We start from the raw sequence: 288,358 nt of genomic DNA, 5'->3' as shown, positions 1-288,358 counted from the left end.
CTCTGATATATGAAATCGAGGCAGGGAGTGATAAGTGCCATTAAAAAATAGCTCCTGGGGGTGGCTCAGTCAGTCAAGTGTCCAACTCTTGATTTCAGATCAGGTCATGATCTCGTGGTCTTGAGATCGAGCCCCACATTGGGCTCTGCACTGAACGTGGAGTCCACTTGAGATCCTCTTTCTCCCTCTCCCTCTGCCCCTCCTCCCAGCTCTTTCTCTCTCCCATTCTCTCTTTCTATCTCTCTCAAAAAAAGTTCATAACATAGAAAATGATGGTAGAGTGGTGGGAGAGCGATTTTCAGCTCAAAAGGACTCTTTTGAAGAGGGGACATTTGAATAGAAACTAGAAAAGACGAAGCTCTTAGGCTGTGTCAAGAGCTAGGAAAAGCCACTCTGGCAGACAGCAAGTGAAAAGGCAGTAATAAGGAGATTGCAATGGCAGTTCAAGGAAAAGCAAGACAGCTAGTGTGGGGCACAGAGAGTAGGAAGGGATGGAGTTATGTGAGAGTCAGAGGCCAGTTCAGATTGGCTACCGCAGGAAGTGGTCTGGATTTTATTCCAATCTGACTTGGATTTTTCCTAGGTTAGTTTGGTTGCTGCGTGAAGACTTTGGAGGAGCAGTAAAGGAAGCGGGAGGACTAGTTAGGGAATGTGTGCAATTGGCCACACAATGGGTACATATGTACGGATTGGGGTGGAAGCAATGGCCGCCATGACAAGTGGTCAATTGGTGGATTATTGTAGAGCTCTGGATGACAGCATTTGACGGTGCTTTGAATGTAGGGAAGGAGGCAAAGACATTCATCTATGAAGCTATTATAACATCACTTCTTTTACTGAACAGACTGTAGTCCAGCCAGCAATCGAGGTCTCCCTAAACTTCTTCCGGCCAGATGGTAGTCAATAAACAGCCATCTCCGAGTTTATTTCTCCAATCTCCAGAAGAGAAAAACTCGGACTGTTTTTTATTTGGAAACACTGAAATGACATTCTCGTACCTATAACTACATATATCTGATCACTTCCAAAAGACGTTGCTGAAAACCAAATTGTTGGATCAAAGAGTTATTCACCTTTAAAATTTGGCACACTACTTGACCCTCCGTTCTCCACTTTAAGGCAATCCTGTGACGTGAAGACTCCGTTTCACGTTTTAGCAGCGGATGCAATTTGGGCTTGCCCATTCCACTACGCAATGGTCTTTCTAGATAAAATGGTGCATTGGTACAGCTGGTAGAAAGAAGGACATTTTCTGAATGATTGTGGCGAGAAGATGATCTTTGGCTTGGAAGCTTTCCCTCTAGCATAGGAAGCCAGGATTTCCTCACCACCTGACTTTGGGTCACTCTTGGCCACCAAGCTGCTGCTCAAAGCAAGCGTCCTTGTGCAACACCAGTTTGCACAGTGGTCCTTGAGGTGGAATGAGCATCACAGAGGCAGCATCAGGTCCAGCTTAGAAGGACAGGAGGGATTTTTTTTTTGGGAAAATGGGACAAAGGGATACTTGCAAAAACTCCTTTAAAAAAATTTTTTTTAATGTTTACTTATTTTTGAGAGAGAGAGACAGAGACAGAGTGTGAGTGGGGAAGGGGCAGAGAGAGAGGGAGACACAGAATCTGAAACAGGCTCCAGGCTCTGAGCTGTCAGCACAGAGCCCGACATGGGGCTTGAACTCACGAGCCGCAAGATCATGACCTGAGCCGAAGCAAGACACTGAACCCACCAAGCTACCCAGGCGCCCCACAAAAACTCCTTTTAAGTGGTTCTCCAGAATAACTAGTACAGCTAAAGAGAAAGAATGTATGTCTGCATCCAGATCTGAGCACTGGCCCTTACTAGCTCTGTGCTCTTGTCTAGGTGATTTCACTACTCTGGCCCTCACTCTCATGAGCTAACAAACAAGACTTTGACTCCTACCTTGTGTGGTTAACCAATATAATGGTGTTTGTCGAACAAGTTAAACTCAGGACGTAGGACATACTTTTTGCCGCAACGGTTTACTGTGCACATGCTATGTGCCAATTTATGCACCCATTGCTTGATATCTATTATCCGTGATCTCATATATTTCTCATGGTAACATCAGCGTGGATGATATTTTTATCTCGTATTTCAGATGAGGAGAGTAAAAGTCACAGAGCTAACAAGTGGTAACTCCGGAGCATGAACTCCGGGTGTCTGATTGCAAAGAACCAACCCGTCCCAAGCACATTCTTGGTACTCAGTCTCAATTCTAGCCTTGACGGACTCTGGCAGGGGACATATTGGAGGCTCATCTTTCATCCGGAACTGGGTAGAAATAGCCACAGAGAAAATTGCCTTTGTCCTTGATTTTACCTAACCGCACTATCTGCTTCCTGCTCAGATGTTCCTGGCTTACGGAACTCAAATTTAAAATGATCAGTTAGAGGTATGCATACAGTCGTGGCAGGGGGTCTGTATCTGGTGGGAGATCTGAGATAATCCATTGGATTATGGTCAATGATTCAGAGATATTTCCTCTTCTCCAGTCTTCCCACTTTGACTCATAGAAAAGGAATTTCAGGCCTTTCGGAAAAGCCAAGAGGAGAACTTCTGCCCTTTCTTCCATCCCATATATGGAGGGAGCCACTTATCTGAATGGTGTGATTACAGAAGCATGAGCCACTTCTGAGCTGGTCAGCCTGGACCTTGGAGGGTATAGTCTCTGTTACGTGGACACATCTTCTAAGTAGAAAGCAAACCTGGGATGTGTCCAGTCCAGACCTTGAGGCCTGCCCACCTCTGATTTCTTGGACTCACTTAGATGGGCAAGGTGCACGTCAGAACTAGGACTCGACCCTGACACTGGGTCACCGTGTGATTTGCACTTCACCATGACATTGCCATGGAAGTCCCACTTCAAAGCCCAAGAAACTCTCCCCGTATCCTCTAACTAGGGTAGATTTAGTGGAAAGGAAAAGCAGATCCACCCTCGTCCTTTCCTTATTAATTTGGTTGCTTTGTCCAACATGCTTAATTCTTTTTTATTACTAACCTCCATTGGCTCAGATCTGTCAGCTTTCTTTGGAAACAGGGGACAGAGACATGACAGAGACATTCCAGGAGAGTGCCTTTCCCAGGATTACAGACCTAGATGTGTGACCAGAGAGCTGGTCTTTGAGATCTATCCAGCAGTGAGAATTAAATAATACATGTAGTATTCACAGAGACATCCAAAGAATATTCTAGAACAGAAGTCAGCTAATGATGTACCACGGGCCACATGTAGCCTGCGGCTACCTAGTTCTAGAGAATAATTTGTAGATTTGTCTGCTTGTGTCTAAAAACAAACAAACAAACAAACAGACCATGCATGGCTGGGTGAGGTTTTCTTCCTACTTAAAAAAAAAAAAAAAAAAAAAAAAAAAAAAAAAAAAAAAAAAAAGATAGGTATTAGCGTTACAGACAAGTTTAGAGGATATTAAGTCTTGGCTTACTCACGGGGAGGGGGGCTCAGAGATACTGCAATCTGGCCTGAGTATAATAAACCCCTTTGTTACATTTAAATACCATCATACTATCTTATATACAGCAAAGCATCGGGATGTTTTACAGTAACAATGCGGCAGCACGAAAACCCCAGACAACTCTAAAAAGGCGCTAATTATTATTATTAGTGTTTTGCGCTAACAATAAATGTCAAACGGAACCCTGAAAACAAATAACTACCTGTCACCAAGTGAATGAAAGGCAATTTTAGTAAAGTGAATTAAAACCCCAAACATCACCAAGCCCAACCGGTGAGCAATGCCAAGGCAGCTTAGCAGATGCCTTGGTGAATGCCTTTTCTGGAGTTGCAGGGATAGGATGTCCTTGGGGCAGAGCACTGGGGACCAATGCCAGCTCATTAGCACCCAGGGCACCTGGAAAGGGGAGGTGGGCCGGGCTGAGAGGAGGGGGCAAGAGCACGTTCAGGCCCTCCGTCCCCGCAGATGGAAATTGGAGACCATTAAGAAAGAGAGAATCTTTATTTATTGGCCGGGCTGCAGCCTGCTTGAGTGTTATCAGTGAAAAATTAAAGTTGGACAGCAGAGCTCAGATTTGTTTTCCTGACATATTTCCCTTAGATTTTTCAAAGTGCATTCTGGGTGTCTCCCAAAGACTATTTTTTAAAAATAAATCGCACATTTTATTTTTTCAAACTTCATTTATCTTTGATATCTGATTGACATATTCAGGACAGTCTAATCCTTTCTGCTGAAGTGAGCTATGACAGTAGCTGCTACAGCAATCAACATCACAGAGCCCTCCCCAGGAACAGGGCTGTGTCTTCCCTTCTGCCAGGAAGAAGAATCTGGCGGGTTCTCTCTAGATGGCCGTGCAGGTGGTGGGATCCGTCCCTTGGGTAGGCAGAGAGAAGAGGCTTAGAGGCTTGGATCGGCTCTCTCTAATTACTGCAGTATCATCAGAGAAACCGGGAGCCTCATGAAAGAAGCAAGAGGCTGCGGCTTGTCTCTCTAATTTTCTTACTTTGTTATAACCACTGGGGAAGTTGGAGATACTTAGCCTTGTTACCATGAGCAGCTTTGTTTATTCGATCTGGTCCAGGACTGACTTCTCTCTCTCTCTCTCTCTCTTCCTCTCCTGACCTTTTCTCCTTTTCTTTCTCTTTCTTTCTTCTCAGTGTTGGGATCGATAACATAGCCACCCAGTTGTTCTACACTCAAAGTTGAGTCATTCGGAGCAGAAGGCTTCCTCCCACCTCCCCTCTTGGCTGTCCTGCAACCCCTCTCTCAAATCTCGCGGTCACCAGATATGATTTCCTATACAAACAAACGCACCCACATCTAAGTGCGTGCATGTACACAAACGCTCTTTTTTCTTCTTTTCTACACAAACAGTAACATATCATACACACCGTTTTTCACCTTTTTTTTTTTTTAATCCTAAAGTCTTTTATTGTGGAGATCATTCCAGATCAGCTAATAAAGAACTTGGTCTTTCAAAAAAACAAAAACAAATGTAATACGCTCCAGTATGTGGTCACAGCATAAATTATTCATTAAGTTTTCTGAACCTGGAGGCATTTAGGGAATTTCCCAACAACCCTGCACTAAATAACCTTCAATACAAGTCATCCCCCACACGTGGGAGGGTGTCTGTGGAATAAATGCCTAGAAGGGGGCTGGCTGGGGCAAAGGGTCAGTGCATTTATAACTTTGATAAATATTGCCAAATTGTCCTCCACAGAGGTTGCAGAATTTGGATTTCCATCCGTCATAAATGAGAAGGCCTATTACCCATACTCTCACCCCCAGAGGGTTTTGTCAAACTCTGTGAGGTGTGCAAACCGGGAAAGGAAAAATGACGTCCTGGTAAAATTTTAACTTGCGTTCCTCTTGAGTCAGGTATTGAATATCTTGTCATAGGTAGAGATAGAGATAGAGATAGAGATAGAGATAATAGAGATAGAGATATAGAGATTAGAGATAGATATATAGAGATATAGAGATATAGATATAAATATATAGATATATAGATATAGATATAGATTTAGATATAGATTTAGATATAGATATATAGATATAGATATAGATATAGATATAGATATAGATATAGATATAGATATAGATATATAGATATAGTTATAGATATAGATATAGATATATCTGTCCAGAGGAGGCATATCTGAGTTGGTGACATTCAAGCCAGGATGGGCTGAATAAGAAGAAACAAGGATGCAAAGAGCAGAGCAGAACAGCTCCTTTCCATCTTGAATACAGTAGCCCCCCCATCTGTGGGGGATACGTTCTAAGACCATCATGGATGCCTGAAACCATGGATAATACCAAACTCTATACATACTAGGTTTTCTCCTACGCCTACATGCCTATGATAAAGTTTAATTTGTAAATCAAGCGCGGTAAGGGCTTAACATCAATAACTAACAATTATAAAATAGAACGATATGCTGTAATAAAAGTTATGTGAACATGGCCTCTCTCTTTGTCTCTCAAAATATCTTATTGTACGGTACTCACCCTTCCTGTGATGCTGGGAGACGGTACAAAGCCTACATGATGAGATGAAGTGAGGATGCATGACAGAGGCATTGTGACGTAGTGTCGGGCTACTGTTGAACTTCTTTTCTCTTTTTTTTAATGTTTATTTATCCGAGAGAGAGAGAGAGAGAGCGAGCAGGAGACACAATGTGAAGCAGGCTCCAGGCTCCGAGCCGTCAGCACAGAGCCCAACGCAGGGCACAAACCCATGAACCATGAGATCATGACCTGAGCCGAAGTCAGACGCTTAACTGACCGAGCCACCCAGATGGCCCGCCACCGTTGAACTTCTGATGCTTGGTGGGCCAAATACGGTCTCTGTCCCAACTACTCAGCTTTGCTGTTTTAGGGCCAAAGCACCCATAGAAAATATGTAAACCAAAGGGGAGTGGCTGTGTTTCGGTAAAACTTTATTTATGGACCCTGAAATTTAAACTTTTTATAGTTTTATGTATCATGATGTATTATTCTTGTTTTTTAAATCAAACATGAAAAATATAAACATTATTCTTAGCTCATGGGTTGAACGAAAGCTGATGGTGGGCTAGATTGGCCCACAGGCCACGGTTGCTGGACCCGCGCCCTCATCGGAAAGCACATGATGTAACTGCTTCACCAATAGTAGGTACTGATTCACCACTGAGAAGAGAAAGAGGCAAGGGGAGGGATGAGAGGAAGAGACAGGAAGGAGAAACAAAGAAAGAAAAAGATGCAAATTGCATTAACTTCTAGCTTCGACTTGGATAACTCTTGGTCCAGCTCATCAAGATAACAATTTTCTTATTGCTTATTTATGCTTATTTACGTATTTTGAGAAAGAGAGAGAGTGAGTGGGGTAGAGGCACAGAGAGGGGGAGGGCAGAGGGAGAATCTCAAGCAGGCTCCGTGTGGTCAGCACAGAACCGGACGCGCAGCTCGAACTCACGAACTGTGAGATCATGACCTGAGCCGAAATCAAGTCAGGCGCTTAGCCAGCTGAGCCAGCCAGGCGCCCCTCATCAAGATAACAATTTAACAGTATGTATAAAACGCATTAATAATGTGCCTCACTTTTCTTAACAAAAATCCACTTTGAGACGTATCCAGAGCAAACGGGCAAATAAACACCCCAAAGTATATATGCCAAGATGTTCATATACTTTTATTTACAATAAAACAATTCACAACTTTCACCATGCAGTGAATAGCAGATTGGTTAGATAATATTACCAGGGAAAATCGTGCATCTTTTAAAAATGATCAGGTAAATGTCTACTTAGCGACACATAAAGTCACTGATGATATATGAAGGGCAAAATGTAGGTCACAAAATACCAGATTTCATGCGAGCCCACTTTTGCAATACACATAGTTACGTGCCTAAACACGCAAGAAAGCACCAGAAAGCTGCGTAACAAAATATTTATATTGGTGGCTCCTGGATGAAAAGATTAAGGGGTTTATGCATTTTTCTATATTTGCTAAAATTTATATTATTAGAAGATGTTGTTTTTATCAGCGCAAAAAAATGTAGGTTGTAAAAATAGAATAGACAAAGACAATTTGGGAGGATCTCAGCTTTGTGCCTTGTGTAAAAGATTGTGTCTAAAAATATCTTGAAAATACAACTCCCTTCAGATTCTTAGAGTGTCTGGACGCTCTTGAGCGTCCAGTGTCTCCTGAGCTACATATTGAATCTGTGTTTTCTTCTTGTTGGATGGTTACATCCATAACCTCCCTCCCAGCCTGCCTCAGCAACCTGCCATCTGTCTTCTCCCTGACCTGTTGAGGACTCACAAAAACATTAGTTCTCTCAAAAGCGTGGCACTTGGGAGCAACATAGAGGGAGACATGGAATTTTTATTGCTTTTCTTCTGTTTTCCTTTCTCCGGGTCCTCCTTTTTCTCTCTGCCTCTGCCCCAGTGGGGCCAGTGCATGTATTTCCTCCCACACTCAGCCCCCAGAGCCACGCTCTCAACTGTGACAGTGACGGCAGCCATCCTGGTTGTGATTTATCTTCACAAGTTGCCAGATCGCTCTTGGTAGCGTGTCTGTGCTTGGTGAATAATGAGAAAGACCCACCATCCATCTAAGGACAAAACAATGTGAGCAGTTACATTTAAATTTAGCCATTTCTGCCCCTCCGCCCCCCATCTCAGCTTATTTCTTCTTTTCTGATCGAAAAAGGCCCAGTTAAGGCCCTTTGTGGTAAATACCCAAATAATTGTGTCACAAAGGGGGAGGATCATTTTTCACCAGGGTCAACGATCGCTGTGGATGAGCTGCTATCCTGAAGTTGCAAACTCTGCTCCAAGTCTGGTCTCTTAATAGCAACTGCTCTGGACCTTCAGAGGGGACTCATTTCAATGCCTGCCTATTAACTACTGAAGCTCAGGTTATTGGACCAGTTAATGCCGTTTGTAAATTGCAAGAAGACACAACCTCTACGTAAGGCAACACCGGGGAGTTGGATATGTCTCCCTGACAAACAATCAGGAAAGGATGAAACACATAAATATAATCTCCACCTGATGTGACAGCACTGAGGTTTGGGGAGAGGGAGCTCTGGGGACGAGCAGACCTGAGTTTGAATCCCTGCTCAGACACTTATTGTCTAGCTGTTTGACTCTGAGCAAATTATGTATTCTCTGCACCTGCTCCCTCATCTACAAAATGGATTATTCACACCTATTTGAGGGATTTTAGGAAGGTATGGCAGATTGTGTTTTCTGAAGATGGCCGTGAAACCATCTCCCGTGCCATGATTTCTAGAACATACCCACTGCCTTATCCAGAAGTAGAGTCTAATTTTCCTTCCCTTGAGTCTGGGCAGATTTCTGGCTCACTTGTAACCAACGGAAGGTGGCAAGAGTGAATCCGTATGCCTTTTGAGTATGGGTCGTAAAAGTTTGCAGTTTCTGCATCACACTTGGCATTCACACCTAGACCCTAAGTAAGAAGTCCAAATACCTTGAGTCTGCCGTGCCATGAGGAAGCCCATGCAGCCCCTTGGAGAAGCCACGTGTGGTTGTTACTATCCATAAACCCAGCTGGAGTCCCAGCCAGCAACCAGCATTGACCATCAGCCATGGGAGACAAGACACCCAGATGATTTCAGCTCCTAACCACCAGTCACCCCTAGTGTTCCAGCCTTCCTAGTGGATCCCCTAGGCACTGTGAGACAGAGACCAGTCCCCCCTTGTGCCCTATCCAGCTGCCTCACCCACACTGTCTGAGAGCATAGGAGAATGGTTGTGTTAGGCCACCAAGTTTGGGGTGATTCGCTCTGTAGCAAGGGTAACAGGAAAACCAAATCCTATACAGCAGGAAGTACACAGTAGGGCTCTTAATGAATGGCAATTCTAATCATTTACATCATTTTCTTCTCTAAATTAAACGTTAGGTATGACAGGAAGTGGTAAAATAGCACTAAGGGACCTCCACCTCTAGGAGATGGAAGAGAATGAATCCGTTCAGCTTTCACTCACTCAGGCACCCACGCGAGCGACAGCTGGAGGTTTACGAGATAGCGAAGTGCCAGGCGTATGGCTGGGTGCGGGGCGATGCCGACAAAGAGGCACCTGGACTCTCCCCACGAGGCGTCCAGTGGGGCAGAAAGATAAGCAAGTGAAGAAATGAGTAAGAAAAGGGCAATTCTGTGAAGAAGCCACCTAGGATCATGTGTTAGGGGGTGGGGAAACGACCAGAAGCTTTGACTAGCCACCGGGAGCGCTTGAGAGCTGGTGCGTGTACCAAGTTTCAAAGAAGCTCCAGAAAATTGCCGATTCCCGTGCCTCGTGTTTGCAAGTTCTGCTTCCCTGGGGCTCATGCAGTGGTCTCTCTGCCACCGTTCTGTCGAGGGTTGCACAGGACTAAAAGCTCTTTGAGGCCGGGGCCCCCACCCCTGCTTGGTCACAGCCATGCCCTGCAGCCCAGGGCAGATTTTGTCCCAGGGTAGACATTCATTTCAACAGTTTCAAATGTACTTTTGGAATCAAGAATCTTCGAAATTCCATATGAAGAAATACAGGGATACTGTGTCACATATAAAGCATATGTGCCTATAACATGTATTCGATACGTAAAGTATTTAATTTAGGAACTACGTAGGTAACATTAACTCCTTGAATTTGGACTCCTTGAACAGAATTCCTTGAATTTTATAACAGACACGTTTTTGTGCCAGTTAAAAATATTAATTTGTCGTTACATAATAACAAAGGCATAAAATCTCCTGCAAAGTATGGTGTCACAGATACAAATGAAATTCCATTTTGCACCTTCCTCTCCATGATGCCTCCCCCTTAGTGTGGTAACCTCTGCATCACTTTGCTTTCTCTTGGGATTTTCCGAAGATTTTCATGCACATGTCTGTGCGCGTGGAATGTACAAAATACTGTTTTGTGCTTTTAGAACCTTGTGGTGGTTAAAAAAGGCCTCCTTTGGTTAAGTCCTGTTTCTGCAACTTGCTTCTTTTCCCCCTCAAAAATATGTCTTGAGGACTTGTATATGTGGGCCCACAGGGATCCTTCTTATTCTTTTCAGAAAACTTTTTTCAATTTATTTATTTATTTTGAGAGAGGGGGAGGGCACAAGCAGGGAAGAGGCAGAGAGAAGCAGAGACAGAATCCCAAGCAGACTCCATGCCATCAGCACAGAACCCAACGTGGGGCTCAAACTCACGCAACAGTGAGATTGTGACCTGAGCCGAAAGGAAGAGTCGGACGTTTGACTGACTACACCACCCAAGTGCCCTGTTCTTACTGGTTTTAAAACCACTGCGCCCCATTTTCTCCTTCATACTTTATGTAGCCATCGCTTTCTGATGGACATACGGGTTTCTTCCAGTCACTGTACTTCCCCCGAGGAATGTGACTTACATCCTTACACAAGTGCCCTTGTGCCTTGTGTGAAGGTTTCTCTAGGCTCCAAGCAGAGGAGCGAATGGCTTCATCAAGATCATAGGTAATTTTATGTTAAAGCAACATCAGTATTCTATCCAGTGCCTGAAAGAGCATTCATTTCTCCATACTTTGCCATCTATTAATTTTTTTTAATCAAAATATTGAATGAAGGGATGATTAGCATCACAGAAAAATCTAAAACGTCTCGTATGTGTTACTCATGGTCCTTGTCCTGGGCAAGCGTGTCCCTTTTCTCCAGTAACCTGGGGGACGGTGGCGGGGGTTGGGAGGGGAGGACAAACAGAACCCTTGCCTCATGGATAGAAATATTTCAGAGAGCCAGAAGAACATTCCAAAAAGTAGAAATAGTGGTTTGGGGGCTGCTGAACTGCACGGCTAAGAGCAGGGGAGCGGCTGGAGGGGAGGCACGGTGCAGAAAATCATGACACAGAAACAGAATTGTTTTCTAATAAAAAATCTCTCAAAGTTTTCCACGAGGCCCTGTCAGCAGGTCTTCAAGCAGCACGGCTTATTTTAAATTTTATTTAAATCAACAAATTGTACACACTTGAACACGGAAACAGAATACAAGGAAAACACAAGCTGCCCTAACAGAGCAATGTCTAATAAACATTATGCTACTCAGAGATATTTGCTGTTTAATCACCCCATGAAAGGATGCATTCAGCCAAAAGATGTCAGATAGCATCTTGCTAAAGGCAATGGTGCCAGCTTTCCTGGCTTCTGAGTTCATGAAGCTAATTTTTTTTTCTCTTCTCCCCATTTGCCTCTTGCTTTTTTTTTTTTTTTTTTTTTTTAACACCAAGATCTGAGAGGCTCTATCTCTTGGCCATTCAGAGGATAAAACATTTGTGCTTTGAGTAAGAATAATAATATCCATTTATTCCATAGTTTCTTTTAAAAAAAATTTTTTTTAAAGTAATCTCTACACCTGGCATAGGACTCGAACTCATGACCCCAAGATCAAGAGTCTTACGATCTACCGACTGAGCCAACCAGGCACACCTACTGAATAGTTTCTTTGTCAGGACTGGCTATATGCTTTGTGGGGCCCAGTGCAAGTGAAAATGTGGTGCCTTGATCAAAAATTTCAAAATAGTGACAACAGAGCATTAAAACCAAGTGTGGGGCCTTTCTGAGTGTGGGCCCAGTACAGCTGCCCGGGTTATGCACCCAGGAAGCCAGCCTTGATTTGTGGCCATCTGGGGGAAGATATCGTTTCTTAGCAGCAGAGTCCTCCCCTGCTTCTCTGCTCCAAGAAAAGGCAACGTGACTGGATCAATGAAACCCCATGAGTATGACAGTGGTTGGCCCCTGAAGGTTTTCGAAGGATGGACCAGCTAACTGCTAAGCTTACTTTGCTGGCTGTTATGCAAGCTGAGAGCTAGGTTACTAGGGGAAATAGAAAATAGTTGAAAGGCAGCATTGGGAATTACATAGGCCAGAAGAAAAGGCCAGGAAGACTAGAAAACATGGTCCCCTGAGTAGAACTTTGAGGAAAGAAAGATTTGAAGAGAGATTTTTAAAATGACGTTTCAGTACATGGTATGTGGATGTGATTCCTTCTTTTCCTTAAAAATGCTTCAGCAAAAGCTACTTAGTCACTAAAGCAATCAGGAAGAATATGATAAGATGCCATGTGTGGTCTTGAGGAAGGTGAAAGGGGAGATCTGAGGCCACTCACTAGAGTATCACTTTATGTGAGTCCCACGTAAAGATTTATTTCTCTCGACAAAGCTATAATAACTTCATTACATAACTTCATGTGCTCATTTCCTATGAAGTGGCTGATTTTCTGAAAAATACTGATTTACAGGATTTCTTGGTAAGGAAACTTGTCCTTTGTCACATGAGTTACAACTATGTTTCCCATTTGCCTTAGTTTTGTTTTTGGCATCTTTCTCCCCATGCCAATTCTTTATAAATATTTGTATTAGTTTGCTAGGGCTGATGTAACAAATTAACCACAATTGGGTGGCTTCAAACAACCAAATTTATTCCCTTACAGTCTGGAGGGTAGAAGTTCCAAATCAAGATGGTGGCAGGGTCATGCTCTCTCCATTGGCTCTTGGGAAAATCCTCCCTTCTTCTTCCAGCTTCTGATGGTTACCAGCAATCCTTGGCGAACTTTGGTGTGGTAGCATCTCCAATGCCTGACTTTGCCTTCACACAGCCTTCTTCCTTGAGCGTCTGTGTATCCAAATTTCCCTCTTCTTGCAAGGACACTAGTCATTGAGTTAGGGCCCATCTTAATCTCTCACAACCTCACCTCGATGTGATTACATTGGCCAAGAGCAAGAGATTTTTTATTCTGTGGCAAAAAATTCTTCCATATTTTCTAGGACATAACAGGTGCCACTTAGTAAGTTACATTTAAATGCTTCAACATCTAGTGTAAGTTTTAATGGAGTGAGGTAGGATTCCTTTTGTTTGTTTGTTTGTTTTCAAATAGCTATTCAGATGTCTTCGCATCACCTATTGAAGAATCAATCTTTTCCAAAATGAAGTTAGCGTCGCTCTTTTACGCCATAAATTTCCATAGCTATTTGTGCCTATTTTCTAACTTTATTCTGTTGCATTGATGTGTTTTTTCTGCACCAGAACCATGGTTTCGTCATTGTAGTGTTAGAATATGTTGCTGAATTTCCCTGACACTTTTTATTCATACACTTTTTATTGAACTTTACAATTAGATCTTCCAGCTCAAAAAAAAGTGATAGCATTTCTACTGAAGCCATGTTAAATATATAGGTTTGCTTGTGAAAATGAAAATCATGCCAATATCCATTTTTTAAAAGTCTTCTTCTAAGTCCCTTAGAAACAATTTAAAGTCATTTTCTTCACAGTCTGTCCCACTGCTTTTTAAGTTTAATGCTAGAAGGGATTATCTATCAAGAAAGGATATTGACTTCTATCAAAAGCCTTTCAGCATCTATGGTGACACATTTTTCTTTTGATCTATTAATACAGGTTTTCCTAATACTGAATTGCTCCTGAATGTTAAGAAGTCAGGAATTACATTCTTCCTACACTTACTAGCTTTGTCTCCTTGCGAAAATTCCTTCGTCTTACAGAGACAGTTTTCCGTAAACTGGAAATAGTTGTAGTGCTATCATTTTTGCCTGCTTAGATTCCTTCTCCTTCGTGAAACCAAAAAGGGATCATCTTCCTTTGGGAAGTCAGCCTTCCCCACTCTCAATGCATGTGGCACGAGAGAGGCCGACTCCTTTACCAAGCCCAGGGGTGGACACTTAACCCAGGCACTTCCCCCACCCCAGTGACATGGATTTGTTTAAGGATAACGCAAGCTGGGCCAACGGGAGTAGCTCTGGCCTTTTTCTGGAACTTACAGCTTTTGCTGAGCTTCTAGAGTATGAACATGTTCATGGCTGTCAACACTTGGGAGAGGGCTTAAGAAACGGAGGAAGTAAAAGCTGAGAACAAATGAGAGGGTGACAGCAAGAGATTTGATGAAATGCCTTGAACACTCAGAACTATCACTCCTGTTGATCACCTGAGTTTTTACTCAAACGAGAAGGGGAAGGAGGAGGAGGAGGGGGAGGTGGTGGGGGAGGAGGAAGAGAGAAGAAGAGGAGGAGAGGGGAGGAGAGGAAGAGGAGGAAGAACAATAACTAATAATAATAATAATAATAATAATAATTAATACCATAACAATAACTAACATTTACTGAGCTCTTACTATGCACCAGATACTGTTGTGAGCACTTTTCAGGCATTGACTTTTTAAAAAAGTCTTCAAAGTAATACAGTGAAGAGCATGTTCTTAGTATTCCATTTTCAGATGAGAAAACAGAGGTCCGAAGAGTAGTAGTGACTTGTTCCATGTCACAGGGCTAGTAAGAACAGTGCTAGTGTTTAAACCCAGGCTGTCTTGTTCCAGCATCTAAATACAGTCTCCAAATTATGATGGTTTGACTAACAATTTTTCGACCTTACAGTGGTGCGAAAGCGATACGCATTCAGCAGAAACCAGTTTTGGGAGTCTGAATTTGGACCTTTCCCTGGGCTAGCGGTATGTAAGCTGATCCTCTCCTGTGATACTGGGCAGTGACAGCTCCCCATCAGCCCCATGGTCCCCAGAGTCAACAACCGATACACCGACAGCCATCCCGCACCCATTCGCCATTCTGTCTTTCACTTTTGGTACAGTATTCAGGACATCAAGTGAGACAGTCAACACTTGATTATCAAATAGGCTTTGTGTTAGATGATTTTGCCCAACTGGAGGCTAATGTATGTGTTGCGAGCACATTCAAGGCAGGCTAGGCAGAGCTGAGATGGATGGTAGGTTAAGTGTAGTAAATGCACATCGGCCTGACTACATTTCGAACTTCCGATGGGTTTATCAGGAGGTCACCCCATCAGAAGTTGAGGAAGATCTATACTTGTGCTAATAAAAGAGGTTTCTGCTCCAAGTCTGTTTGAGAAGTGTTTCTGTCATCTGCAACAATAACAATGTAACTTTAATTCCATCATCATGATACTTACTTTGAAAAGTTGTTGAGAGCCTTACGGGAGTTTGGCTATGTCACCTCACTTGGTTAGTGCCTGGCACAGAACATGTGTCCCAATATTAGATGCTGCTGCTGCACTTTGGCATGGGGTCTCACTGCCCGATCTTCTCAGAGAAGCATAGAGGAGTAAAGACTAGCTTTTTGGAAACTACTTATATTAGTCTTCTTGCCTGGGTTTACAGAAATTGCTAGAAATGCTAACCCACATTCTTAGAGGGGCCAGGTTCAGGATTTCTGATTTTTAGTACCACTGATGTCTTGGGACAAGTAAGACTTGTTTGTGGGGCTATGTTGTACATCGTAGGATGTTTAACAGCATCCCTGGCCTCTACCCACTAGATGTCAGTAGTACCCCCCAGAGCCCTATGGGACGATCAAAAATATTTCCAGATACCGCCAATGTCCCCCCAAAGGGTGGAGTTGTCCCCAGTTGGAAATTACTGATGTAAATGAATGAGGCCCATACTTAGAGTCTGTGAGCCATGGTGCCTGGTTCACACAGAAGATGTTGCTTCTTCTAAAGGGGCGGGGGGGAGTCTCTACTCACCTCCAGCTGATTGTGGCTAAGGAAGAATATGGACCCATTCCTGTCAGATTGTCAGATCACCCAAATTTTCTAGTTTTGAAATTTGCTAGTCTATATATATATATATATATACATATATATATATACACGTAAATAAATAAAAATATACAAATATATTTTATATAAAAATAAATAAAAATTATGTATATAACATATATAAAATAAAAATTATATTATATATAATAAAAATTATATATTATACATATTATATATAAAATAAATAAAAATTATAGTAATATATATAATTTTTTTAAGATTTTTAAATATTTCTCTACAGGGTTTTCATTTTTCTTATTAGAGAATGATATTAGAAATCAAGAGCTGAATACTTGAAAGACACAAATTACCAACAATGGCATAAAAAGAGCTAGAAATTCAAAATAACCCTAAATCTATTTAAAAAAAACTTGATTTTATAATTACAGCTCTTCTCATAAAGTCAATTCCAGGCCCAGATGGTTTCACTCATAAATTCCATAAGATATTTTGAGAATAAATACTACTAATATTATACACGCTCAGAAAACAGAGAACATTTGCTACCTCATTTTTTGAGGACATCAATAACATAATGCCAAGAGCAGACAGTTACAACATGAGAAAATAACTACAAATGAATACCTCATGAACACAAGCACAAAAATTCTTAACCGGTACTTGTAAATAGAATCCATTGTTAGATGTAGAAGAAGAAAAACATCATGACCAAGGAGCACTTAATCCCAGAAAAGCAAAGTTGGTTTACTCTTTGAAAATTGATAGAATTCACCATGTAACCGAATAAAGGGGGAAAATACTGCCAGCAAAACAGATGCAGAAAGAGTATTTGACTAAAATCAATACCAGTGCATGATAAACATTTCCAGCAAAATATCAATAGGAAGAACTTTCTCCACCTGAAAAGGGTACCAAGAACAACCGAAAACTTCCACCATTCGTGCCAAGTGGGGAAGGGCTGAAAACTTTCCCCCCAAGATCAAGAATAAAGCAATGAGGTCTGATCTACCAGTTCTGTCCTAGTTGTCCTGGAGTCTTAGTGCAATAAGTCAAAGAAAAGTAATAAAAGCCTTTCCTAGGAAGGACAATTTTGAACTGTCTTTATTTGTAGATGGTATAATCATGAACGGAGAAAATCCTAAGAACTTTACAAAAAAGCTGCTCGAACTAATTGATGAATTTATCAATGTCACAGGCAACAAGGTTGATATTCAAAAACAGTTGCATTTCTAGATACGATCAATGCAGAATTGGTAAATGATATTTAAAAGTATGATTTACGATAGCATCACAACCTATGAAATATGTAGGAGTATATTTAAAATAATATTTGCAAGAACTGTATGCTGCAAATACAAAATATTGCAGAGAATATTAAAAAAAAAAAGACCTAAATACATGGAAAGGCACACAGGATCATGGATTAGATGATTCAATATTGTTAAGATGTTAGTTCTCCCTAAAATGGCCCACAGAGTCGATGCAATCCCATTCACAATCTCACCAGGCTTTTGCAGAAATTGATAAACTGATTTAAAAATCCATATGGAAATATGGAGAACAGCCTAAGTAACCTAGAAGAGCCAAAATAATTTTGAAAAAGGAAGAACAGGGGTGCTTGGGTGGCTCAGTTGGTTAAGCTCTTGGCTTGGGCTTAGATCATGATCTCGCGGTTTGTGAGATTGAGTCCCACATTGGGCTCTGTGCTGACAGCATGCAGCCTGCTTAGGATTCTCTCTCCCTCTCTCTCTGCGCCTCCCTGGTGCTCTCTCTCTCTCTCTCTCTCTCTCTCTCTCACACACACACACACACACACAAACACACACACAAAATAAACAAACTTAAAAAAAAAAGAAAATGAAGAACAAACTTGGAAGTCTTACACTATCTGCTTTGAGGACTGTGTGTACAAATACTATGATCAAGACAGCATGGTATTCACATAAGAATACACATACAGATCAGATGGACTTAAATGCAATCCGAAACCACAACTCTATAGTGCTGCATCACAAGAATCACTAAAATACAGTGACTGACAACAATAAGTGTTGATAAGGATGTGGAACAATTGGAACTCTCAAATTTTAATGCCAGGAGTTTAAAATGGTGCAATCACTTTGAAGAACATTTTGGCAATTTCCCATTAAATTTAGCTTAGTAGGTGATCCAGGACTCCTACTTCCAAGTATTTACCTAACAGAGAGGAACGTGTACGTCCATACAAAGATGTATATACAAATGCTCCCAGCACCTTTACTTACGATCACCTACAAACTAGAAACAATCCTGCTGTCCATCCACAAATGAACAGATAAAAGCATGGCGGTATATCCACGTAACGAGCAAATCCATACCACTCAGGATTAAAAAGGAAGAAACTTATTAGACACGGATAGATCTCAAAAACATTATGCTAAGTGAAAAAGTCAGAACAAAAAAAAATACATGCTGAATGATTCCATGAAGTTAATTTTCAGAACAGACAAAAGTAAAGTGACAGAAAGCAGTTCAGTGTTTGCCTAGGGTTGTGGAAAGAGCTCGGAGTAAAGGGAATTAATTATAAAGAGGCACCAGGAATTTCTTGGTGTGCTCCAAGTGTTCTATGCCTTTGCTGTTGCAGAGGCATATACGTTCTTGAAAACTCATAAAACTGTACACTTAAAATGGGTACATTTTACTGTATATGTATTATGTCCCAGTAAAGTTGATGTAGAAGGAGAAGGTGCTTCGGTTTTCTCTGTTTTCTCTTGGCACATTATATTTTTAGCTGCTTAAAGAAAATGACCAAGAAAAAGATGGTCCACTAGGATATAACCATATTCAAGAGAATATATAGAACTTGAGGGATGCCTACCCAAGAATATACCAATATGGCACTAAAAGTGAGGGTCGGCTATGATGTCACAAAATGTCTATTTATTTAAATATAATGTATTGTAAGTTGGCTAACATACAGTGTATAGAGTGTGCTCTTGGTTGGGGGGGTGGGTAGATTCCCGTGATTCATCACTTACGTACAACATCCAGTGCTCATCCCAACAAGTGCCCTCCTCCAAGCCCATCACCCATTTTCCCCTATCCTCCGCCCCTCCCCCCATCAATCCTCAGTTTGTTCTCTGCATCTAAGAGTCTCTTATGGTTTGCCTCCCTCTCTGTTTGAAACTATTTTTTCCCTTTCCCTTCCCCCACGGTCTTCTGCTAAGTTTCTCAAGTTCTACGTACGAGTGACTACTAGGAATTTACCCAAAGGATACAGGAGTGCTGATGCACAGGGGCACATGCACCCCAATGTTTATAGCAGCATTTTCAACAATAGCCAAATTATGGAAAGAGCCCAGATGTCCATCAACTGATGAATAGATAAGGAAGATGTGGTTAATATATACGATGGGATACTACTTGGTGGTGAGAAAGAATGAAATCTTGCCATTTACAACAATGTGGGTGGAACTGGAGGGTATTATGCTGAGCGAAATAAGTCAGTCGGAGAAAGACAGTATGTCTATTTACTGCAGAGGTCACAAAATCTCTCCCTATGGGCTACATATAGGTCCGTGGAAGCCCAGATGGGTGCCCCTTTTGCTCTTTAGAATCTAAATTTTAAAAAAAGATCATTGCCAACATTCTAATACTGGGAGATTTACACAAAACTCTGCATTTTGGATTTAGCTGGTACAGTTGAGCCCACGTTCTTTCACGGCACATTGAGCTGAGCTGACTACTTACATTGAGACCCGTGTGCTCCAACATACTGCTGCCCAGGGCCCCATGAGGTGGTGTGCCTTATTTGTGTCACCAGACAGACCATGGAGCTTGCGAATTTGTCCCCCATAAAATCTTCTTGGTGCCATGCTTGGCCTGACACTCAATAAATGCTGGTGAACGATGTGGCCAGATACTTGGCTGTCAACACCAATGGAAAGGCCTCAAGTTGGTTCAGGGACTTGGGGCCTTGGTCACATAGTCCTCAAGTCTTCAGAAATGGGAGCAAAACCAGTGACATCGTCTTCATCGTCCTGTCCCCTGCTTCTGTTTCCTTTCTTATTCTTTTCACTTTGGTCATAATTTGTTTTGCTCTCCCTCCCTTCCTCTACCTCTCTATACCCCCTGCTTCTTTCTTTTTCCACTTTTTTGCACAACTGGGATTATAGCATTTAGGAAACAAAAATAAGAATGTTTAAAATTAGATTTAAAGAATTCATAATGGGAAAACTAAAGATCCAACAGACTCGGCTAAAAAGAGGAGATAAACTGGCATAAGTCCTTACCCCATGTGGGTTTGTGTTTCCAGGAAAGTAGATAGTTTCATGGTGACTAAGTTTTACTGTAACTTTACTGTCCTAGGTTTCTTTGAAACCCGCTGAAATGCCAGGTAGAATTTTGTGGGGTGTGCACTTTCCTTCATAGACTAGCCTTTGTTTTTTGCAGATTCCCAAAATATTCATGACCCCAAAGATACAGGAAACACCTCTTTAGCTATTGCTCTCCTGTCTCCGTAGGACAATAATCACTGGGACTAATTTCAGAGTCCCTAATAACACGACGTGTGGAATTTACACTCAACACTAGGAAAACATCGAGAAAATTGCCTACGTGTGTGGAGCAGACTGTGTAACTGCACGCCTTTGGTGAAACAAATCGGTGAGGGCTTTGTACATACCTCAGGTTTATCAATGGCATTTTAATTAATGTATACTGAGGAAATAATCAAGAATGTGTTGAAAGATCTAGCCACAAGAATGTTCATTACTGCATTACTTATAACAATGAAAAACTGAAACCATTTATACGTTCAGCAACAATAGACCGTCTAAAAGAGGATAGTGTGTCAACCCAATGGTATACTGTGGCACCTTTAAAAAGGGTGTTGAAAAATATGAGTGATGAGCAAAAAATATCATCCTGTACCGGGAGTCTGCAAACTATGGCCGGGGGACAGATCCTGCCCCATCACTCGTTTTTGTGAATGATTTGGTTGGAACATGGCCACACCCTTTCATTTTCTTGCCGTTGATGGCTGGTTTTATAGAAGAGGCTTGCCAGCCTCTCTTTTATATCATTAAGTGAGAAAATAGTGTTATTTCACAGAGAGAAGGAGGGAGGGAGGGAAGAAGGGAGAGAATAGTCAAAATACACTGAAATGGTAAACAGTAGCTAGAATCGCAGGTAATTGGTGGTTTTATCCCTTTGCTTTTCAGTATTCTTCAAAATTTATCTACTATTACTTTTGCCATCGCATACAAACGCACTTTTTTTTTCTTTTACATTGAAAGAATACCATTGAAAACCCCCACTCCATTTTCTCCAGCCTCCCATCCTTGTCCCGTGGTTACAACGGCAGCAAAAGAGTCTAGTTATTTTGTTGAGTGACTGTGAGGCTACCAATCGCCCCTGTAACCAGGTCCTGTTCAGTATTCTACCTGGGAGGATATAAGCAACAGGAGGAGGAACAGGGCACCAGTGCTTGGAGAAAATTAAGATCTGCAGACGTGACATTTCCTAGAAATCAGCCTGTCTTGGGTTCTCCCGTAATTATTCACCATTTTGTTTACAAATGGGAAATAGCATTCTCCTGTTCGGTGTCTTCCAAGAGACTGAAGTTAATTTGAAATCATCCTCCAGCAAAAGCACCAATAAAAGCATCTGGAACGCCCTGATGCCATCCCCTCTGGCTACTGACACGACATTATTGATACACAAATCAAAGCTGACTGCTCTGGTAACATTGAGTCCCCTGGCAGCAAGAGCTTACAACAGAGAAGGTGTTCTTTCTTAAGACAGGGCCAACTTAATACAAGATCTCATTGTAACAGCCTCAGTTGAGGACATTAAAGGGATCCCAAACAGAAGTGTTCAATCTCCTTCCGTTGTTTTCTCTTAGATAGAAAAGGCCCAGCCCCGCCCCCCCCCCCCAAATATCATAAATAAATAAAAGAAGAAGAAATTCAAACTATGCAAAGAACAGACTCATGAGACGCAAGTGAGGCTACAAACGTAATGTGATTTGAAGCCTGTCACAAGATTTCACGTGGCAGAGGCTGTGCTGGGAAACTTATGCCTGCCTGAAGTTTTCACCATTAGAGACATTTTGTTGAGACACGGTGTGTTTTAAAAGTCTCTGCTCAAATATAGAATTATTGAACTTCTGGATTTAAAAGGTCCTTAGAGGTCATAAATCCATTCCTGAACTGACATGTGAATCCTCTCTCCAGCATCCCTGCTAAGATATTACCCAGCCTTGGAAAGAACTTCTCCCAAGACAGGGAACTCATTACTTAAAAACAAACAAACAAACAAACAAAAAAAACACAGCAGGTACTTCATTTTTGAGTAGGCTTTAATTATGTCAAAGTCTTCCTCATGATGAACTAAAATCTGCTTCTCTGTATTTTTGTTTAAGTTTGTTTATCTTTTGAGATAGACAGAGACGGCGTGAGCAGGGCAGGGGCAGAGAAAGAGAGAGGGAGAGAGAGAATCCCAAGGAGGCTCCACGCCATTAGCATAGAGCCTGATGTGGGGCTTGGACCCATGAAACTGTGAGATCATGAGTTGAGCCGAAACCCAGAGTCAGACACTTAATGGACTGAGCCACCCACATGCCCCTCCTCTGTAATTTTTTATTCTTTGAGCATTAGTGTTGCTTCATTCACTCAAACAAATATTTAATACACATCCTTTCAGACATGGTCAACATAGTGGCATTCCAGATAATCAAGGTTTTCTCATCTCACAGGGCTTATGTTCAGTGACGAAGACAGCTAACACACGAATAAACCAATAAATAGGCAGGATAGCTTCAGACATGGTCAAGACAAAGTAAAGCAATAATGACCAGAGAAATGTGGGGCGAAGCTACTTTGGATGGAGAGTATTGTGGGTGGAATTGTGTCCCCCTTGAAATGATATTAAGGTCCTAATATAAAGTCCTGGTACCTATGGGTATGATCTTATTTGGAATATGGCGTTTGTGGACGTAATCAAGCTAAAAGGATGTTCTTACAGGGATGTGACTGGCGTCCTCATAAAAAGAGAAGAGATATTTGCTGAGAGGGGACAATGTGAAGGATGTCAACCACTGAAGCTACTAGAAAGATATGGAATAGATCCTCCCTTAGAGCTTCCAGACAGAGCATGGCCCTGCCAATCCTTTGACTTTGAACTTCTTGCTTCCAGAACTGTGAGAGTTTTAAGCCATCCAGTCTGTGGTACTTTGTTGTGGCCACCCTAAGAAATAAGTACAGGGAGGCCAGGGGGTCCTCACCAAGAGGCAACATTTTGAGCTGATGAGCCAGCTTTAATCAGGAAGAAGACTCTTCTAAGCACAGGAACCAGGAAAAGCAAAATCCCTGATGTTGGAATGAGCTTGGACTATTCCAGAAACGAGGCCAACAGGACAAGAGCACTGAACAAACCTCGGCAGGTAGGCTGGTGCCAGATGATGGCAGCAGAGGTTCCCAGCCTTCTGTAGGCAAAAAATGCAGATGCCCAGGCCCCCATCCCAGGTATTGGCCCATGGTGGGTCCAAGCATCAATATTTTTAAAAGCTCTCCAAGTGATTCTGAGAACCAGATCACCAAGTGATTCTGAGAACTTATATAGAGCTTCATAGGCCTGGTGGGTAGTTGGGAATGTATTCTTTAAGCAATAGGGAAGCTACTGGGTATCTTAGTTCATGTGGAAGCTCTGCTCCTTCGCAGCCTGCCCTCTCCAGTATTTGAAAGCAGCCATTGTATGCTGCTCCCAGCATCCCCCACTCCTTCCCCCTGTCTTCTCTTCTGAATATCACCAGTTCCTAGTATGGTTTGATAAATATCTACTGCAGACCTAGCAGGAAGCCATAAAAGTAGAACACAGGTATGCTTTAACATGAAGTACACATTTGTCTGTTAGATTAGCTAGTTCAGTGACCCCTGGCATTTTCTTCTGTCCCAGGACGCTTACATTCCCACCTGTCTTCCATATGCAATGTCAACGCTGGGACAGATTTGAACACCTGCCCCCTTCCCCAGCAGAGCCTCGGTTCTGCTTTCCTCCCAGGGGAGAATAACAGAATGGACCGGTACCGAAGAGACCCAAATGCTCAAGACATTTTGAGTGGAGAAGACAAGAGTCGCCATGATTCATTCAGCAAATTTTGAGGCTGTCTCATAAGCCTTACCTGTTGAGGCGAGATCTCGTTCTGATTAGCAGGGAGTGTCAGCCACTGCTGTTGCTGGGGGTGGGGACTGCTAAGGCAGATGGACGTGGAAGAGTCACTGCAGACACACTTCCTCACGTTCTGCGGGCTGAGAAGCAAATTGACCAAGTGATGTCATTCACACAGTGAAAGGTTTTAAACCTCCACACTGCAATTTAGCCCGAAGGTATTTGTGGAAACCCCTTTTCAAACCTACATGTAAGACCACGTTCAGACTGTATGCTTCTTCATGCTTGGTCCTTTCCAGAAATGGGCAGGAATGCTCAATGAACACACTTAGCAGCTCACCAGGCAACAAATACCAAAAGACCAAAACAACAAATTGCAAAATTGTGAGAAGATGCGCTGGCTGCCTGTCTCTTCACCCTGTCTCTATGGACCTTTCTTCTGTGAGAGTCCTTGACCATTCATTGCCCATGTCCACAACAGAACGGACTCCGGACAGAAGTGATGTGCTTATTAGAGGAGCGCATACTATCTAAGCAGGGTAGGCACTGGTATGGCTCAGCCACCTGTTTACAGCCTGAGTCTATTCTGATTGAGTGGCATCTTGAGGTAAATACGTGTAATGTTACTACTTTTTTCTCAGGGCTCGTACAGAGCCCTAATACAGCAATGGAATAGCTGTTTTAAGACTCACATTCTTGGAGGACAATTATTGGGTTGCCTTCCAGGCTTGTCGTGATCACTGTCCTGGTTACCACCCTACTCTGACCCACACTGCTGGACTCACGGGAACCCCTTTATGCAATGACTTTCACCTCACCCCCATCCGAGCCACATTGATGGGTTCAGGAGCCAGGGCTGCTCAAAGTCCTATCTCTAAGAACTAGGTTTGGACCCAAAAGAAATTAAGTCTCTCTGTCTCTCTTATTTGGTCTCACTCTGTTTTTTTTTTTCTTCCCCCCTCTCTCTCTTTCTCTCTCTCTCTTTGTAATGCGAAAACTTGTGCAGCAGCCGCCATACTGTCTGGTCTAGAAATTGGGAAGCTGAACATGGCCGCCTGCAATAAAAGAAAAGAATCTATCTGATGCCATTAAGCTGTCTATAATTTACTCCAAATTATACTGAACCAGATGAAATTGCCAATATTTGACCATTTGAAAATTGACCACACTGGATAAAACTGACATGAAGTGTATTTCTAGCTGTGCTATGATTCACGGCGGTGTCATCCTCTTCCGTGTTCTCTGATAATTGATTTGTTTTGTTATTGTTTCTTTTCCCTGCAGAACTAAATATTACGGTATGGTCACACATACTGTGAATCCTTACGGCATACCTGAGCAAGCGGAAACAACAGTTTGGCCTTGGGAGAGGGCTTTGCTAGCCCACACCTACTCTGTGTGGTGGTTTAAAACATCTGTTGTGGGTTACTGAACCTGAAAAGTGGGCCTGAAGGGAGGGCCAGACACATTTTAGGTGAAGATCGAGTAGAAGCCATGCAAAAAGCCAACCTTTAAACCACAGTGTGAGGCCCTTCAGCGTATTTAAGAGTCTCTGTGGAGATAGTTTCTCAGGAGCTGGGTAAAACCGGGAAGGTGACACACTGGACAGCCACACCAACGGATGGAGATCCACTTGCGCGCATGCTTACTGCTTAAGATTCAAAATGGCAGAGACCTCTTTTTGAAGGAAAATATGACAATAAATCTATGACAACAAATGGATACTGGTAGGCAATTGAAAGAGATCTGGACGCTGGCTGGAAGTTGAGGTGGCCTTCAACCATGTTAGAAAGTCATCGTTATGATCAAAGAATGTTCTGGTTTTTACATGGTGGTCTATAGAAAGCATAATGCAGCTCTCCTTTTGAAGGCTCTGTGAAAAATAACCACAGAATCATCTTGTCACAGAGTTTTCCCAAGCTTGATTTGTAACTGGTTCTGGGATCCTGCTGCTTTGGCAGACTCTTGATCATGTCACCATCATTAGGAATATGCTGTTAGAGCTACGGTTGGGAAACCTAGCCTACCAGCCAATTTCAGCCCACCACCTGATTTTGCACAGCCCAGGAGCTGAGAATCATTGTTATACTTTTAAGTGGTGGAAAATAATCAAAAGAACAATATTTCTTGACATATGAACATTATATGAAATTACAATTTCAGTTCATAGGTAAAGTGGATTGGAATATGCCAACACTAATTTGTTTACATATTGTCTGTGGCTGCGTTCATTGCTAAGACAGAATTGAGTGGTTACAACAGAGACTGTACTGCTTGCAAAACCTAAGAAACTTACTGGCTCTTTACATTAAAAAAAAAAAAGTGTGTCCATCTCTGTGCTAGAGTACCATAGCCTTTGAGTACCATAGCCTTTGAGTACCATAGCCTTTGCTTCTGGAGGACTTTTCGAGCAGGATATGGTGGGGGTAACTCAAAGGAGAACACTGGGTCTTCATCGATAAGGAAGAGGCTATGCCTGTTCTGTGCCTGCTTGTTAAGAGATAAATAACAAAAATCTGGGGTGCTGGGGTGGCTCGGTCAGTTGAGCGTACGACTCTTGATTTTGGCTTAGGTCATTCATGATTCCAGGGTTGTGGGATTGAGCTCGACGTTGGGCTCTGTGTTGATGGTGTGGAGCCTGCTTGTGATTTTCTCTCCCCTTCTGCCCACTCCCCTGCATGTGTGCTCTATCTCTTAAAAAGAAAGAAAGAAAGAAAAAAGGAAGAAAAAAGAAATAAAAATCTGGCCTGAGATTCACTTTCATTGGAACCTGATTGTGAATTGTGGGAGGAGACTCAGAGCTAACACATTCCTCTAACTGTTGGGAGTTAATGATAATGACTATCAGGACTTAATTGGGGAAAGCCCAATTTGCTTAGACACCTTGTAGCAGATATCCTGAGAGGGGCAAAACTGAGAGCTGGAACAAAATACTCATTGACATTTTAGCACCTAGTTCCAAACCTATCCCAAGACCCTGTGGCTTTACCACCTTTGCACCCCATCAAACATGGAATATCTTTAAAACGAATCTCTTTGGGGGCACCTGGGTGGCTCGGTTAAGTATCCAACTTCTGCTCAGGCCATGATCTCGCCACTCAGGAGTTCGAGCCCTGCATCGGGCTCTGTGCTGACAGCTCAGAGCCTGGAGCCCGCTTTGGATTCTGTGTCTCCCTCTCTCTCTATCCCTCCCCCACTCATGCTCTGTCTCTCTCTCTCTCTTAAAAATAAAATAAAAACATTAAAGAAAAAAACGAATCCCTTTTGTTTTACTTAAACAAAAAATCCCTTTTGTTTTGCTTTGATTTTTATCATTTGCAACCAGGTAGAATCCTTATTTATACACTCCTGATGGTCAGCAGAAAGGACAAAGACACAAGAGTTGCAGGCATTCATTTTATGGAGCCATAAGATCTTCCTGAATTATTTAGGTAACCGTCCACCAGCACTTATGACCACGTACCTCTCACACTTAACCCAGAAATCTTAGTTATTAAGGTGATGCTTCATAATCTTTGCATCGGGCAACAACATGGCAAAAATACTGATACACCTTAGGTGAGACTGGGGAGTACATAGTGTGTTTATGTGTAATAAGTAACACACCCCAGCTCTTTTAAAGAGAGCACAAGACAACATACATCTAAGACAAACCAAATGCCTCATCTATTATTCACAGATAGTTCCAAAGATTCAGTAGGCGATCAAACTGATCTTCCAAAGATGTATCCCGGGTCAGTGCAAATATCATGTGAGAGCCAGTGGTTCACTTTGACTGTCGTTCATTCTTTGTCATGTGTGCCTTCCTTCCTCTCACACCCCACCATCACTGTCCCCACCTCTACTCTAAAGTCACCCCTTCCGGCTTTCCCACCAGTCTCACTGTTCGGTGACAATATCAGGAACTAAACGATGAGAAGACAGCAGGAATGTACTATCTGCAAGGACATGCAGATCAACAAACACCTCCGTGCAAGCCTGTCCCAGTTAGTGGGTAAATGAGTTCCCGCTTTAATTACTGAACAAGAATTGGCAAGAGTCAACGGATAGGCACTCTGTAAGACATGAAATATTCCTAATACTGAACCGAATTGTGTGTCGCTTTCTTTGGACTCCATCATTTTCACCCTCCCTCCTAACAAATCAGAACGGAAGACAGTCTGCTGACCAACAACATGCCATGGAAGGACCATTTGTGAATTTTCCATTGATACAACATTTTGCTCTTTTGTATCCATTTCCAGGGACATTCATCTTTTGATGAACTCCATGGTTCCTCTGGGTAGGAGCACCTAGGAGCCCAGGGAATTCTTTTTCTAGTCTACTCTAGTGGTAGAAACACATCAGTTTCAAAAAGGCTGTGCTACATCGAGCACTCACTTTCCCTGCACTAATTCCAATAAATCCAGGAGAGAGTGTGGCACGAAATGGATGGACCCAGTCCTGACTCAGTATAATGGAGCTTTTATGCTGACATGCTCCATTAGGGACCACTACACACATCTTCCTCAATAAACAAGCTTACTGCTCAAGTAATAAAGTCATTTATGGAGAGAAGTCAGCCAAAAGACCAGGACTTATGGGAGGTTCTCAGAGAGGAATCATACCAAGTTGGGTTGAATATATGGGAAAGAGAATCCCATATATTCAAATCAAGAGATCATCTTTCAAGTGGGAGCCCTAATTTTTATGGTCCTCACCTTACCTTTTCTTCACGGGTTCAGAAAAGAAGGCTCATGTGTACTGTCCCAAATAGGGAAAGGGAATTTGGTGACTTTAAAGTCAATTAAGCCCGTCCTGAATATTAGAGTAGTTTTCTCTGCTTTTTTTCCAAAACATAAGAATTTCTGATCAAACAAGAACTTTTCCACGTTTAATTAGCCCCGTGTGTTCTGAGAAGAAAAGCAAAGGGGAATGTTAGAAAAAGTCTCTTATTGAAAGTCACTGTTGCAAGGATTTTAAATTTTTTAGTTCTACTGATTATTAAAAGATGTCACAAAGAAGTGGGCATTTCCTTTTCTCCGAGTTCCCATATGCTCTGTGGTGGAGACTAATTCTGTGTCTTTATCTAGGACCTTGCAAATCCAGGAGCTACAGGAGATGTGTTGATAAGGAGTAAATGTGAGATCAAAGGGAAACTTCTTTTAGAACATGGCTGCCTGGGAAAGAGATTGGAAGTCCCTAATATGCTTTACTGACCCTCACGACATACCACCGGCTCTTAATAGGATGCAATACATGCTTATTAACATTGCTGTGTATTTGCATACATATCTCTTCACATACAGGATATAGGACATATACATATATATGCATAGCTATGTACATAAATATATATATATATATATATATATATATATATATATAAACGTGTCTCTATTTATTTAGCAATCTAAATGAGGGTGTAAAGACCTCTGTACTTTTTTTTTTTTTTTTGGCAATTTTAAATCTTTTTCTCCTATATTAAGGGCATCACATACATACAGTAAAGTGAACTTCAGGTGTATAAGGTAATGTTTTAGAAGTCTATGCCTGGCTAACCATCACGTAGATTGAGATAGAAAGCACTCTCAGGGCTGAGAATTAACCCCAATTGAGCAGCTGCATCCCACAGAGAGGAGAGCAATACCATTAGCACTGAGCAGCGCCCCTAATTTCACACCCTAAATGGTTGGTGTTATTACAAATCGCTCTGGGAGGTGGAAAATTCCCAGTGACCAAACGCTGGCAGATGTCAACACAACCAGTAATTCCACCCCCTGCCTCCTGATGGGAAGGGGTTCCTCCCACAGGAGAGTCTGAAAACACCAGCCAGCTCTTTCCCGGCCTCCTTTGCAGCTAGCCCATGTGACTGTTCCAGCCAATGGGGGCCTTCCTTGCACTTCTGCGACTACATTCCAGCCAATGGGGGCCTCCTTGCAGCTAGCCATGGGACTATGTTCCCCGCAGTGTGGGCTGAGGGAGGTCTCCCAGAGTCTTCTGGTAAAAGAGAGATACCTGAAGAGAAAGCTTTGTCTCTCTTCAGCCAGGCATCTGTAGACATGGTGCTTCCAGCTGGGGCAGCTGTTCACAAGGGAAGGCGAGGGCAGTATGCTGAGGACAGCAGGAAGATGGAGGGCCAGCCCTTGAGGATATGGTCCAATCTTGGAACAAGGGATCAGGAAACTTATGTAGTGAAGGGTCAGATAAAAAATATTTGGGGCCACACACAGTCTTTATTTCATATTCTCCTCCCCTCTTTTTGCCTTCCTCTTCCTCTCCTGATTTTTCCTCTTCTCCTCCTCCTTCCTCTTTTCTCCCCCTCCCCTCCCCCTCCTCCTCCCCCTCCTCCACCTCTTCCTCCTTCTCCTCCTCCCCCCTCTTCCTTTTCCTCTCCTCCTTCTTCCACCATCATTCTTAGTTTGGGGGCTGTACAAAAACAGACGATGGGGTGTATTTGACAAACCAGCCATAGTGTTCTCTTTCTCTAGGTCAACCCAGCAACCACCTATCTCTTGAGTTCTTATTAAGGAATATGACTTAAAAGAAAAACCTGCTGTTTTTAGGCTACTTTAAGCCGGATATTTTCTTACTAAACAACACCCCCATGATACTGCAATGGACCTACGTTCTCAGACTTGAAGATGTGGCACCTTAAAGAAAAATGAATAGGGGCAGAAGTATCTGAGAGGCCACAGGGGAATATGCCAAAAGTGTATGAGGACTTTGTTCTCATGCTTATTTCTTTATTTTGAGAGCGAGTGTGTGAGCAGGGCAAGTGCAGAGAGGGAGAGAGAGAGAGGGAGGGAGAGAGAGAGAGAGAGAGAGAGAGAGAGAGAGAGAATCCCAAGCAGGCTCTGTGCTCGGCACACAGCCCACTACGGGGCTCAGTGAACCATGAGATCATGACCTACACTGAAATCAAGAGCCCGATGCTTAACTACCTGAGCCACCCAGGCGCCCCAAGGAGGCGAGAAACTCTTAAGAGCAGAGCCCAAGTACCAGTGTTCCCCGCCAGCCGAATGATTTATATGGGTTGCAGCTGGCATCTCACCCCCTTCCACACCGTCAGTTATGGTTAATTTCATGTGTCAGCTTGGTGAGGCTCAAGCAAACACTCACTGAGGGGTTGCTCTGGACATATTCCGTAGGCTGGTTAGTATTTGCCATCAGTTGACTTTAAATGAAAGAGACTATGTGCAATCATGTGGGTGGCCCGCCCCTTATCAGTGGAAAGTCTCCAAGGGCAAAACTTGAGGTTTCCCTAAGGGAAGGAGAAATTCTGCCCCCACACTGCAGCATCTGTTCCTGCCTAAGCTCCAGCCTGCTGGCCTCCCTTCTGAATCGTGACCTTGCTAGCCTCCACAATCACGGGAGCTCACTCCTGGAAAGAAATCACAGAAGTACACTTGAAGCTCATTATTCGTGGGTTCAATATTTACAAGTTTGCCTACTTCCTGAAATGTGTTTGTGACCTCAAACTTAACATTCATGCTGCTTTCAGTCAATCGCGACATGCACAGATGGCAAAAGACTGGAGTCCCCTGATGCACACGTCCCCAGCTGAGGTCCAACAAGGCGGTGTTCCGCCTTCTTGTTTCATACTGCCCTCGTGCTGGAAATAAGTGGTCCTTTGGCAATCTATTCAGTGCCACGCTTTTTGCATGTATCGTGCATTCTGTAGGCGGCTTCACTGTTTAAAATGACCCCCAAGCATAGAGCCGAAATGCTGTCTGGTTGTTCCCAAGAGCAAAAATGCTGTGCGGGGGGCTTGCGGAGAAATTGTGCATGTTAAATAACCTTTGTTTGAGCGTGAATTATAGTGCTCTCGGCCGTGATTTCGGTGTTAATGAATCAACAATGTGTTGTAAATAAGGTGCCTTTAAACACAAACACACATAAAACAAGGTTATGTATTGATCGGTCCACGAAACTATTGTGACCAGAGGTGCACAGGAACCTAACTCTGTATCTCCCCCAGGATCGATGTCACTAATGCAGCGTTTGTGGCAACTTTATAGAATATACCTACCACAAATAGAATCTGAGGAACAAATATATACAGTAGTATATATACTACTCTATAGCGCCGCCGCCCCCCCCGCCCCCCACCGCCACCACCTTACCCATGGTTTTACTTTCTCATGGTCACCCCTGCTCTGGAACCAGGTGATCCCCCTTCTCCTGTCTTGTCAGAAGATCAGTGGTAACTTAATACAGTGTCACACGCTCGTGTCACCCACCTCACTACATCTTAGCCCTTAGGGCATTGTATCCTCTCATGTCATCAGGGGAAGAAGGGTGAGGACAGTACCCATATGATATTTTGAGAGGGAGAGGGAGAGAGAGAGAGAGGGAGAGAGAGAGAGAGAGAGAGACAGGGACCACATTCACATAACTTTCTTACAGCATGTTGTTATAATTATCCTAGTTTATTATTAGTTATTGTTAATCTGCTACTGTGCCTGATTTCTTTTTAAAATTTTTTTTAACATTTATTATTGAGAGAGAGACAGACAGACAGATCGTGAGCAGGGGAGGGGCGGAGAAAGGAGGAGACAGAATCCGAAGCAGACCCCAGGCTCCGAGCTGTCAGCACAGAGCCCGACACAGGGTCTGAACTCACACACCACAAGATCATGGCCTGAGCTGAAGGCGGACACTCGACCCACTGAGCCACCCAGGCGTCCCTACTCAGCCTGATTTCTAAGTCAAGCCTTAACACAGGGGTGTGTGTATAAGAAAACACACAGTATGGATAGGGTCTGGTACCATCAGTGGATTCAGGCATCCACCGGGGGTCTTGGAATATATCCTTGCATGTGTCTTATGTACATACACACACATATTTTTCTGGAGAACCCTGATAACACCAGCTCATCAAGTGTGGGCTCCCCAAGGGCAGGTTCATCAGAGAACAATGCCTTCTCTCTCTCTCGGGATAAAACCTGAGAAACCAGATCATGACAGACCATTGAAGCCAGCGGTGATCTGAGCCCTGCAGACCTACTGAGCCTCTCCTCCCTCTGGCCTGGGTCTGGCCTTCAGCTGACCTCAACCACAGTCCCCGTCCACACGACCCCATTGTCTTCGCCCGTCTCTGAGTCCCCTGCTTTCTCGCTTTCGACTGTCAAACCTCTACCCGCGGCTTCAGCCACATTCCACAACCTTCTGAGTCTCACTTGCCCTGGGCCAGCATCCCTGGGCCAATATTTCTGCAACCTCAGCCCTGTTCCGGCATCCCTGCCCCCTCAGTCCTGTGCCAGCATCCCTGGTGATAGCCCAGCCCATCTCAAGACATGTTGGTCCATGGTTCCTCTCCCTAGAATGTTCTCTTACCCCATCTTTTCTAGTTAACACTTACTTTTCTTCCACAACCCGGCTCCCACTTCCTGACTCAAGGAAGACTTCCTGGGCCTCCCTCGCTAGGTTCTCTTTGCTGTTTACCTTTCCTCTACGGTACTTGGCACGACTCTCGCTTTTGTCATCTTCCGTTAGTATTCAGTCAGTTCTTAAGAATTTTCTTAACGCTTCTGTTCCATGGATCCTTCTGGCGGTTTGGGAAAACCAGAATACTGTTTTCAAGTGTGCGATATGAAATACAGAAGATCACAAAGAAACTTGCATTTCAATATAATTGGTTATCAAAATATTTTCTTAAATGCCGCATGCTAACAGATGTGCTTTCTTATTAAGACATTAAATTACAAGATCTAGTGGAAGGTCTAATAACCACTGTACTTTTGAGCGGTGATAAGTACAAGTGATATTTTATAGCATCTGCAACAATTGTAATAAGATACAAAATATGGAATTTAGGGAGCAAAGTGAACAAAGCCACAGAGATTGCTAACTCTATCAGATTGTTGCTTAAATTCATAATGGAAAGGAATGGTAAACAGTTTTGAAAGTAAAGATAACATTTTTTTTTTTTTTTTATCCAGCTTCACAGATTCCCTACCCCCTGCTGAATTCCATCTGTGTTCTCTGGATTAGAAAGTCCAGATTTGTGTCTGAATTCTCTACTGGATCCTGAAGCTCTGAAAGGCAGTCCTGTGTGATTTTGCTTACCATTGTACGTGAGTACTTAGGACATAGTAAACACTTAATAAAAAGCTGCTGGAGGGCAAAATGGAAGGAAGAAAGGGACTCCACAGTATGCTGGGTATGCTCGGCTGAGCAGCCTTTCAGCCAGTGTTTTACAGCTCAAGTCCATTTTTATCTCTTGCAAACAATCTTCTGTGCTCGCTCTCTGCAAACCCACTGGGTTGGCTGTTCATCCTCTGAACACTCCTATCATGAAGTACTTCCTTTCCACCTCGCTCTTCCGGAAATTGTAGATTTCATTATCTGTCTTCTCACTCATACCTTTTGAACGGGAGCTTTATCAAGGGTAAGAGTCGTGTCTGATTTCATGCTCTGTGTCACCGGCCTTTACCAACGCCGGGATCGGGATGCGGTTTTGTACTCAATGAATTTGTAAAATGAAATCAAATTCGGTTCTCTCTTCCCGCCCCGCCCCCCCCACAGAAGTGCCCTCTCTGTTCCTCCTCTCATGTCGCATGGGACCCAGGCTGCTCTGTGACTCGCTCCCCTTGCCTTCCACAGTCCTGTGATTCCTCCTCCGTGGGCCCACGGGTCATGGGTCAGGCAATCCTACATTCATGCATTGGACTCAGAAACACACTCCATGAGTGGGAACAATAGTATGCATTTCATAAACCACAGAATTTGCTTTCTTTTCATCAGTCACTGGGAAACCAGGGACACGTATGTTCTTTGAAATGTGAATAACTTTCCTAAGAATCCCAAAGCAGCATATCTACTTGCATTTATCCCACCCAGCAGAAGAGAGCCAAGATTCAGTGGCCCCCAGAAGTCCCCGGCTTGAATGGCTGGGATCAGCAAGACGGGCACAGCCTCTAACCCCCTGCTCCTTCTGTTGCCCTGGAGTTTGCCAGAGGGATGGACACTGGCCGATTGGGACTTAGGCCTATTCTATTCTGCCTAGACGTGTGCACGTCTCTGACTGGTATCTTCTGGTATCTTCCACAGATTTGTTTGACGAGTCCCTTTGGTGGCCGGAGGAAGAGGAGGAAGAACAAAATACTTTGGAACACGTGTGAAATTAAAGCAGCTGCTGTGGGCAAAGGGTTGCTTATGGACAGAAGATTTCCCAATCTAAACAAACACAAACCTTGCTCACTCACTTTAATTGCTGCATGAATATACCACTTTGGGTTTATCCATTCCCCTGTGCACAGGCATTTAGGTTTTTCTAGCCTCTCAGTATTACAGACAGAGCATATTCATTTTTGCAAGAGCCTCCTTGGGTACGTTTTTTGAGAATTTCTCTAATGATACACACCAGAATAGAATTTCTAGGTCATGGAGCGTGCATATCTTAAACCGCATCAGAGATAGCCAAATTCTCCTCAAAATGCTTGTACAATTTATGCTACCATTAGCAATACAGGAGAAAGTGGCTACTGTTCCAAAACGCGACATTATCGGACTTTTTCATTTGAGCGATTTTAGGGGTGCGGGCTGGTAGACAATTGTAATTTTCGTGTGCACGTCTCTGACTGGTATCTTCTGGGAACTGTAGCTACCCACAAGTGCTTCTGATGCATTAAGGACATGGTTGTAATTAATCTAACAGCCCTGTAAGGTAAGCATGACTCTGCCATATTTTACAAATTTGCTTTCAACCCCACAGCTAGACTTCAAATCCCGGCTATTTTGTTTACTTATTTTTTAAATGTTTATTTGTTTATTTATTTATTTATTTTTGAGAGAGAGAGAAAGAGAGAGAGTGAGCGAGCACACAAGTAGGGTAGGGGCAGAGAGAGAGAGGGGGAAATACAGAATCTGAAGCAAGCTGCAGGTTCTGAGCTGTCAGCATAGAGCCTGACGTGGGACTTGAACCCACCAACCGTGAGATCGTGACCTGAGCCAAAGTTGGACACTCAACCGACTGAGCCACCCAGGTGCCCCAAATCCTAGCTATTTTAAAGCATATACTTAACTACCCTGTATTATAGCCACTCCCTCCCTCTACACCAACAGGTAGACAGTCGATCATTGCTAAAGATTGAAACTCAGTATATGCCACTGTGGTTGTCACTTAGCACTTTCTCTCCGTGCCCCATCACTGTCGCTAACTTAAAAACCCAGTGAGCCTCTCTTCCCAACCCCAGGGCCAAGTACAGGTCTATACACACAGTAGGTTCGCCATAGTCTGTGACTTTTATAACAAAGACAATAATGGTGGTAATAAAACCCCAGTGAATTTCACAGACATGATAAGGTGGTGTGGCTTAAATGCTTTCTCTCTTTGTGGAATTAAGCTCCATACAGGTTAGAATCTTGCGAATGCAATGATTCTCCATTCTCCTAGAGTCTTCCTTGGAAGCTGGGACTCTCTTACCCTTTTCCTCCTCCTTTTCTTCCCCATCCCTCAATCTCAGGTCTTCTCTCTGTCTGTCTCTCTCTGTCTCTCTTGTTGCCTCTTTTCTCTTTCTCAATGTCTGATGGAACTAAACTTTTTTTTTTTTGTTTCCTTTTTTGACCTTCAGGAACGAATTTGCTTTGTATATCACTATTGTGAGGACTGGAGGGGTGATATGAGAGTGTTTCTGATGGAGTGAAGGCAATAACCAGATAGAGTTCCTTGGGGGGGATGATTTCGTCAACTGTATTGACTCATTTTTATTTTAAACTGGACACATCTGCTGAGGGACCCGGCAGGGGGGATGTCTCTTTATCATTCGAGACGATCCACGAGACAGGCTTGCATAGACAGAGCGGGGCTTGATTTAGGGCTGTGTCCCAGTTGCCTGAGTGAGGTCTAGGGAATCAGACTTTCCATAATACACCCCGGATTAGTCATTCGGCAAGCAGGTGAATATTTGCTTTTGCAATTGTGCCTCCCTAAATAATCCAGAGAGATATAAAAACAGTGAATTCAGCTGCTCGTGAATAGTATGGATATTTGAGCTTTTGTGTGGTACCAATCCTTAGCAATATTTTTTTGTATTAAATACTATGAATCTACTTCACCTGTCAGCACTATTCAAAACACAGAATGCTGTATGAATAGAAAGGATGTTCTGGGATCTTGCAGATGATTACTGTTGCTAGGAAAACCACTTCCTGATATCTTTGTGCTTGCTGTATGCGTCTCTCTTTGTGTACAGCTTTGCAGTGACAAGCAAATTCATAGCATGGTATTGGGGAGGGATTGGGAAAGTTTAGAAATGTTTAAAGAACACTGCTTAAAGTTAAAAAGGGGATGTCATCTAAAATAATAGTTAAGAGTTCTGCCTGCTTTCATGTGGAGAATTATAGCTCTCAAAGGAGAGCAATGGGGCTGCATTTGTGCTATGGTGGTGCAGACTTCAGGGCCATTCCAGCCATCATTTTCTGGAAACTCAGAACTAGGTTATGCTTTTTTGGTGCCCGAGGAAATGACCGTCTTTTTCTCCTTGTGAATATTATGCCAATTATTGTCTCTATAGTGTCAGCTCTGCTTAATGTTGCTCTTCTACAAGACCGATGGGAGGGAACCACACGCACTCTCTCTGGTTCACAGCCGGGAATGAAATCAGAGCCCAGTAAGATAAGCCCATTCATTCATTTGCTCAGGACGGGCATTCTTCCCAACTCTGCAGCAGAGGGGAGATAGGTATTGCTCGTTCTAGAAACCGGAACTTCCTGGGAGACCCAAAAGCAAATATGGCGTCGGTACCCATGCCGGGCACAAAGCCCTCCCCACAACCCGTGTGACACGAATACATAAATCATGGCAGTGACGTCACACCAAACATCTACATTCTCGCAAGAGCCCCTCATCGTTTCTGTAGACCATCCACAAATTGAGGGACCCGGGATCAGGTATTTCAGCCCTCTGTCCTCATCTGTAAGATGGAGATAATGTGCTCATCCATTTAATAAGGCTGATGAGGGGACTCAGTGGCAAATGCATGCAAATAACTCATGACTGAGTTATGTGAAAGATTTCATTAAGTGTTGCTTTAAAGACCCAGGAAAGGAATAGCATGCCCTAACATCTAGTCTGTTCCTCATGCCATACTCACTTATGGATCTCACTCTTCTTCACAGACTGATGTTCCAGATGTTGACTTACCACTGTTTTCTTGAAATAGGTCAAAGAAATCATCTTGCCAGCATGGGTTACTGGGTTTTTTAAACCAGTAATGTAATCATCATCATCATCATCATCATATTTATAAAAAAAAAATGTTTATTTACTTTGGAGAGAGCAAGAGGGTGAGCGAGCATGCAGGAGAGGGACAGAAAGAGAGGGGAATAGAGGATCCAAAGCAGGCTCTGTGCCGATAGCAGAGAGCCCGATGTGGGGCTTGAACTCACAAACTGCAAGATCATGGGATGCTTAACCGACTGAGCCTCCGAGGCGCCCAATCATCACCATCGTCATCATCTTAATAATAACAATGATAAAGTGAACACTCCTCAATTATTCTCTCTTAGCCACCCAACTGCACTCTTGTTCTCTCATTTGAGCCACCCCTGTCCTGCCACCTCGACCACACAGGAGTAGGAAAGAAGACACGGAGGCCCAAATAAAGCTGGTGGGTTGCCTAAGGTCCCGGTGAAAACAGGACGAGGAAGCACCACCAACCCACCCACCAGCTGGTTCCACCAGGGAGAGCCATCCACGGAGCCATGAGGGAGAAAACCGAGAGAACGGTGTGGGGGATGCTCAAAGGTCATTTCAGTGATCAGGACCCTCGTGCCTGTCTCTGAGATTCCATCCTGGTTTGTCATGAAAATTATTTTCACATCTCGACTCCAGGAAAGGTTTGAGATAAACTGCATCCGAAATCACAACAGGGAACCAGGATGTGTGAATCGGAGACTTTTCTGTCTATGTTTCAGTCCCACAGAGGCCGTGGAACATTCCCATTCCAAGGCCACTGGGAGCCGGGACAGACCGTGACATCGGGCGGACTACAGGGCTTTAGGGATGCCAAGAAAATGGACTTCTTTTCTAAGGAGCACCCTCTGTGAGCCCCACCACAGTGTTTCTGCCTTTATGGAATTGAGAATGAGGCCAAAGCCATCAAGTTACAGTCCTCTCTCAGAGGACCCAATCTCCAGTTGATTGGTTAGAGTAGCCTGATCCCTACAGAATCCCATGCAGAGGGAGCATAGTTCTGTTGCATCCGGGGCCGCAGAGGGTCTGGAGTGCGCACTGCGGGTGTTGCGGTGTCGCTGAAGGCAAAGATGGAAATCGAAACAGGAGATGAAGGATTGGTAGAGATAAACACCTTCCTATTTCACTGAGGGCAAGAGGTGACTCTACTCTCCCTGGATCTGAGATAACGGGGTAGGCAGCTCTTGGAGCGTAGCCTTGGATGACATGTGCTGGATACCCTTACGTCCAAAGTGTCACGTTGGGCGTATTTTCCTTATGACTGCTGGGAGAAGCAAGACAAAGCCACCCCAAGCTTCCAGTCCACTGTCAGCACACACAGACGTAAACGCAAGGCCTCTCATCCAAAGACTCTGCCCCCCGTGACTGCCACCCTGGCACTGAAGATAAACTCTGCATGGCTCTTGATGGATGCATCTGCTTGGGGGTGGGTGGGGTCCAGCGACACCAACAGCTCCTGGGCAGGGGTGGGGCTGTGATGGATGGGATCCAGTTTATCTCCTGGCTTCCACTGATCCAGGCTGCCTGGTGAGCCCTCCCCCAGAGTTAATTTGCAATAAAGAGAACAAGGAGTTCCATTACATTCTGTCAATCGCTCATTTGTATTTACAACTAACATTTTTTGAGGACTTCCTATATGCCAGGCCCTATGCTGTGCCTTTTCTATATGTTATCTCCAGTGTGCAAACTGATTTTCTCTTAATGTGTGAACGTTACGATTTAAATATTTGAAGCCAGCCCTCGTGGTTTATTTTTCTACCGCGCTCCATAAAGGCAGATACTTGATTTTTAAATATCAAAATTAATAAAACACAACCCTGTAATTCTACTCTCAGGGACTTTTCCTAAGAGAGCAATCAAACAACTGCATAAAGACAGACGCATAGGATGAGAACTGCAGCAAAATTTACAACTTAGAAAAATTGAAAAATAACCTAAATGCCCATCAATTAAGGATATGTGGGTATCTGTAAGTATATGTGCGTGTAGGTGTGTTCATGTGTGTGTAACCAAGTATGTCTATGTGTGCACATTTGTAAATACATACACATCCGCATGCACATACGTACACACGTGTATATACACAAGCACATGGGTACACATGTGTGTGCACGTATCTATATGATGCCGGAGGTATATTTAACATATTCAAGATACATTTTCGATGAAAAGGCCAAGTTTATCAAAATGCTAGTTCCATACCCTTACAGTACCTACAAATGAAAACCCAAGATGGACACGTATATACATAAAATTGCTCACAGTTTTTTTGGTTTGTTTCCCCCCCCCCCCCCAGATGGGGGCAGGGAGGGGAATTTATGGGCAAAGACGTCATCTTTCTACTCTATGTATTTCTGTATTTTTTAAAAACTAATAAGCATGTATTGATTGTGTAACCAGCTTCCCCCGGATAAAGTTATGTACACCTGGGAGGAAAAGGGAGGCAAGGTGTACCACACACATACACGTTGTGCAGCCGTGAGACCTCAGCCGTTTAATTACCACCAATAGCGATGAAATAATTTTATTTTCTTCATTTGCCTGATTAATTATTTTTTATCCAGGGCATTTGACACATCGAAACGGTGATTAAATATATAAAAGGAGTCTCGGAAATAAAGGAGCAAGTAACTGAGGTAAAATTAAGCACTTTGAGAGGTCGACACACTCATTTTTATAGGCCACCAGTCTACAAAGGCGACAGCCTTTGGGTAAACACAGAACTCATTTTGATGAAAACAGGATCAACAAAATCCCCTCTGTGGGGTATCAGGACTCTTCTTGAAAGCTCTTACTTCCCTAAACACGCAAATACCTAGAATGGGCATTAGGGGCCAGAAAGCCCCAGAAAGACTTGTATGCAAACTCAGAGCAAAGCTCTCACGGAGCTTTTGAGGCACAGCGGAAGTATATAGATTTGAGTGTCGTTAATACTGGAATCAATCTCAATTCCCCCAAACACAAGTTTTAAAACAAAGGACAAGGGCCTTAATCTCTCTGCAACTCAGGCTCCTTATCTTTAAAATGGGAACAGTACCCATCTCTCTTGGAATGAGACAAATGCATCGTGTTTCATACAACAGGCAAGGACCAGTGTTAGCAACTTAGTGGAGTTCATAGCAGCTCAACAGACATTTACTAAATAGTTATGTTCGCACCATGAACTTTACCAGGTTTGGGAGGATGAAAGAGTTATAAAAATCCACCTCAGACCTCAAGATCTTAAAATGTGGAAGGAGGGATTTATTGTCTTCAGTTTTAGTTCTTTATTTTCTGAGACATATTACCATAACACATTCATAAAGCCTGTGGCAAATAATGCATTACTGCTACCAAAATCCTGAAGTTTGTACATTTCAAGTTTTACAAATTGTCCCTGTCAATTTTGTAGTTTGCAATTTTTATAAATTTGAGTTTATAAGTTCATACACATGACATGATCAACCCCTTCCTTCCTCCCTCCCTCTTTCTTTTTCTCTCTCTTTCTCTTTCTTTCCTTCCTTTCTTCTTTCTTTCTTTCTTTCTTTCTTTCTTTCTTTCTTTCTTCTTTCTCTTTCTTTCTTGTCTCTCCCTCTCTTCTTTCCTCCCTCCCTCTCCTTTTCTTCCTCTCTCTCTCTCTCACAGCTTTATTGAAATAGAAATCTACATATCATACAATTAGCCTGATACACTTTCTTCATCGGTAGAAAAGGGTAAGTAGTGAAAGAGCTGGCACAGGGAAATGATTTATGACCCTAAGCCTTCCATGCTTGGGCCCTATCCTTACTTGTTATAATGCACCTTTACAAACACCATGTTAAAAAACAGCCTTTTTTATTCAGCTGCAGATTATCTATTTGGGGGAGGGGGAGGGTGGAGGGATGGGCATCAGAAATCAGAGTGTATCATTGTAAACGGACATAATCCATCAGGAGTGCTGGGGTAAGAAAAATGACGATGTGATCCACTTATCTAATGGAGTGCTGCACACAGAGACTTTACAAATAGACTCCTTCGCTCTGGGAGCTCTCAAAGAGCATGGATGGAGACAAATACAAGGATCTAATTTATTTGGTAGATAAGAGAATTAATTGCTGTTATCTGCCATAAACACAAACAGGGGTGTGGGATGGGGAAGGCGGCTGCTGCTTTGCTCCTCTGTTGCGGAAAGACTTCCTGGAAGGGGCGGGGCCTCGGGAACCATGTGACTGATGACAGGCGAAGAGAGTGCCCAGTCTGGAGACACAGGGAATTGGGGGCCTCCGAGGGAGGAGGCCATTTCCCTGCCTGCTCTAATGTGTCTGTGTCAAGACAGACACACTGAATGGTGACAGTGAGTGGAGGTGACACTTCCTCTCCATTGTGTGAACCATTTTCATCAAATGGTTGGGGGGACTCAGAAGCATAAGCACATGTGCGTCTCTCTCTTTGTCACTGTCTCATTCTCCCTTTCCTGTAAGAGGGACGCCTAGTAGACGGATACTCTCAGCCTCAGGTCTGTCTAAGGGAGTGAGCCCACGGAAGGAGGATTCAAATGCAGGAAGAGGGCAACAATTAAATCAAAGAGCCAGAACCCCACTGGGCACCTGGTGGTGGATGTGAGCAAATGGCTCCATGCTGTGGCCGATGAGGCCATATGTTATCACCAGAAGTGACCCCTCCTTAACAACCAGCCAGGCGGCCTTATGAACAGATTTCCTGACTCATGTGGAAGTTACCCGTGTGAAGCCTGATACTGAGGAATACAGCCAGCAGGTTAATTTATTCAGGCTCCAGATCGCTCTCAGAAAGAAACAGGTCCCTATCTCAAGGCGCTGCAGAAGATTCACAACCCAAGTGTGAAAGGAATGTTAGGTTTCAATAACAAATTAACTTTTACATCAAGCCTTTTTGCTGCTGGCTGGAAGAATCTTTGTCAGTTCATGGTTCCTCAATCAAGTTATAATTGCGGGTCTACGTTCCGAGATATTCACAGGGCAAAGACACCAGGATGTCTCAGACCTGCGCAGTCTTAACACGGTAGCCAGTAGCCGTGTGCAGCCACGAAACTGAATTAGAATTAACTGAAATTTGAAATTCAGTTCCTCAGTTGCACGAGCCACGTTTCAGGTGTTCAATAAGCACGTCTGGCTGGTGGCTGTCACACTGGACCACGCAGATATAGAACATTTCCACCATAACATTTCCATGATGGTCTACACCGACATCATCTAACATCTTAAGGAATTTTCTGAGCTGCCCTCGCTCTCTGCTTTTCAGCCAAGGAGGCTGAGATTCAGAGAGCTTATGGAATTTGCCAATGGTCCCTCAGATTCTAGGTAGCAACACTGCGACTCAAACTTCTTCCTGGGGGACCCATAATTCTTTCGCCACTCCCTTCTCTTTCCCGTCACAAGCCTGGGATGGGGGGGGAGTCTAAAACTAATCAGAGAATGAGGTAACCTGCCTCTTGAGCCATGCTTCCCATGAATTAGTTATCACATAAACTTCATGCCATCTTAAATTAAGATTTTCAGATACTCAGGGGCACCTGGGTGACCCGTTTCAGATTCTACGTCTCCCCCTCTCTCTGTACCCCCCATCCGCTTGGACTCTCTCTCTCTCTCTCTCTCAAAAATAAATAAACACTAAGGTTTTCAGATACTCAAATGTCCAGAATTGTGAAACTCAAAGATTATTCTCTTTATTTCTCCTATTTTCACATTTCTCTGAGGAGTGACGGCCTCCCCACCTAGCTTGGCTGAAGATAGAAAGGCAAGTCCCCGAATAAAAAGCACATCAATTAATATAACAAAATATTACCCACACTCCATAGGTCTAAGTGAGAAGGACTGGGTAGATGAAGGTAGGTCTTCACCGACCCCATTGCCTCAAATGAGTTCAGCCCTTCCAGTGTAGACAATCACCTTTAACTCTCAGTGGCTTAGCCCATACAGTTCATTTCTTATTCATACAAAGTCCCCTGAAGGTAGAGCACCTCCCGGCTGCGTGACTCTGTGGGTACAATTATCCCCACCTTGTGACTCTGGCCACCTAACCCGTGGCCTTTCTGCTCACCAGCTAAAGGAACGAGAGAGCGTGGGGAATCCCACAGGGACTTTGCATCTCTCAGTCCAGAGTGACTCCTTGACGTGTTTCACTCCCAACAGCAATTTCAGTCACATCATCTGCCTCACTGACAGGCACAGAGAATGGTAGGGGAGGGAAAGGACCGGTGGGTGGTCATGCTTATCTTTGCCACACTGGTGACCGCAAAAAGTTGACAATAACAAAAATGGCAATACTTGATTGAGTACGTGCCTGTGATCGAATGCTCTGTGTGTAATATCTCATTTAATTCTTGCTACAGATGGGAGGTAAGTGCTACTATTCTCTCTCTTAAAGATGAGCACAGAGGAGCTTAGATGGGTTAAGAGACATGGCTCAGGTCAAGTGCACAGCAGATGGCAAAGCCAGAGATTGAACTCAGGTCTGACCAATATCAAAGCTTTGTTAGGACTGGTTAAACATCAGATTTTATTTGTTTAAGAAAAAAATAAAGTTGCACTCTAGAATGGAACTTCGGTAGAACTTTGTGCAAAAATGGAAATGTCATTGCATCTGTGTGATCCAATACAGTAGCCAGGAGCCACATGTGGGCACTGAGCACTTGAAACGTGACCAGTGTGACCAAGGGACTAAACTTTTCATTTCAATTTCAGTTGCGTGGGGATTTAAAAAAATTGAATTGATAGTATTATAATTTAGCTTTCCACGTTTAACTGCTCCTTCTTTAAATACAGAGTGAAGTTCGGGGCGCCTGGGTGGCTCAGTCGGTTAAGCGGCCTACTTCGGCTAAGATCATGATTTCGCGCTCCATGACTTTGAGCCCCGCGTCGGGCTCTGTGCTGACAGCTCAGAGCCTGGAGCCTGTTTCAGATTCTGTGTCTCCCTCTCTCTCTGCCCCTCCCCCATTCATGTTCTGTCTCTCTCTGTCTCAAAAATAAATAAACGTTAAATATAGAGTGAAGTTCTTTGAGGTCAAAGATCATAATTTACTCATCTCATTATCTCCTTTAGGGTTAGGCAGAGTGCTTTGCAGATAAAGATTGCTCAGTAAATATTTATAGATTATTTCTTAATATTAATCCACTGCACAACTTTCTGGCTTATTAAGAATGCGGATTTACAGTGACCCACTCTACTTGCCTAGAAAGGGTCAATGGACTTTAAAGCTCTCTCTGACCAGCAACTTGCTTCTTCTTTTCATTTCACCTACAAGATTAGCATCAGCAATGAGACATCTTTTGGTATTTTCAGAACTTGCTTCCAAGGTTTTAAAAAAAATTACTGTTTTTTTTTGGGGGGGGGGCAGGGAGTACTGAGTCCCTCATTTTCCATACTGATTTTTTTAAAAAGGAAAATGAAGACCTAGTTTTAAGTGCTTCTTTCAGACCAAACAGGAACAGAATGAAACGGAGAAACTTAATGGATCTCTTTCTGTGAACAAAATGACAGATAAAATATCTATTTTGCTCACATATTTTTCATTCACAGACAGTTCATTTCAGTAAATATCTTACCACCTGCGCTTGTCTATTTTCCAAGGTTTTGGGGAAATTTCCAGTAAGTTCCGTGGGACTCTATGGTCGGTATTTATGAGGCTGTGTTTAGAGGGAAATTGCATCAGGGATGTCATCAGCTCCCTTTTTTCTGTGTTTTTCTTGAATGTATAGTTGGCAAGCTCTCAAAACCCTTATCAGGTCCTAACGCAAAGATACATGTGGCCTCTACAGCTGGGTTAATATTTACAAAGCATTCTCTGCTCCCAGCCTTTTTCTTGTATGTCCCTTTCCCGTGGTTCCTGCCTTTTCATAGGTCTGTTATATGGAGATTGGAAGAGGCCACGTCTATACTGACAGAGAGGGTTTTCTGTGGCCTCCCTGCGGAGGAGCTCCTCACTGAATCATTAGGACTCAGATGCCAGGTTTCTAAATGCTCTACACTAGGGTTTCTCGACCTCAGCAGATTTAGCATTTGGGGCCACATAATTGTGTTCAGGGGACTGTCTTGTGCTTTGTAGGATGTTTAGCAGCATCCCCAGCTTTGAGGGGTTAGGATGCCAGGAGCATCCCCCCACCCAGTCATGTCAACCAAAATGTCTTCCGACGTTGCCAAATATCCCCTGGGGGGCAACACTCTCCCTCCGCTTCATCCAGGTGACACCTGTTTTAGTTGTCAGCTCACGTGTTATCCCCAGGGGATCAGGATATGGGTCATGTCTGTGGTTGTCACTCTCTTAGGACCTTTGAAGCATATACTCTCAGTTTGTAGCTACCTGTTCCTCAATGACCATTGCCCCTGGTCCTGAATTATCACTGTGATGCACATGGCAAGGACCCAGTGAAGGTTTTCCTCTAAGTAACTTGCTTTGATAATTGCCTTATATTTTCAGAGTTCAGCAATACTTTTTGGGTTAGTTTCCTCTCCTCATCACACACAAACAAAGGGTCCTTAGCTCCTGTGCCTTCATAGAATTCACTTGACCCTGGCGTGAAGTTTTTAATAACAAAGATTAGAGGTGAGATGATCACAAACTTTCCTTAACAGGATGATGGATTTAGTGTCATGGCTCCGACCTCTCTTTATGATAGAAGAATCCATTTTCAGTTTAAAATTAGTTTGCAAATCACATTTTCCAGCAGAAGAGCAAGACTGGGGAGCTGCACGGCAAGGGTAGTGCCCAAATGGTCTGGAAAAGACCTCAGACCCTCTGCTGATTTATTCCTTTAACAGACATTTCATATCTGTTGACTGAATGGATAAGCAATAGGCCAGGTTTTGTTGACTGAATGGATAAGCTATAGGCCAGGTTTTCTGCTAAAGCTGGAAATATAATAATGAGCAAAAATAAGTATGGCCCCTGCCATCTTGGAATGTGTCTAACTATAGGATGACGCTAACTAAATAACTATATCATTGAATGTGTAGCTACAAACTGAGATTATACGCTTCAAAGGTTCTAAGAGAGTGACAACCATGGGACACGACCCACACCATGCTCTGCCTCCCCGAGGATGACACTTGAACTGAGAACTGAAACATAAATGCAAGTTAACTAGATGAAGTAGGGGGGAGAGAGTCCCAGAAAAATGGACCTATTGGAGAGGGATTATGATAAGTTAAAGATTCTGGGGAAAACCCAAAAGGCAGCGGGTTTGGAACACAGAAAACACAGGGCGGGAAGTGCATCGGGAGGCCATGCTGATAAAATTTACATGCTGTGCGTAGATCCCATGAAGCCGGCTGCTCTTTACTCTATCAGCAGAAGCTCACTGCTGCACTTTGAGCAGCCAAGTGAAAGATTATATCTGCCCTGTGCAGAGGTCTCACGCTGCAGTTTGGAGAATGAATTGGGAGGTTGTATGCAATGCGGTGGGAGAGAATAAACTCAGGTGGCTGTCCAGGTTAGAGAGGAAAGAACTCAGGCCAGGAGGGTCTCCTGAAGACTGAGAGAGGTACAAGAAGGAGTGTTACTTGGAAGCTGAACCAAACAGGTAAGGTGAAGGATTGGACCAGTAGGTCCCACTGGGGGCAGACCAGTTACAGCTGGTATCTCTCCTGGTGGGTTGAAGTCCTTGTTGAAGCAGTGTTCGACATGCTGCCTCTCATCCCTAGGAGGCTCAGAGAGGGAATTCAGGGGGAGAAAATGGTTCAGGCTGCCTCCTAAGGTTTTGGCATACAGTATTGGAAGGTTGGGGTCATTGGTCCAGCGAGTGAACACTAGGGAAGAAACAAGTTTGTGCTAGGACGTCATGAGCTTTGTTGAGGTGCCTTTCCGATATTACGGGAAGAAGAAATCTGGTTTGCTGCCCTGCAAGGAGGGGAACTTTCCCAAGGATGAGACGTATTAACTGGGGGTGGTCATTTTGTAGGACATGCATTAGCCATGTAGTACCTAATGTGATATTTGGACAACTGCTAAGCAGGGGCCGATTAGTATTAGCGGATGGCCACAGAATTGTAAAAATGAAAAAGTGACATTTGTCAACCACAGTTTCCTTCCTCGTCCCCATTTCAGCTAGTCCTTGAAAACCCAAAACACATCCTGTGCACAGCTTGCTGCATGGGCACCTGGTGCACGGAGAGGATGCTGACAACGTTAGCAATGCCCCATCCACTTCTGGCCGGAGACAAGCCACTTGTCATGTTACGTCTCACCCAGGACATCTGTAGGAGAGATTCTCCTTTTCTTCACCTTGCATCTGCTCAGTATCTTAATCCCAAATTGTGGGAGTGAAACTCCGGCAACCTTTAAGGATATAATTTGCTTCCTATTACATTATTTCTTCCCGCACAGGAGAGACCAAGTGTTTGTCATTTACGAGTGTCATGTCATTACATTCCATATTGCAGTGTAATGATGTGAAATGATTAAATGACAAAATGCCAGCTCACTGCCAAAAATTTAAAGTGGCATACTTTTATTTGTAGATTGGAAAGCTATTATTAATTCTTATATTGACTTTGCCAGATGAAATGAAGCAAGCAAAATGGTGCATACAGAATCGGGGTGCCATTAGGTGAGGTCCTGAGCCCCAGTGCCAGCGTAAACAGAAAGAGCTCTCCGGTTCTGGCACCTTCTTCAGGCTACACGTCCAGAGCTAAACGTATTAGTTTAGAACAGTCCTGTCACCTGATGAATGTGGAGTGACAGGCATCAAAATACAACCTGACTGGAGTTTTTATTGGAAGAAAAATGGGAACTGAGAACAGGTGGCTAAGAAAATAAAACGGCCTCTCTGTGTTCTGCCCCCTCCTTCACCACTTTGTCTCCACTGGTGCTTACTGGGAAATTGAGTTTTATCCTTTTTTCTCTTTTAAGGGGGCGGGGAGAGGGGGGAGAGCCTACAAATAGCGTTTCGTTTCCGTCATCAGATCACCAGAAGACTCTGCAGTTGGTAAAATAACAACTTCTCCTTTTTTTCTCCCCCTAGGCTATAAAATCACACATGGAGATCTTTGAAGGAGGGTTCAAAAATCACATTCTCTGAACTATATGTTTTTTAAGCTTTTAGAGTTCAAATCTGTATGACCTCGTGTTTGAGGATCTGTGAAGAAATGTGTTCACACCTGCCATTTCTATCATTTATGCTCTCATTCTAGGAACCCATTTATCAGGCAACTTCAGTAGAATGTTCTTGCAACCATAGTCGAGTGACTGCCTTTTGTTTCCTTTTGTTTTCTCTCCTCTGGGCAATTATATATTCCTAGTCTCTGAGGAGACGAGAGAAAAGCCATAGGTCTCAACCTGGCCACGTGTCCCACTGGGTCTTCTACCTAAGCAATGCTCTTGCCCTAGGAACTCTCTGCCTTGACGTGGCAAATGAAATCAAGGTACACAGTGTTATTTTGCTTCATCTTCTTACTACCTGTGGACACTCGCAAGGCTACTCACCTGTGGCACGCTCATTTTAAAACAGGAAGGACACCAAACGCTAATGAGCTCCTAGATTTATAGACAATAACTTCAGGCCTGCCAAGGTGGCCAACAATCTTTGCCGTTGCTCCAATGCAGGGGATATGACGCCTTGTTTCTGGCACATTGGCAGGGGCACAAAGAACACATTCTTCATGGAAGAGGACTGAAGTGGACAGTGGTTCAGGTAACAAAACTGTCAGGAGGCCATTTGGCTTGTGGCAGATACTTAAAGGTTTAGTGATTGGAAAAATATCACTCTGTCAGACAGTCCCCTCTGGAGATAAGATGGCTTGCCATCTCATTTGGATTTTCAATGAAAAGCCCTGTGTTGCATTCATCAAAAAGTGCAAAGTGGGCACAAGCTTGTGCCTACAGCACCGTGCCCAGGAAATGCTACCTCTCCTGATCTTTCTGTCCATTGCTTCTTTTGAGGTTTCGCTTTCTACATCTCTCTGGCACCGGCTCGCATTTGGCAGATAGCGAGAACTGAAGGTTCTCTTGGAAGACAATACACGGAAGAGCATTGGAGGATTTTTTTCCCCTTTATATATAGATGGCTTTGTCATTCTGCCCTAAATCATGAATGCATAAAGTAGCTGCCAAGAACAGCTCAAATGGCTGCATCAAGGACCCTGAAATAATAGGCTGGTACCACCCACATCTGCAAAAGAGATCATATTATGCGTGTTCTGACTGGCACACATAGAAGAATGGGTTAACCTAAGACCTCTGTCACATTCTCATGGCTTGTGGGTATTGCATATTTTCATGAAGAAATTCTGTTCTCCAGTAAGTCATTCGCTCTCCCTGAAATCACCGAAAACCCGGGCCTTCTCCCTGATGACACCTGTTTTTTTCATTTTCTCATGTATTCAACACCTGCTTAGTTGTTCGTCAAAGTGCTCTAGGTAAGTGGTGAAAAGGACAGATACTGTCCCTGGGGTCATTGAGCTGAGGTCCCAGGAATGACTGAGAGAAAAGGAGCAAATAAGGAAGACAATTTCAGATGGTGAAAGTGTCACGGGAAGGTGATCACACAGAGCAGTGTAACTGAGAGAGAGTTAGGACTGGGCAAATACAGCTGGTATAGTCACAGAAGGCTTCCAAGAGGAGGTGACATTTCAGTTGAGAATGAACGCTGGAGTGGCAGTCATGTTAGTCTAGGGAAGCACCTTCCCGGCAATGGGGATGCAGGTATAAAGAAAGACTGTACATTAGGAACGAGCTTGGGCAGGAGGCAGTCAGTGTGGCAAGATAGCACTGAACTGCAGGAACATAAGAACTGAGACCACAGCAGTCAACAGGGGCCCACTTGTGCAAAGACTTTCAAACTTAGGATGCAACCCCAGGCTTGCCTGGCCTTTCCTGGTCTTTTGTTTGTGCATTTTGGTTTTGTATATATGTATATATATACATATATCATTCCACTTTCTGGACAATAAGAAATACCACCGCCAATATAAACAAGTGGTTCTCCAGTGATGTTCTGGGCAAAAATAGGCTGCTAAATGTTGACCAAAGTGTAAAATTGAGCTTTGCTACACCAAGGGATACATATACTTATGGAAAATCTGTCAGCTGCAACAAGGGAGTATAAAGGATGCCCACTATCTAGTGGAACAGAGTACAGTTTACACTGATAATAGGAGAGGCCCTTCTCCCTCTTGCTGCCTTGAATGAGGGTGTCCTGCCTAGAGCTGTGGCCACCGTCTTCACATCAAGACTGGTAAAGGGAAGATCATCTCAGAAATTCTGAGCCCAACCCCAGATATCCTTGAATACCGAGCCAGGGTCAGCATCCACCTAGGTCCAGACTTCTTGTCATGTGAGAGGGGGAAATCTGACTTGTTTAAATTAACATGGTAAGTAACAGCCTAGAATTGAGCTCAGCTTGCCAAAGGAAGAGCAAGTGTTGGTTAAAAATGTGAGCACTTTGTCTCATGAGTGTGTGAGAGAGCTCAGTGGGGGCCACAAAGAGCCCTACTCAAGCAATTGTCCAAAACCAAGGTGGCCTGAGCGCATGGAGAACAATGGTGGTGAGGTAAGGGACCACTGCAGTGATGGTTTAGTTGTAATTACTACTATTTCAGCACAGCTTAGAGGTTTTTGCTTTGTTTTTTTTGGTCAAAATACAACCCACATTCCAGTGTGTAAAGAATGACAACAACAACAACAACAACAACAACAACAAAGTGTTACCCACTGATACAGCCAGATTAGCAGAGAGGAAAGAAGTGTCTTTCCTTTGCTTCCAAGAAGCAAAATGATAACCTCTGTCTGGCAGGTGACAGGTATTAGTATCAAGATCCTTCTGGAATCGCCATCCTGCCACTGAGGACAATTTATTCAGCCTGCTTCTGCCTGTCCACTCCTGCCCAGCATCAGTGCCAGGCCCTGGTTTGAGTTCCCTGCCTACATCATGGGACATGCCTTCTATTTCTCAAATCCTACTGTCTTCCTCTCCTTACCTCTATGTCCTCAGATTTGTACTGAGTAGTTTGGAAGGGCTGGCTAAAGATAATGATTTGCAAATATGCATGGGTGGGGGTGAGGGCTGTATGAGAAGCAGATGGCTTTCTTTGAGTAAAATTTTATAAGGAAACCCACTAGATCATAGAGTAAAGTGGAAACATCACAGTGAAAACAAAGTGGTGGTCTTACAGTCCCACGGAGCCCATCTCCTGTGCTCTGCCAGCAGTCCTTGAGGACCGTGCCCATGCGGTAGAGATTCACCCGATCAAGAGGACTTTCAGGAAGGAATAAAGAGGCTCAGGAAACACCAAGTATGGGAAGGACAAGATGGGTGGCATGGAAGCACACCTGCAAACACGCCACGGTGGAGAAGGTACCTGGTTCCGACGTGGATTATGTACTGTCTGTGGAGGGTCCAGGTCTTCAGTATGCATCACCCTCACCTCATCTTCATTATAGAATGCTGCCTGAGAGATGGAATCTGGTCCCACAAGGGCTGTGTTCAAAGTCTAGTGTGCCCACTTCCCAGTGGGCCACATTCGGCAATCTGTTCAACCTCTTTGAGTTTTAGCTCCATATCCATGAGTTGGGAATAATCCCCAAGGATACTCAGAGAGTTTAAACCACCCATTCAAGGTCGTTCATCATCCAGGGGCTTTGGGCTTCAAATCCTAAGTCCTCTTATTCTTTATACGACACCAATATCCTGCTACAGATTCAGAAGTGACGCGAGTCTTGAGAAAAAGAGGGAGCAGAGAAGGAGGGCAGGGGAGGAAAGAGGGAGAGGGACCCCAGGGAGATGCAGAAGAGCAGGGGAAAGAGGAGAAGGCAGGGAAAGAGGGAGGGGAGAGACAGTGATTCTGCAACCAGAGACAACTAGGCATTTGCCAAAAAAAAAAAAAAAAAAAAATCTGGAATTGGTTTGAAATTTCCACCATTAGTCATTCATTGGATTAAAACAGCTATTCCTTTCCTTTTCCTGATGGGATAATTCTCTTCATGTTGCCAAACTTTTATGATTACCACGAGGTCGATGCTGTGAAATGAAGCAACTTGCAATACAACGAACATGGCGTCATCAAGCAGCTCCCCAGTTCACAAACAAGCGATTGAGATGATGTGCTGCCTCTTGAGTTGATAGTTGGGCAACACAGACTGGACCTGGAGAGTCCCCATCACTGGACGGATGACAGCAGGGCAAATGAATTCCAATCATATGGCGGATACCTGCCCTGTGCCTGGGTGGGGCATGCAGGATAGCTGAGGAAGGGAGTGTTCATAAAACCCTGTCGCCAGTTCGCTGATCAGAGTTAGTCGCACCAGAGGGCAAGGTCTTGAGGACATAGGACAAAAGACAAATAAGGAATTGATAGGGGTGGTGAGAGTACGAGGCAAGAAGGTCAGGAAACATTTAAACCACAGAAGACCAGAAGCCAGGTCTGCCTCGCACACAAATGAAGAAACCTTACATTGTTCCCTCTTCTGGCTATAAAATGAACTGGGGGTGGGGGGTGGGGCACCTGGGTGGCTCAGTTGGTTGGCTAAGTGTCTGACTCTTGGTTTTGGCTCAGGTCATGATCTTGTGGTTCGTGGGTTCCAGTCCTAACTCGGGCTCTGCACTGACAGTGCAGAGCCTGCTTGGGATTCTCTCTCTCTCTCTCTCTCTCTCTGTCCCTCCCCCACTCACACTCATGTGTGCGTGCTGTCTCAATAAATAAACAAACAAACACACTTTAAAAAAAAGAAAAAGAAAAGAAAAAGGAACTGGGAACCCTAACCCAATCTCAACCATGCACACGTGAACTCCTGTTTGGGATGAAGCTGTCAATGGCATCAACACAAACCTGTCCATTCCCAACCATTTTCCTGCATCAAAGAGTCTCCGCAAAGCAGGAGGCCAGGGACTTACAATCCCTCCTTCATAATGAAAATGCCAGGAAGTGGCTGATTCACAAAACCCTCACCAAGGGATGAAGTTGACATGTATTATCTTAACATCTTCAATTTTCTTTCTAAAGAAGCATGGCTCCCTTCACTTTTGAAAGTCATTTTAATGACTACTCTCCCAAAATACTAGATAGAGCCTGACTTTCCAAAATTTATTTTGGAAGAGAGAGGCCTCAAACAAGTAATTCTCAATATTATTAACATTACCACGTTCAGATAAAGCTGGTAACAATAGAAGTACTTTTCTACCGGGAGAAATGTTACATTAAAACTGGAGCTCGTATTTGGCCGACTTCGGTGGGTTGACCAAAAATAGAAATTGGCTTACGTATCTTGCCATTTTTAGGGAAGGTGAAGATATGGATTTAGACACTTGATTTTCTTAGCTTAGGGAACACTGTAGGCTAAACTGCTTTGGCCCCGAGGGACTCTTTGCTATTGGCAGCCGTGGGCAGGGTGAGGTTTTTAAAATTCATTTCTGATATCCAGTTGACATGGATTTTTTTAAGTGTTTAAAATTGTACTGGTCACTACTGCAGCCCTCAAAGAATTCTGCTCTCCCTGCCTCCTGGTTCATGCTCTTCCTTCTCATGTCTCCCTAACTTCACACTGAGTTCTCTTTCCCAAGTTGGACGTTTGGCACTAAGCCTAAGCAGGAAAGAAATACGTGAAAAAATCTGGAAACAGGGAAAGCCAGGAGCTAGCTACATACAGACATCCCCTCACACCCAGTGGCCTCCCAGGGAAAGAGAAGGAAATGCATTTGCAATAATCCAAACAGGGTCCTGCTAAAGAGAGGCACGAGTACCTGATGATGGGTACTGTATGGGGGGTGGGGGCGGCAGGGAACGTGGCTAAGTAATGCGGTCAGTTGGGTCACATCCAGATCTTCATAGAATCAGAATGAGATGGAAGCCGATGCTTCATTTTTCATTTGCAGCTTCATTTTGGGGCTGGCATCCCTGTAAAAGGGAGCATGATGAACAGACTGTGTCTCCTCTCCCACCCTGGACTTTTAAGACCTACACAAAGCAGGAAGGGCTACATAGCTCCTAGAAGCTAAACTTCCACACCCCCTGAAGACAAGCCATTTTATCAGGTTTCAGAATGCATTACTAGGCTAAGAAATTTGCTATTAAGGTGATTATGGAAAGACTGATGTGACTTTTGCTTACACAAAAACCATAGTGAAGGGTATAATGAAAAACTTGCTGGATGAGGAGCTTCAAAAAGGGTGAGTTTCTCTTCCTGGCTCTGCAATTTGCTAGCTGTGTGACCTTAGGCAAGTTGCTTCCCTTCTCTGAATCTCCCTCACACATCTGTGATGCAACAATTACGATTGCCATTCTGCCTACATCACAGAGTTTTTGTGAGGATCCAGTGAATTCGTGCATAGGAAATTGCTTTGTGAGTCAAAAAGCATTATACTAACACAAATTATTATCAGTAGCTTATATTTTATTTATTTTTCATTCCTGGCTTCATAATTCCTCAGAAAGGAAGACCACAGGGCAACAAGAATATGTATTGCCTTCACAAAGGAAAGATGGAGGGGTGTTATCCCATCAAGGCTCTCTGCCCCGTTGCCCCCACATCCCCAAATTACCTACCACAGTAGCAAGGCAATGACTTAGGAAAGAGATCGGTTTTCAGGGACAATGAGTGAAAGCTGCTTGGCAAGGGGGTGGGGGGCACCATAACCCCTGAAGTGGTTGGGAGTTGGAGGCACCCTTAATATCAAGCACAAATCACTCGTACATGTGAGACACTTAAGACGTGGAACTATAAATACTGACCAAGGATGACCAACAAAACGTAGGTGAGGCTGTCAGCAATTTCCATTCACAGAAGAGAAATCCTTTGTGAGGTTCGGAATTCAAGATATAGAATTATGAATTATTGGTGTGTATATGTATATACACACATATATATAGCATAGCATATGTGAGATGGTACGTAGGAAACACACACACACATATATGTATACATATGCATATTTGTCCATGTATATATATCCATTTATATCCAAAAATATATATGTATATTATCTATGTTACATACATACATATATTTGAATCAACAGTTGCCAGATACAAACTCAAGAGCAGGCAGAAGTCAGCAATGGGTATAGTTTCTATAAAGGGCAATCCAGTGGAATGGTTTTCATATTTCAACGAAAAACATTACAGATGATTATTAAAACTCTGGTATTTCAATTTCAGGTTTTCTGGTCTAAGTCCCACCCAACCAAGCAATCTTATCTAATCTAATCCAATCTGACTATGGATTTTGCTAAACTCACTTAACAAGTCATTTTTTAATTTTTACCAAAAAAAGTGATGACTATTAAAATATTAGCATTTCTACCTGAATAACTGATTTTTTAATGCAGAAGAATGGGAGAGAGAAGTAGTCAACTTTCAAGGAAGCTTCTGCTTAAATAAGTGAAATTGGAAGAACTAATTGTGGAAATCTCACACCTTTCAACACTGTGTGCAAACTGCGTATCAATCCTGTTCTGTTGAGCAGGTGCTGTCTGCGGTTGGGTTGGGAGGGCAATGTAAAACTGAACCTTCTAGCTCTAATTTTCTCAAAGTGTGTTTATTCATCTTTCAGGAATCCAGTTAACAGCTCTTTTAGAAATACTGACACAGCTAATTTTGTCTAACGTCATAGACACCTTACCCTCCACGAATATGGTTTCTCCCCATCCAAGAACCAATGGTTTCTTTCTCTGTGACTTGGCTTTTCATGGACCTTCATGGACAGGGATAGGGAATGGCCCGTGAGTAGGAAATTACTAGGGCTGAGTCGGATTGGAGAACTAGGTCTTCAAGATCCCAACCCCCCCTCCTTTCCCTCGAGTAGATGGTCTGGGCAGAGGTGCCTCTGGAAAGCCTCTGCTGAAGTCCTTCACTAAAGAGACCTCCAAAGGGAGGCTCCTACGCTAGCCATAGAGCCCTGCATGAAAGCATGACCAGCAGGGGCTGATCCTTTATTGCAACTACCTTCAGAGACTCTAATACCTTGGCTGTGCCCCAAACCTGGAGTGCAGAGGGCAGCTTCCTCCTCTGAGGTCTGCCAGAAAAAGCCTTTGTAACTAAGTGTCTACGGTCAGGTCTGAAAGATCACATGTAGGTTTTTAACGAGGATCCAGACTCCAAACAAACCACCCTATATTCTTACTATAAATAAACCCCTCTCTTTATTTCACCCAATAGACTGAGCAATTTTTGTTGCTTGCATCCTAATTAACAAACCAAAAATAGATCCCAAAGTGGGACACTGTCAAACAATGAGAGATGGTGAGGGTTGGTGACAAGGTAAGTAGAGACACGGGAAAGATGAGTGCCACTGCCCACAAGAGGACATCTGAAGATATCCTGAAGGCTCAGTGTTGGGACAAGAGTTTGAGCCTGGAAAGTATCAGTAGCAAGCCAAAGAGCCCAACACAGGAGTAGGAGCTAGACAACAAGAAAAGTGAGCAGTGTGGTCTATCCCTTAGACAACCTGCTGGCATATTCCCTGCCAGAAATTTCTATCGTGTAACAAGAATGATAACAGGTGGGAAGAGGAAGAAGACAGGGAAGCCTTTGATTCTCTCTCCAAGTTCATCCCCTCCCCCCCACACCCCCGAGTCTCTTTTTTCTGTTGCCAGATAAGTCCACACCTTGGGTCCTGTGCCTGAACTGCTCTCCCCTCCAGCCCTTGTGTGACTTACGTCCTCGTTTATTCAAATCTCTGATCAAATATCACATCTTCCAAGGGGCTTTTCCAATGATCTCATCCAGAATGGCAGTTCTACCACCTTTCACTTCCTAAAGCTGTTTTTTTTTTCTCTAAAGCACTTATCACTATCTGACACAAAGATCGATTGACTGAAGTTTCTTTGTCTTCCTGTACCTGCGCCAGAACATGAGGTAAGGACTTTGTTCAGTTCGTGAAGCCCTGCATTCTCAGAGCCTACACTAGCTCCTAGGAAACAGGGGCTACTCCATAAATATTAACCTCATTAGTGTGTCAATGAACGAATGAGCCAATGAATGAAGAAAAGAGTAATGGAGAAAGAAAAAGAGGAGGGTAGGGGAATAAAATATTTTAGGGTCTCTAATTAAAGGAGCAAAAATGGAGTATAAAAACCGAACATATATTAGAAAAATCTGTGTGCCTTACCTTTAAAGTTGACCTCTTTGGTCTGTTTCGTTCACTCCCTTATTCCTCTGATAAATATTTATCATCTGAACGACCAGGTCACCTTCAGACGTGACCAGAGAAAGCCGGATCTTAAAGGTGAAGACCCAAAGAGGGGATAGTTAGATCAAAGGAAAAGATCCACAATAGGAATCTATAGAGAACTGTCACACATCAGGCATGTCTGAGTGCAGCTGGGGTGGGAAACATTTTGTTTCCATGAATCAAAACCTACAGTGTATTTTCAGATGCAAGAAATAGAGGAAGGGACGGCCATACCACAGTGGCTTATGTCAAGTAATATTAAGTCTTGGGATGGTATAGACACTGTGGGACACAGGAGGGTAGTTCCTCAAAAAATCAAAATAGAATTAACATATGACCCAGCAATTCCACTTCTGGGTATGTGTATACCCCCCCAAATTGAAAATTGAGTCTCAGAGAGATGTTTGTACACCCATGTTCATGGCGGCATTACTCACGATACTAACATGTCCAAGCGACCCCAGTGTCCACTGATGGACGAATAGATAAGCAAAATGTGGTATATCCATGCAATGGAATATTATTCAGCCTCGAAAAGGAAGGAGATTCTGCAACATGCTATGACACCAATGACACCTGAGGACATTATGCCAAATGAAATAAGCTGGTCACAAAGAGACAAATACCATAGATTTCTCCTGCATGAGATACTTAGAGTAACCAAATTCACAAATACAGAAAGTAGAATGGCAGTTGCCAGGGGCTGGAAAGTGGGAAATTAGTGTTTCATGAGTACAGCGTTTGTTTTATAGATGAAAAGAGCTCTGGAGATGGATAGTGTTGGGTGGATGGTTGCACATCATGAATGTATTTCATACTGCTGAACTGTACACTTAAAATGGTTAAGATGGTAAATTTCACCAAAATATGTGTATTTTGCCATAATAAAAAATTTGAAAAAATAATGTCCTTTCCGGTGCTGCTGCTTTACCAATTGATGTGAACCAATTTCTAGGAATATTCTATTCCCGTCCTTGTGTGTAGCTTGAGACCTCATGGTTACGAGGTGGCCATTGCCCTTCCGGTAGAGGTGACATCCAAAATATTCAACAGATGGCACAGGTCTGGAGACCCCTGCTGGCCCAGGCTTTCTCCTTTTGGAACCATAGGGAGGTCCAGTGGGCTTGGGCAATGCACTAGACCAAGGCAGGGGCATGTGGGGACTTAGGAAAGTTGCCATTTACCAACATGGAGTATTTCATGGGAATACCTCATGGGAGTATTTCAGCATCGGCACAGCTGTATCACCGTATCTGTGATAGCAGACAAATATCAGTCCTGCCCCTAGAAATCAGGCAGAAGGAGGAGGAAAGCAGAAGGGCATGGGGCCCTCTTTTAGCAGGGCTTTGTGGTTTTCTCATTTGGGAAGGAACATTCTCCCTAGAGACAAATACCCAACTCTCAATGGACAAAAATGAGTCACGTGACCACCACCACCAACCGCAAGGGGCAAATATTTGAGTTTTCCAAACCTCTGTAATGAAGGCAGGCAAGGGAAAAGGGAACTGTAAATGACTTCTGGAAAACCAAGTCCCAATTTCTGCCGCAGTTTACCATTATAGCTCAGGAAGAACACCAGAAAGGGCCAATTCATCTACCCTAGAGCTGGACAAATTGAGAAGGAGGATTTCAGAAAGCCAAAAGCCCAACTTGAAGTAATGCATTATATTTTCAACACTGAATGTTTGACAATACATTTCACAGCTCATTTCCTGCTACTTGTGAACGCTAGTAAACACTCAGAGAGCGAATTCACATTTTTCATGTCAAATATCCTTACAGAGCTCCCCTCCTCCAGCTTGTCACCAGTTAAACAGACCCTATGAGGACAGTCTGTTCACACTATAATCTCTTGCGACACTAAACCTTAATCTGTCTTGCAACTTCTATTGTTTTCCACTAAAAGGTTATTCCAGAAATATTTTATAGTGCACATTCATTCTCTTGGCCAAGAATAAATTGTATGATCAGAGACACTCTAACCAATGCTGAGTCTCCCTTCCCGGCCCAAATTTAAGAATTTCATGCGGATTACTCATTGCCATCTATCTAGCTAATTCAGTGTCATTATTTTTCTTGGGTCTAGGCAGAATTTACCCTTCCCTGAAATGAGCTTATCTCGTAATAAGATATTGGAGGAAGAAGGACTGAACTGGTGGTGTTGAACTCACTGAGGTCCACACATCCATTCCCAGGCCCGGGATTAAGAGGCTGTCAATACCTTCCATTAGAGGCTGAAATCTGGGTTTTAAAAAAAGGATCGCAACATGCTACTTAATATTTTTATATCAAGCCACTGACTTGGCAAAACATGGCCTTCTCTAAATATTTGGTTTTCCTTTAATTCTATCCCCCAACGCCCTCAGCCTGCTCCCAGCCTGAATCTTGCTGACTACCCAGGTCATGGTTGATGTGTCTCTTGCCTTTCTCTGTCCCCAAGACTGAGAAAGGAACTTGAATTGCCTAGCCCTCTACTCACGTTTCTAACCTCCTACCAAGTACGCATCATAATGCATATGAAATGCTGTCCAAAAGTAATAGGATACCAGCCACATACGTAATTTGGAATTTTTTAACAGTAGCCATGTTTATTTAAAAAAAAGTAAAAAGAAACAGACAAGCCTAATTTTAATAATATATTTTACTTAACCAAATACGCCCCAAATACAGTAGTTCCCCCCCCTTATCTGTGGGGGATACTTTCCAAGATTCCCAGTGGATGCCTGAAACCATGAATAGCACTGAACCCTCTATATACTATGTTTTCATACCCATGCGACAGTTTATTTCATTAATTAGGCACACTAAAGAGATTAACAATAATCGATCATAAAAGAGAACAATTATAATATACTGTAGTACAAGTTATGTGAATGTGGTCTCTCTCCCTCTCCGTCTCTCTCAATATCTTACTGTACTGTACTCACCCTTCCTGTGATGAAATGTGATCATAAAATGCCTACATGAGGAGACAAAGTGAGGTAAGTGACATAGGCATGTGCCAGCGCGTCAGGCTCACTGACCTTTTGACGCTAGTCAGAAGGGGGATCGTCTGCTTCAGGACCACAGTTGACTATGGGCAACAGAAACCACAGAAAGCAAAACCACGGATAAGGGGGGACTACTGTACTATCATTTTGACATGCAATCAATATAAAAATATTAGTGGGATATTATACAGCCTTTATGTAAATTCCATGTGCGTTTCAGACTTATGGCACCACTCAGTTCAGACCAGCCATGTTTCAAGTGCTCTATGGTCACATGTGGCTAAGGATTTCTATGCTGAATGGCACTTTCTATGGTATTTGAATTTGTATGTCCATGTGTGTTTCCTTCACGTTGCGCTCAAGAGTGGGGATTACATTTATCTCTCACCATTGTACTCCTAGTGCCAAGTACATAGTGGCAACCTAATAAATGTGTGATGAAAAATAATTGAACAATCTCATCTCCGCCACTATTTAACTGTGTGACTTTGGACTAGTTGATTTCTCTGGAGCTCCTACCTTATTAAAGAGGAGGATGTCATATTCCATGATTGCCAAGGTCCCCATAAATGGGAACATTCCAGGTCACTTAATTCAGTACCTGCCCCCCCCCTCCCCACTTAAAGCATCTAAACATATTCCCTTGATTCTCATGAACAGTGTTTTAATGCCAGGACCCACCCAAATTTACCATGCTCCACCTTTTCCACATTTCCCCAATAGGTCCTTGGATCTTAGAGACATTTAGGATTGTGATGCTGTTCCCCTTTAAAACTAGTGTTCAGTGTTTTTCTTTGATTATAAAATAAAATACCTTCAAAATAGAAAATGTGTACAATAAAGAAAAGTACTCAGCAAACAAATTGCTTGTGTAGCTACTGCACAGAGATAAACACAGTTAACATTTCTGTGTCTCCCCTTCTGGTGTATTTTCTCTATTTATGAGTAACAGTATGTGTATAAATACACATTTGGCTCTCCCTTTAGCAAAATGGGGGTCATGATGTGTCCTCTTTTTTCAAGTTACCCTTTGTTATTTAACAATATTTGAGGAACACACCCTCAAGTTATCAAAGGTTATCTTGCTGGATACAACATATAGCGTCGTAAGACCACACGAAGCACCACCTTGAGGACATGAAGGAGCAAGCCAAGTGGATATCTGGGAGAAGATTGCTCCCAGCGGAGGAGACAGTAAGCGCAAAATCTCAGAGGTAGGAACAAGTCCCACACGCCAGCATGACTGAAGATGAATGTGCAAGGCAGAAAAAGGCAGAAAAAGGCAGAAAATGAGGTTGGGGTGATTATGCAGTGACTGTGGGATCTGAGGGGTGAGGGAAGCCACTGTAGGGTTTTCAGTGTCCCAAGTGGTGGTGGTGGGGTGGGAGGGAGGTACTGTTCTCTCATAGACAGAGAGCAGGGATGCTGCTAGATATTTTGCAATGTCACGAACAGCCCCTAACAACAAAGGACTATCTGTGCCCAAGTGACAATCGTGTTGAGGTCGAGAAATCTGGCTCTGTAGGAAGACAAGAACCGTAATCAGAAGACCAGACTAAGAAATTGTTGAAAAGAAAAATCTAGGCTTGGAGTGGGGTGCTTTGGACCCAGATGGGAGTGGTAGAGGTGCAGATCAGTAGGCAGATTCTGTCCAGACTCTGAAGATGGGGAGTTGCCATGGTTTGGTGATGGACACGCATGGAGAAAGAGGGGAGGGCCAGGGCTGATGCCAGGGATCGGGGTCTAAGCAGCTGGCAAGATGGAATTTCCATGAAGCAAGATTGGGGAAGAGCTCAAAAGGAGGTTGCAGAAGAAGGTTAGGAGCCTGGGTGGTCGAGATTTTAGAGACAGACTCAAGAGGGCTTGAAAGTGAGAAGAAGAGAAGAAAGATCAGTGGAGAATGACCTCAAGTATATGGGCTGTGCCATGGGGCAGATAGTAGAGTCATGAATGGAGACAAGGACAGGGTTTTGTCTGTACCTGGAAGATGGTGGGTTTTGGCTTTGGTCATACTTAGGGCACATCCAAAGGAAGGACAACATCTATTCCATAACCCTCACCTGTCTCTTTGAACATCAATTAAAGTCATGGAGGGAAACCATATTGAAAAGTTAAAGTCTCTTACATACAAAAGTTATCTTCAAAGTTGTATCAGTTAATACGGCTTTGAGTTCCTCTAGCCAATTCCTGGGAAGCCATAATGTATGTCCTGTCACATTCTGCCCTTCAAGATTCTGATGAGAGTTGACTCTCTGCCATCAGGTAAAAATGCATATTTACTCAGGGTGTTTAAAAATTAAGTTTACAGCAATCGAACTTCCCTTTATTTGGCTTCAGAGCACATTAACATTCTTTGAACTACATGTTAAGAACATTTTAAGGGTTATTTTTACATCAGTAAAAGGCTTTTGGAGCCAGAGAGCACACAGAATGTATCATTCTCAAGCAGGACCAACCCTAGGTATAATGCGGAGACAATTTTCTTCTAAGTGGTTGATAGAGCTTATTATTAATTTTCATTGAGTCATACTAATAACACCATACTAGTCAGTCTTCATGTTCCTCATTCCCTCTAATTCTTTCAGAATCCTAGGAGGTATGTTCTGTTATTTCCTGCATTTTGCAGATAAAAAAAAATGAAGCTCAGAGAAAGGAATCAACATACTTGGGGACCACTGGGGAGAATAAAGTCACAACACAGGTAAAAGATGGACGATGAAGAGATTTTAGAGGTCATTTGTTCACCTGACCCTCCACTTTACAGATGAGCCAAAGGATGCCCACAAGGCTAGCCATACATGACTTCTATCACCACAAGGCAGAAGAGGCCTCCAGCGCCAGAGGCATAAGATAGAATCTGGTGTCCTTGGAATCCATAAGCAGCTTTCTACCAAAGGACATTCATGGAAGGAAGGGAAAGTCAGTCAAATAATGAGGCCGGAGGGTCTGGAAGATCCCAGATAAGTAAACCATGTAAGGCCTACCTTCAATGGCCTAGACTTCATCCTTCACCCCAGTATCTCAAAGCATGTTCTGCCCACACTAGTTCCTTGGGAATTTGCCAAGTGTTCCTTGAATGTGTACAGTGGTTATGAAGATTCAGAAATGCCGGGAACCCCAGAGCTTGGACCGCTGCGCACATCGGGACTCTCAAGGATTTGGTGGAACACACAACAGTTCCCCAAACACACCTGCCCAACGAATCTGTGTCCTCCCACAATGTAGGCGGAACCAATAGCCCAGAGAACACCAGTTCCAGAAATGCTGCCGTAGGGGGCAGTTTTAAATGATTTGAAATGGGGAGTGAGAAATGATGACAGTCACTTTTAGAAAATAGAATTTGGCATAAAAATCTGATTTTTTGTCAGCAGTTTCCTTTTTTTTTTTTTTTTCTGGGTTGCTGTACCGTTTCACACCTGCTATTTGTGGAAGGTGTCTGATAAGAGGTTGTGTGAAACGGTGGGGGAAGCTTTTCCTCCTTTTCTCCTCTTGCAAAGTTTCAGACATTCCTGTTGAAGTCTGTAGGTCTGCTGGTTTGTTTTCCCAATAGAGAGACGCCAAAGTAGACTCGCACTCACTTCCGGAATCCACTCACTGAGGGCTCCATCACACATGGACCTCACTCTGCTTCCCGTCCTCTGCAGGACCTCAGCGCCTGGGACACGGAAGTGGTCTCCTGTGCCCCACACTGGAAGGGAACGTCTATACTTTTATAGCACTTGGCACGCCCTTTTTACTCCCGCCTCTCTTCCTTCTGTCCCCTGGCAATGCAACGTTGCTAAACTACTTAACCTCACGGTTGACAAATGTGGGCACGCCAATGAAGAACCATGACTTGACATCTCCATGTATCTGGCATCTGGCACAGAGCTGCCCTGAACTTTATTTATCCAATGTCCATTTTTGTGGTGGTTTTTTTGTTTGTTTTTAATTTTAGCTTTGATGAACTATGATCGACCTATAAAAATGGTAAGATATTTAAAGTGTACATTACGGAGATTTGGTACATGTGTACATTGTAGAAGGATTCCCCACATCTAGTGATTAACACACCCGTCACCTCACATCCTTATCTTTGGGTGTGTGGGAGAGGATGCTGAAATTCTACTCTCTTAACAAAGTTTAATTACACAACAAGAGTGTTATCAGCTATAGTGACCATGCTTTACATTAGATCCTCAGACCTTCATCATCTTAGAGCTGAATGTTGGTGCCCTTTTACCAACCTCCCCTGATTTCCCCTACCCCTTAGCCTTTGGCAACCATTTTTCTACTCTATTTCTATTTCTAGGAGTTTGACTTTGTGTTTGTTTGTTTGTTTGTTTGTTTGTTTAAAGATTCCACATATAACTGATACCAGCCGGTATTTGTCTTCCTCTGTCTGGCTTATTTCACTTAGCATAATGCACTCAAGGTCCATCCACGTTGTCACTAATGACAGGATTTCCTTCTTTCTCATGGTTGAATAACATTCCATGGCACATATACACCATAGCTTCTTTATCCACTCATCCATGGAAGACACAGGTTGCTTCCATACCTCAACTCTTGTGAATAATGCTGCAATAAACACGGGAGTGCAAATATCTCAATATGCTGTTTTCATTTCCTTTGGCTATATACTCAGAAGTGGGGATTGCTGGACCATAGGGTAGTTCTATTTTCAATTTTTTGAGGAACCTCCATACTGTTTTCCATAGTGGCTGCACCAATTTACATCCCCACCAACAGTGCCCGAGGGTTCCCCTCTCTCCACATTCCTCATCAGCACTTGTTATTTCTTGTCTTTTTGATGATAGCCATTCCAACGGGTGTGAGACAATATCTCATTATGGTTTTGATTTGCATTTCCCTAATGATTACTAATGTTGAGCACCTTTTCATGTTCCTGTTGGCCTCCAATGACTCTTTTTGATCGTCTATTACGTGCCAGGTATTTTGATCAGTCTGGGTATCTACTAATGAATAAAACTGACAAAGTAACGGTCCCATGGAAATCAGAGTTGAGTGGAGAGAGAAGTAACAAGCAATGAATGAAACATCATATAATGACAAACTCGGACTAGTGCTATAAAGGAACTAAACAGGACACAGAAGGGGGTTGATAATAAGAAGTCTGACTTTATTTTTGATGTTAGGCCACTGACAGCTTTGAAGCTCCACAATTCTGCCCTCCTCCATTTCTCCCTACCCCACAAAAGCTTGGGATCTCCCTCACTGGGCATAGGCAGGAAGTCCAAACCATGTAAACCCAATCCTGCCCCCAATCACCATAACATCCTACACCGGTCCCCCCATCTGCTTGCAAGGCTCTGCTGCTCTCCCCCAAAACCTCACTGTGTGATCAATAACCCTTTCCATAATGTGTCACAGGTGCACCTGTGTGCCATGACCAGTCTCTTTATCTGAATCAAATTATGGGTGGCAGTTTCAGCCATTCTGTGAGATGACCACAACAGGATTGTTACATGGATAACATAGTCCCAACTAATATACTATACTCTACTGTAATAAGATATAATAACAATGTAATACAATACATACAATATATTATATTTATAAATCAGTGGTTTTAATTTGTCCATCCCTCTTACTGTGATGGAATAACTTTTTAAAGAGTTCCAAAAATAAATCTTAGGTAGACTTGACATATATAGATTCATATTTATTATATAAAAGCAATAAATTCCATATGGAATATATATCCCATCATATATTATTATTCCATATATACCAAAATCTTCCATATATTGCCTTTGAATATTCAGACAGTATATTCAATTTTGTTCAAACTAGGGTCAGCTCTTCAGATAAATAGGCTGTGTGGTCTGGCATGCAGGTTCTCACAGCCCCAAACTCCTACCCCAGGGATACCCACCATTAGACTCACTGTCAAGGACTTTCTGAAGTCATTTGTGGTTTGTATGTATATATGTATGTATTTGGAAATCATTTGTGTTTTAATCATGGGAAGGCATCAAATGTCCTGCAGAAAGGGCAATCCTGAGGAAAACTATGTTAGGAGCAGTGACATCTGGAAAGAACATTCTACCTGGTGTTAGAAAGCCTGGACCAGGGCGCCTGAGTGGCTCAGTCAGTTAGGCATCCAACTTTGGCTCAGATCATGATCTCATGGTTCATGATTTGGAAGCCGTCATCGGGCTTTGTGCTGACAGCTCAGAGCCTGGAGCCTGCTTTGGATTCTGTGTCTCCCTCGCTCTCTGCCCTTCCCCCACTCACACTCAGCATCTCTCTCTCTCTCTCTCTCTCTCTCTCTCTCTCTCAAAAATAAACATTAAAATTTTTTTAAAGAAAGAAAGAAAGCAAGCAAGCAAGCCTGGACCAAGGTCCAAGCTCTACTGGCTTCAACCTGTGAGGCTATGAACACTGTGAGGCTATGTTTCTCATGTTCAAAAATTGTGATTTTCTTCTTAGTTTCTTTTCACTTCTGTTTTAGCCTGTCTCATCTGACTGAATGTAAAATGTGTGTGATCCTGAAAGATCCGATAGGGAAACAAACTATCTCTTTTGTAATCATTATCTAATGGCCCATCAACAACCAAGTTTTCCTGAGGGGTGAGGCAGACAGGTTAGGAGAGTGTCAGTTGGGGAGCAGGGCTCATGCTGTCAATGGGGCAGGAATTTTGGACTGAGAGACCCAGGGGCCAATGCCTGGCTTTGCCAATGCCTCCTTTTCTTTAGTCATAAAACAGGGATTGTTTTTTAAGTTTATTTATTTATTTATTTTGAGAGAGAGGGAGAGAGAATCCCAAGGAGGCTCTGCACGGAAAGTGCCCTGACGTGGGGCTCGAACTCATGAACCGTGAGATCATGACCTGAGCTGAAACCAAGAGTCAGATGCTCAACCAACTGAGCCACCAGGTGCCCAAATAGGGATCTTAATGGTAACTCCCTGATAGCCTTGTGGTGAGCATTAGGTGAGATATTTCAAGAAAAGCTCTGAGTAAACATTCAGTTTACTTAACTGTCATTATTATTAGCATTTTTATAATCATTTTGATACTTTCTAGAAGGACGGGGAGACATGAGGGGAGTTTCCAGAGGCAGTCTCTAAAACTAACTGTGCCAGTTTTCCCCAGATCTGACTATCATCCTAACACTCAAAGGTCTCCATGGTAATTTAAAAAATGAACCTTGAGAGGGAGAGAGAAAAGTTATTTCAAAATATTTTCTATGAAGTAGTGATATGAGTGTGCAAGGAAAGATTTACTTGAAGGATATTGTTGACGCTTTTTGTAATTTATTTTTAAACTAGGATAAAGCACTTAGCTAAGCAGAAAAGGACTCTCAATGCCAGACATTTGAGTAGTATCTGTGGCCGAGCGGTGATACGCACGATATACAGTCGCTTCATAGTCATGGACTCTTTACTTGAACAGACTGACGTGCTGCTCGCATAATGGACATGCTGCATACAATAAGCACCAGGCACTGTTATTTCTCCCACCCTCGCACCTCAGAACACAGCATCTGAAGTGTAGGTGAACACAGACCATTTGGGAAATAACTGGTCTGACCCAGTAGTGAAAGTAGCCATTTTGGCAACAGCGAGAGAGAGGGGTTACTCAGGTGACGGGAGACAAGGAGGCTAAAATGTGAATGTAAGATTTCCCCCGTTGTCAACCTGTCAGCATAGGAAATAAAGAAAAATTACAAACACAATCCCAACCTTTTAGATGCTCGTCTCTTCAGATTCAGTTAAAAAAAAAAAAAAAAAAAGCCTTCTGTCCCATCAGTTTAACTGAAGTAAAGCAACTGAGTTAGGAAGGTTTCCTCTGTTTTGTTTTTTCGTTTTTTTGTTTTTTGTTTGTTTTCCTTCTGGTTTTATTACGTCTATATCAGGGGTTAGCCCATTATGGCCTGTGGGCGAAATCAAGCCTGTTTTTTATAAATCAGGTTTTGGGAACACGCCCGGGCTCATTCTTTTATGTGTTGTCCACACCTGCTTTTGTGCGGCCATGGCGGACTTGAACGGTCGTGCCGAGAACTTAAGACTAACAAAGCCTAACGTGTTTCCGTCTGGCCCTTCACAGAAAATGTTCACTGACCCCTGATCTGTTGTCATAGGATGATCAAGGTCATTCCCTTTTCTTTGTATGAAGTCCTTACCTGACATAATGGTGCCTCTGGAATAAGTCTAAATTGTAAGCATGGTCGGAAAGATCTACAAACTACCGTCTCTCTACCAAGTTCACTTCATCATCCCTCTCCCACCCCTTAATGCTTTCTACTCCAGATACACGAGACTTCCACTTCCTCTGAGAAAACTTCACTCCTGTCCCTTTGTATATGCTCTTTCTTCTACCTAGAACATTCTTCCCCACCTTCCCTCACTTTCTTTACCAAGGTTGTTATGGTTTTTTTGTTTTGTTTTGTTTTTGTTTTCTGGGCTGGCAAGGTCTTAAATTGCTCTATTCCCTCTATTTATTCAGGTATGAGTTCTGCTTGACCCTGTCTTGCGGATTGAACGTTCCTTGAGTGGTGACTGTGGAGCTGTGGATTTATTTTTGGTGAGAATTGGGAGCGGAAGCATTTGGGCAGCTGCTCTTGTGAGCACAGACACTCCATATTTTCCCCTGCTGCTCTGAATCAAGTGCCTCCATTTTCTGCTCTCGGCTGCATGTAGATACCTCCCTGGCTGCTGCCTGGTTCAAAATGGCGGGCTGTACGAGTCAACCATTCTGGCATGGCATGCCAGTGAATTATCTTTCACTCTCCCACCTCTGCCTTTCCCATCTCGGGGCATGGAGCATTCTAATGGATATCCAGTACCAAGAACAGACTATTTCTTATCCTTAAGTGAGATTACATAGTCCCTTTCTTAAAAAAAAAAAAAAAAAAAAAAAAAAAGCTTTCTACCATTTCTAGAAATTTAATGCAAAAGGATAGGGCCTGTAGCATTTCCTCAGCCAGTCAACTTGAAAGAGAAGATATTGTTTATCATGTCTTTCCTGTTAGACTATAACCTCCATAAAGGTGTGAACCACCACATCTGTCCTTTATACCATTGTAGAATTGGCAGCTATTACAAAATCTAAAAAATGGCAGGTGCTCAATAAATATTTATTGAATGAAAAAAAAGGAGAGTGGCAGATTATTGGTACCTTGTGCTCATTATCAGAAGAATCAGCCACCCACAACACGACTGAGCCTAGAGCCCAGTTTTACAAGATCAGGAAGGAGCAAAGATTCTTAACCAAAATCTCCTTATGCTTTCAATTCCCATCCATGTCTATCTTTGTTGTAACAGGAAGAGGGTCTCTGGCTTTTAACAGGTGTTCAAGTACCAGTAAGCAATTGAATGACAATCTTTAGGTAAAACCATGAGGGAAGTAAAGGTCTAGTCATGTCCGCCTTTCATGACTTTCCCATGACTTTGTAGTAGTGTGAATATCCTTATGTTGATCCCGTTTCAATCAGTGACAAACCAACTCAACTCTCCCCAAGATACACATTGAAGCCCCAAGGAAGCATGTTAATATTGACAACACTATTTCCCCCCATCTTCACATCCACCCTTCAAAACTTGTCTTGTATTCCATTCTCTTGAGCGTCTGTTCTCAGCTAAATAATCCTCTAACACTAATCTCATGTTTTCCTAGATTGCGAATCAGTGTTGCAACACTGGATGATATCTAGGGAGTAAATTTGTGGATGCAATTTACCTTAAAAGGAACACATTTATATGATGACAGAATGCATAACCAGCCGTATCACTGGAGCATCAACCCCTTAAGGTATGGCTTCAAATTCAAGTAAGTTTATTTGACTTTAAATAGCCGTAGAAGAAACTTAGACAAAAATATTTAGGGATGGCTACTATAAGAGGCATGTGCATACAGGGAAAAAAATTGGAAAGTAGTTTTCAAAGGACTGGAGCCTTGGAAATACCTCACTAATCATGTTGCCATAATAAAATGATCTCACCACTTAATGCCATACACTTCCCAACTACAAAGTAATATTTTTTTCTCTGGGACGTTTCTAGAGTCCTTGTTTTATCCAAAATATATGACTCTGTCCCATGCAACAGTCAAAGCAAATTCAGATGAGCAGCATTTGCCCCTCTCCAGATGGTATTTTTTTTTTCTCTGCAACCTCTTGACTGGCCCGAGGCTGGTATCTTTTCTCAAAATGCCAGGCTCAGGTATAAATCAGCGGGGCTATAAAAGGTCATCAAGTTGTATCACCTCCCTTCATGCATATTTAAAACCCATCCAGGACACATGATTATCCATTTTCTTCTGAAAGAGCTATGGGTATCGAGATAGGCCCTCTCCCTTGTCATTTCTGTGGTTTTTCAGGACATGCTACTGATCCAACATCTCTGGGTGGCACGGGGAAAGGCACTTTATCCCGTGCTAATGAGTGTAAGTTTGTTCTGACAAACCCATATCCTCTTACATGATCTTTTTCATGTTTAGCAAAGCCAAATACTTAAAAAAAGGGGAAAAAAAAAAAGCACTCAGCTTGACTCCAGCTTCAGCTTTAATGTGTAAAGAGCTTGGAAATCACCATCCCCACCCTTACGGCAAGAAAGAAATGGACAAATTGAAAACCAACCAATGTTTTGGACCCATCAGAGAACTGACTTCACAGGACAAAGCTACCACCATAAAATCTGCAGAGACAGGCAAATGCAGAGTCAAAGATGAAACCTGCTCACCCCCCAAGCAAAAGCTGTGGGAGCCCCAAACTGGTAGGAAACCTTAAATGGTACTTTTGATGATTTGCCAGAGGCTGAGTATAGAGGGTGAGACATCCTGGGGTTCCAGCCCTAGCGGGAAGGCCACACTGTCATGGGCTTTACTTCTAAGCACGAAATCAAGATGTCTCCTGGCCCTGGCAGGGGGGGGAGAACAACAATCACTGTGAAACAAGCCCAGGAAGTCCTTCATAACAATGGCTTTCTCTCCAGGAGAAAAGATTTGCCAGAACCCTGTCCCAGCAAGGGACTGGGAATCCCTCCTGCTTGAGTCCAGCCCGCTGACAAAATTGGAATGATTTGAGTGACAAAATGAGTCAAGTAATATTGGATTATAACCCCAAGGATAAAATAATATCCATTCGGATAAATACATGATTGGGTGGATTAGTATACACATACATACCCACATCCACACATTCATGGGGAAGAATTAACCTGCCTCGTGTGCAGAACAACTCCAACTCACTTAAGTAGATAGATACTCTGCCCTCAAGGAGGTAAAGCGAAGCTCCTCACTCCTCGGGCATGGGCTACGCACAGCAACTTCTCTCCGAAGAATACAGTACGGAAAGCAGGGAGGGAATAACCTTGGACCCAAGAAACCTGGCCAACACTACCTCAGCCAAGGGTGCAAGGTTAACATCAGTGGCATTAAGTCAGGCCGGTGGTGCATACCCTTGACTTGAGATAAATGTAGCACTTCACCTCCGTGGCTCTTCCTCCCCCGCACACAAAACACGCCTCATCCCGAGAAAAACATTAACCAAATCTCAACGGGAGGACATTCTGCAAAGTTACCCAACCTGTCTTTCTCGAAACTGCCAGGGTGATCGACAGCCAGCCAAGTCTGAGAAGCTGTCACAGCTAAGAGAAACCGAAGGAGACACGGCAACGAGGTGTAACATGGAATCCCAGCTAGGATTCTGGAGTAGAGAAGGACATTAGGTAAAAAAAACAAAACAAGGGAACCTGAATAAGCTGGATAAACTAACAAAACTACAGTATTGTAGTTAACAATACCGTATCAATAACGGTTCATTAATTGTGACAAATACACTAATGTAAGATGATAAGAAGAAGAGAAACTGGTGTGGGGTCTATATGGGAACACTCTGTACTATCTTTACAACTTTTCCAGAAAAGTTAATTTTATTCTAAAATGAAAAAGCTTATTTAAAAAAAACACACACACACAACACTCCCTTTGCCCTAGAATAAGCAGCCAATATCTGCTAAAAGCAAGTGTCTTACAGTGCCAGGCACAACTGGACTTCTCACCATATCCTACCTCATTGCCCATTTTCTGGTTCTTTCTGCAGACCCCAGCTCCTGACCCTAGTTCTGTCTTTTGTTTATGGTTCAAGGAAGGAGGCACCTAGGACAGATAGAAGATTCTACTTCCTCTATATTTGGGGATGTCTGGTCTGATGTCTCCCCCCAGCTCTCCATCAGAATTCTGTGCAGAAGAAGACACTTAAAATGATTATTAGCACATGAGGTGCAGCGTATCTGATTTATTAAGGCTCCAAGTCCAGTAATCCTTCCGAAATGCAGTTTTCCAGTCGAAGCTGTGTTGGGGAGCATGGACATTAGAGGGCCGACTCTCCCAACCCTCAAAAAAATTGCTGAGGGAAAGGAAGAAAGGAGGGTGGGGGTGGAGGGGAGGGGGGTGGGAGTGGGGAAACCAGTTTCCCGTAAGGCGAGGCTGGTAGTTTCCATGATGGTGTTCTGTGCCCATTTATACTTTGGACATTCTCAAGAAAAAATAAAAGCCTAAACATGTTTCTTTAGGGCAGGACTTCTCAGATCTTTTGATATGCTGATACAAAGAATATCTAATATGGAGATATAGAAGGCAACAGTTCCTAACCTTATTTAATTATGGATTTTTTTGTTGGTGGAGGTGGGGCGCCATACCTATTAGCATCATGAGGTTTAACAAAAGAGAGTTTCAAAGGCACTGTCTTAGAGGCATAAATGACCCTGTGTCCCAGTTACAATATCATCACCAAATATTTGAATGTAAGTCACGTGTAAGACCATGGCACAGGCGTAAGCCTGCTTCTCAGGAGCTACGGGAGTGGATTCTCCCGCCTTGCTCCAATTCCTCCCATGAAGGGTAGATATTCTAAGGGTCAGGTCAGGCAGAGCCCGTGCACAAATTACTTAGTTGTCTTCACTTTATCACGGAAGTCAGCTGGAGATAGAAAAGGCGCAGTTAAATCCCCGAAAGCACCTTCCCGTCCATTGTTGCAGTTTTCTTAATGCTTCTTGGCTCTTTCCTGTCCAACGTGCAGCTGGCCTCCTCCAATGTGCCCTGGCTCCTCTACTCAGTTCTGTACCTCATTTGCAAGTGGATGTTCCAATATTTACATCCAAAGCTTAGAGAGGGGACCCACGGCCCGTGAAAGCAGACGTGGTTAAGTAGACTGCTGCGAAGCCTCACCGCGACTGACACCTTTGCTCTCTAGGCTTAGTCAGGGACCAGCTGTACTTCTGATGCCCTTAAGGGCTGTGAACGTAAGACGGCAAATGTTCTGTGATACACCATCTTTCTGCTTGGCTTTCCTCCCCTCGCGCCACCCCCAACCATTTCCAAGGGCTTCGTTTTACTTACATTTACTAAGTTAACTCAATTTGTGCTTCCTAATGGACATTGGAAACTTTGTCTAACAAAGCGATTTCCCTTTTGATTGACAATGCATTCTCAATACTATCTAGGCACAAGAGAGAATAGAAATACTTCTCTATATTAATAATCTAGGGAAATCTAAGGCAGAATCTAGACGTAAACTAATAAATTACTATTTTATTGCATGCCCTTTAAACCCTTTAAAATAAATTGGATTGGAATCTCATCTTTTAGGACAATAATTATTATTTTCCCCCATTGTGCAGAAGGAAGGGAGTCTACAAAAAGTCTATGAGACTTGCCAGTGTGATCCAGCTGTTTTAGACTTAGGTCATTGAACATCAAAAATGGCTGCCTCCCAGGGGCGCCTGGGTGGCGCAGTCGGTTAAGCGTCCGACTTCAGCCAGGTCACGATCTCACGGTCCGTGAGTTCGAGCCCCGCGTCGGGCTCCGGGCTGATGGCTCGGAGCCTGGAGCCTGTTTCCGATTCTGTGTCTCCCTCTCTCTCTCTGCCCCTCCCCCGTTCATGCTCTGTCTCTCTCTGTCCCAAAAAAAAAAAAAAAAAAAAAAAAAATGGCTGCCTCCCCCAAACAGTGACTTCAACAAATTGTGCTGGGAAAACTGGATGGCTACCTGTACAAAGATGAAATTGAAAGAAGAAACTAGACCACTTTCTTACACCATACACAAAAATAAACTCAAAATGGATCAGAGACCTAAATGTGAGACCTGGAATCATAACATTTCTAGAAGAAAACATAGATAGTAATATCTTGGACATCAGCTGTAGACACATCTTTCTAGATGTGTCTTCTTTAGCAAGGGATACAAAAGCAAATTTAAACTATTGGGATTACAACAAAATAAAAATCATTGCCCTGTGAAGGAAACCATCAACAAAACAAAAAAGACAACCTTCTGAATGAGAGAAGATACTTGCAAATCACATATCTGATAAAGCGTTAATATTCAAATTCTGTAAAGAACTTATACAACTCAACACCAAAAAACCAAATAATCCATTTGAAAAGGGGGCAGAAGACATGAATAGACACTTTTCCAAAGAAGACATCCAGATGGCCAACAGACACATGAAAGGATGCTCAACATCACTCATCATGGGGAAATGCAAATCAAAACAACGAGATACCACCTCACACCTGTCAGAATGGCTATTCGCAAAAAGACAAGAAACGACAAGTGTTGGTAAGGACGTGGAGAAAAAGGTACCCCGTGTGCTACTGGTGGGAATGCAAGCTGGTGTAGCCGCTGTGGAAAACATTATGGAGGTTCCTCAAAAAATTAAAAATAGAACCATACGATCCAGTAATGTCACTGCTGGATATTTATCTAAATAAAACAAAAACACTAATTCAAAAAAATACATGCAATTCTATTTTTATTGCAGCCATATTTATAATAGCCAATATATGGAAGCAACCCAAGTGTCCATCAATAGACAAATGGATAAGGCAGACAGTGTGTGTGTGCGCGCGTGTGAGTGTGTATACTAACACGTACGCACACACACAATGAAATATTATTCCGCCATGAAAGAGAATGAAATCTTGCCATTTGCAACAACATGGATGGCTCTAGAGGCTTTGGTGCTAAGTGAAATCAGTCCATCAGAGAAAGACAAATTATTATTTGATGTCACTCATTTAATACTCATGTATTAACAGTGCACTTTTGATGAGCCCTGAGTCATGTTTAGAACTGTTGAATCACTATATTGCACACCTGAAACTAACATACCAGTATATGTTCATTATACCTAAACTTTAAAATTAAAGAACATTTTTTTTTTTTTTTAATTTTTTTTTTTTTTTCAACTTTTTTTTAATTTACTTTTGGGACAGAGAGAGACAGAGCATGAACGGGGGAGGGGCAGAGAGAGAGGGAGACACAGAATCGGAAACAGGCTCCAGGCTCCGAGCCATCAGCCCAGAGCCTGACGCGGGGCTCGAACTCACAGACCGCGAGATCGTGACCCGGCTGAAGTCGGACGCTTAACCGACTGCGCCACCCAGGCGCCCCAAAGAACATTTTTTTTTTAAATAGCTGCCTCCCTATAGGTGCTTTTGTATGCCTCTCTGGGGGTTCTGGCAAACAGCATGCTTCATAGAACAGCCCCTTTCAAACTGGGTGGGGACAATTAATACATATTTTGTGGTTCTTTTTTAAAGGAATACATACTATTTTTTCCCCTTCCCTTCCCCCATGGGCATTGAGGAGGGCACCTGTTGGGGTGAGCACTGGGTGTGGTATGTAAGTGATGAATCATGGGAACCTACCCCCAAAACCAAGAGCACACGTTTATAGACACTGTATGTTAGCTAACTTGATGATCAATTGTATATAAAATAAATAAATAAGAAAATGCATTCAGCTTTAAATGAGAAACATAAATGAGGGAATACATAAATATCTAAACACTGACAACACGATCACTTTATTACTCTCTGATTTCCAGTGTTCTCAGAGTATGTTGCTGCTTCTTGGGACTGATTTCTAAGTGACATGCCGGTGACCAATGCAAAATTACAGCACTTCCCTGATTTACTAAAGCACATTAAGAGGATTTCTGGCGTCGATTTTCTAAGCCCACCAGATCTTCTAGACTACTATCCTCTGAGACTTTGGTTCGTGGCCTGCTGCGGAAGGGCTCAAAAGACAGCACATTCTGGAGTTCTGGTTTCACTCCAATCGGAAGGATGTGGTAATGAAATCTTTTCTTTTTTTATTTTCTTTTTTAGTCTCTTCTATGCCCATCATGGGGCTCGAACTCACGACCCCGAGCTCAAGAGTCGCACGCTCTGCCGACTGAGCCAGCCAGGCTCTCCTGCAATCATTGCTGCTAAGATGTTTCAGGTGTATTAAATAAGCATATTGATGAACTCCCGTTTTGTCTGAACGGGGCTTGTCATGATAAACTAATTTCAGTGTCTGTGCATCAGGAAGAACCGAGCTTTCTCAGGATGATTTTAAGAATTAATTATTTAGGTTTTGTTTCTACTTCATAATCTCTACAGATTAGTGCATTAGTGCAGATTTGCAAATGTGTCTAATTATCGTTCTTGGTAACACCAAGCATCACATTCTTCAATGTGTTCATTCCAATCTGTGGGAAGGATTGCTGGGCTAGGGCCTCTGTAGGTGAGAAAAAACTTTGTAGGGCCAATTTACTAATAAAACTTGGCATGATGCTTGCTGCAAAGATGCTTCCTGTCAAGGGCTTAATCAGGGAGAATAATCTTGCTCCCTGTTGCATCCGGGAAAGTCATCCCATGCGACTTCAGGGACTACTCTCTGGTTAATTCAAGAGATAAGCTGAAAGAGAACCCTTCTAGAAAAGTACTCGAAGGGCTGGGGACTGCTTATTTAGGCTGCTTTTCACTAGTTCCACATCAGTGAAACTTCAAGGCAGAATTATAGAAACTGTTCTAGATTGAAGTTTTAGGGGGAGCTGGCTGATCATCTTCAACCTCTCCACAGCATCTACACGTAGCCCTGACCAGTTCAAACTTCAACCTGAAGGCCAGCCATAGAGCAGCTTCTGCTGTATGGACGCTCAATACTTAATGTGTGGTACCCAGACCAGTAGCATTGGAATCACCTGAAAGCTTGTTAGAAGAACACAATCTCAAACCTCATCCCAGACATACGGAATCAGAATCTACGTTTGAACAAGATCTCCATGTTACCATAAGCACGTCAAAACTTGAAAAGCACTAGTTTGGAGCATTTACCCCAAGAGATGTCCAAGAAGATTCACTGGGGAATATAAACAATGTAAGAACGTATTTATCTTTGTAAACTAGTATAACCTCTATTTTGTGAATTTTAGTAATGTGTGTAATATTGTAGAGTAGAACATGAATTAGCCTCATAAATAACACATATTGGCTGCACATGCTCAAAATTTGCTATTATAATCAAAATGCTTACCTTGTACTAGTCTTCCCTGGAGCGTGGTCTGCAGACTACCTTCCTTCATGAGGATCGTCTGAAGGGTGCAAATCAACCATTTAGATCCCTGGGCTCCAGCTGGACTCACCGAAACTATCTCTGTGGGGTGGGCATCAAAAATCACATTCCAGGGGCCCCTGGGGGTTCAGTTGGTTAAGCATCCGACTTCGGCTCAGGTCATGATCTCATGGTTCGTGAGTTCAGTTTGAGCCCCACATTGGGGAGTGAAGAGCCTTCTTGGGGTTCTCTCTGCCTCTTACTCTCTGCCCCTCCCCCACTCGTGCTCACTCTCAAATTAAAAAAAAAAAAACTTTAAAAACAAAAAATAAAGTTTGAAACAAAATCGCATTCCAAGCAATTTTCACTGACAATTCTACTTTGTACTAAAATTTGAGAACCATCATGTTAGACCTCCGTTGGAGTGTGATGTGAGATGATGTTTATTTGCTCCCCAAACTTAATTAGCCCATCCATTGTTTTTTACTTCACCTGACACCCCACCACCAAGATTTTAATTATCTTTTTTATGACACTTATATCATTTGTATATCTTTATATTGTGTCATTAAGCCATTTAATAAAAAATACTGCTGCTATGATCTTAGAATATGTTTTAGGCTCTTTAGATATATGTCATCAACAACAACAACAACAAAAACCCACAAGAATAGTTCTACATACCTTCTTTCTCTAGAATTAGTTGATATCAGCGTTTGTGAACTTTCCTTCCATCCTCCAAGACTGACAGAGACGATAGCCAAGACCGATAGGAACTCAGAAACCAACAGTGGTCAGGAGGTTATTCACACAGGTATCATTTCTTAACATTCTTCTCCACTGTAGTGAGGGACCACGTGTGGATTCTACAGGTGCCTTAAATTTGAAGTTAACTCTAACCCCATCCCTTATTTGCAGGGAGGCCCAAGAAATAATTTTAGCCAAAGTCACATACCCCTCAACACACTCCTGATTTTCTCATTTGTTTCCCACAAAATTTAAATTTTTTGAAATCTTTATTCATTTTGGGGGGGGGGGGTAGGGGCAGAGAGAGGGAGACACAGAATCTGAAGCAGGATCCAGACTCCAAGCTGTCGGCATACAGCCCAACACAAGGCTCGAACTCACAGACCATGAGATCATGACCCGAGCCGAAGTTGGACGCTTACCCACTGAGCCACCCAGGTGTACCTTTTCCCACCAAATTTAATGAGCATGCATACCGTAAGCCAACTCTTCATGTGCTCCCACTGTGCACTGGACGCACACAGATAAGTAAGGTGCATTGAAGTGCGGTATGAAAGTCACATAACCAGTTAAATATATTACAATGTGTAAAATGAAAATAAAATGAATTTAAGGCAAAAACCTATGGGAATAGTCAATGAGAGAGGAATTCCTTCCTTCTCGGCAAGGTTGGGGTGGGGGAAGGAAGGCCACCTGGCACTTGCTAGGCTAAGCTTGAAGGATGAATGGAATTTCACTGGTAAAGAAAGGAGGGATGAAACAGAAAGGAAATTCATTATTTCTAGCCTCGACTCCTGCTGCTTCTCATATCTGTTTTACATAGTTTTCATATCATGCAGAATGGGTGGGCTCATTCTATTGCCGTCATCATTAACATCTCCCTCAACAATATTGTTAGTTTCTTACTATGTACCTTGCACACATCCTCCTATATGTATTTTCTAGTTTGATCCCCCAAACCACCCTTGGATTATGTTCTATCATCACCCCTATTTTACAGATGGGGAAAGAGTGGAACAGAAGGGTAGGTAACTTGCCCAAGGTCACACAGCCCGTAAGACACATGATGGGATTCGGACCTATGTATATGGACACGTGATGTCTCTCAAAATGACTTGTCCTTCCTGAATCACTGGCCCCGTTCACGAGACACACATCTATTGGCAGGGCCATGGTTGTGACACCAGTCCCTGAACGAACTCTTCGGGTGAAGTTAATTCCATGAACAGCTGCCCCTCGTTGACCAGGTTGAAGCGCTCTTCAGAAAGGCGGCTTGTGCTGTATCATTTTTGTTCCTGAACAAGGTGATTTGTTGTAATGCTGCCAATTGCCTAGCAATCAACCGCCAGCTCTGGAAATAAACCCTGCTATTGTTTGGAGAGCAGTAAAAGGGGAGCCCTTGATGGCTGAGAGTTGACAGGAAAACGTGGATCCAGCACCGTCTAAATCCAACCTATGTGAAGTTAATCGTCCTTGTGGTGCCTGGATGTTGACCCATCTGGGCTGCAAATTTGGTCCCTGTCCAATGCACTCCTCGGATTATGGATCTGTGTCTCCAGGACTGTGAACATGGTCCTTTTCCCCAGCACTAAATTTCTCCTAAAATTTATTTTCCAAAACATTATTTTTAATGTTAAACAACCCCAAAATGCATTTTTCATGTTTATTGCCAGTGCATAAAATTACAATGCTGTGAACATTTTTAGCAGCATACCAATATCATGATCCATAATTTAAAAGGTGACTTTAGTACGGCAATAAATTTCACGAGACACGGAACCCTCTGCCGAAAGTATACAAATTAGGGGCCAGCCATTCAGCCAGCATTTAGGGGGATGTGGTTAATTGCTATGTTTCCGCCATTAGAGAAAACTGTGGGAGCGACCATTGCTTGCCCCATGGTAGACCTACAGGAATAATGAGGCACGGGCTTTGCAAACCCTCCTTTAGGAAGGTGGCGGTGACATTCAGTACATGCTGCAAGAGTGCTGAAATCAGGGTAAGAGACATATGCCTTCACAGATTTCCCCCATTAAAAAAAAAAAAATCAGCAAACGTACACAGACACACACCCAGACTCTGTTGCATTTACCAGAAGGTGAATGCTGTGTGTCGGAAATGGGGCTATTAGCTCTCGCTGGCTGAGTTTCACAGTTTGAAATTAATTTTTTTTCTGTATTTTCGCCCTCCTGAGGTCCTGACCAATTGCCACTTTGTCGGTGAGCTTTTTTAATTTTCAAGGAAGGTAGGTGGTGTGTGAAACAAATCAATTGCTCCTTCAGAAACCACATCTGTATGGCTTACTCACTTGAGCTTCTGCCAAGCTGGAGGCAACTCAGATTTTTTTTTTTCTCCGAGAGGTACGAGGCCCAATTAGGAAGCCAAGTGAATATGGAAACGGTTTCATCAGGCAAAGAAAGTGCACAAAGATCACTTTCTTAGCAGAGGGTGGCCACTGATGGAGGCTGGGGTAAGATTCTGGAGGATGAGCGCATGCCTTGCAAATGGACACTGAGGTCCCTCATTCCCTCTGCGTGATCACACGAAGGGGCTCGGTGATGGCAGAAAGGTAATTATCAAGTGCAAGGCTCTAATGAAGCCAAGGAAATTAGCACAACCTTACAAGTTGCAGGGCCCAAGCCATGTGATATGCCCACGCAGCCGCGCACACACACGCCTGCCCCAGATTATGTGTTTAAGAAGACTCCCCACATTGGCATCATTACTCTATTTAGGCTAATGACGCCTGAGATAATCAGAGCTATCACTGCTCTGAAAATGATAAGTACCATATAGAAAGGCCCCCCGGGGAAATTTGGCCTGTTAAGGCTTTTCAGGTCTGATGGATTTTTTCAATCTATCTGCCAGACTGCTTTGAAAGCTAAATAGATGCCCATCAACAGGCTGTCAATGGTCAACAACTTCACATATTTTGCTTGTGTTGACATTTTTGTTTCAATGTAATGGGTTGTTTGCCAGATGGCTGCTGTCCTCATTAGGGTCTCTTAGCACATCAAGTGAGTATTCTTTGGGCTGATTTATGTACAAAATTGGGTGGCCCTTTGTTTCTATTTTCTTTTAAAAGATCTGAATTAATTCATGGGTGTTTTAAGGGCTATCTGTCCATGGCTATCAGGAATGTGTATGAATAAGCATACATGGTGGGCATTAGCAATATCTTCTCGTCTACTTAGCTGAGAGTAGAAACTGTGCTGCATCATTTCTCATAAAAATATAAATTCAGGAAAGTTTAACAGTAGTTAGGACATTATGTAGCTGATGGCAATTGAAAGTTCAAACTCCTTAGAAATACTGCATCAAGTACTTTTCAGCATCATGGCTTCTGAGGGCTGTAACATTTCTCTTTAGAGTGTGACATTTGGCACTCAAACGAAAGATATTTTGCAAAGATTTAACCACTTCCTGTGGATGAGAGGCAACCAAAAATGCTTTTTCCCCATGGGACCCTCCAAAATGGGCCCCTCCCTCCTCTGCTCTCCTTCACAGCAAAACTTCCCAGTAGCGTTCTATGAGGGCTCCCTCCTTCCTTACCTCCTGTGCAGGCTGTTAGGCTCTTGTAAGCCCTCTCCCCACCTACCCTTCTGTGTTCTCAACTCAACTTTCCACAGAGACTCCCATTCCTATCACCCGATTAAAGCTGGTTTTCTTTGCTAATTCCCACCATGTTTCAGATCTATTACTCAAATCTCATGTTACTTAACACATCAGTAGCATTGCATATGTTGATGCTCATCCCATCCACCCTCCTAAATCTCTCTTCCTATGGTTTGTGTGGCAGCCTCTGGGCATCTCCATTGTCTCCTGTCTTACTTTTTCAGTCTTTTTTTTTTTTTTTTTTTTTTTTGCCACTGTTCCATTATCTACTGACTTTACTATGCTGACTTGTTCCATGGTGTGGTTCTCAACTTGTCTACTCTTCCTTAGCTGTACTGTTTCCTTAGGCAGCTTCATCTTGTGTTATGGTTTTAAATATCATCTGTGGTCTATGACTTCCAAATTGTATCCCAGGTTTTCATTTTTTTTTTTCACTGAGTTCCATTCATATGTCCAGCTACATATTTGATTTTTCTATCTGGATGATATGCATCTCAATCTTAACATGTCTTCATAAAGACTTTCTAAGTGTTCAGCAAAAATGTTTCTCCTACAGGCTCCCATGTCTTGGTAAATGGCAGCAGCATCTAACCAGTTTCTCAAGCTGAAGGACTGTGGGCCATCCCTGAATCATCTCTTGGCCTCGTTCCCCACAAGCCACCCATCTGCAAATCTTCTGCCGACAAAATATCCCTCATCTGTTTACTCCTCTCCATGTCTGCTACCACCAGCCAAAATTTCACCATGGACTTTTGCCCCTGGCCTCCTAACTTATTTCTGTCCTTTTACTCTTGTCCCTCCACAACTCACTCTTCATAGCATCAAAAGTTATGTTCAAAAAGAAAATTCAAAATGTGAGAAAGGAAGCCATCAAAACCCGAAAGGAGAACGCAGACAGCAAGCTCTTTGTCCTCAGCCAGAGCAACTTCTTATTAGACACATCTTCAGAGGCAAGGGAAACAAAAGCAAAAATGAACGGTTGGGACTTTATCAAGACAAAAAGCTTCTGCACAGTGAAGGAAACAATCAACAAAACTAAAAGGCAGCCTATGGAATGGGAGAAGATATTTGTAAATGACATCTCTGATAAAGGGTTAGTATCCAAAATCTGTAAAGAACTTACCAAACTCAACACCCAAAAAAAACAAAAAATCCAGTGAAGAAATGGGCAGAAGACATGAATAGACACTTGTCCAAAGAAGACACCCAGATGGCCCACAGACACATGGAAGGATGCTCAATATGACTCATCATCAGGGAAATACAAATCAAAACCACCATGAGATACCACCTCACACCTGTCAGAATAACTAAAATTAACTCAGGAAACAATAGGTAGTGGTAAGGATGTGGAGAAAGGGGAACCCTCTTACACTGTTGGTGGGAATGCAAAATGGTGCAGCCACTCTGGAAAACAATACAGAAGTTCCTCAAAAAGTTAACAATAGAACTACCATATGACCCAGCAATTGCGCTATCAGGTATTTTCCCAAAGGATACAAAAATGCTGGCTTGAAGGGGCACATGCACCCTGATATGTATAGCAGTGTTATCAACAATAGTCAAATTATGGAAAGAGCCCAAAGGTCCGTTGACTGATGGATGGATACAGAAGATGTGGTGCATATGTATACAATGGAATAGTAGCCATCATGAAGAATGAAATCTTGCCATTTGCAACCAAGTAGATGGAACTAGAGTGTATTATGCTAAGCAAAACAAGTCAGCCAAAGAAAGACACATACCATATGATTTCACTTATACGTGGAACTTAAGAAATACACCAGATGAACATAGGGGAAGGGAAAAAAAGAGGGAAGCAAACCATTAGAGACTCTTAACAATAGAGAACAAACCGACGGTTGATGGAGGGACGTGGGTGAGGGATAGGCTAGCTGAGTGATGGATACTAAGGAGAGCGCTTGTGATGAGCACTGGGTATTGTGGGTAAGTGATGCATCACTGGGTTCTACTCCCGAAACCAATATTACACTATATGTTAACTAACTAGAATTGAAATACAAATTTAGAAAAAGAAACAATAGAAAGGAAGATTCTGACTGGTGAATGCTTAGAAAAAGGCAACATAACTGCTTCCAGGGAGGACAGTGAGGAATGACAGAAAAAAAAATAGCAGACCATGTTAATTTCCCATCGAGCCCTGTCAATGGCTTCACAACACACATAGGACAAAACCTCAATTCCTTACCATGTCACCTTGCAGGACTGGGCCATGCTTACCCCTCCATTTCCACTTCCTATTATTTCCCTTCCCCCACAATGTTCTAGAGATGTCCTAGAGATGTTCTAGAGCCTGCCCAGATTGTTGCTCGTAAGGGCTCCTGAATTTGTTTCCTTTTTTTTTTTTTCTTAGCCTGGAATGTTCTGTAAGCAGTCTTTATATATCCTGCTCCTCCTTGTACCTCAAGTTTTACCTCAGAGATTCCTGACTACCCTATCCAGAGTACTCCATCCCTAGTCACTATCATGTTACCCTGTTTTGATTTCTTCCATCACTTACCACTATCTGCAATTGTCCTGTTCATGTATTGTCTTTCTGGTTTACAGTCTTGTCTCTTGGAGCTAAAATGGAAGTTCCACGGACACTGTCTTGCTCACTTCTGTATCTCTGACATGTGAACCGGCAACTAGAAGGCTTAAGCGCTTAACAAATACTTATTTGCTAAACAAATGGGTGTACATGTGCAATCTACTACAGAATTACATATATTCTTTGCCAGTTAAAAGAGTGTCGGGTCTTCCTCAACCAAATTAAAAGCTCTTTGAAGGTAAGGACTCAGATAATTCCTCACTAGGATCATTAAAGTACTAATAAATCCTCATTAATAAAATGAGATAGAAATAATACCACCTTTTAAGATATTCTTCCCAAAAGACAGTTATATTTCCTAGCTCTCTTCAGTTATACTCAACAAGAGGCACACTGAAAATAAAAATAAAACTGTGTTTATGGGAGAGCTGATATATATTCAAATACATTGAAAATTTAACAGGGGGATTGGTAGCAAAAGAGAAGAAAACAAAGGAATCCAGGGGAAACCAAACAAATCATCCACCAAATGTAGAAAATGCAATTCTGAAGATCATTGTAAACCAACCCATGAAGTCAGGATTGTTAATTGCTTTATTTACTCATTCGGAAAATATACAGAGATGTCAAACTACATGATGGGCTTTATCTGGAGGATAGTGACCTATTGATGCTATGTATGACCTTGGAGGATGACTGACTAATGAAGGGGACAGACAAGTGTTCAGGTAATTATGATCTGGGATGAACAGTAGTAGGATGGATAATCACAGGATTGGAGAGCCCCAGAAGGCCTCATCCAGACTTGAGGGTCTAGAGAGCACCCCAGAAGAAGTGGTTCACCCCATAGTGTTAATGCTGTGCTCACCACATTAATGCACTGAAGGATCACCTAGTCAGCTTATTAAGATGCAGATTTGTAACCCCTCCCCAAGATCTTGATGCAAGTGGTCTATACATCACACTTTAAGGATCTATTCTTAATGAGTAGGATGAAAGTTCTTTGACATTAAACACTTTTGGTTTTGAGTCTCATCTCTGCTTGCATACTATGGATGTATGGTAAAATTTCATTCCCTCTTTTACCTCAGCTCCCTGACCTATATAGAAACACTCAGCCAACATTAGCAAGTATCACCATCATCAACGTTATCATTAACCTAACAAAGAAAAGGGGAATGTTACAAGCAGAAGAAACAAAATGTAGAAAAGCCAAAGGCATGTGATAAAATTTACTGTAACTATGGCTGTAATGACCTACATGAGAGACCAAGAATCCCAGCCATTATATACAGTGTGATGTAGTCTAAGCCAATGGCCGAAATCTGAACCACTGCCTCTTTTTGTAAATAAAGTTTTATTGGCACACAGCCTTGCCCATTCATTTATGTATTGCCTATAACGGCTTTGGCACGACAATGGCAGTTGTCGTACAACAGAGATGAGAAGTTGTGACAGAGACCGTATGGCTTGCAAAGCCTGAAATATTTACTATCTGGTCCTTTATAGAAAAAAAGATGTTGAAGCCTGCTCTAAAGGCAGTATGACATGATGCTTACGGGCATGGGCTCTGGAGCCAGACTTCTTGAGTTTGAATCCCAGCTTTGACACTTACTAACTGTGGGACCCTGGGTAAGTGACTTAACCTCTTTGTGTCACAATTTCTTTTTCTAAAAACTAAGAATAATAAAGATACCTTCCTTGTGGTGGTGTTGTGAGGTTTCTAATTAGTTAACACAGCCAAAGTCCTTAGATGAGAGCCTGGCATAAAATAAGCACTCTATAAATATTAGACAGTATTATTAGTAGTAAAGAATAGGTCTTTATTGACTGACTTAAAACTGGCTAGAATAGGGTATCTCTAGATATTCTGAGCCAAGAAGATGAAGGTAGGACAGACTGACTAATAGACAAAGTGAAGAACTTAGTAACCCAAACAGCTCTGATTGTGCCCTTCTGAGTATTATTTCATATATATATATATATATATATATATATATATATATATGCATGGGAAGTCAACTAGACCCTTCACAAAGGTCTGGCAACAGATAAGCAGTCTACCCCAAACATGATCTGATTCCATGTATGTGAAGATACCCTTTTATTTATTTATTTTTTTCACACATAGAATTTTATTTCGCTGGCCTGGCTACCTCCCTGTCTGTTGCCTCAGCTGTGGTGGCATTCTCTTAATAAATCCTGTGCAAACTCATTTTTCTTCTCTTGATTCCTGTTTTCAGTCCTTTCGCAGCTTACAAATCTGTGTCCTACCTTAACATGGCTCTTTTGGAAGGTGGCGTAAACAGATCTGCTGTGTAAGAGATGAACACAAGCACAGTGCTGAAGTCAGACAGAAAGACCTGAGTTTGAATTCCTGTTCTGCCCCTTACCTGCAGGCTAACTTTTCTCAGCCCCTGTTTAACCACCTGCAAAATGGGGAGTAGAATGATCCCTGCTTCATAGCGCAACACGGGAAGTCAGTCAGATAACGTATGCCCTACACTTGTCCACATGTAAACAGTTCTCAATAGGTGAGAACTCCAGTTCTGTTTCGCTTTGTTTTGTTTAGTAAAATGCAATACTTTGAAAAATTGTGGTTGGTGCTTTTGAGTAACACTGCAATGAAATGTCTCATTCTGAGTATTCGGCAAGTGAATAGATTCTGCCCTCTTAGGAACACCATATTTTTTCTTCAAGAACATTTAGGTACTTTCTGACTGTTATTAAATTAAAATGTTTATCCCTCCAGAGAGAAAACAATCAACTCCCACACCAATTCTATTTATGAAACGAAATGCTTTGTTTTTTTTTCTACTCAAATCGTACAGTCTCTTTGAAACATCAAGGTGTTTAGAATAATCTTCACACACACAATGTGTGTGTGTGTGCGGGCGTGTGTTTGTGTGTGTGTGTGTGTGTGTGTGTGTGTGTGTGTGTGTGTTTATGTGTTTGTTTCAGGGCTAAGTTGATATTTGGGGCTTGTCTTGAGTGCCATTTTTTATCTGTTCTAGGATAGAAGCCAAGACCATGGTGGTGTTGCGGGGGGGGGGTGGTTCTTGGCAGCAGGAGAGCTTCTGAGCCCTTATGGTGTGGGTGCTACAGAGCTATATGGAAGGTGGAACAAGAGGCAAATAAGACTCAAATTTTCAGACATTTGTTATCTTTCTTGTGGAAAATCAGACATAACCAGACACCAGTATTCTAAAATTCAGCTGAACACACAACATCCTTATGAGGTTATGTTCACATCTGTGTGCAAGCCCATTCCTATTCCATATGTTAAGCTGTCCATCAGTATAAGGTCAATCCTGGGGAGAACCAAGTATCTTTCTTTACTTCTGTTGATGGAACCCACACTTTATAGTCCAGGTTAATGGAAAGACCATTTATTTGAAATCATGAACCATGAACTCGATCCTATTTCTCCTTCAAGACTGACATCAGAGGTGACTTTCCCTGGAAATGTTCTCACGCCCAATCTCACATATAACCTTCATCAGGGTTAGGTCACTTTACAATTCAATTGCATGTTGTGATGGACCTATTGCATTCAAGCTTTTACTGTTTTGCTATTGTCTTTGGCAGAAGAGACTCTGTGAATCCCCACTGCCCAGCCAGTGCTCAGGAAAAGCTTGGTGGGTGACTGTGGAATGAGCATCAGAGGAAGAAGGAAAGAGAATGTCAAGCAGAGTTTGAGGCATGATTCCTACTAGTATTTTCTGGATAGGGTGACTAACTCATCTCAGTTTGCCAGGGAATTCCTGTTTTAGCAGTGAGAATCCTAGGCAAACTGGGATTATTAGTCACTCTACTTCTCGATGAGGAATCTTGCATAAGCTGTCAGATCACTCCAGATAACACTTTCTTCACTTTTATCATCAGAACCATCATCTTCAGAGCTATCATTTAGTGCCGCCCAAACAAATGGAGTAGCTGTCTATTGACTGTGTCTGTCCAGTCTTCCATTTTTCCCTTCTGGTAACAGCACCCAGATCTCCTTTAGGGGGCCATTCCTTCTCCAAGCTTAGTCTGAATGGTTGCCTCCACCCTTGACTCTAAGCTTGGACACATAACCCAATGGCCAATTGGAGCCATCTATCCCCTTGGCTGCCACGATTAATTAGTTTGTAGATGATCATGTGACCCAAGTTAGGTCAAGGAGACAATTCTCAGAACTTTGCTAGAAATTCAGAGGGAGATGTGTTCTTGCTTCATCAGGGCTTTCAGCTGATAGGTTAGAGGTCTGATGTCATAGGGGACAGCCATGTCAGGGAATGGTCTCCTTGAGTGTGAAACCAACCCAGAGAGAAGCAAATCTGAGAGATGGAGAGACACACATCCTGCCAATATCTTTGAGCCATTGGACCAAGCGCTGGCAGATTAACCCTGGAGATCTTAGTAATAAACATAGACTCTTGTGTTTCAGTTCATCTGATGTGAAACCAAACTTGGGACCAAGGAGTCCCAACACAGCAAATTCACATCAGTACAAGATATTAAAAATCAGATTTTATATATTTCACTTCCTAGTTTCTGAATCTGCTTTAAATTTCTAATATTAAAAAAATCTTTTCTACCCATGATAATACAGTTTTGCATTTTATACTTAGGAGCCAAATGTAGCATGTTCAACAGGGGATGGTAAAGAGTAGTATCTGCCCCCATCCCCTTCCCACTGAACTCTTACTGCAACGAGACACAACGTCACAGGCTTTCTATGTATCACTTCGTGTAGAAGTCAAACAACAGCCCCAACAGGAGGTATTCTTATTGTCCCCATTTAACAGATGAAAACCAGAAGCTCACTAAGGTGAAGTAACTGAATCACCACTACATAGCCAGCAGTCCCAGAACTATAAAGGGAGAGGAAGCATAAAATAATAAAAATGTGTTCTTTTATTTATATATTAAACAAATGTTAGTAAGTGTCTGCTCTGTGTCAGAAACAGTTATAATGTGCTGAAAATACTGAGGTGAACAAGATAGTCGCGGGGATTTGCATTCTAATGGGGGGACATAATGCACAAGAAGCCACGGGAATATAATTTCTGGCCGTTATAAGAGCCAGGAGGAAAATGAAGGGGATTGTGAGTGTCTGTAGAGGGGCGACCACTTCCAGGAGTTTCTCAGGATAGCCTCTCTTAGAAGGTGATGTGTGTATGGAGACCTGAGTGCTGTGGGGGCGGGGAGGACTGAAGCAAGGACGGAGGGGAGGGGTTGTGGAGTGCTCCTGGCAGGGGGGCATGCTACCTACCCACAGAGCAGTCTCATGGGGCAAAAGAAAGCCTTTACAGGAAAGCCCTTGGTAAATTACAAATGTTATACAGTTGCTCACCTTTTTTAACGTTTATTTATGTTCAAAAGAGAGAGAAAGAGAGTGCACGGGGTGGGGAGGGGCAGAGAGAGATGGAGAGAGAGAATCCCAAGCAGGCTCAGCACTGCCAGTGCAGAGTCCCATGCGAGGCTCGATCACAAACCTTGAGATCATGAGGTGAGCCAAAATCAAGAGTCAGATGCCTAACGGACTGAACCACCCAGGGTCCCCATACCATTGCTCATTTTTGATCTTCATTTTGAGTCAAACATCAGTGACCCCCCCTTCCCCCATTCCTAAAACTCTACATAGGGCTGAGGCTCCGGAAATAAGGCTTGGCTTGTTTTGAGGTCTTCAAACACCATTTCCTTTTGTTGCATTTGACTTCTGTAAGCCAGTTTCCTCATGGGTAAAGAATGCACATAAAGCACTTTGCATGGTGCCTGCATACAACAAGCACTCCATAAATAATTCTTTGCCATTGTATTTAATTTGGGGAACACATGAAAAGGATTCCTGTGGGGAAATGTTCTTTTCTCTTTAACATTTGTCTGTCTCGATAGGTATATCCGTTAAGATTCTTGTTAAGATTCTTTGGCTGATAACAACAGAAATCCACTTGGCTATGTTAAGCCAGAGAGAGAGAAAGAGAGCAAATTTAATGGAAGAGTTTAGATAATGGGCCACAAAATCAAAAGGAAAGCTGGAGGACCAGGTCTCAGAAAGTATAGGAAAGGGGACTGCTCCATACACCTGCAGAGAAGAGACTGATGCCCTGAAGGGCAGTGCCAGTTAAACCAATATTGGAGTCATTTTTTTCCAGATTCAAGTCACAAGGGAATGAAACCATTTGGTTTAGCTTGGGTCACATGCCTATCTGCTGGCCGAGGCATGCTAGAGAAGTTTGGTTGGCTATCCCTCTAGCTCTGTAATCAAAGGCAAAGGTATGGCATCCCAAATACAGAACAGCAGTAGTTATGATTCTGGGCAGGCAGAAAGCATTAATGGCCACTACAATGGGCAGATGCAAACATCGATGGCCAAGGAAGGAAACCGTTTTAAATTGTAAATAATGGACAAGGGCAGAAAATGAAAAAAAATATACTCTAAATTGGTTTTTAGTATCCTTTTCAGAGGAAGTCCTGTATTATCATGAGCGGCATGAGATCTGGTTTCCAACCATTGGGGTTTGAACCCCAACTCCTCTGCTTGCCAGCTCTGTGAATTTGGGTAAGTGACCTCTCCATATCAGTTCCCAAGGCCTCATCTAATCATTGTACTTGCTTTATAACATTGTTATTAGAATTAAATGAGCTCTTTGGGGCGCCTCGGTGCCTCAGTAGGTTAAGTGTTCAACTTCGGCTCAGGTCATGATCTCGTGGTTCACGGGTTCAGGCCCCACGTCGGGCTGTGTGCTGATTCTGTCTCCCTCTCTCTCTCTGCCCCTCCCCTAATCATACTCTGTCTCTCTCTCTCTCAAAAATAAATAAAACGTTTTAAAAAAAAGAATTAAATGAGCTCATGTATACAAAGTTCTGAGGAGATGTCCAACATGTGATAAGAAATCAATAAATTTTAGTTATTCTTACAATAATTGATATTATTGAGTCCTATATTTAATGCAATAGGTAGAATTTTGGCATTGTCAGATTAAAATGTGGTTCTGAAGATTATTGACGTGCAGAGATTTGTGTATATTCTGAGGCACAAACTGGCACCTTCACTGTGCTATGGTTTCCTTGCTCTCTAATCCCAGAAAGCAGTTAAACCTTTGTTTCTTTATGAAAAAGACCATAAGAAGAGTGAAATCTCTAGAATTGTAAAAGGTAATTTGGAGTCAGGTTGTCTTCAGGAAGTGGCTCTTGATGGAAGTGCATCAAAGAGAAATGCAGGAGCCCGGAAAAAATTCCATTGTCAGGAATCACTGTTAAAACTTGACTTCGTATAATTTGATCTGCTTAAAAAAGGTGATCATGTAGCACAGTTAGGAACAGGAAGTCTACCTTCAGCAAAAACAGAAAATGGACAATGGAGAAGTCAAGGAAGGAAAAACCTTCCCCTGCACTCCCCTCCAGTTTTTGGTTTTGGTGGGGTTTTTTTTGCGTTTTCACATCTTTAGTGCCCATACTTACCTACATAACAGCTTTTCCAGAATTTCTTCCGAGTAGCTTTTCCAAACCCAGATGAGTTTTGTGCTAATCTGGCTTCGTATCCAGAAGCAGGACGATGGATTAAGGTGAGATTTTCAGGATTCTAGTTTTGGAAATACACCTTCTTCCACTTGGATTCCTTCGTGGCGTCAAATGTGAATTCAACACGGGACTTCTGCGGTCGGTCAGGAAATGAACAAGCTCTGTGAAGTTGGAAGGTACTTAGGGAATAAAGAACAGGACTCCATCCTATGGCAGTCCCTTCTCTCCCTCATCTCTCTTTGTCTGCATTTCCTTTTAACATGCCAGTGGTCAAAGTGAATAATGATGTTTTTGTTGTTGTTTAAGAGAAGCCCTTGAAAGCCATTCTGAGACTGAGGTCCAGAAATCTAATCTTTGTTTGATTCTGTGTTTAGTGGGGATTCAAATCCCAACTTAATTTAATCTTTTGACTTATCCTGCAGGTACTGCCTGATTATATTCCATTGCCACCAGTAATAGGATTGCAGGGACAGAATCTTGCTATTAGCACTTTGAGAAACAAAAGCAGAACAGAAACCTTCGCTGGTATTAGTCAATGAAACCTGCCGTAAATGAATGACTACCTCCCCCAGCATTTTCCCCACTGCCTCATTTTAATAAGCTATTGCAAGGATTCATATAGAAAGTTGCAGATCCCATCGATCTTCAGAAAACCTTGAATTTCAACTAAAATGCAGAACCTGAAATCCTCTGCCAATAGATATGTTAAAACAGGAACCCCCCACAACAGACAGGTTGTAGTAATGACTTGTTAGTAATTTTGATGATCTCCTCATATGTCCGTTCTTCTTAGGGTTTTATGATAGTTGGTGATTTTTAATCAACAGAGAAATAACACAGAGCCTAGTGAGGTGGAAAAGGTTTCCATCTCTGTAAATTAGGCTTTGTGGGTTATAGTCTTCTTGCCAGTTGGTGACCATAGATGAGTTAATAACCCCTCTCTGGTTTCGTTTTCTCATCCATGAAATGGGGACAGCGATGTAACCTATCTCAGGGGATTTTTGAAGGATTAAATGAAATACTGCATGGAAAGCCCTTGGGAAATTTGTTAGCTCATAGAAAATAGACAAGAAATAGTACCTATTCTAGTGATTAAGAAAAGAAAAAGAAAATTCAGAGAAGTGGAAGAAAGAAACGTAACATTCCCGTTGTGTGCTCTTCCTTTAAGATCCTCCAAGTTCATTCAAGTTCATTTTCTATGAGGAAGGTGGAGCGTGTTCTATGGGGGGGGGGGGGGAAGCAGAGTGTAAAAGCCAGTTGACAAGGAAACATGTAAAAAGGTTCTTAAACTCAATAGTGATCTTTAAAATTTTTGTCAATGTTTACTTATTCTCGAGAGAGGCAGACAGAGCGTGAATGGGGTTGGGGCAGAGAGAGAGAGAGAGACACAGAATCTGAAGCAGGGTCCGGGCTCCGAGCTGTCGGCACAGAGCCCGACGCGGGGCTCGAACTCACAAACCACAAGACCACGACCTGAGCCAAAGTTGGACACTTGACCTACTGAGCCACCCAGGCACCCCAACAGTGATCTTTAAAACCAAGGAGTATCAGATTTTTACCCGGCAGGTGAACAGAGATGAAAACTATGTCAATATGCGTTGCTGTGGAGGGGTGCTGAGATGATATATTTATAACCATAGGGGCCTTCCTTGCATGTAGCAGTGGCCTATTTCAACTGATTTTAGCAAGACGGTAATTTGTCATAATGTTATTGGGTCACTCACAGCATTTCTGGGAAAGCTGGGAATGAAGTCCAGGACTAGTGGCCAGCCACATGGCCTCAGGCGACATACACAAGTAGCCCCCAGCACTAGGTGCTGCCATGTGGCCTGTCAATACTCCATGACATTGAGTGCTGTCTCAGCTCCCTGCCAGTGTTCCTCTAAGAACCTGCTCTGAGGCTCAGAACCCGACAGCTACTGGGAGGATGTCCCTGCAGCACTTTGCTTCTTTGCCTCACCAGCTCCCATTCTAATATTGGGCAGGTCTGGGCATCTCAGCGCAAGAGCTGACACAACACCTTGGCTTCAAAGCAACATGGAGACATAAACACGACCATTTCAGCAGCTATAGGGGAAGGCAGCCTCCACCGCAAAACCGAGGGGATTCTTTCAACATAAAAAAGAGTCTATAGTATAAAGGGGAAAATATATTTGCACCATTGAAGGACAGCGTTTTATATTACCCATGAGAGTATAGCGTGGTTTATTCTTTATCTGAAAGCAATTTTGCAATATGCTTCAAGAGGCTTAAAATCGTTCAGATCCTTTGACTTTCTAATAATCCCACTTCTGGTCATTTATCCAAAAGAAGTTATCAGAGAAGCAAATACTTATGTACAAGGACGTTCCCTTGAGAGCTTCGTATCTTGATCCAAACAAGTTGACAATCCCTAAATTTTTTAACAATTAGAGGATGATCCAACAATGTTAGGTCTATCATTTTAAATATTATTTAAACTAAGGGGAAAAGTAGGAACCGGGAAAGCTCACATTTCCAATGCAATTTTGTGCTGGATGCTGTTTTAAGAGTTCCCCATTGTCCAACCCAATGGCACATTGTCACCAAACTGGCACGTGTTAAGTGCTATTTTCTGAGGCACAGAAGTTAAGTGCTATTTTCAAAGGGAATTGAAGTAAATCGCCTCAAGGGAAGAGGAGAGAGGAAAGGAAGAGGGCTTGTAGAAGTACCTGTTGAATAGCCGCAGAGTGTCAGGGTCCACGGCAGTGAAGCAGTGACATTTCTTTTTTTATTTTTCAGCTTATTTATTTATTTGTTTATTGAGAGAGACAGAGAGACAGGGACAGAGAGAGAGAGAGAGAGAGAGAGAGAGAACGAGTGGGGAAAGGGAGACAGAATCCCAGGCAGGCTCCGCACTGTCAGCACAGAATCTGCTGCAGGACCCGAACGCAAACCATGGGATCATGACCTGAGACAAAATCAGACACTCAACTGACTGAACCACCCAGGTGCCCTCTAAACACTAACATTTCTGATCTCCCTTTTGGAGCTGGACTCTTTCCTTCCCATATGCCAACCAGATAATGTTTCTTTTAATCCCCAGCCTCACTCCTCATTCATCACTCTCTATAAAGATGAACTGTTGTTTGCCTTAAAAAAAAACTATTTTATTTTAAAATGGTTTTATATTTACAGAACTATTGCAACAACAGTATAGAGTTCCTGTCTACCCCACACCCAGTTGAACACCTGACGTTAGAACAGACATTAGAACACCTGACATTAGACATTTTTCACAATGAATAAACCAATACCAATACACTATTATTAACTAACGTCAATACTATTTTTCAGTTTTCCTTAGTTTTTACCTAATGTCCTTTTTCTGTTCCAGGAGCTAACCCAAGATGTCACATAACACTTAGCCATCATGTCTCCTTGGGCTCCTCCTGGCTGGGATAATTAGTCACTTACCATATTTTTGACAACCAGACAGTTTCGAGGAACACCGGTCAAGGATTTTGTAGAATGTTCCCCAACGAGGATTTGTCTGATGTTTTTCTCATGATTAGACTAGCGTCAGAGATTTTGGGGAGGAAGACCAAAAAGTGCCATTTTCATCACGTGATAGTACATACTATCAACACAACTTATCACCATTAATATTAACCTAGATCACCTGGCTCAGGTAGTGTTGGTGAGGTGTTTCCAATACAAGGGGACCCTCCATTTTCCATACTGTGCTCTTTGGAAGGAAGTCACTATGCAGCCCTACATCAGAGAAGAGGGGAGTTATGGCCCCTCTCCTTGAAAGCATAGGATCTACATAAATTATCTGAAGTTCTCTCACATGGGATATTTGTCTATTCTTTCCCATTCATTTGTTTATTCAATCATTTATATCAGCAAGACTCATGAATATTCGTATTACACTTTGGGCCAAAACTACTTTTTTTTTTTTTTTTTTTTTTTGCTCATATTGTTGAAATATCAGTAACAACACTGGATAAAACCATTGTCCAACCCAAACCCTGAGATACCTGGAGGCAGTTAAGAGCCAATATCCAACAAATATTTATTGAGCACCTACCGTGCACCAAAATCACATGGCTTTCTGCAGCAGATAATAATGCAGTTGACCATCAACCTTTTTATTATTATTATTATCCTTTGTCCAAGATCAGGTCTTTAATCTCAGCATGGAGCCAATCTGTCCAACGACCGGCTTCCGTGGCCCTTCCTTTAAAGGCTTCCTTGTGGAAATGTCTCTAACACACATTCATTCACTGGTGTGTTAGTGGGATCAAAAGCTTTCCCTAGTCTCCCATCCAGTACTCTAGGTCAGCAGCCTCTCTCATTCTTCACCATGCAGATTTCTTATCTTTCACTGGCTCCTTAAATGTCTCCCCATTCAGCATTGACATTGTTCTTCTGAATAACGCGTAATTGGAAAGAAGATTCTAACGCGTGGACCCGTTCATCTTTCTTCTCTTTCATTTCCAAACTTACACATACCGACTTCCCCCACCACTCTCTTTCATTATGCCTCCCATAATCCAAAGCCAGTTTCCTCACCTCTGTTCTTGTTCCTCGCCTATTTCCCTGGAGACTAACTCCATTAAATATCCAATTCCTGCTCTTTTAATCTTCTGTCATTCTCAACCTGCAAACACATCCACTTTCATCATTGTTATCAATGCTAACATTTTTTTCAGTTCTTAACTATGTGCCAGATATTGTGATGAGCACTTTATAAGTGTTCCATTTAATCCTAACGTCAACCCCATAATGTAAGCAATATCATTAGCCTCGTTTTACAAAACAGGAAATAGGCTCTATGAGATAAAGGGATTTGACCAATATCTTGTCACTGGAAAGTGGCAAAGCCAAGGAGGACCTTACAGCAAGGTTCTGCAGAAATGCTCTGATCTTCCCATTGACTCAAAGGATTGTTTTCTCTGCCTCTCACTGACTTTGTTCTGAGCAAAATATAAAATACACTTCGCACAATTTTCCCCTCCACCATACCACAAACATACTAATTCGTACCTCTCCTTCAAAGAGTCAATGTTCAAGTAAATTTAAAAACAACCATATTAAATCCTCAATCCTCTCCAGAGGGGACGGCAGAGGAGGCAGCAAGAACAACAAATAAACCTTGCAAACAAAAATGTGGATTATCCAAAGTCACTAGGCGGTAAGTTTTAAGCCAGGCTAGGTGGGAGAAAACGGTATGCTTAACACATGCATAATGACAAGTATCTCAACAAATGACATCGTCCGGGGTAAGAGTGTGAAAGGTCAGAGGAGGGAAGATATGTATCTTGGGTCCCCAGGATGAATGCAAAGTTAAGAAAACAGGGCTTTGATGTTAGCCTCAAATGCTTTTGATTTCTTTTCTTACCTTTCTTTTTTTTTTCTTTCTTTCTTTCTTTCTTTCTTTCTTCTTTCTTTCTTTCTTTCTTTCTTTTTTAATGGACGAAAGAAGCCTTCTAACCAGCGAGGTAAATAGCTCACGGGTTATTTATTTTATCTCTATTCCTAGTTAAATTGAGTTCAAAATAATTAGATAACCCTGGAAAAGCCTCGACTGGTACTGCTAATTCCACCTAATGATTTTCCCGTGTAGTTGCCCAGTGAAAGGGGTTATCTGTGAAAACAAGCTTTAAACTATTAATAGAGTAAAATCACAGCTTCAGCAGCTAACCCCAGGTAACATGGTTGTGGTAGGGTATTAAGACTCTGGGTTGGGGGCCAAGTTGCTCGCTTCTCCCAAATGACCTTTCTTTTCTTACGCGGAGTTGACGGTTCCATACCAGACCTAACGGTTAACTTGCTCTCGACACCTTACACTATTTGTGGCCTTAATTGAGGGACCTAAGCAAACAAATTAATCACCCTGGCCCATAAAAATGACAGAATTCATATGGTAGCATTCTTCATTCTCTCCAATTTGTTTTCCTGAAATCCCCGCAGCGATTTATTTGCTGAATATGCGAGTTTTCCCCCCTTATGAAAATTACAAATTGTTGTCAAGGTTAACGAGTTAATATTCTCATTCAATATTTATTTTATGGGGAGACGGCAGAAGCACAACTATTCCTGTACTTCTTTCCACTGCAAAGTCTGGTTTCTTAATCAAAATGACAAGGACACTGTCCTTTGTATGATACTTGGAATCATCGAGACTAAAAAATGAGCTTTATTAATCAACAGACCCTGATTAATTATTATAAAGCGTGGTGCCTACATTTCTGTACATTTTAATAATTCCTGCAGAAGGCTAACAATGTCCCCGGAGACTTGGAGGCTTTGGAGTTTGAATGTTTCTAAGCAATGTCACAATAAATAGTCGAGAGGAACAGTGTTCTTTCTCTAAGCCACTTTGCTTCAAACCGACAAACCAGGGAAAACCTTCTTTTTCCTATTTCCCATCTATAATTCATCATTTGCATACAAAGTAAGGAGCCAAGAGCCAGCAGCTTCATCAGCTTTCAAAATACCAGGGGACAGAGAGGGTGATTTACCGCAGGCCACGTGATCTAGTTCACATAATCAGAATATTTCTGCAGAAAACATCCTGACATGCTTTCTTGATAAGAGTGACCACACAGAAGATCAGCGGGAGAAAGGCCAGGGGTCTGAGAACCTCCTGTGAGCTGTGATTCCCGGACCTCCTTTCCCAGACACGCCCAGTCGGAGTCCCTGTCAATAATGGGACAGCCCATCCCAAAGGCTGCAGGCATACATGCGGTTTTAAGGCTTCTGAACCACTCCTTTAAAGTATCGTGCCAAAAAAAAAAAAAAAAAATTAAAATTAAAATAAATTTTAAAAAAACATAAAAATAAAATAAAATGAAATGCCATGAGAAAATCACCTACAGCCATGGAGATACTCTCTGTCTTGACTGTGGGGTTACCTCAGGGCATATGTTAGACAAAAGCATGGGCTCGTGCCCTTAAGATCTGTGCATTTCACTGTATATCAATTTGACCTCAGTTTACATGTTGGAAAAAAAGAGCTTAGAGGAAATAAGAAGAGAATTAAAACAGCTATGTATCTATGTCTCTAACATCATCATCATCATCATCATGAGATGTATGTATATGTAAATATATGTACGTGTGTACATAAAGGTATATATATTTGTACATATGTGCGTGCGTATACATATACCCACAGTCTATGACCCTCCACATTCTCCTGCTTCTTGTTCTCAAAATGGTTCTCAAGATACGCAGCATATAATAAACATGCTGGAAAGGGTGGGGAAAGGCCAGGAAGCAGGAGAAAAGCAAAGAAGAGTTAGATGTTCCATTTTCATCTTCCACATACAGACCTGCGCTTTCGGCTCATTGGCCGCCAGGTGTTACATGGCCCCTGCTGGGATCCAGTATGGTTGGGGGATGCTGCCTCTTCACCTGGCTCACAACCTGAATGATATTGGATACTTGTATCAAAGGAAGTAAGGGAAGATTAGATGTTAGGAAAGCGATGCCATGCGATGAGCCGAGGAGCCGTCTCCGCACCAAGGTTCACAGTAGAAACTGAGTTGACTTCAAGAGCATCAGAGATACTATGTTTCTTCTTGCAAATTGGAATATATGGCCTGAGATCTGCATCAGCTTCATCTTTTTTTTTTTAAATTTTTTTTTCATGTTTATTTATTCTGAGAGTGAGACAGAGCATGAGCAGGGGAGGGGCAGAGAGAGAGGGAGACCCAGAATCCGAAGCGGGCTCCAGGCTCCAAGCTGTCAGCCCAGAGCCCGACGCGGGGGGCTCGAACCCACGGACCGTGAGATCATGACCTGAGCTGAAACTAAGAGCCAGATGCTTAACCGACTGAGCCACCCAGGCCCCTAGCTTCATCTTTTATAACATAACTCCTTGCGTGGGAGAGACAAGGATGTGGCCACAGACAGAGCTCATGGATTTGGGAAAAGCACACAGACTTTCTTTTCCATGGTGGAGCCCCAGTAACTATCACAATGTGCAGTTTTAACAGTTAAGAATTACTTTCAGAGTTACCTCTCAGTAAAACTCTTTTTAGACTTCACCAAAGTCCAAATGCCCCCTCTGGAAATCCTACAGGTGACTCCATCGCCCAAACCAGATGTTACCATGGTAAAAAAAATTGATCCTGAACACCTGGTCTGCACATTCCAAAGAAACACAAGAGGGGGGAAATGTGATTCTACCCTCATGATGTTTCTGGAAGGCAGTCCCTCTTCCTTTTTCAAGTCAGGCGTTTCTATCACATGTATGATAGAATCCTTATAAAACATCTATCGGATACCTTCACGGGACTCAAGCAGTGTGAGTTCAGGACACCTGCAGGTGCCCAGATCAGAGTTTCGTGGCTTTTCCTGCACACTTTTGCGATAGAAGCTCAGTGGGTACATCTCAGGGCTCTGGAATCCTGGGCCTCATCACTGTGCTTCCATTTTACCCCGTAAAGTACAAGTTCAAATCACAGATAAGAAGTAAATGAGATTATGATGTTAGCTTTCTCCAGAGATAACAGCAGTCCAGGTCATAAAACTACCATATGGCAGATTTGGCAGTCTTTCCTGAGTGCCATGGATTAATTATCACATAGACAGACTCCAGTCCCCATTTGCAAGCAGCTTGGTCCCCCTGTGGCAGAGACTGGCAACCCGGTGAAGGCGAGAGCTTGTATTATGTTTGGCCGGGACACGATGTGACCTTACTGTGGCCAGTTCTGTCATCTCTTAACATTTCGCTCATGATTAAGTTTATCATTTCAAATAAACACAAAATGTCAGGTCTCTGGGTCTACTTAACATGGAGAGCCAAAATAGACCTCTCTTTGATTTAAAAGGGTCCAGGCCAAGGAACGATCTGATTAGCTCTCCCATCTGACTTTTATTAGAGCTATCAGATAATACAGTGAGGGCAAAATCCTTGCTCCAACTGGCTAGTTGCCACAAACCAGACCCCCACAGGGTATCTGCCACATTTCCCTTGACATCTCCAGGTTACTAACTCAAAGCGGTGGTCACTGGATCGATCCTCCTGGAGTTTTGCCTTTCATCCTGGCACCTACCCACCCTGAGTCAATTCTGCCCATGTTTATCCCGGTTCTCCATCCGTGGAGGATGCCTGATGGGCCTGGACCTTTCTTCTGTTCTGACTCTCGCTGATGAGGACAGATCAGAGTGCTTGTCAACCTCTGCCCATCTGGGGCTCCGGTAAATATTCCAATTCTCTTAACAGACACCTTGCCACCATTTGACGCTGGACACAGGGTGTTGAATGATTTACTTCTCAAGTGCTTCTTCACTCAACTGAAACCACCAAGCAGAAGGCTTGAGGGGAAATGCTCTGAGTCCGTTTAGCTCTAAAGACGTTGCTGTAGATGAGAGGCGACCAGTTGACGTTTGTACCGAAGGTGCTGGAGACTTCCAACACTTCTGCCTTTGGTCCAGTCTCCGGTTTGTTTTGTGTTTACATCATGAATAGCTGTGCTAGTCGATATCATATAACTACAGACTCCGCGCTGCTTTTCAGTCTAGAGCAGAAGTCAAAGCCTCTGACTGCGCTGAGCTCATTCATCCATTCATTTATTCAGTAAGCATTAAAATGCTTGCTCTGGCTCCATCCTGTCATCATGCCGCTCTTCCTCTTCATCCTGCATTCCAGTGGGCCTTCCCTTTGAGCTTTGGACAAGCTGAGGTCCTTCCTCCCCAGGGAGTCGTCTGCCCTGTTTCTTAATTCAACGTTTCCCTTCTCCATTCTATTTGACCATAGCTTGCCTGCTTACCTTTGATTCGTTTTCACATCTCAACTCAAGGGTCCCTTCCTCAGAAAGTAAAAGGGAAATCCCATGGTCTGCCTTCACAACAAGAAGTAGAAGCAAAGAATAAAAACAATGATCACAGTTGTAATTAAGAAACTGTGCTGATGACTTATTAAATATTAACCTCCCTCGCCAGCACGTAAGCTTCGTGAAAGTCGTGACTCTGTTTTGATTGATGCTGATCCTCGATGCCTAGCCCAGTGTCTTGCCCGAAGTGATGCTCAATAAATATTTGTTTATTGATACACTGAGCACTTACATGTGTCTCCAGGAGGGCTGCTGCTGAAGTGTTGGGAGAAGTGTTCCTGGAGGAGCTCACAGGTAAGGCATGAAGGGAAAACAAACAAAGGATGGCAATCGGTGTAGAAAATACTATAATACATTGCAGGTCCTGCAATGGGTAAAAGGTTGGTATTAAAATACGTAGATTTCCAATACCCTTTACCACATTGCTATAACCCTCACTAACACCTTTGAGGGGAAGGTAGATACAGATACAGATTTTTTTTTTTTAAAGCCAATTTTCAATTCATTGAACTTGTCAAACAAATAATACTGTGAAAGCCTAAGTGCTCTTGATTTTCAAGAACCAGGCTTGGTTCAGAGGAAAAGAAGTGGTTTTATCAGAATTCCAAATATCAATGGAAGAGCTTAAAAGACTGTGGAAATGCTGTTTCATAAGGAAAGCAAAACAAGAGGGGCAGATATATGATGATGTTGTAGTCTTATTATCACCTGGTAAAGAAATTTTCTTTAAAAAATTACACTGGGTGAGAGACGAGTTTTGGAGAACAGTATCTAAGAAGCAGCCCCAGCCTTTCTCCCCTCATAAAGAACACCGTTTAGTGGGAGAAGTCGGGTGTCGGACAAATTCTCAGATAGGTTTGGAAAATCCTGGGTCATGAGTACTTGTAAGTCACTTCCTCTGGCATAGCCCAGGCAGCCTGTAAGCCACTTAGAAAAGGTTTGCTCCCATTCAACACACTACTACAAAAACATGGGACCAGCAAAACCAATATGGCGCCCATGCAGTCTATTAGCAAGGGCTGAGAGATGTGTCCAGATGCAGAGTTCCAAGGACAGTGTCATAGAGCACCGATTGTGCCAGTATGGTATGAGGAAACCAGTCAAGAGTTCCTGGGCTCCCAAGGAGCACAGGGTATACGCTAAGATGTAGAGAATAGACAAAGAATGCAGAAATGCTAACTATGAGAAGGAGATTCCAGAACACGATCCCCAAACACCAGATGAAATAACCTATTAGTAGTGGAGACCAGCAGAGCCAGAGGATGGTATGAGCCCTGGACAGTTTCTTCTTCGATGCCAGGATGACTGTCTCGTCAACAGCAATGCTTCAAAAATTATAAAACCCAGGAGGGAGGAGGATAGGTAGAGAATCTTAGACATTACTGGAAATTATTTTGGTGGTGACAGAGGTGATGAGATTAAGAGTTTTCAGCCATTGGTGGAAATCAAGGCACTTGAGTTAAAATTTTATTTTAGTTGTAGGAAGATAAGTCTACGTTTCTGCAGCACAGATTATGTGACTATCAACATGTTGAACCTGCTACAATGCAGGTTGCCAAGAGCTAATGAAAGGAATGACCAGGTCTGTCTGTCAGTGAATAGAGGGAAGGTATTTGAGTTGGGTCATGAAACCTAAGTAAGAATGCATCCACTGAAGGTGGTCGGAAGTGAATTCCAGGCAGAGGGAGTAGCGGGTACTCAGGGAAAGGGGCACAGAAGAACACGGCCCAGTCAGGGAGCAGAAAGAAGGTCAGAGTAGCTAGAAAACATCAGCGTTTCTAAAAGAATGAGTCTGGGAAGTTGGGGTGAAGCTAAGTTAAGGAAAATATGCTCAATCCTGCAGCCTCTGAAAATGGAAGTTTTTAAGAAGAGAACAAAGTTGTCAGAGTTTTCCACAATGGGAGGGAAATGGGAATCACTTCTCTAAAGGATAATTTGGCTTTTTCTCTGCCTTAAATGCACATGACTTTGACCAAGGAATTCTGTTCTAGGAATCTGAATTAGAAATGTTAGCTTGCCCATGTCCACAAAGCTGTGTGTGCCTAAAGATGATTACTGCAACAGTGTTTAAAATAGAAAAAAAAAGCAGGTAGCCCCAATGTTCATTGTAGGGGACTCTGATATAGAGAATGGTGAAATATTATACAAAAGTTAAAAGGTGTAAGATTCATTATTCCTGAAATTGAAAGATATCCAAGGTATAATCAAATTCCAGCTTCATCCCTTTAATAATGTATGTTCTTGAGCAATTACTTTAACCTCTATGTGCCTGTTTTCTCCTGTGCAGAACAGGGATAGGAATATGCATATCTCATAGAGTCATCACGAAGATTAAATGAGTTAATACGTATAAAGGGCTTAGAAAAATATCTAATGAATATTAGACACACTATGCATTATTGTTATTATGTATTAAGATAGAAAAATAGCATAGCACAATATGCATAGTGTCATCTCGTTCGGGTTAAAAAGACATAGGAGGGCACCTGGGTGGGGGCACCTGGGTGGCTCAGTTGGTTAAGCAACCGACTTCAGCTCAGGTCATGATTTCACAGGTAGTGAATTAGAACCCCATATGAGGCTCTCTGCTATCAGCACAGAGCCCTCTTCAGATCCTCTGCCCGCCCCCTACTCTCTCTGCCCACCCTACACGCACTGTGTCTCCCTCTCAAAATAAATAAACATTTAAAAAAACATATGAAACTTAAGTGACTGAAGTATTTCTAATACCTTTTTTTTTTAAGTAGGTTTCACACCTAACACAGAGCCCAAGGTGGAGCCTGAATTCACAACTCTGAGATCAAGACCTGAGCTGAGATCAAGAGTCGGATGCTTAACTGACTAAGCCACCCAGATGCCCCTATAATACCTTTCTGAAAGAAGGCCAATGGAACTGTTGGCAGGTGATATATCTAGGAGTTGGAACAGATGCTCAAGACTGGCAGGGGAAGGGGGCCATTTTATCATTTTATTCCCTCCTGTACTGTTTTTCATTTAAAACACATAATATGGGAGCACCTAGGTGGCTCAGCTGGTTAAGCATCCGGCTTTGTCTCAGGTCATGATCTCACATCTGGTGGGTTCGAGCCCCGCGTCGGGCTCTGTGCTGACAGCTCGGAGCCTGGAGCCTGCTTTGGATTCAGTGTCTCCCTCTCTCTCTCTGTTCCTCCCCTGTTCTCTCTCCCTCTCTCAAAAACAGATAAACATTAAAAAGAGTTAAAAAATGTTTTAAACAAATAATATGCTTGCATGACTTGTAAAATGACCAAAAAAAAAAAAACAACCAAATTAGGGATGATGTTCAAAATATGTATTTACTAAATCACTTGAGGTAGATCTACATGAGATAATTTCAACAAATACAATATTTAATGGAAAACGGTGGCATACAATAAATGTCCCAGTCATTAGGATGCTGTAACAGGTTTGGAAATTCTCAAGCTCAAAACAAAATGACCACGGCCCTGTGTTCCATTCAAAGTGCCACCTTGGAGGTGGAAAGAAAAGGCTTCCAATTATTATTATCATTACTATCAAATATGAACTATAATTATTAAATATTATGTCAATATAATTATCATTATCATTATTATCTTAGCTTCATAATGTACTAGCATAGTGACCTTGGCAGGTTTTATAACTTCTCTGGCTTCTTTTTCCTTTGAGTATAATAATGGTCCTTGGCCCCAGGTAGCAGTGAGGATTAAATGAGATAATGCATGTAAAGCACTTTGCAAAGTGGTTAGCATAGAGTAAGGGCTCAAAATGCATCATCATCATCATCATCATCATCATCATAATAAATCACCTCTTCTTATATATATTTTAAATTTTTTTAATGTTTATTTCTTTTTGAGAAAGAGAGCACAAACAGAGAGAGAGGGAGACACAGAATCCGAAGCAGGCTCCAGGCTCTGAGCTGTCAGCACAGAGCCTGATGCGGGGCTTGAACTCACAAACCATGAGATCATGACCTGAGCCAAAGTCGGACACTTAACTGACTGAACCACCCAGGCGTCCAACACCTCTTCTTATATTAACCATACTCAAGGTCATTTTCCCCCACTGAGGCCATTCTACTGAACCCCATGCAAAGGAAGAACTGATTCAAAGAAGTTTCTAAGAAATTTGAGCTTCTTTCTTATGGACACCATTCTCTACATGGAGAGCTTAACCCTTCTGATAATGGAGATACCTGATTTAAAAAAGAATAGTTAATGAAAAATTGACCTACCACGTTCTAAGAATTTTGAAGCTCAGAAACTCTGGCAGGTGAATATATTTGGATAAAATTCACTTCCAACTCCTTACAAAAACGAAAGCAAATAAAACAAAAACAGTTGCTTTCTCTGCTCAAAAGAAAATGTCCCATGTCCCTGTCCTTTGATGAGATGATATCAAGAAGCCATCATTCAGTGCCAATTCATGAGAATCAGCAATGTACTGTAGTAAGATTAAGTCATGGCAGGGATGCAGGACAGGGGTGTAATTAACACTGATGAGTGCTTGGATTTTTTTAAAACCAACATCAGGAAAACCACGCAAAACTACAATGTAATGTAAAACATTCTCCTGAGCTGGCAGGGGAGTGGACAGCATGACCCACAGGGTCTCTGTTCCAACTCGAATTGCTATTATTCTCTGGGATGTGATGTCTTAATCAGAAACAATAGCTTGTCTAATTGACTAAGGTTGGGGGGAGCCCTGCTACCTCTCGCAGATATCTCAACAGCGAGCGCAGTAAATGAGTAATGCAGTGAAATTAAGAAAGGACAATTCAGACAGTGAGATCAATTAGATTGTGAACAGTCATACAAGCAGAGGCCCAGAAGCTTCTTCACTTGAAGTGCTTAACACTAGAAAGGTGACACAGAGACATTTTCTGCAGAATTATCTTTTATTTGCAAGATTCCATGGGCTATTTCTTTTCAAGAGTAATATTGAAGAATGGCTCACATTTATGATGTGCCTCTCACTTAAGGAGTTAAAAAATATTCACATATATTATGTGTATATCTCTAGTCGCCATCACAAAATAATTTATTATAATCCCAAATTTGCAGATGTGGAAATTAAGCCAAGAGTGATCTATTATCTCTAAAAATATATATATATATATATTATCATACGTAAAGTAAAATATAATATACGAAATATCTTAAATGAGAAATAATAGTCCTGGTACAAAACCCTAATGTTCCCTCTTATATATGAGGAATATTGCACATTCACCATATAGCGTAGCTATTTTTGTTCAAACCCTTGCTGGCATGTAGCTGGACAAAAGCAGAAGAATCTTCTCTCTGAAAGTCAGTTTGTTAGAGAGGATTTGCTTATGCAGTTTGAATATGGTTTTTCCATAAGTTTGACTGCCAAGTTAGAATGCAGTTTGAAAGCAAAGGATATGGGACTGAGAGCCAAGAGGCCTGCCACTTCCTGACTAGGCATGTGATTTTTTGGACAGGTCACTAAACGTCTCTGGAGTGACATTTCCTTAAAGTTTCCACTGCCAAGGACTCCCTTCCTCTTTCCCCTTTCTCTTCCATCCCAAGAAATGCACACTTATCAATTGCACTGCATTTACTATGTATCAGACCAACCACCCCAACCCCTTATTTATTATTATTATTATTATTATTATTATTATTGCTATTTGCTCATCACCTGCCAATAAGAACCTGATTAGAAGGCAACCGTTATTATTATACTCAAGTGAACCAACAACTTGATCTGTTGCTTTATTCTGGGTAAGATGTACATTAATACTGTAGAATATTAAAATGGGTCCATGCCTCTCCATTCCTCCCTATAGGTCTTCTACAGGTTCAGGAACCCCAAGTCTGGAGCCACCAGACCAGGCTCCTCCAACTCCAATGAACAAAGAAGAGGTGAGAAAGGACAGGGCTGATCTGAGAGCCTTGGTCCTCTCAACAGCTCAGAGCTATTCTGTTTCACTACAATTGCCATTGGTGTGGGATACCTAGAACCAGATTGAGAGACCTTCCAAACTTTAGATAGAAACTGGAAATCCCAGCTTCTGTGCAAAACGTCATGTTTAAATGTGGGTTACCCTGTATTCATCAAGTCTCAGATGACATCGTTCAAAATGCATCGTAATATCTGAGGAATTAAGAGGTAAAAAAAAATGTTTCCTAGAAGTTTTTAATCATTTTCTTTTAAAATTAATTTTACTTAGAATTTTGAAATTTAATTTAAAATTTTGTAAGACATAATTTCTATGTAAAAGGATCATGGGGCTGAGTATGACCTTTGGGTCACCAGCTGTTGCTATTGTCGTCGTTGTTGTTTGACTCCCGCCTCGTCTCCATGTTCTCCAGTGTCGCTTCTTGCTCTGTTATTCGACTACTCAGTCAAAACACTGAGATGATCATAAACGTAAACCTCTTAAAATATAATCTTCCCCAGGAAAACCAGTATGTGAAACAGATTAATCGAGAACTCGGTGAGTCCTAGATAGACGTATCGAACACATCCCACTTTAAATAAGCTTATATAGAGCTAAATAAGAGTTGGTTACAGCTTGATTCATTGACAAAGCTGAATAATGCATAATATTATTATGCTTCATCTAAAATTGATAAAGGATTTATCTATTGTTGTTGAGTTACATTTTATATTTTAAAGCCATGATTTGTATTTTCAGGGCTCAAATATTTTCATAGAGTATCAGAAAACTTTTAGCCCCCCAGCCCTCAGCTTGTGTTGCTTCATAGATGAAATGGCCATATGCAAAGCACCGGTCTATTTCATCCTTCAAGTGAGGACCCATTACTTGCCAGGAGAGTGTGCGTGTTACGTCACTTTGTCCTCAAATAGCACTTTGAGGTAGGTATTACACACGTAGCTTCAGCTTGCTAAGAAGGAAATTTGGACATGATAAAAAGACTGACTCAGAATCATAGCTGATTATGCTGTCCCTTTCTGGTTCCTTCTATACCAGCCCCTCATTTGCAGTGTCTTGGGAGGCTAAGCAGTATACACTACTATCGAGGGTTCTTCTTCCCAAAGCTTCTGGTTGGATTTGGCCAATAGGGAACACCACCGATAAATTAGAGGGGAAAAAAGAGGGTGATCTCAGTGTATTTCCCTTTAGCTCCCTCCCTGTGTGGAGCAGAACCCTCTTGGGATAAGGTGGTCATCTCCACATGGCCCTTGGTCTCTTGAGTCTACCCACCTCTCCTTCCTCTTGCCTCTGAGGCACAAGGGTCCCAAAAGGGCCTCTCTGTGAGTATTCCTTGGGTCTCCCTCGATCCTGGCGGCTTCTCTATACCTGCCCACAGTTTTGTAAATAGTCCCTTTGTTTAACTCTCTTCAAAAATCTCCTTATTTTTGTGCGTGCCAAGCCCAGACAGCTCCAAGAACCAACCAGAGTTTCAAGCCCAGGTCCTAATAAGTCAGTATCAAAAATACTTTCCAGCAAACCACAGAGCTTCCCAAATTATCTCCTTAGGAAAGCTCTGAGCCTGTGGTATGACAAGTCTGTTTTTAAAGGGGGAGGGGGGGAGGAAACACTTAATAAGATAGACAATTATTTCCTGTCATGTAACATCTTCTTCACTAATGTCAAATACCATTTCTTTGAGAACCATCTAGTACCTTTGAACTGTTCGGAAGAAAAACGCTATGTAAATCCAAGGTATTAATAGCGTATGATTTTTGCCTAGTGATAAAAGCCCCAGCGTCACAAGGCTACTACAGGATAAAACCATTTCAACAGGAGAAAATCTTCAGGAAACAGATTCTACTACAAAGACATTCAGTTTGCTTAAAAAGTATAGGTTTGCTGAACTCATAAAGGTGTTAGAGGATTTGCTAATGCGAGGAGGAACGCAAGATTACCTGTACGTGGAGAATGGAATGTTCTGTTTCCCCTGTCACAGTCGGCGGTATCATTAATTGCATAGGTAGTCACCTGGAGCTGCTTGGGTGCACCTCAATGTTTGGTTCCTACCGACATTATACAACAACTTCTCTCAATGTCAATAATATCCCCCTCTTATTGTTTTCGGCCACACGGTTTCTATTTATATTCTAAGTAACTCACCAGGCAATTCTGGGTTCCGGTTTATTTTTCCGTAAAACGAATGATAATACAGTACAAAGTAAGAGAACACATGCTTTTCATAAACACTTACTTGGGCTGGGCCACCGCTAAACTGTGTCTTTGCATTTTCTCAGCGGGCATGTTTTATGCAACTTAATATTCACAACACACTATACCAGTACACTTTATTATCCTCGGGTTACAGATGGGGAAACTGAGGCCCAGTGTGTTTACTTATCTTGCCCAAAGTCAGCTCAGAGGCAACAGGACGCAGGCCTGAATCTCCTGCCAAAACACTCAGTTTTACGCGGGGTTACACGGTCAAATGCAAACTGAGACGGGATTGCTGCACAGACTTAATGGAGCCAGCCGGGGAGGATGGCAAATGTCCAGCTCCAGCTGAGCGATCATTCCCGTAAAGAACGCGGACACAGGATAGCCATGTCTTTGGCTTTTCAAGGGAAGTGGAAATCCTGAATGTTTCTATGTGAATCTCCTGATGTTTATTTGTTTTTTTATTTGTTTATTTTGAAAGAGAGTGTGAGCATGAGCAGGGGAGGCGCAGAGAGAGAGGGAGAGACAATCCCAAGCAGCCTCCGCGCTGCCAGCCCAGAGCCAGATGCGGGGTTCAATCTCATGAACTGTGAGATGATGACCGGAGCCCAAATCAAGAGTCGGATGCTTAGCTGACTGAGCCCGCCAGGTGCCCCTGAATCTCCTGATTTTCAAATGCAGGTTATCAGCTCACAAAAATAGTTTAAGTGTGCAAGCTAAGCTCACGGTCCACAGGTGTGTGTGCTGTGCCTTTCCCTCGACTTCTTGGTGTGCAAAGCCAGGAAGCTCAGCTCTACAGTACTTTGACCATCTTAGCTTCTTTCGAGGCCGGGAGCATCACACAGGTCATGGAGTTGGTCATGAGGGCGACCAAGCCATCCTCACTTGCCTGGAACTTTCCTGCTTTCAAAGCCACAGGACCCCCGCCCCAGGAAACCCCAGCCCCAGACAACGTGGGGCCCTTGGCCACCCGGTCAAAGCAGAGAACTGACTTCTGGCGTCTGCAAAACTCCAGAAGGTCAAATCACCTGACCTTTAGCATGTGTCCTTTCTGGGGAATCTCACTCTCCTTGGAGGTGCTAATTTGCTAAAGCTTTTGTGTTTCCACTTCAAAAATGAAGCTGCCTCTGAAGTCAGGGTGGAACATTCCCTAGGACAGCCCCCCAGAGCAAGTTTCCCAGAAACTCTCCGCAAATGAGGAGAGGAGGGCACTGGAAGGCAGGCGACGTCCCCGAGAAGGCTTCTGGTTGTTATTTGTCAGAGCATCCTAATTCGAACCCACATGGGAGCGTGCCATTATCGGGGATTCACACAGCTCCAGGTAAACAGCTAATGAGCAGGCGGCCAGTTCCATTTTTATCAAGAGCCCTCCGAGACTCAAGCGTGCCATTTCATCAAATATGCAGATGATAGCATGGGGAGAAGAGCAAAGGCTTTGAAAATGATTCACACAACCTAAAAATGATGTTGAAAAGGGAGGAATTAAATATTCACAAAGTGAGAGAAATTAAGGCATATTAACGGTTCGAATGTGGAAACGAAATGAATAACACGCACAGAGTTGATGAGAACGGCGTGATTACAGATCTGCCCAAAGTTTCTAATTCTGACACCGTGCGGTGTGGAGGTGCCCGTGTGGCTGGTAAGGGCAACACATGAGGTATGGGACGAGGCTCACGATGCGGACAGACCAGAAGCAAAGCGAGGAAGACACGGCAGTGATTAACATGAGGCTCCGTTCTGTGCTGAGGGTGAACTCCACGTTCACAAAATGAATACTAATTACGAGCACAAAACAGACTTTAAGTTGGCCAGACGCTTGATGTTGAATGTGGCTATTAAGTCCATAATGAGGAAGGCAAGGGAAGGCGTTAAGTCTGGAGGGGCTACATGCGGTGAGGTCACCCTATCCTCCACTTTGAAAAAGGGGACAGAAAGCCAAAACTGTGGCCCATCCAAACTAGAATTAGCAGTAATTATTATATAATATGTAATGATGAGATTTAAATGGCTAACACATTTTCTCTGCTGAGATCATTTAGACATGATTCATACAAATGATGAAATTAATAGATCTTCCCCTTTCAGACTGCCAGGCAGCCTCAACTAGATTTTTCAACAGAGACGGATCCTAGTGAAATCATATGAATAGAGAGATTTACGGAAATTGCAGGAGGGATTGGTTCAGTGTAGAAGAACACACCGGGGTTTAGAGAAATTCACGCATTCCCGTTGGCGATGAGGGCATAGTTCTTGGTCTTTGCTTTTTCTTTTCTTTTTTCTTTTTTAATTTTTAAAAATCTACCTGTAGTTTTAAGAGGGGTTTTAGAGGTAAAGATAAGAAACCAACATCCTCCAAATAAAGAGACACAACACCGAAGGCTGAACAAATATTTACAGGGCGATAGAGCTGCCCTTCTTGAGTCAAAAATACAAAAGGACACAGTGTCTATACATACAAATACATCTTAAATAGTGACAGGGAGATGACTCAAGAAATTTAAAATTTAACACCTACGGCAAACAATTTAAGAGATGACGGTATTTGCATAGGAGGTATTTTTTATTTCAGTGCACCTAAAATTTTCAAGAGAAAATTAAGGAAAAGGTAAATAAAAAGGAAACAAAAAGGAAAGCTCAAAGCCATCTTTGATAAAGCATTTCTTTAGCATTTCTGCTTAAAACCCATCATTGTTACCAGATTTGGGGATTTTTTTTTCCCTCCTGCAGAAGTATAAGGCAGTTACGGGGGACATGAGGACTGCCAGAGATCCGCTGTGTTTTCTGAGGGGACAGTTCCCTACTCCTATTCACTGCACAGCACATGAGCAAATTAACAGGCACTTGGGGAGGAAGCCCACAGTACGAGGCTCAGGCATGTAATAATTAACATAGCCTTGCTACCTCCCTGGCATCTTGGGATGAAAATATTAATCATTCACAGCTGTGATCGCCTCAAAATCTCCTATTTTATGGCTTTGACACATCCATGAATAATGCCATTTACTATAATGTGCAGCATATCAGAAAGAATATTTTTACAGTGTGGCTGCTTCTCCAGAATTCCTGGTAAACCCAAAATGAAACCTTGATTCCCTTCAGCATCTACAGAAAACAGAATGTGACATGGCACTACTGATATATTCTGCTTTACTGATCACCTACTATGTGCCAGAAATTCGGTGTGTTCTTTGTCTAAGCCTTACAATGGCTCTATGAGGGCAGTGCCGTTATTGTGTCCATCCTGTACGTGATGAAATGGGGGCTTGGCAGGTTGAGGTCAAACAGCCAAAGACATAGAGGCAGGGTAGGAACCTCCATCTGCTTTGCTCCAAAGCCCGTGCTCTTCCCACAGCATGGAGTTCGAAGGCAACTTTCAACATAGCCATGACATTGGTTTCCATCATGTCCCGGGCCCCACTAGGTCTCCGGGGGATCGCCCTGGCAATTAATTCATTTAGGGAATCTGTTTGGAATTTTTTCTACTCTGCTTCATCATTTTGAGGACCTTCTTTTTCACTCTTCCTACCCTCGACTTGAGAACGCAGCTCAAGTGCACGCCCTGGCCAATGCATTCTCCACCCCACAGTTGAGACTGAGAATTTCCCAGTGAAAATCGAGCCGGGAGCTCCCTTGTCTAGAATCTTGGTACTTTTTTCCTTACACTGAGGACAGTGGTGGGCAATACAGTGCCTACGATGTCCCAGGTGATCTTAAACATCCTGTGCCCTGTGCCCCCAGCCTCATATCCTGCTTTCCTCCTTCAAGGTCTTTCACTAACATCCAGCAAAGAAAAAACCATGGATCTCATTCCGTCTCCAGGCATCCTACATGCTGAGCTGCCTCTACCCAGAACCCCTCGGCTAATTCCTCCTTGTTCTGTCAATCTTCCTTCCCTCACATTTCACAGAGCTCTCAGAGTTGACACTTTTAACTCCCTAGTCTACTTGGAGTTTTCTAGATGTTCTCATAACTCTGTGTTCTCCCTGACCATTGTCACGATTAGGATTGTCCTCTGTATGATTGTTTGTGCCATAATATCTGGTCCCCATCGGAGATTTTTAAATTCCATGATGGCAGAGACTATGTTCTCTGGCTTATGCACATAGTAGGTGCTCAATAAATATGTATGGGAGGGAGACAGGGAGGGAGCAAGAGAGGGGGGAGGGAGGGAGGACTGGCTGAAGCATCTTCGTTTTAACCAGAATCCTTCCTGCTTCCATTTTCTGTGTTGTCTAAGCCCGCACTGGAAGTCCTTCCTTGTTGATGTTCACAGCACTTAACAACAACCAGCAACTATTGCATCATGACCACTGTTGTTTTATCAGGAGTGGAGGAGGCTGAGCTTGTGTCCTCGGAGAATCATCTGACTGCAGGAGCCTTGACTCCCCTGGGGCCCCCATCCCTTCTCCGCACACCTCTCTCGGAGGCTTGTAACACTGTGTGCTGCAATTGCTTATGTGCATGGCTGCCTCCCTCCCTCACCAGACTGCAAGCTCCCCACACTCAAGGACTTACCTGGGGCGTATCTGAGTCCCTCCAGGGTCCAGCACAGGAGGTACTAGGTACATGGCTGTTAAAAAAACAATTCCCGGCATTAATGACGCAGGGAGTCCTTGAATGAACAACTAGAGGGATTAGTAAATTGGTGAGTTAATAAAATAACTCAACACGAAAACACAGTTATTCACACAAGTATTTCCTAAAGTGGAGTTAGTGCCTTCCCCGCTGGCGGTACACAAGATAATGTTTAGGGATACGTAAACGAACATTTCGATTGTAGTTGCTAAGGGACAAAGAAAGAGATGTGACCAAAAAAAAAATTAACCTGCACATTAAATCCCTTATATCATTGATGCTATTACTTAGGACGATTTAAGTTAAATAAAAATATTAAGCAAATACAGTGGTATTACAAGTGTAGGATATGGCAAAAATCATGAAAATGGTACATAAATGTGTGAGGTCGGGAGCATATGGTTTGAAAGTGAATGGGGAAAAAAAAAACCCTAAGATTTCATGAGCTTTTACTATGCTCCAGGTAGTCTTTTATTGTTGTTGTTGTTGAAGTGTTTACTTATTTTTGAAAGAGAGAGAGAGAGAGTGTGCACGTGTGAGTAGGGGGTAGGCAGAGAGAGAGGGAGACAGAGGGTCTAAAGCAGGCTCCGCACTGACAACAGCGAGCCCGATGCGGGGCTTGAACCCACAAACTGCAAGATCATGACCTGAGCTGAAGTCAGATGCTTAACTGGCTGGGAGCCGCTGTTCCAGGTGGTGGTTTCAGCATTTGACCTGTATTAAACTCAGGGACTCTTCATAATAGCCCTCTGAGTAAAAACTGTCCCATTTTACAGGTGAGGATAAGGAAACTGAGCTATAGAGAGGGGCAATCTTTACCCAGGGTCGTATCACCGGTGTTTGAACCAGGGTTCAAATCCAGGTGGAGCCTGAGGTCTTACACGCAGTGCCGCTCAGACTCTGGCAGAGAAGGCAGAAAGGAGCAAATGAGCAAACATGAGGGTCAGTGAGTGAAGCACGGGCTAAGGGGTCACAAGAAAGGGAATAACTAACCGCTGAGCCAAGTGCCTTTCCTGAGCATGACTCTGAACCGGGCAAGATGCCGCAAGGGACCCCGAGTCACCTTTGTTCTGTTTCTGGCCTTTCCGCAGCCACAGTAGTGCAATAGTCACCCCAGACCTCCACGTGGAGGCCAAGTTCTCCAACCCCATCTACTTGTGGCTCATGAAAGGGGAAAATGCCCCATGTGTCTGCACTAGTGTCTGAGGGCCCTCCCTCTGAGCTCTGACGTCCAACTAAACAGGCGGATGTGAGGCCGACCCATTTGCTCCTGGACGATCCTGCTTGCACCCGCGTGGGAGGGGATGGGAACAGAGGGATCCTCATGGCAGCCGTCATGGCCCAGGGGATAGGACCCGAGGGCCACCCATGCCCACTCAGAAAAACACGTGTCTCTTCTCACTTAATGATTCTCTTAGAGAGTTCAGCATCCTTCCCCATGCACCAGGATCATATTGCCCATGACTTTTCAAGAATCAACCAACTCCCCTTCCCTTTCCAAATCTTCTTCTCATACTTCTCCTGCACCTCATATGTTCCCCCTATAGCTCTTTATGCAAATCCTAAGTCTGAATTCTATCTAGACCCCTTATTAGCTGTGCATCACCGGGTACCTGGGTTATGGCTCCCTTCCCCAGGTGTTAAATGGAACGATATCAGCTCCCCCCCTTATCGGGTCTCTGAGAGGTGGAATGATCGAATTTAAGTCACGGAAAGCACGGTAACTGGCACGTGTTAACAGTCAACATACGGTGACTTGAACCCTATAGTGGGGTTGATGGCAATGCCTATGTTCACGAGAGCAACATTTCCTTTTCCAGCTCTACACTTTATTTCGTTGTCCAGGCTTTTTCCACCAGGTGAAAGAAACTTAATTGATTCAGGCTCTCACCTCCTCCCTTTCCTTGAGGTTGAAACTTAAATTCCAGAGACCGGGTTTCTGGTCCCCGGTCACTGTTACCTGTCTATATGGATATACAACAATGTGTCCCTATTCGGTCTTGAACAGGAGAGTTAAAATTGCCTCTCCTCAGCACAACGCAAGGCCCCGTCAGCAGTCCCCCGTCACTTCCAGGCCATATTCGGATGGATGTACCTTTCTGATTCCTTCCACTTTGCCCTACAGTAGGGGGGAGCTCTGTAGGCTGCATTAGAACTATCTGCACGTCGGGGCCCCTGGGTGGCTCAGTCGGTTGAGCAGTTCTTGGGGTCGAGCCCCGCATCCGGCTCTGTGCTGACAGCTCAGAGCCTGGAGCCCGCTTTGGATTCTGTGTCTCCCTTTCTCTCTGCCCCTCCTCCCCTGCTCATGCTCTGTCTCCGTCTCTCTCAAAAATAAACATTAAAAAAAATAATAATAAGGAACTGTCTGCACATCATCCTGCATCAGTCCAGATTTGGAAGCACAAAATATTAACGCACTGAGGCGCTTCACAGTCGATGGAGGAGCGGAGGGTCACCTTCTCGGAATGACTCCTGAAAATGTACTGCGGCACTGGCCTGCGAACGTCAGGAGTATGGAGAATCACGAAGCTGCCACCAGAACTACCGGCTTCAAATCCACTTGTTGACTTGGGATTAAGAAGCTGCTTCACCACGGCCAGCTCGGGAGCCACCCCTGCCGCGTCTGCGGTGGCGACAGCGGAGATGCTCTGCTGTCCGCCTCTGACATCCGCGAAATCAGCCTCTGGATGAGGGGACTGCTTTTAAGACGCGCCTGCAAACGGCAACCTTCCCTGACCGTGCTTTCCAGAAGAAACCGCAGAAGCGGGAGGAAGGTAGCCCCCGCCTCTTTCCCACCTTCTGTGTATCAGAAAAATGCAAGGTGGTGCAAGGATGAGGAAAGGTGAACCTGCAGACAACTAGCAAAGAACTGTCCCCCCGCCTCTTCGAGGACAGGCCACTAAGACCCTGGGGATGGGACCCTGTGGTGAGCTAATGCCAGAAGAACCATAAGGATGTCACAGCAAGTTCTTCACTGGTGTTGAGCAGCTGCATGAGGACAGGGGGCGAGCTGGCACCTTCGGTCTTGTTTCCAGTTTTCGCAGACTCTGGGTCCGTGAATTTTGTTAAGTGAGCCCTTTCCAGTGCCTTCGCCTCTCCATGTTCCCTTTACAGCCGCTCACCTGGTGTCATTAGCACCCATTTTACAGGTGAGGAAACTGAGGCCAATGTGGATGAAGGATTCAGCATCGTGTGGTTTTGTTGATGTTAAAACTTCTTCCATTTGGATCGTCCTTTAAAAAAAGAATTCCAAATTACTGATACAAGATTAGACGGGAAAGTAACTTTATTTGGAATGAGGAAATACAGGCTGCCGAATTATAAATGTTAAAGAGCCAAAATCTGGAAAAATAACTCAATATTTTAGTAACTGCCTGACATCTCTAAAAGATTTTTTCCTACATTTTTTTTTGTGTGTCATGTTCTTTGTCTTGTTCTGACAGAGATTTTATAAAATATCTTTCTATAGAGGAAATAGAAAAATAACGTCATCCTTCCCCAGCAGGGTTGATCAAAACCTCTTCTATTATTGGTAGTTTATAAATGTTTATGGGAGTTTTATATCTCAGAGGCAATGTCACATACATTTTTAGAATAGTTCTCAGCTTGGGGAAAGCCTCCGTCAAGTTTCTTTCCTACGTAAGCTGTAGGATGTCAGGGATATTCCAAGTTTTCCACGGAATGACTAACCCTAAACACTCTTTGAATGAACAACCCTCAGTTACCAGTTTGTCACCGATGTCCTTATTTTATGGTGTATTCCATATTTTACTGTCTCTCGTTTATGCTGGTATTCTGTGTCATATTAGTAAGGAATTTAAGCAGTGGCATTATGATAGTTTCTTTTAATTTCCCTTAAAAAACAAAAAAATAATGTATGGTGCAATTAGTTTTTTCTTTATTTTTTAAAATTTATTTTGGGAAAGAGAGAGCACGAGCTGGGGAGGGGCAGAGAGAGAAGGAGAGAAAGAATCCCAAACGGCCTCCGCACCGACACGGGCTTGAACCCACAAACTGAGATCATGACCTGAGCCAAAACCAAGAGCCAACAATGGAACTCCGCCCAGGATGGTGCGTTTATAATTGTGTCTGCTGCAAGAGTGACTGTTCTCCTGAGAGAACAGAACTTCCAAGTAGACCATTGACGCGTATCATATTCTCCACATACATATCTGATGCTCAGAAGAATTTTCCACAGACTAGCGTTCAACCCCTTACTTTCCTAACCATGTTTGTCTTCTACTGACCATTGGCGGTACAGACACCTTAGGCTATCTTCACATCAGAGGGCTGCCATTGGCTTTGTGCCTTCCCACCACAGCATTGGGTTCATTGACTCAGTAGGTGTAGGGGTGTTTCTAGAAGCCACTCCACACCAGGATACTAGCAGGATCTTGACTGATTGGAGGAGCACAAAAATATATCATACCAACCCCCAAGGAAATCTGTCCTCCAAGCACGTTTCCTATTACTAGATCTTAAAATACCAATGGTCATTCTGATGCCACTCAACTCTAAGGTTAAGTATGGCTGAGGCGAAGTTGGAGAGGAAAAAGGCAGCATCTTAACCGATTCTGCCCCAAACATTTTACTTGCACAGATGTTATAGATACATATCGCCATGACAACACATTAGAAGGACCCCTCCCAGGGCCTGAAATGTGAGAGTCTCTGAAGCTCGCGCTTGTTTGGCCTCAAGGTACAGCCAGAAACCCAGACCGGGAGCGTCTTTCCGCCATGCCTAAAGACCTCCCTGTTCCAAGAAGCGTCTGCCTAGTCTGGGGACATCTGCTTGCTCTATATTAGCCACAATTAATAATCAGAAGCAGAGACGTAGCCACTTAACGTATATCAACCACTCTTCTGGGAGGGAGCTGTCATCCTCTGGTTCCCTTTTCCCAAGATAGGGAAATTGATAGGTCACTAGTGTCTGTGAAGAGCACTCAAAAGGTATCATATTTATTCTAGCTTCAGCTTCAAATCAGTGGCTATCTGCATTATGAAGAACATCATTCTATAAAACACATTTGGTCTTCATTTCACAAATGCTCCTGAAGGGAACATATGGTAATCTGTTTAACTTTGTATTCCACAGAGATATTTAAGCCCCATCCACCAAACTCTCATGCTATTTTTATTATAAAATTCATGTCCTTTTTATACCCTAAATGTCCCCCCTTTCTGCTTAGATGGTGAAAACCACCCGAGGCTACAAAACTACCCTGTTTACCATCAAATTCATGAGTCACGCCCTACAGTCATTAAACGGAACAAAAATATTATTGACAAGGGGGTTGACAAGCACATATGGGTGGAGCCCATATTCTTTTGGGTCTCAGGCATGAATGATGTTGAAGTTATTTGTTTTTTTTAATCAGAACCCATGCTAACAAAATCTCTCAATTTGATCTTCTGAATTATTTGTCTCCTGCTGGAAGCTAACTCCTGTAAGTTTTTCTCCATTGCCCATTTTTGAGGCTATATTTCCAAGTCTGATTACTTTCCCAGATAGGAATATTGCTTCTCCTTGCTTCTATTCCCCATCCGCAGTGTGGTTTAAAGCACTAATTTCACTTCTTAAATATCCCTAAGCTCACTGCCCTTCCCCACTCCCAATGAGAGTTCACTGTGGGATAGGACAATGGGAACTCGAGGTTTCCATTCCAATGAGTCATTGATGTTCAAGCTGTAAAACAGAGCTGGTGCTTAACTGGGAGCTGCTTGTCAATGCAAGGAAGAGAGCAGCGTTCCTAAAATTTGGTCTGGGGGAGAAGTAATTTCTCAAAAAAAAATCAATGCAATTCCTTCTCCCAAAGTAGGGGGGAAGTAGGGGAGGAGGGCAGTTCATGTAACGCGAAACAGCGGCTTGCCTCTCTGTATGCCCATCACCATTTATGAAAGATGGTCTATGACCAGGTGATTCTCTGTGGTCAAACATGTTTGGAAAACAGTTCATTTTAAACCCTCATCGGCTTTCATTGATGCACATTAGCATATTGAAGGTTCCAGAAGTCCTTCACTAAAACAAGCAAAATTTAATTTTTTTGTTGTTAATTTCCCAGTTGCCCTGAATCATGTGACTCTCCAACAAAACTAGCCCTCCACAAATCACACTTTGGGTAATGTTGCCGTAATTAATTTTTTTTTTCCGATTTTTAATGGCATATTATGCCTTTAATGAATTGATTTTATTCAATAGAGGACAATCTCAATAGGTTTCAGATCATTTGGTTCAACTCATTTTTTTAAGATTGAGAAAAATGATAGAAGATATGCTTGCATAAAATAATGTGGAAATTTTACGTCAGCTTCAGAATGAAGTATCAGAATTCAGAGTTTGGGTTCTGAAGACCTTGAGTTGCCTTTCTGTAACATTCCCAAATCATAATTCGTGGGCAATTAGCCAAATAGTCATTTACTCATTCATTGTTCACTCGTTCATTCTTTTATTTAATTGAGCAACTACAACATGCTAAGCACTGTTGTAGACCCTGAGAGACCATAGATAACTTGCTCATAGGGAGTTTGTAGCCCATTCGGAAACTACATGATTGTAAATAATAACACACTACCCATACTTAGTTTTAATTGATGTAAGTTTTACTGTAGACGAGAAGAAACTATTGCAGTGATAATATATAACAGGACAACATGACCCAGTTTGGGGGGAAGAGGAAGATGTCAGGGAGGTCTTCCTGGAGGAAGTAACATTAAGCGATTGCCGGAAAGATGACTGGGGATCAGATCAGGATATTCCAGCCCCCAAAACTAGAATCTGTAGAAAGAAATTTCAATTTCAAAGAAATGGAAGAAGGTCATGTGACTGGAACCCAGAGAGAACAAGAGAGAAAGATGAGATGAAGCTAGAGAGGTAGCTTTTGGGGCCAGATCTTCTAAGGCCTGGAAAGCCAGTAAATACATACGAGAATGTCAATTCCAACATCAGTGTGAAGCACTATTGATCAAACCTTTCAGTTTCAAGGTAAGACAAAAGGGGGTTCTTGGTTTGGAAAACAAAATGGATTCTATCCTAATCCCTATAAGTACTATTTAAGCTTACATGCTTAAAAATTCCACCCAAATAAATGGTAAGAATTAAGCAGCCCAGGGGCGCCTGGCTGGCTCAGTCAGTGGAGCATGAAACTCTTGATCTTGGGGTTGTCAGTTCAAGTCCCAAGTTGGGTGTAGAGATGAAAGAAAGAAAAGAAAAAAGAAAAGAAAAGAAAAGAAAAGAAAAGAAAAGAAAAGAAAAGAAAAGAAAAGAAAAGAAAACAAGAATTAAGCAGCCCCAAATAAAAGAGATCTGAGCTATGCAAGATGAGCCCGGTCAGTTCAAATCCAAAAATTCGTCATGAGAGGAGAATATTCTGCTGCCTAAGCAAAGGCTGGATCCCATGGAAAAGCAACTACAAGTTCCATCACCCAGTCCGTGTGGACCACGGGGTAGCTGTGTCCCCCAATCTACTTTACCTTTTATCTCGCTTGGCTACATCTGAAATATATCGGCTCTAATCCCAGTGAGTGAATGGGGAGAAAAGGTGGGATTTCCATCTCTTTAGTACAATAATCTTCTCAGAACAAGTCATCCTCATAAATAATTCCATATTATTTACATCCAGTCACACTGTCTGGATATCTGGGACTCATTTAATGAAATGGTTAGCTTTAAATATTTCCGGAAGAAGCCTTTGAAATTCAGAGCATATGTCTTCAAGACTAGAGGTCAGGGTTTGTGATCAAATATTATGCCCTCAGACTTGAAATACTGTGTATGACCTGTGACCGGAAGGAGGACAGCCTCCCAGAAGTTACTAGCTGGTTCTGGGGAGGCAAATGCCTGCTTGAAATTATTTATGATGGATAACAACACTGATAAAATTGTCTTCATTCTCCAAGCCATTCCACTTGTCTCCTTCATCTCTGCAAAACATCATTTCCAAGATACAAGGCACCCACCCACGGGCAAAACCTTGCCTTTCCTACATGCCTCCTTGTCCATATCTGAGTGCAGACTAGAAGCCTTGTTGGACTTATCCCACAAGGTCTACCTGCATGCCTCTCCTTCCCAAGGCCAACCAACCCAGACTAGTTTCCATCGCGTCTCCCCAGAGAGGTAATTTGGAGGTCACAGAGAGAGCTACCTTGTAAAGTGGGTCCATAGCTACTGTCCTAGGGTAATGATAGGACCATGGAGCTTCTCTACCAGAAAGATAAGGGCTCAGATTCAGGTTAAAATCTCAGAGAAGCGACTGTCCTTCTCCAAGCCTTGTTTTCTCCATCTACAAAATGAGCAGGAAGCCAGGTTGGGGCTATACTAGCAAAGGCAGTTATGAGCCTGGGACATGGAGGCAGATCTGCCTGAGTTCCATTCACGACTCTCCCATGTGATTTTGGGGAAAAAATTGTTGAATCCCTATATACCTCAGTTTCCTCATCTAGAAAATGGGGATAATAATAGTAGGTGGGTTGTGAGGACATAGTGGCACCATACATGTAAAATCCTTAGGATGGTGTCCAAGTGAGTGCCCAGTGGTTATTATGAACACCAAGACTACTTTAGGTCCCCCAAGGCTCATCCAGATGGCACCTCAGCAGGGGCATTCCGGTCCTGCAGGATCATCTCCTAATGCCATGTGCCTCTTGCAAAGCCATGGTCTAGCCCCTCTCTGCTACAGTCCCTAATAGGTGCATCAGCCCCGTTAGCTCTGAATCTCCTCCCCAATCTTGCAAACCCCTTGCTGTACCTTGAGGCAGTCTGTTTTCACCCCTTTCCAGGCTTGAGAGCTCTTTAAGTCAGAGACGAGGTCTTGTTTTGCGTACATGTAATTGGCAACGATGATTTCTTGGCAACAAATATACGATGCCTTTGTCGTGCTGCCAGGTAAAGCCGCGTTCGCACCGGGTCCAATCCTCACGTGAAGGAGTCCCCACTGCCCTGCCAGGTGGGCTGCCGTCGCCTCTGCTGCAAACCAGCCCCACGCAGAAGGGTGTCAGCACTCCCTCCCCCGCAGCGTGAAGCCCACGGTACCCAATTTCCCCTGGGCATGTACAGACTCAGGGTCCTAACTTCCCCAAATCAATCTAAGAGCTGGGGGTGGGGGTGGGGGTGGGGTGGAATTCACATATTGAGATTTTGCGAGTTTTACTAGGTTCTTTTCTCAGATGTACAGGAGTCATGAAACCAAACAAATCAATTTTTTTAGTCAAGTCAGGTTCTTGCTTTTTGTTTTATTCTTAAAATTTTTTTAAAAACTTAAAAAATTTTTAAATGTTTTTATATTTTATTTTTGAAAGAGACAGAGCATGGGCAAGGGAGGGGCAGAGAGAGAGGGAGACACAGAACCTGAAGCAGGCTCCATCTAGGCTCTGAGCTGTCAGCGCAGAGCCTGACACGGGACTCGAACTCACAAACTACGAGATCATGACCAGAGCTGAAGTCCGATGCTTAACTGACTGAGCCACTCAGGTGCTCCTTAAATTGTTTTAACTTTTAGTATTTTTTTGGTGGGGAAAATACACTGGAAACATCCTCTTACAATGTTAAGGAGCAAGAATTACACTCCCTGGGTGTCCATCCCAGATTTTATTAGTAACCTCACTCAGATTACTAATCTCCCAAGTTCTTTTCTCGTCTATAAATTGGGTGATAATATTAACTCTTCATAAAATTGTTAATACGCATAAATGGTTACAATACTGCCTGGCCCGTGACATTCATCAGTGAGTGTGAGCTGCTAGTATTTGTTACTTCAGTGACAGAGTAACCAGGTCTAAAATTAGATCCCCAGCCCCCCCCCCCCCCCACCCGCCAACTTGTTTAAATCTCACCACTAAGTACGTTCTTGTAAGTTTCCTTTATTGGCTTTGCACGCCCTCGGGCTCGCATGCGTGTGTGTGCGTGTGTGTGTGTGACCTGCTAGGTGCCAGGCACTGTTCTACCAGGTTGGGAGAGAGATGTAAAGACAGGTCAGATGCCTGTTTTTCTGCAAGGCAAGAAAAAACAGAAAACAAATATATAAACAAGATGATTTGATTTATAGTTAACCATGAAGCTCAAAATGCAGGATGAAGTGACGGAAAACCAATAGACGGACAATTTTTGATCATGAAGGAGGGTTCTTTGAGAAAGTGACTTTTACACTGAGATCTGAATAGAACAAAGGAATTCTCATGCAAAACAAAACAAAACAAAAAACACGGGAATAGAAGACAGATGGAAAAAATATGAGTCATCAAGTACTTATCAGAATAATGTCTATCCCACTAATGTAGACCAGAGAGTGGGACGGTGGTCTGTTTCGGTAAATAAGGGTTATTGGGACACAGACGCATCCGTGTTTTTATGTGTCATCTACACCACACACATGCTCCAGCTGCACAGTCGAGTAGTTGTGACAGAACCCAGATGGCCCCCAATCTAAAGTATTCACAATCAGGCACTTCACAGCAAAGTGTACCGATCCCTGGTCTAGATCATAAGACCCATGAGGGTAAGGACCACACTCTGCCTGCCCTGCCGCTTTCTTCCCCCCTAGTTGTATCTCACCAGGAGATCCCAGAAAATAGCTGGACAGGTAATAAACGCAGGACATTTTTGTACCCGCATGAATTTTTTCAGAACTCTATTTTAAATGAAATCTCTTGAAATGATAGCTTCAGAGCACACGGTTTTCCTTCGGGAGAACATCTCTGGCTCCCACGTGTCCAGAGAAACAGTAACGAGCCAGTGGCTCAGACAAGAGCCACGCGTTTTATTTCCCCCGATGAATTTCCTGCAAGGTGCTCCCACCGAGACTGGTTCCAGGCTGACGCGGCAGCAGTTCTGTAGAATGTCAGCCGAGCTGGCGAGGATGCGGTGCAAGGAAGTCGCCCTCTCCGCCAGCTTTGCAGGTAACGCACCCTGTGCACGATGTAAATTCAAACCAGCATCCCCCCCGGTCTCTTCCCACTGGATGACGGTAGCTCCCGTCCTCCGGATTTGACAATGACGTCTCCAGACAATGCCAAATGGCCCCAGAGGGTTACGGGGGGATGGAGTGAGTAAAATCAGCCTCAGCTGAGAAGTACTGGCAGCCACTGAAAGTGTCCTCCTCTTCTTTCTATGGGAACTTTTAGACTTTGATAGCAAATCTTCTCAAAAATGCACGCGCAGAGAGCCGTAATATTCGATGTTCGATGTTCAGCTTTTCAATCCAAGCCACCTGGGAACTTTCACATTCACCTAGGTGGGGCATGGGTGCTAGTTAAAAATGACAATGTTGGGGCGTGCCCGGGTGGCTCAATCAGTTAAGCGTCTGAATCTTGATCTCAACTCAGGTCATGATCTCGCAGGTTCATGAGTTCAAGCCCTGCATCAGGCTCTATCGGTGCGAAACCTGCTTGGGATTCTCCCTCTCCCTCTCTCTCTCTGTCCCTCCCCTGCTCACACACACACTCACACACTCTCTCTCTCTCTCAGAATAAATACACTTTAAAAAAATGCTTTTTAAATGACAATGTTGGTAATTCACAAAAACTTTACGGAGAATAATTTTCTCTACTAGGGGCATAAATGTTTTTAAATTGTTAAATTTAATCTGAGACGGAGAGTCGCGTGTCCTCTTTGGAGATGAGGCGGTGTTGTGGCGGTTGTTTTAAAAACTCTCGTGGACAAATGCAATTGGAGTGCCGTGATTCCCTTCGCGGCTCCTAGATCAGGCATAAGAAATCCTTAAATTCTCTCTCTGCTTCTCATAAAACCTGAACTAAATCTACCTGCCGGCCTGCGGCTAGTGCTCCCCAAGCTCCAACACCAAGGACAGCTGCACGCAGGGACGACCCAGGAGGTGAGCCCAGAAGATGCACGCAGGGGCGACCTAGGAGGTGAGCCCCGAAGGGAAGAGAGGAACAGGGAAATAGAGAGGGTGGTATCTAGGTGGATTCCACTTTTGTTTTGTTTTGTTTTTCCAACAAAAAAAGCAAACAGCATTAATATGACCTCCTGGGGGAGCAAAATTCAGACCGGGGCCATCTTGGTCTAACAGGACGATGAGCCTAAGCATTCCTGGTTGTTTAGGATGTTGCATATTCCCCAAATCAGTAGAATTTTTGATATGGTACACTTCATTATTACATATCAAATAATTTCTGCAATGATCTCCTAATGAAGAATCAATCATAGCTTGTAACCCAGCAACCTATAAATATATATTGTATATATGTGTACAGCATATACATATACAAAAACACATATACATAGGCATATATTTCACTCATATCTTGGTTTTAGCTGTGAATCATCAACTTTTTAAAAAAGGAGAAGTTTCTCAGGGCACCTGGGTAGCTCAGTCGGTTAAGCATGCAACTCTTGAGTTCGGCTCAGGTCATGATCCCAGGGTCGTGAGATTGAGCCCTGCATCAGGCTTCCTGCTAAGTGTGGAACCTGCTTGGGATTCTCTCTCTCTCCCTCCCTTTGCCCCTCTCCCTCACTCTTGCTCTAAATAAATAAATAAATAAGTAAATGGAAACTTCTCATGAAAAAAGATTTAGATCGCTGGCTTCTCTTCAAAATATAAAAGATACCACACCCACCTCCTTGAATGCTGACAATCCACGGGAGGTCAACAGCCTGGCGTGTGCTCAGCAGTTTGCCACACTCCCCACCACCCCCCAGTATGATTCCTTGCCCATTTCACACACTCAGGTTGGCTACCTGGAACCTGTGGGCAGTTTTGCTTTGCAGCTGCAAGTATAGATTCATTTTATCTTTTTCTTTGGCCTCTTCCTGCAGCCAGGCCAAGTCTCTTTTTACTTTCAAATACGTTTTCTCCAAATGCACCGCTCTCAGAAACATTTGCCCAACTAATCTTACCCAAATTTCTTAGGCCAGCCATTTTCTCCACTCGAATGTATCATATGTCACTTACGGCAGCATTTCCCAAAATGTACACCGTGAAACAATCTGTATTGTGTAGAGAAAACAGAAGAATACTATGGTTGAATGAATTAAGCAAATGCAGGAGTATACAATGTTAAGAATCTCTGCAGCTGTACTTTTCAGAGCCTATAAAATGCAAATGTTCTCTATGAGTTTCCAAGGGGGGGCAGGTATGTGAGCAAGTCCTAGGTTGCCACGGAACTCTGGAAAGCTGTGCTCTATGGTCATATTTGCTTGTCTTTAAAAAACTGCATATTCGGGGCGCCTGGGTGGCGCAGTTGGTTAAGCGTCCGACTTCAGCCAGGTCACGATCTCGCGGTCCGTGAGTTCGAGCCCCGCGTCAGGCTCTGGGCTGATGGCTCGGAGCCTGGAGCCTGTTTCCGATTCTGTGTCTCCCTCTCTCTCTGTCCCTCCCCCGTTCATGCTCTGTCTCTCTCTGTCCCAAAAATAAATAAAAAACGTTGAAAAAAAAAACTGCATATTCATGGCGTCCAATATTTTTTGCTAATTGTTTTCAACCACAGATAAATTGCAGAGAAGGGAGGTCTAGACCATCATGGAGGGGGGGCAACTTTTTCTCTTGCACGCTAAGATCATGAAAAAGTAAAATGTAACCATCATCAACACAAACACCTTTGCACAGAAGAGAAATCATTTTAATCACCCCCAAAATAGGAAAAACGGTATCTCCATAAAGGACCACCCTTTTTAAACTGAATACATTTGGCTCACAAAATGCGTGCGATGTTTTTCTTATTTCCTTTATTTCATTGAAGATCTGTAAAAACTTTGTCACCGACTGTCACCAATGTGCAAAACTGAATTTGGGAAACATTGGTCTACATTACATTAAATCTGGCAACAGCACCATCTCGAAAGCCACAGTGAAAATAGTTCACACATGAGAGGAGAGAGAGTCAGCTTCCAAGGCAGGGTTTGCTGTGCGGATGTGGAAACACTGAAGCAGTAGGCAGAGAAAACAAGCCGGAGAGCAGGGTGGACTTGGCCTTGGAGTGGCTTCTGCGGATTCCTTTTGCTGACCTGAGCTCACGTCGGAATTGCACCGGGGAGGTTTCACAATCTCGCCTCCACTGCAGGGACTGCCCTTTGTGGCCTGGCGTTGGTGGGAATGGGGCAATGCTCAGGATGTCCAGTGAATGACCTTAACAGTTGGGGTCAGAACAAAGAGAAACAGAAGTGGTACTTCACGTGATGAGCCAGTGTAGTCTACAACCTTGAAAACAGGGTATTTAAACCATTTCAAGATGCCAGAAGTTGATGATGCTTATGGTGATTTTAAGGAGCAGCTGTGTAAGACAGCAATACGTCCCAGTTATCCATCGCGTACATACGTTTTGCCCTACGACTGGTGGGTTGTTACTTCTTGCTGGAGCACATTTCTTGAATTGTTCAAAGTAGGAACTTTAGGAAAGTCCTAATGTATTTTAGAAAGTCTTTTTTTTTTTTTTTTTGGTGCCATTGGACTCTTAGCCAGTTGATTAGGATGATAAAACATGGAGCCTCCAAATAATCCATTTCTATTTTTAAGGACTTTTTTTCCCTTTTTATTGTTTTACAGATTGGTTTCTCCTCAAGAGATTAATAAATCCTTGAGGGCAGGAATGGAAACACATTTTAGGATCCTCACCGCCTGATGCCTACTCAGTCCTCACTAAATGTCTTTGTGAAAAACAGATGAATGTGAAACTAGGTGTCCGATGACGACCAGAAGACCGCGTATTCCATTTTATTTTCATTTGGCACTTTTATTTTGAGGTAATTGCGGACTCCCATGCAGTTGTAAGAAGTAATTCAGAGAGCTCCCACGCACCCTTAACCTAGTCTCCCCTAATGGGCACATCTTGCCAAACTGTGGCACAGTATCACAACTGACATTGCCACTGGCATTGATGCCCTCGACTAGAGAATGTTCCCATGTTCTCAACATTCCAAGGATTCCTCATGTGGCCACTTCTTTTCTGCCTCCAGGGAGAGGTCCAGATTCCCCATTCAGCCTCTGATGACACCAGCACAGGAGGGCTAAGATCCTTCATTCCTTCTGGATGAGGGGATTTCTAGCTCCCCACCGGCCTCTGATGATGACACCACAGGGCGAGGGGAGGGACGGATACTGGGGGGCGGTGGTGGTCGTCCCGTCTCTCCCTGGTGTGTCCTCTGATACCAATCAGGCGGGAGTCCTGGGGCACCTCGTTACAGCCTCCTGAAAGGGAAGGATCAGCTTCCCATTAGCTTTTCCCGGTGGGAGTGAGATTGGAGCCATATTTCTTTCTCTGGCTATTTAAGCGTTTTCTTTCTTCTTAGGCTGCCCTTTTTTTTTTTTTTTTTTTTTTTTTTTTTTTTGATTCATGGGCTAGAGAGAACAGGTTTTGGTTGGGGCACTTTTCTGTGCACCTGTTGGTGTTGCTGGGTTTCTGGCTTCTTTGGCTCCCAGTGTGGGCTGTAGGATGTAAAAAGAAACCCCAGGGAAATCACCACCACATCGTCCTTGAGCCCAGAGACTCGTGCCGTTCTGCCTCCTTCTCTTTGCTTTCTTCTCTTCAACTCTTAGTGTCTTCTTAATTTGGTTATATATACAATACCCAGGATCTTTACTTGGCATAGGGAAAATTACATATACTCTATCCTTCTGGAAATGAAAGCCTTCACTTTACATTTAAAAAGGGAAATTTAAAAAAAAATTCCTTGACTTATCATACATTTCACTGTTATTCTTAAAGACTGTGTGTATGTTTTATGTAAATGGGCACTTATTCAAATATTATTTTGCGACTCATCCATCTACAAGCAGTTCCAATCAAAATCTAACTGTGAGTCAGGGGAACCCCATAGTCAATTTAATACATAATATAACTTCTATTTCAAAAACAAATTCCTACCCATCCTGACTTTCTCACTTGTGTGCATAAGATGTACATATTTACATTTTGATGTATTACTTTTCCAATACCTACTACCCCTTCTTAGAGACAAATAATTTACTTTGAACTAACTTTCCAGAACATAAAAAAGGAAAGGTCAAAAACCTATAGTTAGAGAGACCTGTCTGGATTTGACTTCCATTCTGTTTAGCCACAGTTAACAAAACAAAATCCCCATGGAATACATTTTCTCTAATTTCTCCTGTGAAAACATGCTTTCTCTTTTTCTTTTCTTTTCTTTTCTTTTCTCTTTAAAAGAAAGTTCACAAATGTAAGAAATCACTGAAGCCCTTTCAAAATCAGGAAGGGATTTTCCAAACAGATCCATAGTGATGCTCTCTCATGCAGGAAATAATTTTATTTGAGCACACAGGGGAGAAACAATGATGGTGAAGGAACCCCTACACTGAAGGTGTTTTGATCGCCCCTGCTCTCTAGCCAGGACCTGGACTTGACCATTCCTCTGGCTGTTGAAAGGGCAGGGTCTACTGACTGTCAGAGAAAAATACAGAGCTCACAATATGAGACCTAGAAGGTCATTAATGCCGAGAAACTTACATAGCAGCCTCAGAATGTGGCAGACAAAAAGTGAGGCCCGAGGGTTAAGACAGGAAATTGGGGGCTGAAAATCCCCAATTAATCATAATCATAAAAATTGCAGGTTAACTCCCCAAATACTAGAAACCTAGCTTTTAGTGTCATCAGAGTAACCAGAAACAGCATATTTTCCCCTATAATACACGCACACATATATACATCATTCATATTATTTTTTTTAACTTCTAAGACACATCCTAGGTCAACATAATTCATAGCTCACTCTTCTCCCTGTTCTTCTTGTCTCTCCATTCACCGTCTTAAATAATAGTCCAACGGATACCCTTAGTGATATCTACAGGAAAGTCAAAATCATCATCCAAGATCACATTCCCTGCTACAGACTGTCTTTACCAAGGTTCCCAGGAAGGACCTGTTATATTTTGAAGGATGGTTCCTAAGAGTTGAAATCAAACTGACAATCCTGTTCCAAGGAACCCTCTCTAACTTGTCATCTCCACTGTCCTACTATGTGCCACAGATTCCCTTGTACACACAGGTCTCATAGAATTTATTACTTGAGTTGCTTTTGGGCAGGGGGAGACTCTCACACTTGATGTGATATCTACAAAACCTAACACACTGCCTGACCTATTGTTAGTATATAATATTGCAAGAAACAAAGGAACCTTCTATCAACCGGTATCATTTAGAAAAACAAACAAACAAACAAACAAACAATAAAAAAAAAACAGAAACAGAAAACCTTTAAGAGGCAATACCCCGAAATCATATGACCAAAGTGAAGAATGACAGGCCAGCCACAGTTGCCATGTGTTTCCCAATAGATTCTGGAAAGTTAGAAACAAACTGAACCGTCACCAGGGGAATAGACAAATTAAATGTAGGATATTTAGCAGTTTAAAAGGAATGAGCAAGATCGATATGTATTGACGTGGGGGGAGATTTGTGAAAGACAGTTAGTTGAACGAAATAAGCAAGTTGCAGACTGGTTTGTGCATTGTGATGCTTTTTATAAAAGTAAAAGGAACTTCAGGCAATTCTGTGTGTTTTGTGTAAAAATAACCAATTCTATGTATTTTCTCAGGGAATATAACATAGACATAATTGATTTAAAAACAAAAAATGGTCAAAGGCCATATTTCAAACTCGTTAACGGTGGTTTCTTTGGAGGGAAGGATGATGGGGATGGGATCAAAGGGGACTGATAATATTCACATTGTTCATTTCTGTTTAGAAGGACAGTTCTTTAATTACACGTATTCCTTGCATATGTAAACGTTTTTGCCTCCTATACACTCAAAGTTGGTACCTTGCTGTGCTTAAAACGTTTGCAAATTGTGACCCCCGTGCTCCAGAATATCTTGGTAGGGTTTGTGGATTTTTTTCCCTCTTTTCTTTCTTCATTAAAAGCTGAGAAAAACATTTGTGAAGGATATTGCTTAGGCCAATCCTCCTCATTTTGGAACAATCTTATTGTTTGTCAACTGCCAGCTTTGACATTCTCTCTCACTTCCCACGGTCTGGCAGCCGAGAAGGAATCTGGAGCCAATTCGATTCTCCCCCTCTGAAGAAACAGCTTAGCAGTCTGCACTGTGTTTGGCGAGAACTAGTGAAACGTGCATTTTTTCCCCCTCTATTCTGAACGCCCAAGTGTGTTTGGTAAGATGGGGAAAATCTGCCTCATGGCAGAAATGTGCTATCAGATCTGTAGGAAGAAATAATGTTTGATAAGTCTTGGTATTTGATGGGAGGTATAATGGTACGGCAAAATAGATTCCTGTCTTCACTCCTTACTTCCAAAAGTTTGCCATCAAAACCAGACAACACGGACACAAATATTTCATGACAAATATTGATTGAGCGTTTTATTTCTCAACAATTCTATGAACTAAGTCCTATTATCATCCTCACTTTACAGATTAGTAAACTGAGGTTAAGTGAATTGCAGAGGGTTATAAACTTACTATGTGACTGAGTTACAATTCAAACCCTGGCCTTTGGCCTTCTAGCTTAAGAGAGACTCAGCCCCTTTTCCCCACATTTCTATACTGCCTCATGTCAAAGTCTCTCCATGTTAGTGGTTGGCCAACAGAAGATTCTCAATGAACACTTCTTCAATGAATTAATGACTACGTTACACCTGACAGACACTTGGTTCAAGGACATTGTGCAAAACCAAGGGCATGGCCAACCACTCTATGTATATTGACGATAAGTTGGTATTATATTATCTGGAAAAAAATCATCATGGGATTTGGAGACGTAGATACAATCCTAGCCCACTTCACAAACTTTGACAAGTTTCTTAGTCGTTATAAGCCTCAATGTCCATATTTGTAGAAGAGGTGAAGTATGGTCAGCAGGACCCTAAGATGACCCCCAAGATTTCTACCTGCTGGTGTTTCCTACCCTGTATCATTCCGTTTCCTGGACTATGAATGAACCTGTAAACATGATGGGATTTCACTCCTATAATTAGGTCACTAATCAGCTGACTTGGAGTTAATCAGATGGAGATTATCCTGGGGGGTCCTGACCTAACCAGAGGAGCCTTCACAAGAGGATGAAGCTTCAGAGGGATGAGTTCCTACTGGCCCAGAAGTAAGCAAACTGCCATGTTGTGAACTGCCTCTGGGACCCATGTGGAAAGGAACTCCAGGTGACTTCTAGATGACAGAGACAGTAGTCTCTGGATGACAGCTAGCAAGAAAAGGGGAGCATCAGTCATACAACCACAAGGAAATCAACTATACCAACAACCAGTGGGCTTGGACAACCCGGGGACTTGGATGAGAGTCACAGCCTCCACCAACACGTGATTTCAGCCTGCTGAGACCCTGAGCACAAGACCCAGCCAGTCCCAACCCTGACTCCTGACCCACAGAACTGTGAGATAATAAATGTGTGTTGTTTTAAACTACAGAGTTTGTGTTAATTTTTTATGTAGCAATAGAAAACTAATATAGGCAGTGATACATCATATAATGACATGAAAATTAAATAATATAGGAGAACTGCCTGGCACATATGTGATCACAGTAAATTTGGGCCCCCTTCCCTCTTGGGCAATGTGAAGCTGCCTGTTTACTATCCTGAAAGTGAGCATGACAGCCAGAGTTCCAACAACCATCTTGGCCCATGAGGACAAGAACCATATTGGAGATGACGAGCAGAAGTCGAAGGGACCCCGGAGTCATTGCCCCTCACAGAACAACCGTGTTGACCTGGACTTACATGTAGAAAGCACCACCTCTCACAAGGCAGTTTACTCTTTTGGAGTTTCCCGATTACTGCCAGCCCAACCCAATGTTGTTAACAGGTTCTAATCACTGAGGTACGTGACTCAATGTACGGACTCAATCAGACTCTCACCAGAAAAAAATAGACAGTGCTGACTTTATTGGCAGGAGCAGGATACCCTGGACTTTCTAGAGCAGAGAAACCCAAATGATACCAAAGGACAGGGATGGAGGGGGGAAGCTTATTCCACTTATTGGCCAAGAGAAAAGAGATTTCGTCTTTAATTAGAGGAGGTGGGAGTAAAAAATAGGAGAGAAAGAAGGGGAGAGGAGAAAGGCACACAGCACTCCTCTGTACAGCTGCATTCCTCAGGGCCCCCAACCTACTTAAGAACCCCTTCATCAGTATCATCATTATCTACTCCATCAGGAAGGGGGGCGTCAGCAAAGGAGGATCAGACTCTCTCACGGAGCTCATTTCAATGCTTACATCGCAGGCCTCTCCTTTGCTGGAGAGAATTCCTATTTTATCATTAAAACTGCTGATTGTAACCCTGCTAATATATGAATATTGCTCACACACACAGAAAAGGAGCTAATGCAATCAAACGCAACACTAATATTAAATTACTGTAACTCATTTACCTTGCCCGCGCATCATGATCTCCCCCTCCCCTTGGCAAGAGCTTGTACATGCACACAAAATCTATAAACTCTTTCCAGGAATACAAAAGCATCCTCTATGATGTTGATAAGAAACAGGACAGTCACTCTCTCCTGACATATTTGTTCTTTAAAAACAAATCAATGGCACCGGGATTTGGCACCTGAATGCAGAACAACGACTTGATGAGGCAAAGATTGTCTTCATTAAGGACATTAATATTCATAGGGAGTAGAAAATCTGACACAAGAGAGGACTCACTAACCTTTTCTCATATTAGATTTTTACTTCTTAACACAATTACAGTCCGGCAATGACTTAATTAATGCTGCTTTTCGTCAGCCGCCTTTAAAGAGCTGTCAATTTGGTCCTGCAGAGGCTGTCAGCGAAACAGAAAGACAGTCATCTCGGTGAAAAAGACACAGGAAGAAATTCAAACACTTAATAGTATTCAAAGTGCTAAGCAAAGTCACATATCAACCAGGATTAAGGAGAATTTTTGTCTTTTCTTTCCATCTTGTTTAAGTGAGTCTTGGCAATGGGGCATTGGATCTTGACTGTTGGGTTTGGAAGGTGCAGAGAAAGACAGAGCAAAGGGGGTGCAGGTGGAAAGCGAGAACCTTCCTGACTTAAAAATGTGGCACATTCAAGACCTACAGTCGAGGATGAGTTGGGTGATCTGCCCTTTGCCGTCACAGAATGTAGCAAAAGCATATTGTCCAGACACCTCCGTCCCACGTATCTTTGACCCAGATGTCGCAAACAGAAGCTCTACACTCCAAACTCTCTCCTGCGTTTTTTCTTGCATCGCACAGTGTTAGACGTCATTAAAATAAATCATTGCCCAAGATGTAACATTTCAGGACGCTGGCTTTTCTGCAAAACTTAGGATGGTTAGCGACCCTGTTGGCCGTGACTATGGTGGCCCTCTCCAGCGTTCCCACCACCGCCTCCTCAGGCTGACACCTGTCTCATTCTTCCCTGTCCTTACCACCTGACCCCTCAGGGCACAAGCAGTGGACTCTCTCCCTTTATCCAGTGTGGCTTCGGCTGCTCTCCAAACACAACCTCCATCTTCCCAGATGTCACCACCTCCGCTCAACCCCAGGATCGTCCATTTGAACAAACGGTGCTGCTTCTGAGGGTGTTTTCCTCCGGTTATTTCTTGGCCGATATTGTCCTCTCATGACGTGGCTGGAGTACACCTCCCAGCTGTGAGCCTATGACTTAGTCACAGCACTACTGACATCTGGAGCCAGAGAATTCTCTACTGCAGGGTCTGTGCTGTTCGTTGGAGGATGGTCAGCAGTGTCCCTGGGCTCCATCCATGAAATGCTAGTAGTAACCTCCCCATCTCCTCAACGTGCCAACCCAAAATGGCTCCAGACGCTGTCCAGAGTCCCCAAGGGGACAAAGTCACCCTCAGCGGAGAATCACTGGCCTACCTGGTCCCTTCTGTATCTTCAGCTTCAAGGCCCCATCCTCTAACCCACACTCCCCTCGTTCTCTGCTAGAGCTATACCTCCGCCTTTCACACACGGCATATTGTACTTTCCCTTTGTTGTTGTTCAGTGTCTAGACTAAAAGCAGCATGGGAAGAAAGACTACTACAGGGGCACCTGGGTGGCTCAGTCGGTTGAGTCCAGCTTCGGCTCAGGTCATGATCTCACAGTTCATGGGTTCGAGTCCCACATTGGGCTCGCTGCTGTCAGCACAGAGCTCACTTTGGATCCTCTGTCCCCCTCTCTTTCTGCCCTGTCTTGCTTGTGCTCTCTCTCTCTCTCTCTCTCTCAAAAATAAACAAACATTGTTCTTTGTTAAAAAAAAAAAAAAAAAAAAAAAAGAAGACTACTGGGGCGCCTGGGTGGCTCAGTCGGTTAAGCAGCCAACTTCGGCTCAGGTCATGATCTCGCGGTCCGTGAGTTCGAGCCCCGCGTCGGGTTCTGTGCTGACAGCTCGGAGCCTGGAGCCTGTTTCAGATTCTGTGTCTCCCTCTCTCTCTGATCCTCCCCCATTCACGCTCTGTCTCTCTCTGTCTCAAAAATAAATAAACGTTTAAAAAAAAAAAGACTACTATAAATGTTATTGGAATAACTAGTTCAACATTTCACAATCCACTGTCAGGTTAGTTATGCCTCATCAGCAATGAGTTGTTAGTACAGCCTCCTGGACGGCTTTGGGAGAAAAGGCACAACGTCACTATTCCTTCCCGGAGAAGCTCTCAGTGCACAGGTCACACCTGCATGACAAGCAGGCGTCCTTGGTTAGGGCTGTGCCGTCCCGCTCTCGGAACAATTAAGTCCCACTTGCTACATCCTGGACCTTGAACTTCCAGTTTGGAAAAGGTGAACAATCATGTCGAGGGATGACAGTGTCGTGATGCCTTGATTTTTTTCCCCCGCCCCGGAGGCTACCGGTATGGGTCTCTAAGAAGACGCAGAAGGAAACTTGCAGAGCTTCTTTACTCTGGGAAGAGTTACTGGAGGCTACAGCCCAGTGGACAGTCCCTGGCCCAGGGGAAAAGACGTGATGGGACTGTGTGGGGCGGCCGCTCCCAGTGCCCTTTGCCGTCAGCGCTGGTTTCTCAAGAACGTGTGGGAAATTTACACAAGGAACAAGGTATCTGATGCAAAGAAATCTCCTGACCCCTTTCCTTTGGTGACTCGCTGTGTTTAGACCCTCTGATTCACTGAGATCTTCTTTTTATTAGAATTTATTAATTTTTTTTTATTTGACTATAGTCAACACACGTTACATTCGTTTCAGGTGTACCATCTAGTGATTCAACTTCTCTCTACTTAAGCTGTGCTCCCTGTAAGCGTAGCCTCCATCTGTCGCCGTACAACGCTGTTGCAATAACATTGACTATGTTCCCTACACCACACCTTTCATTCCCGTGACTCATTTATGCCATAACTGGAAGCCTGTATCTCCCTCTCCCCTTTTTGCCTGTCCCCCAAGCCCCCTTCCCTCTGGCAGCCATCAGTTTGCTCTCTGCATTTCCAGGTCTGATTCTGATTTTTGTTTGTTTATTCATTTGTTTTGTTTTTGACATTCCGTGTCTGAGGGAGATCATAGAGTATTTGTCTTTCTCAGTATGATTTGTTTCTTTTTTTTTTAATTTTTTTAATGTTTACTTATTTTTAAGAGAAAGAGAGAGAGAGAGAGAAAGACAGAGCGCTAGCAGGGAAGGGGCAGAGAGAGAGGGAGACACAGAATCCGAAGCAGTCTCCAGGCTCCGAGCTGTCAGCACAGAGCCCAAAACAAAGCTTGAACCCAAAGCCATGAGATCATTACCTGAGCCAAAGTCAGACACTTAACCGACTGAGCCACCTACTTGTTTCATGTACCATAATACACTCTAGGTCCACCCAGGTTGTGGCAAAAGGCAAGATCTCATCCTTTTTATGTTTGCATAATATTCCATTATATATATCAGTCACATCTTCCTTATCTATTTGTCTATCAATGGGCATTTAGGTTACTTCCATCTCTGGACTATTGTAAATAATTCTTCAATAAACATAAGGGTGCATATATCTTTTCAAGTTAGTTTTCTTTGGGTAAATACTCTCACTGAGACATTCTTGTTTGTGATCTCTTGATTGGCCCCAAAGTGGGGGCTCACTGAGAGAGAAGGTCATCCTGGCTGGTGACCCAGAGTTAACATGAGTCCCTAAAAGTCTGATGGAGAAACATCCAGGGCATACCATGGGATTAAGGCTGGAGAGACCTTGGATCCTATCATTCTGACACAGTGGGGATACTTTACAGAAATCGTGGAGCAAACACTTGAAACCCAAGAGGGCTAAGCCATTGGATTCTAAGGTTAGGATATCATTCTGATCAAAGCTAAGATCTCAAGCAGCCAAAAGGCCTTCCTGCAGTCGGCAAAACCACGTAGGCTGCATGCGACCAGTGTTCAACGGTAACACCATGTGGATGCACCAGAAACACCAGCAGCTGGGACCTGAGGTGGGTTTCCAGACTTCCCAACCCACCATTTCCCTCTCCAACTGACTCTTGAATGAATACAGCTCCTGGGACTCTGGGAGAAGCCATATGGGCATGGGAGACAGAGCAGGAGGGCAGCGAAGACTGCATGAGGGATACAGTAAAGTTTCTACTTACAAGTGTTTATGAGGCCTCGAGTAATTGACCAGAACTAATACAACAGGTGTGGCTGTTTTCATTCCTCACATTGTAGAATCTCCTGAGTCCAGTTGTGCCTGGCAGAGTCTGCCAATTAATCCGGCTCCGATGTCAAAGACAAAGGGATCTGTTATATGACCACCAATAAGGATAACTTAGGCTTTAAAGTTCAGAATCAGCCTTGTCCACTGCCCTGTGGACATGCAGGGCACGTGAACATGGAGGGCATGGGGAAGGGAGGTCGCTTCTCCATGGATGAGCATATTCACATTCAGACCGGCCAGTCCTAAGTTACAGAAGCAAAGAACTGACCACACCTCTCTTGTCTACCATCAGACCCTAGTGATGCACGGCCGCACATACAGGATTTGACACAGCCCAGATGTGAGTTCAAGTCCCAGCTCTGCCACTTCCTAGCTACGTGGTCTTGAACAAGTACGCGACCACCCGAGCTCACCTGTACAACTGCGATAGTGACTTCATCCCAGTTAGCCTTCCCTGAGAAGGTCCCCGGTGACAAGAGATGTGCTCTACAAGCCTCATTTCGTATAATCTCATGCTATCTTTGAGGTGCGGCCATCATTCTCATGATCAAAAAGTGAGGGCGTTACCAAATTGTTCAGGATGATGCAGCTAGTAGGCTGTGACATCAGGATGTGAACTCAAGCTTCCTTAGATCTTGTGTTCCCACTACTGCCCTGCACGGCTTCTGTCATGGGGTTTGGGGATCATCAAACAAGATCAGGTGTGTAAGTCCTTAGCCAAATCTGTAGCACAGAGAGAAAGGGAGACACAGAATCCGAAGCAGGCTCCAGGCTCCAAGCTATCAGCACAGAGCCCGACGCGGGGCTCGAACTCATGAACCACAAGATCATGACCTGAGTTGAAGTCGGACGCCCAACTGACTGAGCCACCCAGGCGCCCCAATACCTCTTATTCTTCGTACACATATCCTACGCCTACGCATTAATCCCTTCTTAACCCCTTTCACTTAACTTACAGTGAAACCTTCTTCGTTCACTATTTTACCCTGGCCTGACTCTGCATGCTTCTGTCCTAGGTCACAGCCTTCCTCCTAAGAACTTCTTTTTCCTTCCTTTCAGAAAATAAGCTTGAGCTCATGTTCTCCTACCCACTCACATGCACACAGCAAGTATATTTTTTCATGCGATGCTAACATAAATGTTGGAGTTCCTGTCTAAAGTGGATATCTAGGACCCAGAATAGCATCTGAGCCCCTGATAAGACCTTCTCATGTCAGAAGTGAGGCCTCCTACACAACTGCATATACTGAACCGGTATTGGAAGTAGATTGAAAGCTTGTAGTTAACTACCACTGGAAGTTGATTTGGCCTGGAAATCGTTCCAGGGACTCAGGTCATATCTTACCATTATTCGATTCTGCAAATAAAATTATCTGCCTTTAAACTGTCATTGAGAGAAAGACATCCCGGTTTTCCCACTGCGGGACCACCCAATCCTTAGTGGCCCCACGGTACCAACGTGGCTGAGCTGGCGTGAGGTTACTGCTCTTCTCCTTCTGTCATACTCGAACCCAGGGAAATCGCATGCACAGGTGGCCCAGAAGATGCGCAGAGGGTGACCTGACCCATATTTATCATTGAAAGAACTCACTCATCTCGGAGGACTTTGTGTTTTCTGGGACTCACACCTGTCATGGGGAAGACTGAGAACACCTTTCAAAGAAAACCTAATTTACTTAAAGAAAAGTGTGTGTGCCCCTTCAACAATCTTTTTGTGTACTATTCCATGGACAGGATGATGGAACAGACAATTTCAGGCCAAGGCACTTTCCTAAGACACCTGTCTGCAGATAACTGATCATGACATACAAGTGTCTCGAACGCCTGGGAAGAGGGATTACAGGCACGCACTGTGATAGGCTGGGGCAGAGATGGATGTTCGCACACCTGTGTTAGGCAAATTCTCCCCTCCTCAAGGAATAAAGAAAGGTTGTCAGATCAAAAAAAGAGAGTCATCTTCCTTCTGGACTCTCCTTACCTTCCCCAACACGGAATCTGAATCTTACGTCAGGTAAATGGGAAAGAGAATTCTCATTCTATAGAATGGGTTTAAGAAAATGTGGGGAGAGAAATCAATATAAATAGTCATGGGCAATCTACTGGGTTTGGAGAAATCACTATGAATATCGTAGGCAATACGCTGGTTTTTGAATGCAGGTAGAATGGAAGAAACTTAAAACGTGGATTTTCCTACTAGTTTCATAACCATTAACGATTATTCAGCTTGATGCATATCTCTACAAAGTCAACCGAAAAAGCATTTTACATATCGAATGGTTACAACATTCTAAATTATTTACACATCCTGTCTTACATAGTCCTGCCAATAATCCAACGTGGAAGGAATGACGATTTGCATTTTGTGGGTAGGGAAACTGAGACCCGTTCTCTCTGGCTTTATACTCGCAATAGGTTTATGCGCTTACATTTATGTGATATAATCTCATTTTGCATACACACGAAGGTGCCTACACACGTATGCCTGTATTCACGCTCCCAGATCCTCATGTAGGTTTGCAGATCGCACCCTGGGAGGTCCCAGATAAGGCAGAAAGGCTGGGACTGAATAGTTGAACACTGTGATAATCCTCAGGGTGGCTGCCAACAAGCCTTGATTTAAAAATAAACAAAGCAAAACAAAACACGGAAATACGGTAATGGCAGAATTCTGCATTTACACCTCCCCCCCCCCCCCCCCCCACCCCGTCTCCTTCAGAAATTTGGAATCTCGAAACAGAGCCGGGTTTGGCGCTTGGGTGTGTGCGATCCTCATCAAAATGCTTAACACAATTCTGTATCAAAAGCACTCTGCGACAGGATGCATTACATTTAGCTGCACCCGTTCAGGACACTCATCTGAAGCAGTTATTGGAGGCAGAGATAAAAATGAACTTTTCCGGATCAACTTGTGCTAACTCTTACATTCACTTTTAATGAACAGGTCGTACGTGGTTCTAAGGGTGTCTGCATTTTTCTTTAGACCTCATTTCTTCCCTTTGGCTGTAATGAGAAGGGAAGAGAGAAGCAGAGATCAGCTCTGAGTCCTGCAATAGTTCATAAATATCTCTTTAAATATGAAACTGTCTAAACCCTCGGTGGCCATTACTTATTTATCAAGCTTCCGATCCAAACTTCTCTCCATATCATGACCACTGTCTGAACTCACATAATGGTCTTTCAATATGTCAAACACTGAACCATGCTCCTCCGGTCTCCCCACCCTCTCTCGCCCCTTAGCCATCACCTTTCGGTTCGCCCACCTTCTATGTCATATTATGAGCCGGTGCCGTGTTCAATTGCCATTAATTCTGCTCTCATCTGCCCTGGAATCACGGATGGACACAGCAAACCATCCGTGGAACACGCACACATTCTCAGACTGACAGGCTTTTATCCAAATAGAACCACAAATATATGATCTGGCATCCGTGAATCAAATAATTGTTTAAAATAATTTTTTTGAAACATGGAAACTGCGAGGAAAAACATTCTGAAATCATGACAAACACTCTCACCCCAAAATGACAATTTTAAATATTTTGGCGTGTTCCTTGATGGTCTTTGTCTATGCAGTCTTTTGCACAGTTTAGATTATACAATAGGTAATATTTGAATACCCCCTCTTAGCGGTAAAATAGAAGATTTCCACATATGAGTAAAAATGTTTCCTACTCTTCGTGAAAGAAAGGGCACAATGAAGATGTACTTATTAAAATACAAACAAAATAACAGAAGACGGTGGAATTCTCCTCCCAAAGCTTCATCTTGTGTACTCCAGCTTAATCACAGGTCAGATAACATTCTTCCTACTCTCAGATACAAACATCTGGTATGTTCTGGATTGCCTGTATAGCTGAGGATTGTCCTGATTATTCATTCACATGTAGTATCTCCGATTAACAATCTCTATCAATATTTTGCCTAACTATAAATTCCATGAGGAAAGGGACCACATTTTTCTTACTTCCCCAGAATATTCTGTGCCTAGCGTGGTGCCAGGAATATGGTAGAAGTTTAGGAAGTGTATGTCGAATGAATATATGATTTGTCTCCTTTTCCTGTCGACTCCTCAGGTGAGAATTAGATGCCAATTAAGTGGCATTTGTGCTAAACTGGGAGAACAGGAGAACAAGGATGTTCCACTTTGTAGTCAACATAGCAAGAGAAAAAAGGAGCTCCTATCTAATGCAGTACTGTTGTTTTTTAATTATTCTGTCTGTTTAGAGAAATAAATACCAATCCTTTTGTGAATGGCAATATATTTAATCTCTGAAAGATTGGCTCTACTCACAGAGCCCTTATAAACATGGAAAGCTTTCTCAGTTGTCTTTTGGACAATTCTAAGACATCTTCACGTTGGGTCAACGGTAATTAATATCATCCCAATCATACACCTTTATTCCACAAAGAAGACAGGAAGAAGCCTTATAAAAACAGAAAGCAGAATTAGGTGACATCATGAAATGCTATACACTCCATTGAATTCTGTGAGGCGCTTAATAAATCTTTGTGCGCGACAAAGATTTTATGCACAGGACTCCAGATGTGGAAAGTAACGTGGGTCTTTCCAAGACATGTTTACCAATGGTGCTTTATCTTCCCCTCTAAAAATAGGGATAAGAATAGTACCTACTCATAGAATTACTGTGGTGGCAGGTAAATGAACTATTATCTTAAAGCACTAAGAACACTGCCTGGTACAGAGTAAGTGCCCCAAAATATCAAGCTCCTAACAGACAGTGTCCTTCTTTGTATACATATTTTATCTCTCACTATAAAAGTGAAAATATTTTTGGGGCGCCTGGGTGGCGCAGTCGGTTGAGCGTCCGACTTCAGCCAGGTCACGATCTCGCGGTCCGTGAGTTCGAGCCCCGCGTCGGGCTCTGGGCGGATGGCTCGGAGCCTGGAGCCTGTTTCCGATTCTGTGTCTCCCTCTCTCTCTGCCCCTCCCCCATTCATGCTCTGTCTCTCTCTGTCCCAAAAATAAATAAAAAACGTTGAAAAAAAAAATTAAAAAAAAAAGTGAAAATATTTTTATTATAGAAATTTTGGAAAAAACAGAGAAGAGCAAAAAAAAAAAAAATCACATTTAGCCCTTCACTAAGGGATAACCACTGCTAAGCCCTTTTTATTTCTATACACATAAAATGAAATTCATCGCTTCAAAAGATGAAGCCTGACCTCCTCAGCTGGAATGAGGGCCAGAGAGAGATTCGTAGAGATTCGTTTCCAGTGAGCACAAAGTGGAGGAAGTGATGGTGGGTGACCTCGGAAGCTGGCTGAGTCATAAAAGGCATGGCTCCCACAGCATTGGCTTGTTTGGATTGTCACCCTGGGGGAAATAGGTCCCTGTATGGTGAGGATGCTCATGCAGCTTATGGAGAGGCCCATGGAGGAGGAGCTGAGGTCTCCGACGAGCAACCAGAACCAACCTGCCAGCCGTGGGAGTGACCTTCCTTCCACGACTGACCCCCACCTACTCCCTGACTGTAAGTTCACGAGAGGCTCTGGGCTGAAACTTCTCAGCTGAGCTGTCTACAAGCTCCTGACCCACAAGACCATGGGGTAATAATAAATGTTTATTTTTTTAAGCCACTACATTTTGGAGCAACTTATAACACAGCATTAGATCGCTTATGTAATGACTATATATGGCCGTGTATAATGTCTAGAATTTCTGTTAGTTCTTTTCTTTCCAACCAGCTTCATTCTTCTTTCATAACCTCTCATTATAAATTCTATATGTGGCTTTATCATTTTGAATATTTTAACGTAGTATTTAAAAATCACTTAGATTGTTCTATATTGTTCTATATATTGTAGGTATCGGGAACAAATTCTGTCACTTTTTGTGTGTTGACCTCATGGTGGTTCACATCTTTGTGTTCTTTGGAATTTCTGACTCTGAACCCACTTGGAAGTGAGTGCACAAGGCTCTTTCGTTCCTGGATGTCTCCCTGTGAGTGGATCTCCATGGGGCTCTGTTGGGACCTAACAGCTTCGATCAATTCAGATGTTAATTTCTAGTTTCTGTGTCCCGTATTCAACAGACTGTGTGACCAGGGACTCCATATCCATGCACAATGCAGCCTTGGGATTCAGATTTCTCACGGATGACTCAATCTACCTACGACACTGGGTAAATAAAAAGTTTCCTTAAAGTGACCTTGGAAGGTAGGGTAGTTTCTTAAGTTGACTTGTCACTGATGGGTGGCTTCCAACTTAATGCAGGAGGCTCATTTCAGTCTCCTGCCCACCACAAGATCATGAAGCCTCGCTTTCCATTCCCACACGGACATGCAAATCCAAGCATCAGCGTCTTTCCTAGAACGTCCTTGAGGTCACTGCCCCACCAGACACACAAACACATAACAATTCTATTCTGTGTTCTCTGAACACCACCTCAGTGGTTCTTCTTAGTGAACCCACCTTAGCTTCTCCCATCAGAGCACCACCGTGATAGCCTCTTCCCCTTTAAAGTCCTGCATTTCAAAATATGACACACACTGACACAACTTTATTTAATTCTATTGACTCAATCCGTTGTATTTAAGCCAAATATAAAGCATTCCCAAACACACGTGCCCGCTCTCCGAGGTCTATTCTCCCCCCACCCAACACTATTTAACTTCCTTCTTTGTCACTTTGCGATGATCGCTACCTAGAATATGGTATATTTTGTTAACATATTAATAACCAAACATTGTGTCGTACTCTCTTTACTATTGACCTGGATGCCCTGGTGGATAAGATGACAATGCCATGTGTCATGAATTGTGGTTTACCGTTCAACGTAGATTTTAATAATCTAGTTCTGGTCCAAGGTGTTTGTGGCAACACCGGGTCGCCTTTCTTTCTTCTTTGGATAAAATGATACTTAGCCTACTCCTAGACATCTCCCGACATGCCAGCTTCCTCCCTGAAGCGCTGCCCCCACAGATGTGCTGTGGGTCTACACTGCATGCAGGAGCACACAATGAGCACGGTGTTCCATTTTCATTGAGAACAGCTGCTCATTTGCTGTGGCGAGGAGAGGCCTCAGGGTTAGAAGGGACCAAACTGCTCAGCCTTTAATGTTTTTGCAAAATTATCTTGTTGACAAGTGCAGCATTATAAATTTGAATCCATTAGCTAAGAGGAGCCATAAATATTTGAATAATGGCCTTCTCAGAGTTTTACCAGTCTATCAAACTTGTCACATGTCCGCTTTTTACATTTTTCCTACTGCCGAGAAGAAAAGGGCTGAACCGTATCTTCTAGGTGGGTTTCTAGATGTGGGCATTTTATCCCTGCTTTCAAAATAGAAACGCTTTGCCAAGCAGAAGCTGATTAACAAAACCACGCTAGTATCTGGTGGTGGAGGCAGAGGGCATACCGTCTACTAAAAGTCGCTCTTTCTTGCTGTGCGGTGCTGTCTGGCCCACCCGGGCTCTGTTTCCTCCACTGGCATCCAGGAACGGCTAGATGACACGCTCTAGCCAAGGAAATGCGAGCAGATGTGACGTGAGTCACATCCAGAGAGGGGTTTTTTGTGGCCCATATGTCTTCTCTGTTGTCTTTTTTTTTTTTTTCTCGCTAGAAACTGAGGCCCCTGAGGCAGTGAATGATACAGCCGTAAGCCAGAAGGAACCCTGGATCCCAAACTACTTCCTGGAATACAGTAATCCGCATGCTGACCAGGAATGCTAACATTAGTCTGCTGCAAGCCTAAAAATCCACTGCGGGGGGTGCCTCAGTGGGTTAAGCATCCGACTTCGGCTCAGGTCATGATCCTGCACTTCCTGAGTTCAAGCCCCACATCGGGCTCTGTGCTGACAGCTCGGAGCCTGGAGCCTACTTCGGATTCTCTCTCCTTCTCTCTCTCTCTGTCCCTCCCCGGCTCACACTCTGTCTCTTAAAAATAAATAAACATTAAAAAAAATTGTAATGCGCTTCTGCCCTAAGCCACAGAAATTTTGAAGTTGGTTTTAACAGCTCGTGATATCCCAACTAATAAAGTGATCTACTAGAAGTTAAAATAGCAAAACTATTGATTTTTTGTGTGTGCTTCGGAGTTCTAGATTTCTTTGCTGTTGTTGTGTTCAAAAGAGATCTCCTAAATTGTGAAGTAGTGACCCCTGCGCATGTTTTCAAAAGGTGGAACCCAGCTTGGCTCTGTGTTGTTTGTAGTCGATCATGAGTCTACCAAGACTGTCTGTGTGAACATCATGGCGCCTGGCAAAGGCACCAAGCGGATAGGTATTTAATATGTCGTTCTACCACCAGCTTGTTTGATTTCTAGAAAATTCAGCACAACTCTCAATCAATAGCTCCCAATAATAGCCCTTTAAGGAGTTGAACCTTACACTGTCACACTGGTGGGGTTTATGGCAGGTCATTATGTGCATTTCATGGACATTTCTAGGCGTTCTTAAGTCTATCGCTAGATTAAACAGCTCACAACAGAACTCCATCCCAAACCCCTCCCAGCTGTCGCCACTTTAGATAGTAACACTTTATTGCTACCCTCTTTACCCGTTTTAAAGTCTAACATTCACTGAGCTTTTACAATGTGCCAAGCACCGTGTTACATGTTCTATAAACATTATTCCTGCTAATCCTTCTAACAACCCTGTAGGATTTATATAATTATCTCCAGGACGCTGAGACTTAGAGAGGTTAACTAACTTGCCAAAAATTACACAGCTGGTAAGTGGCGGAACGTGGATTTCAACCCAGATCTGCCTTGTTCCAAATCCCTGTGTTGTGGGAATCTCATAGAGAACATTATGAACATCCATATACAAAATTGATTTTATAACCCAGGGTTTCTCAACCTTCGCTTGTTGAACTCTGGGGCCAGATAATGCTTTGTCATAGGGGGCCAGCTTGTGCATTAAAGGATGGTTGACAGCATTCCTGGCCTCTGTCCACTAGAAGCCAGTAGGATCCTCTTCGTGTGACAACCATACATTGCCAAATGTCCCTGGGAAACAGTATCCCCCACACTTGAGACCCAGCAGCATAAGCTAGTGTGAGAAATAAATTTTTATCCCCAAAGACAGTGACCCAGTCCCTCTTTTCTGATAAAGAAAATTGTTTAAGTGATCGTGCCTCCATCTATGCTGTGGCTTCCAAGAAGTTCAAAATCAAATTTAAGTTTCAACCATAGCAAATAGGTATTCCCCAAGTCCTGAGCAATCTCCATTCTCATTTTCTGATTCTTGACCTACTCTGTCCTTCCCCCCCCCCCCATCTAGGATGTCTTTCTCCATTTCAAGTTATTGGAAATACCAGAAGATCCAAGGTATAAATTTAAAAAAATGTTACACTGATTTTGAAATCAACTTGCTTAATTATTTGATCCAAACTGAATCTTTCTAGGAATGATAAATGTTCTTTTCTTTTTAAATCTTTTCGAGAATTCTCTCTGATATTAAAAAGTCAAAGTTGGAGTAAGAGATTGAACTTTACTGAAACTTTCTAGCTCCCAGAATCATATTTTAAAACGGGTTCAGTCATTATAAAATCATAGAACAATAGAAGAGCTTTGGAAATCTTTTTTTTCAAGTTTTCCCTTTGCAAATGCTGAAAATCATTATTGCGTTAAAGCATTTTTATTACTAAGTTAATAAAGAGAAGATATAATAAACTAGATACATTTCTAAGATGCTTTCTGAAATTTTGGTATCACTCATGCTCTAAATTGATGCACAAAGACAGGCTTAGCTAGTTGAGAGGCTCTGCTTTTAGAATTCTACCACATGTTTTTCACAAATGAATTTTCCAGTCTGTCAATTACTGGGGAGATAAAAAATTGGGTCCAGAACAAAGGGTGACTCAGAGGCTCATTTGGAAATTTGGGATTTCTGGTTCTGCCTTGACAGATTTGGAAGAAGAGGCAAAACATTTCCTGTAAATACCATCGCTGGGATGGATTTTCACTCTCTCATCCCCCCATCAAACAGAAACCTACATTGTGCCTTGAGTTGAGCCCCAGAGAAATTATCGATATTCACACATCTGGCACAAATCTGTTGGAAGGGGGAAAAAAAACATTATGCCATCTGTATTTCTTTAATCGTTTCATACAGCTTCAGTCTCGCAGTAATATTGTCACACAGTCTTGTAAATATAAAGTTATATTACTTCGTGGCTTGTTTGAGGACACTGTTCATCATAAGGGGAGGATGAGGAGATGATGTCACTGCCAGGAAAGAAAAAAAAAAGAAAGAAAGAAAACTCGCCTTTCCCAATCCCCCACCTTCCCTGCAGTATGGAGGAGCCAAATTTCATCAAATTTGGCACAGTTGTAGGAATTAACATGACTGAAATGTATGCCAGATTTCAAAACAATTTCTAACAGTTTCTGTGAGACCGTGTAAGCAACTGAAAATTGACATGTTGTGTTGTGCCCGAGTCAGCCAACTGCTGTCACTGCATAATTAGATTTTCCTGCATGAGAGGAGAGTTTCCTCTAAAAAATTATGAAATAGGCAGAAGCTAATATAAAGTAGAAGTGGGTCTGTTATTCACAAAAAGGTAGCCTTCCGCCAAAGAATGACTTTGGGCACGCGCGCGCACAGTCAGGAGAGGCCAGTGGTCCTGGTTTCCTGTGCTTCACATGCATGAAATGCTCTTTGCAAAGGAAGTCGATTTACAGCACAGGCCAGATGGAAGTGCGCCCACTTGGCTACCCAAGGAATGGCTGGAACCCAGAACCAAGAACAGAGTTGGAGCTAATGCATGTGTGGTTACTTCCTTCTGGTACAAAATAATAGATGTGGCAGAGGAAGCCGGGTGTCCCCAATACTTACTGTACCCTTCTTCAATAGTGAGAGTAGTTTTTGTTTGACAAGGCCACCCTGGTAAAGACTACATTGCCCAGGATCCCTTGCACCCGAGGGTAATCATATAACTAGGTTTGAGTCAATGAGACAAGAGCAGAATGAAAGTTTCCAAACTCTATGTGGTGCCCATAATAGGAAAGGCGGGTTCCCTCTTTCTGCTCCCTTCTTGACGGCAGGAGCATAGGAACGATCATAAGCCATCTTTGACCACAAGGGTGAAATCGATGCCGCATAAAAGAAAGCTACACTTGATGTGCCAGAGCAATGAGATAAAAAGAGCCACATCCCTGATACCTTTGAATCAACACAGAGACCCTGCATGGTCTTCTGGAATGTCCCATGAGAGACAGAGGCCAGTTACTGCTTTGATTAAGCCATTGTAATTTTGAATCTGTGCTAGGAGCAGACTTTTCTGTATCCTAACCAAGACTGCGCACTTGGAAATGACCTTCGGCATTCAGAGCTAGGCCCTTGCAGGCAGGAAAGGGTTTGTACTCCTGGGCACACGTACCTTTGTGTCCTAATCATCCCCTTCAAAGTAGATACCTTTCCCCAGATGATCTTATCTCTCTGAAAGGCAAAGTATGACTCAAAATATCATTAATTCACTCATTCATCCATGATGAGGTGATCACAACCATTATTTTCATTTTACAAAGGAAGAAACGGTGGCACAGAGAATTGAAAGGGCTTCCTCCAAATCAATCTCAGTGTTTACACATCACGTGCTCAAGTGGAACGAGGTCCTAGCATACAAAAAGCATACACAAGGTTTATTAAATGACTAAATCAATGAGTGCCTCCTTAAATAAAGGAGTAGAACCAAGGCTAGAACTCAGCTATGCTGACATCAAAGCTGGTGATTTTAGGTTCGCTTTGCTCCTCGACTATGTGTTGTATGAGGCTTCTTTGAACTGGATGTATGAGGGAGTTTCGGTGATTTTGTGAAGGTAAATTAATTAACTTAAAATTTAAGAATCTCACATCAAGATTTACTTATTTCCTGTGGCCAGTAACACGAACCCTTAACTTGAACTGGCTTAATTATTCGTGGGCCTTACTGGCTTACATAACTGGGAAGCCCACCCCCAGCACTCATGTAGCTCTGGCTGGATCTGAGGCTGGAGTGCAGTCCTCAAATCATGATTCTTGCCATCCCTCAACACAGCTTTTCTCCAAGCTGGCTTCACTCCCAGGTTCCATATGCTGTCACATCCTATGTCTCATCCTGTTTAATTACAACAGAAAGAGCTCCACACGACTCGGTTTGATTGGTTTGATGGGCCTATTTATCCACCAACAGCTATGTCTATCACCCGATCAACCAGGGCTCTGATTGGCTGGGGCATGGATCTCCGCCTAAATCCCAACCAGGCTGCAGACACAGAGAGGAGACAAAACATGGTTCTCGAGAGGCCAAAAAGAGTGCTATCCCAAAAGAACAGGAAATGGATATTGGATAAGCAAAAACAAAACTCACTGCAAGTCTTTTACATACTCAAAGCTGTCCCATTATAGGAATCTAAACTTAGGTTTATTATTCCCTCCCAGCATCGGTCTACTGTTATTTCTCCACGGTATCCATTACTGATTTCTAGTCTTATGCCCATACTCAGAACTAAGTATACACAAACAGTACACACACACACACACACACACACACACACACACACACTCCACTCTTTCTTCTGCCCAGTGCTGTTCCAATTCCCCTAAACACCTTTTGTCTTCTGGAGACAGCAGCACTCTCCTTGGTGATCCTGCACCATAATGCTACAGTCAACATCACCGGCATCTACATACCAGGTCTGCCAAAAATTGGTCGTATAATCTCAGCTAAGTAACTTATCCTTTGTAAGCCCTGATATCCTCATCTGAAAATGGAATCACAATCATTCCTACCTCACAGAGTTGCTGTAAGGATTAGACAAGGGGTGCATATAACACTTTTAGCGTGGAGTCTAAACTCACAATATACGCTGGTTACTAGAGATGTTAGGTCATGGAGCCCCTTCCCTCCCCCTGCTTAGTCCTCCTTCCTCTAGAAAGTCTTATATTTCTGAACAATCTGGCCTAAAGTGACCCTATTTGAACTCCCATAATATTCACAATTGCCACACTGGTTACTGGTTCTGAGACAAATACCATCTACACTGGTTATGTCTTCTCAACATCTTAACCCCCGTGCCAGAGGCTGCCCCCATTCTCACACTGGAATTTTCACTTCCTACTGAAGACTGACTTTCACAGTGTATCTGGAGTCAGGCAGACCAGGGTTGAAGTCCCAGCTTTACCCTTTACTAGCTGTGAGATCGTGGAGAAATTATTTCACTTAAAAGAACCTCAGTTTTCTCTTCCGCAAAATACAGTTGATGTCAGACATACACAAGGCAATATATACACACTACTGTAGAATGATTCTAGACACACAGTGGGTGCTTAAAAACTGTTATTTTATATTACATGTATTCCTAACCTGCTTCAATGCTTCAATAGCCTACCCTAATCGTCCTAAGAAATAGTCATGAAATGAGTCTATTTGATCAAAATTCCTACTTCTCTTATGTATGATAGGATCAATACTCAGACGTATTTTGTAGTCTACATGGTCATATTAGCGCAGAAGGCACACTCAGATTCTTAACTAAAAAAAAAAAATTACAGCAGTCAAGTTCAGAGCAAGGAAAATGCCAGGGAACTACGAAGGATTGAATTCCTGTTATGAACTTAAAATGCACTGGACATTAATTTCATTATTTCATTTGGTCTCCCAAGAATCCTGGAAAACCAACCACCCCAAAAAGGAGTGGCTAAAACAACACTGTGATGTTTTTACAATTTGGTACGTTGCTGTAGTTTCTCTGGTGGTTTTATCTGGCATTCATGCAACTGCAATCAACTAGATGGGAAGGTCTATTGTACTGTTCAAAATGGTTCTACTCAAATGTCCAGCAGGTGCTTCTGACTATCAGCTAGAGAATCTTGGTTCACCTCCTTGTGTTTGCTGGTATAAGCCAGATGGCTTTCTTGTAGTATGGTGGTCTCAGGGCAGAACTCCAACAGGGCAAGTCCCAATGGGCTGGTGCTTATCAAGCCTCAGCTTGCCCAACCCATCACAATGAACAGTGATGTTCCACTAACCAGAGAACATCACATGGCCAAGGCCAGACTTAATCTGGACAGGGATTTTTATTCTGTCTCTTAATGTGAGGTGTGGCAAATAATCTGAGGCCATTTGGAATCTGTCATAGGGTTTAAACAAAATAGTATGTGGAACCAAGTGGCAGAGTTTAGAATCAAATTCAGATCTGAATATCCCCATACTCCTTCTAACATACCACAATGTCTTGGAATAGGCTGAGAATGATGATTTTCCAGGATAACTGAGATTTATACTTTCCTTACACATATTACATTCCCTGCCATGTAACGGGCATTATTCCCAACTCTGGGGTGGCACAGATATCCAAAAACCTGCCTTCAAGAAGCTAAGATCATGTGACAACATCAGATTAATGGGATGAGGGGAAATTTTAGATTGATGAGGGAGGATAGGCCTCTCATAGCAGGGCTAGAACAAGAATGGAGACATGAAAACAGCCATGGAAAGAGTGCTCAGGAAGGTGATGTTCTCAAGGCAGAAGAAGCTTGGTGTTGGAAGGACAGAACTGAAACAACGTGGCTAGAACAGACAGAGCGAGAGGGGGACAGTTGGGAGGAGTTTCGACAGGTGGAAGGGAGAGTAGAGCTTCTGACCTCTTGGAGGCCACCGAAAGGAGTTTGGATTTTGTTGAATTGGAACAGGAAGCAGTTGGAGCATCAGGGGCAGAGGGTTGACGTGATCTGGTTTACACCTGATCTAGGCAACACTTGATAAGATGCCACAGTTGTGGCTGCTATACAGTGTGTAGATTGCAGAGCAGCAAGGGGGGAAGCAGAGCTCAGTCAGAAGGTTACATGCGGACGGGGGCAATGAACAGGGAAAGAAGAGGAAGCTCTAGAATATGCTTTGGTATGAGGGTTTATAAGACCTCATGATGAATATCTTACGGGACGGTGGTAAGTAAAGATAGAGTAAAATAAGTAAAGATAAGTAAAATAGAGTTGAAGATGTGGGCAAGTGTCATGCACTGGGGCCACAGGTACTGAAGCAAGGGGGAGTCTACTTAATTATGAAACTGAACGTCTTTCTTTCCTCTTGTCCTCAGAAAGCATGAATGGGAGTCCTTTTGATTATTTTCAAGTTCATACGGACATGGTAAGTAAAAAGGACAAAGTGCTTTGGTGACGTGCAAAGGGAGGAAAAGGGGGTTGGAAATGCACACTTTGGTTGCTGAGAACACTTTCCATCCATTATTCCTAACTATGTTCTCTGACTGGAGCATAGGCATTCACCTGTAAACTGAAAGGTAGTCAGATCTAATGATGAGAAAACAAGAGAGGAACATCACACAAAATTCATTCTACTGTTTATACGTACACTTACTGCGTGATCCATCCAAACACAGCACAATAATCATGGCCACTGTACTGCTTCTGAATAAAACGGAGACATGTTAGCCTTCCCCTGATCTACCCCCGATCCCTATAGCTCCCCAAACCTCGATTCAGCCTTTTCTAATTCACAAAGTCTAAAGTTGTCCTTGGCGCTTATGTGAGTGGAGTGAACATCTATCCTTTTATATATATCTTTTAGCCTCAAAATACCTAAATCAACCCATATCATTTGGGAGGCAATTGCACCTTGTCAAGGCAAAAGGCCTGGATCCCCTTCTTGTCTAATAAATTACTTCCTGAGACTTAATTCCCTGTTGCCTGTATATTTTTCCTGCATAAAGCCCCCCAAACGATAAATCATCTTTCTGTCTTGTCCATCATGTCTGGGCTCATTACTTCACACATCCTAATTATCATCAATGCACAAAACTCAAGGAAAAAAGATCTGAACAGTGAAATGATATTTTTTTCCCTAACATGAGTGCAACTTCCTGTGATTAAAGACTATCATAATATAAATGGGTGCTTTGGATGATTTCTATGTAGCTCTTTTACATCGTGCAGATATTCTTAATAGGTCCGACTACCTAAGGAGGTGGGGGGGAGCTCTTTTTGCCTTTAAGACTTCGAAGTCTGATTTTTTAAGTGCACAGATAACTTGAATACCTAAATTGAAAAATGAGAAGACTATCCGTAGGGAAAAATGAGCTTATTGCTGCCTCCCTGAAGTTCATCAAATGTTGTCACATATTTCTCTAACATTTTTGACTTGGTTAAGTGCAAATTTAGGTGAACACACTCTTTTTCCCAGGGTTCATGGCAACAGGAATATAATATGTATTTTTCTCATTAATGAGTGCAGCTCTACAGTGTGAGGGATCTCAGGCAAACTGCGCTTTCTTGAGGCAGGGGACTGGACAGAATGACCTTGCATGTCCATTATTTCATGACTTAGTTTTTGCTAACCGGTTAAGCACTCACTTCCCACTCCTTCTTAGGTGTGTTTGTGGCATGTAGTAACTTGAAGTCTCCACTCTCAGAATCCAAATCCTCAATCATGGTGCATCTGAATTTCCCCCTAACGATGGGGAAACCCCAAATTAGGAATTAAGCACGTGGACGAACATTAATAAAGCTCACCTTTAGTTTCACCAATTCAAGTTATGATATCGGAAGATCAAGGAATTATAGTTCACGTGATTATTGAAACCTTGCTGTGCATCTAAGTCCAAATCCTTGTTTAGTGTGTGATTTGGGGCAGCAACGTCTAACTCGTCGATACTAGACCAGATCCCTTTGCCAATCTCACTTTTTCTTTCATGGTTATCACTGATGCCCTATCATATGGCTTGTGGTTATCAGGGAAAAATTCACAGTAACCCTTAGGCCAAACTGTGAAATAGAAAATCTTTCCCTGAATCTTTGTCTCCGGTCGGCTAGGTGGCCTTGAGCATGAACCTTAACCACTCTGGGCCTCAATTAACTTATCTGGTAAATTATGGAGCTGTAGTAAGGAACACTTGTAGTAAAACACTTAGGGAAATACTTGGTAAGTATTAAACATTAGTGCTGTTGGGGCTGCTATTATTATCTCTTTGTTTAGCAAACCTTTTGATCCTTCCTGATTTATCCAAACCTTGATTTATCCTTCCTGATCCAGCTGTGTAAGCCCTTGACTCCCATGGGCAAAGGCACTCATTTCTTCTTCTCTACTTCCATCCTTCTCTGAATCCTCAGGTAATTTTGACCATAATTATTTGCTCTCACATCCATCTTCCCCACTGGCCCCTGTCTCCCCCTTCGGTTGGTTTCCTTCCAGTGCAGAAATAGGGTTTTCTGCGCACCCAGCCAAGGTTCTAGCAGAAGTCCTTGCACATTTGAAAGAAGGGATGAATTTGCTCTTGGAAAATCTATGGGTTCTAGATATAAATACAAAAATAATAGAGCGGTTTTCTTCGGCTTAACATTTTTCAAGGTTCATTTAGATTAAAACATTCCATTTTACAAGAATGAGAAAATGAATCCCTTCAATGGTCATCAATGACTGTTCTATTAGAAAAAAAAAAAAATAGACCCAACTGTACGTCATGTGTCTCCTGATAGATGTAATGGATCTTACCTCTAGAATGGTCCTGCACTTTACAAAGAAAGCAAGCCCAGATTACATCAAGCCTCTATCTATCAATCAACTTATGGAAAATGCAGTGGACAGAGGAGAGTGTCGTATGATACTATGTTGGTGAAAATAGTGAAATCCAGACTGTGAGGAATTCTACGGGGAAAACTCCACAAGATAAACGACCATATGCATGTTCGGGGGGGGAAAAAAGAAAAGGAGAAAGCTGCAGATTTAAAGAGAGTTAAGAGACAAGTCAGGAAATTGCGATATGAATTTTTGAATCCAGACTCAAGTAAATTCTAAAAGCAAATTGAACACTGACTGGATGCATGATAATATAAAGGAATTATTAATTACTTTAAGTGTAATAAGGCTATTTTAAGAGACCCCTTTGTTTTTATTAATTTATGCTGAAATATTTACAGATGAAATAGAAATGTGCCTGGGATTTTCTCCAAAATAATCAGATGGGTGGAAATTCAGATAAAAGAAGACAGAGTAAGAAGCGAAGTTTGTTGAAATCGGGTGATAGATGCGTGGAAATTTATGGTACCATTCTACTCTGTGTTTACACTTCTTACTCATAAAAATAAACTTAAAGAGTAATAATTCCCTGTATGATAAAAGCAGCTTTTACGTTTCTTCTATTTCACCTACGTTGCAAACTCTGACAGTGTTTTTGCTACCCAGGAGACTAGATGCACTTCTTTTCATAGCAGAAGTGTCCAACCATTATTTATTAGATTGGATTTTCTTGTTTGTGAATCCTCTGGTCATAACATATATTTTCAGCCATGGCTAGATCACCCGAACCACAAAGAGTTATTGTTATAAACTCAGTAGTAAATGTAACACCAATAATTACGTGAACAACAGCTAATAGTGAATGAATGCTTACTTTTCGTCACTCTGGATGTCACTTTACATGGAGTTATCTCACTGACTTCTTGGAGAACTTTATGAGGTGTGGCACATGTCATAGGACACCATGGTGATGTAATTACCAACACAGAAACTGAAGCTTTGTGGGGGTAAAGCTACCCGAAACCATAATTGCACGGTAAATGTCAGAGCCAAGCCCACACCAGACCTCCCATACCTCAACACCTAAGTCCTTGACCTCTCCTATCTGATATCTTTCCTTCTGCGTCTAGTGGGACAGGTGACTCAAAAATAGGAATAAATTTTGATCCCTTTTCATAAGAGGCATTATAGACAGCTGATCTCAAGTCAAGTGGCTGCAGAGAAACAGACAGAAGGGAACATTTTCCTAGATGATTTGAGATGAGCACTAGAGAAGATGGCTAAGTGCAGACAAGGACGAGAATAACGGGTCTAAGATAGGAAAACAAGACATCCAAAAGCCTAGATCAAAGATTCCCAAGCAGTGGTCCAGCCAAGCTTTTTGTGTGGTCTGCACAAGGTTTAAAGTTTTTTCGACTGACTTTCCAACTTTCAAAGATTTCACATGTAAATCTACACTTCTGGGCTTAAAAAAAAAAAAAAAAAGAAAAGAAAAATCAAGTTTGCTGGGCCCATGTTTCCCCATAGTCATTACAAGTCCTGAAGCAGGGGAGGGAGTTGCTCAAAGTAACGTGTCAGGGAGTAGCATAGAGACGACATTTTAGGGAGAAGATGCTAGAATCAGAAATTATTTTTAGGTCTGGTCAGAAATAATGAGATCCTGGCCAACTTAGAGGTAGAGGGAATTGAAACAAGGCAGGGGGTGGAAGTCCATGAAGAGAAGTGGTGACAGGACTTGAAGACAGAATGCCCTAAGAGGCAGAGGTATGTGATTTATACCAAGTCATAACGGGTGCCAGTGTATCCCATCCCCGTGACTGGAACGAATGAGGTCGTAGGAGGGAATTCTGCCACAATCGGGATCATTACATTTTGTGTTAGCATCTGTCAGATGGTGACACAAGAGATCGGCATGGAAACTAAACAATGCAGTATCCGCACTGACATCTTGTAGATCTTAGAAATATGGAAACAGGATTTGAGTAAGAGGCAGGAGATGCAGACATTGGGAAATTGTTCAGTCCTGTACTGACTACTTCAAAAGACACAGACCAAGAGAAGGTCTTCCACTGAAGAGTTCTTACAGTGAGGTCAGAGGAAAGAGAAAAACTAGCCAGTAGTTAGATGTTCATGACAGCGTACATGTGATGAAGCCCAAACAAAGGAATGATTGTGTGTTTGGGGAAAATGTCTTGGAAGTTGCCCTTCTTCTTGAACCTTATCACAAAGAAAGACTAGATATAGAGCACAAGGATGTGGGATCCATGTAATAAAGTTTGCACTGACTGAACCAACATCTGTTGAGAATATTTGTTGCCCGCTAAGTAAAATACACACACAACGTATCTCTCCATCTGCCTTATTCTTCCTCACGATACTCGGGGATGCTGGATATCACCTTCTGTACTGCCTATGTGCCTCCTGGCTTGATTCTTGCCTATTTCCCCTGAAAAATACAAGCTCCATGAAAGCAAGGACTTCATCTCTTGTTTCTCAGGCTCTCCTCCAAGCTTAGGATAGCTCTTGAGACACAGTAGCTTCTCAATAAGTAGCATTTGAGGGTGTCCATTTTCACAGAGCCTGAGTTGGACAGAAATGGTGCAACCAGTGTGAGAAGATCAGGGGGCTCGGCAGAGCACGGAGGTGGAGTCCTGATACGTCAACTGAAAGAAAAAGCTACTGTAAGATCTCTACCTCACTGTAAGAGAAACAAGAGAGTTACTCTCTTTGCATGTTTATTAGAGATCGTACTCAAAGACACACAATCCAAAGCTAAAACAATGATGAAGTTGTGTCCACTTTTTTTTTTTTTACTTCTATCTCCAGCTAACACACGCCTTATACAAAAAAAAAAAAAAAAAAACTTGGGGCGCCTGGGTGGCTCAGTCGGTGAAGCGTCTGACTTCGGCTCAGGTCATGATCTCACGGTTCGTGAGTTTGAGCCCCGCGTCGGGCTCTGTGCTGACAGCTCAGAGCCTGGAGCCTGTGTCCGATTCTGTGTCTCCCTCTCCTTCTGCCCCTCCCTTGCTCACACACTCTCTCGCTCAAAAATAAACAAACATGAAAAAAAAAATTTTTTTAAGTTGAAAATTTCCTTTAAAAAAAACTGCCACCCATGATTCTGTCATTCTATTTACTTGTCCCTGATGCCACTTAAATTGGGGTGTGGGGACACAAGCTGGAGATGAGTGTTCATGTCACTGATGAGCTGTACTGAATCATCTCAGCCTTGGTGGAGTTAATTTAAGGCCCAGGATGAAATGTGTGGCGTGTGTGTGTGTGTGTGTGTGTGTTCAGCGGGAGCCCATTCTCACCCTTCTGACGGAGAGCAGTGTCTAGCTACTTTGCCCTCCCCGAGGGCAAGAAAGCCTCTCCCCTCTCACCTCTGCTAGCCAGTCTGGACACCAGGGCAAACACCCAGAACCCATCTTATCCAACTGCTTCCGTCGTGAAGCAGCAAGATATTGTCAGATTTAGATGGTGATGCTGACTTCTCAATAGGGGAAAAAAAGGACCTAAATTAGACTTCTATAAAAAGAATATTGCATATTTATTTCCACAATAACACCCAGGAAAAACGTTAGTCAAGAAGCAAGCAATTGGGTGAATAAATAAGCTTGTCTTTGTTCTCATCAATTAAGTTATTACATCAGTTGGAAAACCAGTGAATTATAATACAGATGTTTAATGAAACACTGCTGAGCCTATAAGTCAAACTCCTATTTTGTGGTGTGATTTTGGCTGCATAGTTTTGTGTGTGTTAAACCGTATTTATTAGCTGATACCCATTATTATTTTGAGCAAGGTATAATTCAGTTGTCAGGCTCCATCGCAGGCAAGGAGATTTAATCAGTGAGAGCCGCTTTGCTACTGAGTATAAAACAATGTGGGTTTCATGAAGCAATCACGGCAGTGTGAAAAAATGGGATTAATTAGTATTGTATAAGAACAGGCAGCATGCTCATTAAAACCTTGTGAGGTGGCTCTTGATAAACTACCACTTGATAGGACCGCATTAATGTGACAAGGCAAAGACTTCATTCCCAAATCCTTTCTGATTGTATCTTGCTTTTAAGTTACCTGGAATGACCCTCCTCGGCGGCGGGAACACAAAGATCAAAATGACTGCCAGGGATCCTGGAGCCACCTGGACCCGGGAAGCCACGCATCGAGGGGGGAAGCTTCAAAGACAACTTTTTTTGAACTCGCAGTCAAACATGAATCAATAGTTGTAAATGAAGCTGCACCCATGGGGGTGGCGGATTTGCATTCGCGCTCGGCAGGTCGGCAGAAACTAATTTGACGATTGGTAACCCACCCTAATGAAGGCCACATGCGAACCCTCTGCCTGTTTGTTTACGGGGTGTGGGCGGGCAGTGGCTGGAAGGTGGCAGCGGCTCCAGGGAGCCCTGGGGGCCCGGCCAGAGGAAAGGAAGGGGACAGAGAACCTGTTCTTTGCGGCGCCTCCCTATTAGCGCCATTGCCTCATTATTTGGATTTCCAAGATGCCTCTCTTAGTTCCTAGAACGAATGGTTATTTTTTGTTGTGTTTTGTTTTCACAGTGAAAGCATCTGCACGCGAAAAAAAGCCCTGTGAGAACAATCTGCTTTGGGTAAGGAATAATTTTTTGATGTGCTTTAGACTCGGCTTCTTCTTTGGGCATCCAATTTGATTCTCTTCCAAACGTGGACCAGTGTGGGTTGTATCATCATGCTGCAGTTGGGGGTTTTTTTGGGGGGGGAATGGGGGCGGGAGGGGTTCTTGAGGCGATGTCCAAGGGTATGCTTTCTCAATAGCTCACCAGATCCATAGTGTCCTCAAAGGATCTTCTCTTAACTGCACCCCCTCCCACCCACCCCCGCTCCCATTTTCCCCGTGGCTTTAGCTAACTCTGCCTGCGAGGCGACTCTACACAGAACAGGTATCTGTTGGATGTACTTCCAGAACTGAAAATGCCACTCAGAAACCTCAGCGCCCCTTTTCCTTGCCCTCCCCGACTATTTTATATATATAAAACCTTGTTAAATCTCACCAGCACGTTAAATTAATGTTTGCTACCATGAAGCTCAAGTACTCAGCTCACAATTATAGGTTGTTTGCAATTGAACTTGGGCAATTGCACTGCAATCTGCAGATTCAAGGCGCTGGGCAAAAGTCAGGCTACCTGAGCCGCCTAGATGGGATTAAGCACACTGCTTTATCAAGTGATGTGTTGCAATATTATTAATTTAAACCTTAACATCTCATTGTTGTGATCCAAGCTGCATGATGTAATGCAATATGACAGCCATTAAATTAATAGAAAATAGAATTCATCTCTCAAAATTTCACACAAAATAAAGGCACAGAGACAGACAGAAATAAAGGAAGAAAGACAGACAGATAAATACCTTTAATATATATATTTTTTCTGTTTCCAAAGGAGTCTGCCTCTATCTGGCAGTGTTAGGAGGACCACAGAGCATCAGCCGTTTGCACAGAGATCCCCGCCATCTTATTTATTCCTCTGGGAGGCAAAGCAGTGACTATATTCCTGTTTTGTTCCTTTTCTTTCCAAGAGTGGATCACATAGGCATAATATGCTGTAGGTGAGAGGGCACGCATCACCATTTACGCGTGACACAGTAATAGGAAATTTCCGGCCCCTCTTAGCTTGAGGAGGACCTCCCGCAAAGACCCTACAACTCCTTCAGGTAGTAGCCACCTACTTGATTTATAATCCTACAGCGGCGGAAGAGGTTAGCTGAGTAATTTGGATCACTAGATTTTGCTAATGAACTCGGGCCAGAGAGAGAAAGCACTTTACATGGCAAAGGCTCCATTTCACCTTCCTGACGCTCCACATACTTTATCTCCAAATTTTTACATTATTTATACAGAAAAGGAAATGGTTCTCTCAGAGGAGAATGAGTAGGCAAAGCATCTCTGCTGATAGAGTATCTTCTAGGATTCACGGCCGCGAGGACGCCCTGTCTCCGTGCGACCAAAATAGGGCTCCCGGATTTAGCAAAGAGACATACAGGAGGCCCAGTTCAATTTGACTGTTTGGTAAACAACAAATAACGCGATATTTTAGACGCACTTCTATGAAAAGTCGCTTGCTGCCTTTCTGCAATTCAACTTGAACGGCGCCTCCCGCATGTTAGCTGGGAGTCTGAACTGAAAGGAGGTGTATTTGCCCCAGCGAGGGCATTGCGGGAACATCAGGAGAGAATGCCCTACAGAGCTTGGGACAAACTGAACGTATGGAGCAGTCTTCTGGCGTCTGTGGTTCTCAGTGGAGCATTTTTATTTAGCAGATTACTATAGGCTTCACTGAGCTTTGAAATAAACTCTTGGTCACTTTTTTCCCACATGGATAAACAAGCTTTAAATGATGTCGCCTTCATATTAACCTCAAAGAGACTTTTCCACTGTTGCATTTTGTATAAAGGAAATACATAGTGGTTCGCACACCTGGGAGTTCCTGGGACCTTCCCACCAACACCATTGGGTATCTTCATTTATCTCCATAGACCACAGTCTCAAAAGCACTGACCTTGTATATAGCCACAAGAACGGAACGCAAGTATTCAGATATGTGTACAAACAGAGAGCTGTATGTGTATATGATACAGTCAAACAATATAGGTACCTTCCTGTCCCCAGCAGCACTATTCGTCACAACCAAAAGGTAGAAACGACCAAAGGGGTCATCAGCTGATGAATGGATAACCAAATTGTGGTCTTTACTTACAACTGAATAGCATTCAACCATTAAAAGGAATGACGTGCTGATACATGTTATAACGTTGGCTGAGCACTGAAAACATTATGCTAGGTGTTAAGCCAGACATCAAAGGTCACGCATTTTGAACTTCTTACCAGCTACAAAACAAAAAACAAAAACCTTCTCATTTTCCATAAAACATATTAAATGGAAGACATTTCCACATAAGGTATTAACTAAACTAATATGAATTGAGCCCCTCATAAAAGGGTTACTGGTAGGAGCACCTGGGTGACTCAGTCAGACGTCCAACTCTTGATTTCAGCTCTGTGCATCATCTCGCGGTTCGTGAGTTCGAGCCCTGCGTCGGGCTTTGTGCTGGTGGTGCAGAGCCTGCTTCGGATTCTCTCTCTCCCTCTCTCTCTGACCCTTGTACTCTCTCTCTCTCTCTCTCAAAATAAATAAATAAACTTAAAACAAAACAGGTGCTCCATTCTGGGCCTGCTTACTGAGCTGAGCCCTGCTCACCACCCGGGCAGGACACCTACCTGCCGTCCCTTTCGTCACTGTCATAGACAGCACCTTTTGCCTATGACAGGCCACGTGTATGGTACTGGGACTGTAATGAATCTCAAGTAATCGTGGGGACAGGATAAATCTCAAGGGGCTTAGAAAACAGCATAACATAGTAACTCAATACACATGCTTCAAGAGCCGGACTCATCGGGTCCCTCATCAGCTGTGTGACCTCAGGCAATTCCTGAACCCCTGTGACCTCAGTTTTCTTATTTGTAAAACGGGGGAAATAAGAACATCTACCTCCCAGAGCTGGTAAGGGTGGGGGTGGGGGAGCTGAATCAGTTTAAAGCGTTCCAAACAGTGCCCGGCACTCACCAGAATGGCTAAAATCACCAACTGGCGCTACTAAATCCCGGTGAGGTTACACAACCAGGATTTTCACACATTCCTGACGGCTGTGTCACACGCATTCTGTCACCGCTGTGGAAAACCATTTAGCGCTTTCTTATGAACTAAACCCACCTACTCTATGATTCAGCAATTCCACTCCTAGGTCTTCGCCCAAAGAAATGAAAACCCATGTTTATAAAAAGATTTGTACGAGAATGTTCACTGCAGCTTATTCATACTGAAAAAAGAAAAACAACACAGAGACAACTCAAGTGTCCATCAGCAGAAGATTGGATACACGGGGTCTGTGGTCGTATAATGGAATAATACTTAGCACTAAAAAGGAATGAACTAGTGATACACCAAGGAACACAGGGTATTTCCAAACTGTTATGTTCAATGAAAGAATCCAGTCCCTGAAGAGGACATATGCTATATGATTCCATTTTTGTGAACTTCAAAAAACAGTCATGGGGCACCCAGGTGTCTCAGTCAGTTAAGCATCCGACTCTTGATTTCAGCTTAGGTCATAATCTCACAGTTCGTGAGTTCAAGCCCCGCATCGGGCTCTGTGCTAATAGGAGCCTGCTTGGGATTCTCTCTCTCCCTCTCTCTCTCTCTCTCTCTCTCTCTCTCAGAAATAAACAAAAGCAAAAAGAGACAGCCAAACTAGTCTATGGGGATAGAAACCAGAGTAGTCTTTGCCACTGCACGGCAGAACATGAGGGAACTTTCTAGGGTGGTGGTAGTATGTGGTAGGAGGTGGAAAATGTTTTCTGTAAAGGGCCAGAGAGTAAATGTTTTAGCCTTTGAGGTCTACATACAGTCTTTATTGCATATTCTTCTTCTTTTTAAAATAATCCTTTAAAAATGTAAAAATCCATTCTTAACTGAGAGGCCACACAAAAACACTCCACCGGCTAGATTTGGCCGCGGGATTGCAGTTTGCTAAATTCTGGTCTATTCGGGGTGTTTGTTACACGGGTGTACACATCTGTCAGACTCACTGAGCAGTACGGTTAAGACCTATGCATTTTCCTATATGTATTCAGTAAAACAGAGAGCAGTCTCCAGAAGTTGAGCTAATATTCACACATTGGCTAATATTATTTTAGCTTCACGTTAAACGATATACTTATTTGTTTTTAATTAGGACAAGAAAGCATCGTTCTTCCACTCTGTAAAATCAATTCGAGCAATATATTTAAGGCATCCGTTGTGATTCCCTCAACTGCCTAGACACACGGATCCGTCCCCTTCCTACAAAGAGAATTTCATTTATAAGGGCAGTACCTTAAGCCTAGGAACACTCCAACGCAGAGGATATGGTCTCGCATCTCTAGGGGTCTTTGAACCCTTGTCAGGGAAACGGGCATCTGTCATGGACCAAACTGTCTGTCCCACCTGATGCCTACTTGAGAACCACCTCTCCTTCCACAGGACAGCTTCCTACCCAGTTAGAGTCCTTACCAGTGTCACGGCTGAGGACAGAACGCTTCTGAAGAATTCCTTGTAGTTAAGATCTCCCAGGTAACAATTTGAAGCATTTCCAAAGGCTAAGACACTACCTTGAGAGTATTTTCTATACATTCACACGACGCTTTTCGCTCATTGCTGAAGAACGCTCTCTATGGGATCCGCCATTCCAAACTGCTGAGCCAAGCAGGATTAGCGACTGTCACAAAGCAAGTTCCACGTGGAGTGGAGAGTCCTCATCTGTTTCCAGCAGCAGAAGTTCTGGTATTGGTGGCAGCGAGAAATAAAAAAGCACTTTGCCAGATGAAGCTAAGAGGACACTGGAGCGTGGCCCCACAAAATAAATTATTGCACTTTTTCTTAAAATTCCTATCAGAACCAAAGTTGAACTTGGTGGGGGGAGGGGGGTGGGCTACTGTTAACAATTGGGATGAAGAAGAAATAAACTCCTTCATTAATGGAGTTAGTTTAATTAAATAACGTTTAAGCATTTGTTATGATAAATACTAATCATCTTTTTTTAAATTTTTTAATACTAATCATCTTTTATTTATTTTTTATTTTTTTTAATACTAATCATCTTTTAACATCACCACGTGCGATTTGAAGAAAGAGGGGCTGACTGCTGTCCTCGGGGAGCCCACAGTGCCGTGCACAGATGAGGTGGGCACTCTCACCACCATCGTCCCGTCTGTCACCGTCTTGGTGATAAATATTATTGGTTTATTATTACATGAAATACTATTTATTTATGCTTGGCCTTGCACTAACCCTTGAGACACCCTGACCCATTTAACCCTCTCCAAAAATAACCCTGGGAAATAGATCCCATTAGTACACCCATTCTACAGATGCACAACTGAGGCTGCTCAGAAAATAAATAGCTTGGGGCACCTGGGTGGCCCTGTCGGTTAGGCGGCCGACTTCGGCCCAGGTCATGATCTCACAGTTCGTGAGTTTGAGCCCCACGTCAGGCTCTATGCTGACAGCTCAGAGCCTGGAGCCTGATTTGGATTCTGTGTCTCCCTCTCTCTCTGCCCCTCTCCTGCTTGCGCATGCCCTCTCCCTCTCTCTCTCTCTCTCTCTCTCTCTCTCTCTGTCAAAAACAAATTAACATTAAAAAAATTAAAAATAAAAAGAAGGTAAGTAACTTGGCCAACCTCTGACCCCAGACAGTGATAGAACTTGCCTCAGAACCCAGTTCCAAGACTCCAAACTCTATGCTCTTAACGCATGTCTCTTTTCCTGCATCTCCAAAGACAACTGAAAACATAAGCAATGATGGACCAGGAAGTAGTCTCTAAAAGTTCAGAGAAGCATCCAAGAGGACCAAGCACTAGAACGGAAAAACCGTGTGAAGTCAGACTTTGGTTTCACTTGGAAATAGGAGTCATTCCTGAGCAGGCAAAAGTGGGTGAGGCTGGCGTTTCATCAGGAGACCCCCACTTCCCTGGGATAGACTCCTGGAAATGTCAATTAAAAAAACATTAAACTCTCACAAGGGAACTTCAGTCCAATTAAAACAGCTTCAATTCATTTGCTGTCAAGTATTATCTTTTTACAGATACCATGATCTGTTCAAATTGATCAGAACATGATGAATATTTCAAGAAATCACTCTTCCCCGCGGTGGGAACAGCGATATATCATAGAACTCTGGTCAACGACTCATACCACCGTACGGCAAGGGGACACTGATTTTGCCTGGTACATGGAGGCAGGGTACTGTGTCTCAGATACAGGGTGCTGCGTCTTTTCTGTGCACGGAGACTGACGGGGAGAGAAAGGGGCAGCAGCAATGAGGAAATGATTCCAAAGGAATAGATCCACTCTAGAAACATCGAACTGGCAACTGCTTGAAAACTGAGGACTGGGTAACCTTCCTGAGCTGCTATAAGGCATGTGGTTGGCAAACGAGCTGAGTGCTGGGGCAAGACCCTGCCGGCCCCACCGCTGGGAGGACCGTGGTGGCCGAGGAGCGTCTCCACAGCCTTCCCTGGAGAGAGGGACTCTGGTGAGCAGGAGGAGGAGCGGTTCTCCTTGGCCTCTGTTACTATGGCAACCTTCCCCTTTGTTTCCCTGGATCCAGAGCTGCTGCCTCATTTAGAGACTGGCATCAGGTGAGGCAGCTGCGTGATGGCATTAGGAAAATGAGGAAGTGGAAAAACAGCACTGCCTAAGCAAACGCACATGCACACATCCTGGCACCGGGAAGGCATTGTCAGGACGAGTTTCCAGACCTCTTGCCACTTTCTTTTGAGCCAATCAGCAGCATATGATTGCAATTGCTGCTGAATAATATGCTCGGGGAATTTTCGCTTTATTCTGGCTGTCATTTGGACGGTTGCCTTGGACGCGTTCTTCTGTTGCCCACAATACTTTGCTCTTCCTTACCCCATGGAGGGGTGTCAGTGTCAAGGTCACATCCCCTAACAGGCTTTCCCTGAGCACGCCCCACCCTCTGCCAATGTTCTCTCTCGGCATCCCTTGCAGTGAGCATGGTTCACAAGCCTTTCACTGATGCTCTGTGCTCATCAGTTTTTGCTCTGTCTACTCGGCTAGATTACAAGCTCCGCGAGGGCAAGGAGGCCGCCATTCTTACACAAAGTGCCATCAGATGAAATGCGCCGGGCAAGTGGCCATGAATGAATATTTGTGAAATAAAGGAAGAATCCGCTAACTCTGAAAATGTGATTTCGGATGCTGACATACTAAGAGCTGCAGTAGTGACTTGGAGGCTCTCCATTTGTTTTTCTCTTCAATGAACAATCAACAAGAATCATATTAAGACCAAAGACCATGACCTGAGTTGCGAATCTATTTACTCTCACTGCTGTGTCTGCCTTCACTGCAGAATTTCCCCATGTCTTGAGGCAGCCTGGTTATATATGTACAATGGAATAGTGTAGGGGATGAGAGAATGTAAATTCAAGGGATGGGGGCAGAACGCCTATCAGGTCTTTCTCCACTGGCTTGTGGCCACAAGAAAGGCAGCATCTCGGGACAGAAGCATTCAGAATGCTCAAAGGGTGAGTCCAAGGAAGAAATCTCCACCGTAGGGAGAGAGAGAAGAGAGAAGGGGGCCATAGGTGAGACAGAGAACAAAACAAGTTCTGCAAATGCACCGCATCCTTCCCCGATGCACTCACTCTTAGAACCCCCATGGGACCATTGGCCTTTGCTGTCTCCCTGTATAAAAAGTTGATGATGAAATCTGTTGGTTGCAGGATGAGTGGGGGCGTGGCATTCCTCCACTCCATAATGCAATATCGTTCCAAATTTATAATGCACATGAATGAGAAATTGGATGAGTTTTACCAAAAAAAAAAAAGTATATTTTAGTCAACTTTGATGAAACTTACTCTTTCCAAAATAGTGAAGCATTCCGTGAAATAAAACGATTCGGGAAGAATGTATGATAGTTCATACGTATGCAAAATCAGTAGCACCAAACAAACAGAAACCAAATTAAACAAACAACTAACAAAAGCTAGATGAAAGTATCTGTCAGTTCCACAGCAGTGACGCAAAGTTAAGGGATGAACTTCATAGAGAAGCAGAGTATCCTACCTCCCTATGTCTAAAGAATAATTCCTGAAAGGTAGAGGCCATGAGCCATTGGATTCCTGCTAATTTGTCAGTGATTATACTAATGACAAAACCAAAATTATTTCAACGAGTGGAAGACAGGTCTGCCTTACCTGAGAACCCAAAAATGATCTCAAGTAAGATTCTCTACCTCACTGGCTAATGCAGCCAAGGGTCTACACTGTTCCTCTTTGCAACAGTTTGGGCTCAAAGGTCTGAGACGAGTGTGATTAGCCAAGTCTAGGTTTTGAGCCAACATTACTAGGTCTTTGTCCTTGCTCCTGGCCCACAGCTGTTAAATCCTTGGAATTTCATAAGTGATAATAGTAGTTATAAAGGTGAAAGAGAATCTTTTGTTATTCATAACAAGCCCCTTTCAACCACACCTGAGTTTATGTTGATGAGGTGACTTTTGGAAAACCCTTAAGGGGGGTGGGGGAGGGCACCAGTTGCCAGGGGAACCAGCCCTAGTTTAGAGGGTTGAAACTTTTTGTCCCATCCTCCAACTTCCAGGGGAGGGGAGAGGGGCTGGAGATTGAGTTCAATCTCAATGATTTAATCCAATGATTTAATCAATCTCACATACATAATGAAGCCTCCACAAAAACCCTAACCGAAGGTTGGGAAACATGGAGATTCTGGGAAGGTCGAGTGCCCGGAGAAGGCATGGACTCTCCGTCTTCCTTCCCCCACACCTGCCCAATGCATGGCTTCCATTTGGCTATTCCTGTGTTATATTACTTTATTTCACCAAAATCCTGTTCTTTGGGGACAGCTGTCTTCACCCTACAAATAGATCGTACTCAATTCATATGGTGGCAGCGGGGCGGGAGGTGGGGGGTACAGTTCTCTTTGTTTCAAAGATGGGTGGCCCAGGTCACAGTAAATAGAATTTTCTTCCCCTCTGGCCACAAAGAATATTTTTCAATAGGCATAAGACCCAAGCTGAGTTCTCCTTGAGACTTTTGGCTAGCAAAAGAGACTTCAATCAAAATAATCTGTAGGGTCCAAATCCAGGAATTAATAAAAATGCTATTAATAAATAAGTCATCAAACCTATAGAGCTGTGGTTTTCAACCAGGCATATCTGGGTGGTTTTTGTTGTTTTAAGCACACACCTGGTCTACTCCAAACAAATCAAATGAATCAGTAACTCAAGAAGAGTCTGATGTATCTCTCTAATTAAGAACCTGTTTTATAGAAATACTAGGTTCTTATGAGCAATTAAACAGTTTTTACATTTTATACAGATCCCCAACAATGAATATGTAGAATAAAATGTCAGAATATTCATTTAAGCTTAAAATGCTTAAAAGATATTTGCTAGAGTAAAACTTTATATCACAGAGCTGTTGGTTAGAGGAGCAGGTTAAAGTTAAGAATGTAGGAAAAACGGGGGCGCCTGGATGGCTCAGTCGGTTAAGCGTCCGACTTCGGCTCAGGTCATGATCTCATGGTTTGTGAGTTCAAGCCCCACGTCGGGCTCTGTGCTGGCAGCTCAGAGCCTGGAGCCTGCTTCAGATTCTGTCTCCCTCTCTCTCTGCCCCTCCCCAGCTCACACTCTGTCTGTCTACCTCTCTCTCAAAAATGAATATTGAAAAAAAGAGAGAAAGAGAGAACATATTTTCCTTGAGCTCTGACAAAACTCCTTGTGAGAACTCTTACTGGTCAAACCTGGATCATGTGTCCATCTCTAAAACAATCACTGTGGCCAGAAAATGGATATTCTGACCAGTTTGTGCAGGATATTCACTTCTGGAGGTTTTGGTGCAGGGGTAAAGGTTGGATGAATGGTATAAACTCTACCCAAACCAGACGGGATGGGTTCTCCACTGGACAGAGGGATTCTATTGTCAAAAGGGAAAGAATATTGAGCAGGTAAAACAAAACAGCTGTCTACTAAAACTCAAGTGTGTAATATCCAAAGGGGTTTGTACAAGAATAAGTGTTATTTAGAATACACTATTGGGGCGCCTGGGTGGCTTAGTGTCTGACTTAGGCTCAGGTCATGAGCTCGCAGTTTGAGTTTGGGTCCCATGTCAAGCTCTGTGCTGACAGCTCAGAGCCTGGAGCCTGCTTCCGATTCTGTGTCTCCCTCTCTCTCTGCCCCTCCCCTGTTCACGCTCTGTCTCTCAGTAATAAATAAAAACATTAAAAAAAAAAAAAAGAATGTAGGAAACAGCCATATTAGCCAGGATTCTTTTGGTTGTAAATGGCAGAAAACCCAAATCAAAGGACTGAGTTAAAAAGGGGAGGACTGATTGGCTCATATAGTTGGGAAGTCCAGGGGCAGAGTTAATTTCGGGTACAGCTGGTCCAGAAGTTCAAATGGTGGTATCTGGGCTCCCTCTTTTTCTCCTTTTTAGCCCTACTTAGTTTGGCTTGGATGGTAGAGGAGATGACCCCACACCCCTTCCTCCCCAGGATCCCTGGCTTGAAGCTCAGAGACCCCCATGGAAAGCAGACTTCTTCTCTTCAATGTCTACTTGCCATTTCCAGAAAAGACCCTCAGCGGCTCAACTAGTTAACATCATGCCTGGACAAGCAGAGTGATGCAGATAATGAGTCCCCTATTATGAGAGGACCAATCTGGGTCACATGTCACAGAGTGGACAATCATAATTAAAGGCTTAGAGGAATACCTAGCATGAGGAAAGAGAGGCCAACGCTACCCCCAGCCTAACCATGCAATGGGATGGGTAGGAAAATAAAAGTCAACACGTGACTGCTACACTCATACCTAGACTGAGCTCACATTGTTGACATCCCTTCATTCTTCATTATGACCTACCAATGACTTTCCAAATGTCTGAAGTCAATAAAAAATAAATGAATACAATACTTAGCAACAATAACAAAATCTTACTATTGTTCAAGTGCAAATCAACGAGCATGCTACTGGCTTAGAGGGCTGTCTAGGAGAGCTCAGATCCACAAGAACCCTTCCTCAATTAGAAGCGAGTCTTGGAGGGGCGCCTGGGTGGCTCAGCCGGTTAAGCGTCCGACTTCAACTCAGGTCACGATCTCGCGTTCCGTGAGTTCGAGCCCCGCGTCGGGCTCTGGGCTGATGGCTCAGAGCCTGGAGCCTGCTTCTGATTCTGTGTCTCCCTCTCTCTCTCTGTCCCTCCCCGTTCATGCTCTGTCTCTCTCTGTCTCAAAAATAAATAAACGTTAAAAAAAAATTAAAAAAAAAAAAAAAGAAGCGAGTCTTGGAGCATCTGGGTGGCTCAGTCAATTAAACGTCTAACTCTTGATTTTGGCTCAGGTCATGACCTCAGTTCATGAGTTCGAGCCCCCATAATCAGGCTCTGTGCTGACAGTCCAGAACCTGCTCGGGATTCTCTCTCTCCCTCCCTGTCTCTCTCTCTCTCTCTCTCGCTCTCGCTCTCGCTCTCGCTCTGCCTCCCCTACTCATGCACACTCTATCAAAATAAGTAAATAAACATTAGAAAAAATATTTTTATTTTTTTAACGTTTATTTATTTTTGAGACAGAGAGAGACAGAGTATGAACAGGGGAGGGTCAGAGAGAGAGAGGGAGACGCAGAATCTGAAACAGGCTCCAGGCTCCGAGCTGTCAGCACAGAGCCCGACGCAGGGCTTGAACTCACAAACCGCGAGATCATGACTTGAGCTGAAGTTGGACGCTTAACTGACTGAGCCACCCAGGCGCCCCAGGAAAAAATATTTTTAAAAAAGGAAGTGAGTCTTAGAGGGCAGCAAAATTCTCTCCTTCCATTCTAGTGAAGCTACTTTTCTTTTTTTTTTTTTTTTTTTTTTAATTTATTTTTGGGACAGAGAGAGACAGAGCATGAACGGGGGAGGGGCAGAGAGAGAGGGAGACACAGAATCGGAAACAGGCTCCAGGCTCCGAGCCATCAGCCCAGAGCCTGACGCGGGGCTCGAACTCACGGACCGCGAGATCGTGACCTGGCTGAAGTCGGACGCTTAACCGACTGCGCCACCCAGGCGCCCCTGAAGCTACTTTTCTTAATGGTGAACCGAATCAAAGAAAAGGGAGGTATCTCGCTATATCTCATGTGATTTCTGCCAAATCCAAAACTCTTCAGTGACACCTAGAAGAAGAGTCCAGTAAACCCACTCTGAAAAAAATGTCAAATGCTGGTTTCTAAACCAGCTCACACATGGAAATAGCATAATTAGTACAAATAGCTACATTTCCATGAAGATTTCCAGTCAAGGAGCTTCGCAAATTAATTCCACTGGAATGATACCCTTTCAAACAACTCTGCCTGTCTTCCATAATCACTACACATACACGGGAAGTCTAACTGGAAAACCACACAATAAGAGTTCCGGATGTACCAGGATTAGGAATAAAGAATATGTCTGAGGGGCACCTGGGTGGCCCGGTCGGTTAAGTGTCTAACTTTGGCTCAGGTCGTGATCTCACAGTTTGTGAGTTCAGAGCCTGAAGCCTGCTTCAGATTCTGGTCTCTCCCTCTCTCCCCCTTCCCGGCTCACACTCTGTCCCTGTCTCTGTTTTTCTCTCTCTCAAAATTACATTTAAAAAAATAAAAAAGAATTTGTCTGAAACTGTGGGAAGAATTTTAATACCTCAAACTGTCAGAAAACAGAACCATTTCATCTGATAGGCTATGTTAGGACCTACGGTTGAACATAAGGACAGAAGGACAGAAGGCTGACCTGGTATGCAGACAACAATGAAATGGAACTCTTTAGGGGCAGTGGCTCGGTTGGTTAAGCGTCTGACTTTGGCTCAGGTCATGATCCCAGGGTTTGTGAGTTTGAGCCCCGCATCGGGCTGTCAGTGCAAAGTCTGCTTCAGATTCTCTCCCCTTCTCTCTCTGCCCTTCCCCTGCTCATGCCCGCTCTTTCTCTCTGTCTCTCTCTCTCTCTCTCAAAAATAAACAAACATTAAAAAAAAAAAAAAAAAGAAATGGAACTCTTTAGTAAGTGAGCCAACCAGAACTCACACCCTTTATATGAATAAAGTTCCATGAGCTATGGAGCTTTAAATTTCCATGGGCTATAATATTTGCATGAAATCCATGAAACAATGTGTTATGGATTGAAGCTTTCAAATCTGATTCAATCTGATCTGAGGGAAATCTGAATTAAAGGTTTGAACCAAACCGTAAGGCAAACCCCAAATTAATTCAGGGTATGTTAATGCCAACATTTTGTTTTACACATAAACCAAAGGTCTTAATTTTTAAAAATTAAGTTATTTTCAAAGAAAGTATGGATTTTCTTTGTAATTCACCACAAGAGACTACAGTAGCACAACCACCACTTAACAGAGACATTTGGTTGATTTATTCAGCAGGTATTTATTGAACACCTAATAAGTACTAGCCTTTCTGTGCTCAGGAGATAGTGACGACCTCCGTAGATTACACCACTGGCCTCAGGAATCCCAAATTCTAATGGAGGGAAACATAAAAATCTGGAAAATAAATAAACGCACACAAAAACTTCAAACTTTAGTTTCTCTGAAAGCAGGGGTTGGCAAACAATGGCCCGCAGACTGTTCCGGTAAATAAAGTTTTATTAGAACACGGTTTATGCATCATCTGTGCTGCTTTTGTGCCACCGTGGAGTGCTGACTAGTTAAGATATACACTATGTGCTTCACAAAGCCTAAAATATTTGCTGTGTGACCTGTTACAGAAAAAGTTGGCCAGCTCTGTAAAGAAACAGAAAGGGTGCCCTGTAAGGTGACCGGGATGGAACGCGAGTATAAGGTCTGGAAAGGACTCACCGAGGCAGTGGCATCTGAGTTGAGAGCTGAGGAATGGGAAGAAAACAGGGTTTTAGACAAACAGAACGGTATGGAGGTGTGGTGGGTGTTCTTGTTTTATTTTTAGTGAAGTATTTGGCCTTAAAGGTGATGAACATGTTACTGGACGGTAACATCAAGAAAATCTCAAATGGTAAAATAAACAGACCCAACACTTTCCACTTGTGCCTTGTGCAAGGTGATAAAAGCATTTTCAAGTTGTCTCTGGATTTGCATTCAAAAGAGGGAAGGGGTCCACAGAGTTCAACAAGCACCTCTGGGAAGAAGGGACTCATCGGTGCCCTCTCCATAACTGCCTCGCCTTGATTTCTGTGGATGAAGGGTAGAGCCTAAACGCATTTCTTCACAAAGTTTTTCTCCTTGCTCGGCCTTGTCTCCAACTGCGATTTCCCTCACCTCCGCGTCTTTGTGCTGATAGAACACATCTGCTTAGAACATTGCTGGGCATAGCTTTTCCCAGAAAAGGTATTCCGATATCATCTGGGGAGAAGCAGAGAGTCGAGACCAGTGACTCGGAGTGAGTAAGATAATGAGGGAATCCAGATGTCTGCGGGAAAGCTCTTGTTTATTTCCACCCACACGTAAGTGGCCCTTGTTGTGGGAGCATCGGATGCCTTGCTGGCCAGAGATGATTGTTCTCCTTCCGTGATGCTCCACGTCTCCAGGTGGGGCCCTTCTCCGTAAGGTTAAAAAACCCACTTTACCTTTTGTGTGGTATCTTACACCAACGTCTCTTTAAGTCTCAATTCTCACATTATATTGGAAACTATTTCAGATGAAAATCCATACTTAGCAAGCGTGTCCTTGCCTCTGTTAAAAACCTCATGCTCCATTTTCATGATACTTGTGGTGGTTTGGGGTGGATAAATTAAATCTGCTTTTCTCCTGATTGCCTTGCTGGCCTTCTTTGTAACTTCACTTTGTATTCCTTTCTGTTCAATACTTTTCAAAGTACTGAGAGTTTAAAGAGGTACAATAAATCCCAGATCAGTTTTTAATGACCACGGTAAGCCTGCTTGTAATATGTCAGTAAGCTGAACCTAAGAGCCAATGGGGAATAGGCTATTTCTGCCTTAGTAATTGCCTCCACAGAAAGATTTATAATGTCATTATCTGAATCTACAAGAAATAACTCATAGAGCTGAAATACCCTAAAAAAATATTACAATTCTCTTAAAATCTAGTCATTCATAAATGCTAAATCATAAAACTTTTTTCAAGATGTTTTATGTTAAAAGTAAAACCCAGTAAAAATATAAATGCTCGTTTCTTAATCAGATTCCTCATTCTTTATGTATCTGTTTGGAGCTTTGCAGTTTTCTGGGCTATATTTACAAACCTAACATTTGGCTGCCAGAATCTCCAACCACTGCGAGAAGCCATGGTGTCTGAAAAGGCATTTCTCGTCACCTTTTTATCTCTGTGTGATAGCAAGGAGGAAGGAGGAAGAGGGTTAGTTAGTGCGGCAATAAAATTAATTTCAGCAATAAAAGTCACCTTTTCCCCTAATTTCCCCATGAAAAAAACCCACACTAAACTTCCTGCCAAATGCACCCCAGAGCTGTGTTAAGCCGTTTCTGCAGCTTTCCTTCCGCGACCTCCTCAACGTTTCCAAATCAAAACAAGATCAGTCATTTCTTTCAAATAGCAGGAAACATCCTCCCCAATTTGTCCAGAGTTTAATAAAAAGCTGGTAGCCACATTTCCTCGTCTCCCTATGCCATAAAATAGAGCAACATTTATACTAATTTCTGCAGTGCAAAAATGTTCTTTGCAGGAGAGAATCTATTACGGTTTTAAAAGGACACTTAAGGTGTTTTTCATAATTTGGAAAATCATATTTTCTCCCTTTAAATACAGTAATTTGGCGCAAACATGAACAGCGAATCAGGCTTTTTTCAGAAATTCCTTCTTTCCTCCCGTTGCCTACTCAAGATTGGGATTTTATTCACATGTTTAATATCTAGGATTGCAGCTAGGCCTTTGAGGGGGGTGGGGATGGAGAGAGAGGGTTATTTACAAGCACATGGGGAAGAAAAAAAACCTTACATCTCTTGTTTGCCATTCTTGTTGCTGCCCCTTGGAGCAGACCACCATTATGCCATTCCTTGATTATTATTTCCAATTCAACATCTCCGTAAGTGGGAAATCCAGCGTCTCGAGGTATCGTTTTTTTTAATTTTTTTTATGTTTATTTATTTTTGAGAGAGAGAGAGAGAGAGAGACAGAGTGTGAGCGGGGGAGGAGCAGAGAGGCAGGGAGATGCAGAATCCGAAGCAGGCTCCAGGCTCCGAGCTGTCCGCACAGAGCCCGAGGTGGGGCTCGAGCCCACGAACCGCGAGATCCTGACCTGAGCCAAAGTCAGACACTTAACCGACTGAGCCACCCAGGTGCCCCTCTCGAGGTATCTTGATTCAACATATCCCAATTTGAACTAACCTTCTTTCCAGGAAAGTGCCAATCTTAGCCAATGACACTACCTGTCCATCTGTTTCCTAGGACCCATAAACTGAGGCCGAAAGACAAGACCTCTGGTCTTCTATCTCTCACCTCACGCATCCAGATAATTATGGAGAAAATGTCTACCTCCAAATATCTCCCAAATATGAGTATTTTCTTCTCCCACCACTACCTGACTAATTTCTCACCTGGGCAACTGCAGCTACCCGCCAACTCGTCACCCTGCACGTCACTCCCTTTGGTGTCCACCAGCCACACAAAGGCCAAAGAGGTCTGCGGAAAACTCAGATCTGATCACAAGCCTCTTCAATGGCTTTTTAATACTCTGGGTAAAATCTAAAGTTCTTTTCGTGGTTTCCTTCAGAACTTGGTGACTAATGGCCTCTATGACTTCATGACATTGCTTTCCCTACCCTGGAACCCCGCCAGAAGCTGGAATCCTGGCCACTTTTTGGTTCTTGGGGTACATCCATGGTGTCTTATCTTGCTGCCCCACACATGCTATTCCTTTTACCTGGAGTAGCCTTCTCTTAGCCCACCTGCTTCCTCACCAAACTGCTCAGAATGTGGTCCTCAGAGAAGTCTTCCACACTCCGTGGTCTAGAAGAGCTTCCCTTGTTGTACATTGTCTTAGCCACCTGCATTTTTTCTCCTATAGCATTCACCGCATTTGACGTCATTTGCTAAATGATGGCCCCCTTACCTGGAGGCGCCATGGTGGCAGAGAATATCTCTTTTCTTTAGCACTGTATCCTCAGCCACTAGCAAAGAATACCTGGATAAATATTGGATGGATGAATTAATGTTATTCCATAATTCATCTTTCTATGTCGATCTCTATCCCACACATTCATCCCCTCAACAAATATTTATTGTAACTTACTTATGCCATGCACCATACTAAGCATTAAGATGAGCGCATAATATACTAGGATAATCAAGACAGAGTTCCTAGTGGAGAAGCAAATTAATTAATTGACTAATTAAATTACATAGTATACATATTACATAAACAATATATAGACATGTATATATAATATATATGATAATTTTAGATGGTATTGAGAGCTGTGAAAAATATACCAGAATCAAACCACAACACTTCAAGGAGGGGAAATGTGGAGAAGGAATTGGCCACAGACAAATCCAGAGGAGGGAAGGTCCACGCCAGAGGCTTAGCAGGTAGAGGGTTCCTTGGTAGAAATAAGATTTATGGGATCAAGCAGGACAGTGTGGCTGGGACATTGGAATCTGGGGGCACAGATGCCTAAAACGAGGTGGGGCCAGATCACACAAGACCATGGAAGCTGCGGTGTGGAATGTGGATTTTATTTAAGTGCCACAGGAAACCATCTGGCAGAAGGAAGGAATGACAGGGTTGGATTTTTGTTTCAGAAGAATAAGTCTGTTTCTGCTTTTTGGAATGGGGATTAGATGGGGGCCATGAATGAAAGCGAAGGTATTCAAGAAGTGGTTTTAATTTGGATGCAAGCTCCAAGACTTCCCATTGTCTATGGGATAGAGCTCCAATTCCATCACGATGGAATAATATTTTATGTTCCCTGAGGCCTGGCCCGTGCTACCCCTGTAGGCTTACCTCTACCCACTCCTTGGTGGCCCCTGCACTATAGCTGGTCAGCACACAGCACCTTGAACCCCCCTTCACATTTTCCCTATAGCATTTGACATACACCGACTTTTCTTTTTCTAATTTCCCCATAGCATGTGTTTTCTCCCTCAAACCTCATCTTCTACCTGGAGACATCAAAACACTCTTGAAGACCAGAGCAAATTTTCTTCTTCCTGAACAATGGGCCATATCTTTAAAAAAAAAAAATGTGTATATACTGCTTGCCACTTCTTGGATTATTGCTTTCCAGTATTGTTTACCTCTTGTTTAGTTATCTCACCTTCCCTGTGGGTGCCTATATCCCATTTCCTCAAGCACAGTGCAAAACCCCCAAGGGCAAAGACTTTCCTTATGTTTCTGCAGAAACCTCCCCACAATGGCTGCCATGGCGCCATACCCACAACATGGCGCTCTCTGCTGATCTGCTGTGGAGGCAGCGCTAAATGCACTTGTAAGAACTGAGGGAAACACCAAGTTGCCTCATGACTAGGTAAGTAAAGGAGTTGGAAGTTGCAGAGATACACTTCAACAACAACAACAACTCTGCTTGTTAACGGCTTCTTTCCCGGAAGCCTCTTTCCTATAAAAACCGCCAGCTTTGAGTAGAAAATCGGATATGGAATATGAAAGAAGCTTGATGCGCTGTTGATCATTAGCTCTGAAATTCTAATCTGGCTTGAGGTCAGAGATTTGGAACTAAGCCCCACGGAAGGAGCAGCTCAGAGAAGCCCACTAAGGAAAGGTTGCCATGGCCCTGGATAAATTCGGTGCTCACACGATGTGAGATTTGAGGGTGGATTGTGGAGAACAGAACTGAGGCCAGAGGAAGGTAAACCCTGCTGAAAAGACAGCCATCAACACAGCCCGGCTATGCTGCACGTCAGAACCGTGAATTAGGTTTAGGGAGAACTGGCCTCTGGCTTCTCATTTCTTGCCATGTGTCTTCACCTACTCAAGCAGGCATTTCACTGACAGGTTAAGACATTTAACACGAAATAACAGAAGGACAAAGGAGCATGGCTGACTGAATCACAGCAGTGGTATTTCTGTTCTCTAAAGGTAGTTTCCTGCGTTTGCCATGCTGAAAGTCTGTAAAGGGGACCCTGGAAACTCATGGGGAGGAAGGATGAGAGAGATCTAATCAACTGTATGTAGAACATGGAACTGGTGGCTACTGGGAAAATCTCACTTATTTTCCAAGACTTTTTTCTTTTTTTTTTTTTTTAATTTTTTAACGTTTATTTTTGAGAGAGACAGAGTGTGAGTGGGGAGAGGCAAAGAGAGTGGGGGACACAGCATCCAAAGCAGGCTCCAGGCTCTGGGCTGGCAGCACAGAGCCCGATGCGGGGCTCAAACCCACAAACTGTGAGATCATGACCTGAGCTGAAGTGATATGCTTAACCGACTGAGCCACCCAGATGCCCCCCAAGACTTTTTCTAAGAGAAAGAAGAAGGTAATTCAGGAAACATGGATGGAAGGAGGTAGTCACAAACCGCTCCCCTGGGATTAAGAAAGCTAGAAACCCTGGTGACATCCTCTAAATCTAGAGACTTAGAAGACTCTATTAATTGTGCAAACTCCAGAACAATTCACTTGATCCTGACACTATCAACATTGGGGGCTGGATTATCCTACATCGGGGGGGCTATCTTGTGCAACATAGGATATAGGCATCCCTGGTCTCCACTCACTAGATGCTTGGAGCCCATCCCCAACCAGCTGTGACCAAAAATCTCTCCAGACATTGCAAAGTGCGCCCTGGAGGGGAGGGAGGTGCAAAATCACCTCCAGTTAAAAATCCCTGAGCTACCGTCAGACAGACTTGGGTTTCAGTTTCAAATTTGCCATTTCCGCATCTGTGGGATGGGAATAAATATCAGCCGCCTTAAAAAGCTGTGGGGAATAGTTAATGGATGAGGTATGTAAACCATGAGCACACAGTCAGGCACGTAGTAAGTGCTCGACAAATATCAGCCATCGCTATTCTTGTTACTATTATTTATTGATCATGGCCCAGGAAGAGAATTCCACACTCTTAACATTAGTTTTGTCTCCTTTAAGCGATGGAAAGAAAAGGGAATTGTTTTTCATGTGATATTACTTCTCATGCCTGCTAATGAAGAATCATATATATCTCGCCATGTAATTTCTCACAGATGAGCTCAAGGCCCCTGAATTCTCTTAATCTCACACTCCAAATAACTTGGGCATCAAGGAAATCTTCCAGTATTTGCCATCGAGGAAAGAAAGAAAGGGTTCATTTTTTTTTTCGCATTCAAGTCAATTTCCAAAATGAAACAGTAGACGAAAGTCACGCACACCAATTACCTAATTGTGAAACTGATCTTCACTTAAAGCATCCCTGTTTTTGACATAAATAGTCGTGAAGTGGTAAGTTTTCAGCATGATTGTTAGGCTGATTGCTGAGTGCCAGATATCAGAGGCTAAAGAGGTTTTAGCCTGAAGAATTACTCTAGCATCTTTCGGTTGAGGGAAAATCACTTTAAGTAAATTAAAATAAGCTACGTCCTCTATGTCGGCCCTAGTAACGTCCCACTTGGGTGTGAGAATTTGTGGTCTCGTGGAGGTCCAGAAATGGGGGACATTGATGTGGTACAGAGAAGAATCATTTATTCTTTAGTTCTCCCGTGATTGATTGTGTTTTGTTTTGTTTTTAAACTGAGAAGAGATATGAGTAGAAGAGTAGGAAAGGGTCTCTAACTTTGTAAACAAAGCTTTCTCTTGTATGTGACCTTCACAGTTAAGCGAGAGAACAAATGGTAAAATGATGCAGGTAAGCTGTGTTTCCATGGAAAACAACTAGATGTATGGAAATTCTATAATGCTTACCAAAAATAATGTATCTGTTCATCAACGTTGTTCATTAGATTGGTAGACTTGTTCTGTAAAGGACCAGACAAGAAATATTTTAGATGTTGGGGGCATATACAGTCTCTGTTGCAACTACCAAATTCTGCTATTACAGCACAAAAGCAGCTATAAAAAAATATGTAAACCATTGTATATAAAAATGTATATAAAATATGTAAAGTGAGGTTGTGTTCCAATAAAACTTTATTTACAGAAACAGGCAGCAGGCTGCATTTGGCCCACAGGCCCTTGTTTGCTGACCCCTGCTGAAGGTAAAACTCCAGAGAATGGCCAACCCCAATACCACTGGCCTTTGTTATTCTATCTGTCCTTTCAGTGCATTTATGACCCTTTTTGTGCAAATACCCTCAGGGAAATGATAAATACATGGCAGCCTTTTCATTTTTGTGTGACTGGACAGAATGATCGAGAAGGCTGCTCATTTTAACAGAATTATTCCAATGTCTTTGCAGACTAAATAAGCCTAGTATGGAACAGCACATTTAATTTAATTTTTCCCCTCCAAAAATAAAAAGCAGTCATATTAAGAAATCCCATCACTCAACACTGAGAGGAAGCTCCTTCAAGTCTTCAGAGCTAAGGTAATTACTGGCAAAGAACCCCTGATGAGAGATCCTTGAGAAATGGAAAATGTACCCAAAGAACTAATAAAACCCCAGTCAATTGCTGTTAGATACCTCTAAATAGAATGCAGGGAGGAGATAAGGGTTACAGGGTTACAGGGTTGCAGGCATCCAGCTCAAACAGAAAGTCAGAGGGAAGGACTTCAAGAGAGCGTTGTGGACAAAGAGCTGGGGGCACAGGAGGGAATTTGCAATTTCCCCCAGGATACAGGCCTAGAATACAGTTCATAGCCCCAGTGTATGTAGGTTACTGGTACAGGTCAAGAGAGTAGGAGGACAAGAAAGGGGGAAAATGCCATCATCTTGGAATTAGCTATATATGTGGAAACAGCTTAATTTAATTTTGACAATTTAAAACAGTGTATGGGAAGGAAGGAAGGAAGGAAGGAAGGAAGGAAGGAAGGAAGGAAAGAAGGAAGGCAGAGAAAGACAGGAAAGAGGGAAGGAAGGAAAGAAGGAAGGAAGGAAGGCAGAGAAAGACAGGAAAGAGGGAAGGAAGGAAAGAAGGAAGGAAGGAAGGCAGAGAAAGACAGGAAAGAGGGAAGGAAGGAAAGAAGGAAGGAAGGAAGGCAGAGAAAGGCAGGAAAGAGGGAAGGAGGGAGGAAAGCAAACAGAGACCAGCAGATGAGCAGCCCATGAAATCAGAACATAAACGGAGAAAAAGTGAACCTAATTAATATGGAAGAATACCGGAAGTCTCCGGGCCCCTGTCCATAAAAGGAAGTAGTTGGGTGCAGGGCTAAATTCACCCTCCAGTAGGAGACCCAGACAGCAGCTCTGTGTGTGGCAGAAATGGGACAATGAGTGATGAGCAGGTCACACACCTGCTACATCAGAAGGGAAACCCTCTAGGTGACATCACGGAGCCTCCTGACCGTCAGAGAAGATAGGAGATTCCCAGATTTTCTCTCGGGAGCATCTCTAGGTGGATCTGTGAGTTTGTCTTTTTTTTCTTTTATTTTTTTTTTAATGTTTATTGATTTTTGAGAGAGAGAGAGAGACAGAGTGTGAGTTGGGGAGTGGCAGAGAGAGACGGAGACGCAGAATCCGAAGCAGGCTCCAGGCTCTGAGCTGTCAGCACCGAGCCGATGCAGGGCTCGACCCCACAATCCATGAGATCACGACCTGAGCTGAAGTCGGACGCTTAACCGACTGAGCCACCCAGGCGCCCCCTGCCTTTTTTTTTTTTTTTAAGTTTTTATACATAGCCTTTATTCTGACTCGAGACTGTGAAACCCAGAAACCACTGAAGTTCTCAAGGAAGCGTCTGTGGTGGAAGGTGAGATTGTTCACCGGGTACCGGCGTGATCCTTGACACACCCCAGCCTCTTCTGCAGTTAGTTTGGGGCCATGGGACTGCACTAAGGCCAGTGGATTCTCCTGAAAAGGATGGAAGCTGCGCTGAGGTCTGGCACTTTAAAATGAACCATCTGCCCTCTACTGCTCTCTCTTTCCTTGCAGTGGTGCCCTCAGAGGATGTGTGTTCCAGATGCATAGCTGAAACATGGAAGCAGCCCAGACCTTGAATCGATATTTGGGGAACAGCCATGTAGGCGATTCACTCAGCCCCCAACAGACTGCGACGTGAGAAAGGCACCTTTTTTGTTATTAAGCCACTGAATTTTCAAGGTTACTTGTCACCTTAGCATTGGCAGGCATGGCCCTGATGTCATCCCACTTTGACTAATCGATTGGATCCCAGATGTAGACGACAGAAAGCCCAACTCAGAATGGCTTGAGTCAAAAAAGAATTCAGGCACACCTGACCCAGAGCTTAAACAACGTAAATAAGAATCACATTCTCCCCAACTCTCGGCTCACCTTTTGGGGTCAGAAGCCTTTGGCTCTCCCCGGCACCTTCAGATCCAATCTCCCCATGGAAAAATCTAGAAGAGTAAAGAGTCTCTTTTCTTGTGATACCCACAATGACCTCTGGATTTACTGGGATTGGGCCAGCTCAGCTCACCCTGGACTTGAACTCATCCCTGTGGCTATGAGAATGCAATGTCACAGTCAGCTTAGGCCTGGTGCATATGCTCTGCCCCTGAAATGAGGGAATAGCCTGTACCAGGAGGGGAGAGTTTCCCCACATGTAACGCCCCTGTTGCCAGGAGAAAAGGGAAGGAGATATGGAGAGTAAAAATGCAGTCTCCAGTGACCTGAAGAGGGAGGTAGTTGTCACGACTTTTGTATTCAGCGGGAGCCCAAAAGTGCCATTCTCTAACCCCGGTGAGAACATTTAGCTCTCTACATTTGAAGATTGGGGGATTCCAGTGGCTAGATGATGTTATTTTTAAGGTTCTATTAAAAATGTCCCACAGTATCGGATGCCTGGGTGGCTCAGCTGGTTAAGTGTCCAACTCTTGATTTTGGCTCAGGTCCTGATCTCATGGTTCATGAGGTCGAGCCCCTCATCAGGCACTTACAATGTGGAGCCTGCTTGGGATTCTCTCTCTCCCTCTCTCTGCCCCACCCCTGCTCATGCTTTCTCTCTCTCTTTCAAAAGAATAAATTTAACACTTTTTTAAATTAAAAATGTGCACAGCATGACTCACAGGAGCAATGATATTGTATATCTCAACACTCCTGTTTATCCAAGCATGCCAGCTGATACTCACATCCTCAGTTCTTTAAAACTGTTAGGAACAAGTAGTTGAAGGGGGTGCTTGGGTGGCTCAGTCGGTTAAGCGTCTGACTCTTGATTTCGGCTCAGGTCATGATCGCAAGGTTTGTGAATTCAAGCCCCACATCGGTAATCCCATGCCTGGGATTCTCTGTCTCCCTCTCTACCTCTCTCTCTCAAACATAAATAAACATTAAAAAACCCACAAAGAGTAGTTGAGAAACACAGGCTATGATTCAGAGAGATTTTTCTACATCTTAATTCTACCTTTACTGGACTTTACCTACATGATCTTGGGCACTCTATCAAAATCTCAGAGCCTTCCCTGTCGAGTGGACAGAAGAATGTCTATTGTGCATGGATACTATAAGGATTTAGAATAATGTGTGCAAAGAGCCTGGCAAGGGGCCTGATAAGGTCCCTGCATGAGCAGGGGTGTGGCAGCGATCCTGATAAGGTAGTCGATAAAAATTAGTTTTCTTCATGTCTTAGCATTACCCTTATTCAACTCCCACGGTGTCTTGTATGCTACAAACTCTCAATCAATGAACCAGGTGTTCCGTTAGTTACTGTTCATTCTATAAATGTTTGCATTTAGAGAAAACAATTAGTAAACAGATAGAAGAAAATATAAGGAAGGGAGGGAGGGTGCAAGGAAGGGAGAACAGGGAAGAGGAAAGAAAGTGAAGAGGTTTCATTCATTCAATAAACATTCTTGAAGGACTACAATGTGCTAGTCGTCATGAAAGCTATACATCGATAACATAGACTCAATCCCTCCCTCCCTGGGGTTTACAGTCTAGCAAGGAAAAAGAGATAATCAGCAATCATACATCAGAATAACAGGGTGTGTATGCATTGAAAAAAGTAAATATTAAGGCGACCAAAAGGATGCAGGATTAGGTAACAGTCGATATGCTTGAGTTCGAATGGTCAAGGAAACTCCTCTAAACAGGTGAAATGAAGCCAAGATCTGAAGATTCAAATTGTAGCAGTTATGATTAGTACTGCTGACGCCATTGTTCACTAAGCCAAGGGTAAAATCATAGGTACCTAATTCAAAAATATTTGTAAACCTCAATGATATTATTCTGAGTTTGTAAACCTCAATGATATTATTCTGAATTAAAATTCAGCTCAGTAATATTTACGCGTTCAGTAAGCATTCACCGTGCACCAGTGTGAATAGATTCAGCCACCCGATGGCTGCAACCAACATGAAACAATTCTTATCAACCTCCACAGAAGAACGAATACATGTGCAAACAGTGCAAATCTCTTCATATCTCTGTTACCACCCTCTAAGTTTGTTTCAACCAGACTTCCTTGTTAACATTAAAGTGATTCCTGTCCATCAATAAATGATCATGGAATGATGTCTTTATTTATCTTGTGCATTTTCTAATTCCCTCTGCTAGAATATAAGCTCTCAAAGGGCAGTGTGATTTTCCGCATGTTTCCCTACTACCTCCCCTGAACCTAGGAAGGCACTTGACATGCGCTAGGCACTCAATAAATTGCTGTTGAGTGAATGAATCAATGCATAGATAACTGTGTTTGCATTTCCCCAAATATATTTGCATTACAACTTGTAATTTCACACTGGGCTTAGTCAATGTTTTTTAACACACTGACACTTACAATCAAGACTCAGAGTCTTACTTATGCTAACAAATGCTGATTCTTCCTAATATACAGTATTGCTTTTCCCAGCTCTGAATATTAGCTTCTCATTCAATCATTATGACAGATATTTCTGAATAAATAAATAGGGTCCCATGTGTAGCGGCGTCTATTGTAAAACTGATCACTTTGATTCTATTTCATTAGGGGCTGGATACAGGATTAGAAACCTTCTGGGAAATAAAGAGCCATCACGAAAGCATACAAATAATTGTAGGAGTGGAACCACACTCTGACAATGGACATGGGTGTCCCCAGCGCGAAAGCCCTGAAAGGGTCAAAAAAGGAGGGGGTCGGAAGTAGAACGTGTGCTCAGGACACTTGAGTGGGGGGTCTCTGGAGTGGTGAATGCCCTTAAAGAACCAATCACAGTTGAATTGGCATGTTTAAGTCATTTTGGCAACGAGGACTGCAACCCTGTCTCCTGAATAAGATACTGCTGCTCTAGCAGAACAAAAGAACCATTAATGCCACCAACTAACCCGTGTAATTCTCATTTACACCTCTTTATTACCTTCCATATACTTCGTGAGAAGCATTACACATTCCATTAATTGTTAACATACACGCAAGTCAAGATCTTTTATTATGCGAGGTCATCAGTCAACGATAACAGAGATATTGATGTATTAGGCTCCTCATCAGAAGTTGAGCAACATTTCCGTTCAAGATGATACATGGACCTTTAAAATGTACTCAATAATACTGAGTCTCAGTATTCCATTGCTTTTCTCTGAATGTGCATTTAGACCTTATACATCTATCTACCCACCCATCCCTTCATTACATATTAGGTATTAATTTTCTACTCTTGGGGCCAGGATCATGCCTGTCTTGTTCCCTTCTGTGTCCCAAGGGCTAGAACACAGTAGGAGCTCAAGAGACTGTTAGGCTTGCAAATAAGTGAGTGAGGATGTGGTTGGCAGAATTCTAAGTCCCCACGCCCTGGTGTTACTCCTGTGGTAATGTCCACTTACGTGGCAAAAGAATTTTGCAGGTGTCGTTAAGGCTAATCCTCAGTCAATCTTAAGAAGGAGACTTAATCTTTTTTTTTTTTAATTTTTTTTTTTCAACGTTTTTTATTTATTTTTGGGACAGAGAGAGACAAAGCATGAACGGGGGAGGGGCAGAGAGAGAGGGAGACACAGAATCGGAAACAGGCTCCAGGCTCCGAGCCATCAGCCCAGAGCCTGACGCGGGGCTCGAACTCACAGACCGCGAGATCGTGACCTGGCTGAAGTCGGACGCTTAACCGACTGCGCCACCCAGGCGCCCCTAGAAGGAGACTTAATCTAATTACATGAGAGTTTTCTATGGCTGAGAATGGAATGGGAAGTCAGTATTTCAAAGCACACTTACTGAGTTTAAAAAAAAAAAACAACTATCCTGAGTTATAATCAATATACAAAGAACTGCACAAATTCATGTGTACAATTTGATATGTTTGAACATAAGCAAACACCCACAATTCCATCACCACAATCAATCATCAATGATAGACATATCCAATACCTCCTAGAATTCCCTGTGTCCCTTCTGGTTTTTTTTTTTTTTTTTTCTATTTGTAAAAAACACTTAACGGGAGATCTACCCTTTTAACAATACTGTGCTGTTATCTCCAGGCACAGCCTTGTACAGCAGATCTCCAGAACTTCCTTATCCAGCAGAACTGGAAGTTTATGTCCATGAAATAACAACTCCTCACTCCCCCCAGCCCCCAGCTTCTGGTAATCACTATTGTAACCTCCACTTTGTCGTGACTTTGACTACTTTAGATACCTCGTGTAAGGGCAATAATGCCGTATCTGTCCGGGGACTGGCTTCTTTCATTTAGCGTAATATCCTCCACATTCATCCATGCTGCAAATGACAAGATTTCCTTCTTTTCATGGCTGAATAATATTCTACTATATCTGTACACTGATGGAGGAAGCAAAGAGAGGACCAGAGAGAGAACCTGGGACTCAGGGTGACCTCTGGCTGACAGCCAGCAAGAAGGCACTACAACCAGTCCTAAAACCCCACGAAACTGAATTCTGTCACCTACCTGAATCAGCTCTTAAGAGGATTCCGACCCCCCACCCCCACCCCAGGGCTCCAGAATAAGACCCCAGCCCAGGGCACACCTTGATTCCAATCTTGTAAAACCCTAATCGAAGAACCCAGTTGAGCCCATCCAGACTTTTGACTTACAGACCTGTGAGATAATGCATAGGTGTTCTTTTAAGCCACATTTGTGGTAACTTGTTACACACCACAGATCTCTACTACTGGAGAAATTGGGGGAAAATAATGGTAGTATAACAACATAGTATTTTGATCTCTTGAAAACTTTACATAAAAATAAATAGAGGGGCACCTGGGCGGCTCAGTCAGTTAAGTGTCTGACTTTGGCTCAGGTCATGACCTCGCAGTTCATGGGTTCCAGCCCTGTGTCAGGCTCTGTGCTGACATCTCAGAGACTGAAGCCTGTTTCAGATTCTGTTTCTCCCTCTCTCTCTGCCCCTCCCCAACTCATACTCACTCTCTCTCTCTCTCTCTCTCTCTCAAAAATAAACTTTTAAAAAATTTTAATTAAAAATAAAAATGACTCAGACTATAGAAATCATGTATCAGAGTTGGTCAACTGGGAAAGAAAGAAAGATCGAAAGAAAGAAACAAACAAACAAACAACAAAAAAAAAAAAAAAAAAGGAAAGAAAAGAAAAAGAAAAGAAAAAAGAAAAGGAATTACCCAAATAGCAAAACCATGAACAACATATACAACAAAAGCAGGTAACGAGGCATTTTAGAAACCCCAAATTTCAAGTAGGAGGGTGGGGACAAGAGCCCTGAGTCTTTGGCGGGTCAGACTCTGCAGAGAAGAAGCAGAGGAAAGAAATGTGGTGTCTGCAGACCTCAGAACAGGAGAAACTCTAGAGAGCCAACAGGAACTCAATGGAAAGCACAGTGGGCCAGCGTGGGGCAGCAGGCAAAACCGGGAATGCCATGATCCCTCTGAGAGCCAGTGAGTGCCAGAGGCCAGTGTGAGCTCAGAGAGGGAGGTTACCCAGGCCACATGAACCCTCAATGGCAACCAGCCAAAATCCCCTTCCAGGATTGGGCCCCACCTCAAGGAGAGTCTACGGGGAAGAGGTTCAAAACTGAAGGTTCAGATAAAAATGAGTGTGGGGGAAGGAGGGAGGTTGGAAGAAGAGCCAGAAAAATCTCAGAAAGGAAGCCACCCTACTTACAATGTACCTAAAAACACAGATGGGGAGGCTCTGTGGGATTGGAAAAAGTATCCCAAACCACATTTCCTTCTCAAAGTTCAGGACAATTAATTTCATATAAAAGTGACAACAGAAAAGTATGGAGGTCAGATCCCTTGCAACATTACAAGAGGGAAAAAAACAGAACCAAGAACCAAGAAGCCAGTTCTTACAGAGATGTGAGAATACCAGAAAGAAATGCCCACAAAACAGATCAAACCGCAGCCTGCTACACTATACAATAAAATTATACAGTATCTGGGGGGGGAAAAAACCCTACACAGCACAAATCCGAATTAGATAACTCAGAAATGAGGTAAAAGAACACAAACAATACTTATAAATAAAAAATATCATTTTAGAAAATGAAAACCAAGATATAAAAATATGTAAGATTAGAACAATGAGCACAAAATTTAGCACAATATATAATGCCTTAAGACGAACAAAAGGCTGAAAAAGAAATTTTTAAAAATTAAAAAGAAACAAAAGGAGATAAAACGTTTAAAAGAGAGGACAAATATTAAAGACAAGCAGAGAAGATTAAAAAAAAAGGAATGGGAAAGGGGATCCCTGAAGGAGAAAACCAATGTAATAAACAAATTCCAAAATATATAATTTAAGAAAAGCTTCCTAAATTTAAACACCATAGATATTTGAAACTAATTATTGAAGAGGTGCACCATGTACCTGAGAAATAGCGAACTGAAAATCTCCAAGACATATTCAAATAAAATCTGTCGGGCTTTCAAGCAAAAGGAATATCGTTAGAACATTTTAAGCAAAAAAGGAAAGTTATTTACAAAGGACAGAAAATCACTGTCATCAGATTTTTTGACAGTAACACTTAATGCCAGAAGAAAATGAAGTACCATGTTTAAGATACTTTAAGGAAAGAAAATGTAAGCTAAGGATTTTATATCTAGCAAAACTGACTTCCACATAGGAAGGGCACAAACTATCATCATGCAGGAACTCGGGGCAAAAATCAGAACCTCTACAAACCACAGAGTTCCAGTGCTTCCCTGTGTGGGGACAAGAGCCACAGTCCTGAGTGGATCGGACTCTGTAGGGAAGAGGCAGAGGAGAGAAATGGGGTGTCTGATGGATGTGAGAATAGAAGAAACCCTTAGTGCTACTTGAAAAATCGAGCAGAAAATGAGCTTCAGACAATCAAAATGACTAGAGGCATCTACAAGAGGACTGGATGGGGATGTGAAACATACAATTCCCTGTAGGCTTGAAGATAAAGGAGGGTTAAGGGGTGGAATGTAGTACGCAGAGAACATGTGCTCAGACCCTATGGATATAATATAATAATAATAATACAAAATGGGTGGAGATATTAAATGGGGAAAACATGTGAAAAATAATTTTAACAGTTTCAAGGAATCATATTGGTTATGGTGGTTCAGTACCGTTATTCCAAGATTGTTGTGTAATCGGACATAAGGAAATGAGTAATTATGAGATATTATCATTTCATCATCCCCTACATCTTTGAGCACCAAAATTCTCCACAAGGAAGAGGAAACGCAGATATAACATAGAAGAGGTTCAGCAAAATCCTGTAGTGCTGAATCTGAATTGGAAGTATCAGTAGAAACTCATATGGTATTTTATCTTCTTCTTGGTTCTTTATTCTGTGAACACCTAAGACCAATGACCAGCCAAATAGAAGGAGCATCCCCAGCACACAGGTTGTGGTCTTGAAGTACCACTTTTAGAGAGCTGGGGCGGGGAGTAGGGGGTATGGAGGAAAGAAGGAAGGCTTCTTCCAGATTTGGAGCAGAAAATGTAGGCGAGTTGAGAACCTCTTATGCCAGGAAGTGAAGGACCTATCAGGGTCACGTCAGAAGGACTCAGGACCCGACTGGAAAAGTCTCCCACTGGCAAAAAAGGAGTAATTTGAGCTTCATTAAGATAATTGCAAAGGATTGAAACCCATCATATTCCTCATTGTGACATAATGACATTAGTAATAATATAATAATAATACTACTAATAAAACTAAATGGTCTCCTAACTAAAGGGAGGATAATGGAGAACCTATTTATTATGCCAAAAGATATATAAATATATATATTTATATATATATATTTATATATATTTATATATTATATATATATTTATATATATTTATATATTATATATATATTATATATTTTATATATATAAAATATATTTTATATATATTATATATATATTTATATATATTATATATATTTATATATATAATATATTTTTTATATATTATAATATTTATATATATATAATATATATTTTATATATATATTATATATATATTTATATATATATAAAATAAGTTATATATATATATATATACATATACATTATATATATATGTATGTATGTAAACAAATCAGCATTTTATAAGCCACAGTGAAAAATCCGATGTAAGCATCATTCTTTAGGCTGTGTCAACAGCTGTGACACTAAAGGAAAGATGACGATCACACATTTCATGCCTCCTGATGAATGGACACACCACCCACCAAAAGCCTTGCCAGAGACGCTGGACCCAAATCTGACCAAGTCTCTAGATTTAAATGTCAATTTGCAGGAAATACAGTGGACACAGGAACATTCTCAGCTGCACCAAGAAGATGCAATCACAAAATCCAGACTGTGGGAAACTACAGGTTAAATGGCCTGGGTCCTCCACAAGTAAACTGCAGCAAAAATAAAGAAATAGAGACGGAACCCGTAGATTCAAAGAAACTTAAAAGACATAATGGCACCAACACAAAAAGAGGCAAGGCCTAGGGATAAACACTTGAGTGATAAAAATAATATAAAAACTCAAGGAGATTACCACTGTGAAAGCCAAGATTAGGAATCAGCAAGTTTTCCTGCAGTAAATATTTTTTAGGCATTGAGGGCCGGACAGCCTCTGTTGCCACCCCTCAACCGTGCCTTTATGACGCAAAAGCAGCCAAAGATAGAAAGTAAATGAATAGGCATGACTGTGTTCTAATAAAACTTTATTTACAAAACAGGTGCAGGCCGATCCCTGTTCAAGATCATAGTTACTGTGGGTCAGAGAGAGGGAATTTGAACTGGGATACAATATATGTATGGGCTTCTGGGGTGACCAGCAGAGTTTTATTTCATGAGCTGAGTGGTTGTTTATTATAAATGTGTTTAGCTTACATTATTGCATTATGCTATATAATTCTTACGTGTGGTTTTGAGTATGTGTTTTATTTTAAAATAAAAAGTAAAATCAAGTGACTCATGCAGACAGTGACTAAAAATCTGCTATTCAGGTTTCCAATGAAAGATGACAATTACTTGCCCTCCGTGTAATATTTCCTCTTCAAAGAGGCCGAGTGAGCTAATGGGAGCCGAGGTAAAGTGTCTGGGCTGCAGTGACACCGCTAGGATTCGATCCCAGTTTCACTAGGACTGACTGTGATGGTTACGTAGGTGTCACCTTGACTAGGGCCACAATACCCAGGTATCTGGTCAAATGCCAGTTTAAATAAATGTCACTGTGGGGCTCCTGGGTGGCTCAGTCGTTTAAGCGTCCAACTTCAGCTCAGGTTATGGTCTCGCGGTTTGTGAGTTCAAGCCCCACGTCGGGCTCTGTGCCGGCAGCTCAGAGCCTGGAGCCTGCTTCGGATTCTGTGTCTCCCTCTCTCTCTCCCCTTCCCCCATTCATGCTCGCTCTCTCTCTCTCTCTCTCTCTCTCTCTCTAAAATAATAAACATTAAAAAAAAATTTTTTTAATGTCCCTGTGAAGGTATCTTTTAGGTATGCTTAACATTTAAAGCAGTAAACTGAGTAAAGGTGGTTACTCTCCATTTGTGGATGGGCCTCACCCAATCAGTTGAAGACCTTAAGAAAGAAGACTGAAGTCACCCGAGGCAGAGGGGCTTCTTCCTGGGCCTGCAGCTGCCAGCCTGCTCTACCTGTTTCGGACTCAGCCCCACAATCTCTTGGGCTAATTCCTTAAAAATACACTTCCTGTTGGTTCTGTTTCTCTGCAAAGCCATGACTAACACACCTAGCCGTGTAACCCTGAATGAGTTACCCACCTCCTCTGTGCTCTGGGTGCTTCATTGCTGAAGTGGGACAATAACTGCAACAGATACCAAACTGTAAAAGGTAGTGTCTTGCCCCACGTGGGAGGAAGCCAATTGATATTTTCCCCCCGTCCTGACATAATAAAGGGATGCCGGGAGGGGCAGCAGCCACCTCGACCACGAAGATGAAAGCCACAGGCTGAGGCATTGCAGACAAGCGAAAGCAAAGGAGCCCGGGACTCTGATGCCACCACTTACCCATCACACCGCTAGGTTGAGCCAGAAAGCCACAATGGTTCAACTTACCACAGCCAACCCTACCCTTCACCTTTGTACTCAAGCAGGAAACAACAGACAGAATAACGAGCTAGCATGTTGTCCTTAGAGCAAATGCCTAGTCATCATCACCATTCTGGGCCGTCCCTCCATGTTGGACATCCTATCGGGGCTCAGTGCCGCTGCAGCCATTCCTCCAGATAATCACCTCAGCCTCAACTCTAGAGGAACGAAAGCATGTCTCTCCCACAGGCAGCCAACAAAAGTCTCAGTCTTGGTCCTCAGTCGTCATAGGAAATGCTGCTCTAGCTTAGACCAGTTAGCACCCAGGCCTGATGCTGATGGTTGGGGTTAGGGTTGCCTGATTTAGCAAATAAAAACACAGGCTGCCCAGTGAAATGTGAATTTCACATACACAATGAATTGTTTTTAATATAATATGTCCCACACGGTATTTGGGAGACAGCTGTACTAAAAAATTATGTGCTGTTTACCTGAAATGCGGATTTCACCGGGTATCCCGTATTTTCGGATGTCCCTAATTGAGGCCCATCACATCTAAATACTTGAACTGGGAGCTGTGATTCATTCAATGAGATTCTGGGGCTGTCTTACTGAAAGCAGGTGACAGGGCAGAAAACGCACACACACACACACACACACACACACACACACACACACTCATAGATGTCCTCTGTAAACATCTCATGTTTCTAAACAAAACAACTTATAGGAACCACAAGCTGAATATCTATAACCTATAGATCTGGGGAGAGAGGGAGGGCCTGAAAAAGCAGGATGTAAAGCATAAAAAAAAAAATCCTACTTGTATCTAAGGTAGATATGATCCAACCACACTGATGTTTATGACAAAAATTTTCTATTTCTTTTCCTCCAGTCATTCAATTGCTGGATGAAACCCCCAATAAGACAGAAAGGAAATCATAGCACAGAGTATAAAGATTCAGAAAGAATATAATTATATGATAGGTGTGTGTGCTGTAAGCTTGCTCATATCTATCTTTCTTAAAAATAGATTGCATAAAGAAAATCTCTGATTTCATTGAAAACAATAATTATGTCAGTTATACCAAGAAAAGGATTACAATACTTAGAATTTGGAATACTCAGTAACTCACAGCTTGGTATTCTGCATATTTGTTGCAAACCGGAATATTCTGGTATGATAAACAGCAATGTGTATATGCGTGTATGTGTTTGTGTGTGCACATTTATGTACATATATGCATATGGCCTTCGCCTGTGATCCAGTTGGATCTAGAAAAATCCATTTTTGAGATATGATAGGATATCATATCTCAATGTGAGTTTCAACAATATCATGTGAGTTTCAATGGTCTTAAATTAGACAGCTCTTAGGATGCCAGGATTCAAGTCCTTTGATTTTATGTAACTGACGCCTTCTGCGCAGTACTTTAGTCAAGCAGGCTCTACAACAATTAAATAAGAACAAAAGGCACCTAGTACTGACATTACGGCAAATATATATAGGATGTACGCTTAATTGTCTCCGCCTGTATAAATTCCACTAACAGCCTAAGCAGAGCCTCAATTCTCTTGTCCTTTGTGCAGACTCAAGCTCTGTGATCACGGTGAGATTAGATGCAGCTCTTTCAAAAATGTGGTGTTTCAAAATGGACAAAAGAATTTGATATATGACAACTGAAAACTGTTTTTGTTCTAAAAAGAAGCTCGAAGGAAATCTGTTTTCAAAACCACCTCGTTGAATGGGGAAGATGGCATTATTCATGTATTTCTTCTATGTTTCCATTCCTTTATCCTGTGTTAACTGAGCAGCTATTTTGCGCCAAGCACTAAGCACTGGGGACATGGGACGGTGTGGGGTATGCCGGCTACCCTTCTGAGAAGAGACGACCCCACCCCAGTCTTCCAGGCTGGTCACTTCCACAGCCCCTGAAGTGTTTCACATGTTTTGGCCTCCCGTTCACTGAAAAATGCTAAGAGGAACTTCTTGGAGGGAGGTATGTTTTGCCTTTGTTGTCCAAATGCTAGTATGGTCCCCTCTTGTACACAGCATTATTTGAGATGAGACGCAGATGCACATTTTAAAAATTTCATTAGCTAGATATATTTCGTATCGGTGCGTACCTTTTATACCTGTTGCCATTTCTATTTCCTTTTACAATAGATTTCCCTGATTCGAGACAGGGTTAGAGACAAAGGTGAAGTAAAAGATAACACGGGGGGCACGTGGATGGGCAGCCTGACTTTCAGGGACTCACGAGCGGGAAACGCTGTCTTATGTCGCTCGGGGGACCCCAGAGAGAATCCTGCTGGAATTTCTCCTGGTGTGTCTGCTGGTGCCGAGATGCCCTTCATTTGGGGACAAAGTCACAAGATCCTTTGGCAGATACTGCAAGGTAAGATGACGCTTGGAGGAAAGCGTAAAACTGGGCGACGCCAGGCTTCCTGGTGTTTTTAGGGGATGCCACTGGAGACCTGAAAGGTGTCTGGGAAGGGGTTAAAGGGCAAAGAGGAGCAGTGGGCAGGTGAGCCCTGGTGAGCACTGAGTGCAATCATACAGTGATGCTTAGGGCGACCAAAAGGATCTAGAACGTTCTTGGTGCTTTATGGAGAGCAAAGTGCTTTGCACGCTTCCTTCAATCTCCCTAAATGATAAAACCATGAAGCGGTACATTGTACATTTGAGGACATATATGACCAGAGTCATTTAGTAACTTGCCCCAAATCACTCAGCCACGCCAACTTGAATCCAAAAGTCAGTTCTCTAATTACCTAGTCTGTCTTACAGTAAAAGATGTAAAGGAACGTGATTCATCTACTTGATGGACCACTGCAGCCCTTTGCTACTCTCCCGTGGGCCACAGACCAGCAACAGTGGTATCACCTGGGAGCTTATTAGAAATGCGGTATCTCAGGCCCCACGCCAGACCTGCTGAATCAAAATCCGCATTTCACAGAGCTCCCAGGTGGTCCATGTGCACGTTAAAGTCCGAGAAGCACTGCTGAAACCTTTTCTCCATTCATCCAAGACAGGAAACTGACTTAAAAAAAAAAAAAATCAAGAATAAAATCGCAGACGGGACGGGTACGAACCTCCACGGACAAGGGCGGGAAGAAGGAGGGAGGGAAGGAACAGAGGGAGGGAAGAAAAGAATGAAAGGACTAATCACCTAGCAATCTGGAAAATATAGACCGTACTTCAGAAAACACTGTGGAAATATCCTTTTCCTCTTCTCATTTTGAGCAGGGATGTTTCATATTTCTCAGGAAAGGGGGCAAAAAGCCAGAGCACGCATACACCGTATAGGTGCAGTTTGAATGTGCCACAGAGCCCCCAGCGCCTAATGAAAGCCTTTTAAGTAAATCTCACGGAGCTCTAATCTCGCGGAGCCCATCCGTGTTCTTCTCTGCTGTTCTTATTTAATTTTTAATAAGAACACTTCCATGCGGCTCGAAAGCACGGCTCAATTAAGAAATATTCCTACCAGGCATCTCTGAAATCTTTCGGCATTCTCTTCCTTCTGTTTCTTGATGACCCTCGGTTTGGTTGCAGAGGGTGGTTTATGGGGAGGGGGGGAGCAACGAAAGCTTATTTTTTAATTGCAAGTTCAATTTCACAGTGTTCCTTGTGGGGTGGCAAGACTGATTTTCAAAGACAGAGCCGCAACTTGTTCATCTGCTGCCAGAAGGCTACAGAGGAATATCTTAGGATTGTATTTTGAAATTTCGAGTGGCATCTTTGATCTGATTCCTTAGGTATTAGATGCCCTTGAAGTTATATCGAGGTCATGAGAAATAATTCTGAATGAAACAATTGTTTCTGAATCCTATAACCCCAACTACAAGTATCTTAAAAGTAATCTAAATTTGAGTCTCTTGTAATGCTTAAGGTTTATAACGGAAGAAATACCCGCCTGGGTCTTCCTGGCAAAATTTACCTAGCATTAACGTTTCCTTTCCAAAGACCGGTTTCTGAAGATTTAAATCTAGCCACAAGTTTTCACTATATGCTCATATTTTTCAGCTGAGAATTCACGGTCTCATCTATATCAGTGTATTTATACATCAAGCACATACACGCATGCACGTGTGTGTGTGCACACAGCAACGATAAATGGTACTGCCCGCGTTGGTTAGTTTCGAAAGCACAAAAGAATAATGTTTAATGTACATAATTATGTATTCATTATTTTCATCTGTAATCCATTCTCTGCCTGACATGTAAGCAGTCTTACTAAACTAGGCTTAATATAAATGGGACGATTATATACAGAATCATGAGGGGAGAAAAACAGGTAAAATAGCATTAAGACAGACATCACCATACATCAGAGCTACTGCTCCACTGACCATCAATTTTAACTTTGTCTATCCTCATGGCAAAGACAAAAAGAAAACATACTTTACTCTATGTCTCATACTTCATCACAGGAAAAACCATACAAATGCATCACAAGTAAAATGTTTTCACGCCCAAAGGAAATTTTCACATGGATCTATATTTTGGGGACCTCAAGCAACCTAACAGCCAATGTCTTCAAATTCGGCTGCACGAAAGACAAAATACAGCAATACGGATTTCTGTTTGGACAATCCTTGTAAGAATATCTCACAGAAAGAGGGGACTTCTGTAGGTAGGTGAGGTAATGCTATCCAAAGTTTATATAATGGGGAGATGTCACTGATCTTGGAGTGGATCTTACAAAATGTTGAATCCTCCCTTCAAATACCAGGGGTACCTGGTAAATTCATCAAGGCTACTTCCCAGTTTAGTGAAAGCGCTAACATTCCAGTTGACTTTGCCAGAGACGCAGTGTCTTTAGGAAGCAAACATTTCAAAGGCATGATTAAACTTCCTGCAGGAAGAATTTAGGAGCTTGAAAGATCATTTAACTCAGACACAAAGCATCTTTTTAAAAATAAGTTTACTGACAATGTTTATTACACAAAATTTACCCACTTCAATGATTTTTAGTAAATTTACCAAAGTGTGCAACTATCGCCATAATCTAGTGACAGAATGTTTGTCACCCCAAAGTGCGCACGTACAGTTCACCTCTACTCCCTCCCCCTATCCTAGGCAATTGCTAACCTACTTTCTGCCTTTTTTTAATTTGCTTTTTTGATATTGCATATGGCTGACTTCTTTCGCTTTGCATGATGTTTTTGAGATTCGACCAAGTCCTAGCATGCATCAGGACTTACTTCCTTTTTACTGCCAAATAATATTCCACTGTGTGGATATACCACATTGTCTCCATTCACCAGTTGCTAGACATCTGGGTTGTTTCTAACGTTAGCCATAGTGACGCTTCCCAGTTTCCAGAGTCGTGCGACATGCCAGAGATAAATTAGGAACAAGTTTTGCCAAATCATAAATAATTTTCTGCACACCCCCTGTTTTCCCTCTGCCCCTTAGCTAATGTTTAATCATTGCAAGAGCTGATACTTATTCAAGCCTTAGGATATTTGAAGCTTATTATGAGTTCACGTCTGAACCCTCTGGCAATTAATTACTCAAGATCGTGCAGCTGGGAGCGCGTAATAGAAGGGCTCGAAACTTAGCCGTTGGACTCTCGAGGCTGTATGTGGTCATGGTACACCACTGCCTCTTCATATCTCCATGCTGACCTCCCTTCCTCAGGGAAAGTCTCTTCCTGTTCCCCCAACAGCTTAGACTCCTGTTAAATGTCACGTACACCTCTGTGCTTCTACAGGACATCCTGGTAATTAACATTTCACGGCCCTATTTCCTTCCAGGCTGTAGGTTCCAGGAAGACAGGGAATTAGACTCAGCTCCTTTTCCACCCCCCTCTGTTTTACCCTAGCCTTATTCGGGTCCAGTATAGGCATTCAACAAACATGTGTGAAACAAATGAGTCATTTTTCATTAGCATAACCTCCTAAAGTTCACACCAGGATAAGTTCGATAGTTGCCAAGCATTTCCAAAAAAACAGTATGAGATTTCTACTTTAGTTAGATCATTGAGCATAAGCACTTAAATATTGGAACACACTTGCTACATACAAAACTTTGATTTTGGAATATTTTGATGATAAGCAGAGCCCTTTAAAGTGAATTAACCGATGGGTTGGTTTCCCTTAATGGGGTTGAAACACCAAAACCATGCCATGATCTTAAGAGAGGATGCTGTCTTTCCTGGTTATCAGTAAGAAATGCTTTTCCTATACTCCTCAGTTTTGTTCTATTTGGGCCCTATCATACTTTGTTGGGGGATGGGGGGAATCTGTCCTGTACATTGTATAATGCTTAGCAGCATCTCTGGTCTCTACCCACTAGATGCCCGTAGCACCTGCCCTTCACCCCCACCCCAGGTGACAATCAAGAATGTCTGCAGGTATTTGCCACATGTCTCCCGGAGGGCAGACTTGCCTCAGTCGGGAACCACCAGTCTTGGCATTTTTCCGAGTATATCACATGTATTAGCTCATCGACTCCTAACAACCCCGTGAGGTAGGTATCATCATCATCCCCATTTCAGAGAGTAAAACAAAACAAAACCAACTTTGCCACTGCAACTTTAAGGAAATTACCCAAGGTCACAGAATTCACTCTCTACTGCCTGTTGCTGGTTAGAGGGGAACCCTGCGGTCACTCGTAGCTGCATGAAGGCAGGGGACAGGAATAGCACATCTGGCTGATTCTAATCCCAATCCATTGCCTTCCTATAGTAAATGAGTAAATCCATGTTACTGGCTTAGAACATGCCTGGGACACAGTAAGAGCTACCTCAGTGACAGCTGTTGTAAACATTATTATTCCCTGGGTCTGAGCACGTTGCCGCTCAAATGAAACCTGGGTTGATTAACAAGAGAGAAGCTTGGGCTAGATGTCACTCTAGAACATATTCTATAATAGCATGTGACACTGTCAGCGGCACCCCCATTTTCTAAAGCCAGGGGATCAATTTCATATAATAGCTCTACTAAGATATTGAAACATAAGTAAAATAGGAAGGCAGTTAATAGCCCTCTCATATCTTATATCATTTCAAACTGGAAATCCATCCATCATAAGAACTTAACTGTTTACTGTGAGTTTAGAAGTAATAAAATGTCACAGGCTTTAGGAAGCATTAAAAGCTTGTGCTTTATTCAAAGAATATTCAACATACTTCATCCATTCCTTCTGTTCACGAAGCCAAAAACCGAGGAGAAAATCATGATGCAGATAGAAACAGATGCTATCTCTCCCCAGCCACTTGCCCACTAGAGTAAGGACTAGGGACTGAAAATTGTGCCCAAACCAATGAACAAGAATTTACTTATTCATTTAACTACATACATGTATGCAGTTGTCTATACATTGGAATATGTGCGTGTGTGGGTTGAGCTCACACTCTGAATCAGACAGAGTTCAAGATACTGAGCGTAGAGCGGTAAGAAAACCAGACAAAATTGCCTCCCCTCGTGGAGTTTACATGGTAGTGAGAGACAGAAAATGCACAAGATAAGTATAACCACCTAGGTTTTGAACTTGGATGGAAAGAGCCCATTATATTCTGGCTTCCTTCCTTGATGATATGGAAACAAAAGCTTAGCTGAGGTTGATGAAGGCTGGGAGAATGTTACAGACAACATCAAGCCAAAAAATGCTGATGAACCCCTCATCTTATAAATAAGAAAACTGAGCCCAAGACAAAAGTGCTTTGCCCACGGTTACTGCGTAGGAACCAGAAACCTTTCTGACACAAAAAACCAAAACAGATGGAAATACTCCAATTGAACTCATTTACACCAAAAGGAGAGTAATTTGGCTCCTACAGCTGGCATGTCCAATGGGTAAATCTGGGTTTCACGTAAACTCCAGGGCTTCAGAGTATATTGTTGGGACCCTGACTCTCCACACATCTCTCAGTTCTATTTCCTTCTCTGATGGTTTCACTCTCACTGAAGCTCACCCTGGAAGTTCACAAAAATGACCCCTGGCAGTTCCTGACCACCAGGCAATGTAACATGGTCTCCAAGAGTTCAGCTCGGCAGCTGACAAATTTCAGATCCCAGCTCTATCATTTGCAAGCCGTGTGACCTCACGCATATTCCTTTACCTCCTGGGGCCTCAGTGTTTCCATCTGTGAAATGGGGACAAATATGGGTACATATAAGACAGGGTTGCCGTAAAGACTGAAGGTTGTTGTATGTGAAACTATTCACATAATAGTGTGTTCTGCAAGCAGTGCCTGGCAGACGGTAAGTACTCAGGCATCTATTACTGTTGACAGTTTACCAGTTCCAGTGGGAAGAGCTTCTCCTTTCTCAGGAACTCATACTAGGCAGGAAAGGGAATTCTTCCCGCGAGGGGTTGTGTGCTTGTTCCTGAGCCACTGGAGCTGAGGTGGTAGGACACTCCCACTGGCCAGGCCCCGGTCATGGTCCACACTGCAGCCATGGATGTAGGAAGATGAATGAGTCCTGTAGAATCCCACAAATTGCAAATGAGGGGAAATGGATTCCCCCGAAGAACAGGGGGATGCTAGGCTGACAGGCAAAAGAGCTATTCATTCCAGAGGACGTTGGACACGTAGGGGACTGAGACATGGGGGGGGGGGGGGGGGCGGTGACATGCCAGAAGTTACCAGTGAAAATACACTTCATGTCAGTACAAGGATGGATGCCCTGGGAAACAAAACCAAGTTTAACTAACGTTTCCTCTAACGTCGTTGTTTTGGGGGTAACATTTTGGCGGGAGGTGCTAGGGTGTTGACTTTGTGGTTACGTTTCTTTCGGAGAGCTGGCTATTATTTTGCCCATTTTCTCTGTCCAAACTTTTGGGGGCAATTCCTGAAACTTGATTTTATAGCTAATGTGACAAACTGGTTTTTACGTGGGACAAAATTGACTCTCAGATGGCCTCATTTCACCCCACAAATTTTGTCAAAGTGAAAGTAAGTTGTCCAGTGTTTAAGAATAAAGAGACTTCTGGGGCACCTGGGTGGCTCAGTTGGTCAAGCGTGTGTTTGACTCTTACTTTTGCTCAGGTCATGATCTCACAGCTCATGAGATTGAGCCCCACGCTGTCAGTGTGGACCCTGCTTGGGATTCTCTCTCTCTCTTCTCTTTGTCTTTCTCTCTTTGTCTCCCTCCCTCCCCCACCTCTCTCCCTGTCTCTCTCAAAATAAATTTTTACAAAAGGATAAAGAGACTTCAAATTAATCACAAATTTCTGGTTCTTCCCTTGACAAATTTAGACACTTGTGCACTTTGGGACTGAATTCCCACACGGACATGGATGGAGTTGAGTTGCTCCTTTGGACAAAGTTGGTATATTCTAATGTCTTGCTGCTCAAAGCGTGACCCATGGGAACTTGTTAGAAAGGCACAATCTCGGGCCCCCATTCTGGATCAGCACGAACAACATCTCCTGGGTAGTTGAAGGCACATTTGAGCGTGGGAAGCACTGTACTGTCCACATTTGGGCCTCACCCACTTCCCTCATTGACGGTCATGACCAAGAGAGTGGTGGGGCAAGAGGAGGGATGGAGGGCATGAAATGTAAGAAGGCCTCGTTCTCAGGCTCAGGCCAATGCCTCACCTCACGGTGTCCAAACGCAACATTAACTCACACACCCTGAGAGTGCACATCGCCTTCAGTTGTGTGCCTTAGACACATCTCTTGCCTGACTCCAGTCCTGGCCCCGTAGAGGGCCTTTCACTTAACTGTCAATGGCCTATTTCCATAGCGCTAGGAACAGAAGGCGACACGGAAACATCTAGCACAACTCCATATTTTTGTAATTGGAAAACCTAATGCTGAAAAAACCTAATACCTCGGGGATGCAAATGGCCCCGAGTTGAGCGTCTGATCAATGGCAGAGGAGAAAACCCAGGGGTCCTGTCATTAGGGCCACTTCCTACCACGCCCAGCGGCCCCTCTCCCCCGCTGGCCGCAGCTTCTGGATCCGCTTGTAGAAAAGTGACAAGGTCCTGGAAGTAGGTTAAGGATTGTGAAAGTACCATGTTTATTCCTTAACCAACAGATCATTACAAATGGTTGCTTGTTGATCAATAACCTGGTGGCCTAAGTAACACGGATATCCTTAAAGGAACTCGAGAGGGTATTTTCTTTTACTTGATGAGAAAGTCAATTTTTAAAATAATCAAAGGCAAAGATTTCCTAGGTTCCACACCAAATCCATACAGGGGGTCGGGGGGGGGGGGGAACGATAAATTGGCCTTGATCAAAATTAAGCAAGATGCTATGAGGAGAATAAAAAGACAAGCTTTTGACAGAAAAGAAATACTTGGAAATCATGTATCCGATGAAAGGCTTGGATCCAGAGTCCATGAAGAATACCCAAAATGCAATCATCAGAAGGCAGACTAACACAAAAAGTGGGCAAACGATTTCAAGAACTGCTTCACCAAGAAGACATATGGAAGGATTGCAAACCAACATGTGAAAAGTTGTGCTGGTCATTAGGGACCAGAAATTAAAATTTCAAAGAAGTACATAACTGTTTAAACATCTAAAATTATCAAGCTGGCCAAACTAAGTGTTGTTGATGGACTCACACTACACGGCCGGTGGGAATACAAAGTAACTGAATATCAATTATACCTCAATTTTTAAAAAATATATATACTAAGAGAACAATAACAACAAATATTCTTTTCCTTTTTTTTTTAATTTTTTAATGCTTACTTATTTTTGAGAGAGACAGACAGACAGACGGAGCATGAGCAGGGGAGGGCCAGAGAGAGGGAGACACAGAATCTGAAGCAGGCTCCAGGCTCTGAGCTGTCAGCACAGAGCCCAATATGGGGCTCAAACTTGTGAACCACGAGATCATGACCCAAGCCAGTTGGACGCTTAACCGACTGAGCCACCCAGGCACCCCACGGCTGTTTCTTTAAACACAACATACCATGTGTCTACTGCCCAGAGATTTCACATTCACTGTTCCCTCTGCCTGTAATGCTTTTCCCCAGAGATTCAAAAAGCTTGTTTCTCAATACCTTTTCTGTCTTTGCTCAAATGTCACATACTCTACATACGAGCTTACTTCATCCCTTCCCCCAGAGCTCCCTTTCCCTATCCCCAGCTGTATCTTCCTGCTCCCCACTTAGTATCTGGCATACTATCTATTTTGTGTCTTTATCTACTTAAACACCTGCCTCTGCCCTCAGAATGTAAGCTCTCTGGGAGCCAGGAACTGTTGACTGTTTTTATTCAGGGCTCTATTTCCAGTGCCTGGAATGATACCTAGCAGGTATTAGAAGCTCAGTAGTATTTGCCGAATATTGATCCAGTTAGGTCTTTAACTTTCAGGGGCTCACAGGCACCTTACAGTGGCATTTTGGCACCTCCCCGGCAGGTATGTATTCTGAGACTCCACTATGAGAAAAAGTCACCGACCGAAATTCTTTTTGAGTTACCAGCTCACACAACATTCGAAACCCCAGAGTACGTATGTGAGAATAGACGCAACAGCATTTTATAAGCCGCAAATCACTACATTATTTTTTTAAGTAATCTCTATGTCCAGCGTGGGCCTCAAACTCATGACCTCGAGATCAAGAGCCACACAGGGTGACTTAATTCTGAGCAAGTCACTTCTACGTGTCTGGACCTCACTTAACCCACCTGTAAAATAGCGGTTTAAACTCAACAATGTCTAGAATCTTTAGGGCAGTTCAGCTTAGTGCCAGAGAATATAGATGGTTACCAGACAGACCTGGGTTCAAGTCTTGGCCATGCCCCAAACCCCCCACAGATCTTGGGAAGTCACTTAACTTCTCTCAGCCTCACTCTCTACACCTGTAAAATGGGGGCAAAAAAAATGTCCCTGCCTCTTTGGAAACCATTAAGAATAAAATGAGAGGGGGGCGCCTGGGTGGCGCAGTCGGTTAAGCGTCCGACTTCGGCCAGGTCACGATCTCGCGGTCCGTGAGTTCGAGCCCCGCGTCGGGCTCTGGGCTGATGGCTCGGAGCCTGGAGCCTGTTTCCGATTCTGTGTCTCCCTCTCTCTCTGCCCCTCCCCCGTTCATGCTCTGTCTCTCTCTGTCCCAAAAATAAAAAAAATAAAAAACGTTGAAAAAAAAAATTAAAAAAAAAAAAAAAAGAATAAAATGAGAGGGGCTCCTGGGTGACTCAGTTGGTTAAGCTTCCAACTCTTGAGTTTGACTCACAGTTCCTGAGATCTAGCCCCATGTCACGATCCATGCTGTTAGCGTTAACAGCCTGCTTGGGATTCTCCCTCTCCCTCTCTCTCTGCCCCTCCCCCAATCCCTCACTCTCTCTCTCTCTCTCTCTCTCTCTCAAAATAAATAAATAAACTTAAAAAAAAAGAGTAAAATGAGATAGTACCTGAAAACCACCAGGCATACAGTAAGTATTCAAAAAGTGAAATGTATTATAGCATTGTATTTTCCCTTTTTTCCCATCTTTAACACAATGTCACTTTTATTGGATATTCCAGTCCCTTCTACCTTCTACGAGAATTTCATTTCAATTTTAATTCAAATACTTCTAAACCTTGAAAGTGAATGAATTAAAGCTGCTAGCCAGTAAAACTCAATTCAGTATAAATGCTCCCAGGTAGAAAGTTTCCAAAAACCATTGAGCCCCACCCACCCATCTGGGCCTGGAGAGTCAGAAAGTTGAACCACATCACATACTGCTCTATTTTAAATGCCACAATGAACCGTACAGGCCTAACTGCAATTAAATAGTCCCTGCTGACCACTGAATATATAGTACATCATGTTCAAGAGAGGCAAAACTGTCAGATTAGTGGAAATTCATTTTGGGATTGCTGGGTAATTTCAAGAGCTGACAGCCAAAGAAAAATCCATGATCCCCTGTGTGTACCAGCATATATCACTCTTTAACAGCAGCTGTTTGGGAACTCATAATGCAGCAGTCTTCCTGATTCCAAAGTTCACTTCCAGAACAAAGTTGGAAAAAAAAAATGTGAGTGATGAGATCATCGTTTTAAACGGTAAAAAAAAAAAAAAGGAGAGAGACCCTTCTTGTACCAATCTTATCTAAACAAATTGGAAGTGGGCTTCTAAAGCTGGCATAGGCTTTGGAAGCCAGTCACTTCTGAGCTGAGGACTGGGGGCTCTCACCCAGGTAACCGTTCTGGACATTAGTTCCGGACAAGCGTTCGGGACATTGGTTCAGAACTCTAAATGGGAACTTGTTGCTTGGAGTCCTTTGTCTGAATGTACATTTTTTTCAGATAGTTTTCTCAAAGTCACTTGGCCCTAGATAGGAGTCTTCAAACTCTCCCCAAGAAGATACTTCCTAGGTGAGAATTTTTTGATGGGCAAAAAACATTTCACTTAGTCGATAAGCCCTGGAGGGCTAACGAACATGTATGAACTGTTCGCTGTGTCCCAGGCACGGTGCTAAATACCGTAGCCCTACGGCACTCTTCTAATGCTTCTTTGGAGCTTCTGAAGTCTGCGTTCTTGTACCCACTATGCAGACGAAGAAGCTAAGGCTTGGAAAACACGGCACTAGGACTGTGATCCTAGCACCAGTACAGTAGATTGGATTCTAGGCCATCTACTCTAGAGGAGAAGTCCCCAACAGGGGTCATTTCACACACACACACACACACACACACACACACACACACGCCCCAGAGGACATCAGGCAACGTCTGGTCGTTGCAACTGCACGTTGCAAACAAAGGCTGCTGAACATCCTATAATGTGATGGAGAAGCATCCAGCCCCATATCTCAACAGTTCTGGGAAACGTTCCTCTAAGACAGTGATTCTGAAGTGTGGCCCCTGGACCATCAGTATGAGCATCGCCTGGGATCTTGCTAGAAATGCAAAATATAGGGCTCCACCCCCAGATCCAGTGAGTGGGTTAGTGGCAGCCACTTGCGTTTTCTCGAGCCCTCCAGGTGATTCTGATGTAGACCAAAGTCGAAGAAAACCCCTATTTTAGGGCCATCTGAACATGTGGACTGAGCTCTGTTGCTCACCCTAAAAGCTTACAAAACCTGAAAAACAAACCACAATGAACATCAAGGCCTTTGGTTTGTCGAATGCTACCCCCATCAGAATTCTAGATCAGCCACACCCCCTTCCTTGTTTCTGAGGCTACTATAAGAAAGCCACTAGCCTGTCCAGGAGCTTCCCAGTGATGTGCAGAAACCAGACAGAATGCTGGTGAGTTCTTCGGGAGCATCTACAGTCCCCTTCTCAATGCTTCTCGGGTCACTAAGATACTCTTTTTAGCAACCTATCAGTGAACATATATCGGCCCCCCACTTAAGGCAGGTCCTGGGAGAAGGGCTCATACATGCAGCATCTCAATTATTATCGCTAAAAGGGACAATGATGAATACCGTTTCTGGAGGACTTTTCATGTGCCAGACACTTTACCTACGTCATCTCATTCCTCACTATGGCCCAGAGGTTAGGTTTTATAATCACGCCCATTTTAGAGATGAAGAAACTGAGGCTTATGTTGGGGATGTTCTATTAGATACAGACATGCTCTAACGGGGTCGCCAAATTCCAGTGTCAACCTTAGGGTTGACAGGAAAAGAGCACCAGGCTGCAGTGAATGGAAATTGTGCCACTAACGACAGCTTCTTCCTTGTTCGTAAAATGGAACGTTTAAATTAAAGCAACTCTAACTTCCTTCCACATCTAACCAGTTACGAATCATGGTGGTCATAATTGCTCTGTTTTCTCGGGATCAGTGCAATGAACACTGTAACTATTGCCGTTGATGCTTACACTGATTTCATTACCTTGTACTGATATCAATTTCATTGATACAGCGTCGGAAACTTTTCCCCGTGCTTTTCCAACCATGATCTCCATTCACTTCACCACTGTTTTGTGAGGTACGTGGAAGGCATGTTGAGTTCGTGTGATATTTGGCCACTGGAATGGTATGTGGGTAGCGAACATTTATTGTATCCTTGCCACGTGCCTGGCAAGTGCTAAATGCTTTATAATCCTTCTCCTTTACCCTCAGGGTGACCCTCTGAGACGAGCATGACTCTCCCCACTTCGTAGATGAGAAAACCAAGGCGCTGAGAGGAGTCAGGACCCAGGAAGAAAAGCCATCGGTGCTGGACCCGTGTTTGACCCAACGCCTGACCGCCCCCAAGCCCAAGATCTTAGCCTCAGAGGCACAGAGAGAGCTGACATCCCTAATGAAATTTATCACGATGGAGCCTAGAATTAAGTCCAAGCCCCTGCCTCCCATCCTGTGGTCCTGCTTCTAGAGCATAAGTAGACTCCAATCTTTTATTCTGGGGCTGTGGGTGGGCATGGAATCAGGGGCCGGATCATCCTTGCCAGGACGGCAAAGACGCTCACCTCCACCCTGCTGTCTGTGTGGGGGCGGGGCGGGGGCGGATCTGCACGGCGCTTGCTCCCTTTAAACGGATGCACGAGCCCCTTGGGAGATGAAGCTCGTTGGTTCTGTCACTCGTGAGTAATGCACCATAGCTCCCTGGTGGGGAAAATGCCAGATTATACAATAGCATGCTTTGGTGTGCAGCTGTCTTTAGAATAACAAATCCCCTCTTCTGCTTGTGAGCATTACGCTTTAATAAAAACCAAAATAGTGGCCACAAATCCCAGCTCTAGCTAAAGGGCATGCCTTGTAAATTCATGTTGGTTACACCCCTCACCACGCCTCGCCCCCCAAAACACACACCTTTCATAATTCACAGGGAACGGCCCAGCCTGTGGCTTTATTCACCTTTGGTTTTTGGAGGGGGCTATATAAAAGGGAGCAACGTTTCTCAGCCTCAGCACTACTGACAGGTGACGTTTGGGGCTGGATAATTCTTTGTTGGGGTGCTGGGGATGGGAAGACTGCCCTGTTCATTGTAGGATGTTCACCAGCCTCCGTGACCTCCACCCAGCAGGTGAAAGAAGCCCCCGACTCCAGTTGTGACAACCAAAAACATCTCCAGACATTGCCAAATGTCCCCGGGGTGGGGGTGGGGGGTGCAAAACTGCCCACCCTTTGAGGGACCCCCCCCCCATGTCAACTAGAAAACAATTAGCGAACAGTGTCGTGCGTGGGCGTTAGGAGAATTCATGCCTCACAGGTGAAACCCTCCTTTCCTAAAGAAAAACACGAATATATTCATCCCCGGAAGGAAGCACTGGGTCCCAACAGTGTGCGACATAAAACAGATCTCCTGCAGTGATCCGAGCTCAGCGGAGCCCTTTCCAACCACCGGCCTTTTGGGAGAGCTGCGGGTTCCGCACACTCCCGGCAAAGCTGGGCCCGGAAGGCGGCAGTGGAGACTGCTGGAGGCGGAGGCCCTTCTCCCCGAGCTCACGTCTCCACTGCGCTCACGCCAACGTCACCCGTTCCAAACTTAGAGGTGAAAGCTCGCAGGTGAGACCGGCGAGTGGAGCGACAGGTTGGAAATAGCACGCTCAGGGGAGGCAGAGAGGATGCGTTTCCTCCCTGCCTGCCTTGGGTGGGGGCATGGTGGCAACAAACGGGGGCACTTTTCTTCGCAAGGGGACACTAAATCGGTGCTCACCTCCGGGCACCCTATTTCAGAGGCTCAGTAACCCGCCCCCCCCCGCCCCCCGAAAGGTAGTGTCTGTCCACAGAGGTTTAAAAAATGTGGGGTCTTGCCCACATTGAAAAACTGCGATATTGCTTGTAAAAAATGCAGGTGTCAGACTTCTCAAGAAAAATAGGCAGTTCCGGGTGCCTTAGGCAGGCGAGTCTGCAGGGCAACCGTGATGAGCTGGGGCTGGGTGGTGGCGCCTCCTGTCGGCAGGGAAAGCATGTGGCAGTTCACCGCAGAAGGGCGGACCCACTCTTCATTTTAAGGTTTTTGTTTTTTTAATGTTTATTTATTTTGAGAGAGAGACAGAGCACTAGCCGGAGAGGGGCACAGAGAGAGAGACAGAGCGAGACACAGGATCTGAAGCAGGGTCAAGGCACAGAGCCTGACACGGGGCTCGAACCCACAAAGCACGAGGTCATGCCCTGAGCCCAAGTCAGCAGGCTACTCATTTCACACCTGTCTGATGGGATTCCGCAGACGACTGATTTAAGTGCCCCTCCTCTTTTTATTTACTCATTTTTAATGTTTTTAACGTTTTTTATTGTATTTTTGAGAGAGACAGAACGTAGTGGGGGAGGGGTGGAGAGAGAGGGAGCCACAGAATCCGAAGCAGGTTCCAGGCTCCGCGCTGTCAGCACAGAGCAGGACCCAACTCACAACTGTGAGCTCACGACCGGAGCCCAAGTCGGTCACTCGACTGACTGAGCCACCCAGGCTCAGTTGAGCGCCCCAGCCCTCCTCTTTGTTTTTAACATGTGCTGTAGTAGACGGTGTTGGATATGTTAAAATACATTCAACGCATATATAATTTAGGAAGCATAACAAAACCAGCATCCGTGAATCTGCCACCTAAATTTAAAACAGAACATTACCTTGAATATGCTCATTATTTTCTCTCCCCCTCTCAGGTACACGTTATTCTGAATTTTGCGTTTGTCACTCTCCTATCTTTTTTGTATTTCGTTGCATCACGCACGGAGGCATCTCTAAATGATACGAGACTCAGTCTTGCTTGTGTCTGAGCTTTATAAAAACAGCACCCTAGGGTGTGTAGTCTTAGGTAACTTGTTTTTATCCCTCCCCTGTTTGCTTCTAAGACGCATCCACATTGTTGCACGTGGCTGTGGCTCTTTCATTGTTCACTGCCGTATAAGCCTCCACCACTCTGGGATTTACTTATTCCTTGCTTCATGTGGTTCCTGGCCCCTGCATTTCGCCTGACTTGCTCCTTCCCAGGGATCAGCTTTAGAATGACACTTTCTCAGATGGTCTCAGCTGCCATCCATCAAAAAGGATATGCTTTTGGGGCACTTGGGTGGCTCGGTTGGTTTAGCATCTGACTTCAGTTCAGGTCATGATCTCATGTTTCGTGAGTTCGAGCCCCACATCTCTGTGCTGACAGTGTGGAGCCTGGAGCCTGCTTGGGATTCTGTGTCTCCCTCTCTCTGTGTCCCTCCCCCGCTCATGCTCTGTTTCTCTCTCTGTGTCAAAAATAAATAAAACTAAAAAAAATTAACAAAAATTTTTTGTGCCCTTGACACAAAAAAAGGATATGCTCTCTTGTTCTTTTTTTTCCCTTAACTTTAATTCCAGTATAGTTTACAGTTTGTTTCAGGCGTACAACATAGTGATTCAACAATTCCATGCATCACCCAGAGCTCATCACAAGTGCCCTCCCGCATCCCCATCACCTATGTCGCCCACCTCCCGTCTGGTGACCGTCCGTGTGTCCTCTATAGGTACGACTCTGTTTCTTGGTTTCTCTCACTCTCGCTCTCTCCTTCTTCCTTTGTTCATCTGTTTTGTTTCTTCCATTCCCCAAAAGAGTGCAATCACATGGTACTTGTCTTTCTCTGGCTGACTGACTTGCCTTAGCGTACTACTCTCTACCTCTGTCGTGTTGTTGCAAATGGCAAGGTTTCATTCTTATTTACGGCTGAGGAATAGTCCAGTGGACACACAGAGCACATCTTCTGTGTCCATTCTTCAATCAGCGGACACTTGGGCTGTTTCCGTAATTCGGCTCTTGTCAATAATGCTGCCATAAACATAGGGGTGCGTGTCACACGTTGCATCGGCGATCTTGTATTTTTTAGGCAAATACCCAGTGGTGCGATTGCTGGGTCAGAGGGTATTTGAACTTTTTGAGGAAGCTCCATACTGCTTTCCACAGGGTCTGTGCAAGCTTGGATACCCACCGGCATGGCACGAGGGTTCCTTTTCCTCCACGTCCTTGCCGACACTCGTTGTTTTGCTTTCTGGTTATTTTCTATAGAGACATTTAGATTTTGTTCCTTTCAAGATGCTTGCCACAATTTGTAATCACTTTTTCAGTCTGCTCATTTTCTTGCTCATTGCTGATTGTCAGGAGCCTCTATGTTCCGTGAGGGGAGGACCTTGTCTGCTCGAACTCTTGCTGTCACTTCTGTACTCAATTCTCCATGAATACATGTCATTTTTTTTTTTCAAAATGTGATGAATATTCACTGGCAAGGAATTGTGATCACACCCCTGAAAAACGCTACCTGGCCCGCTACACTGGACAGAGAAATCCAGTATTCCTTAATCATGGTGCCTGGAACCGAGGTGCTCGGTCAACATTTGTTAAGGGCTGTGAGTAGAAGTGACGTCTTCAAATTCTAGGTCATGCCCTTGACACAAAAAGCTCTGCCTGCGGCTCTCCATTTATGTCTCCCCACTTAGCGGAAGTGTAGACACAGTGGTAAGCTATTTTGAGCCAGGCAGACAAGGAAGTCGTCCCAGGCATGAAGGAGCAACGAGGAAGAAGGTGTCCAGGGACAGATACCGTGGGACCGTCACACCAGCCCCAGGCTTAGAGGGAAAATGAACTGTTCTCGTGTTTAACCAAAGCCATTCTGGATTCCTACCATGGTAGTCAGAGCACTATGCTGATGGATCCAGTGTCAGACACTCCTGGGAGGGGATTCTTCTCCCCCAACGAGACATATCCGACCACCGAGCCATACTCTGACTCTGTCCTCCTCTTGTCACCCATAGAGGTGACAAGTGGGCCCCCAAGTTCCAGGGATCCTCTCCGAAGCACCACCTCCTTCCCTTCCTCCAAGCTTCTCCACTCTGATACTTTCCTTGTTAAGAGTACTTCATTATTTTTTTAATTTTTATCTATTTTTGAGAGAGAGAGCACAAGTGGGAAAAGGGTACAGAGAAAGGGAAACAGAGGATCCGAAGAGGGCTCCATGCCGACAGTGGAGCCCGAAACGGGGCTCGAACCCACAGACCGTGAGATCATGACCTGAACTGAAGTCGGACACTTAACCGACTGAGCCCCCCCCAGGCACCCCCCCCCCCTTATTGATAGTACTTTAAAATTATCTCCCATCCCCATTGGTTTCTCTACAATGCTTGGGATTGGACTTCATTCTCCAAATAGCAGAGGGGCTGAGAGGAAAACAATGAGACAGCAGCAACAAGAAAATTCTATGACAATCGGTTTCCATGGCCAGAATTCCCAGACTTTCCCCAGAAACCTGTCTTGAATCTGCCCCCGACACAAACTAGATAGTCAAGACCCGACAGCATCTAGCATTCCCCAAATCTTTATGGCCTGAAAATGTCTAGGCAGGCATCACCAGGTGCCCTCCTCCACCAAAATGAAGTCCTAATAAAACCTATAGCTACAGCCATGCAACTTCTCGGAGAACCCGCCCAAACCAACCATTTGGGAAATCCACACCAGAGAAACTAAAGGAAGTGACTTCTTGTATGAAATCGTTACTTATAAACCAGGAAAATGCTGAGGAACATCTGCCAAAAACAATAGTTTGAGAAGAGCGGGTCGGCTGCTGACCCATCTGACGATAATTAACTGGCAGGAGCTGTTGTCTATTCAGGCCGCTCCAGGGTGGATCTAATGAAGTCAGACCGTTTGGGGAATAAGAAAAGGCTTATTTTTCAGTCCCCTGTTATCCCCGGGGTTGGCCCACAGCTCATCTAATAACAGTATCAACGCACAGAGAAACAAGACATAACGGTAACAAGAAATGGCAGCCATGTTTTGAGTGCTTCCTACACGGCCAGGTAATAAGCCATGCGTTCTAAACATTGTCTCGTTACAGTTGCGTAACAAACAAAACTATGACGTAGGTCTTTTCCCCACATCTATCCCCATGTTTATCTAGGGGAGAACCAAGGTTTGGAAAAGCTAAACTATCATGTAGGTCCTATCCCCACATCTATCTGGGGGATAACCAAGGTTTGGAAAAGCTAAACAACGTGCCGAAGCCCACCCTACCAGCGAGGCGTAAATTCAGGATTCAAACTGCTTGCATCCTTCTTCTTAACAGTCATGACACTATTCCCCAAACTCTAGCCGTTTCTGTATCTCATACACAATTTTTGCCGTACCTGTGTAACAACAGTTATAACGATAGGAAATACTTTTCTTTCAATCAGCTTTCCTTTTATTTTTACTTAGCTGAATTTATTTCAATGGAAATGTTATATGAAAACCATAAATGTAAAACACCAAGAACGATTTACCTTAAATAGATAACACCTTGAATATACCACAATATAAACATTAAAAAAATGCTATTAAATTCTACCTAGACTTAGCTGCTGAAGGATCTGAGCCCGGAGTTTGTTCTTGCTTTGGTAGGTGGGGAGGTTAACACATGAGAAAGTGATGATAAACACTATACTAGCATCAAGTAAGCCTTGCTCCCCAACCCAGACAGAAGGACCCAAAGAGAATTCAATGGGCAACTCCTTTCCACTGTGTAGGAATGTGTCAGTGTTATTTAATGATGAGTGAATGTACTCCCAAACCGTACTGAGTATCCTATTTTCTGTTTAAAGAAATACCATATTATTCTCTGCTCTCATCCAAGAGAAATATCCTGGAAACAGAGACTTACACTCATGGACATTTTTAAGAGTCTACATCAATTACCTAGAAACAATGTGAAGGTTGCTCCTCTTGAAGCCCACTGCTAATGCCTGCTTATGGACTAAAAATCTGAGAAAAGTGGTAAAAGTCAACATTAATCTATTTTTCTTCAAAAAGGATTTATCCGTGAATTCACTGGTTCATTTGTTCAGTGAGTACTCACTGAGAGCTCTAAGCGCTGGGAATAAAGTGATACGCAAGTCAGACGTTGTCCTGCCCTCACATGGCTTATGAAACATGAAAATGGTGTCACAGTAGCCTGACTAGATGGCAACATTTATCTAACAGCAATGGAACAATCCTATACAGAGCCTTCCGGCTCCTTAAGTAGAACACTGGACTAAGAAATTAGACCGGCAGATAGAGGGGCAGGAGGGATCATAATCTGGCCTCTTCACTCCTTAAAACAGTGTTTAACTGGGAGTGAAAACAGTCAGTTAACTGTCCTTGGTTTATTGGTGGGAAAGGAGCCAGCCTCCCAAATGTCTAGGACCTGAATTTCACTACTCAATTTACTCACTGTGTTTCTTCCTCAACATAGAGAGTCACAGAACCCTCTCGCGTCGCCAGGAAAACGGTGGTGATCAACCAGTCGGTGTCTGGGAATCAGAAAGACCTAGCCTCAGGAGGAGCCAAGATGGCAAAACAGCATGGAAGTTTTTTTATGTGTCTCACATCCATGAAATACGGCCGGACCAACACTAAACCATCCTGCACACCTAGAAAACGGATCTGAGGATTAACATGACAATCTGCACAACCTGAACCACAGAATTCAGCAGGTACACGACGCAGAGAGGTGAACTGGGGGAGGAAGCTGCGGAGGGCAGGGAGGTGCTTTTGTGTGGGGAGAGAGGACGGAGATGGGGGGGGTGGGTAGAATATGAGAAAAGCACCCCCCCCCCCCCCCGCAAAGCAGCTGGAGAGAAAGTGGAAAATTGGAAACAGCCTCAGGGACTGAACTAAAAAGGAAGAAAGGAGAAAGGAGAGGGTTTAAATTCCATTAAGACTGTAAACAGGGGACGCGCAGAGTCTGAAACTCCGCAGCTCGATACCTGGCGGTGCTCTGGTGGGAAGGGCAAATCCCCAGGGGCAGAGTGGGGTCCCGGGTTCTTCGGGCCACATGGGGAGAGGTGGCTCCCCCGCTGGGTGGACATCTGGTAGAGGCTGTGTGGCCCCCGGGCAGGCAAAGGCCCCAGTGGACGCGGGAGACCAACCACATTGGCTGGCGCTGGAACAAGGTCGCTGGTGGTGAAGCCCGGGGCTAGACGTCTGCACGTTGGGATTTGCCACAATCCCTGAAACACTGCTGCCACACGATCCGTGAACTTTTTCAGGGGCAGCCCAGCACCCAGCCGCAGTCTCTGGGCACCGGCAGCAGCACGGTCGGGCGAACGTTCCTGAGTGCGGCCCGCATTCAGCCATCGCTCCGTGAGAGCCGCTGCAGAGGGGTGGGAGGGGTCAAAGCCGCGATCCCCCAGAAGTAAGGGGTCGGGAAAAACAGCCACATCAGAGAGAAAACTCAGGAGGGAGGTACTGCCTGGGGCTTGGTCACAGACAGCGTAAAAGCGGGGAGTGTACGGAAGCCGAAGACAAAGGACGGGTGCGCGACTGCTGGTCGGGGAGAACAGAGTTCCGATAGGAAAGACTGGGTAGCCAGGTGACGCCATTGTCACTGGTCCCCCGCGCATGCGCAGAGGCACCTACAAGCACCACAACAACCCACCCCAGGAAGCTAAGCAGCGCCATCTAGTGGAGAGCGGAGCCCTTACACTAAGCCCCGCCCAACTGGGCCAACCTCGCTCTTGAGGAACACAAGTCTCTCCACCCGCTTAGTTTATGGACTATAAAACACTTCATAGTTTGACCTCTAGCGGAAAACGTAGTAATTTCAGGCATATTTCAGTCTGTTCGCCAGTCCATCTATTCATTTTTCTTTCTTCTTTTTTTTTTTCTCTTTTTCATTTCTTTTCTTTCTCTTGAATACAGAAAGGGAAAAAATCCATTTTTACTTTCAATTTTTTTTAAAAATATTTTTCTTTAATTTTTTCTACTCTATTTTTTACTTTTGTGTATAAATTTTTTCAAATTCTATTTTACTTCCATCATTTCATTTTAGTCTACTTCGGTGTATTCATTTTTTCAAAGCTTCAAATAATTTCCTTTTTTTCCCTTTTTCTTTCCCCTTTTGTCTCTAATCTATCAAGCTCCTTTCAACACCCAGAACAAAAAACACCTAGGATCTAGCATCATTTATTCGATTGTGTGTGTGTGTGTGTGTGTTTTCAATTTTTTAATTTTAATATCTTTTTAATTTTAATTTTTTCCCCCATTAATTACTTTTCTCCCTTCAAAATGACAAATGAAAAATTCACCCCAAAAGAAAGAGCAGGAAGAAATGACAGCCAGGGACTTAACCAACACAGATACAAGCAAGATGTCTGAACCAGAATTTAGAATCATGATAATAAGAATACTAGCTGGAGTCAAAAATAGATTAGAATTCCTTTCTGTGGAGATAAAAGAAGTGAAAGCTGGTCAGGATGAAATAAAAAATGCTATAACTGAGCTGCAATATCGAATGGATGCCATGGCAGCAAAAATGGATGACACAGAACAGAGAGTCAATGATATAGAGGACAAAGTTATGGAGAATAATATAGAGCAGAGGAAGATTAAGGCAAAAGAGCACGATTTAAGAATTAGAGAAATCGGTGACTCATTAAAAAGGAACAACATCAGAATCATAGGGGTCCCAGAAGAGGAAGAGAGACAGATAGGGGTAGAAGGGTTATGTGAGCAAATCATAGCAGAAAACTTTCCTAACCTGGGGAAAGACACAGACATCAAAATCCAGGAAGCACAGAGGACTCCCATTAGATGCAACAAAAACCGACCACCAACAAGGCATATCATAGTCAAATTCACAAAACACTCAGGCAAGGAGAGAATCATGAAAGCAGCAAGAGAAAAAAAGTCCTTAACCTACAAGGGAAGACAGATCAGGTTTGCAGCAGACCTATCCACAGAAACTTGGCAGGCCAGAAAGGAGTGGCAGGATATATTTAATGTACTGAATCAGAAAATATGCAGCTAAGAATTCTTTATCCACCAGGGCTGTCATTCAAAATAGAAGGAGAGATAAAAAGTTTCCCAAACAAACAGAAATTAAAGGAGTTTGTGACCGTTAAACCAGCCCTGAAAGAAATTTTAAGGGGGACTATCTGAGGGGAGAAAAAATGAAAAAACGTAAACAAAAACAAAACAACAACAACAAAAAACAAATCAATAAAGACCAAAAGCAACAAAGACTAGAAAGGACCAGAGAACACCACCAGAAACTCCAACTCCACAAGCAACATAATGGCAATAAATTCATATCTTTCAGTACTCACTCTAAACATCAATGGACTAAATGCTCCAATCAAGACGTAGAGTAACAGAATGAATAAGAAAACAAGATCCATCTATATGCTGTTTACAAGAGACCCACCTTAGACCTAAAGACACCTTCAGATTGAAAGTAAGGGGATGGCGAACCATCTATTATGCTAATGGTCAACAAAAGAAAGCCAGAGTAGCCATACCTATATCAGAAAATCTAGACTTTAAAATAAAGACTGTATCAAGAGATGCAGAAAGGCATTATATCATAATCAAGGGGTCTATCCACCAAGAAGACCTAACAACTGTAAACATTTATGCTCCAAATGTGACAACACCCAGATATATAAATCAATTAATCACAAACATAAAGAAACTCATTGATAATAATACCATAATAGTAGGGGACTTCCAACACCCCACTTGCAGCAATGGACAGATCATCTAATCAAAAAATGAACAAGGAAACAATGGCTTTGAATGACACACTGGACCAGATGGACTTAACCGATATATTCAGAACATTTCATGCTAAAGCAGCGGAATATACATTCTTCTCCAGTGCACATGGAACATTCTGAGACACATATCAGCCCTCAAGAAGTACAAAAAGATCAAGATCATACCATGCATATTTTCCAACCACAATGCTATGAACCTTGAAATCAACCACAAGAAAAAATTTGGAAAGGTAACAAATACTTGGAGATTAAAAGAACATCCTACTAAAGAATGAATGGTCTAACCAAGAAGTTAAAGAGGAAATTAAAAAGTTCATGGAAGCCAATGAAAATGATAACACCACAACCCAAAATCTCTGGGATGCAGGAAAGGCAGTCATAAGAGGAAAGTATATAGCAATCCAGGCCTTCCTAAAGAAGGAAGAAAGGTCTCAGATATACAACCTAACATAACACCTTAAAGAGCTGGAAAAATAACAGCAAATGAAACCCCAAAACAGCAGAAGACAGGAAATAATAAAGATTAGGGAAGAAATTAATGCTATCAAAACCAAACCAAACAAAACAAAACAGTAGAACAGATCAATGAAACCAGAAGCTTGTTCTTTGAAAGAATTAACAAAATTGATAAGCCACTAGCCAGTTTGATCAAAAAGAAAAAGGAAAGGACCCAAATAAATACAATCAAGAATGAAACAGGAGAGATCACAACCAATACAGCAGAAATAAAAACCATCATAAGAGAATATTATGAGCAATTATATGTCAATAAAATGGGCAATATGAAAGAAATGGACAAATTCCTAGAAACATATACACTACCAAAACTGAGACAGGAAGAAATAGAAAACTTGAACAGACCCATAACCAGTAAAGAAATCGAATTAGTATTCAAAAATCTCCCAAAAAACAAGAGTCCAGGGCCAGATGGCTTTCCAGGGGAATGCCACCAAACATTTAAGGAAGAATTAATACCTATCCTCTTGAAGCTGTTCCAAAAAATAGAAATGGGAGGAAAACTTCCAAAATCTTTCTTAAAGCCAGCATTACCTTGATTCCAAAACCAGACAGAGACCCCACTAAAAAGGAGACCAATTTCCCTGATGAACTTGGATGCAAAAATCCTCCACAAGATATTTGCCAACTGGATCCAACAATACATTAAAAAAATTATTCACCACAACCCAGTGGGATGTATATCTGGGATGCAGGGCTGGTTCAATATTCGCAAAATAATCAATGTGATTCATCACATCAGTAAAAGAAAGGACAAGAACCATATGATCCTCTCAATAGATGCAGAGAAAGCACTTAACAAAATACAGCATCTTTCTTGATAAAAACCCTGAAGAAAGTTGGGATAGAAGGATCATACCTCAACATCATAAAAGCCATACATGAAAAACCCAACACTAATATCATCCACAGTAGGGAAAAACTGAGAGCTTTCCCCCTAAGGTTAGGAACAAGACAGGGATGTCCACTCTCGCCACTGTTATTCAACATAGTATTGGAAGTCTTAGCCTCAGCAATCAGACAACACAAAGAAATAAAAGGCATCCAAATCAGCCAGGAGGAGGTCAGACTTTCACTCTTCGCAGATGACATGATACTCTATATGGAAAACCCAAAAGATTCCACCAAAAAACTGCTAGAACTGATTCATGAATTCAGCAAAGTGGCAAAATATAAAATCAATGCACAGAAATCGGTTGCATTCCTATTCACCAACAATGAAGCAACGGAAAGAGAAATCAAGGAATTGATCCCATTTACAATTGCACCAAAAACCATAAAATACCTAGGAATAAATCTAACCAAGGAGGTGAAAATCTATACACTGAAAACTATACAAAGCTTATGAAAGAAATTGAAGAAGACACAAAAAAATGGAAAAAGATTCCATGCTCCTGGATAGAAAGAACAAATATTGTTAAAATGTCAATACTACCCAAAGCAATCTACATATTCAATGCAATCCCTATCAAAATAACACCAGCATTCCTCACAGAGCTAGAACAAATAATCCTAAAATTTGTATGGAACCAGAAATGACCCCGAATAGCCAAAGCAATCTTGAAAAAGAAAACCAAAGCTGGAGGCATCACAATTCCAGACTTCAGGCTGTACTACAAAGCTGTAACCATCAAGACAGTATGGTACCGGCATGAAAACAGACACTCAGATCAATGGAACAGAAGAGAACCCAGAAATGGACCCACAATCATATGGCCAACTCATCTTTCACAAAGCAGGCAAGAATATCCAATGGAATAAAGACAGTCTCTTCAGCAATTGGTGCTGGGAAAACGGGACAGCAACATGCACAAGAATGAACCTGGACCACTTTCTTACACCATTCACAAAAATAAACTCAAAATGGATAAAAGACCTAAACGTAAGACAGGAAGCCATCAAAATCCTCGAGGAGAAAGCAGGCAAAAACCTCTTTGACCTCAGTCTCAGCAACTTCTTACTCAACATATCTCTGCAGGCAAGGGAAACAAAAGCAAAAATGAACTTTTGGGACCTCATCAAAATAAAAAGCTTCTGCACAGCGAAGGAAACAATCGGCAAAACTAAAAGGCGACCGACAGAATGGGAGAAGATACTTGCAAATGGCATATCAGATAAAGGGTTAGTATCCAAAATCGATAAAGAACTTATCAAACTCAACACCCAAAAAACAAATAATCCAGTGAAGAAATGGGCAAAAGACGTGAATAGACATTTCTCCAAAGAAGACATCCAGATGGCCAACCGACACATGAAAAAATGCTCCACATCACTCATCATCAGGGAAAGACAAATCAAAACCACAATGGATACCACCTCCCACCTGTCAGAAGGGCTAACACTAACAACTCAGGCAACAACAGATGTTGGCGAGGATGTGGAGAGAGAGGATCTCTTTTGCACTGCTGGTAGGAATGCAAACTGGTGCAGCCACTCTGGAAAACAGTACGGAGGTTCCTCAAAAAATTAAAAACAGAACTACCCTATGACCCAGCATTTGCACTACTAGGTATTTATCCAAGGGATACTGGTATGCTGTTTTGAAGGGATACATGCACCCCAATGTTTATAGCAGCACTATCAACAATAGCCAAAGTATGGAAAAAGCCCAAATGTGCACCGATGGATGAATGGATAAAGATGTGGTATATATACCCAATGGAGTATTACTCGGCCATCAAACCGAATGAAATCTTGCCATTTGCAACTACGTGGATGGAACTAGAGGGTATTATGCGAAATTAGTCAGAGAAAGACAAATATCATATGACGTCACTCATATGAGGACTTTAAGACACAGAACAGGTGAACATAAGGGAAGGGAAGCAAAAAGAATATAAAAACAGGGAGAAAGACAAAACATAAGAGACTCTTAAATGTGGAGAACAAATAGAGGGTTGCTGGAGGGGCTGTGGGAGGGCAGATGGACTAAATATGTAAGGGGCACTAAGGAATCTACTCCTGAAATCATTGTTGCACTAGATGCTAACTAAGTTGGATGTAAATTGAAAAAATAAAATTAAAAAAAAATAATAAAATAAGATAAAAAAGACTTAGCCTCAAGACTTGGCTCCGTGACCTCCTATCTATGTGACTTATGTGGCTTTCCTCTCTAAGTTTCTTTATGGAATAGAATCATCATAATAATTATACTGTGGTTACTGGAAAGATTGAACGAAGCGATACACTGAGATATGATCGCCCCTACAAGATTTTATTGCAGCTTGAAACACCACCCATGTAGAAATGAATGTGCCAAGGCTCTGAGTTTCTTCAGGCATAAAAGGTGAAAGGAAAAAGACCCACTGGCATTCTTGCCTCAGGGGCAGTGAAATGCCTTGCTCTTGGAGAAGAATCATGGAACCCACTGAGCATGCTCCTGGCAGTCTTGTCATGCAGGGAGGTGCTGCTATGGTCATGCTTCCTGTATTGATGCAGGTGCCACTTGTCATTCACTACAGCAGTGGTTCTCAAATAGGGACCATTTTGGCCCCAGAGGACATTTGACAATGTCTGGAGATATTTTCGTTTGTCACGCTGGGTGGGATGTGGGTAGAGGACAGGGACACTGCTGAACAGCCTACGATGCACAGGACAGCCTCCACCACAGGAAATTATCATGGTCAAAACATCAATGGTGCTCCTGTTCTGGAATAAGGTGAACCTCACCAAACCAGTGCCTGGTGGTAAAGTAAACCCTTGTATTTCTAAGTCAGGACACCTGTGCCCTAAAGAAACCAGCTGATGCAAATGGGTAAAACAAGGATATTTCAAAGGGAAAGAAGAGTCAGATGTGGGAAAGCTTGGTGAGAGTGAAGACGTGGGGCTTGGAGGAGGAGTGTTTACTCTCTTGAGTGTTCCCTCCACCAGTCTAAAGAGCAGAAGACAAGGATCCAGGTATTAGAGTGTTTGGCAGTGAGTCCCTCCCTTCTGTGAAGACGCACACCGGGACCCAAACTGCCGGGGGTTCCATATAACCAGAGATGTTAATGAGTAACCCTAAAATGCGATTCAGTAAAATTGCCCAATTTTTTAAGTTTATTTATTTGGGGGAGGGAGTACGGGCAGAGAGAGGGAGAGAGAGAATCCCAAACGGAGCCGAATGTAGGACTGGACCCCACAAACCTTGAGATCACAACCTGAGCCAAAACCAAGAGTCAGATGCTTAACCGACTGAGCCACCCAGGCACCCCTAAAATGTCACAAGTTTTAAGGACCTTGCAAGGGAAGTCGGTTGTGGGCCAAATATGGCTCATGCTCATCTGAATGACCGCGGAGGGGGAATCAATTCAACACAATGAGATAAGTACAAAGTAGAAGTGAGTACCAAGGTGGAGAGGCAGCCCGGAGCTTGGCTGTGTTACCCTCCACCCAGATAAATGGAGAGGCCTTGGAAGGCAACAGGCACGGCAGCAAAGAACCTGGGCTGCAGAAGAGGTGCTGGCCACCATCACTCAGCTGGAGAAGTTCCTCCTGTCTCTAAGTATCTATAGGATGCTAAGCACGTCCCCTTGTGATGCTGGTCTCAGGCGGGGTGAGATAAGACATGCGCAGTACGTGATAAGGACACCGTTAAAGGCAGCCATGACAGTGGCTTGTTCTGCAAAGTCCCAACTTGGTTTTGAAATAGGCCCTGTGATGAAACCACAGTAGAATAAAGACTGTCAGCTTACAGCATTACTTCTGGTCTGACAGGTAAGTGGGCTTCCATTTGGGTCTTATGCTCTGTATTTGAGCACTCTAATTGGGGGAATGAGGTCCAAGTCAGGATGAATCACAGATATGCAAACTTTCTATTTTGTGTATAATTCACAGGCCAGAATTTCCAGCGAAGCTTTGGAGCTTATCCTTTTTTTTTTCCTTTTTTTTTTTCCTTTTTTTTTTTTTAGGATAAGAAATGTTCTTGAAACAGAAGACATTGTAGACAGCTCTCATTGCCTTCTGGGTAATCATGTCTTTAAAGTAAGCTCCTGAGGCTTATTATGAAACAAATTGCATCTTACTCATGTCCTTGGAGAGACGGTTTAGATGGATGGGTGTTGGAGTGGAAGCTTCCAGAAGCCGATCTTGTTTCCAAGGAAAAGAATATGCTTTCACTTTTTCATGGTATACAGTGGATTGTTTCTATGCCCATTCCTGAGTCTTCCACAGGAACACATAATGGCTATCTGCTGCCACAACGGTGAAGGAATTTTCCACTCTGATAACTGTGATGCTGTCTCATCTTTATGAGGTGCAGAGGGAACGAGTGTTTGCCTGGAATTAGCAACTGTTAACCCATCTTCTCCTGGGAGCTTAAGACTCAACAGCAGCCCTTAGCTGACATTTACCGAACCCCTCCTATGTGTGTGCAGCACTGTTCTAGAACCTAGAGCTTCAGGGCTGTGGAAGTCACAGTTATGTAGTCACGGTCACTGGAGTGGCCTCTGGGGAAGGTGGCAGGACCAGGGCCAGGAGCAAGGCTCAGTCAGGGTCTCAGCAAGAGAGGGGCGCACGCTCCCAACTGTGTGCTGTAAGAAGCACTTAATAAAGGGACTGTCTACACAGACTGAGGCAGTGTCTGGGCGAAGCAATAAGTACATCTAGAACAGTGACAGTGGCAACCATTAACACCCCAGGCCTGACGGGACAAGAAGAGAAAGTGCCACCAGAACCGAGAAAGCTAACTGCATGGAGAGGAATACCAAGGGGACCTGTGGCCTGTTTTACAGTGACAACCATCCCATGGACATGCAGAGGGGAGGGAGGTGGGGGAAATACCCCAAACTCTTTCTCTCCTACCCTCAATCTTCTTTGGTGCCCTTACTGGCCAAGCCCAACAGGAAACTGGAAGGCAGAGAGCCCATCGCTGCAGACCCCATGGTCAGCCTCCCAGGACACGGAGCAGGCTGATGGGGATGTGGACCTAGACAGACCAGCGAAAGGGATCCCACACGTTGTCCAGCATCTGTGATGTTTGACTTTGTACAAGGAAAATGCATTCAAGTGAAGAAGGTGAAGGACGCGAGGGAGAAAGAGGAAAAAAGGAAGAAAAGGCAGGAACAGGTGAAGAAAGGTAAGTCAACAGGCAATGAAGTTCAGAGCAGGTGTGTCCTTGAGTAAACACCAGTTGCTATGGGAACACCAGGAGGAGTCCCTACCTCGGACTTGGGGAGTCAGGTAGGGCCTCCTGAGGAAGGAAGCCCTGGATGGACACTTGAAGAGCTGGTAAGAATTTGCCAGGTCAGAAGGTAGAGAACGGCACTGACAGAGGTCCACGAGTGAACCAAGGTTCTTGGAGGTCAAAGCTAAGTTTAGGGAACAGCAAGAAGTAAGACTGGTGGAGGAAACAGAGCATCCGAAAGACCGTTGGATGCAACAAGGAGCTTCATGCTAAAGCAAATGGGAGACGTGGAAATGAGGGACAAGAGTAAATCAGCACTTTCATTTTTTTCCTCCAGCTTTACTCCCAGGAAGTACATTTAATGCTGCCGACCTTTTGGCAAACACATACCTGTTTGTCCCTGTACTTGACAAAAGGAAAGCATGCGTGGGAGATTGGTTTGTCTTTTTAATCCATGGCCAAGATCCAAAGGGCCCAGAAAAACAACACAGGTGGTTCTTTGGTTGGCTGAATGTTTCCATGAGAAAAGAAACTGCTGTCTACTATCCACGGCACACCTGAGTAGAGATACCAACATTTCGAAAGGCAATCCGACACACCTTTGGCATTTAAGAACCGAAGTCTTCAGCCTCGGCATGGTGAGCCGAGCCCAGATTAATGACCTTTCAGACTATAGGCTCAAGGAATTCGAAATAGGTCAGCCTTGCAAAGAATTTTAAGAAATCGTTGAACCACAGCAAATCAGACTTCTCATTGGTTCCACCCACCCTGAAGCAAGTGGCCCTCCCCATATCCTCGGAGACTCCATTTCCTCTGCTCCCTCCACTTGGAGGTTGGGAGAACAAACATAGACTGCCTGCAAAGACACTACGTTTGGTGCAAAACAAAGGGTGTACATAAATAGAAGCCTGGTAACTCCTCATTGGGTTCATCATTTCCAGGCCACAAGTTCATGGAGGAGGGCCAATTTTCATAACTCATGTGAGTGTTCTTTGCATATTTGCTTTCTGTATGAGATGTGTTTTGCAATAAATGAATCATGCAGTATAGTGATCTAACAGATAAAATTCCCAGGTCATGGTTTGTTTTTATCTTTATCTTGGTAACATGCATTCTGCAATTATGAGTTTGGAAATAGAAACTGTCTTATCACCCCCCCCCCGGCACTGATAACCACTGGCAGGATCCCCAAAATCTAAAACAAACATGAACATGATCCACTGGTTTAGTCTATATGTCTTTCAAAGGACGTGGGGTGGGGGGGGGGGGGGTTTACGGATTTTACCTTTTTTCTGGATTTCCAAATCTTGTAGGATATTAACATCAGCACTTACCTGATGCCCTTTCTTAACAACAGATCTTCTCAAACTACATTACCCTTGCTCTCACTACACTAAATCTTTGCCAACATCGAGGTTCACATTTCTGCAAAGGATAGTTCTGGGGGGGGCCATGGCTTTGTTATAAGGGTTCTACCCAGGACAGCTACCCCTTCTTGGGGCCGATGGCTCCTCCTCTACTCTTCCAACTTGTTCTGGGGATGGCTCTTGGTCACATAAGTCCCTTCCCCTTCCTAAACATGTGAATGAACACAGTCTGGGCCAATGATCCCATCATATCCCCTGGCCACAGTGGTCGGTCCAGGGATAGCGTAAGTCTAAGGCCAAGGCCAGTCAGAGAAGCGGGGATAAGACTAATAGTGAAACTTCAGACTGAGTCAATGCCCTTGATCCACGTATGCCTGAAACTAGCTGCTCCATCCTGCCCATGGTTTGCTTCAAGAAGGCAATAAATGTCCCTCTTTTGCTTAAGATAGCTTGATTTTTCTATAACCTGTAAATGAATGAGTCCTGATGAATATATCATGCTTGTCATGCTTTTTAGAAAATAAAACGATCAATTTTCTTTCTATGTTAAATTTCTTTACCCATAAAATGCTAACAGAATATCACAGGTCCCTGGTATGGCTGTGACCTGTGCACCCCCGCTCCTGCCCCGCTGGGACCACCCCACTTGATCAATGCCCTGCTGCTGCAATCTTGACATTTTAATCATGTTTAATGTTTGAAGGAAAAGCCCCACAAATTAGGTAGTCCAGAGAGAACCCAGCACTTGGTGACATCAGAGAGGTAATAAGGGAGGGGTTTATACACAAAGGGCACCCATACCTCAGAGTGGAATCATTCTTTCCACTGGTGGTATAATGAGCAGACGCTAATGAGGGGGGGAAAGGGGAAGACCATGGGGGGCGGCTGCTGATGGAATTGGCCATGACCTCCAGAAAGGCATTTTTGGTGGATCCCTAGGAAGCACTGGGGAGAGACCCCCTGGGGTGGGGAAGGATGAGCAAACTCTGATCGTATGTTCAAGTCAGTGGGAGATGTTCTAAATGAAGGAACAAAATAAACACTCCTCATTAGGAAAAAAAAAAAAGTCATTAGGGCCAGACTGCCTGGGACAGGCAGATTAGGAATCAGATTGCCCGGGTTTCATTTCTGCTACTGCCTAGCTGTGTGACCTTGGCCAAGCTACCTAACCTCTCTGTATCTCATTTTTCCTCATCTGTACAATAAAACTAAGAATTGTACCCATCTCATCATGTTTTGTCAAAAATCATATTAGGTAACATGCAAAGCAGACAGCACAGTGTCTGGCACAAAACAAATCTTCAATAAAATTCGATGATGACGATGATGATCGTTATGCATAATTTAGGAATAAGCAGTGTAGTTCTGTGAATAACTAGATAATTAAAGAGTTAGGGATAAGATATCTTTTACTGGGTGAGAAGCAGTGTTCTAAGCCAGAAATTCTCAAATGTTACGTCTCAGGAAGCCTTTACACTTTCACAAATTATTTAGCTTCCCAAAGAGCTTTTGTCTGTATGGCGTAGAGCGATCAATATTTACCACAAGAGGAGTTAAAACCAGGAAAGTTTCCAAATATATATTTACCAATTCGTGTTAAAACCATAATATATTAATAATAATACATAATAGAAATAAATAATAGCAAACCCATCCCACGTTAACATAAACACCCTATGCTTATAAAAATGTACTATAGTTCCGAAAACATTTTTGTAGTGAGAGGCACGTTTTTAAAGTGTGGTTTCAGGCTCTGGCTACATTGTCCTTCCCACCCCCCACCCCCGTACTCAGTCTGTTGTGATATGTTGCTCTGGTTGAAATAAATATACGAGGAAAATCCAGTCGGACACAAGTATGTGGTTCGAAAAGAGAAGACTATTTTAAGATTTTCAGATAAGAATGGATGCTCTCCTCTGATACTACACCAAAACTCAACAGGTAATAAAGTCGATTGCAATGTGAAATCAAAAAGCGTTTCAGATTACCAGGAAAATCCATTTGCTCTATCTTGCGATTTGAAGGGATCTTTTACACAGGCCTGATTTTCTAATAGCAGAGACTGGTCACCTGGAAAACACAGACTTACCAAGTTGTAAAGTTATTCCAGATACTGGTGCGTTTCCTACCCTATCATCTCATCAGAAGTTGGTTAAGCGTCCGCCTCTTGATTTCAGCTAAGGGCATGATCTCACGGTTGGTGAGTCTGAACCCGACGCTGGGTCGTGCACTGACAGCACAAAGCCTGCTTGGGATCTCTGTATCCCTCTCTCTCTCTCTCTGCCCCTCCTCTGCTCTCTCTTTCTCTCTCTCAAAAATAAATAAATAAATGTTTTGTTTTGTTTTGTTTTGTTTTGTTTTGTTGTACTGAAGTATGAGAATGCTGCCGAGCTCAGAGTGGTGGCTTCGAGTTTTCCAAAATTCTAATTATTGCTCAAAAATAAAAACGTTATCATTGGCCACAAATATCACTAGTTGCTGTCCTTGCAACTAGGTTCCTTTTGTTTAAAAGATTTAAAAAAAAAAATCTGCCAGATCCTGAGGTCTGAGTCACCATAAATTATCATTCATTCTTCCAGGTAAATATGGTGTTTCCTGGAAACAATGGTGACTTCATCTCCCAGTTCAATCAAACAAGGGTTTTCTCTTAAAGATACCGTCCTAATTCATGACACAGCAGCAGTTCTTTATATATACCTCCCATTTCATCAGACAGAATATTTAAAATGTCAAGATTTAATAAAATTAAGACATGTTACTACTTCAAGGGCGCTATTTATTGATTGATTGATTTTTGAGAGACAGAGAGAGACAGAGCACAAGCGGGGGAGGGGCAGAGAGAGGGAGACACAGAATCCGAAGGAGATTCCAGGCTCCGAGCTGTCAGCACAGAGCCCGATGCGGGGCTCGAACTCACAAACCGCGAGATCGTGACCTGAGCCGAAGTCGGACGCTCAACCGATTGAGCCCCCCAGGCGCCCCTTCAAGGGCACTCTTAAGTGAAACTGGCATTTATTTTTTTCCCTGCAAGTACATTCTGGTGAAGACCAGGCTATGGCTCCTGGTCCAGATGTCTCCGGAAGATCTACCCATCACTGCTCTTATACCATCAGCCCAGATGTCCACTCAGTGAGAAAGGCAGCCTCTTCGGCATCATTTCAAAAATACTTTTGCCTTTGTGGATCCTAGTCTCTGGGATCAAATCACACTTTGAGAACTGCTCCTCTAACCTACCCCCCCCCACCTACCCCCCCCACACACACACACTCAATCATTGCAAGAACTCTGGGACATGGATGTTATTATCCCCATTTGCCAGCGAAGAAAACTGAAGCAAAGCGAGGCTTGCTTCTGACCATCAGCCACTGAGAGGAAGGGGCAAAAATTCGGCTGAAGCATGGGCTCCCAACCACTAGGGTGAAAAGAGGGTATGATTTCATCTGCATATTATTTCCAGCTCTTTGAGACAGATATGCTACAGTAATGAGGGCAAAAGGGAAAGGAATGTAAAGTCAGACCAAAGAATAAAAAGAAAGATCAAAAAGAGGAAATTAGCTTGGATGAAAGATTACCATCTATCCACGAAAGTAAGTATCTTCCCCCACAAAGCCAGAACACAGCACATTTAAAACTGCACCGATGTAAAGGACAATTTAGATTTTTTAAAAATCAAGTAATAGAATAATGACAAGTATAAACTGAAAGCCTGGGATGGCACACTTGGGTCAACATCAGAGTTCAAGGAGAAGGGGCTGAGGGCTGAGCCAAGTTCTCAGAGAGCAGTACATGCCTTTTTCTTTAAGAGCAATTTACCAGGACTTATCCAAGCCTGTAAGAGCAATCCCTTAAGACCATCCAATTTCCTTTCTTTCTAATTCCGTACTTAGCAGAGCAACCTTCTGATAATTAATTTGGTTTCTCAGGTAAGTCAATACCGGGAAAGAGACTGGTTGAATTATTGTGCCAGCTGTATGGGCCTGCTCTAAATGAATAAATTGGTTTGTGGATTTATCAGTCCACTCCCCAAGAGTTCAGTTTGCAAATACCACTTTTCCTGGGGCGCGCTGACATTCGACTTGTCGACTTCCAATGCTGCGTGACCAAAGAGAGCGGGGCTGTTTTAAGACTTTCATAACCCTGGGCACTCATCATGGGGGTTCACCCTGCCGTGTTAGATCAACTGTATTAAAATGCACACACATTCCCCGGGCTGCCATATTGCACAACACCAGCTGTGAATGGAGCTCCCAGGAACTGTGACAATAAGTGGCCCCACTTCTACTCTACATTAAATATCATTTGTTTTGTTAAAAATAAGTGGAAACAATTTTTGTAAGCTTGCCTGTTTCCCTGTAAGTCACTCATTTGATTTACTTGTGGCCACAAGTTCCCGGCAATCGTTATGTATGGCAGGAAATGCTAATCGCCCCTGGGATCCATTCTCTATTTCTTCATTTAGCTGAAGGCTTTCCTGTATCTCTAAACGTGGCCGTGTCTTTAAGTCCGGCCAGTTGGGTATGAGTAGGCATTACGTGGGTGACTTCCAGATCACATTCCTTAGAACAGAAATGAGTTCATTTCTTTTATCCTCATTCCTTCTTGTAGTAACTTGGAACTGCTTAGTCAAGGTCAACAAGCACAAGACTTCAAAGGCTAGTAAAGCAAGGAAGGAACCTGGGCCCCTGGATGGCATCTTGGAACAGATTTGCCTCTGTCCGTGGACCACCTACCCACCTTCACACTATTGCACAGGAGAGAAGTAAACTACCATGTTTTTGTTTTATACTGGGGGGGTCTCTCTATTACGTAGGCTTATCTTATACCTGGCTGATAGCAGGGGTTGTAGTAAAGTGAGAGAATCAAATTATACATTTTTTTAATGAAGATTTTTATGATTGTTAAATTAAAGCCAGCATCCTTTCTACTAACTACCAGTCCTAAACTACCTGGCTCTGGCTCCTCTCTGACCTCATTTCCTCTTAATACCCGCCCCCCCAACACACACACACACACACACACACACACACACACACACCAACGCACACTCTCAGACTCTCTGGACTCCTTGTTTCTCATCACATCAGACATCCCCTTGCCTCAGGATCTTTGCACTTACTGTCCCTTTCACATGAATACCCTACCCCATAACACTTTATGGCAAATCCCCCCACCTGCTTCAGGCCTTTGTTCAAATGTCACCTTCTCAGGGAAGCCTTCCTTGACCACCTGACTTACAAGTACACTTACCCTGCCTCTCCCCCAGGCCACCATGCACCCAACGACTCCCCCTCTGCCTTATTTCTCCTGTGGGACTTATGAACGTAAGACACATTTATCTCACGTACTGTCTTTCTCCTTTCATCACAAGGGCAGGTATTTTTGTGTTTTGGTCACTGTAATACACCCAGAACCCAAGGGAACCTAATACATGCTCAGTAAATATTTGTTGAATAAATAAGTTAATCATTTTCAAATTAATTTTTTTCTTTATATGTTAAACTGATTTTTTTTTTTTTTTGCTTTCAGGTTTCAAATATTTTGGAGGCCCCTAAAAGGTGTATTGGCTGTAGGCACTGGGCATAGAGTGCCTAATGCATGCCGTAGACCAGAATGTGTGAGGGACAAGGATGCCCCCCGCCTCCGCTCCCACCTTGCCGACACAGAGCCCTCGGCACAAGACAGCAGACACTGAGCACTTCTCACGGCCCCGGAACCCTAGTCATACTCTGTCCGTGTGCCCTGCCCCCATCCTTCCTGGCCCCCCAGTTTCTGCCATTGGGCTTTTGGGGCTGTTTTTGCCACATGCAAGAGAACTAGGTCCTGGGAGTTTATGCCCTTTCTACCTGGCTCTTAGCCAGCGACCAACTGGAAAGGAATACAAAGGCCCAAGCCTTTTGCCACCAGTTGGGAAAGGCTCTGAGGTGTGGTTTCTACTCCAGAGCCTCCTTCCCCCATCAGGCGGATCAGGAGGAGGCTAGGATTTGCCTGAGGTCACACATTGCTTGCCTTCTTTCCCTTCCCTGTCCTGCTCCCCTCCCCTGCTCCCCTGGGATCCTTTTATCCCATTCTTCTGGGAACATATTCTCAATAAATCCCTTGCACATGAATCCTTGTCTCAGCTCCTGCTTCTAAGGAATCTGACCTAAGACGCCCAAAACAGCCTCCCTGCCGGCCACACTCGGCTGCCTGACTTTGCCAAGAGATAAAAGCCACATTGGCCGTGGCTGCCAGGGGCTGCCGTCCCCCCAACCGAGGCTGAGGTAGCACACGGGACACTTTGCTGTGCTCCTCGCGGCACCGACGGCCGGCACGGCCACCACCACGCAGATCCCCCGGGAGGAGGAAGAAACTACTGCATGAAGCAGGGAAAGAAAACGACCGCACGATGCTCAGAAGCACAAAGGTTGGAGAAGAGTGCCAAACTACTGAGAAGTGGGTTCGAGCTCAACTCACCTACAGATTTGTTATAGGACCCAGATGGGCCTCCGTGTGACAAATTCCGGCGAGGCCACCCTCCAGTGCCAAGACAGGGTTGAGCTTTTGATTCTTCCAGAGAAAATGTACCACGGCAGCACTCTTGTTTCCAGCCTGCTTGTTTGAATTAGAGCTTTGCAGCATTTTAGCTATGGTATCTCTGGGGAGGAGTGAATATGTCAGTGTAATTAACTCATCTGATGAGAGAGGTCTTGTTTATTTCCCCTACAAAATAACAGGTGGTGGCTGAGCTCCGATACATTATGGTGATATGAAATGCATTTAGCATAAATCATATTAAATAAATAGGGAGACAAAATGATTTCAAGGTACATTTTTTATTGTTTTAAATTAAGTTTTGCAAGGGAACAGCTGCATACCAAAAAGCCACAAAGCTGCTACCCACCTCCAATCTGCTCTTCTGAGAAAGAGTTAATGACACGCTTAAGTTCCACCCACCAGGACTAATAGAAACTTGAGTATTGTTTTCAAATTAGGAACCAAACAATCGCAGGCTTTCTGAGCACCCTCTTTGCGCAAGGCAAAGAGCGGTCTAATCAATTTGGGTAATCAGTTAAAACAGCCTTACACAATTCATTTCACAAAATCCACAGTGACATTCATTTAATAAACACGTGGAAGCAACACCGTGTGCTGGGCATTAAGTAAATAAAGACAAATAAGACAGAGTCTTTGCCACCGAGGGCTCAGAGCCTAAGAAGGATAGTAGACAATGAAGTGTTTTCAGGGATTAGAATGGCAACGCATATTCTTTCTCTCTGCGAAAACTTCAGAAATTTCCAAATGTGACTTTTTTTTATTTGCAGTTAAATGAAACCCAATCCTGGAAAGCAGAAAATGTAGTGTCGGTCAACAGGAAATGCTGCGGAACTCCGGACGTGTTGGATTTGCTCTGAGCATCAGGGACGTCGGGTGGGAGGAAATGGGGAAGGGAAGGAGGAGGGGGTGTGCAGGGAGCAGCAAAGACAACTCCAGCCTCAAAGTCTGCAACTAGTAAGAGCCGAGAGGCCTGAAATGTGCTGAGTACTGGCCCCAAACATACTAGTCCCTCGTCCCTGGAACCTGTCCCTGGTGCCTTATGGGGGAAAGAAAAATGCCCAGAATGCAGACAGGGTTAAACTGATGGAGAGATTATCTGGGATTATCCCCCGGCCCTAATGCCATCAAAGTGTCCTTATAAGAAAGAGGCAGAGAGAGCTCTCCCACACAGAAAAGAAGACAGTGTGACCCCAGAGGCCAACACTAGAGAACATAGACTCACAATTTCTATTATTCCTCAAGAAGGAATTCTAGACAGAGAAATTATAAAACTAATGATAACAAGGGGCGCCTGGGTGGCGCAGTCGGTTAAGCGTCCGACTTCAGCCAGGTCACGATCTCGCAGTCCGTGAGTTCGAGCCCCGCGTCAGGCTCTGGGCTGATGGCTCAGAGCCTGGAGCCTGTTTCCGCTTCTGTGCCTCCCTCTCTCTCTGCCCCTCCCCCGTTCATGCTCTGTCTCTCTCTGTCCCAAAAATAAATAAAAATTAAAAAAAAAAAAAAAAAAAACTAATGATAACAATACAACACAATCTCCTGGAGCTGAAGAAAGAAAAAAAAAAAAATCTTTAAACTGAATGCGCCTTTGAACACCAAGCAAGACAAAAACTAATAATAATAAAATAAAAGCCCTCCCCTATCCACTTATGTGGAAATTTCAGGACAAAAGTTACAAGTATAGGAAGTTGAAAACAGACCATAGAGCTAAAATAGCTTACCTAAATTATTAAAGTTCTGGTTCTCATTGGATGTCACAGATGACATTGTCACCAGCATCTGGTACCCAAGGCCCGAGTTCAAATTCTGCTGACACCATCGACAACCTGGTGGGCAGCATAGCACAGAACCAAGAGCTTAAGGGTCTGTTCTCACCACCATTCAATGCTCAGTCTGCTCTGAGGCCAGCTATCCAAAACCAGGTAGGTTCGTTAATAAACCTAAGTAAACTTCCTTACCATTAGTTACAGCAAGCCTCAACTCTACAGCGCCCCACGTGGTCATCATCCCTGAGAGCACATGAAGGCAGCGTAATAAACACAGGAAGTGCACAAGTATCCTTGTAAACCATGAGTTGCAAACCAGAGAGCTTGAATTTGATCTGGTACAAAGACCTATTTGATTGCTCAGGAGTGAAAAGAAATTAAAACTCAGAATGTCCAGAATAACCCAGATTCCCTAGTTCGCTTAAGGAAATCTGTCAAAGCCGAGACCACGTGCCGGCAGGACAACGGGCTGGCTTTGGCCATCTCTGTAGACTCCGACTTGGCTCCACAGGCTGGGAGGGTGTGGCTCGCCAAAGTCCCCTCCGGTCTCCGCTCGCAAACACCTGCCTGATTCACTGGCTGGCATCAGCTGACTGACCCAGGAACGTATTTGATTGTGCAGACTCTGCCATGAACAAGGGACTTCCAAGTAGCCAATTCGGGGCTTGCAGGAGTGAGGTTTCTCCTCTCCACCCAGTTGGAACTCCGGGGCTCAAGAGACCACGGTCCTCAGTCCATAATGGGCATGTCATATAATCACACTGTAGGGCATTATCATTTCATTTAAAAGGAGTGACTGCTGAAATTACATTTCCCATGTAAAACAATAACACGATTCCCAGTTGATCAGCAAATAAATAAGAGAAAACAGCTTTGTAATTATTTCAACAGTGGTCTGATTCAAAAAAAAAACAAAACAAAGCAAAACCCATCAAATGCCATGTCAAGAGAGAGCACTAAGCAGCAAGCACTGGGCAAACATTTTACCTGAGTTGAACCCAGCACCTGCTACTCTGAGGATGACTTCTATAATGAAAAGCTGTCGTGTGCAAATGACCCCTCACACGAAAATTCCGCTGTAGATGTAGGAGGTGCACGTGGTGCGTGTGAGAAGGAAATTAATCAATACGAAGGTGAACACCAGCAGTCTATCGCAACCACGCTGTTTGACAATAATGAAACGGAGGGCGGGGGGACAGACAGGGCTCAGGAAACTCACAAAAGTGCAGGAAACGCCAGCGGTAATCATGAATTAGTAACTCTGGCTAGAAATGGGGAAAACAAGAGTATGCAGAGGAAAAAAATATTGTCAGCAAACGCCCATCCCTGTGTCGCTAGTCGAAGCCACCAATATCTCTCCCCTGAATTATGACAGCGAACGGCTCGCTGGCCTGTTCCCCACCATACGTGACCCTCACAGCAGCCAGAACCGTCCCGTTACAACGCAATTCACACATCGAGCGACCTACGCCTCTAATCGGACTCTTCTGTTGGCATCCCTGTCACTTGTTCATAAAAGCCCCAGTCCCCACGTGACCTATGGAACCCGAATGGCCGGATCCCCCATTCCCTGTCTTTCCTTCACGTCCTCCAGGCACAACAAGACGCAGTTTTCAAAACCTGCCAGGCGTGACAGGTGCCGTTCTGTCCTTCTGCAATTGGCTTCTCTCAGACAACCCAGAGCTTGCTCCTCAGGAGGTCTTTGAAAGGCCTCCTCCCCATGCAGCTCCTCCCGGCCAGTCTATCTGACAGCCATGACCACTCCCTTCCCTGTCTTCTTAGCGTGTGACCCTCTCAATTACAGACATTTGAGTCAAGCGTCGGGCGTACTGTCTGTCTCCCCAGTTAGACCACAGACTCCAGGAGATGGGAAAGGTCTGCCTGTTTTGTTGTCTGTTGTAGCCCATGTACCAGGAGAGTGTCTGGGATGTAGAAGGTGCTCAACAAAGATTTGTTGAATTCATGATAGCAATTCAGAGATAAACAGGAAAACAATGATAATAACATGCAAAAAGGATTGGGTCAATTTACCATCCCCCAAACGGCCCCCTCCCCCTCCAAGAGGATCTGTACCAATCTCCTCCCAATGGAACAGATCAACTGGAGGTTCTGGAAAGAGGAGCTCCAAGAACTGTGCGTGGAATGGTGACCCTCTCCCCCTCCTCCTGTGGAGTCTCTGTACGGTGCATCCTAGCCTAAAACCACCAGTCTCTCTCTTCCTCCTTCATCAAGAACGAAAATGGTTTGATTTGTAATTCTGTTTGACAAACACTTATTTGCTGAATTGAATTTACAAGGACGCTCAGGCTTCAGTGTGGCAGAAAGAGAAAATTATTATTTAGTCTTAGAAGGAGTTTTTACTCCACTCATTTGTGAAGATTAACAATAAATATTAGGCAGCAATCTGATTGCGTCGTATTTGCACACATCTACTATAAAAACCATTGATGGTGGAGCGCCTGGGAGACTCAGTTGGTTAAGCGTTCGACTTCGGCTCAGGTTATGATCTCATCGTTTGTGGGTTCGAGCCCCATGTAGAACTCTGCTGTAGCACAGAACCCACTTCAGATCTTCTGTCTCTGCCTCTCTCTTCCCTTCTCTCTCTCTCTCTCAAAAAAAAAAAAAACTGATGGTAATTTGACAATATGTGATGCTCTTCTGCAAAACTACAGCACGACCAAGAGTTAAGAACCAGAAAACGGTGCATTTGCAAGAAGTCCATTCTCCCAATGCAGTGTCTGCTTTGGGGCAAGTCCTCCTCCTCTACGTGGAAAAAGAAGCCTCTTCCAGAGCAGATCACTGCTGCAAGACAGGTACATGAACCGAAGGAGGGGCCACATGATCTGATTCACCTGAGAAAGCCATACTACATTGGTAAGTATAATCTGCATTTTCCTTTCTCCTTCCTTCAGTCTAGCGGAGGTATCTTAAAAGGTTGAGGAAGGCTGCCTCATAAATAATCATGCTTATGACTGAGTACATTGTGTTTGCAATTTCTCAACTGCAGCACTGTTGAAATTTGGGACTGGGAAATTCTTTGCTGTGTGTGTTGGGCGGGGGGGGGGGGGGGCGGGTTGTCTCTGTTCATTGTAAGATGTTCAGCATCATCCATGACCTCGACCCATTAGATGCTAGTAGAACTACCTTCCACTGAATCAAAAATGTCTCCAGACATTGCCAAATGGTCCCTGGAGGGCAGAATCATCCTCAGTTGAGAACTACGGTTGTCGAATGATCTTTCCACAAACTGAATTATATTTTCATCACCTACGGTTAAAAATAATACATGATGAGGTCCTGTAAATGTATTACCATGGTATGTTTTATGGCCATTTCTTTTTCTCCTTCTGTATTACTTCCACCATATTTCAGGCTCTTAGGAGCTCGGTCGTAATCAGGGAGAAAATTTGATTGCAAGGAATAGAAATCCAACCCACTTTGACCAAGTAAAAAAAGTAGAGGTCTGAAGTATGCAGAAAAATTTCTAGACCAAAGAAAGCACAGGGAGGATTTCCAAGATACACAGGTGGTCTATCTCTTTCCCTCCTCCTCTCCTTGTTCTTCATCCCTCCCCCCAACACGTTTGCCTTCCGCACAGCAGCAAGAGAGAGTCCTTGAAAACCTCATGCCTCATGGCTCTTGCACTCGTTCCTCTGCCTACAGTGTCCTTTCCCCCAGATGTCCATGTGGCTTGTTCCTTCACTTCATTCAAGTTCCTGCTCAGGTGGGACCTTTCAGAGAGGCCTTCCTTGGCTAATCTATCTACAAGAGCAAGACTCCCTCCAATTATTCCCTGTGTCCTTATTCTGTTACCCTTCCTTCATAGCTCTTAACTCTACAACATAATTTCAAGCAGTGTTACGTACTCTCTCTCTCCCACTTCTATACAGCAAATGCCAGGAGGTGAGGCCATGTCACTCCCACATCCTCAAAGCCTAGAATCCTCAGAGGCTGGACTTGCTGAATCAATACTTGTTCTCAATCAGTATCTGTCAAATGAGTGGATAGATTCTTCTGTCTCTGAAGACAGACTCCTTTGTTCAACACCCTTCCAGGTAGATCTTCAAGGATATCCCAGGGTGTATGACCCCGACTTAGTAAGAGTTGGGTTCCAGTTTGGGTTCTACACCAGTTAACTAATCCAGTCTCTGTGTCATTCTGAATTTGGGAAGAAAAAACTACCTGATCTGATTATCTTGTTTGGGTGCTCACTCCTCGTCCAACCAGGTGTGGTAAGGAATCAGGCTTCTAGGGATAAATCCTCTAAGCCACGCATATACACAGATTATCTAAGAAAGGGGTGTGAATTGGTCAAGATTATGTAATTGTAGGTATTAGAGATTTCAGTGATGTCATGACTCCAAGAGCTTCCTGACTTTCTGGGGGATCCAGAGGACGAAGGTCTTGCACACAGCCTAAAACTCAAGTCGTGTTGGCAAAAGGCAGAAAGGCTAAAGTAATACACAGGCCAAAGACCATGGCAAGTGGGTGCTAACTACCACCACCACCTCTGGATCTTTTTTTTTTTTTAATGTTTATCTTTATTTTTGAGACAGAGAGAGACAGGGCATGAGCGGGGGAGAGGCAGCGAGAGAGAGGGAGACCCAGAATCCGAAGCAGGCTCCAGACTCTGAGCCATCAGCACAGAGCCCGACACGGGGCTCGAACTCGTCAACTGCGAGATCATGATCTGAGCTGAAGTCGGACGCTCCACCGACGGAGCCACCCAGGCGCCCCACCCCTGGATCATTAATAGGAGTTTTAATCAGGAGATCAAAGAAAGGTTCCAAGACTAAAGTCGAAAGAGTCTAATTAAGGAGGAGAATGTAAATTATTCCCAAATTGCAAGCAAGCAAGTCGAAAGTATGTCCAAACTTGAAATCAGACATGGTCTAGGCTGCAGTGTGGTTGGGTATACACCTGGGAATGGGCTGTGGGGAGGGAAGGGAATATTGACACGCCAAGACCCAAGACAGAAAGAAAGACTCAAGCATGTGGGTTGAGCATGAAGAAATTGATAAGAGATGAAATTATTCCCTATTATTTGATAGGAGAGTCCTTCACAAGAGAGTAGGAAGAACAGGGTACCTTGGCCACAATTTAACGAGGATCTGCCTTTGAGCACTGGAGAGGATGTCTGCAGAGATCTTATGTACCTTTTCTGAGAAAGTATGAAAAGGTATGCGATGTCTCTTGAACAAAAGGCCGATCTCAGCAGGAGGTGGTGACGTAGCTGGGCACAAGCCCAGGGGATTTCTCATGGTCCTGATAACCAGCTCCCATCACGAGCCAATCCATCATATACACTATTTCCACATTAATGTTATTAAAATGACACTTACAGCATGTCACTCCTTTGTTCAGAAGCCATCGATGACTCACTGATGCCTACTGGATGAAGTACAAATGACTCGACCCTGGCACTTACAATCTTCCATGATTTACGCTAAAGAGTTTGTTGTCCAAGAGCCAATGCGTGCAAGACTGAGTGTTGTGGGTTAAAGTGTGTCTCCCCCAAAAGATACGTGGAAGTCTCAAACCTCAGTACCTCAGAATTTGACCTTACTTGGCAATAAGGTCTTTGCAGATTTAACCAAGTTAAGATGACGTCATCAAGAGTGGGCACGACTCCAGTACAACGGGTATCCTTATAAAAAAGGCAAATTTGGGCACCATACAAAGGTAAAACTATGTAAAGACACATGGGGAGAAGAGGGCCACGTGGTAACAGAGGCAAAAGTTGGACTGACGTACCTGCCAAGCCAGGGAGCACCAAGCTGGCCTGGCTAACACCTTCATTTCATACGCACAGTCTCCAGAGGGGTAATAGAATTCATTTCTGTTGGTTTAGGTCACCCAGCTTATACTACTTTGTAACAATAACCATAGAAAACTAACACCCTGGGGGAAATGGTGAGATAGGAGTTTTGCTTAATGGCACACGGCAAGAGGGTGACCAGTTCTCCCCTTTTTTCCCAGCATGGAGGATCTTTCACAGGGACTTTAAATACTAAAACTGGGAAAGTCTGAGCACACTGGAATGAATTGGTCACCTTCTACTAGCTCCCTCAGTAGGGCAGAACCCCAGGGAAGAAGCAGACCAGTGCATAAAGAACCAGGAACTTCCTTTTGAGAATCAAGGTAGAGAGGACAGTCAATGCAGAACCTAGTGGCTTCAACCAAGGCACAGTGGCAAAAAAAGGCGGGGGGGGGGGGGGGGGGGGGGGAGGGGCAAAGAGACACAAAAGTTACATTTAACATGAAGGTCCTACAAATTAAGATCAGAAAACTCATCCCCACAGGAGCTGAACCAGGAGAGAGATCAGGGAAATGGTGAGAAACAGAAAGTGCTCGTAACCGACTTCCCTGGGACAGATTCACCACACCTTCCCCAACACTGAGTATTTTTTTCAATTTATACTTGTTTATAATTAGGAGGAAAGAGATCATGTTTTCTTTATTTTTTAAATATAATTTATTGTCAAATTAGCTAACGTACAGCGTGTAAGGTGTGCTCTTGGTTTTTGGGGTAGATTCCCGTGGTTCATTACTTACATACAACACCCAGCGCCCATCCCAACAAGTGCCCTCCTCAATGCCCATCACCCACTTACCCCTCTCCCCCACTCCCCACTTCCCCATCCACCCTCAGTTTGTCCCCTGTATTTAAGAGTCTCTGATGGTTTGCCTCCCTCCCTCTCTGTTTGTAACTATTCCCCCCCCCCTTTCCCTCCCCCATGGTCTTCTGTTAAGTTTCTCAAGATCCACATAGGAGTGAGAATAAATGATATCTGTCCTTCTCTGGCTGACTGATTTCACTCAGCATAATACCTTCCAGTTCCATCCACGTTGCTGCAAATGGCGTGGATTTCATTCCTTCTCATTACCAGGTAGTATTCCATTGTATATCTAAACCACATCTTCTCTATCCATTCGTCAGTTGATGAACTCTTTCCATAATTTGGCTATTGTCGATAGCACTGCTATAAACATTGGGGTGCATGTGCCCCTATGCATCAGCCCTCCTGTATCCTTTGGATAAATTCCTAGTAGTGCTATTGCTGGGTCATCGGGTACTTCTATTTTTAATTTTTTGAGGAGCCTCCACACTGTTTTCTGGAGTGGCTGCACCAGTTTACATTCCCATCAACAGTGCACGAGGGTTCCCATTTCTGTTTTAATATGAAGTTTTCTTATTATGGTTGAACACTATGAAATGTTTATTAGCCTTTTGTATTTCCTCTTATATAAATGGAATATTTGGTCTTTTGCTCACTTTTCTCCCTAGACCTTAGTCCCTAAAAATTGGTTTTCATGAATTCTTCAACAGTAAATATATTTACACCTTTTGAGCCATATATGTGGCACATATATACCCATGCTTATAGTGTGCCTTTTAATAGGCTTTATGTTACTTTCTAAAGTATAGAAATTTTGCAGGGGGGCCTGGGTGGCTCAGTCAGTTAAGTGACTGACTCTTGCTTTCTGGTCAGGTCATGATCTCAGGGTTCGTGGGATCGGGCCCCACATGAACCTCTGCGCTGACAGCACAGAGCCTGCTTGGGATTCCCTCTCTCTCCTCTCTCTCTGCCCCTCCCCTGCTCCTGCTATGAACGAATGAATACATAAATAAATAAAATATTTAAAAAATAAAATATAGACATATTATTTAAATTGCTAATGGATTCTTTGTGATGTCAATAATTTTTTTAAGGTTTAGATTGTCCTTGCCCACACAGAGAACAAATTAAAGTTGTTTTTAATTTTTTAATAGAAAATGTTAATATTTTATCTCTAGAAATAGGGACCCATTGGGTTAAAATACTCATCTTCCCATTTCACTATAAAAAGTCACGTCATCTTTGCTTGTTCTATTAAATGGCTCTCCTTCATCCTTCCTGGGTCTGACAAAACACAAACCAGGGCCCAGAATACAGCACCGAGTTTAAGAAGGCCTCACTCTCAGCACTTGGAAGGGTAGAAGGATCACCGAGTGAAGTAACTAACTAGCATATTTGAAAATATGAAAGTGACCCTGAAAACCCAAAGAACAGCAGAGAGACTAGAGGATGGAATGTTGGGAAAAATAAGGAAGGGAGTAAGATAAGGAACCGACTTCCAGAAACCATATCAGAGATAAAAGAAGGGATCTCCGAGAATTACGAGGATGAATTGGAACACTGTCATTTCCTTGTCAGTGATACTGGAGATCATATTAAATAGTGCTTGCTTATCATTCTGTACTTCTAGAACTAACTTTTAAGGATGTATTTCATGTTAAGCCATATTTCACTTTTTCTTAAATCTCTTTTAAATTTCTTTTGAAAAAGAGAGAGAGTGCGAGTGGGGGAGGGTCAGAGAGAGACAGAGAGAGAGAGGGAGAGCATCCCAAGCAGGCTCCGAGCTGTCAGCACAGAGCCTTATGTAGGACTCGAACTCAGGAACCATGAGATCATGACCTGAGCTGAAATCAAGAGTCAGATGCTTAACTGACTGAGCCACCCAGGCGCCCCCATATTTCACATTTTTGGTAAGCGATATCTCTAACTAGAGAGTGGAGCCATGGCGTCTCGAAATGCAGAAAGCCAAGCTTCATCATGGCATACTGTCCATACTTTGTCCCTTCCTTACTGACTTGAAGTATGTTGATGAGGCAACAAAAATTCAAGCCTCCTGTGGACTGCAGCTGCCGTCTGTCCTTCTGTCCTTCTGTCCTAGTCTCTGGGCGACATGGGTTTGAGAAACAGGCTGTGAGTTTCTCTTCCACTCTTCCTCTGTTTGCATAATTTCCTCCTCTCTTGCATGGCTTCTGCCTTTGATGTTAGAGCTTAAGGGCTCCTGAGACTCGCCCCACCCTGAAAGTTCACCTTTTATTTTTTTTAAAAAATTTTTTTTTCCAACTTTTTTTTTTTTTTTTTTTTTTGGGACAGAGAGAGACAGAGCATGAACGGGGGAGGGGCAGAGAGAGAGGGAGACACAGACTCGGAAACAGGCTCCAGGCTCCGAGCCATCAGCCCAGAGCCCGATGCGGGGCTCGAACTCACGGACCGCGAGATCGTGACCTGGCTGAAGTCGGACGCTTAACCGACTGCGCCACCCAGGCGTCCCAAAAGTTCACCTTTTAAAAAAGGGATGATGAGGGGGTGCCTGGGTGGCTCAATCAGTTAAGCGTCCGATTTCTGCTCAGGTCATCTCACAGTTCATGAGTTCGAATCCCACGTCGGGCTCTGTGCTGACAGCTCAGAGTCTAGAGCCTGCTTCGAATTCTGTGCCCCCCTCTCTCTGCCCCTCCCCTGCTCACACTCTGTCTGTCAAAAATAAATAAATGTTAAAAAGTAAATAAAGAATGAGTATATAACATCTTTTAATTTTCACTATTTATATAATTTAAGTATTATTTACATGTATAAGACAGTATTCATGAGGTTGATGCGTTATATGTTCAAGATCTAGGAATGTGGCTCATGTTCTTTTATTTCTTATTAAGTTCACCTGAAAATAACTCTTGTGTTACATTTTACAATTTTTTTTTCTCAATAAGTTGTGTTTTCTTCTTACGTACGCTCAGCATCTATCAGGGACTAAATAATGAATACCCATTATAAAACTTCTTTCTTCACTATAAATAGCCTTGTCTTGTAACACAACTTTACCATGAAAGATCAAATCCCTCTCTGTTTATCTCTCTATAACATGACCTTGGCATGCATGGAAATCTCATATTGTTAGGCGCTAGGAAGTTGGGTTCATACGATGGCCGTGGTCTTTAGCATCAGGAAGCTCAGTTTGGAATGGGTTTTAAGGAACCTTCCCTTTTCTGGCCTAGCAGTCCCGCCTAACTGCACTGCAGTCCTTAGTTTAGGGACAGGGATGGCCCACAGGCTCCTAGAAGATTTGGTGTGGGGAAAAAAAAAAAAAACTCACCTCTATTGTTTCCTGGCAGGAAGGCGTGGTGTAGAATAACTCCACACTCTGTAAGCAACAGTTTCCAAGAGAGATGCAAAACTTTGCTGATATTGTCAACATCTTGTTGATTAACTTTCTTTGGAAGAAGCATCTATAACAACTAATCAATAACAGGGCCAAATCTTCTCCTGCTACTGACCCTTCAGTTGATTGAAGTTTAAAAAAAAAAAAAAAGCAACTTATGTTTATGTAATTTTTAACAACTACCAGAACAAATCCTGAGTCAGTGTTTGACAATCCAAAGCCCTTTATAGGCCTCAGAGGGATTGCAAGTTGTTTATTGATCAAATCCTTGTGTTTGGCAAATTACTTTCTCTATGAAATTGGGGGATGATAGTCCAACAGTATGAACGAGTTAGTTTTTTTCTTCCAAGACCAATAACAAAAAAATTTACACGGAAGAATTATATGTGAATCAGCAAGCAACACTGTGAGACTTATCTTCAGAGGAGAAAATCTAAATATTTGTCCAATTGAAAATAGTCACACTTGTCTCCTATCTGTTAAGGAAAAAGGTAAAAAGCGACACACTACATTAATCCTTAAAAAGGATGGCTTGAAAAAGAAGATTTAAAATAGTCTCCAAGAAAAGGAAAATATGAAGTTTTTCAAAAGATTTTTTAATGTTTATTCATTTTGAGAGTAAGAGAGAGAGAGAGCAAGAGTGGAGGGGCAGAGAGAGAGGGGGAGAGAGAGAATCCCAAGCAGGCTCTGTGTTGTCAGTGCAGAGCCCAACGCAAGGCTTGAACTCACAAACCGTGAGCTCATGGCCTGAGCCCAAATCAAGGGTTGGACATTTAAATGACTGAGCCACCCAGGTGCCCCCCAAATATGAAGATTTTTACCTATCTTTTCTTTAAACTGATAACATACAGTGAAATTTCACATTTGTAGACATTTATGACGTGAACAATTGGACAATTCTTCACTGTATTTTGTTCTTTCACTATGATTTTTAGGCAAAAACAATACCAAGATAATCAACAACGTACATAGCACCAACACCAACCAATCAGAACAGACATGCCCTTGTGTAGACGTTAGCCCTTTAGCTGCTTAACCACTAGGGAGCCCTAGGGTCGAGCCTTAGGTGGCCAGGAAAGGGTAGAGAACTAGAGGGATCCAGATACAAACTGATCTGGCAATGCAATCATCTCTGTTGACTATCAACTCTAAGTTCAAGGTCAAACCCCATTACAAAGAATGTTACAGAACCATCCCAATTCTTTGGCTGTGACATTTTGTCATAAGAGATTCCATTATTACCATAACCCTACTTACACACTTTTGGTTTAAAGAGGACAGAAAGGAAACAACTGGGGTGTAATCCCTGTTAGTGTCAATGAGAAAATGCAAAGATCTTAGCAAACTGGAGAGGAGGTTTTAATATTTTGTAGTTGTCAGTCCCCCCATCTCTTCTGTTCTCAAAATCTTAAACGTTTTGGTGTGCTGCATTTGGTTTGGCTGGTGCATTTGGTCAGGGATCTTCAGAGAAACAGAACCAGTGGGATATAAACAAAGAGAGAACTTTATTTTCAGAAATTTGCTCACATGATAGTAGGGGCTGGCAATTCCAGTTGTAGAGCAGGCTTGCAGGCAATTCAGGTAAGAGTTGATGTTGTAGCCTGAAGTCTGACTCTTAAGGGCATGCCAGCAGGCAGAAAAACTCAGGTAGGGTTTCTATGTGGCAGTCTACATTCAGAATGACTTCTCCCTTGAGAAACTTCCGTCTTGGCTTTTAAGGCCTTTGACTGATTGGATGAGGCCCACCAACATGATAAAGGGTAATCTGCTTTACTTAAAGTCAACTGATTATAAATGTTAACCACATCCACAAACACAGGTGCTAGGAATTCACATCAACAGCCGGACTAGTATTTGACCCAACAACTGGGCACCATAGCCTAGCAACGTTGGCACACAACATTGACCTTCACAGGTGGTTATTTTGGAAGTTCAACAGTAGGCAGGGTGACAGAGATGCTACCCTGTGGCAAAATCAAAAGGCCAAGGCTAATTCAGTATCTATCTTTAAGCACGTGCTCTCTTCCAGGCCCTGTGCCAAGGACGTGTCTCATTTATACCTCACAACGGCCCGATGGGATCAATATCTTTATTATTCTACTTTGCACATGATCAAACAATGCTTTAGACAGATCAGGTTGTTTGCTGCATTCGTTTATTATTATTGCTGTAACAAATTAATACAAACTTAATGGCTTAAAACAATACAAATTTATCTTACAGTTCTGGGAGCCAAGAGTCTGAAATGGGTCACGCTAGGCCACAATCAATATGTCGGCAGGGCTCCACTCAGGCTCTGGGAGAGAATCTGTTTCTTACCTCGCCCACCTTCTGGCCCTGTGTGTACCCCTTAGCTTGTGGCCTCTTCTTCCGTCCTCAAGGCCAACAACATAGCATCTTCCGGTCTCTCTCTCTCTCTCTGTGACCCCCTTCTTGTGATGATATTGGGCCCACCCAGGTAATCCAGGATCATATTCTACCTCACGATCCTTAATCATACCTGCAAAGTCCATTTTGCCAGGTAAGGGACGTATTTACAAGGTTCAGAGATTAGAGCACCAGCATCTTTGGGGCAGCCATTTTTCTGTCTCCACACTTGCTCAATCTCACAAAGCTAATAGTGCTGGCGACTGGATTCAAAACCAGTTCTATCCGACCCCAGAGCCTACACTCTGGACTATGGTGGCACTTCAACTCTCAAAAATAGCACACAAACAGAATTCAAGTCATCAGGGTGATTGTTTACTTCATGACCAGAAGCAGGGACCAACAAAAGCATTGGTCATAGAGAGTTGTAGGCAGGTTAACAAAGTACCGCTCAAGAAGTTATTCAAAGGCACATGGAAATGCTTTGTTTTAAAGAATGCTTCGGTACCATGGGATTACACTTTCATGACCAATTGAAAAAGGTGAATTCTACAGGCTTTCAACATTAAACTGAAGCTTCTCTGATCACATAGCTTAGCTATAAAGCCAAATTTGGAAGAAGTTGAATTAAAAAGTGTTTTTGCCAGAAGAGAGAAAGGAGACAGATAAGGACACGTTAATGCCACAGCGATGGCTATTGTCCTCACACAAAACACCCCAAAATCTCAAGGATCAGTTTTCAAACTTGACCGACTCTAAGAAGCCACATGGATAAAATGGGCTTTGGAGGACTTGAAAAATAAAGCTTGGAATCTCCAGGCTTGTGACAGAAAGAAGAGGGATTTATTCCCTTGGGTGAGGGGGAGTTCAAAACAGAACTCTAAAACACCATGAATAAAATAGCCCAAGGAAACAGAAACTAAGACAACAAGCAGCTCCATACAAACTCACTGTGTATTCCCATCTGATGGTCTTTTCCCAGATTGCTCAGCTAATCAAGCTGTGAGGCAACATTTAAACACCATGACCTTGGAAGCAGTCTGCCCAAAGGGCATGAAGCACAGTACAGGGCGCAAGAATGCCTATCCCACAACTCAGAGGCACAAAAAAATCTAACTTTTCAATTACTTCATTCCTCCTGCCATTTTCTCTGCCCTGAAAGGTATTTGGCTACTGATTTATAGATATGATGGGCTCCAAAATACTACTTCTCTTCTTATTTTGGGGGAAGGAAGATTAAGCAATAGAGAAGAAAGGAATTTTCACCTGCGTTCTACGTCCACCTCCCAGGAAATACGACTCCTTTATTATAGACAGTGGGGGTTCTCTCCTGGGACCATTCTCGCCTCCGTGGAACTCTAGCCATCTCTGGAGGCCCTTTGTGTTGTCCTAACTCAGAAGGTGGGAATAGAGGAGGGGGAGGTGCCATTGGCTTTCAGCAGGGATATTGCTAACCATCCTACAAAGCCCAGGACAGCACATGTCACAGAATTATCCAGCTCAGAGAATCAATATTGACAGAGTTGAGGAACCCTGATGTACGCAGTGTAGCAGAGAAGGACAGGGCTCTGGAACCAGAAAGCTTGTGTTCAAATCCTGGCTCTGCCACAGCCTGGCTAACAAACCTTGACATGTGTTTCCTTGCCTCCAAACTCGACAATGAAAGCACCCACCTTGTGGGGGATTTGTGGGGATCAAACAGATTAACCTGAGTACTTGGGGTAGAGCCTGGCACAAATGATACACATATTGCTAAATACATCATACTATAATACTAGAACCACTGGCTCAAAACTATTTGTTACCTGCCCCACTAACTTGTGAATATCATGAGGGCAGAACTTGACCTTAATCATCCACATCATCTCAGCACCAACCCATGACCTACATAGACTTAAAACAGACCAGAAGCCAAAGGCTCAGGGGCACCCGGGTGGCTCAGTCGGTGAAGCGTCCACTGCAGCTCAGGTCGTGATCTCACGTTTCGTGAGTTCGAGCCCCGCGTCAGGCTCTGTGCTGACAGCTTGGAGCTTGCTTCAGATTCTGTGTCTCCCTCTCTCTCTACCCCGTCCCCGTTCCCGCTCTGTCTCTCTCGCGTGCTCTCAAAAATAAATAAACATTTAAAAAATTTGTTTTTAAAGAAGCCAAAGACTCAACCCACTGATAGAACTCTGAGCCACTGTCGTTGGTACCCACCATAGCTGTTCAGCCCTTGCCACGTCCGGGCACACTGCCCTGATGCCCTGTGTGCCAGGGCTTTCTCTGACTTCCAGGTGCACCCTCGCCACAACCTGGCAGGCCCGATGTGCCAGAGAATGGACGCCTCTGGCCTCAGCCCTCAACCAGTGACTGACGGAAACATGGCCAAACACCCAGCTCCTTTGCCCATGGCACGGATCACTCAGAACTGTTACTCTGTCTTCTTCTACTCGGTCTCCAGGGTCCCTGGCAGGAGTGAGCTTCCTGGACAACACGCCTTCCCATCCTTGGCTCACTTTCCCACGCCCTTGGCTCACTTTCCCATCTCAGGGTGGGCCCTGGGGGGAGCTCCAACCGACACAGGCGCGACAGGTGTACAATGGACCAAATGGTGGGGCAGGTGATGTCCCTGCCTTCAATATTCTTGCGTATCCGTAGCGCTCAGGTTTTACTCCCGCTCACTTCTCATTTCTCAGGGCTTGTGTCTCCGGCCTCGAGATGGCAGGGAATGGGAAACGGAAGGATAATCCATTCTCAGCGCGATGAAATGAAGAATTCGTCTCCAGGTGTGAGGCCGGTGTTGAATGAAACTCGAGATGATCTCCGGAGCAGAGCTTGGGGGCACCTGTGACTTGTAAATGGCGCTCCTCTGTTTCCAGGGAAATACAGACTTTTAAAATGAAGCTCGAGGCTAAAAGCTTCCAACAATAAATCTCCCTGAGGCACACTCCCCTAGGGACAAATATACGGGGAAATTTTCAAAGAGGGTGCTTGGTTTATCACTTGGTGACTCTTTTTCACTGAGGAAGGAAGTCCCTTTGTTTCCACTGAGAAACCAAGTCCACCTGGACCTCTTCAGGAGTTTTTCAGTTATCCCCACTCCAACCCCCTTGAAGACCTTAACTCAGCGGCTTTTGAAAGTAACCTTTGGGGGGTTGAAACAGAGAGTATGTCAGTAATCACCGCTGTTCCTCGTGCCCTTTCCTCCTGACCTGAAGAAGAAAAAAAAAAAAAAATCCAACAAATGATAACAAAAGCCATCCTGCTGTGTGACCAAAAGACAACCTCAAATCTGTTGGCTTATCCTTCATAGAGAACCGCGTGGGGTAACAGTAATAAACATTTGTCGAGGGCTTTCTGTGTTCCGATGCTTACTGTCTCACCGGACGGCTCCGTAAGTAACACCGTGCCCATTCTACAGATAGAAAGTTTGAGAAGTAAAGCTCAAAACATTGACCAAGGTCATGTCACCACAGCTCATAGATCGCAGGGCTGGGATTTTTAATCTAGGAGAGTCGGACTGCAGAATTCTACACTCAGTGATTACTCTATGTGAAACTGCGGTGCAATTGAACTGATAAACATCATCTGAGTAAAGCTGATAATTATTCCACTCAAAATCAGGCACGAAGACAGAGAACATATAAAAACTGATCGTCATCAGAGGGAAAAGTCCGCTGAACAGGGAAGAATTGTTAACAGAGTGCCAGCGAGTTTTCCATGTAAGATTCTACCATTGTAAACTTAATTTCTCATATGGATGTCAAACGTGCGGGCACCCGCAACAGAAGCTTGGAGGCATCTAATCTGTGGAAAGATAAAATTAGAGCCAGGAGTAATTGAATAAATACAAAAATGAGACTCTCTCTCCGTAACGAAAGAGACCCGGGCCCCACTGCAGTGAGGCTGACACAGAAATTGTAAGACCTCACAGATTGCCAGAAGTGAACGTGCTAAGCCCTCCCCACATTCCCCATCTGCCTCTCACTCTGAGCCTGGTGTCAGACTGCCCGAGATCGACTCGAGTGACAACACTCACTAGCTGTAGGTACTGGAGAAGTTCCCTCAATCTTTCGTAAGCCTCTGTTTTCTCACTAAAATATGACCAGGGATAACGCCTCAAATTGTTGTGAAGATTGCATGAGAAACTCATGCAAAAGGCATGACTGGATGGTGGCACATAATAAGCACTCAATAAATATTCAGGAGTATCCTTCTGCCTCCACGAAAGCCTGGCACACAGTCACCTCCGGCCCCAAGCACTACCCACATGCCTTGGTGCTTGGCCTTCCCTCACGGCCCAGAACAAAGACGAGAAACCCGTGTTCTGGGACCTGGCATTGAGCTCCCGACAGGGACTATCACATGAGCAGTACAACCATTCACAGGACTCTAAGCTCAGAGGACTCCCCTCTTTGGTTCCCAGCCTCCCTGGGATGGGACCTTAGAATGAAAATCTGAGAAGACAATCCAGCTGTGGGTAGACGAGTTCTCATGGTGCTTCGGGGAGTCTTGAGCAGAAAGAGAATGCTAAAAACCAGGAGAAGGTATATTCAGGTCAGAATTTGAGAGAATGATGGATGGCCCAGAGCATGGATTTTTTTTTTTTTTTTCCTCCAGAGGCTCATAAAAATATCCATTGACCAAAGATCCTTTACAGAAACTATTCCTGGTCCTCATCACAAGTTAAATAAAGTGCTACCAGTATGCCAGGTTTCCAGATTGGACTGATCTCCAGGTTCAACTAATCCACCACAGTGCCCTAGTTGGGAAGAGGTGCATTTGGGATATGAATTCGGACATCCTGGTCCAGAAGCCTACAGTGCTTCTCCTGCCTCTTCTGTGTCTCTATAGATCTATCCGCAAACAGTGTGTGGGAGACACAGAGAGGCACCACCCGCAACCCCCCTTCAGGGTTAAGACTCGCTGCCGTCTGTCTATTCTTGAATTCAGGGACTGCCACAGCCGGGAAATGCCCGCTGGCCCCAGGTCATGCCCTTGGAGCAGCTGGTACAGTGACAAAGTAATGTGGGGGCATGGAGGTCTGGCCATTTCTGCCCAATGTGGGACACGGTGATGGACAGTCCTGGCCCCGGAGCTCCCCACAGGGCTGGCCAAGGCTCTACTGAGCCTGCACTTCAGCTTGACTTCTGCTTCTGCGCAGTCCTGCTTCTTCCCCTTCTTTTTAGAGGCATCAATACCAATAAACATCTTAAACCTCCAATTCAGCTTCCAAAGAACTCAACCTGCACTATACACACAGTGAGGCCTTTTAAGCCACAGAAAGGTAGGCTCAAATAATTAGGCTTTAGTGCAAAAGACTCAGTTGGAGCCCAGCTCATGCACTTTCTAGCTCTGTGTTGGGCAAACCGGGTAAAACCTACTGAACTGACATAAAAACAAAGACGAGTATTACTTCACGGAAACAGTCAAGACACTGTGAATAAAAATCACAGCACATCCTATAATGATCGTCCCTGATCCCGAAAGGACCCCTCACTCCAACACAGATGAGTAAGAAAGATTCTTTTGTGGCATGGGAAAATGCCCCTTTGCTCTCCCCACCCCCCGCCCCAGTGACTCCAGGCCCCTCTCTCTAACGGACAGCAAGTGTCATTCTTTCCCAAAAGTTTCCAAAGTCAGCATCCCCAGTAGCGGCAGAAAGTAAGGAACATTGTTATTCTTGTAACACCAGAGCTGTAGCATGTAATTAAATCATTAAGAGGCAAATTAACTCCTCTAGCGATACTCTTCTAAGTATTTGTGGGCAAACCCATTAGCATTGTGCCAGTAAATCCTGAAATTTCTTTGCAGGCAGACTGAGTAAGCGCAACATCAAAGGCAAGGGGTGGGCTGGGGAGTGTGGCCCACAGGTGGTTTGACCTCCCATGGAGATGGGCGGGTTGGGGAGGGTGGGGAACGGATCGGACGTTAATGGCATGTTGTGACTGTATTTCATAAACCCTTTGAAAATACAACTGCTGAATTTCCCCTGCTCAGAGCCAATGATACCTCTAGTCTTTCCCCAGGAAAACCACTGAAGAGCTTTTTCTCCTTAATTCTGCTGGATTCGTTCAGTTTGGGGTCTTTGGTTTTCGGACGGGCACAGCTGGGGAGGAGGGCTACTGGGGAGTTAGAAAGGGCATCTTCCAGTGGTATATACTTTGTAGCTATTTTATTTAGCCACGTTTTCAGAAGAACAAATGTGAAGTTGGCTTCGATTCGGTAGCCAAATATACATTTACGCTATTGACTCAAATTCAAGCTGGCCAATCTGGTTGGCTGGCTGTGGCCTTCCATTCATCCAGGCTTGAGTATTTCAGTCAATATGTTGATCATTTATATGATGACCCTGTTTAAACCATTTAAGGAAATGTAAACAGCATGAAAGTGTATTGAAGTCAACATAACTCATTATTGCCGCTTATACACTCATCAAAATCCCGAGGGGGGTGCCTGACCTGATTGGAGGTTTCCTCCAGAGTCATACAATAATTTTAGCTGTGAAAGGAAATTTTATGGCATGTAAGATTAGCCCACACTAATGCAAGGTCAAAAATAATAGAATCAATAGGCAAACTCAATACTGTTAACATTTTGAGAAAATTACTCCCAGAAAACAATGTCAACAACAGATTGAAATGGGTCTCCAAAGTCGTCCCATTGATTTCCTTTCACTTTGGTGGCAATCTCTTTCTTTTATGCAATATGGAATTTTCTTAGTCTTTTTTTTTTCAGCTCTGCTTTAAACATGGAATATTTCTGTTGTATTTTTTTATCGACTGATGTCAAGTATTACACGTGTCAAAAAAACTCGTGTGGTTGTTCATATTGAAGAGAACAGAATATGGAGACTCCTTTCATCATGTAAAGCCTTTGGTGGGTCTTTAATTCAGGGCTCACGTGATAAATTTGGGAGTTATTTTCATTATAGCATGGTGTCCAAGTGTAAAGGTCAACAGAGTCATTAATAAATTAGTAACTAAATAAAAACCTTATACTAGAAACACACGGCCTTGGAAATGATTTTATATGAGACATGCCATGTTTATGGTCAGTATCTTGATGTTAGAGGGGCAGATTGTGGTTGGACACACCCAGGTTCTTTAGTGTTATCAGTAAGTGGCCAAGCATTAGCAGTAATATGGCAACCCAAACCCACCCCAAATTCCTCTGCTCCAGATTTCCTACTTTAGTCAATGACTTCCTCGCCCTCACTACCCCAATGACTGACTTATTCAATCAAAAGCCTTGGGAATTACCAATTTCTTTCTTTCCCACAGCCGATCCATGTGGCAACTGTACCTCCAAATTATATCCAGAAACCACTCACTTCATGCCGTCTCTGCTTATTCATGGCCATAGCCTCTTTCCAGTTCTCCCAGGTTCCATTTTCCATCCAACAGGCCATAGTGATAACTTTATTTTTTTTATTTATTTATTTTGAGAGAGAGGGAGCATGAGTTGGGGGGGGGGGGGGCGGGCAGAGAGAGAGAAGGAGAGAGAGAATCCCAAGCAGGTTCTGTGCTGTCAGTGCAGAGCCTGATGTGGGGCTCGAACCAACGAACCATGAGATCGTGATCTGAGCTGAAATCAAGAGTCATCTGCTTAACTGACTGAGCCACCCAGGCGCCACCATAATGATCACTTTAGACACAAACTAAATCCATGGACTCATCCTTGAAACTCTCAGTGGTGCCCACTGCACTTACAATAAAATCCAGACCTCCTTTCTGTGGCTTGCCAGGCCCTACATGGTCTAGTCCCTGCCCACCTCTCCCTCCTCACTCATCTTCAGCCTCTCCTGCCCTGACCTTCTAAGCTCCAGCCCCACGGGCCCCCTTTCATGACCTAAAACACGTCAAGCAAAATCACACGTCAAGGCCTTTGCCTGGGCTGTTCCTTCTTCCCGGCCCACCTACCTCCCAATTTTTCCATCGTGGCTCCTCCTCTTCAACCAAGACTCGGTTCTCCTGGCACAGCCTCCTCTGAACGTGTTGTCAAAGGATGCTCTTGGCCTCACCCTCATCTTCCTAATTACTTTTATCACCTGCATCATTTCTACAAAGTTGACATTTACTACAATGACTGAAGTGTGTAAAAAAGTGGCGGTGAAGCCGAGTATATAAATCATTTTGCCTAACATATAATGCTTCTGTTCTTAAATTTCATTACTACTGACAGCAGAAATCCCTTCATTTATCACTCAAGGGCATCATGCCTCTTTTTGTTCCATTTTCTTTTGAGTTACCTTCCGACCTTTCAAAGTTCTCTCTCGTTTCGGGGTTCTCGCCCGCTCTCCAAAACGCATTAGGGTACCATGGAAAGGTTATGTCCTCATAGCTCTGGGAAGGTGTGTCTGGCCCACCAGGCCCCCTTCCACATTGGCTCCTTGTGTTTATGGTCTTCAGGCATCACACTCACCATCCTTACTGCAACTGCTGTCCCACAGTGTGGCCCCCCTGCTCAGTGGGCCCTCTGGGCTGGTGTCTACCAAGATGGAGCTGAACCCATGTACTCTTTTAAAGGGTTCTGTGTTGGCACCCGGCGTTAAAGACCACGGATCTCACCACTGCCTCTGGGCATAAAGTCCTAGCCACCTAAACTTCCTTTTCCCAAACCCAGTCTTCTTCCAGGCCAAATGGTCCATACAACTCTTCCACATCCCCTTCGGTACTGTAGCTGATTGTCCCCCCCCCCACCCATGCTGGGGTTTCCCAGGCTGCCCAATGGTATTCTCCTGCCATAAGCCAAGTCAGAGGTACCCTTGTGCCCAATACAGTGCTGCCCTGAAGGGCTTATGATTTCTCCAAACTTTGAACTAAAGAGTTGTCTAGACCCAAAGTTCTAGACAGCCTCAGACCCAGAACCAAGATGTTCCTTTCAGAATTCCTGCCTTCCTCTCTTCCTGTCACATTTCCGGGCTCCTCCTTCTGGCCCCCAAGGGCTTTTTCCATCCTATGGGATCAGAAATTCCTCTGAATTCCTAGCCTCACCTTTGCCACTCAAAGTTGCACTTTGTGGTCTGCCCACCAAGCCTAGGCTCCCGAGAGGTAAAAGCCCAGTTTGGGAAATATCAAGAGTAACAGTGATTTCCTGTCAATGCCTAGCTTTTAAGACTATGGCCTTACTAAATATCTATTTTGAAATTCAAAGCTAAGAATTGTAATTAAGATAATTATTCAATAAGTGTTGTCTGAGTATATATATATTTTTTATTTTGAGGCCATCTCAAAAGTGCAGAGAAGATGGGTGCCTGGGTGGCTTAGTTGGTTAAGCGTCCAACTTTGGCTCAGGTCATGATCTCACGGTTTGTGGGTTCGAGCCCCATGTCGAGCTCTGTGCTGACAGCTCAGAGCCTGCAGCCTGCTTCAGATTCTGTGTCTCTCTCTCTCTGCTCCTCCCCCACTCATGCTCTGTTTCTCTCTGTCTTAAAAATAAAAATAAACATTAAAAAATTAAAAAAAAAAAGAATTACAAAAAAAAGTGCAGAGAAGTTGCAAGTAATAAAAAAGAATCATTTCCCCCTGATCTCTAAGAGGAAATTGCTGACCTACTGCCCTAAACCCTTCAGTGTATATCCCCTACAAGGATATTCTCTGACATGACCACAATCGACCATCAAAATCAGGAAACTAACATGATATATTCCTACCACCTAATTCTCAGACCCCATTCATGTGTCCCCAACTGTCCTAACAATGCCTTTTGTAGTAAAAGGATCAAGTTCAGAATCACCTGTTGCGTTTGGTTGTTATGCTTCTATCCTCCTCGGTCTGGAAAGTCGCTCTGGTCTTTCCTTGACTTTCATAACCTTGACACTGGCAGTATATAAGGCAGTAATTTTTTATAGACTTCCTGTGGCCCTTCAGCTGCTGTCCACTTCTCTTGTGTGTAAGATGCTATAGCGTGATCTGAAGCTAGAGGTAAGAAGACAGTCTCTAACACTTCTGGGATCACATTCTATCTCCAGCACTCCTGACTGTATGGTCACGTGCAATTTACATAAAACCCTGTGCCTCAGTTTCCTTGCCAGTAGAATGAAATTAACCACCATGCTTATTTCCTGTGGCTGTTGAGAGCAGTTGGCCTGTTGAGTCAAGAATGGATAGCATACAGACTGGCTCAGAAGCTGCTCGAGTTGTCCAGGTAAAACCACGTGGGCAGAGAAATGACTGTACACAAAATCTATCTGGAGGGGTAGTCTGCAGGAACAGCTTCTAATTTTTTTTAAATTTTTTAAATATTTACTTATATTAGAGAGAGAGAGTATGTGTGCATGAGCAAGGGAGGGGCACAGAGAGAGGGAGACACAGAATCCAAAGCAGCTCCAGGCTCTGAGCTGTTAGCACAGAGCCTAACGTGGGGCTCCAACTCACGAACCGTGAGATCATGACCTGAACCCAAATCGGACGCTCAACTGACAGAACCACCCAGGGGCCCTGGACTGACTTCTAAGTAGGATAGAGGGAATAAGGGAAAGAGACAACTCAAGGATGAATTCTTAGATGTATGCAAAGGATTTCACATGAGAAGCAAAATAGCACTTTAGCTATGGAGAGCTGATATTCTTAGAATCTCCGTTAATAACACGACACATCGTCGGTAACAAGGACTGAAGACGCACAATAGAATTTAATCGCTGGTACCACAATCTCACAATAGGAAATTACAATGCCTCAAATTTAATGGGTTTCATTTTTCAAAGTGAATATTTTGCTTTTACAATCTCTCACCGCCAAGGATGCTCTCCGATGAGAACCAACCAGAGGCTCCTTTTATCTAGAAACAAGGCTCTTGGCTATTTACACAGACTGGTTAGCTTTGTCCAACTGAAACAAAGACCCCTGGCATTCCTCTTTCTTCTTTATGGTCTAATCCCTTTGATTACTTTAGAAAGGGCTGCGAATTTCTTTTCGTCTTAGCAAGACAGTGATGGTAGGGTGAGAAAACACATGAAAGATCTGAGTTCTAGTCCACCAACCCCAGAAATTGCGTGGGTCACCCGAAATCTGATCCCCAGCCTCCTCCATGGACTTAATATTGCATCCTGCATATATTTATTAAGCATGCACTAATTATCAGGCTCAGTTATATATGGAGGATATAGGAGTGCAAATAATCATCCTGGTCCCTGACCTCACAGACCTCATAGGAGAGAGACGTCCCCTCCCCATCCACAAACAAAACGGATGACCTTGAGATAAATGTTTTGTAAAATTACATTTATAGGAAAATGTAAATATTATTAGCATTTGTGTAAGTTCTCTATCTGTAGTCTCTTAAATGTTTCCACGAAATTTCTAACATTACGAATTACGACTCAAACGCTTTTCTCATGTATTCTGAAGAAACGGTCATGTAGGGTCGTCCAGGTCTATAATCCTCTCTCTGGAACACCTTAGGGCCAATACATCTCAAATTCAGGTATTCCTGGATCTCAGGTGATTTGGTGGAGATTTATTAAGTTAACACTCCCAGATGGGACTGGGACAGATCACTGTAATCAAACCCAATATTTCTGCAGGCAAACATATGAGTATTCCCATCCAGCAGGATGAGTTTCTAAAGAAATATATAAATATATATGTATATCTATACACATATCTATACATAGGTAATATATACATATATAATATTTATAAATAAATATACATATATAAAAATATATAGATATTATATATGTATATATGTGTATAGATATAGAAATAGACATAGAGATAGAGAGGGAGAGATAGAGAGAGAGAGAGAGATACAGATCAGGTTAGTTCATGTGGTTGTTTTGGATTTCAAAATTGCATTCAAGGAATTGTGATCATAGGGCACATATTGTCTGAAATAAGTAGGACATGTATTGGGGCTTAAAACTCAAATTTATCAAAGATATTCATTACAATTGCATTCGCTACAATGGTATTTGACCCATAGATAACCTAGCTTTATAAATACATTTAAAGCACCTCCAGGTCCATTAATATTTCATTGATCCATAAACTACTTCCAAGTACTTATATTTATCAGCCTCATAGAAAGCTGTATCTGATGTAGAAACTACACACACACACGTGCACACACACACACACACACACACACACACAGGGACAACTTCAGACTCTGCTGCTATTTTCACATGATCTTCTCCCTGAGTATCTCTTTGTCTTTTTACAAGGATGTCAATCATATGGGATTAAAGATTCACCCTACTCCAGTATGACCACATCCTAACTAATTATCTATGGAACAACGTTATGCTCAAATAAGGTCATATTTTAGAGATTCTAGGTGTTAGGATTTCAACATCTCTTTTTGGGGGACACAACTAAATCCACAACAACTGGTATAGTCATAATTAAACATATGAGTCTTTGAAGACAGAATGAGTGAAATTCGATCATATTGGTTTAGATAAAAGAGGAGAACGGATAGGTTTACATACCTGGGCATAGAAGAGGAAATGTAGCTTCAGAAATAGCTGGATCCAGGAGCCAAAGGCCGTCCCACAGGTTTCATCGCTATAGGTCTCTAAGCTCTCATTTCCATTGTGTTTGGCTTCATTTTGTGATGAGTTTTCTCTGTGTGGTAGCCCCTAGAAATTATAGAATTGCATTACCTAGAAATTCTATTAAGTGCAAGTATAGCAGATGAGGACTTGTCTTCCTCTGGTTCCTGCCAATTGTAAGACTGAATATTAATGTAATACTTTGGGTCAGATGACCACCTGAACCTGTTGCTGTGCTAATTTGCTCAGCCTAGACACATGCCCACCCCTGGAGTTGGAAACAGAAGTGGGGTCAGCCCTGCCTACAACTCTCAGTGTGACAATGCAGAAAAAGAATGATAGCACAGAAACTCATAACCAGCAGTGTTGGGATAGAAAACACAGTGGATATTTAATACAGATGGTGTTCCATTCTTTTTTATGGCTGAGTAATATTCCATTGTATAAATACACCACATCTTTATCCATTCATTTATTGATGAACGTTTTTGTTGCTTCCATATCTATTCTAAATAATGCTGCTATAAACATAGAGGTACATGTATCTTTTTGAATTAGTACTTTCATTTTCTTGGGTAAATACCCAGGAATGGAATTATGGAATCATACGATAATTCTATTGTTAACTTTTTGAGGAACCTCTATACCGTCTTCCACAGTGGCTACCCCCGCTTCCATTCCCACCAACAGTGCACGAGGGTTCCTTTTTTTTCCACGTCCTCGCCAACACTCATTGTTTCTTGTGGTTTTCATTTTAGCCATTCTGACAGGTGGGAGGCTTGTTGTTTTGATTTGCATTTCTCCAATGAGTGATGTTGAGCATCTTCTTCATGTGTGTGTTGGCCATCTGGATGTCTTCTTCGGAAAAAGGTCTATCCGTGTTCTCTGCCCACTTTTTAATTGGATTATGTGGTTTTTTTTTGAGTTTGTATAAATTGAGTTGTATAAGTTCTTTATATATTTTGGATATTAACCTCTGATTGAGTACATCATTTGCAAATATCTTCTCCCATTTAGTGGACTGTCTCTTCGTTTTGTTGACGGTTTCCTTTGCTGGGCAGAAGAGTTTCACTTTGTTGCAGTTCCGATCGCTCCTTTCTTGTGATCTAAGTGTCGTGCATGGTCCCCAAGCACATCTCTCTTTTCTCATCAGCAAAAGTTTTTTCTCTTCTCTTTTTGCAAAAGTATGATCATACCATCGGTGGACAAAAAATTATTAGGTCAAGCTGCCTGGCTGCTACTATTCTAATGACAAGGTTTAAATGCCCACATTTCACCCAGGGCCCCAGCAACAGCCTCAGAAAGGATGTGGTTTCCAAGGAAGAAGGGTATGCTCAAAAAATTCCAACCATTCGTTTTCTGCCATTCTAATGTCACTTGACGAAAGATGCTGCTCAAAGAATATGTCGATAGCAGCTGGGTTCACCAGCTTTTGCCAACACATTGTAGAAGAGTTTGTGATTTTAATCAAAATTTGTCATCCACCCAGAACTTAAGAAACGAATTTTCATCAAAGGGAAATTTAAGCTTCTGAAAGTTACCTAGCCCCAGAGCCACAAGGGTGAACTCTAGGTCCAAAAAAAGAACAGAAATCAATCGTGACAATTATTTTGCCAAATGATCTTAAACTGTAGTGCATGGAGAAGGCTTCCATAAATGTCAGCCGCCACACCAACAGGCGGCGCTGTCCCCATACTGGCCTTTTTCTTGTTAAAAATGCACGTCAATATGCAAAATGGAAGCGTCCCGGATCAATGCCAAGCACACTCTCCATTTCTAGAGGCTCCCAAAATAATCTGCAGAAAGTGGAATTCAAGGGAAAATTTTGTTTTGCTGGAGGCATGTACAAAGAACCTTTAAGAACCATCTTATCTGAGGATTTGTGCTTACTCTTATTTCAACGGATTCAGACCTGAACTTCCTTCAAAATAAGATGCAGGTGAGTGGGATAGCAAAACATTCTGCAATATCTCATTCACACAGAGGTCACTTCTCTGCCAACTTCCATCACCTAGAGTAAAACCCCAGAAAAACCCAACAAAATGCAAAAGAAATGGTCTTCAGCGTAGCCCAAATAGATGTTGCCAAATCCAACCATTTTGCTAATGAGAGAGCAACACTCAGAATCTATGGACCCTTACGCAACTATTCGTAAAAATCTAACCGTCTCGGTGTATCAGTCAAGAGCCCATCAGAAATGAGACGGCATTCTCCAATTAGGATAATTCACAGAGAACTTAGTAAAGGCAACGTTTACAAAGGAGCTTGGTGTAGGGAAGTTGAAGGAGGTGTTCCCACCCCTAGGCCTGGACTAGGGAAGGAGACGTTTCCAGAATCAGGAAGAAGTTGTAGGGAAAAGGCTACCTTGAAAGGAACAGTGGCCATCGAGGAAACAACCAGCTGAGACAACCCCAGAGGAAGGCCCCTAGGAAATCAATATGGCGGCCATACTCTCTTCCTTCCTGTCTCTTGTCAGGCTTGCCCAACTGAAAGCTGGAGAGGAAAGAAACCCGTTGATGCCGCCCCTAAAGGTCGGGAGTGGAGAGCAGATCTACAGGAGCAAACTGATATCTAGCACGCTTGATGGATAACTGTGGGTTTCTCAGTCCACGGCAACGTGGGGAAACCAGAAGTGGCTACATTAGATACAGCACGTGGCTATACCCGGAGGAATACAATAGTGAAGGGAAAACAACACGTACAGCAGGCACCAAGACATTCCAATATGTGGATGGCTCATTCCAAGAGTACAAGTTGTCTCCCCAAAGGAATTCAAGTCAAAATCATTACAAATGGGAAAATTTAGGGGAGGCGCCCGGTTCTCCAGGGTGTCGTCACCATAGTATAGATGCCTCAATAATTTAATAACAAGTAGCCCAGGAAAGTTTATGAAGAATTCCATGAACTCATCTTAGGCAAGCAGAGATCTGCTCCAGACATGTTGTAAGGTTTCTGCCCAAAGTGGTTGAAATTGCTTTGCTAATTCATGAGAGGCACAATCATAACTGACTTTTTACTGAGCTCTTATTATGCACTGGGAACTTCACATGCAAACGCCATTTCGGCCCCACACCAGCCTCAGGAGCTAATGTGATCATTCCCTTCACATTTCCCACAGGGCAGTTGAGTAAGTAATTGTCCAAGATCCCAAAGCCAGGGAGAGATGGTACCAGTTTGAAACCCAGGCACTCTGGACCCAGAGCCTGAGATTCTAACCAAACTCAGAACAACCCCCCCCACTAGCCCACTGATATCTCTACAGCACAATGCAAAGGAGATGATTTAAAAAAGAGAGAGACAGAAGAGAAGAGGAGAAGGAAGGAGGGAAGGAGGGAGGGAAGGAGGGAAGGAATGAAGGAAGGAAGGAAGAAAGGAGGGAGGACGGGAGGGAGGGAGAGAAGGATGGAAAGAGGTAAGGAAAGAGGGGAGGGAGAAGTGAGGGAGGGAGGGAAGGAAGGAAGGAAGGAGGAAAGGAAGGAAGGAAGGAAGGAAGGAAGGAAGGAAGGAAGAAGGAAGGAAGGAAACAGGGAAGGAAGGAGGGGAGGGAGAAGTGAGGGAAGGAGGGAGGGAGGGGGAGGGAGGGAAGGAGGGAGGGAGGGAGGGAGGGAGGGAGGGAGGAAGGAAGGAAGGAAGGAAGGAAGGAAGACGGGTAGTAATTCAGCGAGTCTGCAGTATAGAAAAGGAACACCTGGAATATTGATTTTATATTGTTGGGTGACACCTTATCAACATTTTAGCAGCTTACAACCCCACCCAGTTAGCAGCCATCGGTTCTGTAGGCCAGAAGTACGGACACGGCATGGCTGGCATTTCTGCTCAGGAACATAAGAAGCTGAAACCCAGGGGTCAGCTGAGTGGCACTCATACCTGGAGGCTCTGGGGAAGGATCTATTTCCTAGCTCATTCAGGTTGTTGACATATTTCAGTTCCTTAAGATTGGAGGATCTCTCAGGGCGCCCGGGGGGCTCAGTCAGTTGAGCGTCTGACTTCAGCTCAGGTCATGATCTTATGGTTCATGAGTTCGAGCCCCGTGTCGGGCTCTGGGCTGACAGCTCGGAGCCTGGAGCCTGCTTTGGATTCCGTGTCTCCCCCTCTCTCTCTGCCCCTTCCCATGCTCATGTTGTCTCTCTCTCTCTCTCAAAAATAAATTTAAAAAACGTTAAAAAAATTAAAAAAAAAAAAAGATCGGAGGATCGCAAGTCCCCGTTTCTTCCTGGCTGTTGGCAGGGACCGCTCCCAGCTCATCAAGGCCTCCCACACTCCCTGCCCTGTTGCCCTTTCCATCTTCATGGCTGTCATTGGAGACACTCCCTCATGTGGAATTGTTTCATTCTTGGAATCTCTCCCTTCAGTCTTTTTCAAGCACTCACCTGATTAGATCAGGCCCACCCAGGACAATCTCCCTATCATAAGGTCAACTGACTACGCATCTTCATTTACACTGGCAAAATCCTTTTGTCCACCGGAGTGATCTTTAATTACCCAGGGCAAGCATCACTGAGAGCCCTATTAGCATTCTGCCTGCCATCCCTGACATCAGCATAGAGCGATCTCAAAGCTGGAGCTGGCTCCCCCCACTTCTAATGCTGCACACGGAGACAACGTTATCTCTGCAACCCTGGACTACACCTGTCTTCCGTAAACCCAGCCCCTTTTTTGTCGAGGTGGTACTTTCTCTGAACCTCAGAGAAGTTTCTTCTGCTGATGTCAGAAACCCAACAGCGGTGCACCTCCTAGGCTTGCGGTGCAGAGCGAGAAGTAAATCCACGTGACTACCTAGCCCAGCACCTGGCAAGGAGCAGGCCCTGCCTTCCTCTCAGCTATCAGAATTAACACTAGGGTTGCCGTTAAGATCTTCATCGCTATTCAGTTTTGAATGATTTCACCAGAATTGAGAGGGGGCCCGGGGTTGAGTTCACAGCACAGCTGAGGAATCTCCGTCGTGGCTGGTGTGTTTTCACATGGATCCTGGGAACAATAAGCCTGGTCACTGATGCATCAACTCAGGAATAAAAGCAAGTGGCCCCTGGCAAGAAAAGAACAAGAATATCTCACATTCCAGCTCCATTTACAAGACGGCTTATCGCCCTTTGCAGATTCCTCAGACAACAAGAGCACAAAGGCTTCCAGGGAGGAAAGCCTGAGATATTCTAATATCTGGACAAAAACATTTGTAAGATTCTTGGGAGCACAGAGTCTCCGCCCAACGCAGACCAGCAACTGAAACCTGCCCCTCCCCACCCCCTCACCCCCCTCCCCGCCATATTTACTAGCAAAAGCTTCTCTTTTGCGTCCGCTTTAGTTTAAACAGCATTGACTGTCAGGCTACTTCCTTCTAGACACAACTTATTCCGGCTCCTTCTGCATCTTCACTCAAGGGAAGGCACTAAAGGAGATAAGGCGTGGGGCTGTTCGTTACTGGGGACTGTGTCCTTTGTGGAAGCATCGCCCTCTTTAACGGGTGAGGGGCAAGGAAGCATCTTCTGATTGTGTCTGGAGCACTGGCCTCCAAAATGGAAAACAGGTAGAAAGAAAAAGGCAACATTAGACTTTCTATTCATACTTGTTGTCATACTAAAAAAAACAAAAACAACAACAAATTGTGCTTTGTTGTATTTTAATAAAACAGCTTGACATTTGCCTCACTCGGTCTGCGTCGGTTGCATAGGGTGTTCCAGGAATCCTGGAAGAAAGCAGGGGGGTTGGGGGCGAAGGGACAGTGGAGTTCTGGTTGTCTCTAGGCTATAGCTTCTTGAGGCTTCTTGCAATGGACGTGTGCCCAGTAATGTGAATTCGCATACGGCATTGGTCTGCTCTTCACTACAGCACCTCTCACAGAAAGTACCAGTGGCTTTAAAATTCCTGCCAAGAAACCTGAGTTGAAGAAAGTTCCAACAATGCAAGCATCTGCATACAACCAGGAAGGGGCTAAGCTGTGGCTTCTATACCTAGGATGAAATTTTCTGTTACCGTCTTGGCAGGAAACAGAACAAAACAAAAACGAAAACGAAAACAAACAACAGTGATGTTGAGCTCAGATCTGTCGAGAAATCGAAGCAAAACCCCATAAAGTTATCAAGGAGACTATTTAAAATATAGATTCATGTTTGAGGCGCCTGAGTGACTCATTCAGTTAAGCGTCCGACTCTTGGTTTCAGCTCAGGTCATGATCTCATGGTTCCTTGGTTCGATCCCAGCCTCAGGCTCCATGCTGCTGCTGCGGAGCCTGCTTGGGATTCTTTGTCTCTCTCCCTCTCTCTCTGCCCCTCCCCTGCTTGCTCTCTCTCTCTAAAATAAATAAACTTAAAATAAAATAAAACAAAACAAAATAAGATAAAACAAAATAAGATAAAATAAAATAAAATAAAATAAAATAAAATAAAATAAAATACTAGATTTACTTTTAGATCCATGGTCCAATATTTTCTGTACTAGAACATAGGCTCCAGAAGGATCAGGACATCATTTCTTCCAACACTCCTCCATATTCTTAGCCTGACACATAGTAGGTGTTCTATAAATATCTATTCTTCAATGACTGAATCTTTAATGATGAGTGGGGCAGATTATATTTTCCAACAATATCCCTGACAACATCTCCCACCCACATGCCAGTCCACAATACAGTGCCACGATCTGCTTGTTAAGAGGCATGGTCTGATTCTCCGCTTCTTGAACGTGGGCAGGCTTAGCACCACTTTGATGGACAGTTTATGGAGGAAGAAATGCTGTGTGACTTTGGAGACTAAGTCAAGCAAAGCCATGCAACTTCCCCATTGGGTTCTCTTGGGATGCCTGTTCTAAGAAGCAAGCTGTCAGGTAAGAAATCCAGCTACACTGAGACCATCATAGTGGAGAGACCATATGACTGTGCTCTGCTCAATGGCCCCGTCCGAGCACCGGGGCCCCTGTGGATGTCCATATGACCGCCTCCTCAGCCAGCAGTGGACTGCACCACATGGCGGGCTCCAAACGAGGACCACTGAGTTGAGCCCTTTCCTAATTCCTGCCCCGGAAATCGTGACAAAAAAAAAAACTGTTGGTTTAAACCACTAAATGTGGGGATAGTTGGGTACACAGCAGTAGGTGTCCAGAACAATGGACTTCATCCCAAGTACATGTTAGGTCTTGGTGTTTTTAAATAGTGGTATAAAACCATCACAAGGGGCACCTGGGTGTCTCAATCGGTTGAGCATCCAACTTTTGGCTCAGGTCGTGATCTCGTGGTTCGAGAGTTTAGCGCAGCATCAGACTTGATTCTGTCAGTGTGGAGCCCACTTAGGATTCTCTGCCCCTCCCCAGCTCACCCTCTCTGTGTTTCTCAAAATTAAATAAACATTAAAAAAAAAATCACAAGTCATCAAACGTGTAAAACTAAGCATGCAGTTCATTGCTAATACTAATTTTCTTTAGTGAGAACAAAGAGGTCCCTGCCCTATTAATGAATAATTCGATTATAGATCATTTCAGTTTTAACTTATTTAAAACTCTAACTTTTTATATTTGCTTTACAGTAGATAATAAGATATCAGTACCTTAGTGCAAATATATAATTTGTAAATAAATATACAAAATATTGGTGGAGCATGCTCAAAATATATTAAAATTGGGGTACATGATCAACTTACCAGCCACTGAGAAATTAACAAAACAAATTAAACCTAGCGCAACTCTCTGCACAAAATTTCAGAATCTTCCTGGACTTCTCTCACCCTGGCCTGAGCCTTGCTTTAAGAAATCCCATCTTACCAAAAACAATAAGATACCTAGGAATAATCCTAACCAAAGAGGTAAAAGATCTTTACTCTGAAAACCACAGAACACATATGGAAAAAATCCAAGAGGACACAAAGAAATGGAAACATATTCCATGTTCATGGATGGGAAGAACAAACTTTGCTAAAATGTCGATACTACCCAAAGCAATCTATACAGTTAATCCAACCTCTATAAAAATACCGCCAGAATTTTTCACAGAGCTAAAACAAACAATCCTAAAATTTGTTTGGAACCACAAAAGACCTCAGATAGGCAAAGCAACTCAGAAAGCAAAGTTGGAGGCATCACAATTCTGGATTTCAAGCTATATTACAAGGATGTAATCATCAAGACAGTATGGTGTCAGCACGAAAACAGACACATAGATCAATGGAACAAAATAGGAAACCCAGAAATGGACCCACAACTATATGTCAAGTAATCTTTGACAAAGCAGGAAAGAATAGCCAATGGAAAAAAGGCAGTTCCTTCAACAAATGGTGTTGAGAAGACTGGATGGTAACAGGCAAAAGAATAAAATCGGACCAGTTTCTTACACCATACACAAAACCAAATTCAAAATGGATGAAAGACCTAAATGTGAGGCAGGAAACCATCAAAATCCTGGAGGAGAACGCAGGCAGCAACCTCTTTGACATCAGCTGTAGCGACTTCCCACTAGACACGTCGCCGGAGGGAAGGGAAACAAAAGCAAAAATGAACTACTGAGACCTCATAAAGATAAAAAGCTTCTGCACAGCGAAAGAAACATTCAACAAAACTAAAAGGCAGCCTATGCTATAGGAGAAGATATTCGTAAATGATATATCCAAAATCTACAAAGAATTTATCAATCTCAACACCCCTCCCCCCAAAAACAAATCATCCAGCAAAGAAATGGGCAGAAGACATGAATAGGCACTTTTCCAAAGGAAACATCCAGATGGCTAACAGACACACGTGGAGATGCTCAACATCATTCATCATCAGGGAAAGACAAATCAAAACCACAATGAGATACCACCTCACACCTGTCAGAATGGCTAAAATTCACAACGCATGAAACAACAGGTTTTGGCGAGGATGCAGAGAAAGAGGAGCTCTCTTGCACTGTTGGTGGGAATGCAAACTGGAGCAGCCACGCTGGAAAACAGTGTGGAGTTTCCTCAAAACATTAAAAACAGAACTATCCTATGATCCAGCAATTGTACTACTAGGTATTTACCCAAAGGATATAAAAATACAGATTCAGGGGGGCACGTGCACCCCGATGTTTATGGCAGCCTTTTCATCCGTAGCCAGACTATGGAAAGAGCCCAAATGTTCATCGACTGACGGAAAAGGAAGACATGGTGTGTGTGTGTGTGTGTGTGTGTGTGTGTACACACACACACACACACACACACACACACACAGTGGAATATTACTCAGCCATCAGAAAGAATGAAATCTTGCCATTTGCAACGACGTGGACAAAGCTAGAGTATATTATGCTAAGTGAAATTACTCAGAGAAAGACAAATACCATGTGATTTCATTCATATATGGAATTTAAGAGACAAAACAGATGAACATATGGGAAGGGGAAAAAAGAGAGGTAAACAAACCATTAGAGACTCTTAACTACAGAGAACAAACTGAGGGTTGATGGAGGAAGGTGGGAGGGGGATGGGCTGGATGGGTGGCGGGGATAAAGGAGGGTGCTGGTTGTGGTGAGCACCGGGTGTTGTATGTAAGCGACGAATGACTGAATTCTACTCCTGAACCAATATTGCCCTGTATGTAAACTAAATGGAATTTAAGTAAAAGTTAAAAAAAATAAATAAATCTCATCCTGAGTACTTAGAAAAGCAACGTGTGTTGCAGTTGCCAGACTTCTCGGGTTCAAATCTCTGTTCCGTTCCTTACTAGCTCCGTGTGTTTGGGCAAATTACTCTACCCTTTCTGAGCCTGCTCCCTAATTTGTGAAAGAGGGGATTAGAAGACTAGCTACTTCATAGGATTGCTGTGAAAATCCGAGAAAATAATTTCCATGAAGAACCTACCCGGCATGGTATGTGGGTGTTGGAATCACCACAAGCCACACCTAATAAATATCAGCTGCCATTATCATTTGGGAAACCTCCTAAAAAACACACAACAGGCAGGAAAACCACGTGAAATGGGACTGTGTATTAGACTCTAAGGGGTATTTCCAGAAAGACTCATATGGGGAAGGTGCTCAGTCCTATAAAGAAAAACAATAATTTCTCTGCAAAAGGTCTCTGAACGTATTAGCTGTCCCAGGATTCAGTGCCCAACACCAAAGCAAAGGGGTGGCAGGGTAGAGAGAGAAGAGAAGGAAGGCTTATTCCGAGCTCGGGACACATTCAAAATGACGCTCACATTTTATATCTGGAGTTTGAGAAAATGATTCCTCAGACTCTGTTTGGATAGGAATCGTGAACCCACCACCAGGAACCCCGGGAATGCCTACAGGACCTGCATACACGGTCCTTTCCCTGCCTACCTTCGAACCTCTGCCCTCCACGGGCAACCTGCTGCCGTCTCCTGACCAAGTAAATAATGTTGTGGGATCTTTTTTCGGAAGATATAATAATACCACAGTGGGTAGAAGAGTGGAATTTCTAAGAGAAAGGCTTTAATTGGGGGAAAAAAGAATTTGTTTCCTGAGTTTTCCCTTTAAAGACTGTTTGACTCCAGTGACTGGGGGAAATCATGGTGGCCACAAGTCACGTCACAGTGGCATCATCTTCCTTCCAATAGGAGGAGGATTGGTTCAAATATTGCCAACCAGCAATGAAGAAGACACAATGATAATTTTTTTAAATATCCATTTATTTATTTTTGAGAGACAGAGGAGAGGGAGAGCAGGGGAGGGCCAGAGAGAGAGGGAGAGAGAGAAGCCCAAGCAATCTCTGTGTTGTCAGCACAGAGCCCAACTCAGGGCTCAGTCTCACAAACCGTGAGGTCATGACCTGAGGCGAAATCGAGAGTCGGATGCTTAACTGACTGTGTCACCCAGGTGCCCCAGGAGTCACAATAATAAAGCTTTGTTGTCACATCAAATTCTACTGGGATGGACTGGGTGTCTGCCATTTGCAACTGCTTCTCCATAAGCATGGCAACGTTTCTCTAGAACCTTCTGTGAGACATGTGACCATCAGTAGTCTCACTGTAACTCTTAAAGTGCCCTAAATCCTTCCCCTAGTTCCTAACCCACAGGAATGGGAAGTACTTATGCCATTTTAACAAAGGTCTTAAATCACAGAAAAAGGTAAACACGTTGTTTTGCAAAAAGAAAAAAAAAATACCATAAATCAAGTGGGAAGATAACAATAGACAAGAATGCTTGCAACACGTTTGGCAATCCTTAATCCTTAAAATGCAAAGAGTTCCTACAAATAAATAAGTAAAAGGGCCAACAATACATCAGCTAACTAGACAATTACAGGACAGGAAATCTAAATGATCATAAAACCTCAACAAAAACAACAACAAAAATTTTTTAATGAAATAACTAAGTAAATGACAAAGACAACAACAACAACAACAAAAGACCTGTTTCACCCATTAAACTGACAGATGGTACCAAATGCAAAAACGTCCTTGGCTGGCAGTGGTTTGGGGCACAGACTGGTAAGAAAGTGAAGCCCCGCAAACTTTCTGGAAAATAATCCTCTCTGTCTACTTAAGTTAAAATTACACATACTCTTTGACCCAGCGGTCCTACGTTTGAATAAGTCCAAAAGCAACAGCGTGCCAGAGAATGCAAATTGACAGGTATGTGTATGCACACGTGCACACACACCCACGTGCTCCTATCTGGTTATCAAGCTACAGGAAAAGGAATAGAACGCGCATCAGGCTGTTAATATCAGTAATTTAATAGAGACAACACTGAAGGGGAATAGAGAAAAAAATCCTATGCACTACGTTGCTGAGCTTATTATAATGCATTGGTATTTGTTTTGTAATTTTTTTTTAACGAAGCAAAAAAGAGATATCATATAACTTCACTGTGTGATCTTAAAACAAGTCAGGCGTGAGTCACGCCCTTCCTTCTCATGGAGAAGAGTGTGCAGTCTTTAAAAGCCAGAGATCCACCTGGCAGATCCCCCTGACAGCTGGGGACAGGAGGGGGAAGTGTGACAGGGGAGGAGGCAAGAGGGAAGAAGGTTATGAAAACAGTAAAACTCTTGGAATTTTGTACTTCAAAGCCATGCTAAATAAACCAAATAGGCAAGAAAGGATGATGAGAACTCCTTCTCACATGAAATATCTTTTTATACCCCACAAATTAGAAATGTATGTGCAACTGGCCAAGTACATATTTTCCAGGACTTAAAAAAAAGAAAGTGCACAATTTAGGTAAAGGCCCAGAGCAGTTTTTAAGCACCTACTGCCAGTCAGTCACCCTCCAGCTGCTTTCAAATATTGATTTAATCTCCAAAACATACCAATGGTGACTCAGTACTCCCAGTGATTCACACCTTAGTTTGAAATACCATTAGGAGCCAATCCAGTTTCTGATGGAAATTTTTCCGGAACGCAAGGGAGTTTTGCCTGAAGGAGATGTTTCACTTTGGAGAATTTGGGCGGAAAGTGTCACAAACCTAATTTAATCTCACTTCAGCAAACAGGAGCCTTCATTTTTTTTTTTTTTTTTTTTTTTTACATACCATAGAAGTTTAAGTGGCATATCATCTACCTTCAGGTAAGGCTAGATCCAGCAATTTCAAGATCTCATCAAGACTTTTTCTCTCTTGATTTCTCATCTCTGTTTCCATTAACGTTGGCTTTATTGTCTGGCTGACTTTCCCCTCGGAGTAACAAAGCACCAGGCTTCCATCTATGGATTTTGTGGTCCTGGTGAAAAGGTGGCTTTTGGCTCCCAAAAGGCCTCATTAAAGTGCCTGGAATCACTCTCATTGGCCACCCTGGGATCACTTGTCACACCCGGAGCAGAAAGAGGACTCATACCTCTCCAGACTTTATGGACTGAGATGAGGGACAGCAGAGTCCCCAGAAGGAAATCTGAGGACTGGACTTGGGGCAAGCAATATAACAGATGTCTATCTCAGGGGAGACAGAGAAGGAGTGATTTAAGCCACGGAGCTCTCCAAACTCTCAGGTGTCATCCTGGAGCACACAGCCTGCCATGTGGAGAATATTAAAATGAATGAGAAATCAAGAAACGCCAGGAAGCCGGGAGGTCACATCAGGATAGTGGAAACATCTGACTCGCTGCTTCAGAATGACCAGTGATATTTACACGCTTTAGCAGTCGAGAGCCCTGGGATCCGAACTCAGTTCAAAAGCACACCCCACTGCATCTGCCCACAAACCTGTGGGCTGTGTGCCTGTGTGGAACGCTTTAACTTCTCTGCACTTCATTTCCTCATCAGGATTATGGAGCTGATTACAGTACCCACCACCCGAACTTCTGGCCAGCATTAAATGAGAATACCTTGGGGCGCCTGGGTGGCTCAGTCGGTTGAGCGTCCGACTTCGGCTCAGGTCACGATCTCGCGGTCCGTGAGTTCGAGCCCCACGTCGGGCTCTGGGCTGACGGCCCAGAGCCCGGAGCCTGCTTCCGATTCTGTGTCTCCCTCTCTCTCTGCCCCTGCCCCGTTCATGCTCTGTCTCTCTCTGTCCCAAAAATAAATAAACGTTAAAAAAATAAAATAAAATAAATAAATGAGAATACGTTTTCTTCAATTGGTGCATCATGGAGCAGTTCAGGAGGGGTGGGGGGCAGGGAATCTGACTGCCTGAGAGGAGTCTCCATGCTCCTGCTCACCGGCTAAGTGAACCTGGGCCATTTATTTCACTGCTCTGAAATATGTCCTTGTGAGAAAGCAGCAAAATTAATAATTCACTTGTCGCCTGTATTTTTTTTTGGGTGTGGGACTGACCACACAGGTGTTGAGCGCGGTTCTTGGCAACACTAAAACTCAACATGCAACAGATGTTGGTCTTGTGGGGCTCACTCCCATGGGTGAGCCCTTGTTGGTCTCGCTCCCATGCCTTCGTTGCCGCTGTTAGAAGAGAGCCTGGCACATAACAGATGCTCAATAAACACTTGTTAAATGACCAGTTGAGTACGGTACCTGAACCCTCAGCCTTCTCATCTGCAGCTTACCACATTCCCTGCATTTTCTGATTGAGATTTATATTCAATAAATTATTATCGAGCACCTCTTTGGTTTCAGATACTGCCCTATACTCTGGGAATAGATGTGCACAATGACTTCTGGGAGTTTACCACAGAGAGAGGAAGGGGGACTATACTTCAGGAGGACATAAGGTGTGTGAAAGAAATAAAGTCCAGGGGCACCTGGATGGCTCAGTCGGTTAAGCATCTGACTCTTGGTTTCGGATCAGGTCGGGATCTCACGGCTCCTTCGTTCGAGCCCCATGTCAGGTTCTGTGCTGACAGTGCAGGGCCTGCTTGGAGTTCTCTCTCTCTCCCTCCTCCTCTCTCTCTCTCTGCCCCTCCCCCAGTGTCTCTCTCTCTCTCTCTCTCTCTCTCTCTCTCTCTCTCTGAATAAATAAACAAACCTTCAAAAAAGAAAGGCATGCTCAGAAAAGAAGAGGAGGGATGCCGGTCTGCAGGGGAAAGAATAAGAAAAGGGCTCAGGGTTGGGAGGGGCAGGTGCAGGGGGACCTTGAGGGCCACGGTAGGAACGCTGCTCGCTACGACTGGAGACCAGGGAAGGACTGCATGGGACTTGCATTTTTCAAAAGATCACTCGGGCATCTACGATACGGGGATGCCTGATAAAGTGGGAGGCCCAGTGCAACCAGAAATAGTTACCCCTGGTAAGAGCTCAGGGTGGCTTTTAATACGTCAATTGGCAGCATCATTTACATACCGAAATGAGGGGCCATTCACGGAGTTCAGTGAGCCCAGAAGAATCCTGCAGAACCAGGAGTTGGTCAGAAAACACGACAGATGCTAAATTTTGCCCTGCACCTTCAGATCTTCCTACCTCAAACCATAAGCTGCCATCATGCTTCCACACTAGATTCACTCTGTCCCAGAAGCGAGGACTATATCTTCTATCGATATAGACATGTGCATATATGGAAACATACACATTGTGCACAGGGTCCTAAATCAATGGGTGGGGCGTACTTAAGAGATAAACAGGCACCGGTTCTCGCTACCTATGGTCAAACCTATGTGGTTGTTTCCCTTCCTTTCTCTCTAGGCGTAAAAATAATGCATTTTGTATGCTTTTCCCCCACTGTGATCATTCTGGTTTTGTGTATTAGTTCTGTGTATTGGTTACCCTGGCAACATGGCCGACTTGGATCTGATTGGCCAGGTTGTCAGTTCATTGTCAGAGCCATGGGCCCAGTTTTGAACAGAAGATGTGTGTGCGTTAACCTGAGCTACACAGGCAGGCTCGGCCAGGAAAGCTTGATCCAGCAGAACCTTCGCATCCTCTCTGCCTGCCAAAAGGACCTTTCCTCCACCTGCTGTGAATGTCCCTCGTCTTGCTTTTGGGAAGGTGCAAGCACTCCTCTGTATCCTTGAAATATCTGTTAGGAAATGTGCTCAGCATTGCTATGCTCAGCCCTTGGTGCAGAACATATTTATTTATAACGAGAAATTAATTCTCGGGAAAGCAGAGGGAGGACGGTCCAATTGCTGGACCACGGGATTAGAGCCCGTTACACAGCCTGAATTCAGACATGCTGCGCAAAAGGAAGAAGGCCCAGACTCAGCCAAATGCTTCCTTTTCTGTAAATACTTGTCATTCATAAAGAGCCTTACCTCAAGAGTGAGGTCCTGGGGCTCCTGGGTGGCTCAGTCAGTTGAGCGTTCGACTTTGGCTCAGGTCGTGACCTCATGGTTCTTAAGTTCGAGCCCCGCATCAGGTTCTGCACTGACAATGAGAAGCCTTCTTGGGATTCTCTTTCTCTCCCTCTGTCTCTGCCCCTCCCCGATTTGCGTGTGCGCTCTCTCCCTCTCTTTCTCTTTCTCTCAAAATAAGTAAATAAACTTAAAAAAAGAGAGAATGAGGTCCTAGGACCAGAGTATGCTAAGGATTTAAACTGGGATAAAAATCACAGCCCAGGTTACGCCAACAGTATTGAACCATTTATTTATTCAATGTAGGAGATGTGTCATTTACTCATTAGAGGCTGGTTCTTTCACTTACCAATTACGCAGGGAAAAAAGCAAAGCCCCACTGAGAGCCAAAAATCTTTCTGAGCCAATGAACAAAAAATCCCACACAGAGTAAAGTTATACAGACTGATGCCTAAAAAAAAAAATAGCTATATTTTTCTTATTTGCACAAATTTCTAAGTAGCCCTACCTGACTCACTGTTCAAAATCTTTGTGTTTTCAAAGGAAGCATATCATTGACGCCTGGACCCACCACACTCTCTGAACAGATTATATTTAACCACACTACATAACCAACATGGTCTTAATATAGATGTAAAAGTCATCGGCAAGCAGTCATTTTTTACCTGGGTTAAGTGTTACAGTATGTTCAGTAAAGTTAACATTTAGGCTGCCCAATTTTAAAGAAAAAAAAAAACTGAAGGGAAAAGAGACAAGAAGCACGTTCTAAATAGTCTTCCCAAAGAGATGATTACATAGTAATAATTAATTCCTCTGCTAAAGTTACATGGGGGGAGGGGGGATGCCTTCTAGAACTTACATTTTTCCCCCATTGAGAACAAATGCCTTGTTAATCATGCACAGAGCAAGGAGAGAACCGGGATGCGATCAGGGAACCAACCAACTCCTTCAGGACTTAGGCGATAAACCAAGTGACATGAGCTTTTGAATATCGCACGCCTTCTAAGGTATCATCTTGTGTGGTTGGATTTGGTTAGTGACTCTTGCCTGCGAGGCTATCGATGCTGCGCGTGCCGAGTCAACATGGTTTCTAAATCCTCCGGTGACACAATGGTCCAGCCTTAGATTTGTGCAAGGAGTGTTCCTTTGCTACATATTTAAAATATATCGCAATTTGTATCATTATCCTTCCTGGTATGTTTTTATTGGGATCCCCCAGAATGGAACTGGTCGGGGCCTCTCAACCCCTGAGAGGTCTGCTTGCTCTGGGATTTGTGCCCAGGGAAAGTTCTCAGGGAACGATCCTCCCCTGGTTGGGGGAGGGAAGGGGCTTTGGTAAGTGGAAGCTTCCCCATCCGGCCTCAGCTGAGTAAAGGAAGCCACCCTCCCTGACTTCTCGCGTCCCACGACTCCAGACCACAGACAAGTGCCCAGAACATCACATGCAGATTTCCGGAGAAGACACAACCCAGCCAGGAAATGAAACACACGATGCGAGTCTGTGGGGCTGGCATTCGTTGAAAGGAAAAAAAAAAAACAAAAAAAACAAAAAACCAGAGTGGGGAAGAGAGGTGGAAAGCAACAACGAAATTTGGAGCCAACAGAGATAATTTGAGGGAAACCAAAGAATGGAGCCCAGATGGGAGATTCCATGAAAATCCAGGCAGAAGACGCAGTGATGAGCGAGGAGACAAAAAGACACGGGTATTAATAAAGCAGAGGGAAAGCGAAAACGCAACACAAAGGCCTGTGGTTCTACATACCAGCCAAGGTATATACACACGCCAATAAAAGCAGGACAGTGGGGAACAAAGGATGTCATAGCAACCTCAACAAGCCCCGTCGTGCTACCAACTGCCGTGCTCTTGGTCATCCATCAAGGAGCCTCCGAGATCCAGACGCGGCATTCACACGGGGAGGGCTGTGGCCGCCCCAGTGGGAGGTGTCTGAGCCTCTGCGACACATCCTGGCCACTCTTTCTCCCTTCCTCCCCACCTAACATCCAAGCTAGGTGCATGCCAAGCCTCTGTCTTTCTTGCCGAGATGCAGGGAAACAGTCTGGACGCGGGATCCCGATACACTCAGGCCCCCAGATTATGCTTCCCAAATTGTTTCGGATCTGTGCTCTCGAAAACTCCCCTGACCTTTGAAAACAAAGGCAAGATAATAACAAAAGGGGTGTTAAAGCACACAAATGCATTTTGCTTGATCTTGCAAAAGCCAAGCACCCCCGCCGCTCAGATTCATTTGGGATTGCGGATTTCCAGAGGGATATGAAGCTCATTTACCTGTGCCTAATTCAAAAGAGAAATGCTCATTTCCTTCCACCTCAATCTTCTACTTAAATTATAGGTCTCTTCTTTATTAATAGACCATCGCCTCTTTCTACTTTCTTCTGGTTTGAGTGGGGGAAATACTGTGACTTCGGGGGGGCGGGGGGGAGCGGGGAGAAGGACAGATAAGTGTTTCACCAGCAAGACTTGGAAGGCTGCAGAAAGTAAGAGAACTTTTACAAGAAGCTAATGGAGATATTGACATGTGTGTCTGGAAATCTAAACTTAGCAAAGTGTAAGGCAAGAACAGGCTTCCTCACTTTATTTCTGTATCTGGAAAGTTTCAGCGGCTGGTACCACATGAATATTTATTAATGCATTGTGAATCAGAACCTGTGATTATTACTTAAACTATCTTTTTACCTTACAAGCTTCAACTCAGAAGAATAAAAACACATCTGCTTTTGCTCTTCCCATATTTTATTCAATGTTTTAACAGCTTTGCTGTAAATATCTCATCCATTACGATTCAGTTGTGACTGTATCGACTCCACATCTTCTGCTTTATTACTGTCATCACGGTTAAACAACACACGGTTAATTCTGTTAACTAACAAGTTCATTGTTCCAGCTAGTCAGCGATCTCCCGTTTGTTGGGTCCATGTGTTAGGAGACTAGGTTATAAATCAAAGAAGGGCCTGAGTGAGGTGTATTCCCTTTGCGAAGACGAGTGGGCTATTATTTGAGATGGTCATTTAACACGTTGTTGTGGAAGAAGTGAGTCAATCTGAAGATAGGGCCAGATCCAATCGTGTTAGATGACGAGATTGCACAACGCTCAAAGAATCCAGCTCTGGAATATGCAAGAGCTTCAGATTCTCTGCATGAAACCTGCACTCCTTTATAGCCCCCATCCCATGCGGACCTTGGAAACCTGGCTTCTTCTGGAATCTTCCCAGCAGAAACATGCTTGCATTTTTCCCCCCTCTAGATATGATTTAGTTTGCCTGTCAGTGTGGTCTGACAGTCAGGAATGTGGGTTTTGACGTCCAGCAGATCCAGATTGCTTCCCGGCTCTGACATTTGCCAGTTGTGTGGACTTGGATGATGCACTCACCATCTACGACCGCCATCCGTAAAATGGGAGCAGTAATCACACCTACCCGTCAGGTGGTTCTGACATTTGAAAGAGCAAATGTGCATAAGGTTCTATATCAGTGAAGATTCGAGGCAGAAAATAGAACTCACTAGAGCTATTTCAAGCATGAAATGAGTTAATTTGGGTATTAGGTATGCTCTCCGTTATTATGATAATGTCAAAACACATACATTGGCTTGAGACAAAGAGCATTTATTTAAGTCATGGGTCTGTGGATCAGAGATTCGGGCTTAGCTTGGCTGAGCGGTTCTCCTGGCCATGATAGGCTCAGTCCATGTCTTGGTGCTGTTGGCCGGTGCATCTCGGTCCAATGTGTCATTCGCCAGCAGGACGACCCAGGCCACTCCCCGGGCAGAAGAGCAAAAGAACTTCTTGGGTAACGTTTGCTAGCATCCCATTGGCAAAGCCAGCTACATGGTCAGCTCACAGGCAAGGGTGGGGGTAGATAGAAAGTCCCACCCAGGGCGGCTACATGTGAGGGTGACCAACCATTCTGGTTTTCCAGAGCCTAAGGGGTTCCCCAGGATTACAGGAGTTTTAGTGTTAAAACTGGGACAGTCCCGGGTCCCCACAGGATGTATTGGTCGCTGGTTTATGGGGCAAGAACATGGACACGAGGAGGGTTCAGAATGGAAGCCTTATGCAAGGGACTTAGGAGTTGCCCATCAAATCGTTGGAAGGCTTGGAGAAAGAACTATTGGTCTGAAGGTCACGGCATTGGTTTTGGGGCTAGGACAGCCTCCACTATTAGCCCTGCCACCTAGCAACCAGACCCTGGAACAGGGCAACAGGCCGCCAGGGGATCACCACGCAGTGCTTACTTGTCAGGTATCAGAGTCCCAGACCTCATGGTCACTCCTACCTTCCAGACTCCCCTAGGACAACCGATGAACAGTACCTAACTCTCACACGGAGTCCCAACTACAGGAGAATCTGGGAGTTATGCTATGGAGCTTTCCAACCTTCTGGAGGAGGGGCAAGAAATGGAGCACGAGTGGCTGGGTCCACAAAGGCTCACATGAACATCAGGCGTTCGCGAAGAACGTTACCCGCTGTTGTTGTGGTCAGATTCATTCAGGTTGAGTCGTTGACAGGATCTGCTACTAATCCCCAGGTCTGCAACCCTCTGTGCGGTTTCGCTAAAATTATAGGCCCACAGGGTTATCTTCTAAGATACCTGATTCCCACAAGGCTAACTTCAAATCGGCAGAATCATTACAAAGAAAATGGTTTTTATAGCATCTCAACTCCCAAGGACAATGGGGGAATTGTTACGAAGGCACATGCCTTTTTTCACCTTGTTTTGCTTTAGGTATGATTGGAATTTCTTTTTTTGTTTTTGTTTTTTTTTTCCTAATTCTTCTGAAAACTATCTGGGTATTCTCAGAATCTGAAAGGTTTTGTTCAGATTCTGGGAGAAGACTTACATCAGTTCCCATCACTTTAGCCCAGCTGACTTCTTTGTAATCACACATAGTTGCAAAATAAATAAGAAAGAAAAAAAAAAAAAAAGAATGAATTCTGAAGGCGTCTGAAATGAACATCATAGATCGTGGCCTATATCTGACCTATTCTTAAGAAAGAAAGAAACAACACACCTATCTTAAGAAGGTCACTTGAGTCTACTGATTTCAAAGCACAAATAAGCTGAATTTATTAGGGAAAATTCCGGTTCATTAGAGATAATTTCTCTAAGACACAGTTCCTTAAGGAAAACATACCTTCGCTGTGATTCTAAATCTGTCTCCCGAGAAATCTCAGATGCCTGCTGATCAGTTTGAATTCTTTGCTGCTTTTAACTTTCTGGCTGCATGTTAGAAATCATTTTAAATGAATTGAATAAAATTCACAAGTGTTATATGCCAGCAAATGATGAACTCACAGGAAATATGACTCAAATCCACTTTTTTCATTTTTGGTTTTTTCCCCTCATAATAAATAGAAATGAACAAATGTGGCTTTAATGACATCTCGGAGTGAGAGCTTTTATTGATATATTATCAGTTGGAAGCGTGTAATGCTTGGGTGAAGTAAACTCCATTCCGCATATTTATAACCAGATTGAAAAAGGTGTGTTTGTTATTTTGTGTGACACTTCCTAATGATACTGAAGTTTTGTATATGAAGATATACATGCACCATCATAAAAATGAACAATATTTCAGCTTACAAAATGTTTCTTTGATTGAAGATGTTTTTGTGCTTACTTAGTTTCCAATTACTTTCTTTAACCTATGCTCACAAACTCACAAATGCCTCTTCCTCACTCCCGTAAAGCTGTAAACAGACACTGCAAAGAGGGTCAGTTGAAACAAAATGGGAATTGCCTGCTCCAGAGTCACAAGTCCTCCTCCTCCGGACAGCTGAGGTTCTGGTCATGAGCTTATTACGATCTGTATCAGGTCAAACTCTTTCGGTTATTAAACATAGAAACAGGCTTAAGAAAAAAGGGAGTCTATGGCTTATGCGTAGAGGGCTGGCCTCAGTCACCGTGGGATGAAGGTGTTCGATGATGTCACCAGAGCCTGATATCTCGTCACCTCTCAGCTTTGCTTTCTGATTTGTGCTAGATTTCTTTTAGACAAGGGTTTCTCCACCAAGTCTCAAAATGATAGCAATAGCCCCAGAACACATAGTGTCTCTCTGTCTCTGTCTCTGTCTCTCTCCCCTCTCATCTCCAAGCAAGCGAAGAAAAGTAAGAGTCTGCCTACAATTGCCTAGAACTGCTCACGTGCATACTTCTGAACCAACTGTTGTTACCAGGGGTGTATTAGCTACCTATTGCTGTGTAACAAATTATGTCTGAAAGCTTAGCAGAAAAAAAAAACAAAACAAAACATTCATTTAGTACTTCAAAGTCTCAGTGGGATCCAAGCATGGCTTAACCAAGTCCTCCAACTCCAGAGTCTCCAACGGGCTGCAGTCAAGGTGTTGGCCAGTTGTCTCAAGGTTCAACTGGGGCCAGATCCACTTCCAAATTCACTCAGGGGTGTGGGCAGAATATGGTATATTGGGATTGAGGGCCTTAGTTCTTCCTTGGCTGTTGGACAGAGGCCATTGTCTGCTCTTTGCCACATGTGTCTCTTTGGCTTTATCAGAAAGAGCAAATGAGAGAGAGAGAGAGAGAGAGAGAGAGAGAGAGAGAGAGAGAGAGAGAGAGAGACAAACAAAGAACAGAGAGATGGAATTCAGTTTTCAATCCCAGTCTTGGAAGTACTATTCCATCACTTTTGCCATATTTTATTCATTTAGGAACAAGTAAATTAGGAGCTAGCTCACTCTCACGAGGAAGGAATTACACCAAGGAGTGAATATCAAGAGATGAGATCATGACAGCCATTCTGGAAGCTGCCTAACACAAGGATAATGAAATGTGCTGATTGGTTTAATATCAATTTTCCATGTTAAGATACAGACCTTATTAACAATTGCTTTTGTCTGTATAATAATTTATTGAGTGGCTACATCAAAGTTTATTCAACTTTTTTTTCAATTTATTAAACTGAGTTATTCACGGGTCTTAAAATTTTTCTCTGGTATTACAGATAAGAGTGTGGCACTTCTTTCTTTAAAAATCACTCGATCATCATATCCAGGATATCCGAACTCAAATGCTTATAGGGACATGGAAATGGCCCTCTAAAGGGACAGTGGTCACTGATGTCCAGCTTCCTGCCAGCATGTGGGAACATGAACCCTTATTTCCCGGTTCTTCAAGAAAAATAGGAAACTCATACTTATATGCAAACTGCTTTATTGGTTCCACTAAAAATAAAATACACTTAAACAAGCGTGCTGGCCAAAGCAAACTGATCTGTGGGCTAGATTTGACACACTGACTACCATTGGAGGCTGATGACCTAATGGCTGTACTTCTGAAATCAACCAAAAGGGGAAAAAAAAAAAACCAAACAGGAAATGGTAAAACTATGGGGACATTAAAAATATCAATGGTTCCCAGGGGTTAGGGGAGAGAGTGATGAACAGGCAGAGCGCTGAGGATTTTTAGGGCAGTGAAACTATCTGCATGATACTCTAATGGTGGATACATGTCCTTATACGTTTGTCAAAATATATAGGGTGCACAACACCAAGAGTGAACCCTGGTGTAAACCATGCACTTTGGGTGACAATGATGTGTCCATGTGGGTTCATTGGTTGTCGTAGATGTACCACTCTGGTGTGGGGTGCTGATGTGGGGGGTGGGGGAGGCTCTGGGTGCGTGGGGGCAGGAGGGGCTCTATGGGAACTCTCTGTACCTTCTGCCTAATTTTGCTATAAATCTAAAACTGCTCTAAAAATAAAGCATATTAAGAGGTACCTGGGTGGCTCAGTCAGTTAAGTGTCCAACTTTGGCTCAGGTCATGGTCTCGCTATTTGTGGGTTCGAGCCCCGCGTCGGGCTCTGTGCTGACAGCTCAGAGCCTGCAGCCTGCTTCAGATTCTGTGTCTCCTTCTCTCTCTGCCCCTCCCCAACATGTGCTCTGTCTCTTTATGTCTCTCAAAAAAAATAAATAAATGTAAAAAAAATCAAATAATGCGTATTTAAAAGACTGAAAATAAAGGAGTGGGGTTATGTGTATTTTTTTTTTTTCCTCTCTAATTTTCCACCGATTCTTCAACAAGCAAATTGTACGGGCAGGCTTCACTTTGCAGAGTAATGTGGGACTATAAAAATGACTTTACAGGCTGAAACTGTGCAAAACGATATTAATAATCAGTGGTAAAAATTCCAATCGTTCCGTGACCTTTAAAATGTTTGCCAAAACATTAAAACTGCCTTACTGTTGCTTATAAATGCATACAAAAATGTTAAAAAGAAATAGCAAAGCTAAAATTTATTTCATACGCTATACTTTAATCATTAGAAACACTGAGAACGAATGTGTGTATTTCTTTGTGAACACTTATCAAGTTGTTTGAATACGGCTGGTTGGTCGTCTTCTCATTATAGACCCTAGGATATAAAAAAGAGCTTCTTTTCCGTGCCTCGGTGAATCGTCATGCTTAATTTGAAGTTCAGATCAGCTTCCAACACCTTGATCTCCTTGCTTTCACTGTCATGAGCTATCTCTGCGATTCCTAAATGTGAAGCTTTGGTCAGCGTCACTTTCTCCTTGTCACGAACACTTCCCTTGTTTCCTGACACGTTTGTCCCCACTAAGTTCCTCCAGCTGCACATTTAGAGCCTCTCCGGCACTGGCGGTGGCCACATTCCCGTGGACAGCTGTCCCTCCGATAACGTTTCACTCCCAGAGTCAATTTTCATTTCTTCGCTATACTTTTAAGTTAGTTGGACGGTGCCCTCCTTTGACTGGTCAGTTGCATAAAATGCCACGTGGGTTTTCCACTGGGAGGCAAGGAGGCGACACGGCCACACGCTTTGCTGTCTGTGTGCGGACCGCACACAGATGTGCAGAAACCAGTCGCCGACAGACCAAGGAAGGGATGAGATGGGTCCCTCCTCGGGGAGCCCCTCTGCTCCCCGAATGTGGTGATTCGTGGCCTGAAGGGCTGGCGGTGAAGTTTGTATTTCATGCAACTGCTCACACTTAATATATGGTGACAACTCAAAACTGAATCATGTTGCTGAGAGGACAGGTATGAGTTAACCATAACAGGGTAACTGATGTTTGTGCCTGGCAGAGCCATGCAAAGCAAGGACGGCCAGTATTAAGCACTGGAAAAAATAAACTTTATTATAAAGGAAAATGATTCTCTGGTTCTCTTTTGGTCATAGACGGACTCAAGGACTAAAGATAGCCTATTGAAGAAGACACACTGCTGGTTGAGTTCAGTTGATTTATGACCCCGGAGACCTCACGGAACATTTCGTAATGCTATTTTGTTCAGACTCCCTGTGAATATGTACATCTGGAGACATATATATTTATGGAAAATGATAAATATGTTTTCTCCCTTACCTTCTGTCTAAGTAGGTCAGGTTGGCAATATTTTCAGTAGTTATTACATTTCAGCCAATGTCTTTCCAAGAGCATGTAGAATGTAGCGGTAAGATACACATGGGTGGTAACAGTGTGCATAGGACTTCAAAGTCCTATAAATACGATTGTTTTCTGAGCGCTAAACTGGGAAACTAGAACATCGTGGATCAAAGCAGAGAAACGCAAAGTCAACTTAGAAATATAATTTTAAACGCTACACGATGCCCTTAATAGAGGCAAAATGGATAAAAGTCAACAATCCTTCAGGTTTTTTTTTAAATAAGAGGAACTTAGCAAAACAGCAGTAAAGAGGAAATTCCTTAACAGGGTAAATACCTATAGCAAATGTTACTCTTAATGTTGAAAATTCAGAAGAGTTGCTATTAAATCTAGCAACACAACAAACATGCCCCATCACTGATGCCGGACAACAGAGTTCTGAAGGTCCCGGCCAACAAATTAAGAAAAGCAAAGCAAATAGAAGGATAAGGATTAGAAAGGAAGCGATTGGGGTGTCTGGGTGGCTCAGTCGGTTAAGCCTCCGACTTCTGCTCAGGTCATGATCTCACGGTCCATGAGTTCGAACTCCATGTCGGGCTCTGGGCTGACAGCTCAAAGGGTGGAGCCTGCTTCGGATTCTGTGTCTCCGTCTCTCACTGCCCCTCCCCTGCTCACATTCTGTCTGTCTGTCTCTCTCTCAAAAATAAAAAACATTTTAAAAAATTTAAAAAAAAAGGAAGCAGTTACTATCATCATTTGCAGCAGACAAGTTCATCAATAAGGAAAATAGAGATTCAACAAACGATCACAACTAAGAGAAAATATCAAAGTTGTTGAATATCAGATGGGCATTTAAAATGTTCCAGGGGCACCTGGGTGGCTCAGTCGGTTAAGCATCCGACTTCGGCTGAGGTCACGATCTCCCGGTTCACGAGTTCGAGCCCCGCATCAGGCTCTGGGCTGACAGCTCAGAGCCTGGAGCCTGTTTCAGCTTCTCTCTCTCTCTCTCTCTCTCTCTCCTAAGTAAGTCATGAATTTGGAGACAATTCCCACTGTCACAGAGGACAACATGAGTGAATCCCAGGGCAACCCTATCTTCAAATGCAGATATCTGATATAACTGTCAAATATGCCAATAGTGGGAAACCAGTTAGTACCTGAAGCCATTACATTTCCTAGTCATATATAACTAAATCACCCGAGGCCACCCCATTTTTTAAGGTTTCAACAAATTTACATCATGCCCATTGTTTACCAGTCCTTGGGAGTCCAACACTGCCCGGTGACTTATCAAGTTCAACCAATGG

The sequence above is a fragment of the Neofelis nebulosa genome, chromosome 9, assembly GCF_028018385.1.
Source record: "Neofelis nebulosa isolate mNeoNeb1 chromosome 9, mNeoNeb1.pri, whole genome shotgun sequence".
In the NCBI taxonomy this organism is placed as follows: Eukaryota; Metazoa; Chordata; class Mammalia; order Carnivora; family Felidae; genus Neofelis; species Neofelis nebulosa.
The sequence above is the reverse complement of the archived record's forward strand: the minus strand, read 5'-3'. Positions refer to the sequence as shown.